The 261,896-nt window shown below is 35.7% G+C and overlaps 3 protein-coding genes and 1 pseudogene across 11 annotated transcripts; 2 read left to right on the top strand and 2 right to left on the bottom strand.

Moving 5' to 3' along the window:
* The first annotated feature begins 21,210 nt into the window (after positions 1-21,210).
* Positions 21,211-141,923, top strand: MTMR2 (myotubularin related protein 2). 2 transcript variants are annotated; one of them, XM_079101961.1, is made up of 16 exons: positions 21,234-21,444; positions 30,228-30,298; positions 74,621-74,726; positions 106,168-106,243; positions 111,147-111,241; positions 111,508-111,618; positions 113,480-113,581; positions 114,615-114,698; positions 116,454-116,603; positions 117,337-117,525; positions 129,800-129,985; positions 132,305-132,511; positions 134,449-134,541; positions 136,956-137,069; positions 138,764-138,940; positions 139,602-141,923. In XM_079101961.1, exons 4-16 carry the CDS (start codon positions 106,198-106,200, stop codon positions 139,761-139,763), a joined length of 1,716 nt encoding a protein of 571 aa, XP_078958087.1. In that variant the 5' UTR covers positions 21,234-21,444; positions 30,228-30,298; positions 74,621-74,726; positions 106,168-106,197; the 3' UTR covers positions 139,764-141,923. The 2 variants fall into 2 exon arrangements, with proteins under 2 accessions (XP_078958086.1, XP_078958087.1); XM_079101960.1 differs by lacking the exon at positions 30,228-30,298 and having other exon boundaries at positions 21,211-21,444.
* Positions 141,924-142,396: 473 nt separating this feature from the next.
* On the bottom strand, positions 142,397-177,229 carry CEP57 (centrosomal protein 57). Of its 2 annotated transcripts, XM_079101986.1 has the most exons (11): positions 177,002-177,227; positions 171,334-171,490; positions 156,697-156,876; positions 156,215-156,336; positions 153,806-153,922; positions 153,173-153,250; positions 150,145-150,252; positions 149,564-149,641; positions 145,399-145,643; positions 144,662-144,806; positions 142,397-143,268 (listed from the first exon to the last, which is right to left on the bottom strand). In XM_079101986.1, exons 1-11 carry the CDS (start codon positions 177,044-177,046, stop codon positions 143,038-143,040), a joined length of 1,506 nt encoding a protein of 501 aa, XP_078958112.1. In that variant the 5' UTR covers positions 177,047-177,227; the 3' UTR covers positions 142,397-143,037. The 2 variants fall into 2 exon arrangements, with proteins under 2 accessions (XP_078958112.1, XP_078958113.1); XM_079101987.1 differs by lacking the exon at positions 153,806-153,922 and having other exon boundaries at positions 177,002-177,229.
* LOC306638675 (Fanconi anemia group D2 protein-like) lies at positions 159,149-171,324 on the bottom strand (annotated as a pseudogene). The gene is made up of 2 exons (XR_013766815.1): positions 166,125-171,324; positions 159,149-166,080 (listed from the first exon to the last, which is right to left on the bottom strand). The product of XR_013766815.1 is annotated as a Fanconi anemia group D2 protein-like (transcript).
* Positions 177,230-177,770: 541 nt separating the features above from the next.
* Positions 177,771-198,119, top strand: FAM76B (family with sequence similarity 76 member B). Of its 6 annotated transcripts, XM_079102009.1 has the most exons (11): positions 178,363-178,865; positions 179,170-179,234; positions 180,074-180,128; positions 181,163-181,318; positions 183,194-183,393; positions 186,929-186,976; positions 187,168-187,248; positions 187,893-188,028; positions 191,027-191,128; positions 192,867-192,898; positions 195,475-198,119. In XM_079102009.1, exons 1-10 carry the CDS (start codon positions 178,761-178,763, stop codon positions 192,879-192,881), a joined length of 963 nt encoding a protein of 320 aa, XP_078958135.1. In that variant the 5' UTR covers positions 178,363-178,760; the 3' UTR covers positions 192,882-192,898; positions 195,475-198,119. The 6 variants fall into 6 exon arrangements, with proteins under 6 accessions (XP_078958134.1, XP_078958133.1, XP_078958132.1 ...); XM_079102008.1 differs by lacking the exons at positions 178,363-178,865; positions 192,867-192,898 and adding an exon at positions 177,771-178,350 and having other exon boundaries at positions 187,896-188,028; XM_079102007.1 differs by lacking the exons at positions 178,363-178,865; positions 192,867-192,898 and adding an exon at positions 177,773-178,350.
* The last annotated feature ends 63,777 nt before the right edge of the window (positions 198,120-261,896 follow it).

The raw sequence follows: 261,896 nt of genomic DNA, 5'->3' as shown, positions 1-261,896 counted from the left end.
AGATAGGGATAACTAACTCAGAGGAGTGTCCTAAATCCAGTTATTACTCTAGAATCATGGAATGGTAGATCAAAAGAGAGTGAAGTCTCCAAACCAGTCCCATTTACAATCCCCATATTTCTTGCACCTGAAACCCTAATCCTTAGTGAAGGACTCCATTTATGTTCTTTTAAGGATGCCATGTTCTCCTAAACCCATCTTGGAGTCCATTTGTATTTTAAAAATGTTGCAAGGGTTTGGGGGACAACTATGAGCACACCAAATAGGTCAAATTGTGTGACCTACCAGTAGCTTTCCCCAATTTCCATCTTTTCCATGGGAACCAAACCAAATTTGGGTTGAGATGGAATTATGCAATTGAAGCACTTTCAGTGGTAGTGGCTACTTTGTTTACCAAATCACTCCTATTAACAAGAAATTGGTCTCATCAACCTTCACTCCTGTGGAACATGGATCATGCTCAGAGCACAGCACTGACATACTATTTCCCCAACTGACAACACCCTTCCTGCCCTTTGCACTCAGCTATGTATCTCAGATCCATATGTCATCTCCAGGAAGTCTACTCCATACCTCTAAGTTGAGCTGATTATCTCTATTCATTTCTCCCAAAGGACCCTATGATTATTCTTGACTGTGTGTTATATTTTTGTTTCTAATTTATTATAAGAAACAGCCCTGAAAATAAGCTTGTTTCCAAAGACCCATTGAGAAGTTTATACATTACTCTATCTTTTATATAAAATTTCAGTGAGAAATTTCTTATGTAATTTAGTGTTCTAAAAAGTTTTCGTTTCTTCTGAAAAATTCATAGGATTCCTCCTTTCTGGTAATGAGAATGTGCATGTTTAAGAACTTTAGATGTCACTGCCAGGAAACTAATTGCCAAATATAAGATTCTTTTTAAATATTTTTATTTGTTCTTTTTAATTACATTTGACAGTAGAATGTAATTTGATATGTTATACATACATGGAGTATAATTTCCCATTCTTGTGGTGGTACATGATGTGGAATTACATTAGTTGTGCATTTATATTTGAACAAAGGAAAGTTGTATCAATTCATTCTACTGTCTTTCCTTTTCCCATAGATCCTTTCCTTTCATTCTCCATTGACTAATCCAAAGTACTTCTTCTTCATTCCCCCCACCTTATTGTGTGTTACCATCTGCATACCAGAAAGAACATTTGACCTTTGGTTTTTTGGGACTGGCTTATTTCACTTAGGATAATAGTCTTTAGTTCTGTACATTTACCAGCAAATGCCGTACCTTCTTCTTTATGATTGAGTAACATTCCTTTATGTATATACACCACCTTTCATTATATATTCATCTGTTGAAGAGCACAGGTTTGATTTCATAGCTTAGTTATTGTGAATTGAGTTGCTATAAACTTTAGTGTGGCTGTATCACTGTAGTATGTCCTTTGGGTATATACTGAGGAGTGTGATAATTGGGTCAAGTGGTGTTACCATTCCAAGTTTTCTGAGGAATCTCCATACTGCTTTTCAGAGTGGTTGCACCAATTTGCAGTCCCACCAGCAATGTATGAGTTTACCTTTTCCCCACATCCTCATGAATATTTATTATTGCTTGTATTCTTGACAATTGCCATTCTGACTGGAGTAAGATGAAATCTCAGTGTACTTTTGAATTGCATTTTTCTTAATTGCTAGAAATGTTGAACAGTTTTACATATATTTATTGAGCATTTGTATTTTTTCTTCTGTGAAGTATCTGTTCAGTTCCTTTGCCAATTTATTGATTATTTGTTTTGTGGTAATTTTTTGAGTTCTTTATCCTGGAGATTAATGTTGTATCTGAGGTGCAGGTGGTGAAGATTATCTTCCATTCTGTAGGTTCTCTCTCCAGGTTATTGTTTCTGTTGCTCTGAAGAAGCTTTTTAGTTTGAAACCATCCCATTTATTGATTCTTGATTTTACTTCTTGTGCTTTAAAGGTCATGTTGAGGAATTCGGTTCCTATCCTAACATGGTGGAGATTTGGGCCTACTTTTCTTCTAGAAGGCACAGGGTCTCTGGTCTAATGCTAGGTCCTTGATCCACTTTGAGTTGAGTTTTGTGCCTGGCAAGAGATAGAGTTTAATGTCATTTTGGTACATATGGATTTTCAGTTTTACCAGTACCATTTATTGAAGAGGATATCTTTTCTCCAATGTATGTTTATGGCAACTTTGTCTCAAATAACCGTATTTATGTGGGTTGTGTCTGTGTCTACCATTCTGTACCACTGGTATTCATGTCTGTTTTGGTGCCAATACTATGCTGTTTTTGTTACTATAGCTCTGTAGTATAATTTACAGTCTGATATTATGATGCCTCCTGCTTTACTTTTCTTGCTGAGGATTGCTTTGGCTATTCTGGGCCTCCTATTTTTCCAAATGAATTTCACAACTGCTCTTTCTATGTCTATGAAGAACATCATTGGAATTTTAATAGGAATTGCATTAAATCTGTATAACTCTTTTGGTAGTGTGGCCATTTTGACAATATTAATTCTGCTTCCCCAAGAACATGGGAATTGTTTCCAACTTCTAAGGTCTTCTTCAATTTCTTTCTTCAGTGATCAGAAGTTTTCATTGTAGAGGACTTTTACCTCTTAGATTGATTCCCAAATATTTTTTTTTTCAAGGCTATTATGAATGGGATAGTTTTCTTAATTTCTCTTTCAGTTGATTCGTCACTGATGTTTAGGAATGCAATTGATTTATGGGTGTTAATTTTATAGCCTGCTACTTTGCCAAATTCATTTATTAGTTCTAGAAATTTTCTGGTGGAATGTTTTGGATTATCTAAATATAGAATCATATAATTGGCAAAGTGATAGATTGAGTTCTTCTTTTCCTATTTGAATCCCTTTAATTTCTTTGATTTGCCTTATTACTCTGGCTAGAGTTTCAAGGATGATGTTAAATAGAAGTGGTAAAAGAAGATATCTCTCTCTTGTTCCAGTTTTTAGAGGGAATGCTTTCAGTTTTTCTCCATTTAGAATGATGTTGACCTTGGGTTTAACATATATGAGTTTTTACAATGTTGAAGTATGTGCCTACTAGCCCTAGTTTTTCTAATGTTTTGAACATGAATGGATGCTGTATTTTGTCAAATGCTTTTTCTGCATCTATTGAGATAATCATGTCATTCTTATATTTAAGTCCATTGATGTGATGAATTACATTTATTGATTTCCATATGTTGAACAAGCCTGCATCCCTGGGATGAACCCCACTTGATCATGGTGCACTTTAAAAAAAAAATTTTTTATTTGCCAATGGACTTTTATTTTATTTATTTATATGTGGTGCTGAGAATTGAACCCAGTGCATAACATGTCTAGCAAGTGCTCTACCACTGAGTTACAACCCCAGCCTGAACTATCTTTTTGATATGTTTTTGTATGTGATTTTTCAGGATTTTATTAAGAACTTTTGCACCTATATTCATCAAGGATATTTCAAGTTTTCTTTCCTTGATGTGTCTTTGTCTGGTTTTAGTATCAGGGTAATATTAGCTTCATAGAATGAGTTTGGGAAGGTTCCTTCCTTTTCTATTTCATGGAATAATTTGAGGATGATTAGTGTTAGTTCTTCTTTGAAGGTCTGGTAGAACTCAGCTGAGAATCTGACTGGTCATGGGCTTTTCTTCATTAATAGGCTTTTGATTGTGTCTTCAATTTCATTGCTTGAAATTGATCTGTTTAAATTTTCTGTCATCCTGATTCAATTTAGGTAGTTCATATGTTTCTAGAAATTTGTCAATGTCCTCAAGATTCTCTATTTTATTAGAGTATAAATTTTCAAAATAGTTTCTGATTATCATCTGTATTTTAGTAGTGTCCATTTTGATATTTCCTTTTTTCATCATGAATTTTTGCAATTTGAGTTTTCTTTCTCTTCATTAACGTGACTAAGAGTTTATCAAGTTTATTTTTTCAAAGAAACAACTTTTTTTGTTTTGTTGATTTTTTGTTTCAATTTCATTAGTTTAAACTCTGGTTTTAATTATTTCTTGTCTTTATTGTTTTTGGTGTTGATTTGTTCTTTATTTTCTATGACTTTGAGATGTAATGTTAGGTTATTTATTTGGTGACTTTCTATCCTTTTAATGAATGAGCTCAATGCAATGAACTTTCCTTTTAGAACCACCTTCATAGCGTCCCAGACATTTTGATATGTTGTGTCACTATTCTCATTTAACTCTAAGTATTGTTTATTCTATCCCTGATTTCTTCTGCTATCCATTGGTCATTCAATAGCATATTCTCCAGGTGTTAGAGTAGCTTCTATTTTTTATTTTATCGTTGATTTCTAATTTCATTCCATTATGATCTGAGAGAATGCAAAGTATTATCTCCTTTTTTTTTTTTGCATTTACTCAGAGTTGCTTTGTGGTCTGATATATGGTCTAATTTAGAGAGGGATCTGTGTGTACTGCTGAGGACAAAATGTATGTAGACCTCAATAGATGAAATATTTTATACATATCTGTTAAATCTATATTATTAACTGTATTCATTAGTTCTATAGCTTCTCTATTTAGTTTTTGTTTATAGGATCTATCTAGTGATGAGAGCAGCATGTTAAAGTCACCCAGTATTATTGTGTTGAGGTCTGTTTGATTCTTAAAATTGAGAAGGGTTTGTTTGATGTACATACATGCTCCATTGTTTGGGGCATAAATACTTATGGTTGGTATGTCTTCTTATTGTATAATTCCTTAAATAGTATGAAATGACCTTCTTTGTCTCTTATGATTAACTTTTGCTTGAAGTTCATTTTATCTGATATGAGGATAGAAACCCCTGCTTATTTATGAGATTCATGTGAATGATATGTTTTTTTCCCATCCTTTTACCTTCAGTCTATGGATGTCTTTGCCTATGAGGTGAGTCTCTTGGAGATAGCATATTTTGGGGTCTTGTTTTTTAATCCAATCTGCCAGTCTATATCTTTTGACTGATGAGTTTAGGCCATTAATATTCAATGTTGTTATTAAGAAATGATTTTTATTCCCTATCATTTTGACTTTTTCTGGTTTTTAATTTGAATTAGTCTCTCCTTTTATTGATTATACTTCCAGTACATTTACTTTATTTGCTGTTTTTCACTTTTATTTTTCATTTCTTCATGAAATATTTCATTGAGTATGTTTTGTAGTGCAGGCTCTCTAGTTATGAATTGTTTTAACTTTTGTTTATCATGGGAGGTTTTTATTTCATTGTCAATTCTGAAGCTTAATTTTGCTGAGTATAGTATTTTGGGCTGGCATCCATTTTCTTTCAGAGCTTGGTATATATTATTCTAAGACCTCCTAACTTTGAGGGTCTGGGTTGAAAAATCAGCTGGGATCTGGATTGGTTCACCTCTATATATGACTTGTTTATTTTCTCTGGCAACCTTTAAAATTCTATCCTTATCCTGTATGTTGGGTATTTTCATAATAATGTGCTTTGGTGTGGGTCTGTTGTAATTTTGTTTATTTGGGGTCCTGTGAGCCTCTTGTATCTGATTTAGCAGTTCATTCTTTAGATTTTGGAATTTTTCTGATATTTCATTGAAAATATTATGCATTTTTTGGGTTAGCATCTCTTAGCCTTCATCTATCCTGATAAATCTTTAATTTGGTCTTTTAAGGTTATCCCATATTTCCTAGAAGTTTTGTTCATTCTCTGTTAACATCTTTTCTCCATGGTCAACTTTATTTTCAAGATTATATTTTTTGTCTTCATTGCATGAAACTCTGTCTTCCAAGGATCTAGAACATTTAATTTGGTTTATTGATTACTTCATTTTGAGAATTTTTGCTTGATTTTTTTGAATCTTTATCTATTTATTGAAGCGATCTTTCACTTCCTATATTTTTCTCTGATATCATTCATTACATAGTCCATTACCTCACAGACTAGTTTAACTATTTACATTCTAAACTCTTCCTTTGAAATTTCTTTCTCTGTAGTGTGTGGTGGTGATGGAGTCTGTTATTAAAGTATCTTGGTTTGTTTGGGGCAATTTGTTCCCTTGATTTTTAATGCTCTTTGTGTGTCTACCCATCTAATTAGGGATCTGAGACAGTAGAGTTTCTACCCTATAGACATGTACTGTCCCTAAAACTTTCCAGTACTTCACCATTTAGGGGGAGACAAATAATAACAACAGCCAATGCTAACAATATATAGCATTAAAACAAATAGTCCCTGCTGTGATATCTACGATATTGTCACAATAAACAGAAATGATATGATCAGTCATTGCCCACAATAAAAAAAAAAATAAGTATGCAATGGGTCTAAAATTTCAAATGATTGACAGGGAGAGAACAGAAGTGATATAGGATGTGATGATTATAAAGGAGAAGGAGAGAAGATAGAAGTAAAAAATTAAGGAAGAATGAAAGAGAAATAAAGAGATTGGCTGTTAGCAGAAAAAAGAGAGAAAGAGAATCAAGGGAAACAGATAAGTGAAAGAAAAAGTATATATAAAATAAAAATTTTAAAAATTAAAAATTAAAATAAAAGAATACAAAAGAAAACTGAAATTACTAATCAAACATTCTATTCCTCAAAAAAAACTGATCCATGAAAAATAACTAGCTTCAATAAAGCTAGAAATGAGAAAAAAACCAAATATGAATATGTATGAATGTCCATGAACCATTAAGGTCACAATTAAACAGAAAAAAAAGAAAAAGAAAAAAAAAGGAAGTAAAAAAAAAGGAAATAAAAGGTAAAGAATTCTTTCTGTTGGAGTTCAAAAGATTCTCAGCTTCTCTTCTCAGCAGTGTTAGATAGGGTGGTCTGGAATATGATGCTAGCTCCACCCTCAGGCTGGGGTTGCTATAGTGAGAGAGGTAATCTGGTAGGTGGAACTCCTGGAGGTGGGATTTAGGCTTAGGTAGACTTCAGGTTCTTCCCTGAATTGGCCTGAATATTTTAAAACAGTGCATCTCCAGAGCCTAGCAATTGCTGGCTCAATCTGGAAGTCTGCACCCCAGGCATCTTCTCTGGGTTCCACTTGCGTGGTGGAGGAACCAATACTTAGTTCATTACATTACCTGCAGACCCCATGTTTCCTGATCTTGGGTTCAGTCTCCAAACTCAACCTCTCCCACCTGCATTCCTGGCCAAGTTCTGCAAGCAGCAGGGTTGGAGGGTCAGGGAGAGATGCGGGGGGTGTTTTCCACAAACAGTATTCCCTAGTGTAAACCTCTCTTCACATTTGATTTTTCTCCTGGTCATTAGACTCACTCTGTGTCATACAGTTTGGGTTTACCAGGCCTATATTTTGTGCTAAATTTGGGTTTTACCAGGATTTGGTGCTCTCAGCTACCAGCCCCTGCACTGTGGTTGAAAAATAGTTCCTTCCTCTGTCCTCCACACACCACCAGGACAGATGCGTTTTCTTTCCTGTACAAGGATATTGTGCAGTGTACCTTTCAGTTTAGGCAGGCAGTGTCTTTGATCTCTAAACTCTTCATACCTAGATATGCCTCAGTCCTTATCCTTCCACTTTTCTCTTGTAGGGACTGCTCTGGCTGGTGTCTCTGTCTTTGGGCAGCTGTGCCACTGGGGGTTTCTTTCTTATTTTATTATATCCAACCTCCTGAGTTCCTGATCTGCTTTGAGTGCCCAGTATTAAATTCCAGTAAAGCAAGGATCCTTTTTTGTTCAACTACCTTGCTAAGAAGCTGCCTGTCTGTTTTCTTGGTTTCATGCCATAGAGCAGCCAGGAAAGCGACAGTCTGTATTCCACCATCTTGAAAATACTACTCTAAGATCCTTTTAAATTTGGCATATTTATACAGTCATTTTCTTGATACATTTTTATTTTTAATTTGGATCTTCTGTTACAAGGTACCTCAAAATATTTGTGTGAAAGACAGGAGTTCCGATAAATATTTATAAAAATAAAATTTAGAAGAAAAGGGCAATATCCTGAAAAACTCAATTCTAGAGCAGAAATGAGCTATTAAGTCAAAATTCCTGCTTTTATTTTCTCTTTTAGTTTGGATTTTTCTTTTCTAAATCAATTGCACTAGTTTGTATCTATTGGAATATTCATAATAATTCTGCATTCAGTAAGGGATTAATTTATTAAACTTCAAGTCACATTACAAGAGTTTAATTAAACAAATTTGACTTTGTATAACTCTGGAAACAACCTTTCACAATCAACCTCCTTCTGCCCCTTTTTTTCCTATTTTCTTTTAAGTTTCCCTTATATAAACCATGCTGACTCAACAACACACATATGATTATACACATATTGAAACCATAGCCTTTATATGGGTGAGGGATAGAGTTTTTTTGTTTGTTTTGTTTTGTTTTTTGCTAATGTTTGTTTTCTGCCATTCAGTTATTGCTAAGCAGGTCACTACTTTTTGAATTTTCTGTTACTTCTCTTCTTAAATTAAAAAAAATTAGTATTTAATTTGCTTTAAGAGTTTGGAAACATATAAATAACATAAATAGCAGAGCATTGTGATTTTGTAATCCAGGCTTTGAAATGTAAACAGAGACCCAGACATCTCTATTCAGATAATACAAAGAATCTTGCTAGTTTTTCATCTTTGTTCTACCACACAGATGTTTTATTTTGAACTATTTAAGTCTTAAAATTATCATGAATAATGTGAAAGCATCACAAATAAATGGATATGCATTTTGGGGGGTACTGGGGATTGAACTCAAGAGCACTTGACTACTGAGCCACAATCCCTGCCCTATTTTGTATTTTATTTAGATACAGGGGGTCTCACTGAGTTGCTTAGCACCTCAATTTTGCTGAGGCTGGCTTTGAATTTGCAATCCTCCTGCTTCAGACTCCCAAGACACTGGGATTACAGGCATGTGCCACTATGCCTGGCCTGGACATGCATTTTTGAACTAAACTTTGTCATGGATAGATTACCTGGAAGGCAATATAGAAGACTAAATGAACATGTTCTACCAAGAGAACATACTCTTCAGAAAGTCATCACTCACCAATAACATGGTTTACATGGCTACCATTTTCCCCTTGTAGTGAGGTGGGTTTCTCTTAAGCATTATCAAATCAGATCAAGAATTTTATAAAACCATCTATGAAATATACTTATTCAGTCATTGAAATATATATGCATTGAATACCTGGTTTATGCCAACCCCTCTTCTAGATGCTTGTGATACATCAATGGGCAAAACATAACAGATTCCTTTACAGAATTTACAAACTAACTGAAGGTCACAGATAATGAAAAATAAACATGATTCTTAAGTTCATTACATGACGAACAAAGGGTAATAAATGTTATGGAAAAAAATAATTAGAGGAAGATGTAGAAAATAAGAGCATAGTATATATGTAAGATTTTAAATGGGATATTCAGGCAATCCTGAAGAAGGAGACATCTGAGCAAAGATTTGGAGGTGGGAGAGCATTAATATAAGGATGGAAAAGTTGTTAGCACATATATTTCAAACATTTCACTGTGGAAAGAAAGAAAGAAGCAAAAGGAAAGCATTAGGTTATTTTGACTCAATCTTTAATTCTAAATATTTTAAAAGGATTGCAACCCTACATGAAGACATGGGGTTTTGGTTAGTTTTCAGTCCAAACACAAATGTGTATTAAAGTCAAGGAGAGGTGGTTGTCTTGTATACTCATTTGTTGTCACGATTTGGAGCAAAAATGCAGCAGATGACCTTGAAACTGTAAGTAACTCACGCTACATAAATGTGATATGCATTAGATACCCCACCTTTGATACTGAAAACAGGTACCAGAGCTTGACAGTTCATATGACAATTTCCAGGAGATTCAATAACAATACATCAATATGTAATCTCTTCCAGGACAAATTCATCCTTCTCCAAATGCCAGAAATCTTTTATCTACTTCCCAGTGCTTGAAGCAATATATCAAGCAGTCGTGAAAATACCATAAATGTGAAAGTAATTTTAATGAATCAAAGAAGAAAGGCAGCATATCTAAGGCTCTGTCATTTGGGAACTGTGATCAAACTGAGACAAATGAATTTACTCAATGCAAAAGTGACATTTGCTAGATTAAATCACAGTCATATAGATAATATTACCTGGAAAGATGAAATAGATTGCTTTAAATACTGAGACAGATTTTTTAAAACAATGTATTTCAAATTGGTATGTCTGTTGATATTGTTTAATGTCCCTGAGATCACTTGAAAAAAGTTGGCACTGGGGACTTCAATTGCCACTAAAAATCCAGCAATGTTCTATGGGCTGTGTGCTCTTTGATCTGGCCTATACTTTATGTCTTTCTTATGAGTTTAGTGAATTTGATAGAGAATTATCATTTGTAGAACATGGAAAACTTTCCAGGCACTGTAAAAGATGCCTTACACATATCATCTCACTCAATTTCCACATTCCTACATGCATGTGTATGTAGTTATGTGTACATGCTGTAAGAGGATGGAGATGAAGAAGGAATATTAGAGGAATATTAGCTACATTTTATAGAAGCACAAAGAAGTAAGATGGCCTAAATTCACATTCAATATCTAGGAAATTCTAAAGTCATAATAATGCTCAGGTTTTCTAGGTATATTAAGCCAACTGCTACTCCAGAGAGGCCACTGTATGAATACTAATTTTCATAGGATTTTATTGTTTATAAAGCATATTCATATTTTGATTCTATCATGGTCCTAAAAATGTTACAGTCACTTTGATTTTCTTCATAATTATCAAAATATGGTATTGTTATAACTCTATGAATTCTGCAAATCAGGCTAAAGTCACTGTGACATCTTTCATGTATGAACTTTCACATCTATACTTATGATACAAACACTTATTTATTTATATTTATGTGGTGCTGTGGATCAAACCCAGGGTCTCACATGTGCTAGGCAAGTGCTCTATCACTGAGCTATAATCCCAGATCTCACAGAATTGTTTTAAAGATAAAATGTGATCTGGTTGGCGAATAGTGATTCTTAGAGTTCTTCTGTTTCTATTCGTATCCCTTTAATTTCTTTGGTTTGCCTAATTGCTCTGACTAGAGTTTCAAGGATGATGTTGAATAGAAGTGGTGAATGAGGGCATCCTATTTTGTTCCAGTTTTTAGAGGAAATGTTTTCAGTTTTTCTCCATTTAGAATGATGTCGGCCTTGGACTTAGCACAGATAGCCTTTACAATGTTGAGATATGTTCCTACTATCACCATTTTTTCTAGTGTTTTGAGCATGAAGGGGTCCTGTAGTTTATCATCTGCTTTTTCTGCATCTATTGAAATGATCATATGATTCTTAACTTTAAGTCTATTGATGTGATGAATTACATTTGTTGATTTCCAGATGTTGAATCAACCTTGCATCTCTGGGATGAACCCCACTTGATCAGGGGGCACTATCTTTTTAATATGTTTCTGTATGAAATTTGCCAGAATTTTAAGAATTTTTGCATCTATGTTCATCAGGGTTATTAGTCTGAAGTTTTCTTTCCTTGATGTGTCTTTGTCTGGTTTTGATGTCAGGGTGATGCTAGCTTCACAGGATGAGTTTGGAAGAGTTCCCCCTTTTCTATTTCATGGACTACTTTGAGGAGTATTGGAATGAGTTCTTCTTTGAAGGTCTTGTAGAACTCAGCCGAGAATCAATCTGGTCCCAGGCTTTTCTCATTGGTAGGCTTTTGATGGCTTCTTCTATTTCATTGCTTGAAATTGATCTGTTTAAATTGTGTGTGTCCTCCTGATTCAGTTTGGATGGATCATATGTCTCCAGAAATCTGTGGATGTCTTTGAGATTTTCTGTTTTGTTGGAGTACAGATTTTCAAAATAACTTCTTGTTATGTTTTATATTTCAGTAGTATCTGTTGTGATATTTCCTTTTCCATTCTGAATTTTAGTAACTTGAGTTTTCTCTCTCTTTCTCTTCATTAGTGTGTCTAAGTGTTTTGTTTACTTTTTTCAAAGAACCAACCTTTTGTTTTGTCAACTTTTTGAATTGTTTCTATTGTTTCAATTTCATTGATTTCATCTCTGATTTATATTATTTCCTGTCTTCTACCACTTTTGTTGTTAACCTGTTGTTCTCTTTCTAGGGCTTTGAGCTGTAATGTTAGGTCATTTATTCATTGACTTTTTATTCTTTTACTGAATGAGCTCCATGTAATGAATTTTTCTCTCAAAACTGCTTTCATAGTGTCCCAGAGATTTTGATATGTTGTATCAGAGTTCTCATTTACCTCTAAGAATTTTTAAATTTCCTCCCTTACGTCTTCTGCTATCTGTGCATTATTCAATACTATATTATTTAGTCTCCAGGTGTTGGAGTAGTTTCTATTTTTTATTTTATCATTGATTTCTAATTTCATTCCATTATGATCTGATAGAATGCAAGGTAGTGTCTCTATTTTTTTTTTTATTTACTAGAGTTGCTTGGTGGCACAAGATATGGTCTACTTTAGAGAAGGATCCATGTGCTACTGAGAAAAATGTGTATTTGCTCACTGGTGGATGGACTATTCTATATATGTCTGTTAAGTGTAAATTATTGATTTTGTTGTTGAGTTCTATGGTTTCTTTGTTCAGTTTTTGTTAGGAAGATCTATCCAGTGGTGAGAGAGATCTGTTAAATTCACCCAGTATTATTGTATTGTAGTCTATTTGATTCCTGAAATTTAGAGGATCCAAGAAATTCCACAAGAAAACTTGTAGAACAAATGAATTCAACAAAGTAGTGGGGTATAAAATCAATACTCATAAATCAAATGTATTTCTATTTATAAGTGATGAATCCTCTGAAAAAGAAATTAAGAAAACTACCCATTCACAATAGCCTCAAAAAAAAAAAAAAAAAAAAACTTGGGAATCAATCTAACAAAAGAGATGAAAGACCTCTACAATGAAACCTACAGAACCCTAAAGAAAAAATTACAGAAAACCTTAGAAGATGGAAAGATCTCCCATGTTCCTGAATAAGCAGAATTAATATTGTCAAAATGGCCATAGTACCAAAAACACTATAAAGATTCAATGGAATTCCAATTAAAATCCCAATGATGTACTTCATAGAAATAGAGACAACAATCATGAAAATCATTTGGAAGAATAAGAGACTCAGAATAGCCAAAGCAATCCTTAGCAGGAAGAGTGAAGTAGGAGTTATCACAATACCAGATCTTAAATTACACTACAGAGCAATAGTAACAAAAAGGGCATGGAATTGGCACCAAAATAGACAGGTAGACCCATGGTATGGAATAGAAGACAGAGAAAAACACATAAATACAGTTATCTCATACTATATAAAGGTGCCAAAACCGTACAATGGAGAAAAGGTAGCCTCTTCAACAAATGGTGCTGCCAAAACTGGAAATTCATATGCAGCAAAATGAAACTAAACCCCTATCTCTCACCCTGCACAAAACTCAAAATGTATCAAGGACCAAGGAATTAGAACAGAGATCCTGCATCTAATAGAAGTAAAATAGGCCCAAATCTTCATTATGTCAGTTTAGGACCAGACTTCCTTAACAAGACTCTCAAAGTGCAAGAAATAAAAACAAGAATCAATAAATGGGATGGATTCAAACTAAAAAGCTTTTTTTCAGCAAAGGAAATAATCAGTAATGTGAAGAGAGAGCCTACAGAGTGGGAGAAAATCTTTACCACACACACCTCAGATAGAGCACTAATCTCCAGAATTTATAAAGAACTCAAATAAACCTAACACCAAAAATACAAATAACCCAATCAACAAATGGGCTAAGGAAATGAGCAGACATTTCACAGAAGAAGATCTACAAGCAATCAATCAACAAATATGTGAAAAAATGTTCAACGTCTTTAGTAATTAGAGAAATGTAAATCAAAACTACCCTAAAATTTCATCTCACTCTCATTAGAATGGCTATTATCAAGAATACAAGCAACAAATAGGTGTTGGTGAGAATGTGGGGAAAAAGGTACACTCATGCGTAGCTGGTGGGATTGAAAATTGGTGCAGACACTCTGGGAAGCAAGCAGTACGGAAATTTCTCAGAAAATTTGGAATGAATCCACCATTGGACCTAGCTATCCCTTTCCTTGGCCTATACCCAAAGGACTTAAAATCAACATACTACAGTGATGCAGCCATATCAATGTTTATAGCAGCTCAATTCACAATAGCGAGATTGTGGAACCAACCTAGATGCCCTTCTATAGAGGACTGGAAAAAGAAATTGTGGCATGTATACACAATGGAATATTACTCAGCCATAAATAAGAATAAAATTATGGCCTTTGCAGGTAAGTGGGTGGAGTTGGAGAAAATCATGCTAAGGGAAATAAGTCAATACCAAAAAACCAAATATGAATGTCTTCTCTGATAGGTGGATGCTGATACATACCGGGGTGTCGGGGGTTAGAGGTAAGGGAAGAACGGAGGAATGTTGAATTGTGTAGAGGGGAATGAAGGGAAGGGGAGGAGGCAGGGGAAAGGAAAGATGGTGGAATGTGATGAACGTCATTATCCTATGTGCATGTGTGATTACATGAATGATGTGACTCTACATCATGTCAAACCAGAGAAATGAAAAGTTGTACTCCATTTGTGTACAATGAATCAAAAAACATCTGCTGTCATGTGTAACTAAATAGAACAAACAATAAAAATATATTCCCCCTGCTTCCATATTGAATCTCATATTATTTGGAATTGACATTTTTTGGCCCTCTCTCCACATCTATTAATTTTTCTTTTGTGCTTTTCAATTTTGTTTTTCTGGTGCTTACTGGAGGGTTTTTTAATTTGAACTTCAAGCTCACTATTCTTCATTAAATCCATTCTAATATTTAACTCATCTATTGAATTCTTTGTTTCAGTCACTATGTATTTAAAATCCAGTCTTTATAATTGGTCCTTCTTTTTATGCTTTTATTAGTGCATTATGGTTGTACATAATAGTTGGGTTCATTTTTTAAAAATATTTTTTAGTTGTATGTGAATACCATATCTTTACTTATTTAATTTTATGTGGTACTGAGGATCAAATCCAGTCCCTCGTAAGTGTGAAGCAAGTACTCTACCACTGCACTACAGCCCCAGCCCAGTTGGGTTCATTTTGACATAATCATATATGGAATTTAATATGCTCCATTTCAGTTCCCAGTGCCTCTTTTTTTTTCTCTCCTCTTCCCCTTCTTCTATTGTGCTGGTTTGCCTTCTATTTATTTATTATTTTTATGATAATTGGTGATTTATTGATTATATATAAATATAAAGGAGAAATTCACTTTGGTATATTTATATATGCACATAATGTAATTTTGTCACATTCATTCTGCATTTGCTCCCTTTTCCTCTCCCTCCTCCTTTCCCTGAAATCTCCTTCTACTCCACTGATCTTCCTTCTATCCTTGTGATTTCTGAACCTGTCTTTTTTCCCCTTTTTTCACTCTGGCTTCCTCATGCAAGAGAAAACATTCGACCCTTGATTTTCTGGCTTATTTCACTTAGTATGAACTTCCATCCATTTACTGGCAAATGCCATAAATTCACTCTTCTTTATGCCTGAGTAAAACTCCACTGTGAATATATACCACCTTTTCTTCATTCATTCATCTAATGATGAGCACCTGGATTCATTCCATAACTTGGCTCTTTGAGTTGCATTACTATAAACATTGATGTGGCTGTATCACTATAGTATGCTAATTTCAGTCCTTTTGGATATATACCAAAGTCCTTTTTGATAACTTGTTTTTCCTGCTTCATGCAGCAATAGCTTACTACTTTCTTAAGATATTTTAAAATTGTTATTTCTCCCCTGCCATGTGTGTGTTTAAAGCCATTGTTTTCTTCACATTTATTATGTTGTTTTTTCCCCCCTCAGAGCTCATATTCTCCTTGTTAATGTATTTTGGAGAAGCAAAATCCAAGCTTGTGTTTATCCTAGAGACTTCAGGGAAAGTTTGTGCTCCCTTTACCACTATAAAGTGAACTTGAGGACTCCTCATTTGCAACCCCTCCAGCAATCACGTAATCCTGACCCTCAAGGAATTCCCTTGTGCTTCTGTGAAATGAATAGCCCTCTTGTAAGAGTTATCTGCCTTGATTGTTGCCATCAAGCTCTCTGAGCTTATAGAGTAAACAGAGGAGAATGCTCCAGATCTGGCCAGTCTTCCAATATCTATTATTACAGTTCTTCTACTCCAGCTGGTTATAGCACCACACTGTGGTTGCTCTTCCATTCCTTGATACTGGGCTGACATTTATTTTCCACAGAAGAAATGGAAAGACAATGATCTGATCATGGTAATATGCAAAAAAGCATTTTTTTCCTTCACTTTTTACAGGACTACTATTCTCCACCCTTCACTAGTCATTTTCTGCCTCTCAAAACTTCTCAGGTTTTATGTACTGTTCTCAGGTGCACCAGTCTCTCTCCAGCTCCTGTGTTGCCTTGGGGAGGAAGACAGAGCCCACATTAATTCATCCTATTGTCAGAAGGTGGAAATTCTGACCTTTTAAAATTATTGTATCTGTGGGGACCTGATAGAATCTAATCATAACTTCATAGAGGGGATCAATGCAATACTCTGAATTTTTGCAAGCAATATTAATAATGAGGAAGAATGCATGCAGAGAAACTTCTCACAAGAATTTTACAGGTGTAATATTGTTGCAATACATTTAGAAAACTATTACATTTTGGAAAAATACACACAGACTGCAGCGTGATTTACTTACGCATAATAGCATAATTTGCCAATCCCATTGTTCTTCAAAAGCATGGTGTGTGTGAAATTAATTATATTGTAAAGTACAGGAATTTGACCAAGAAACTTCTAGAAGTATGGTAGCAAAGAAAATTTTATTGTCCATCTTCAATGACTTTAACTAAAAAGCTGTAAGATTTGCATAAATTATTTGTGAAGATAAACAGCATAAAGTTAGGAAGATGGGAAATAGTTAAGTTCAAAACTTTGGTCCCTTATGCTGTTTCATGTTACCATAGGATATTTAAACTGTCAATGCCTCAGGACTTTTATCTTCCAATCTCTAAAATACTACTACTACTGCTATTACTACTACTACTACTACTACTACTACACCATAAAACTTCTTCAGAGCTCATATTGTACAAGTTTACATAAAGTAGAGCAACTTTGCAATTATACAGGCCTATTTACCAACATCTCTGACAATCTTTATGGTCATGTAGATTATGTATATATGTATTACAAAATCACTAAGAAAATGCTGTAATTTTTGTTTTAAACAGATGTATGTATTTTAAAGACATTTAGAGAAAAAGTAATTGTTTATATTTATCCAGGTTCTCCCATTTCTAACCTTCAACCTGAATGTCTGAGTTTCCTTCAGTATCATTTTTTTTAATATGAAGAATTTCCTTTAGCATTCATTTATTGTATTGTGTGTCTGCTGGTAATAAATTATCTCAACCTTTCCTGATCTAAAATTATCTTTACTTTTGGGGGGATGGTACTAGGGATTAAACCAAGGGCCTCACACATGCTAGGTCAGGACTCACCACTGAGCTACAACTCACAGGCCTATTACACCTTCTTGAAAAATGTTTTTGCAGCATATAGAATTCTTTCACCCTCCCTCGCCAACTTCAAAGAAGTTATACTGCCGGGTCCAGCCCTAGCAGGGGTTGTAGTGGTCACAGGTGATGGAGCAGGTGAGGTGGAGAACAAAGCAACACAAACTCAAGGAATGGATGCTAAGTTCTAAATTTTATTTTTCCCAGCCAGCTTTTTATACATTAAAAGGTTGACAGTTACACATATTTTTCCAGAACAGAAAAAGATCACAAGGAAAAATAACAAAAATATCTTGTATAATCATTACTAGACCAGGCAATGAAGTATTCTAATTATTTTTAGTAATTGCTTACTCATGATAACCTATAACTAAACAATATGACATATTAATATTGCTTAACTAATCATAAAGGTTAAAGCAAGTTCAGCAGGGTTGAGTAAATGTCAGTTGTGTGGCTACTGCTGTGGTTAATAAGTGCTAGACAGTTTAAGCTAACAATAATATGATATCATCTTCTACTGTGTGAACCTAACATTGAGGAACTTTTTCTCCGGGGATAGGTGGCCAATAATATTTACAGCATTTAGTAAATCCTAATCTTTAAGAAATGGAATATCTTGCACTCTTGTATGTATACTTTCAAACCAGATTATAACATGTCCTGATTTTACATCTAAATATCCCGTGGGAGATGAAGAAGGGTCTAAATCCAGGGGCTTTAAGAGGCATCCCTCTGTAAGGACGTCATGGCTTTCCATTAATTAAATAAGCATTGTCAGAAGGTGTTTTAACTGCAGGAACTCTATTTTCTTTATTTATTCTGTTCTGTTAATCATTCCTGATGGGATTGAAGTTATTTGCCTACATACTTCAGGTCATCTGAGAGTAGTAAACAGGGGATCGGCAGCTAGAATCTATTTTTGTATTTTCTCATAACATTCTTGGTTACTCAAAGTTTCATTACAAATGACTGAATCTGAAATCACTGTTCCATTAGAAATCTGGTTTTTATGTTTTAACCCTGGTTCTGTTAAGACCCCTGTTTTCAGGGAAAACACATAAAATATTAAGAGTAAACCTACACAAATTAAACAAGCAAGGAAGGAAAGTCCACAACCGAATTCCCAATACGATGAGACTTTGCAAACATCTTTTATACTCAGTGGAATCCTTGTCAAGCACTGAGGGCAATTGCAGGTGGTGTAACATTGTACTATTTTCTATCATCAATACTTCCTAGGAAATTTGTGCTCTTTAGAATTGTGATTCTTCTTTTTGGGACCACAAGTGCCATGTCCCCGCTCCCAAGTTTCTCTTTATCTTTGTTTTTCGGTGTTGAACATAATGAACTAAGGCATGATTTTCTTTGTGCCTATTCTTCTTTGTATTTATCATATTTTATATATTTAACATCTTAAATATGTAAATTTGTTTTTGGTCAAAGTTTTCGGCTACTCCTAGTTTCTTCTTCCTAATTCTTTCTTTTCTTTTGAAACTCTTAATTACCTATACATTATATGAGATGGTATTATCCCACATGTGTCTCAGATTCTGTTAACATTTTTTCAAAAGTTTTTTAGATTGGTTAATTTATACTGATGTCTTCAAGTTCCTGATACTCTTCTCTATCAAGTCCATTCTGCCATTAGGTTCAGCCACTGAATATTTTTATTGAATTTATTTAATGAGTTTCCTAAAATTCTATTTGTACCTTTTTTTTTTTTTTTTTACAAATTCACTTTCTCTGCTGAGATTTAGTGTCTTTTCATTTAGAAGAGTGTATTGTTCTTTATTTCATTGAATGTTTTTATTTTTGCTGCTTTAAACCATCGTAGGATAATTCCTACATGCCCTCTTGAGTTTAACATCTGACCTTTACTTTTGAGAATTGGTCTGATTTTATTCATACTTTTGGATTATGTAGTTGGTACTTCAAGTAATTTTGGATTATGCCCTAGAGATTTTGAAAATTATCTTTTGGAATTTCTGGGTTTTTGGATTTTGTTATATTCTTCTGTGGATACTTTTGTTTAGTAGGTAGTTAACTTGGTTCAACAGAAACAGTTTTGCTTATGTAGGTAACAGTTTAAATCTCATTTCAGTTCTTTTATCTGGATCCCTTGTATTCTATGTTTGAATCAAATTAGGACTTAATCAGGGACAGAGTTTAGAGTCCTTCTTTCTGGTTTTCTCTTTTTGAAATTCCTGCTTCACTTTCTAGCTTCCCTGAGGTCCCTTTCCTTGGGTCTTCAAGTTAGAAAGCACACTTTCAATGGGAGTTTTTGCCATTCTGTGCTGCTTCACAATTTTTGGCTATCAACCAGTCACCAAAAATGGGAAACTCATTCGGTTGGTCATATCCTCCAAGTTTTTACTCGACCTGTTACTCTTTACTCTCCAGACTCTGGATAGTTTTTGTGGAAAGGTCAGCCTTTGGATCCTAATTACTCACACATGAGGTGACTGAGAGTCTGTCTCAATTTGAAAAATTCCATTATGGTGTCCTTTCTATGTTCTTCCTGTATCCTTTGTAACAGAAAATTACAAGCAGAAACATTTCCCCTTTACCCATTTCCTGTTCTCTTATCACAGTTCTATCTTTCCACACTCCCTTCCTGCTCTGAGTGGGTGGGAGTGTGGGGATTTGAAAAGGCAGGGAATCACTACAAGTTGGTCCTCTATACAAAACCAGTGAATTCAGTAGTATATATATTTGATTCTTCTTGTGGATTTATCAGTTACCTCTCAATTCCCTCTTCCATACTTCTGGGGACAATGGATTAATGACAAAGTGCTTTTCCTTTACAGACACTTCCACGTCCCACAAATCCATACAATCCAAGCCACAGTCGACCCTGGAAGTTTGCTTCTTTCCCAGTGCTTGTTCTACAATGCCGGCCAGAGGTGGAAACAGTTTTGAGCATTCCATGTTCTTCCACCTGTATTTTCTTCTACCCTTTCCTTACCAGTCACTTCTTAATGCTCTGCCACCCCTCCTATATTTCCTCCTCATAATCTCTACCATTTATTGAATTTGTTATGTACGTTAGTACAAACCACCCTATCAATCCTTGAAGTAGGTAGTAATACTAACGGCTAATATTTGTGTGCTTTTATTACTTGCCAAGCCCTTATAAATTCATCTACTCTGTGAGAATACTCTTCCTTTTTTTTAGGGATAAGGGAGCTGAGGATCAGTGCTCTGGGTTACACTGCGGGTAACTGGCAAAACTAGACTCTGAAGCCATGTCTTAGTGGCACCAAGCCATTCTCATCCCATGATCAATATTTTCAGCTCCTTGTTCTGATGAACTTTGTCATCTCTGGTCTCCCTGTTCTTTACCTCATTCTCCTCTTTCCCTGGCCCCTCACGTTCCTTCTGCCTCCTCATCCTGCAGCCTGCCCACGCTTCTTGACTCCACATTCCTGTCTCAATCACTCCCAGGCCCTCAGCTCCTCGTCTCTTTCTTCTCTTGAGATCCCGGTTTTCCCTTATTTCCTCTCATCTCCAGAATTTCCCCTCCCTCGGGGCATCACCCGAGTCTTCCTCAGCCCTCGGCCTCACTCCCCCGTGCGGTGGCGTGCGGGGGGCGGGGCAGAGGGACGCGGGGAGCGCAGCCGCGTCCGAGGGGCGCCGCGGGGTCCTCCCGCGGCCGCAGACCCCAGGCGCGGTGCAGTCTGGGGGAACATGGCCGCTTCCGGTCTCCCTCCCGGGCCGGCGCTGGCCTGACTGCGGCCCCTACCCGGCGCACTCCGCCCTTGGCTCCTCCCGCCTGGCAGTCGCGGAGTCCCTTCAGCCTTTCGCTCTCGTTGCCCCTGCGGTGCCATGGAGAAGAGCTCGAGCTGCGAGAGTCTGGGCTCCCAGCCCTTGGCGGCTCGGCCGCCCAGCGTGGACTCCCTGTCCAGGTAACCCGGACTCCCAGGGCCCCGCCCAGCGTCCGAGGGGGATGGAGAGGGGCCGGGGACTCGCCGGGTGGGCCCCCCACCCCCTGATCCTGGTTCCTGAAGGCTGCTCCGGAATTCCTTCGCTGAGACTTGGAAATCACTTCTACCTCTCTCTCTCTGGGGCGGTGAGGGTGAGGGTGAGGAAAAGGGGGTGAAAACTCGCTGTTTCTGTTTTGGTCCCGCCACCTTTCTTATTCAGTCTCCTTTCTCCCGGGAAGTGGTAGCTCCAGTTAATTGGTTTTTTTATCTTTGATTCCCAATTCTTTCTTTGGACAGCCCTTCCCCCACTCTCCCCCTCATTTCTTGCCTTTTTGTCTTTAGCACTCTTTCCAAAACCATCTGTCAGTTTTTCCTCCATCCGTTTTTACGTCTTTAGTTTTTGTGTTCGTGTTCAATCCCTTTTTTCTTTTTCATTGCTTCTCTTTCACGCTTTGCCCCACACTTCCATTTCTCTCCTCATTCCCCAATTTTGCTTAAATATGTAAATAAAAGTGTCCCCTCTGCTTTGAGTTTCTCAGTCTTCCAGCTGAAAGTCAGTATCAGGGAATCTCAGTAGTCTTTATCCTTACTGGTTTACGAAAGCAAAATTAGTTGTGTTAATTTTCATCCCTCTTGGTCTACTGGTTCTCCACCTTGTCATTTTTCTGGAAACATGGTTATTTTATTCTAGAATTTTGAGGAGGACTTTATACATCTTTGTAGAGAGCTGTTGTGAATATTAACTGGACATGTTTTAGATGCAGTCTTTTTTTCAATATTAGAATAGTAATTTAAAATTTTAGTAAGAAATAGTATTGTTATGAAGCTACAATTAAATCAGGTCTTTTCCATTAAAACATTCTGTTATTAGGTACTAAATTGCTGTGTGAGCACACAGTTTTCATTTGAATAAGTTGAGTTGCTCTTTTAATTCATTTTGGACTCTTCTAAATATGGGTGGTGCTACCATTTTTTTTCCCCACTGATATTCATTTAGTACCTCATTGAGGAACCTTTGATTAATCTCATCATTCCAAATTAGATTCTTTCCCTTATATACATGTATAGCTTTTGCTCACTCCTTTTTCACTCCTTAACAACCACACTCTTAATTGTTGGTTTAATTCTTCTGTAGTAGTTATCATCTGTTTGAAGGCAAGTACCATATCAGTCATCTTCATATCTCCAGCACTTAACATACATCTGGTATGTCATAGGTAATCAATGATCTATTGAATTTGTATATTAAATTACTCTGGAGATAAGAATTTTTCTCTTCCTTTCATTATATATAGTATACATTTGTTTCAAGTTTTTAAAATTAAATTTAGAAAACTGAGGATCCATGTGCTCAACTGTAAGACCTTTAATTTTAAAAAGCTGGAAAAATTAGTTTTATGGAAAAGTTACAAATGACAACTAATGTTCAGAATAATAAAATATAATGAAAACAGGTGACACAACTAGTATTCTAAGGCAGGGGAAAGGAGTTAAAGAAGGCAGCATAGGTATGTTAGAAGGAAGTACTGAAAATCAGGAGGCTCCATGCTGAAGTCTGCTAGCTATTTGGCCTGTATCATCTACTCTTTTTAGTTTGAAGTTTTCTCATCTTTTAAAATATGGGATTGATGTAGAAAATCTATCAGGAATCTTGAAACTTTAAAATTCTGTTTTTTAAATCTTTTAATGACATTACTTAGCTGAATGCATACTTACCACCTATTAAGGTATTACCTTTATAATCTTTTGTTTTGAATTTTGAAATTAGACTAAATAAATATTGTCTATTATTAAAAAGTAATGTTCTGGGGCTGAGGTTGTGGCTCAGTGGTAGAACATTTGCCTCGCATGTGTGAGGCACTGGGTTCGATTCTCAGCACCACATATAAAGAAATGATAAAATAAGTCCAACAACTAAAAAAATTTCAAAACAAAACAAACAAAAAACTCCCTAATATTTCTAACTATAGCACTCTGACACTTTAGTTTCCTGAAAAGAAACAAAGTTCAGCAGATTTAAGGTTTGTATATGTATTTTTGTTTCTTAATAAAAAATGTCTTACTGATATATGAATTTGAGAGAATGAAAAACAACTAGATAGAATTTTGACTATAGTAGCCTCCCCTCAGGACAAATTGACTTCATATTTTCCAGAAGAGAAAGCCAGCTTTTATTTCTTTCTTGGGTAAGGCAGAAAAATAACATTTATTGAATATGTACATATGGAAGTTACCCTACCACATTCTTTCACCTTTTAAATTTCATTAATCATCATATTCATTTGTGGCACTCTTTCTAATCAACATATATAATAGCTTTCTTATATACACTTGTTAGAAAACTTGCATTTAAACTCTAAACTTCATTTAGGCTAACAGTCAGAGGTGATCTAAAACACAGGCAGGATAGTTTAAAAAGTTGTGTTAAGGGTCTATCTAGTTTTATGTTTTTACTTTTTGTTAATCTGTGACAAAACCAAATATCGGTATTTTGTCTGTGTTCATCTGAGATTTTTGCAGTACTTTAAGTGTGGTTTATTATAGCTTTTTGTTTTTATAGAGACTCAATTAGAAAATTTTCTTGTGCATTTGTTTTAACATTGATATGACTATATAATACAGTTATGTAATAGTTAATACTGTTAAATGTGTCACAGAATGTCTTTTGCACAATAGTGACAAATTTCTGCTGAATTAGCTACGAGGAAAATTGTTTATGTAAAAAAAAAAACAACTGATTGCTACCAGTTTGTTAGGAAATAGGAACTATGTGACTATCTTTCTCTTCAGCCTAGCAACAAACTTAGGTCACATTTATAACTGAACCTGGTAATATATGCAGCTCTAGTTTCTTCAGATAGTTTCTTCAATTCAGATAGAACTGAATTGAAATACTATGTTTAAGTGTTTATTGATGTTTTCAGCTCTTCTTAGAAGAAGGATGAACATACATCTGAAAAATAGTACAGCAACCTATTTGGTTGCTCATTGTTTTTTGAAAATGGCACACTTTGTTGAAGTTCTATAAAGGCCTTTGTGCAGTCTACTAAACATATGTTGAGTCTTCATATAACCCTGTAGTTGTTTCAGAGTTGCTGTTGTCTCTGACTTTTCTAGACCATGGACCTGATGCCTTTGGTCATAAAAGAGCAATTTTATTCTTTATATGATAATTCAGATAGTTGTTCTCTAACCAGTTGTAGTTTTGTCAACAAGCATCCTTTAAAAACGTAGTATTCTTTGTTGAGTGTTGCTTGGTATTGCCAACTCTTGTGTATTCTTGCATGTGTCCAGCCCCTCAGAGAGTTGTGGAAAAATTTACTTCAGCATACTGATAATCTTACTGTAGTTCATAATTTTATTCTTGTTGGTCTTGCTCTGGTTCTTGATGCAAACAGAACTATATGGATCTTGTATATAAGTAAAACAAGATTAAAAGCTGGATGCTAGGGTAGGCCTGACACACAGAACTATAAAAAGGTAGCAGCATTTCATGGTAGTTTTGCCCTCTTTAGTTTTTCATTTTTCAGCTTGTATGCTATTATTTCCATTTTTCAGTTTGTGCTTGAATAGGTTTCTTTCCATTATTTTGCTTTTTACTATGTGTAGTCAAATGGTAAGATATCTAGTGCCAAACATGTGGTCTATGAACATCTAAATAAAAGAACGTCTGAATTCTCACCACTAATTCTATTTATTGTTCCCATTCAAGGGATTGAAAAGATTTTCTTCTTTTGGCCTGATCAGTTCCTATTTCATGTTCAAGCTGAAGTTAATTTTATGTGGATTTTACTAACTGCATTATCTTTTCAGGTCCCATTCCTATCTATATTAAGGTTATTATATTCTCTTTCACCTACCTGTTTCACCCTTTGCTACTCTTTTTTAAAAAAATTTTTTTAGTTGTTGATTGACTTTTATTTTTTTGTTTATTTTTAATGTGATACTGAGATTTGAACCCTGTGCCTCACATGTGCTAGGAAAGCACTCTACCACTGAGCTACAATCCCAACCCTCACCCTTTACTACTCGTGATTACTTTGGCTCCCTTTTGTTGTCAGTCATTTTATTAAATGTGTATTTCTTTTATCCATCATATAACCTATGGTCTCATTCTGGCCACTACTTTTTTGTTCCAGGTTATTTTTGTTTTATCAGATGGTTTTTAGTGATAAATTCATTAGTATTTTTGAGCAGTTCATATTTACATTTAACTCACTTAAAAAAAAAAAAAAAATAGGGCAGCCAGTGGCACATAATCCCAGCAGCTCCGGAGGCTGAGGCAGGAGGATCGTGAGTTCAAAGCCAGCCTCAGCAATGGCAAGGCGCTAAGCAACTCAGTAAGACCCTGTCTGTAAATAAAATACAAAATAGGACTTGAGGTGTGACTTAATGGTTGAGTGCCCCTGAGTTCAATCCCTGGTACCTCCCCACAAAAAAAAAAAGTAAAGGACAAGTACACATACTCAAAGTAGTCCCCAACTAATTGCATTTTTAAATTGCATGTCTTCCTTAAAATTACCATCATTTGAAAATAGCAAATCCTGAATTTCTGTTTTAATGAGTTTTGATTATTTTTATAGCCTAAGGAGGTGGAACAGTTTCCAAGATTTCTAAAACATGTTTTGTTGCAAGGTGTCCTCTTTAGTTTCAACTTCAAGGTCTCTTAAAAATGACCTATTGGTAGGAAGTATGCTTTTGACATATTAATTCAGCAGTGGTGATGGATATGTGTAAATCCCAGTCTTACATTGTAACTCTTGGCATGACTTTTGAGGCAGCTGGCCAGAATTATTGTTGCAAACTATAGATGTAGTGCAAAGTGAAGATACCAGTTGAACCTACAAACTTGGTATTGTTATTACAACTTTGCATCAGCTACTGAACATGTTGGTAATCTAAAAATTACTTTTTTTGGATTTCATTTTTCCAGGACTGTAAAAGACCCAATATTATTGTGAATTAATTAGTAATTATTATCTAGATTTTTAAAGAAAGGACTTTTAACAAGATTAATCGCCACTCACAAGTATGCAGTTTCATACTGTAGCTGAGATTGGATCCTGTACACGTTTTCTTCTTTGCTTCTTATGCTATCCATAGTTTTATTTAATGTAAATTAGTAGTTCCCATACTAGGATCCCTCTCTTAGTAGTATCAGTCTCACTTGGAAGTTTATTAAAAATGCATTTATTTTTTCCATACTGGGGATTGAAGGTAGGGGTGCTCTACCACTGAGCAACATATCTCAGACCTAACTGAATCTAGAACCCTGAGGGTGGGAACCATTGTTTTAATAAGCCCTCCATGTGATCCTGATGGATGCTGAAGTTTGAGAGCCATTCACTGCCTTGGATCTGCTAATTAGTGCCTCAGAACTTCATCTACATAGTTGAAAAAGACTAAATTAGGGTTTATATTAGCCAGAGGTGTGATGAGCCTATTATTTGAGAGTGTATTTGTAAACACCTTAACTGAAGGAGTGAAAGATAAACGTCATCTCTTGTTGATTTATTGTATCTAATTTTTAAGGTGAATTTTCTGACTTTTCCTCAGTTATGCATAACAAATCAAAAGTCCAAGTTGTAGGCTTTTTTTGTTCCTTTTAAAAAATTCTTATTTTGATACATTATTGGTAAGAAGCGTTTTAAAATGTATGTTATAAAGAAGAAATTCCAGGAAGTCATCACTGACTTCAGTGAAATGTGGATTGTGCCCAAGGGAAGGAAATAACCTGGATATAGATGTTCAGAAAGCAATAAGTTTATTTTAGAAAGCTGCCAAGTTAACACTATTGTATTCAGAATCATCAGAGCCAAAGATTGCATGTGATTCAGGATTTGAATAGTGGAAATTCTCCAGATTTTAGTGTGGAATATTTTCCCTTTTAAGGAAAATGATTTTGAATACGTAAAGCACTTGCTATCTTTGTGTCTTAGGATTTAGTTAAATAAGTAGAGAATATTAAAAACTCTTGAAGAGGTGGTATTCAAGGATAGGAAATGATTTTATAAGCCTGCTTTCCACAGGAAATCAGGTTAAAAATGGAACTCTATAAAAAGGTTGGTACAAGGCTATTAAAATAAAAGGAACTATGGAAGATGTCCTCTTAATGAAAATAATAACTTCAGCTTCCTTTCCTGTGCCTGTATTACAAGCAATTGTGCTTTTCCCTAGGACTCACAATATTAACTACTGAATCATTTTCTTTCTTTTCTTTCATTCTTTAAAGACTCTTAGGCTCTTTAATTACTTTATAATTTATATCAACTAAGGGCAGGTACTGTGTTTTAAACTTAATAAAATAAACTCCAAAATATGTTTTAATATATAAATTTCAAAAATCTAAATACTAATATTTGGCAAATTCTTGATTCATTTCTTCAGGTTATGTTTCACTTGATTTACTTATTTATTTATTTGCAGTGCTGGGGATTGAACCCAGGGCCTTGTGCTTGTTAGGCAAGTGCTCTTCCTCTGAGCTATATTCCTAACAGAATATAACAGAAAATCCAGACTAGCAGTGGTTTAAAAACAGATATATTTTTTAAGCCACTTAAAAGCCCAGAGATAGTCAATACAGATCTGATATGGATCAAGGACCCAGATTCTTCATGTATCTTATATTCCATCTTTACCTCATAAACAAAAATTGCTATTGGAGCTCTAGCCATTACAACTTCAGAAGAAAGGGAAGAAGTAGGGCATAATCCCTCTCTTTAAAGGACTCTTGGCAGTCATAAGTAGTTGTTGAGCTTATATCCTATTGGTTCCATGGCCATGGCTAACCATCGGGGGTTGTATATTCAATTTTTTCTAAAAGTCCTTGTGCTGAGCTAAAAATTGGGGGTTCTGTCATTAAGGAATAGGAGAGGATAGGTATTGAAGACAATCAGCTGCTTCTCCATGGTATGCAAATTAATGATTTAAAATTTAAAAAGACGTTTTCTGGTTAAAGTCTAGGACACTTCATTTATACTAAAGAAACTCTTAGATTTTCAAATGCAATGACCAAAAATAGAAAATATATTGAAAGAGAGAGGTGGTATATTGTAGCCTACTGAAAAAGAGACCCCTATCTTGGAACACTCTGAACTCTAATTTTGTACTTTTTTGTGTATTTGGGCCATATTTTTACAATCCTAATTGAGGACCATAAAATGAAAGTGATACATTTAATAATTGTTAGATTCTTATCTGACAGGCAAGTAAAAATCAAATGAAGAATGAGCAACTATGCTATTTCATTTTAAGAACTCAAGGAATTCCATAATAAAGTAGTGAAAGTAGAGGTGGTAATGAGCTTTAGACTGTTTACTCCTCTCCAGTTTTGTGCCAATTTCTAAACCATGTATCCATGATTGATGTTCTTCTAGAATGTTGCATCAAGTTCTACTTAGGTATTTTCTATTGTTTCAATTTTAAGCATGTGGTCTTCATATGGGAAATAAAACTAGTCATCTTATGCCGTATTAGTTTATGAAAGCTTTTGCCAATAGTTTGTGTTTGTTTTATATCCTTGACCTAAAAATTTTATTGAAAAAACCAGAGAAATCAATGCTTTATGTATTCTTGTATTGCCTAACCTAAATATTTATATTTTAGTTGTGTACTTTTAAAGATAAGGAGTTTAATTATTTTGGAGCAAGTAGAGGAGAGTAAATAAGTCTCCTCTGTATTGATAGGACCTTTGTTCATCAGACTTAGAGGGTTTAATAGGCATAAGTCACAACTATTGCCATCTTCCTTCTCAACAGAATTGCTTTTCCTAATAGAAAGAAGCACATGAGCAGTTGTCGAAGTAGCATTTTGTCAGGAGTTTGTGTATTAGTAAGGGAAAATAACTGCCTCAGAGTAATTTTCTTAGAACTTATCATTTCATGATAATTTTCCTGAACTAAGCTGAAATAACTGCAAAGGTCAAAAAACAAATTTTTGTATTGTGTCTATGTCTTCTGTTAATATTAGAAAACATTCTTTCATTATACCAAAGGCAGAAAGCTAAAAATAGAAACACTTGAGAAAACCTATGCTTTCCAAATGGTAGACATTTGTAATTGATTTATGAAATTAATATTAGTAAACAATGTAATATAAGTAATAACATTTAACATGTATGTGTTAAATGTGTGTGCTTACTATGTGCTGGGTATGGTGCTAAATCCTTTATGCATTTTCTTATGTAATCCTCATAACTATATAAAGTAGACTATTAATTTTTCCATTTTATGGATTCTTAAGAAAACTGAAGATTAGAGAGAATAGTTTGACATTTGAATCCAAGTCTCTTGGACTTCAGGATCTGTGTGTGCTTCAAAGAACTGCTCATGCCTGAAGATTTTTTGTCTTTGGTCCAAGCCAGATCTTTTTAGGTAGAGGGCAGTCCCAGGGCAGGTTTATTGGATGGTAGTAATGAGGATATGAATTTTCTTAACATGTCGCCATGTTAGAGAAGGGTAAAGGTACATGATACATTACCAAATTTGGAGTAGACATATTTGGAGAGAAATTTCCTTAGCTTTGAATTTTTTTTTCCAGACAGAAAATAGGATGATTTGTCTTCTTTGCCCTTTGAGTAAATGGGTGAAGTATTTTTCATTTAAAAGAATGGTCTTATATTTTGAAGATCAGATAAATTATGAAGCAGGTAAATAATACCAGAGCCTCCCAACCCCCAACAACCTTTACACAGTGATTTAGAATACTTAACTCTAGGCTTCCTTAAATATCTGAATTCCCCTAAGTTCCTTTGTGTTTGTTTACAGTTAATGTGTTAAGAGCCATTGACATTTGAAGATCATCAGAAGTGAAGATAAAACATCTCAAAAATTATAATGTAAGTGAATGGGAAAATGCAAAAGGTGGACAGAAGTTAATATTTCTGGAATCCATATATTGTCCCAAATGAATTTTGTGCATATGAGTAACCACTAATTTCAGATTTCAATCCTAGTTTCAAGATCCAGTCTTGAAAATTCTTTGTTCACTTGTTCTTGGGGAAGGCACTCTTTGAATTTCAGACATCCAGTAATAATCCATGAGAATTTTTTTTTTACTTCCATGTATTATTTTCTTCTTTTTCCTGCTCAGTACTTTACAGTTTAACTTGAAAAGAGGTGACAAAGGTTCATGTTATATATAAAGTTGTATTTGTATAGACAGAGGTCGTTGCTTTCCAGCTGCTGATGTGTTTTTATTTTTACCTTAGTTTAATTTTGCTACTATATGGTATGTTTGTTAGCCTAAAATAATTATCAGTTTGCTAACAACCCTTCGTCCTTTTTTCCCTACCTTTATTTGGTTACCTGCTCCTTTCTTTCCTTTTTTTCCCCTCTGTGAATATTTGTTTAGTTATCTATTGTGTCTCCCACACTATGGTAGATATTCCTAAGAGCTTGGTACTAAGACCAGTTGCATCATCTTTTTATATTGTTAAGAGCATTTGAGATCATTAAGTTAGTGCTTCTCAAGTGTCACTGAGGACTCCCTGCATATTTCAGTTACCTGTGGTCCTTGGTCAGCATTTAGCTTCCTAAATTCCAGACCAGACATTCTGAATCATTGGAAGTGGACCCAAAATCTGCTCTTAAAAATTTGTGGATCATTGATCCAGATACTTTCAGGAGTCTAGTCCAGCTCTGTAACTTTGCAAATTGAGGACAGACCTGGAGAAATTGAATAATTTACCTAAGTGCACAATAAATGTTAGAAGGCCAGGAATAGTTGATGACTTTACTTTCAAAGTCACAGAGATATTTAGTGCTAAAGATGATCTCCTGATTCTCAGTTCTAGACTTTACCAAGTCATGCTATAATTTTTGTTGGGCCAGACAACTTATTGTGTTTCATGTCTATATAATTCTCCTTTAATACCACATATAAAATCATAACCCAGTTCACCACTGTAACTGAAAAAATAACTAAAAGCACACATCAGTTGTGTGCATGAAAACATGTACTGTTTCTCCATGTTTAGTCAGATAAGTGACTAATTCTGGTTTTGAAATCATTGACTGATAGTCTTGGTAGAAGGAAAAAAGGTTTTGATTTTATATCCAGAACATTATTCCTACCTGAACTTTTAAATTTTGTACTTCTGAAAAAGGAGAATCTGATTTCATTTTTGAATGAAATAGTAGGTACAAATTTCATAGTGTTTTGTAAATAGTAGTTGCCTGGTAAACTGTACTGTGAACAGTTTGCTATTAAAATTTTCTCCCCCTTTGGTTTCTATTAGGAGTGGTTTTATTTGTTTGTACAGAATCTGATGCCTATGTAACAAGCCAGAGATCTCAAATAATTGAAATTAATTTATAATACTGTATTGTTATAGTGGGGATTCACAGTGTCTCTGAGGGACTAATGTTTACTAAGATATTTTTGAACTGTAAAAGTTTGAATTAATTTTACTCTTGTATATATTTTATATTATATTGTGTATTTTTATAGTTTATTGTAGCTTCATATTAAATAATATAGTTAGTATTTTTTTTGGAAATATTCTTTAATGGTTGAATTATTAGCAAGTTTAACTATAAAATACAGTTACCCAAGTTTCCTGAATATTTTGGGGCATGATTTAATTAAATCATTTTTTAACATGTTATTTCACTTATTTGTTTTGCAGTGCTAGAGATCCAACCCAAGGCCTTGCATGTGCTAGGCAGGTGCTCTACCACTGAACTCTACCTTCAGTCCTAAAAATGTTATTTTTAAAGCTTATTCATTTTTGATAAGCTTATTATATCTTGCCATTATAATTATTATTTCCATTAAATCTTATTACAAAAAGAAAAAAAATTGTATATTGTCAATATAATCGCTCTAAAAAGGGACTTTATTAATGTAATTCCCTCTTTTTTTTTTTTCTTTTGATTGGGACACTAATGATAAGGAACTTTCCCAAGAGTGGAAGTTTTATACATATTAAAAAAAATCTTGTGAACAAAACAGAATGACATTTATTTTATGATATGTGTAAAATGTTTTGAAAATTGTAAAGAGGCACACATATGTAATGGGTTACCGATTACTACTGTGACATGTCCACAGAGTTTCCTTGCAACTTAATTGAACGTTTGCTATTACTTACTTAATTTAAAATCAGAAAGAAAGATGCATGCATTGTCACTTGGTCTTTTATTTCTCATGCTCATATTTTATTTTAATTTTTATTTTTGTTATTGGGGTGTTTAACCACTGAGCCACATCCCCAACCCCTTTTTAATACTTTATTTAGAGATAAGGTCTCAGTGAGTTGCTAAGTGCCTTGCTAGGTTGCTGAGGTTGGATCAGAACTCGAAATCCTGCCTCAGTCTCCTGAATCACTGGGATTACAGACATGTGCCACTGCACCCAGCTCAGATTTTATTGATTCTTCTTGAAGCACATGATATTAGAATAGGTACTATGCAGGATAGCTAAATTTCTCTTTCTCTGTGAAAGAGTAGCAGTGATTAATCCAGATTGTCACCTTAAATAATCACACAAAACACTCAAAATAATATTATATTGGAAGACTTGTATCAGCCATTTTCTGTGGAAGAAATGGTTAATGAATGAATAAATGAGTATTCAATATACTTCTCAGGGTATTCAAAGTAGCTAATAGTAAAGTTAATATATTTTGGTGTACATTTTATTTCCAAAGGTGTTTTACCTACACAGTCTATTATTTCTCACAACAATCCAGTGAGATAGTTCTTAATTTGACAGACAAGTAGGTGAGACCCGAAGAAGTGTCTCTGGTTATAAAAGGTGGAACTGGAATTTTAATTTTGATTCTTAAAGCCATGTTGCTTCTACTCCCAATAAAGATAACACAGAAGTGGTAAAATTTCATGCGGTTTACATTTTAATGTTTTTAAAAGAAATTTAGAATCTTGAAAAGTTGTCAGCAGGTTCACCTTGTCCGTCAGCCTAATTACTCAGTGTATGCTTTTCTTTTGAAGTCAGACTCACTTTTTCTAAAATATTTAAAAGAAATGCTACTATCTAGGATAAAATACTCATCCTGAGTGTGGCTACCAGCATGTGATGCCTAAAATTATTTGAGTGTTTAAATATAAAAGAGAGTGATTATGATCTTTAGAAATATATAGAAGTATATCAACAGGAAAAATTGTGTGTGTTATAGCACCATAGTGAGAAGTATTGATCTTTTCTTTGTCTTCCCTTCTTTAATTCTGATCCTGTTTTTTAAGGATGACTCTGGATAAGTGACTTGACATCTCCGATCCTTGATTTTCTTATAGGAAAATGGGAAGTGATAATCTGCTATCCTACCTTTACAGGATTTTTGTGGAACCCAGATACGATGATTGATGATGACAATACTTTTAAATAATATAGGGTATAGCAAGTTTTAGGCACCATTTTAAATATTTCACTTATATGAATTTAATCCTTATAGAGTTTTTCTGGGTATAAAAATGACCATTATTCCAACATTATAAATGAGGAAAGCAAGGCACAGAGAGGTTAAATAACTTCCTCAAGGTCAAAGTGGTAGAAGCAGAAATTAATACTTGGAAATCTAGCTCCAGAGTTGGTGTGTATATAGAACATAATGTGTGTGAAAACACTTTGACGTAATTAAATATTTTAGAAGACTTTTTTTTCCTTATCCTTATTATACAAATAGAGAAAAATTACAAAAGCTAGGTCTCAAGGTCCCTCCTACTCCCCAATCCTCACCTGCACCTCCTATGGACACACTGATTTTGACTAGAATACTTTAACCTTTACCAGATTTATTTAAATTTTCAGGTAAGATCTATGAAGAAACAATACTTTAGAGAAAAAAGAGTTGCTTGCAAACTGCTATGCATACTGGTTGCTGCTGGCCTTATCAAATATTATGTGTTGATTTTTAGTTTGAGAAATTAAATTGACAGACCTGGAAATAAAATGATACAAAATTAACTGTATTCTGGGTCACATGGTCCTTAATCCCTTGGATTGTTCAAAGACTGTACCAGAGCTCAGATCTTTGTTTCTCTGAAGAATACAAAATGTAGTCTCTCATTTTTATCAATCAGATGCAGTAATGAAAAGATAAGTCATGCCATCTCTTTTATCCTATAGATTGGTTCAGTTAAACAATGCAGGTTTCTGGCATAGCATTTTAAAAATAATTAACTGTGCATTAGTTTGTTTGGGTAGATTTTTAATTTTTTTTTTAAATTTTGGAGATCCTACAAATGTTCTGATTATGTTTGTTTGTTTGTTGAGTGTGTGCAGAAACACTACAGGCCTTTTATTGTTATTTTTAAAAATAAAATTTTCAACAGAATGACTAATAGATCATGAACAGTGCTTATGACACTGTAGTCCATTGTGTAAGTATTGAGAGCAAAATTTGCATTCCTAGAAAAGCCTGTTCACAGTTAGAATATAGAAGTCTTTCTTTAATGTTCTTGGGCAAACATGGTGTGTAAGTGCTCAGGACATTACTTAAAGAGGACATTTTTTTTTAAAGTATCTTTTCTTTCCATGGGATACCGAAGAAAACTTGAATTGGCAGCACGGCAGCACGAGTGAAGCTTAACTGAGACAAGTGGTTTAGATCTTAATATAATGACTGTGGTCAGCAGGAACTGGAAATAGAAGAAATGCAACCTTTCCTAAGACCTCTGAAGGTGTTTTTTACTAGGATACATGAAAAGATAGGTGACTTGTTTTCTGCTTTCCAGGTTGTTTTGAATTGAGAGTGATTAATGCTGTTATGTTTATTTGCATCTCTAATTTTCAGAAATACTTCTCATTTTTATAAGAAATGCTTTCATTGAATTTTGATATATTTGATTAGGAGAAGGAAGAGGAATGTAAATATATTGATTGCATCTTGAACTGCTTGCATTTTTTTTCTGCTCATTATTATTAAGTACCTGGAAGTGATGGTATGATTGACAGTGAAGTAGTGGTAATTCTATTAATATTCAAGCAAACCAATGGAACCAGAGATGGTTAATTCTTTGCTGTTGGTTTCATTGAAAATTACTGGTGGTGGGCTTGGTTTTGTGATTGAAACTTGAGTTAGTTTTTTGCTTAAATATATTGAAAGTTACATCAGGTACACATTTACATATGTGGGTGAGTGTATTTTAAAGAATTGTCCTAATATTTGTGCTTTGTGTTACACTAGATTTATCAGTTGATTAAAGGTTTTATTTTGACTTTAAAAGCATATTCAATTTTCTCAGTGCACATGAAAATATTTTACAGTATAGATCTAAATAAAAAGAACTTTTAGGAGCAAGTACTTTGCTTCATTTAAATTTAATTAGTGGATTCCTTCTTAAAAGGAGACCTTTATTTCTGATTTCATTCTGTTTTCCCTTCTGAAGAGGGTACTCAGTGAGTTTTCTACAATACTCTTTGTTAGACACTTTCTCCTATTTCAGTATTTAACATTAAGTACTTTCAATATATCATGCTTTTTGATCATTATTACAGTCTTATAATGTATTGTTATTTTATAAAGAAAGAACTTGGATTAAGTAACTTGCTTTATTTATTTACTTATTCTTTTTGCTAAGTGGTAAAATTAAATCTGTGATTCTAAAGTTCTTGTTTTTAACCACTAAGCACTTTTGTCTGTGTTTGGAGGCAAAGGATCTCAGTTTCCATCCTTCAAAGGAAGCTGAGTAGTGTTTTGAGGTATGGGAATATTTGGAGATGATTTATTAATCCCCATTAGCTGGCAACAGATTTCTTTGTCTCTGAAGCATTAACAGGATGCTTGTAAGCCAAGTACTCATAGGTACCAAAATTCATTTTTTTAAGATATAGTCCCCCCACCACTTTTTTTTGTTTCAGTGCTAGAATTGAACCAAGGCCTTGTGCATGCTAGGCAAGTAGTCTACCACTGAACTGCATCCTCAACCCTAGATGTAATGTCCCTAATTTGTAAATTTTTATCCTTATCAGTAATATGTTTAACTAAAAAAACTCCCAAATAAAAGTGTAGAGTGCTTTATTTAATGATACTGTTTTGAAAAGCATATAGAGAATAATTCCTGTCTCCCCTAATTAGTTTGTGTAACTGTTCACTTAAATGCCACACTTTGAAATAGTAGAACTTTTGAGACAGAAAGTGTAGCACATTGCTCTTACTATAGCAAAGGAAAATGACATTCTGCTACAACAGTAGACCAGTTAGTTTGTGGGAATGACTAAGAGTCAGATGATGGGATTTCTGTTTGTTCTTGTGGTGGAAAGAAAGCTGTCACTCTGGCTGAGATAGTGGCATGGTTATTAGAAAACAAAGGATGACTAGTGCTCTACTATATTTTGCCTCTTTTACTCAAAACCCACGTTCTGTTATTTCATAGGTATGTGTGTACGTATATCTTCATTTCGTTATTATCTGGAACCAGCGTTTAACATTTAAATAATATTGACTTAGTTCTTTTTACTTAGGAATTGAATATATAATTTTGGATAGAATGAGTGGGTCAGCAAGTAGAGATCGTAGAATGACTTCCATTTATAAGAATCATGATCCAGTGAATTTGAATAAATACATTTATGACTATGAATTGTATGTTCATGTAATCTTTAACTGCTTTTAAGGGTTAATAATCAGTGTTTAATACATTAGAAAGTAATTACAGTTTTAGTTTAAGAGGTATTTTGAACCTCTTGGGAAAAGGAATTTATATATGAATAAGTTTGAAGACTAATTAATAGTATTCCATAATGCTGAATATGCATTCAAGTTTTGTCATTCTTGTAAAAAAAATTCTCTCTTTAACTATTTCATTAATTTCTAAAATGTGTTTTGTTTATAATTTTTTTGACATACTTATCTGAATAAAGATATTAATGCGTTCAAAGGTAGAAATTATGTTTTGCCTACCTTTGAGGTGTTATGTTTGTTCCTGTTAAAAAGTACACTTAACTCTTCATTATTTTGAAACTTGGTAATTACTTGCAGGCTATCAGGGGCCTGGGAGTTTTTAATTTACTTAAGGCTTAGATATTTGAGCCCTGTCAGGTTTTTTTTTTTGTTTTTTGTTTTTTGTTTTTTTTTAACCTGCAATAATAAAGGATTTATAAGAACAAAAAGGATTTGTGATTATAATTTAGTGTTATTTCTTTTTTTAATTTATAAAGAATATAAATTTATTTCTCACAGTTCTGGAAGGTAGAAGTCCAAGATCAAGGCACTGGCATGTTTGGTGAGGGCTGCATCACTGCTTCTACGATGACACTTTGAGTATTATGTCCTCTGAGAGCCTGGGTGTTTGAAAGGGCCTCTTTTCCATGACCAACTATGTGTGAGAATCATTGTTCCCCAGGTCCATGCAGTCACCTGTAGTCTTGCCCAGCCTCTTGGCCTCTGCAGTAGAAGCAACATTTCTGACTGGAAAATGTCTTCAGAAGAAAATGTACCAGATGCCAGACTGCCCACCCTGGACTCCCTGTCTCTAGTTCTGGAGGCCAGGAAGTCCAAGAGCATGGTGCTGGCATCTGGTGCGGTCCTTTTTGCTGTGTCATAACATGGCAAGACAGACAAAGCATGTCTAGTGTTATTTCTTAACAGCTCTGGTTAATGGTTTAGACAGAAATATCCAAATCAGTTGGGCAGGAGGAACAAATTTTTATAATGCTGCAACTATGTGAGAGAGCCTTTGGATGGGGAAAGTTTATGCAGTATAATTAAGAAATGATGTTGAAGGATAAGTCTTTGAGTCACATATTCAAGTGGGACAATAGTTTATTTGTATGCATATGTGTTTGTATGTGGGGAGAGGCGAGAAGGGTGGCATTTTGCTTGTTAAGAAGTGAAAGGATGTTAAAAATAGTAAGCCTCTACTTTAGCAGAAATTTCCAGTATTTAGGACTGTAATTCTTCATCTGTGATTCTAAAATTTTGTGCCTGTGCTCCAAATCATAGAATCTTAGATTTGGACTTCATGACTGTCTTGTAGTAGCACCCCTCCCCATTTAGTCTTCCTTATGGCTTTTGAATATCATCAGTGATTAGACCTTCATTTTTTCAGCACTTCCTGCCCCATTTTGGAGCCCCCATTTTTGATGACAAGGCCTTGTCATATACAAGAAATGGACTTTATAAGTTAAATGGAAAATAGGAAATGCAGAATGATAGCTTGTTGAAAACATAGCTTTCTTTTTCAATTAAACAGACATTAAAAAAATCTGACTTTTGGAGGGACATGAAAGTGGTGTTTAGTGATTACAGTAAATACTGTGAAGGATTGACTAAAATTTGAAGAATAGCATTGAAACTTTTAGAATCTTGACTGTTTGAAATCTCTGTGAAATCCTTATGAAATGAAAGGTCACTTAAAGTGTATTTGGACCATGACCATTTTTATAGTACATTGTCTTTTCATTTGTGTGCCCAAATTTTGTCCGATTAGGCTTTTGTCAAAAATGATACGTGATTCTTCTTTGACATTTGGTAACTTTTGCTCCAGTCTTGTAGTCTTTCTTATGATAGATTTGACTTCTCAAAAATTTTTTTTGTATTTTCCCCTCTAAGTCAATTAACCCTTTCTTTTAGTGAGAATAGCTCTGGCCAACCATTTTATTGCCATAGTAAAATACATATCTTGTAAAACCTATCTCTAAAAGAGTTCTGATTTTTAGATAGTTTTCTTGAGTTGTGCATTTATTGAGTTTGTGCATTTTAAAACCTAAATAGAAAATGTAAACTTGCTCAAAAAACCTTAGCCACCAGTTAGAGAGACAGCTGTGAATTAAAGAGGTGTGTCCTTAGAGCAGCATATACTCAGGAGAAATGGCATTAATCTAGAAGTCTTCCTGAGAAGATGGTTTTTGTTTCCCAACCCCATAAAATACGTGTTTTTTTCTTTAACTTTAAAGTCTTAAGCATTTTGACAGTAACTTTATTTTTCATATTTTGACACCATTGTCACTTGCAGGATACTGTCCATTCACTCCCCAATTCTTTTTCAATACTGGTATGTATGTGTATGTTTATATGTATGTTTCTATATATATATAAAAGAACAGTATAGTTTAAATGGAGTTTTCACATTATTTCTACTTGGTCTTTATAACTACATAGTGAAATAAATAGAACAGGTGTTTTCATCCCTACTTTGTAGTATGAAATTGAGGTTCTGAGAGGCTAAATGACTTTCCATGATTTATGACACCCAATTTTCATTCTCTTCTAATACTTAAATTTACATGTCCTTATTGGAGTGGGAGAAGTTTATGTATTGGCACTTGCTAAAATGTTCTTTGCTGCATATTGTGAACATGCTTTTTAATATGGTTATATATATGAGTCCATTATTAAAAACTGTAGATACCCTTTCATTGTAATAAAATAATATACAACATTTGGGACTAAAGCAGAAAGTATTGATGTTTTAACAATGAATTAATAATTGAAACTCTTTACTAAAGGGGAAATGTGAAATTTCCTTTTCCATAGATTATTTTTGATTGAGTAAATTGTCTTAATTTTCCTCTGTAGAGATTGTGAGTAGGGCTAACTGCTTTAAAGCTAAAATTGTTAGAGTTGTATTCATTTAAATTCTTCAATCTGTGTCTGGCTTCATTCTGCTAAACCAGGATTCTCTGATGGCTAAGAGGTGTCCTATTCTAGCCTTCATTGGATAAAAACAATAGTTTACCTGACTTTGTTACTGACTGTCAGATAATGTGCTAAACTTTGCATTTATATTTTATTTCATCTTTATAAGTACGGGATCAGATCCTAGCATATGGTAAGCACTCAGTATTAACTACTTGACTTAATACAGTCAATAAAAATACACTTTTGAGCTCCTGTTGTGTGCCAGTATTAGTCTATAGCTAGACCAGAGTTTCTCAACCCTTTTTAAAATTAATGCCCTATGGAGCAGTTTTAGACACCCTTCCCTCACCTGTTCTCTCCATCCATGAAAATATGATACCACAAAATATAATGTACATAATTTTATGTACTTTATGTATGTTTGTTTATACTTAAAAATTAAGATTTTTTTTCCCCTTTGTCTTCAAAGAACCATTTTTTTTTTTTTTTTTTTTTTTTTTGGCCTCATTTTGGGGCAGTATTCCTCTTGCATGCTCTAGGTACTTGGGATATGGAAGTGAAAAAAAACAAAGCTTGGGACCCTCAAAGAAATAATATTTTTTTTGTCTTATTAAGGAAATATTAATTTATTTATTTTTAAATTTATTTTTATTGTAAACAAATGGGATACATGTTGTTTCTGTTTGTACATGGAGTAACGGCATACCATTTGCATAGTCATACATTTACATAAGGTAATGATGTTTGATTCATTCTGTTATTTTTTCCTCCCCCACACCCCTCCCACCCCTCTTTTCCCTCTATACAGTCCCTCCTTCCTCTGTTCTTGCCCCCCTCCCACCTCCCATTATGTGCCATCATCCGCTTATCATCAAGATCATTTGTCCTTTAGTTTTTTGTGATTGGCTTATCTCACTTGGCATAGATAGGCAGGAATGAGACTTAGGATTATTTTCTAGGATCAGAGGAGAAAAATATAGAACAGAAAAGTTGACAGGGTAAAATGTTAGATTCTTTATCTTATTTTATAAAAAAATCATTCTTACACAAAACTCACTGTACACAGTCCTTTTTAATTTACAAAAGTATAGATCCTTATTACTAAGGTTGCAGCACATTTTTTTAATTTAGTAAAACCAATTTTTTTGTGTTTTTTTTTATAAAAAATCATAAATTTACATAGGGCAATGTTGTTTGATTCATTCTGTTATTTTTTTCCCTTCCCCCCACCCCTCCTACCTCTCTTTTCCCTCTGTACAGTCCTTCCTTCCTCCATTCTTACCACCCTCCTTATCCCTAACCCTAAACCTAATCCTAATCCTAACGCTAACCCCTACTTTCCCCCATTATATGTCCTCATCTGCTTATCAGCGAGATCATTTCGTCCTTTAGTTTTTTGAGATTGGCTTATCTCACTTAGCATGATATACTCCAATTTCATCCATTTGCCTGCAAATGCCATAATTTTATCATTCTTCGTGGTGGAGTAATATTCCATTGTATATATATGCCACAGTATCTTTATCCATTCATCAACTGAAGGGCATCTAGGTTGGTTCCACAATCTGGCTATGGTGAATTGAATAGCTATGAACATTGATGTGGCTGTATCTCTGTAGTATGCTGATTTTAAGTCCTTTGGGTATAGGCCAAGGAGTGGGATAGCTGGGACAAATGGTGGTTCCATTCCAAGCTTTCTGAGGAATCTCCATACTGCTTTCCAGAGTGGCTGCACTAATTTGCAGCCCCACCAGCAATGTATGAGTGTACCTTTTTCTCCACATCCTCTGCAACACCTAGTGTTGCTTGTGTTCTTGATAATCGCCATTCTAATTGGGGTGAGATGAAATCTTAGGGTAGTTTTGATTTGCAATTCTCTTATTAATAAAGATGTTGAACATTTTTTCATATGTTTGTTGATTGCTTGTACATCTTCTGTGAAGTGTCTGCTCATATCCTTAGCACATTTGTTGATTGGATTATTTGTATTCTTGGTGTAGAGTTTTTTGAGTTCTTTATAGATTCTGGAAATTAGTGCTCTATCTGAAGTATGAGAGACAAAGATATTCTCCCACTCTGTAGGCTCTCTCTTCACATTGCTGATAATTTCCTTTTCTGAGAGAAAGCTATTTAGTTTGAATCTATCCCAGTTGTTGATTCTTGCTTTTATTTCTTGTGCTATGGGAGTCCTGTTAAGGAAGTCTGATTCTAAGCCAACAAGGTGCAGATTTGGACCTACTTTTTTCTTCTGTAAGAGGCAGGGTCTTTGGTCTGATTTCAAGGTCCTTGATCCACTGTGAGTTGAGTTTTGTGCAGGGTGAGAGATAGGGGTTTAGTTTCATTCTGTTGCATATGGATTTCCAGTTTTCCAGCACCATTTGTTGAAGAGGCTATCTTTTCTCCATTGCATATTTTTGGCCCCTTTGTCTAGTATGAGAAAATTGTATTTATTTGGGTTTGTGTCCATGTCCTCTATTCTGTACCATTGACCTAACTATTTTGGTGCCAATACCATGCCGTTTTTGTTACTATTGCTTTGTAGTATAGTATAGTATAGTATAGTTGGTATTTTGATACCCCTGTTTCATTGTTCCTGCTAAGGATTGCTTTAGCTATTCTGGGTTTCTTATTCTTCCAGATGAATTTCATAATTGCTTGCTCTATTTCTGTAAGGCACATCATTGGGATTTTAATTGGAATTGTATTGAATCTGTATAGCACTTTAGGTAGTATGGCCATTTTGACAATATTAATTCTGCCTATCCAAGAACATGGGAGATCTTTCCATCTTCTAAGGTCTTCCTTAATTTCTTTCTTCAGTGTCTTGTAGTTTTCATTGTAGAAATCTTTTGCCTCTTTGGTTAGATTGATTCCCAAGTATTTTATTTTTTTTCTTGAGGCTATTGCAAATGGAGTTGTTTTCCTCATTTCCCTTTCAGCTGTCTCATTGCTTGTGTATAAAAATGCTTTAGATTTTTGCGTGTTGATTTTATAGGCTGCTATTTTGCTGAATTCATTGATGAAGTCTAGAAGTTTTCTGGAAGAATTTTTTGGATCCTCTAAATATAGAATCATGTCATCAGCAAACAGTGACAGCTTAAGTTCCTCTTTTCCTATTTGTATCACTTTAATTTCTTTAGTCTGCCTAATTGCTCTGGCTAGAGTTTTGAGGACAGTGTTGAATACAAGTGGTAAAAGAGGACATCCCTGTCTTGTTCCTGTTTTTAAAGGGAATGGTTTTAGTTTTTCTCCATTAAGAATGATGTTGGCCATGGGCTTAGCATAAATAACCTTTACAATGTTCAGGTATGTTCCTACTATCCCTGTTTTTTCTAGTGTTTTGAACATGAAGGGATGTTGTATTTTGTCAAACGCTTTGTGTCAATTGAAATAATCATATGATTCTTATCCTTAAGTCTATTGACATGATGGATTATGTTTATTGATTTATGGATGTTAAACCATCCTTGCATTCCAGGGATGAACCCCACTTGATTGTGGTGCACGATTTTCTTAATATGTTTTTGGATACGGTTTGCCAATATTTTGTTAAGGATCTTTGCAAATATATTCATCAAGGATATTGGTCTAAAATTTTCTTTCCTTGATGTGTCTTTTCCTGGTTTGGTTATGAGGGGGATATTAGCTTCATAGAATGAGTTCTGTAGGGTACCCTCTTTTTCTATTTTCTGGAATACTTTGAGAAGTATTGGAATGAGTTCTTCTTTGAAGGTCTTGTAGAACTCGGCTGAGAAGCCGTCTGGTCCTGGGCTTTTGTTGGAAGGTAGATTTTTTAATGACTTCTTCTATTTCATTGCTTGATATTGATCTGTTTAAATTATGTATGTCCTCCTGGTTCAGTTTGGGAGGAGCATATGTCTCTAGAAATTTGTCAATGTGTTCTGTAGTTTCTATTTTGTTGAAATACAGATTTTCGAAGTAGCTTCTCATTATGTTCTGTATCTTAGTGGTGTCTGTCATGATATTTCCTTTTTCATCATGAATTTTAGTAATTTGAGTTTTCTCTAGTGTGGTTAAGGGTTTGTCTATTTTGTGTACTTTTTCAAGGAACCAGCTTTTTGTTTTGTCAATTTTTTGAATTGTTTCTTTTGTTTCAATTTCATTGATTTCAGCTCTGATTTTAATTATTTCCTGTCTTCTACTACTTTTGCTGTTATTCCGTTCTCTTTTTCTAGAGCTTTGAGCTGTAATGTTATGTCATTTAGTTGTTGACTTTTCTTTTCTCGAATGCTCTCCATGCAATGAATTTTTCTCTTAGTACCGCTTTCATAGTGTCCCAGAGATTTTGATATGTTGTATTGTTGTTCTCATTGACCTCTAAGAATTTTTTTTTTCTCCTCCCTGATGTTTTCTGTTATCCATGTTTCATTCAATAGCATATTTAGTCTCCATGTGTTGTAGTAATTTCTGTTTTTTATTTTGTCATTGATTTCTATTCTCAGTCCATTATGATCTGATAGAACCCAAGGCAGTATCTCTATTTTTTTGCATTTCCTACGGGCTGCTTTGTGGTATAACATATGGTCTATTTTTGAGAAGGTTCCATGTGCTGCCTAGAAGAAAGTGAATCCACTCGTTGATGGATGGAATATTCTATATATGTCTATTAAGTCTAGGTTATTGATTGTGTTATTGAGTTCAGTGGTTTCTTTTGTTGGTTTTTGTTTGGAAGATCTATCAGTGGTGACAGCAGTGCATTAAAGTCACCCAGAATTATTGTGTTGTGGTCTATGTGATTCCTGAAATTGAGAAGGATCTGTTTGATGTACAGGGATGCACCATTGTTTGGGGCATAAATATTTACTATCGTTATGTCTTCCTGATTTATGGTTCCCTTAAGCAGTATGAAATGTTCTTTATCCCTTCTGTCTAACTTTGGCTTCAAGTCCACTTTATCTGATATAAGGATAGAAACCCCTGCTTTTTTACTGAGTCCATGTGTGTGGTAGGTTTTTTCCCATCCTTTCACCTTTAGTCTGTGGATGTCTTTTTCTATGAGATGAGTCTCTTGCAGGCAGTATATTGTTGGATCTTTCTTTTTAATCCATCTGCCAGTCTATGTCTTTTGATTGATGAGTTTAGACCATTAACATTCAGGGTTATTATTGAGATATGATTTGTATTCCCAGTCATTTGGGCTTCTTTTTGGTTTTTAAGTTGTGTTGGTTTCTCCTTTGAGTGATTTTTCTCTAAGATATTTCCTCCCTTTGCTGATCTCCATTGTTGTTTTTCATTTCCTCCTCATGGAATATTTTGTTGAGAACATTCTGTAGTGCAGGCTTTCTATTTGTAAATTCTTTTAACTTTTGTTTATCATGGAAGGATTTTATTTCATCTTCAAATCTGAAGGTTAGTTTTGCTGGGTATAGGATTCTTGGTCGGCAACCATGTTCTTTCAGAGCTTGAAATACATTGGTCCAGGCCCTTCTAGCTTTTAGAGTCTGGGTTGAGAAGTTGGCTGCTATCTGTATTGGTATCCACGTATATGTAATCTGATGCTTTTCTCTTGCAGCCTTCAAAATCCTCTCTTTATTTTGAATGTTAGGCATTTTCATTATAACGTGCCTTGGTGTAGATCTGTTTTGATTTTGTGCATTTGGTGTTCTGTAAGCCTCTTGTATTTGATTTTCCATTTCATTCTTCAGGTTTGGGAAATTTTCTGATATTATTTCATTGAATAGTTTGTTCATTCCTTTGGTTTGTATCTCTGTGCCTTCCTCAATCCCAATAATTCTTAAATTTAGTCTTTTCATGATGTCCCATAGTTCTTGGAGATTCTGTTCATGATTTCTTACCATCTTCTCTATTTGGGCAACTTTATTTAGAGATTAAATATTTTGTCTTCATTGTCTGAGGTTCTGTCTTCCTAGTGGTCTAGTCTTTAGGTGATGATTTCCATTGAGTTTTTTATTTGGTTTATTGTTTCTCTTATTTCAAGGATTTCCGTTTGGTTTCTTTTGAGAATCTCTATCTCTTTGTTGAAATGATCTTTTGCTTCCTGCAGTTGCTCTGTCAGCTTATTGGTATTATCATTCATGGCTTGCATTTGCTCTCTTATCTCACCCTTTGCTTTGCGAATCATCTTAATCATGTATAATCTGAAGTCCTTTTCTGATATTTCTTCTAACATCCTGTCATTGACTTCTATTAATATATAATCTAGATTCATTTGGATCATTTTCTTCCCTTGTTTTTTCATGTTGTTCATGTATCTTCCCCTCTAGCAGTGCAGATCTGGGGTATTGCAGATTTCCCCCTATAGGCTCATAGTGGCCCTATAGGTTTCCAAAACCCTTTCTTGAAGGGGAGATCAATATTAGCAATGCCCAATTCAGACACTATGCAATCCTATACCACATAGCCCTTATGAGGACAATAACAAAATTGTCATAATAAACAGAATGAATTCAAATATTATCTTCAGTAAAACAAACAGATTTGCAATAAGGTGTGCAATTTGTAATGGAGGACAAAGAGGATGCAGAGGGATGTAGAATGTGGCTGTTAATGGGATAAGAAAAGAATATACAGAAGTTCTAAAAATAGAAAGGATGAGAGTGTAATCAAAAGAAATTCGATGTTAGTATGCCAAATGGGAGAAAGAGACTCTGAGGGAACAGGTAAACAAAAGGAAAAGAGAGCAAGAAAGTAAAGAAATAAAAACTTAGGCGATCCAAGATGGCGGACTAGAGGGTGACTGTATCTCCAGTCGCTCCGGAACCTAGGATTCAAGAAGGGGAGGCATTGAGAGACTCGGACTAAAATAGAGCCACGGGGTGAGTCTCCCCTTCCGGTGAAGCGCTGCCCGGACAGCAGGCCCAGATTCGGATGGCTCATTAGAGTAGGGTAGGGCAGCTAGAGTCTTCCCCAGGCAGCCCTGCGCACTCCGGTGGTGGGCTCCTCCCACAGGGGCAGATTCTCCAGCATCTTGGAGCAGGCCCCCCAGTGAGAGCCTTTCTGCACAGAACCAAGCTTGAAGTCCCTGAACCAGGGCGGCGAGTTCCTGCCCACAGGTTGCTTCAAGGACCAGGACAGGGCAGCCAGGGACTTCCCCAAGCAGCCCACAGGCCAGCCCCCTCCGGCGGGAAGTGCCTTTCCAGGCTAGCTTCTCGGAGCAGAACCTCCAGTGAGAGCCTTTCCACAAAGAGCCAGCTCCAAGTCCCGGAACCAGTAGTGGGCTAGGGGCAGCTTTCCTTGGAAGCACTGCATTATCAAGTTACTCTAAGACTTCAGACTACTGAAGGCAGGAAGGTGATACACTGGAAATTTACAGGGACAATATAAGCCAATAGAAGAATTCTGCAATATCACAAAGTCCCACTGACATCCGACCAATATGAGAAAACAAGGGAAAAAAATGTCCCAAACAAACCTAGATACTTTATCAATAAAACCCAATGACAGCACAGCAGAAGAAATGTCTAAAAGGGAGTTCAGAATGTACATAATTAAAACACTCAGGGAAGCAAATGAGGAGATGAAAGAACAAATGCAGGCATTGAAGGAGGAGATGAAAGAGCAAATGCAGGCATTAAATGATCGCACCAATCAACAGTTAAAGGAGCAAGTACGGGAAACAGGAGATCATATCAATAAAGAGTTAGAGATATTGAAAAATAAAAAACAAACAGAAATCCTTGAAATGAAGGGAACAATAAACCAAGTTAAAAATTCCATAGAAAGCATAACCAATAGGATAGAACACCTGGAAGACAGAACCTCAGATATTGAAGACAACATATTTAATCTTGAAAACGAACTTGACCAAACAGAAAAGATGGTAAGAAATCATGAACAGAATCTACAAGAATTATGGGATATCATGAAAAGGCCAAATTTAAGAATTATTGGGATTGAGGAAGGCTTAGAGAAACAAACCAAAGGAATGAACAATCTATTCAATGAAATAATATCAGAAAATTTCCCAAATCTGAAGAATGAAATGGAAAACCAATTACAAGAGGCTTATAGGACTCCAAATATACAAAATTACAACAGACCCACACCAAGGCACATTACTATGAAAATACCTAATATACAAAATAAAGACAGCATTTTAAAGGACACGAGAAAAAAGAATCAAATTACATTCGGGGGAAACCAATAAGAATATCAGCAGATTTTTCAATCCAGACCCTAAAAGCTAGAAGGGCCTGGAACAACATTTACCAAGCCCTGAAAGAAAATGGATGCCAACCAAGAATCTTATACCCAGCAAAACTAACTTTCAGATTTGACGATGAAATAAGATCCTTCCATGATAAACAAAAGCTAAAGGAATTTACAAAAAGAAAGCCAGCATTGCACAACATTCTCAGCAAAATATTCCATGAGGAAGAGATGAAAAACAATGATGCAAATCAGCAATGGGAGGAACTAGCCTAAAGGAATAGCCAAATAAAGGGGAAACCAAATCGTGTCAAAAATCAAAAATGAGTCTAATGACTGGGAATACAAATCATATCACAATAATAACTGAATGTTAAGGGCCTGAACTCATCAATCAAAAGACATAGACTGGCAGATTGGATTGAAAAGAAAGAGCCAACAATTTGCTGCCTGCAAGACACTCATCTCATAGAAAGAGATACCCATAGAGTAAAGGTCAAAGGATGTGAAAAAACATACCATGCACATGGACACAGCAAAAAAGCTGGAGTATCCATCCTCATTTCAGATAATGTGGACTTCAAGCCAAAACTAGTCAGAAGGGATAAAGAAGGACATTACATACTGCTTAAGGGAAGCATAAATCAGCAAGATATAACAATCATAAATATCTATGCCCCAAACACTGGCTCATCCATGTACGTCAAACAAATCTCTCTCAACTCCAGAAATCAAATAGACCACAACACAATAATACTAGGAGATTTTAACACACCTCTCTCACCGCTGGATAGATCGTCCAAACAAAAATTGAATAAAGAAACCATAGATCTCAATAACACAATCAACAATTTAGACTTCACCGAGTTATATAGAATATACCATCCAACAAAGAACAAATACACTTTCTTCTCAGCAGCACATGGATCCTTCTCTAAAATAGACCATGTCTTATGCCACAAAGCTACTGTTACCAAATACAAGAAGATACAGATACTACCTTGTACTCTTTCAGATCATAATGGATTGAAATTAGAAATAAATGACAGGATTAAAAATAGAAACTTCTCCAATACCTGGAGATTAAATAATACACTATTATATGATGAATGGATAATAGAAGACATCAGTAGGGAAATAAAAAGATTCTTAGAAGTAAACGAGAACAAAGACACATCATATCAAAATCTCTGGGACACTATGAAAGCAGTACTTACAGGAAGATTTATTTCATGGGGCGCATTCAACAAAAGAAGTAGAAATCAAGAAATAAACGACTTAACACTACAGCTCAAATCCCTAGAAAAAGAAGAACAGACCAACACCAAAAGTAGTAGAAGACAGGAAATAGTTAAAATCAGAGCCGAAATCAACGAAATTGAAACAAAAGAAACAATCGGAAAAATTAACAAATTCAATAGTTGGTTCTTTTTTTTTATTCTTTTATTTTTTATTTTTTTTATTGTAAACAAATGGGATACATGTTGTTTCTCTGTTTGTACATGGCGTAAAGGCATACCATTTGTGTAATCATAAATTTACATAGAGTAATGTTGTTTGATTCATTGTTATTTTTTCCCTTCCCCCCATCCCTCCCACCCCTCTTTACCCTCTATACAGTCCTTCCTTCCTCCATACTTTCCCCCCTCCCTAACCCTAACTCTAACCCTAACACTAACCCTTCCCTCCCCCCCATTATGTGTCATCCTCCACTTATTAGCGATATCATTCTTCCTTTGGCTTTCTGAGATTGGCTTATCTCACTTAGCATGATATTCTCCAATTTCATCCATTTGCCTGCAAATGCCATAATTTTATCATTCTTTATGGCTGAGTAATATTCCATTGTATATATATATACCACAGTTTCTTTATCCACTCATCAATTGAAGGGCATCTAGATTGGTTCCACAGTCTGGCTATTGTGAATTGAGCAGCTATGAACATTGATGTGGCTGTATCTCTGTAGTATGCTGATTTTAAGTCCTTTGGGTATAGGCCAAGGAGTGGGATAGCTGGGTCAAATGGAGGGTCCATTCCAAGCTTTCTAAGGAATCTCCACACTGCTTTCCAGAGTGGCTGCACTAATTTGCAGCCCCACCAGCAATGTATGAGTGTACCTTTCTCCCCACATCCTCGCCAACACCTGTTGTTGTTCGTATTCTTGATAATCGCCATTCTAATTGGGGTGAGATGGAATCTTCGGGTGGTTTTGATTTGCATTTCTCTTATTACTAGAGATGTTGAACATTTTTCCATATGTTTGTTGATTGCTTGTAGATCGTCTTCTGTGAAGTGTCTATTCTTTTCCTTAGCCCATTTGTCAACTGGATTATTTGAATTCTTGGAGTAGAGTTTTTTGAGTTCTTTATAGATTCTGGAGATTAGTGCTCTATCTGAAGTATGATTGGCAAAGATATTCTCCCACTCTGTAGGCTCTTTCTTCGCACTCACTTATGAGTTCTAAGAGTTTTCTGGTGGAATTTCCAGGTTCCTCTAAATATATAATCATGTCATCAGCGAACAGGGATAGTTTGAGTTCCTCTTTTCCAGTTCGTATCCCTTTAATTTCTTTGGTTTGTCTAATTGCTCTGGCCAGAGTCTCAAGAACGATGTTGAATAGAAGTGGTAAAAGAGGGCATCCCTGCCTTGTTCCAGTTTTTAGGGGGAATGCTTTCAGTTTTTCACCATTTAGAATGATATTAGCTATGGGCTTAGCATAAATGGCCTTTACAATGTTAAGGATTGTTCCCACTATCCCTATTTTTTCTAGTGTTTTGAGCATGAAGGGGTGCTGTATTTTATCAAATGCTTTTTCTCCATCTATTGAAATAATCATGTGATTCTTGACTTTAAGTCTATTAATATGGTGAATTGCATTTATTGATTTCCTGATGTTGAACCAACCTTAAATCCCTGGGATGAAACCCACTTGATCATGGTGCACTATCTTTTTAATATGTTTTTGTATGCGATTTGCTAAAATTTTGTTGAGAATTTTTGCGTCGATGTTCATTAAGGATATTGGTCTGAAATTTTCTTTCCTTGATGAGTCTTTGTCTGGTTTAGGTATCAGTGTGATATTGGCTTCATAGAATGAGTTTGGGAGGGTTCCCTCCTATTTTATGGAATACTTTGAGAAGTATTGGAATGAGCTCTTCTTTAAAGGTTTTGTAGAACTCGGCTGAGAACCCATCTAGTTGGTAGGCTTTTGATGACTTCTTCTATTTCAGTACTTGAAATTGGTCTATTTAAATTGTTTATGTCCTCCTCGTTCAGTTTAGGCAATTCATATGTCTCTAGAAACCTGTTAATGTCTTCGAAATTTTCTATTTTGTTGGAGTATAGATTTTCAAAGTAGCTTCTAATTATGTTTTGTATTTCAGTCCTGTCTGTTGTGATATTTCCTTGTTCATTCCGAATTTTAGTTATTTGGGTTTCCTCTCGTTTTATCTTTGTTAGTGTGGCTAAAGGTTTATCAATTTTGTTTATTTTTTCGAAGAACCAACTATTTATTTTGTCAAATTTTTGTATTGTTTCTTTTGTTTCAATTTCATTTATTTCAGCTCTGAGTTTAACTATTTCCTGTCTTTTGGTGCTGTTCTGTTCTTCTTTTTCTAGGGCTTTGAGCTGTAGTGTTAGGTCGTTTATTTGTTGAGTTTTACTTCTTTCATTAAATGCGCTCCATGAAATAAATTTCCCTCTAAGTACTGTTTTCATAATGTCCCAGAGATTTTGATATGATGTTTCTTTGTTCTCATTTACCTCTAAGAATTTTTTAATTTCCTTCCTAATATCTTCTGTTATCCATTCATCATATAATAGCATATTGTTTAATCTCCAGATGTTTTAATAGTTTCTGTGTTTTACTCTTTCATTTATTTCTAACTTGAATCCATTATGATCTGATAGAATACATGGTAGTGTCTCTATCTTCTTGTATTTGCTAACATTAGCTTTGTGGCATAATATATGGTCTATTTTAGAGAAGGATCCATGTGCTGCTGAGAAGAAAGTGTATTCGCTCTTGAGTGGATGGTATATTCTATAAATGTCCGTTAAGTCTAAATTATTGATTGTGTTATTGAGATCTATGATTTCTTTGTTCAATTTTTGTCTGGAAGATCTTTCCAGTGGTGAGAGAGGAGTGTTAAAATCACCTAGTATTATTTTGTTATGGTCTATTTGGTTTCTGAAATTGAGAAGGATTTGTTTGACATACATGGATGAGCCACTGTTTGGGGCATAGATGTTTATGATTGTTATATCTTGCTGATTTATGCTTCCCTTAAGCAGTATGAAATGACCTTCTTTATCCCTCCTGACTAACTTTGGCTTGAAGTCCACATTATTGGAAATGAGGATGGATACTCCAGCTTTTTTGCTGAGTCCATGTGCATGGTATGTTTTTCCACATCCTTTCACCTTTAGTCTATGGGTATCTTTTTCTATGAGGTGAATCTCTTGCAGGCAACATATTGTTGGATCTTTCTTTTTAATCCAATCTGCGAGTCTGTGTCTTTTGATTGATGAATTCAGGCCATTAACATTCAGGGTTATTATAGAGATAAAATTTGATTTCCCGGTCATTTGGTTCATTTGTTAAATTTTATTCATTTATTCGTTTGACACAACTTGTTTCCTCCTTTATTTGACAATTCCTTTAGGATAATTCCTCCCTTTGCTGATTTGCTTCTTTGTTTTTCATCTCTTCCTCATGGAATATTTTGCTGAGAATGTTCTGTAATGCTAGCTTTCTTTTTGTAAATTCTTTTAGCTTTTGTTTATCATGGGAAGATTTTATTTCATCGTCAAATTTGAAGGTAAGTTTTGCTGGGTATAAGATTCTTGGTTGGCATCCATTTTCTTTCAGGGCTTGGTAAATGTTGTTCCAGGCCCTTCTAGCTTTTAGGGTCTGGATTGAAAAATCTGCTGATATCCGTATTGATTTCCCCCTGAATGTAATTTGGTTCTTCTCTCTCACAGCCTTTAAAATTCTGTCTTTATTTTGTATGTTAGGTATTTTCATTATAATGTGCCTTGGTGTGGGTCTGTTGTAATTTTGTGTATTTGGAGTCCTATAAGCCTCTTGAACTTGATTTTCCATTTCATTCTTCAGATTTGGGAAATTTTCTGATATTATTTCATTGAATAAATTGTTCATTCCTTTGGCTTGTTTCTCTAGGCCTTCCTCAATCCCAATAATTCTTAAATTTGGCCTTTTCATGATATCCCATAGTTCTTGGAGATTCTGTTCATGATTTCTTACCATCTTCCCTGTTTGTTCAACTTTGTTTTCAAGGTTAAATATTTTGTCTTCAATGTCTGAGGTTCTGTCTTCCAGGTGTTCTATCCTATTGGATATGCTTTCTATGGAGTTCTTAATTTGGTTTATTGTTTCCTTCATGTCAAGGATTTCTGTTTGTTTTTTTTTCAATATCTCTAACTCTTTATTGAAATGATCTTTTACTTCCTGTATTTGCTCTTTTAATTTTCGATTGGTGCGATCATTCAATGCTTGCATTTGCTCTTTCATCTCATCATTCAGTGCGTGCATTTGCTCTTTCATCTCATCGTTTGCTTCTCTGATCATTTTAATTATGTACATTCTGAACTCCTTTTCTGTCATTTCTTCTGCCATGCTGTCATTGGGTTTTATTGATTTAACATCTAGATTTGTTTGCAGCATTTTCTTTCCTTGTTTTCTTATATTGTTCAGGTATCAGTGGACCACTGAAATATTGCAGATTTCCTCTATTGACTCACAATGTCCCTGAAGATTTCTATATATATCCCCCCTTAGCCTTCAGTAGGCTGAAGTCTTGGAGGAAATTGATAATGCGGTGCTCCACAAGGAAACTGCCTCTCCAGGAGTGGTGGCCTTCAGGTGGGGTATAATCCCTGCTAGTGTGCAGAGGTGCCTCCACTTGTTGACCATTGGTCATCCGAAGGGGACCTAGGCTGCGGGCTGAGGCAAGGCCTGTTTGGGCCTGTGTCTCTGGTTTTACCGTTCTTGTGGGGAAACCTCACCCAGCAGGGAAGACTCTCCTGGTGGGGAGGTCTCGTTGGTCAGTTCCCTCCTAGAGGTTCCCCTCAATTTACAGCTACTGCCTGGGCTGGGCTGCCTTCCTCTGCAAAGTTCCCAGGGGCCCGGCCCTACCTCCTGGGCCTGGGAGCCTCACCCTTCGCAGATGAATCTCCTTAGGCTGCCCCTCCTCAGAGAATCTGCGCGCAGGCCTGAAACCTTCGCTCTGCCCTAAGCCTGTCTCTGTGCGGCTCTTCCACCAAGAAGCCTCCTAGATCCTGGGACCCTGCTCTGCACCTAATCGCCTGGCTATGCGGCCCCTCCTCTGAGCGGCCACCTGGGGCCCCGTACAATCGCTCTGAGTCCCAGAGACCCGCCACACGCCTCTTCCTCCAGACAGCCGCCCAGTATTCCGGTGCAGTCACTAGGAGTCCAAGCAACTCACTGCGTGCCTCCACCTCCACCAACCACCCGTAGCCCTGGGCAATCAATCACTCCGAGTCGAAGTGACCCTCCCCGTTCCTCCTCCTTCTCCAGATAACCTTCTGGGTGTTCAGGAGCGGTTGCTCTGAGTGGCTCTGAATCCACGTGACCCGCTGCACGAGTCCTCTGGGCAACCGCCCGGAGCTCTGGTGCGGCCACTCAAGACCAAGCGACCCACCATGCTTCTCCTCCAGGCAGCCCCCCTGTGTTCAGGAGCTGTCACTTTAAGTCCAAACAACTCACCACTCGCCTTCTCCTCTGAGCAGCCGCCTGGAGCGCTAATGCAGTCACTGCGAGTCCAAACGACCCGCCGCGCTCCTCCTCCTCCTCCTCCTACTCCTCCAGGCTGGCTGCGGTGTTCAGAAGTGGTCTGAGTCCAAACAGCTCGCCACGCAGTCCCTCCTCTGGCAACCGCCTGTAGCTCTGGTGTAGTCACTCTGAATCCAAGCGGCCGCGCTCCTCTTCCTCCTCCTCATCCTCAGGGCAGGCCCCCGTGTTCAGAAGCAGTCGTTCTGAGTCCAAACAGCTCGCCGCGCAGCTTCTCCTCTGTTAACCGCCTGTAGCTCTGGTGCAGTCACTCCGAATCCAAGCGGCCACGTTCCTCCTCCTCCTCCTCAGGGAAGGCCCCGGTGTCCTGAGTCCACACAGCTCTCCTCGCCACTCCTCCCCTGGGCAGCTGCCGGAGCCCCAGTGGTTGCTCCGAGTCCCAGCGCTGTGCCGAGCGGCCTCCTTTACGGCGCTCCCAGTTGTCCGCGTTCACTGCTCCAGCGGGGGGAGTGGTGTCTCGCTGGCAGCTCTACTTCACAAAGTTTTCTGCGTTCCGGGACCACCGTCCCATCCGGGACGCCTTCCCAACGGGTGAGAGTCACCCGGCTGCTTTGAGTTGGTCCCAAGTGTCTCAATATCTCCTCTTTTGAATCCTGAGTCCTGGAGCAACATGAAATGCAGCCACCCTCTAGGCCGCCATCTTGAAACCTCCAATAGTTGGTTCTTTGAAAAAATAAACAAAATTGATAAACCCTTAGCCACTAACAAAGAGAAAGAGGGAGAAAACTCAAATTACTGAAATTCAGAATGATCAAGGAAATATCATAACAGACACAAGTGAAATACAAAACATAATTAGAAGCTATTTTGAAAATCTATACTCCAACAAAACAGAAAACCTCGAAGACATCAACAGGTTTCTAGACACATATGAATTACCTAAACTGAACTAGGAGGACATACACAACTTAAATGAATCAGTTACAAGCAATGAAATAGACGAGGTCATCAAAAGCCTACCAACAAAGAAAAGTCCGGGACCAGATGTGTTCTCAGCCGAGTTCTACAAAACCTTTAAAGAAGAGCTCATTCCAATACTCCTCAAAGTATTCCATGAAATAGAAGAGGTGGAACCCTCCCAAACTCATTCTATGAAGCCAATATCACCCTGATACCTAAACCAGACAGAGACACATTGAGGAAAGAAAATTTCAGACCAATATCCTTAATAAACATCGACGCAAATATTCTCAACAAAATTTTAGCAAATCGCATACAAAAATATATTAAAATGATAGTGCAGGACGATCAAGTGGGTTTTATCCCAGGGATGCAAGGTTGTTTCAACATCCGGAAATCAATAAATGTCATTCACCATATCAGCAGACTAAAAGTTAAGAATCACATGATTATTTTAATAGATGCAGAAAAAGCATTTGATAAAATACAGCACCCCTTCATGCTCAAAACAGTAGAGAAAATTGGGGTAATTTGAACATTCCTTAACATTGTAAAGAACATCTACATTAAGCCCACGGCCAATATCATTCTAAATGGTGAAAAACTGAAAGCATTCCCCCTACGAACTGGAACAAGACAGGGATGCCCTCTTTCACCACTTCTATTCAGTATCGTTCTTGAGACTCTAGCCAGAGCAATTAGACAAACCAAAGAAATTAAAGGGATACGAATTGGAAAAGAGGAACTCAAACTATCCCTGTTCGCTGATGACATGATTATATATTTAGAGGAACCTGGAAATTCCACTAGAAAACTCTTAGAACTCATAAGTGAATTCAGTAAAGTAGCAGGATACAAGATCAATGCTCATAAATCCAATGCATTTTTATACATAAGTGATGAATCTTCAGAAAGAGAAATTAGGAAAACTACCCCATTCACAATAGCATCCGAAAAAAATAAAATACTTGGAATCAAACTCACAAAAGAGGTGAAAGTCCTCTACAATGAGAACTACAGAACACTAAAGAAAGAAATTAAAGAAAACCTTAGAAGATGGAAAGTTCTCCCATGTTCTTGGATAGGCAGAATTAATATTGTCAAAATGACCATACTACCTAAAGTGTTATACAGATTCAATGCAATTCCAATTAAAATCCCAATGGTGTCCCTTACAGAAATAGAGGAAGCAATTATGAAATTCATCTGGAAGAATAAGAAACTCAGAATAGCTAAAGCAATCCTCAGTAGAAAGAGCGAAGAAGGGGGTATCGCAATACCAGATCTTCAACTCTGTTACAAAGCAATAGTAAGAAAAACGGCATGGTATTCTACCAAAATAGACAGGTAGATCATTGGTACAGAATAGAGGACATGGACACAAACCCAAATAAATACAATTTTCTCATTCTAGACAAAGGGGCCAAAAATATGCAATGGAGAAAAGATAGCCTTTTCAACAAATGGTGCTGGAAAACTGGAAGTCCATATGCAACAGAATGAAACTAAATCCCTGTCTGTCACCGTGCACAAAACTCAACTCAAAATGTATCAAGGACCTCGAAATCAGACCAGAGACCCTGTATCTTATAGAAGAAAAAGTAGGTCCAAACCTTCAACTGCTGGCTTAGGATCAGACTTCCTTAGCAGGACTCCCATCGCACAAGAAATAAAAGTGAGAATCAGTCCACTGGGATTCAAACTAAAAAGCTTTCTCTCAGCAAAGGAAACTATCAGTAATGTGAAGAGAGAGCCTACAGAGTGGGAGAATACCTTTGCCACTCATACTTCAGATAGAGCACTAATTTCCAGAATCTATAAAGAACTCAAAAAACTCTACACCAAGAATACTAATAACCCAATCAAGAAATGGGCTAAGGAAATGAACAGACACTTCACAGAGGAAGATTTAGAAGCAATCAACAACCATATGAAAAAATGTTCAACATCTCTAGTAATAATAGAAATGCAAATCAAAACCACCCTAAGATTTCCTCGCACCCCAATTAGAATGGTGATTATCAAGAACACAAGCAACAATAGGTGTTGGCGAGAATGTGGGGAGACAGGTACACGCATACATTGCTGGTGGGGCTGGAAATTAGTGCAGCCACTCTGGAAAGCAGTATGGAGATTCCTCAGAAAGCTTGGAATGGAACCACCATTTGACCCAGCTATCCCACTCCTTGGCCTATACCCAAAGGACTTAAAATCAGCATACTACAGAGATACAGCCACATCAATGTTCATAGCTGCTCAATTCACTATAGCCAGATTGTGGAACCAACCTAGATGCCCTTCAGTTGATGAATGGATAAAGAAACTGTGGCATATATATATACAATGGAATATTACTCGGCCATGAAGAATGATAAAATTATGGCATTTGCAGGCAAATGGATGAAATTGGAGAATATCATGCCAAGTGAGATAAGCCAGTCTCAAAAAACTAAAGTACGAATGATCTCGCTGATAAGAGGATGAGGACATGTAAGAGGGGGGTGTGAGGGTTTAGCGTTAATGGTAGTGTTAGGTTTAGGGTTAGGGATAAGGAGTGTGGTAAGAATGGTGGAAGGAAGGACTGTATAGAGGGAAAAGAGGGGTTGGAGGGGTTGGGGGAAGGGAAAAATAACAATGAATCAAACAAGATTGCCCTATGTATATTTATGATTTTTAATTAAAATAAATAAATAATAAAAAAAAGAACTTAAAATTTTTCAATAACGAGAAAAAAAGAAAATCTACAGTGTAACAGTTATATAGTAATGAATCCTCCCAGCATTCAGTAGCCTGATGCATGAGAGTTACCTGATAGTGAGTTTCATGCCTCCTGCAGGCATCTCAGGATTGGATTTGCCCCACCTAAAGATCAGAGCTATGGCTTCCGAGATTATCCAAGATGGCTACTCTGGCTTCGAAATGTGTTGGCAGATGAGGAGCTGCAGCTCAGGGTGTGGACGTGGTCAGCTGAAGGTCCTGTAGGCGGGGTGTGGTTGGTCAGGCAGGGGTCCTGGAGGTCTGGTGTGTTTGGTGTGGTTGCGGGATCCTGGAGGCTGGGTGCAGTCAGTCTGGGATCCTGGTAATAGGGCGCAGTCAGTTGGTTGGGGGTCCTGGCGGCAGAGAGCAGTCAGTGGATGTGAATGTCCCAGAAGTAGGGAGTGATCGGTGAGGCTGAGGGATCCTGGAGACGGGGCTCAGTCAGTCCAGCCAGGGGTCCTACGAGGCCTGGCTGTTGTCTCAAAATGCAAGATAATATTTTTTAAAACGTTTTTTTTTGTTATTTTCACTGGATCTTTATTTTGTTTATTTTTATGTAGTATGAGGATTTTTATGTGATTCATTCCTCATATGCTAGGCAAGTGCTTTACCAGTCAGCTACAATCTCAGACTGAGATTACATTTTTAAGGAAGATGGGTGGAAGGGAATGTGGGAGACAAAAAATAAGGAAATAAGTAAAAGAAAAAGAATGTCAGGTGATAACTAGTTCTCTTGGGAAAATTAAGGTAGGGGATAGAAAATGGGTCGATGGGTTTGTAGTGGTTTGTCTTCTTAAATAAGATGACTAGGAAAGTCTCATTAAGAAGGCAGTATGTAAGTAAAAATGCGGAATGAAATGAAGGAAATAAACAAACATTTAGAAAAAGAGTTATGAATGAGACAACCAAAGCTATTGGGCATATTAGATGCCTTTGGAAGTATTTAATTAAGTAGGTTATTGGGATCTAGAATTCCAGAGGAAAGCCTGAAATTGAGCTATAAGCTATGATACTGAGCTATAAGCTCTGAGTCTAGATGAGATTATTAAGGTGAGGAGAGATATACAGAAGAGTACAGGCTCAAGGATTGAGAGTTCAGGGACACTACAATGTTTCAAGGTTAAGGAGGTAAGGGAATGGTTAAGGAGATATGAAAGTAATGACTACTGAGTTAGAAGAAAAGTTGTAAGGGTCTAATGTTCTGGAAGACAAATGGAGGAAAGTATTTCAAGGAGGAAAAGCTATGTTAAATGCTGCTTAGTGGGTTTCATAAAGTGGAGGCTATTGATGCCCTCAACAAGGCCATTTTTGTTGGTGTGATGGAGGCAAAGGCCTGACTGAAGTGGGTTTAAGAGAGAATGAAATGTGAAAATTTGTAAGTGATGAGTATAGACATCTCTTTTAATGAGTTTTGTTCTAAAAATGCCCAGGAAAATCAAATATCTGAAGGGGTTGAGGGAAATAATAGCATGTTTCAATATTGGTTGGAGTGATTGAGTGGCAAGGGAGTATTCTATGATGCAGGAATCAGAGAGGAGAATTGCTGGACAGATTTTTCTTGTGCAGACAAGAGAAAATAGTTTAGGAGGGGTTTGAATGGGCCTTGTTGAGGTAAGTGGTCATGAATTTAAAGTGAGGCTGGGTCATATGGTTGGTAACTTTTCTCTAGACTCATTTAGTTGTCTGAGTACTACCAGTCTGGAGTAATAGTCAGCTTTTAAAAATTATGGAAATTTGTAGCATTGGAAAGAATCGTGGTGATTCTGAAGCTAAATCTTCAAGGAATGAACAACAGTGACTTAGAGGTTGGTAGATGACTTGAACAAGGAAAGGTAGTAAGTACATGGTATAATCTGATGACATGAATTGATGACTTGAAATTGAAAACTTGGGATTTTTAGAGTTGGAGAGGAATAATCTGAAAGGGGCAATGAGGAATAAAGTCCAGTTTCCAGGTCCAGACAGAGGAGAGAGGTATAGGAGAGAAAATAAAGGGACTGATTCTCTATTTGAGAAGGCTGTTGGGAAACTGTGTCCATAGGCAGGGAAAAAGAATTTAATAGGCATAAAAGATGAAGAGACCAATTAGCAAGACAGTAAATATGGTGAGTTTTTGTGACAGAAATATAGAGTTTTTTTTTTTTTTTTTTTTTTTTTTTTTTTTGCAGGGGTGAAGGGTACATGCTATATCTCCCAAGTGAAAGAAAAAACATCCTAAGAATAGTCCTCCTTTTAGTTCTGTACTCTGTGTCAGAAGCAATGTGAGTTGATCAAAGGAGACCTGATTCTATGTCAGATTTTATATACATTAGCTCTGTCTATCCATCTACATGTATATGTGTTTACATACATATATCTCTGTCTTCTCTGCCACTAATTTGTTATCATATTCTAAACCCTGCATTTCACTTCTCTGAGCTGCACTTTATCTATAAATGAAGGGGATTTCACTAGAATGATCTCAGAGGTCCTTTACATTTCTATTAATTCACTGATTAACTATCAGAATAGTTGGCTAACTAATATCTGTACTTGCATTTAAATGGAACAATTTTTAAAAGTATTATTTGATATACTTCTGGCTACTCTGTGGCTTAGGGTTATACGGTATAGGCAATAGCCCAGCAGGATCAGAGTGAGAAATAAGACTGAAGAGAGAGGGTGAAGCTGACAGTAGAATGATCAGACTAACAGAGGATATATGTAAATTAATGTGCGACTGAGAAATACATTTGATAATCATTTGTGCAGACATAATAAATGAAATTATGAGAATATGATATTGCAGAGAGAGATTGAATATAGAGATCAAAGGCAAGATCTGAGCTTTCAAGAGAATCTATATTTAGGGAACGACTGGAAGAAAAAGCCTAGGGAATGGGAGGGTAAAAAGAAAGTACATGAAAACAGAAACCTAGAGAGAAAACATTTCCAAAGGCAGTGAAAGTAATAGCAAATATTGCCAGGAGGTCAAAAGAAGGTGAGAAATGAGGAGACACAGGCTCCTTTGTTCCTGAGGTCATTAATGACATTTAGAAAGCATTATCAGTAACTAGTTGAGTCTTGAGTTCAATTTGAGTGTGATTATTAATGAATTTCACATAGGTTCTGGTAATCACTCTTGAGTTCTTGTTAAATGTCCAGCATTGTTTAAATCATACACCCCCACCTTCCACCCAAAAGAAGAAGAAACTGGATGGGCCAGAATTAGGGGCATAGGATGAAGGACTGGCCTTGATTCTGGGAAAGTACATGTCACTGTCTTAAGATTCCTGAGAAGGAAGAATGGATTTGAATATAGGCTAGTTTACTGAAGGAGAGGCGAGAAGTTGAGGAGTCCATACTTTAGTACCTCTGTTTTTTTTTTTTTTCTTTCGTTCATATCAAGTTAATGTTTCTAAAATATATTGGAGGCCATCTTGACTTAGTAATTGGTTTAACTTTTTTAAACTAATAAATTCAGTGGTTTTTTCCTCCTGTTTTTCTTGACTATTTTGTCATATTAGATACTATGAAGTACTTATTTTGAAACACTTTTTGGCTTTCATAAATTTTTCTGATTCTGCAATCTCTGATTATTTTTTTTGGTCCACCATTTCTACCTCCAGTCTCAAATCTCTGATCCTTGGGCTATATAATCCAATTTTATGGATTTGATTTAGCTATCACCTCCCTGTAACCATGCCACGGGTCAAAAACTGTTTTTCTACTTATATAATGAATATTTTAACTGGGATATTTTACATGAATCTCAAATTCAGTGACAGTTTTTTTTTGCATTATTTTCGTATACCACATATCATTGAAACCTGATTTTTCTTCTGTGATTCTCAGCTTTGTCATAGTGTATCCTATTCCACTTGTCTATTAAGTGATCTAGTTGCCTAATATAACCTGTTAAATAATCTAACTTCCTGTAGAATATTTTCTATAGTTGATGGTTCATAAACTGAGCAGAATATCAGTCAGTATATAGAACTAATTATTTGAACTTAGACTCAAAAGTGTTTGATGGCTTCCTTTCATCTACAGATTATAATCTATCTGAACTCTTTTGTATCTATTTTTTTTTTTCATAGAACATAGCCCCAATCTCTCTTGCTTTCTTCCCATTGAGATCTGCAGAGTTCAGTCATGTAGGTTTCTGTATTAGTCAGGGTTCTCTAGAGGAACAGAACCAACAGGAGTTGTGATTATTAAAAGGGGATTCATTAGATTGGCTTACACAGGCAGAAGCTGGATAGTCCACAATGGTCTTCCACAGGCTGGAGAGCTGTAGGAAGCAGTAACTGCACAGTACAAGATGCTGAAGCCTCAGAATAAGAAGGATTAACCATGCTACCCCACTTTGAGACCAAAGGCTTCTGGAAATTCCCTGGAGAATTATTGGCAGAGTCTGCTTTGGAAGAGTGAAGGAGCAAGAGTCTGATGTCCTAAGGTAATCACAGTAGCAATCAAGAACCCATTCAAAGCCCTGCATTGTGGCCTGTAATCCCACCAGCTCTGGAGGCTGAGGCAGGAGGATCACGAGTTCAAAGCCAGCCTCAGTAAAACTGAGGCACTAAGCAACTCACTGAGCCCTGTCTCTAAATAAAATACAAAATAGGGCTGGGGATGTGGCTTAGTGGTTGACTGCCCTTAAGTTCAGTCCCTGGTACAAAAAAAAAAAAAAAAAAAAAAAGAACCCATTTAAGAAGAATCATGCTTGCATCTGCTGCTGCTTCCGTGTTCTTCCAATATTTATTCCATCCAAGCCTCCAACCTATTGGATGGTGCTACCCACTGTTAGGGAGGTTCTCCACTCTAGTTCACCATCCAGCATGCCAGTCATTCCTCATTGACACACCCAGAAGCCTCTTAATCTGGGGCATCTCTTAATCCAATCAAGCTGACAATTCAAATTAACCATTACAGATATATTTCCTTAGGCTGTTCTGTTTTGTATGTTTTTATTCTAATGTTTCACCATCAAATCCTAATAGGATAGTGATGCCTGAATTATTTTCAGTCACATTTAATCTTTTCCTTCTCTGTGCTCTTTTAGCATTTCTTTCTTTCCTTATGTTTTTTTTAACCATGAATAGTATTCTTTGCAACCAGATTCATAGTTAAATAGGATAACTATTATTTAGAAGCACATCTAATATTGTCGTGTTGCATATCTTCACAGTACACCTGTCCAACACAGAGTAAACAGTAAATGAATATTGCCTGAATGAATGAATAAATAATTGCATGATCAGGTAAAATCTAAAATTTGAAATCCCTTGGCTTACTAGTATACATGTTGCTATGGATTTCCCTATGGATGCTTTGCTTCTACCTCCATGTGAAAAATTTGAAGATGGAATTCATCAGTTCCTCAGATGATTCATTTGTCTTCTTTACTAATTAGTCACTAGACCTAGGACCATATTTTGACTCTTCTCTGATTATCACTCCAAATCATCTAAGTTCTGTTGATTCTGATTCTAATGTCCCTTCCATCCACTCCTATTTCATTTTAATTGCTAGTTTAGGGTTTCATACCTCGGAGTTAAGGTTTCCTACTTGTCTCCTAATAGATTTTTCCACTCTTAAAATTCATTCTTTGACCTGTTGCTCAGTCTTCCTAAAGTGCAAAAATTTTAGTGGTTTCTCATTGCTTACAGAACTAAATGTCAACTTGTTTTTTAGTACCTTCTATGGTCTGATCCAAACCTATCTTTTCATGCTTATCTTTGTGCTGTTAGGTACTTAAACTCCAACCAAAATGGTTTATCTGTTAGAATTGCTTTACCCACTTCTTTTTTTAAACGAAATTGTCAAGGCGTTGAACCTCTAACTAACTGCAAGTGCTAACTTCAAGTGCTACTTTTTTCTTAAAGCCTTTCTTGAACCTCTAAATCTAATCTGTATGTGAGTTTGTCAATCCCCAAATCCCCAAGTTCTTAATTTGTCTCTCCCACTCATTTCTCGTACTATATTTTGTAAGTATTTGTGTTAAGTTTACTGGAATGAAAGCTCTCTAAAAGCAGCAACCTTGTCTCTGAATCTCTAGGAGTTTCTAGAAGAGTAGTATTTTGCATGTAGTAGGGGTACAATAGCATTGATTAAATTAACTGAGATAGTGTGATAGTGAAGGGAGATGAGATTTATAGATTCAGAACTGAGGAAAGAACAATTTTTTTATAATTGGATCATTAGTAATTATAGAAAGATGTTTTAGGGCATTGTTTAATAAAGGCAGAACCTAGATTGCAAAAAATTAAGGAGTGAGTGTGTACTGAGAAAATGGAGACAATGAGGATTAAGAGTTTTCTCAAATGTGGAAAGTGGCTGAACTCTAGAAATGGATATGGTTTGCAGAGTTTGGAAAAGACTTGTAAAGGAAAATCACATGTGGTGTATGAAAGGAAAATGAATGTGCTGTCAGAAATGCAAGTACCATGATTACTTCAAGTCATATGTTTCCATTTTTCACCCTGGCAGAAAAGTACTCCAAATGAGTCAGGCCACTGAAGCTAATAAGCAGCTCCAAAGTACTGAGGTTACAAGGGCAGAGTAAGTGTGTGAATCACAGAATAAGAAGCCTTGTAAATACAACACTGCTGGGCACTGTAAAACTGATGTCTTGGAGTCCATTGAATTTATAGCCCTCTATTCTAGGTCTTTGTGATTAAATTATTAATTTATAGTTACTGAGCTAACCATGTATGTATGTATTTTTAGAGAGTCCTCACTCTCCTTTGAATTGTTACACATACAATTTGAAATGAGGTATATTTTGAAATCGCATATACATTTGAAATGGAATCATTGCTTAGCTAAATTAGAATGTTTGCAAATATATTTTAAAAGGTAGAGTTTCTTTTAAAATCACTTACTGTAAAGAATAAAAATATTTAAAGAAATTGTGGCTTATGTTTCTTAATATGTCATTTCTAAATATAAGCAAAAGTATTGAATTTCATGGTGATAGCACAGAACTGAATAAATATAGCAATTTGATTTAGTTTCATGCTATTATATGTAAATGTTTCTTAAAGTTTTTATGGTAAAAACACAATATTGGAATAATTCTGTTAAGTTTTCTTAACTTGATATTCAGTATTAAGGCTGTGATTGCATAATATAACATTTAAAATATTAAAAATTTTAAAAATATTTAAAAGGAAACTTTCAAATATGAAGCTATTTTAGTGTATGCATGCATATGTATATAAACCTTTTAGTCAGTTTTTCAATATTCTTCCCGATAGTGTGGAGATGTTAGAAAAGATGGACTACTCATTTCAGAAGCCCTAGACTACATTAGAAGTAGCAGTGATCATCCTGGACAAGATTCTTAAAAGTCCCTGATATTGTAAGCCTAACATTGTAAGCTTAATATCTTTATTTTTAAGGATTTTTTTAGTTGTAGATGGACACAATACTTTATTTTTACGTGATGCTGAGGGTAAAACCCATTGCTTCACTTATCAGGTGCTCTACCCCCGAGCCACAGCCCCAGTTCAAGCTTGATATCTTAAACTTAGATGTTGCAAAGTCCCTGACATTGTAAGCAATTCAGGGAATAGCTTTCATGAGATTCTCAAAAGAGGTATGTGGCCATCAGAAAGTTAAGAACTATTAACAGTCTAATCCGTATGTTTCACAGAACGTTGAACTGTTCTAAGGAGTGGGGATTAAGTGAGTTAACAAAGAGTGTTGCTGTTAGCTTGATAAGACTAAGATCCTGATTTCTGCATTCCCAACTACTTTCCCTTTACCACCCCAGTGGAAATAACAATACTCAATAATTAGGTCACATTGATTGTTTAAGAATTATTTGTCATTCTCTTAAGACATTCTCTTTAGGGAAATGTTTGCCTTAGTCTTCCTGAGGAACTTTTTGACAAGTATGGGACACTATTTGGGTATGTAAACTAATATAAACAAAAGGACTTCAGAAGGCAGAAAACTTTATCTTCCCCTACTCTTGCTTCACTTCTCCCTCTACACCTTTACCACATTTCTTTTTCATTTTATCTTGTATGTTCTAGTCATGGCGTCTGTTGAGTTTGATTAGAATGCTTCAGTCTTTTGACCATTCTTATCCTTTCATTCATTAATTAAATCAAGTATTTCTTGAGTGATCTATGCTGTGTCATACTAGGTTCTAGGAATGGAATGGTGAACAGATCCAACATTATTCTTTTTTCTTTACATTCCCCTTCCTTCTTGAAGTTTCATATCTTAGGGAACATAGGCATCCCAGAAAATTTCAAAACATGTAAGAACAGATTGTGGAAGTAGAAAGAAATAAAACACAAAGTACTGTGAGAAAGATTACTGGGGTCACTACATCCAACTGGGGTTTCCCTGAAGAGATGATGTTTCAGTTTAGAACTAAAGTTTAAACGGTGTTCGGCAGAACCACTCTCCCTACAGAAAGCCAAGAATCTCAAAGAAGTCACATGTAGTTGGACTGGGGAGAACAAGGGGGAGAGATGCACAAGAGGGAATTTGGAAAAGGAGTCAGGGATCAGTTTGATCATATATTGACTTGAGGCTGTGAAGTATTGATCTTTATCCTGAGAACAATGGGGAGCCATTGAAAGATTTTAAGCTGGACAATACATGGTTATTTCTACTTTTTCACTATTATGAATAATTGTGCTGTGAATGTAGTTCAAACAAACTATGTACTTCTACAAAATATGCTCGGTACTTTCTCAACTATTTTATTATTTATTTATTTTTGTGTATTCATTTGTGATTTGCAAAACCTCAGTCTGAGCCTTGGAATCTTTAAATGCACTAGCTTAATTTCTTTCCTTCATTTTATCTTGAGTTGAAATTTGATTATTTGACTGATAATAGTAGCAGCTTCAAATGGTTCAACTTAATATATTTCTTGGTTTCCTTTAGTCATAGTTACTATCACTTCTTTAAAGTTTTTTTTTTTTTCTCCTATCTTATATGTGTCATTGGTGAGCTTATGTGGTAAAGATCTCTTTTTGGGAAGAAATGTCAAGGACAAAGGCTATTCCTTATTATTATTGTAACTATTATTATTATTTTAATGTTGGGGAGATTTAATTGTTTTTAAAAAATATTTTCTTGGCTCAATTATGTTAGGTCATATGTATCCAGAAATTTATCATTTTCTTCTAGAGTTTTCGACTTATTGGTCGAAAATATTCCCTAATGGGCATATGGATTTTAGTGATATCTGTTGTAATATCCCCTTTTCTCATCTATAATTTTATTTTCATCTTCTCTCTCTCTCTCTCTCTCTTTCTCTCTCTCTGTTAGTTTATCTTAGGGTTTGTCAATTTTGTTTATCTTACCAAAGAACCAATTTCTTGTTTCATTGAGCTTTTTTTTTTTTTTTTAGTCTCATTTTACTTACTTCTACTCTGAGCTTTATTATTTTTTCCCTTCTTTTCCCTTCTACTGATCTTCAGTTTAGTTTGTTTTTTTTTTTAACTCCTCCTAAGACCTTGAGATGCATCATTTGGTTATTTGAGATCAATTCTGTTTTTTAAATATTGGCACTCAGAGCCATAGAAGTCCTTTTTAGTACTGCTTTCACTCTACCTTACTGGTTTTGGTATGTTGCATTTCCATTTTCATTGGAAACGCAACATAACAAATTAAAAATTTAATAAAATTTAAGAAAATTCTAGAAATTTATTAATTTTCTCTTTGATTTCTTCAGTGACCCACTGTTCATTTAAAAGTGTACAGTTCAGTCCCCATGTGTTTGTATAATTTCTCTAGTAACTCTTGCAGTGAATTTCTAGTTTCATTTCATTATGATCTGATAATATGCCAGAATTATTTCAGTTTTGTGGAATCTGTCAATACTTACTCTGTGGCTTAATATATTATTTGAAAAAAGTTCCATATGCTGAGGAGAAGAATGTGTATTCTGCAGTTCTTAGATGGAATATTCAGCAGAAGTCTCTTGTATTCATTTGATCTGTAGTATAATTCTGTGATATTTCTTTGTTGATTTTTTAAAAATTTTGGTCTAGATGATCTCTTAGAATGGAGTACTAATATTGCCTACTCTTTTTGTATTAGTTCTATCTCTCCCTTAATGTCCAATAGTGGTTGTTTTATAGAATTGGGTATATATTATTTATAGTCATTTCCTTGATGCAGTGTTCCTTTTCAAAATATAATGATCTTCTTTGTTTTGATTGTGACTTAAAGTCTGTGTTGTTGTGACTTAATGTCTGTTTTGTCAGATTTGAGTGCTTACTTTTGAATTGCTTGTAATATCATTTTTCATTCTTTCAATTTCAGTCTGTATGTCTTTACCAGTGAGGTGAACTTGTTATAGGCAGCATATAGTTGGGTCTTGCTTTTTAATCTACTTAGTCTGCATCTTTTTATTGAAGAAGTAGACCATTTACATCCAGGGTTCTTACTGAAAGTTTGTACTTGTTCAGATCATTTTGTTGTTTTGAGTTTTCCGTTCATTTCTTCCTCCTTATTTGTTTTAGAGGTTTGATGATTTACTGTATGAACGTTTGATTCTTTTCTAATTCTTGTTTGCTTATCTAATTCTAATGAGATTCTTTCCCATATTATCATGGTTATGTTTATCTTTCTTACTCTTCTGGGTATAGGGTTTCTTTGAGTATCTACTACTGTGCTGATTTAGTGGTCATGAATTCCCTTAGTTTATATGCTTATCTTGGAAGGTCTTTATTTCTGCTTTGATTCTGAAGGATAATCTTACTGGGTATAGTAATCTGTTAGCAGTTATTTTCTTTCAGTCTTGAAGTACATCATTTATAAGTTTAACTCTAATATGTTGTGGAGAGGTTCTTTTTTTGGTCATGTCTGTTTGGGGCTTGAAATGCATTCTATACCTGGATGTCCATGTCTTTCTCAAAATTTGAGAAATTTCCTGCTTTTATTTTTCCAGAGCCAATTTGCTCTTTGGATTCCAGCTAGGCCTTTTGTCTGTTCAGATGACATTTTTACATGGTGCTGAATCTTGTGCTAGTGGTACTCACTTGGATCATGTCTTTTTCATGTCTACCCCTGCCCTCTTCTGTGCTGCCAGATGGTTGATTTTGGTGTCTGTTCCATTATCCAAAGTATCTGGGTTTCTCCAAGTCTGCCTATCTACTTTCAAACTTCAACATTCTCCCTCAGTCACCCACCTTGATAAACAGCTGCTCTCCACTTGTTTTCATTCTCTCTTGTGGTAAACAGGTAAGTGCTGGGTGCCTCTACTCCACCATATTGGATCTCCTCCTTATAGAGATTCTTAAAATGACTAGATTCAATGTGAGAAACCAATCACTTAGGACTGGTTTCTTGTGGGAATATGAACTTTCAAGAGAGGGTTTATGTAGCAAAACCTTCAGTTGGTCACGGGGAAGAACATTTGGAGACTGAAAAAAATATTCAGAGTAGAAAATAAAAGGAGCCTGATCCTCAGGACCAGTGGTAAGGAAAATGTTTGTCTAAATGGAGTGAAGTGAAAGCTTGAGCTAGAATTAGGTATGTTGGCTCATTAGTAGATATCCTTCATCCTCTGAAAGCTAGAATTATGAGATATAATTTGATTCAGAGGCAGTTGGTTGCTGGTATAAGCATCTTCATTCTAATGAATACAGTGCCTATGAACCACTGAAGTGATGCTGGGAAAAAGTTATCCTTGAAGATTTGAATATATTAGAAGGAACTGAGTCTGATAGCTGTTAGGTTTGGGGTAAAGATGGTCATGGTTTAAAAAATAACTTGGGACATGAGAGTATCATGGAGCACTATCTTAGGTCTAGCTCATGTTTCTAATCATGAATGTTATGTGGTCCCATTTTGAATATTTCCTTCACTTTAGTATGTGAGAAGGTAAATGTTTATATTGGTTCAAATTTAGGGACTAGCAGGGCAGTTGTGGCCCATGGATAAGAAGGACACTGAAGGTTTGCCAAGAGTATAAAATCTTAACACTCTACATTCCAGGTTGAATAGGAAGGAAAGTGAAATGGGTAAGGGCGAGCTATGAATCACAGAGGACAATGAAGATGGAGGGGTTGAGGGACTGGTTGTCTATACTAGCTTGAAGATAAGGTGAAGGGAAGGTTAAGAAAGTGAGATTCGAAAAGGATAAATGTCTGTGGTCTGATAAAAATTATGTACCTCCATTTTAAAATTATAGAGGCATAGTAATTCCCAGAAATGATAAGGTCCAGGGTGTGACTATACAGATGCATAGTAGTGGGAAATGAGGAAGAAGAATATAGGACTTGAGGAATTTTGAACTGACTTGTTAATAATTTATCCTTATGGACAGTAAAATTCCTGTAATTATGGCTGCTTTGGAGTAGAATGAAATATTGGAGAAAGTGAAAAATGAAAAATCCTGAATGAATAAGGAGGCGTGATTGAAAGTGAGTGGATAGTAGTAACAAGGAGATTGTATGTTGAAAAGCTGTGATCCTCAGAGAAAGAAGTCTTTTATGTAAGGAGATGGAAAAATAACACTACTATTGAAGCATGTGAATTGAGCTGGGTGTCTGCTGGTTTCATTTAGGCTTCATTAGATATGGGAAAAGTGTCCTGTGTTGAAGCTGCAGGGGTATGGATTCCTGGGTGATGTTAGTTGAAGCAGAGAGCTAGAGGGTAGAATTCTATTGAAGATGTGGGGGGATTTTACTATAAAAGTTAGGAAGATGGTGTAGTTAAGGAAGACTTGGACTGAGAAAGTGAATGGATGAAACACAGCAATGTGTTGAATGTATGTGATAGTGAATTGACCAGAAGGTCTGGCATGTTGAAGCTCATAATGACAAGGATAAATAGGAATGTTTGGGTTGATTGTAATGAAGTTTGGGGGCCTAGGCAATCTGAGCAAGTGGTTTTTATACACAGAGTCTATGGAAGTATAAAAGATTGGGAGTTTATTCCAGCTGTAAGACCTTGAAGGAGACTTCATGGAAAAGTTAGATTTTTTAGCTGAGTCATAAAGGGTAGGTAGTGTGTTAATAAATAAACTGGGGTAAAGGAGCCTTCTGTTTTGAAATGCGTGAGGAATGATGTGAATTTTTGGAAATACAGAACTGGTTTGTAGAACAGTTCATAAAAGGTAAACAATTTGACATCAAGATGATGGATAAGGGAAAATGGGAAAAAGCTATGGAAATAGAATGTTAATACCAGCAGTTTGATTATCAGCCATTATGACAAAAGAAAAAAAAAAAAAACAACTACTTAAGATCGAGCTCTGCATTCTAATGTGCTTGTGGCCACCTTCAGTTGGAGTAGCACTGAAGGAAATACTTCATGTTTATACCAGGAGAACTTTCAGTAGGTGTGCTGGTACGTGAGCGAGTGTTTCTGCCATAACTGCAAGGATTGTACTCTGATATATTATCATCCTCAGTTTCCTCCAGCTCCTCATTGTTTGCCTGGAGTTTAAAACCTTTTGTAGAATGGTTATATTGAATGTTACATTAGTGCTTATTCAAATATAACATTATAGATTATAATATCTACCCTTTTTTATGCATGTCTGAAAAGATAAGTTAACAATTAAAGGCTATTTATCACACTTTTGCTGAAAGACTGATTCTTTGAGATTGTGTAGTTTTAGTACATGGTTTTGTTATTTTATTTCTTTTAGATTTGTTTACTTTGTGCTTTGACTCTAAAAAGTCATTTGTTTTCTTGGTGCTACATGCTGCAGTATTCTGTCAGTATTATTTTTCTCGATAGTACACTGCCTATAATTTAAATTGTTTTTATTGTCCTTTACATTTTTTTCCTGTTCTCTGGGAAGATCATGTTCATATGAAGTAGTAGTATACTTTTGAACTTTCCCAAAATGGACATTATGAGGTGATGATTATTAGTTAGAATTGTGTTTGTGTAGAATAGAAAACTCTATTATAGTGATTTAAAAAATTGAATTTCATTTGTTTTATATAACAAAAATTCCCATAGCAGAGAATTGTTGATATGGATGCAGCTACTCAATGAAGATGTAAGCACCTACGCTCATCCTGTTGTCCAGCTCTCTGTCCTTAGCCTGCCAGCATGTTGCTCATGTTTACATGGTAGTTAGTGTATTGCCAAGTTTTACATTATTTCATGCTAGAGAAAGTGATAAAAGGTAAGGGCTATTGTGCCATTTTTCTTCTCCTTTATTAAGAAAATAAAAGGTTTCCTTAACCTACTAAATATCATTGACCATAATTGTGTCTCTTGGCTTTCCTAATCACAGGGAGCCAAAATCAAGCCTGTTTTGTGGAGCTGTGCACAAGATAAGGGAGGAAAAGGGAACTCTGTGGAGTAGGAAGCTAACAGCATCTGTCAAATTATGGTGCCTTAGGTTTGATTATTTCATCTGTTATATTAATGCAGATAGCATTTAATTAAAAATTAGCTACAAAAACAAAAAGAAATGATTCTCAGTCTATCAGTTTTTCTTTCCTACATTTTACATTTTAAACTAGATAATACAGTTTCTTAGGACTCATAATATTTAAGGTTCTTGGACATAAATAAGCTTATCAATATATACTTGGAAATGATAAATAAAAGGATTTTTACATTTGAAAAAGTTCAGCGTTCCCACTGAAATGCCATTTTCATCCATTTAAATTAAGTGACAGTTTTCTTTTGGGAAAGGTGATTTCACATTGTATAAATAATTTAGTTATTTTTATTGTTATAGACAGTTTATGATGGATAAGTTTATTTTAAAACTAAAGCATGGTTCTTAAATAGTATCACAACCTCAAGATAGGAAACAGTTTTTAAAAATCTGTAATGAAAAAATTTTGATTTTTTTTTTTAAGGGAAGACTTCTAATATTTTGGGACTGAAACTTTTAACAAATATTTTAAAATGTGAACTTTAATCCTTAATTCAGAATGTCTGAAGTTTTTCCCATCATTGGTTTTTCTTACATTAAATAATATTCACTCCCCCTTGCTGAGAAAAAAATAATAGTAATCATTTAGTTTTTGGCATATTGTCATTATGTTTTTTTAAAATTTACTGTACATAATAAATGTTACCAGTATACACAGGTACTAAAAGAGATTTTGTGGAAAATAAAAATGAAGAAAGGTATAACAGTTGCCTTTAGGGCACTTAAAATTTAGTTGGTGAGGAAAAACTGTCTATATTTGGAATCAATAAATAATAGAAGGTTGTATGTGATCAAGTATCAAAAGTTCTATAAGAATTTAAGAAAATAAAACACCATGGAATGTGATTACTTAGAATAATGGAAAAAGTAGATATGTAAGGCAGGCTTATATAGGGTGTGATGTGATGGGACAGTATGAGATAACAGAGGCTCATCTTTCTGTCCTCATCTGCTTTCTTGCACATCCAGCTGTTTTTGAACTATTTATAGTGTCTCAAATATTCTGTGCCCTTTGATACTTCCATACCTTTGCAGTACTTTTTTTTGTGGAATTCTCTTACTTGCTTTCAGCCTGACAATTTCCAGTCTTTTAAAGACTGTTTACATATCCTCTCCTCTTCAAAGTCTTCCCTAAATTTTCTGGCCAGAGTTAGGGCTGTTCTTGTTTGTCTGATATCCATATACAGGGTGTGATTGTGTGTATGTTTAGAGCTGTTATCACATTTCATCATTTATTTACTTGTTTGTGCTACATACTCATAAACTTTGGGAACTGAAGTCTATGCCATATTTATCTCTGGATCACTGTGCCTGCTACAGTGATTTTGTATATGGGAGCACTTTTATTCATGTTTGCATGAATAAAAGGGAGAGATGGATAAAAGGAAAGAATTAGCCCAGAATATGTTCATGAGTACTGGGAGAGTCTGCCCAGAGGGAAGGTGGGTGGTAAGAATAATTAACCCTTTGGGAATAGAGTTTATAATTTATCTGCATTTGGATATAAATATGAAGAAGGGAAGTAGAATTTGTTGGAATTGAAATAATGTAGTTGTAAAAAAAATGTATAAAATTGGTCTTTTAAAGCTCCCGTTTTCGAACATATTGTGCTTTTTTTCATTTTTAGTGCCTCCACTTCTCATTCAGAGAATTCAGTGCATACAAAGTCAGCTTCAGTTGTATCATCAGATTCCATTTCAACTTCTGCAGAGAACTTTTCTCCTGATTTGAGGGTATGTATGCTATTTTAAAGTTCTGATGAAGGATTTGCTGTTAGTTGCTTGTTGCCAACATTATCGTAAACTTAATTAAACAGGAACAACTAATGGAGTGTTCTAAGAGACCTCAATCTTTATAAACTATCCCAGACCTGCTCAGCATATTATTTATAAAAGAAAAAATGTGTAATTTACTCCTAAGGCTAATACTTTTAAGTTCTTTGACAAAAGATAACTGATAGATTTCTTTGTGGTATAAAAGATTTTCATGATTACTTTTATACTTATGGCCAATAATAACTAACATTTATTGAGTACTTACTGTGTGCCAAGCAAGTGCTATAAATGAATTATCTCTTGTAACCCCTACTAATTTTGTTATATTCTACATGTAATAATTCATAGAGAGATTAAGTAATGTGTCTAAGGTCTCCTACCTAATAAAATTCTTTGGCCAGTGTTCCAGCCCATGCAGTCTAATTCTGGAGCTAAGTCACTTAAATACTATGTGATAGTTCCTACACATTTCATTATAGTGTGTAAGTATTCTTGTTACTTCTTAAAAGGTCTTATTTATGTGAAATTAACTACATCACCAATGTACTCTAGCACTTTGTTCATTTATGGATTTCATCTATTTTTCTACAACCACTTGCTTATGAATGATGGAGAAAATGAATTTCATCTGTGGTGTTAACCTCTGACCCTTACTTCAGAATCTTTAAAAATTTTAAACAACAAATATTTATTTTTATGGTTCTGGAAGTTGCGAAGTTCAAGATTAAGTATTGGCAGATCAAGTGTATGGTGAGGTTATGCTTCCTGGTTTATCTTCTCTTTTTATCCTCACATGGTAGAGAGCACCTTTTATTCCAATCAAATGACTTCTTGCTTAGTGGTTGTACTATACTATTTTAACTAAAATATTGATTGTTTTCATTATTGAAATCATTTACTATTGAGCATATATTGAGAATATATTTTTTCATTTTTGTAACAAATGTAAGAAGACAGTTTAGAAACGTGTTAAGACTTCTACATATTTGTTATTTCCTTTTGTGAATTTCATAAAAGATTAGGTATAGCATGATTTTAAACACTACTAAAATTATATAAGCTATTTTTTATTCATAATCTGAATATATGTTCTGTTAATTATGATGGTTTCGTTATATCATTAGCTATTATCTTGAAGTATGATTTGCAGTTAGGGAAGGGTTCATTCTTAATAGTGAATATAAATCCATTATTGCCTCTCCTTAACTTGATACTGCTTAAAAATATATATATTTTATTCCCTCTAATTTCTGCTCATTTGTGATATTAACAAAAGTCCTGCAGAGGTTTCTTGATAATTTTGAAACATTTTGGCCTACTTCTGGTCAGATCTTTTTAGCAAAATGATTGTTTCTAACTTCATATTGTGACTAATAAAGGACTTACACTACAAATGAAGAAATGTTACTTATACCACTTTTTTATGCTTGCATTCTTTTTTGCTAATTTTTAAAAAAATTTTTACAGACTGCATTTTTATTCATTGTACACAAATGGGGTACAACTTTTCATTTCTGTGGTTGTATATGATGTAGATTACACCATTTGTGTAATCATACATGAACATAGGGTAATAGTGTCTGTCTCAGTCCATGTCTTTTTTCCCCCTAACTCCTCTGGCCCTAATTCCCTCTACACAATCAAAAGTGCCTCCATTATTCTTTTACTTGGCCACCCCCAACCCCTACTTATGTATCATTATCCACTTACCAGAGAAAATATTTGGCTTTTGGTTTTTTTGGCTTATTTCACTTAGCATGATATTCTGCAAGTCCATCCATTTGCCAGCAAATGCCATAATTTTATTCTTCTTTTTGGCTGAGTAATATTCCATTGTATATATATATATATATACCACAGTTTCTTTATGCATACATCAGTTGAAGGGCAACTAGGTTGGTTCCACAATCTAGCTATTGTGAATTGAGCTGTTATGAACATTGATGTGACTGCTTTACTGTAGTATGCTGATTTTAAGCCCTTTGGGTATAAAACAAGGAGTGGAAAAGCTGGGTCAAATGGTGGGTCCATTCTAAGTTTTCTGAAGAATCTCCATACTGCTTTCCAGAGTGGCTGCACCAATTTGCAACTCCACCAGCAATGTATAAGTGTGCCTTTTTCCCCACATCCATGCCAACACTTATTATTGCTTGTGTTCTTGAGAATAGCCATTCTAATTGGAGTTAGATAAAATCTTAGATTGGTTTTAATTTGCATTTCTCTAACTACTAGGGATGATGAGCACTTTTCCATATATTTGTTGATCGCCTGTATATCTTCTTCTGTGAATTGTCTGCCCAGTTCCAATAAATGGGCATTTGCTGATTGGGTTCTTTGTATTTTTGTTGTAAAGTTTAAGTTCTTTATAAATTTTGGAGATTAGTGCTCTATCTGTAGTGCATGTGGAAAAGATTTTCTCCCACTCTGTAGGCTCTCTTTTTGCATTATCAATTGTTTGCTTTGCTGAGAAAAACCTTTTTGGTTTGAATCCATCACATTTTTTTTTTATTTAATTGTAAACAAATGGGATACATGTTGTTTCTCTGTTTGTACATGGAGCCAAGGGATACCATTTGTGTAATAACAAATTTACACAGGGTAATGTTGTTTGATTTATTCTATTATTCTTTTCCTTCCCTCCCCCACCCATCCCACTCATCTTTTCCCTCTATACAGTCTTTCCTTCCTCCATTCTGCCCCCCTCCTTAACCCTAACCCTAACCCCTGCCACCCCCATTATATGTCATCATTCGCTTATCAGCAAGATCATTCAACCTTTGGCTTTTTGAGATTGGCTTATCTCACTTAGCATGATATTCTCCAATTTCATCCATTTGCCTGCAAATGCCATAATTTTATCATTCTTCATGGCAGAGTAATATTCCATTGTATATATATATATATATATATATATATATATATATATATATATATACCACAGTTTCTTTATCCATTCATCAATTGAAGGACATCTAGGTTGGTTCCACAGTCTGGTTATTGTGAATTGAGCAGCTATGAACATTGATGTGGCTGTATCTCTGTAGTATGCTGATTTTAAGTCCTTTGGGTATAGGCCGAGGAGTGGGATAGCTGGGTCAAATGGTGGTTCCATTCCAAGCTTTCTAAGGAATCTCCACACTGCTTTCCAGAGTGGCTGCACTAATTTGCAGCCCCACCAGCAATGTATGAGTGTACCTTTTTCCCCACATCCTCTCCAACACCTATTGTTGCTTGTGTTCTTGATAATCGCCATTCTAATTGGGGTGAGATGCAATCTTAGTGTAGTTGTGATTTGCATTTCTCTTATTACTAAAGATGGTGAACATTTTTTCATATATTTGTTGATTGCTTGTACATCTTCTTCTATGAAGTGTCCGTTCATTTGCTTAGCCCATTTGTTGATTGGATTATTTGTATTCTTGGTGTAGAGTTTTTTGAGTTCTTTATAGATTCTGGAAATTAGTGCTCTATCTGAAGTATGAGTGGCAAAGATATTCTCCCACTCTGTAGGCTCTCTCTTCACATTACTGATAGTTTCCTTTGCTGAGAGAAAGCTATTTGGTTAGAATCTATCACAGTTGTTGACTCTTGCTTTTATTTCTTGTGCTATGAGAGTCCTGTTAAGGAAGTCTGATCCTAAGCCAACAAGGTGAAGATTTGGACCTACTTTTTTCTTCTATAAGATGCAGGGTCTCTGGTCTGATTCCGAGGTCCTTGATCCATTGTGAATTGAGTTTTGTGCAGGGTGAGAGATAGGTATTTAATTTCATTCTGTTGCATATGGATTTCCAGTTTTCCCAACACCATTTGTTGAAGAAGCTATCTTTTCTCCATTGCATATTTTTGGCCCCTTTGTCTAGTATGAGAAAATTGTATTTATTTGGGTTTGTGTCCATGTCCTCTATTCTGTACCATTGATCTACCTGTCTATTTTGGTACCAATACCATGCCGTTTTTCTTACTATTGCTTTGTAATAGAGTTGAAGATCTGGTATTACGATACCCCCTGCGTCGCTCTTTCTACTGAGGATTGCTTTAGCTATTCTGGGTTTTTTATTCTTCCAGATGAATTTCATAATTGCTCTATTTTTGTAAGGTACATCATTGGGATTTTATTTGGAATTGCATTGAATCTGTATAGCACTTTAGGTAGTATGGCCATTTTGACAATATTAATTCTGCCTCTCCAAGAACATGGGAGATCTTTCCATCTTCTAAGGTTTTCTTTAATTTCTTTCGTTAGTGTTCTATAGTTCTCATTGTAGAGGTCTTTCACCTCTTTTGTGAGATTGATTCCCAAGTATTTTATTTTTTTCGGATGCTATTGTGAATGGGGTAGTTTTCCTAATTTCTCTTTCTGAAGATTCATCACTTATGTATAAAAATGCATTGGATTTATGAGCATTGATCTTCTATCCTGCTACTTTACTGAATTCACTTATGAGTTCTAAGAGTTTTCTAGTGGAATTTCCAGGATCTTCTAAATATATAATCATGTCATCAGCGAACAGGGATAGTTTGAGTTCTTCTTTGCCAATTCGTATCCCTTTAATTTCTTTGGTTTGTCTAATTGCTCTGGCTAGAGTTTCAAGGATAATGTTGAATAGAAGTGGTGAAAGAGGGCACACTTGAATTGTTCCAGTTTCTAGGGGGAATGCTTTCAGTTTTCCACCATTTAGAATGATATTGGCCATGGGCTTAATGTAGATGGCCTTTACGATGTTAAGGAATGTTCCCACTACCCCAATTTTTTCTAGTGTTTGAGCATGAAGGGATGCTATATTTTATCGAATGCTTTTTCTGCATCTATCGAAATAATTATATGATTCTTTTTTTTTTATAATTATATTTATTTTTATTTTTCTTTCTCAATAGTTTAAAAACTTGTATGTTTTACATTCATATAGGATCATAATTCCCAACATTACATTTTTTTTTTATTTGTGTAATCATAAATCCACATACAGTAATGTTGTTTGATTCATTCTGTTATTTTTTCCCCTTCCCCCCAACCCTCCCACCCCTCTTTACCCTCTATACCGTACTTTCTTCCTCCATACTTGCCCCCCTCCCTAACCCTAACTCTAACCCTAACACTAACCCTTCCCTCCCCCCCATTATGTGTTATCCTCCACTTATTAGCGATATCATTCGTCCCTTGTCTTTTTGAGATTGGCTTATCTCACTTAGCATGATATTCTCCAATTTCATCCATTTGCCTGCAAATGCCATAATGTTGTCATTCTTTATGGCTGAGTAATATTCCATTGTGTATATATACCACAGTTTCTTTATCCACTCGTCAATTGAAGGGCATCTAGGTTGGTTCCATAGTCTGGCTATTGTGAATTGAGCAGCTATGAACATTGATGTGGCTGTATCTCTGTAGTATGCTGATTTTAGATCCTTTGGGTATAGGCCAAGGAGTGGGATAGCTGGGTCAAATGGAGGGTCCATTCCAAGTTTTCTAAGGAATCTCCACACTGCTTTCCAGAGTGGCTGCACTAATTTGCAGCCCCACCAGCAATGTATGAGTGTACCTTTCTCCCCACATCCTCGCCAACACCTGTTGCTTGTATTTTTGATAATCGCCATTCTAATTGGGGTGAGATGGAATCTTAGGGTGGTTTTGATTTGCATTTCTCTTATTACTAGAGATGTTGAACATTTTTTCATATGTTTATTGATTGCTTGTACATCTTCTTCTGTGAAGTGTCTGTTCATTTCCTTAGCCCATTTGTCGATTGGATTATTTGTATTCTTGGTGTAGAGTTTTTTGAGTTCTTTATAGATTCTGGAGATTAGTGCTTTATCTGAAGTATGATTGGCAAAGATATTCTCCCACTCTGTAGGCTCTTTCTTCACATTACTGATAGTTTCCTTTGCTGAGAGAAAGCTTTTTAGTTTGAATCTATCCCAGTTATTGATTCTTGCTTTTATTTCTTGTGCTATGGGAGTCCTGTTGAGGAAGTCTGGTCCTAGGCCGACATGTTGAAGATCGGGACCTACTTTTTCTTCTATAATCTGCAGAGTCTCTGGTCTGATTCCAAGGTCCTTAATCCATTTTGAGTTGAGTTTTGTGCAGGGTGAGAGATATGGGTTTAGTTTCATTCTGTTGCATATGGATTTCCAATTCTCCCAGCACCATTTGTTGAAGAGGCTATCTTTTCTCCATTGCATATTTTTGGCGCCTTTGTCTAGTATTAGAAAGTTGTATTTATTTGGGTTTGTGTCCGTGTCCTCTATTCTGTACCATTGATCTACCTGTCTATTTTGGTACCAGTACCATGCCGTCTTTGTTACTATTGCTTTGTAATAAAGTTGAAGTTCGGGTATTGCGATACCCCCTGCTTCATTTTTCCTGCGAAGGATTGCTTTAGCTATTCTGGGTTTCTTATTCTTCCAGATGAATTTCATGATTGCTTGCTCTATTTCTGTAAGGTACGTCATTGGGATTTTAATTGGGATTGCATTGAATCTGTATAGCACTTTTGGTAGTATGGCCATTTTGACAATATTAATTCGGCCTATCCAAGAACATGGGAGATCTTTCCATCTTCTAAGGTTTTCTTCGATTTCTTTCTTTAGTGTTCTGTAGTTCTCATTGTAGAGGTCTTTTACCTCTTTTGTGAGATTGATTCCCAAGTATTTTATTTTTTTCGATGCTATGGTGAATGGGGTAGTTTTCATAATTTCTCTTTCTGAGGATTCCTCACTTATGTATAAAAATGCATTGGATTTATGAGCATTGATCTTGTAACCTGCCACTTTACTGAATTCACTTATGAGTTCTAACAGTTTTCTGGTGGAATTTCCTGGTTCCTCTAAGTATATAATCATATCATCCGCAAATAGGGATAGTTTGAGTTCTTCTTTTCCTATTCGTATTCCCTTAATTTCCTTGGTCTGTCTAATTGCTCTGGCTAGAGTCTCAAGAACGATATTGAATAGGAGTGGTGAAAGAGGGCATCCCTGTCTTGTTCCAGTTTTTAGGGGGAATGCTTTCAGTTTTTCACCGTTTAGAATGATATTAGCCATGGGCTTAGCATAGATGGCCTTTACAATGTTAAGGAATGTTCCCACTATCCCTTTTTTTTCTAGTTTTTGAGCATGAAGGGGTGTTGTATTTTATCAAATGCTTTTTCTGCATCTATTGAAATAATCATGTGGTTCTTGACTTTAAGTCTATTGATATGGTGAATTACATTTATTGATTTCCGGATGTTGAACCAACCTTGCATCCCTGGGATAAAACCCACTTGATCGTGGTGCACTATCTTTTTAATATATTTTTGTATGCGATTTGCTAAAATTTTATTGAGAATTTTTGCGTCAATGTTCATTAATGATGTCGGTCTGAAATTTTCTTTCCTCGATTTATCTCTGTCTGGCTTGGGTATCAGGGTAATATTGGTTTCATAGAATGAGTTTGGGAGGGTACCCTCCTCTTCTATTTCATGGAATACTTTGAGAAGTATTGGAACGAGCTCTTCTTTAAAGATTTTGTAGAACTCGGCTGAGAACCCATCTGGTCCTGGACTTTTCTTTGTTGGTAGGCTTTTGATGACCTCTTCTACTTCATTACTTGAAATTGATCTATTTAAATTTTGTATGTCCTCCTCGTTCAATTTAGGCAATTCATATGTCTCTGGAAACCTGTTGATGTCTTCGAAATTTTCTATTTGGTTAGAATATAGATTTTCAAAATAGCTTCTAATTATGTTTTGTATTTCAATCGTGTTTGTTGTGATATTTCCTTGTTCATTCCGAATTTTGGTGATTTGGGTTTTCTCTCGTCTTCTCTTTGTTAGAGTGGCTAAGGGTTTATCAATTTTGTTTATTTTTTCAAAGAACCAACTATTTATTTTGTCAATTTTTTGTATAGTTTCTTTTGTTTCAATTTCGTTGATTTCAGCTCTGAGTTTAACTATTTCCTGTCTTCTACTACTTTTGGTGTTGGTCTGTTCTTCTTTTTCTAGGGCTTTGAGCTGAAGTGTTAGGTTGTTTATTTGTTGATTTTTACTTCTTTTATTGAATGCGCTCCATGAAATAAATTTTCCTCTAAGTACTGCTTTCATAGTGTCCCAAAGATTTTGATATGATGTTTCTTTGTTCTCATTTACCTCTAGGAATTTTTTAATTTCCTTCCTAATATCTTCTGTTATCCATTCATCATGTAATAGCATATTGTTTAATCTCCAGGTGTTGGAGTAGCTTCTGTTTTTTACTCTTTCATTTATTTCTAACTTCAAACCATTATGATCTGATAGAATACAAGGTAGTGTCTCTATCTTCTTGTATTTGCTTACATTAGCTTTGTGGCATAATATATGGTCTATTTTAGAGAAGGATCCATGTGCTGCTGAGAAGAAAGTGTATTCGCTCTTGGTTGGATGGTATATTCTATAAATGTCCGTTAAGTCTAAATTATTGATTGTGTTATTGAGATCTATGGTTTCTTTGTTCAATTTTTGTTTGGAAGATCTGTCCAGTGGTGAGAGAGGCGTGTTAAAATCACCTAGTATTATTGTGTTATGGTCTATTTGGTTTCTGAAATTGAGAAGGATTTGTTTGACATACATGGATGAGCCACTGTTTGGGGCATAGATGTTTATGATTGTTATGTCTTGCTGATTTATGGTTCCCTTAAGCAGTATGTAATGCCCTTCTTTATCCCTTTTGACTAGTTTTGACTTGAAGTCCACCTTATCTGAAATGAGGATGGATACCCCAGCTTTTTTGCTGAGTCCATGTGCATGATATGTTTTCCCCCATCCTTTCACCTTTAGTCTATGTGTATCTCTTTCTACGAGGTGAGTCTCTTGCAGGCAACGTATTGTTGGATCTTTCTTTTTGATCCAATCTGCCAGTCTATGTCTTTTGATTGATGAGTTCAGGCCATTAATATTCAGGGTTATTATTGAGATATGATTAGTATTCCCGGTCATTTGGTTCATTTTATTTATTTATTTATTTATTTATTTATTTATTTATTTATTTATTTATTTTTTTTGAGACGACTTGGTTCTTCCTTTATTTGACAGTTCCTTTAGGATGGTTCCTCCCATTGCTGATTTGTTTCTTTGTTTTTCATCTCTTCCTCATGGAATATTTTGTTGAGAATGTTCTGTAATGCTGGCTTTCTTTTTGTACATTCTTTTAGCTTTTGTTTATCATGGAAGGATTTTATTTCATCATCAAATTTGAAGGTAAGTTTTGCTGGGTATAAGATTCTTGGTTGGCAACCATTTTCTTTCAGGGCTTGAAAAATGTTGTTCCAGGCCCTTCTAGCTTTTAGGGTCTGGATTGAAAAATCTGCTGATATTGTTATTGGTTTCCCCCTGAATGTAATTTGATTCCTCTCTCTTGCAGCCTTTAAAATTCTGTCTTTATTTTGTATGTTGGGCATTTTCATTATAATGTGCTTTGGTGTGGGTCTGTTGTAATTTTGTATATTTGGAGTCCTATAAGCCTCTTGTACTTGGTTTTCCATTTCATTCTTCAGATTTGGGAAATTTTCTGATAGTATTTCATTGAATAGATTGTTCATTCCTTTGGTCTGTTTCTCTAAGCCTTCCTCAATTCCAATAATTCTCAAATTTGGCCTCTTCATGATATCCCATAGTTCTTGGAGATTCTGTTCATGATTTCTTACCATCTTCTCTGTTTATTCAACTTTGTTTTCAAGGTTAAATATTTTATCTTCAATGTCTGATGTTCTGTCTTCCAGGTGTTCTATTCTATTGGTTATGCTTTCTATGGAGTTCTTAATTTGGTTTATTGTTTCCTTCATTTCAAGGATTTCTGTTTGGTTTTTTTTTCAATATCTCTAACTCTTTATTGAAGTGATCTTTTGCTTCCTGTATTTGCTCTTTTAACTGTCGATTGGTGCGATCATTCAGTGCCTGCATTTGCTCTTGCATCTCGTCATTTGCTTCCCTGAGCATTTTAATTATGTACATTCTGAACTCCCTTTCTGTCATTTCTTCTGCCATGCTGTCGTTGGGTTTCATTGATGTAACATCTAGATTTGTTTGCAGCATTTTCTTTCCTTGTTTTCTCATATTGTTCAGGTATCAGTTGACCGCTGTGATATTGCAGATTTCCTCTATTGTCTTATAATATCCCTGAAGATTTCTATTATATCCCCTCTTAGTCTTCAGTAGCCTGAAATCTTGGAGGAAGTTGATAATGCAGTGCTCCACAAGGGAGCTGACTCCCTAGGGGTGGTGGCCTTCTGGTGGGGTATATTCCCTGCTAGTGGGCAGAGGTACCTTCACTTGGTGATGAATGGTCATCCAGAAGGGAAGTAGGTTGTGGGCTGATGCAAGAACAGTTTGGGCCTGTGTCTCTGATTTTACGGTCCTTTTGGGAGAACCTCACCCAACAGGGAGGAGTCACCCGGTGGGGAGGTCTCGCTGGTCGGTTTTCCTCCCAGAGGTTCCGTTCAATTCACAACTACCTCCTGGGCCTGGAAGCCTCACTCTTCGCAAACGAATCTCCTTCGGCTGCCTCTCCTCAGAGAAGCTGCCTGCAGTCCTGGAGCCTTCGCTCCGCCCCTCAGTTTATCTGTGGGGCCCTTCCACCAAGAAGCCGTCTAGGACCCTGCTCTGCACTTTTCGCCTGGCTATGCGGCCCCTCCTCTGAGCAGCCACCTGGAGCCCCTTACAATCGCTCCGAGTCCCAGTGACCCGCCACATGCCTTTTCCTCCGGCAGCCACTTGTTGAACCGTGCGGTCGCTCTAAGACCAAGTGACCCACCACGCACCACTTTCTCCACCAGGCAGTCACCCAGAGATCTGGTGCGTCACGAGTCCCAAGAACTCACTGTGCACCTTCTTGTCCCGACTGCCTCCCGTAGCCCTGGTGCAGTCACTTGGAGCCCAAGCACCCCGCCGCGCTCCTCCTCCTTCTCCAGACAACCCCCCTATGTTCAGGAGCGGATGCTCTGGGACCAAACCACTCACCACGCTGTTCCACCGGATAGCCGCCCTGGCGCAGCTCCTCCAATTCCAAGCGACGAGCCGAGCCCGTATTTCTCCTTCTCCTCTGGGCAGCCCCCTCTTCAATGCTCCCAGCTGTCTGCGATCACTGCTCCGGCGGGGGGAGGGGCGCCTCGCCGGCCGTTCTACTTTGCAAAGATCCCTACTTTTGGGGCTACCGCCCCGTCCAGGACTCCTGCCCCGTCCGGGACGCCTGCCCAGTGGGAGATTCTCGCCCGGCTGCTTTGAGTTGGTCCCAAGGCTCTCTATATCTCCTCTTCTTGAGTCCTGAGTCCTGGAGCAACACGAAACGCAGCCACCCTCTAGTCCGCCATCTTGAATCCAATTATATGATTCTTAACTTTAAGTCTGTTGATATGGTGAATGACATTTATTGATTTCCGGATGTTGAACCAACCTTGCATCCCTGGGATAAAACCCACTTGATCGTCGTGCACCATCTTTTTAATATATTTTTGTAAGCGATTTGCTAAAATTTTGTTGAGAATTTTTGTGTCGATGTTCATTAAGGGTATTGGTCTGAAATTTTCTTTCCTCAATGTGTCTCTGTCTGGTTTAGGTATCAGGGTGATATTGGCTTCATAGAATGAGTTTGGGAGGGTTTCCTCCTCTTCTATTTCATGGAATACTTTGAGTAGTATTGGAATGAGCTCTTCTTTAAAGGTTTTGTAGAACTCGGCTGAGAACCCATCTGGTCCCGGACTTTTCTTTGTTGGTAGGCTTTTGATGACCTCTTCTATTTCATTGCTCCTAATTGATTTATTTAAGTTGTGTATGTCCTCCTCATTCAGTTTAGGTAATTCATATGTCCCTAGAAACTTGTTGATGTCTTCGAGGTTTTCTGTTTTGTTGGAATATAGATTTTCAAAATAGCTTCTAATTATGTTTTGTATTTCACTCATGTCTGTTGTGATATTTCCTTGTTCATTCCAAATTTTAGTAATTTGAGTTTTCTCCCTCTTTCTCTTTGTTAGTGTGGCTAAGGGTTTATCAATTTTGTTTATTTTTTCAAAGAACTAACTATTTATTCTGTTAATTTTTCCGATTGTTTCTTTTGTTTCAATTTCGTTGATTTCGGCTCTGATTTTAACTATTTTCTGTCTTCTACTACTTTTGGTGTTGGTCTGTTCTTCTTTTTCTAGGGATTTGAGCTGTAGTGTTAAGTCGTTTATTTCTTGATTTCTACTTCTTTTGTTGAATGCGCCCCATGAAATAAATCTTCCTGTAAGTACTGCTTTCATAGTGTCCCAGAGATTTTGATATGATGTGTCTTTGTTCTCATTTACTTCTAAGAATCTTTTTATTTCCCTACTGATGTCTTCTATTATCCATTCATCATATAATAGTGTATTATTTAATCTCCAGGTATTGGAGAAGTTTCTGTTTTTTATTCTGTCATTTATTTCTAATTTCAATCCATTATGATCTGATAGAGTACAAGGTAGTATCTGTATCTTCTTGTATTTGGTAACAGTAGCTTTGTGGCATACGACGTGGTCTATTTTAGAGAAGGATCCATGTGCTGCTGAGAAGAAAGTGTATTTGTTCTTTGTTGGATGGTATATTCTATATAACTCGGTGAAGTCTAAATTGTTGATTGTGTTATTGAGATCTATGGTTTCTTTATTCAATTTTTGTTTGGACGATCTATCCAGCGGTGAGAGAGGTGTGTTAAAATTGCCTAGTATTATTGTGTTGTGGTCTATTTGATTTCTGGAGTTGAGAAAGATTTGTTTGACGTACATGGATGAGCCAATGTTTGGGGCATAGATATTTATGATTGTTATATCTTGCTGATTTATGCTTCCCTTAAGCAGTATGTAATGTCCTTCTTTATCCCTTCTGACTAGTTTTGGCTTGAAGTCCACATTATCTGAAATGAGGATGGATACTCCAGCTTTTTTGCTGTGTCCATGTGCATGGTATGTTTTTTCACATCCTTTGACCTTTACTCTATGGGTATCTCTTTCTATGAGATGAGTGTCTTGCAGGCAGCAAATTGTTGGATTTTTCTTTTTAATCCAATCTGCCAGTCTATGTCTTTTGATTGATGAGTTCAGGCCCTTAACATTCACAGTTATTATTGTGATATGATTTGTATTCCCAGTCCTTAGACTCATTTTTGATTTTTGACACGATTTGGTTTCCCCTTTATTTGGCTATTCCTTTAGGCTAGTTCCTCCCGTTGCTGATTTGCATCGTTGTTTTTCATCTCTTCCTCATGGAATATTTTGCCGAGAATGTTCTGCAATGCCGGCTTTCTTTTTGTAAATTCCTTTAGCTGTTTTTTATCATGGAAGGATCTTATTTCGTCATCAAATCTGAAAGTAAGTTTTGCTGGGTATAAGATTCTTGGTTGGCATCCATTTTCTTTCAGGGCTTGGCAAATATTGTTCCAGGCCCTTCTAGCTTTTAGCGTCTGGATTGAAAAATATGCTGATATTCTTATTGGTTTCCCCGTGAATGTAATTTGATTCTTTTTTCTCGCGGCCTTTAAAATTCTGTCTTTATTTTGTATATTAGGTATTTTCATAATAATGTGCCTTGGTGTGGGTCTGTTGTAATTTTGTATATTTGGAGTCCTATAAGCCTCTTGTACTTGGTTTTCCATTTCATTCTTCAGATTTGGGAAATTTTCTGATATTATTTCATTGAATAGATTGTTCATTCCTTTGGTTTGTTTCTCTAAGCCTTCCTCAATCCCAATAATTCTTAAATTTGGCCTTTTCATGATATCCCATAATTCTTGTAGATTCTGTTCATGATTTCTTACCATCTTTTCTGTTTGTTCAACTTTGTTTTCAAGGGTTAAATATTTTGTTTTCAATGTCGGAGGTTCTGTCTTCCAGGTGTTCTATCCTATTGGTTATGCTTTCTATGGAATTTTTAACTTGGTTTATTGTTTCTTTCATTTGAAGGATTTCTGGTTTTTTTTTTTTTTTCAGTATCTCTAACTCTTTATTGAAATGATCTCTTGCTTCCTGTATTTGCTGTTTTAACTGTTGATTGGTGCGATCATTTAATGCCTGCATTTGCTCTTTCATCTCCTCGTTTGCTTCCCTGATTGTCTTAATTATGTACATTCTGAACTCCCTTTCGGACCTTTCTTCTGCTGTGTTGTTATTGGGTTTTATTGATATAATATCTAGGTTTGTGTGGGACATTTTCTTCCCTTGTTTTCTCATATTGGTCAGATATCAGTGGGTCGCTGAGGTATTGGAGATTTTCTGTATTGGCTTATAGTGTCCCTGTAGATTTCCAGTGTATCACCTCCCAGCCCTCAGTAGCCTGAAGTCTTGAAGGAACTTGATAATTCAGTGCTTCTGAAGAAAACTGCCCCTAGCCCGCTACTGGTTCCAGGGCTTTGAGCTGGCTATGTGCGGAATGGCTCTCACTGGGCTGTCTGCTCCGAGAAGCTGGCCACGGAAGGAGCCTGCTGCCAGGGCGAGCAGGGCTGCCTGGAGAAGTCTCTGGCTCCCCTGTCTAGTTCCCAGAGGCTGCCTGTGGGCTGAAACTCACCACTGGCTCCGGGACTTGGAGCTAGTTCTGTGCAGAAATGCTCTCACTGGGGGGCCTGCTCTGAGAAGCTGGCCGTGTAGAAGGAGCCCGCTGCTGGAGGGAGCAGGGCCGCTTGGGGAAGTCCCTGGCTGCCCTGCCCTGCCCTGAAGCTGCCTGCAGGCCTGAGCTCGCTGCTGGCTCTGGGACCCGGAATCCATCACATTTGATTCTTTCTTTTATTTCCTGTTCTCCGGGAGACTTGTTAAGGAAGTCTGGTCCTAAGCCAACGTAATGAAGATTTGGTCCTATATTTTCTTGTATTTGGTGAAGGGTCTCAGGTCCAATTCCTAGATCTTTGATTCATTTTGAGTTGAGTTTTATGCAGGGTGAGAGATAGGGGTTTAATTTTACTTGCTGCTTATGGATTTCCAGTTTTGCCAGCACCATTTGTTGAAGAGGCTACCTTTTCTCCATTGTATGTTTTTGGCACCTTTGTCTAGTATGAGATAACTGTACTTATGTGGGTTTGTCTCTGTGTCTTCTATTCTGTACCATTGGACTACCTGTCTATGTTGGTGCCAGTACCTTGCCTTTTTTGTTACTATTGCTCTATATTAGAGTTTAAAGTCTGGTATTGTGATACCTCCTGCATCACTTTTCATGCTAAGGAGCACTTAGGCTATTCTGGGTCTCTTATTCTTCCAAATGAATTTCATGATTGCCTTTTCAGTTTCTGTGAGAGATGTCATTGGGATTTTAATTGGAATTGCATTAAATCTGTATAGCACCTTTGTAAGTATGGCCATTTTGACAGTATTAATTCTGCCTGTCCAAGAGCATAGGACATCTTTCCATCTTCTAAGGTTTTCTTTAATTTCTGTCTTTAGTGTTCTGTAGTTTTCATTGTAGAAGTTTTTCACCTCTTTTGTTAGATTGATTCCCAATTTTTTTTTTTTTGAGACTATTGTGAATGAAGTGGTTTTCCTAATTTCTCTTTCAGAGGATTCATCACTTACAAATAGAAATGCATTAGATTTATGAGTGCTGACTTTATATATCCTGCTATTTTGCTGAATTTATTTATTCTAGTTTTCTAGGATTTTTTTGGATCCTCTAAATATAGAATCATGTTATCAGCAAATAGTGACAGATTGAGTTCTTCTTTTCCTATTAATATTCCTTTAATTTCTTTGGTGTGTCTAATTGCTGTAGTGTTTCAAGGATGATGTTGAATAGAAGTGGTGAAATGTTCCAGTTTTTTAAAAGGAATGCTTTCATTTTTTTCTGCATTATGAATGAGATTGACCTTAGTCTTAGCATAGATAGCCTTTACAATATTGAGGTATGTTCCTACTATCCCCATTTTTTCTAGTGTTTTGAGCATGAAAGGGTCTTGTATTTTATCAAATGCTTGTTCTGCATCAGTTCAAATAATCATATCATTCTTTACCTTGAGTCTGTTGATGTGATGAATTACATTTATTGTTTTCCAAATGTTGAACCAACCTCGTATCCCTGGGATTAACCGTATTTGATCATGGCGCACTATCTTTTTATTATGTTTTTGTATGCAATTTGCCAGAATTTTGTTAAGTAAGGATTTTTGCATCTAAATTCATCAGAGATATTGGTCTAAACTTTTTTTTCCTTGTTGCATCTTTGTCTGGTTTGGGTATCAGTGTGATATTGGCTTCATAAAATAAGTTTGGAATTTTTTTTTTTTTTTTTTTTTTGTGGTGCTGAGGATCGAACCCAGGGCCTTGTGCTTGCAAGGCAAGCACTCTACCAACTGAGCTATCCCCCCAGCCCCATAAAATAAGTTTGGAAGGGTTCCCTCCTTCTTTATTTTACAGAATACTTTGAGGAGTATTGGTATAAGTTCTTTGAAGGTCTTGAAGAACTCAGCTGAGAATCTGTCTGGTCCCAGGCTTTACTTGGTTGGTAGGCTTTTGTGGCTTCTTCTATTTCATTGCTTAAAATTGATCTGTTTAAATTGTATATGTCTTCCTGATTCAGTTTTGGAGGATCATATGTCTCTAAAAATTTGTTAATGTCTTCGAAATTTTCTGTTTTGTTGGAGTATAGATTTTCAAAGTAGCTTCTAATTATGTTATGTATTTTGGTGGTGTCTGATGTGATATTTCCTTTTTCATCCCAAATTTTAGTAATTTGAGTTTTCTCTTTCTCTTCATTAGTGTAGCCAAGGGTTTATTGATTTTTTTTAATTTTTTCAATGAACCAACTTTTTGTTTTGTTCATTTTTTTAATTGTTTCTTTTGTTTCAACTTTATTGATTTCAGCTCTGATTTTAATTATTTCCTATCTTCTTCTTTTGGTGTTTTTCTGTTCTTTTTCTAGGGCTTTGAGATGTAGTGTTAGGTCATTTAGTTGTTGATTTGTTATTCTTTAATTGAATGAGCTCCATGCAATGTATTTTCTTCTTGGTAATGTTTTCATAGTGTCCCAGAGATTTTGATATGTTTATTGTTGTTCTCATTTACCTTTAACATTTTTTTTTATCTCCTTTCTGATGTCTTCTGTTATCCATACTTCATATAGTAGCATACTATTTAGTCTCCAGAAGTTGGAGTAGTATCTGGTTTTTACTTTATCATTGATTTCTAATTTCATTCCATTATTATCCGATAGAATGTAAGGTAGTATCTTTGTTTTTTGTATTTACTGAGGGCTGCTTTGTGGCATAACGTATGGTCTGTTTTAGAGAAGGATCCATATGCTTCTGAAAAGAAAGTGTATTAACTTGTTGGTGGATGGAATATTCTATATATGTCTCTTAGGTCTAAGTTATTGATTGTGTTATGCTTGCATTCTTAATATTATATTCTCCTTGCTGTTTATTGAGTTGTTTTAAGCCACTTGTATATTCTTTTAGGGTTACTTCAACTGTTTAACTAGTCTTACAGGTGAACTTTAGTACATGGCAGGATGCTGAAAGTAGATGGATGTAGAAGGCCTCCACTGTCACTTTCTCTTTATTTCCTCAGGACACCATATATACCACAGAGAATGAGTGATTGGCTTACATTTGGACAAAATAAGGGTCATAATGTTAATCTTTACATAAAATATTGTAATTTTTATTTTTATTAAACTTAAAAAATGTTATTTGTTCTAGTTATACATGACAGTAGAATGCATCCTGACACATCATACATAAATGGAGTATGTTTTCTCATTTTTCTGGTTGCACATGATGTAAAATCACACCTGTTGTATAGTCATATATGTACATAGGGTATTAATGTCTGATTTATTCTACTATCTTTCCCACCCCCATACCCACTTTCATCCCTTTACTCCCTTCTACCTAATCCAAAGTAATTGTGTTCTTCCTTCCCCCTCCCCTTATTGTGAAATAGCACCTGCATATCAGAGAAAACATTTGGCCATTGGTTTTTTGGGATTAAGTTATTTTGCTTAGTGTGATATTCTTCAGCTCCATCCATTTACTGGCAAATGCCATAATTTCATTCTTCTTTAAGGCTGAGTAGTGTTCATTGTATATATAAACCACAGTTTCTTTATCCATTCGTCTGTTGAAGGGCACCTAGGTTGCTTCCATAGTTTAGCTGTTGTGAGTTGAGCTTCTATAAACATTGATGTGGATTTATCACTCTTAATGTTAATCTTGATCACTTGGTTGAGATAGTGTTGGGTTTATTTACTGTAGAATACTCCCATTCCCTTCACCTTGTACTATTTATTCATTGGAAAGAATTTGATATATACAGCCCCACTTAAAAAGTTATGCTTTGCTTCCTTGAGAGGATGAAACATTTCTGGAATTCTTCTTCATGGAAGATTTATTTCTTCATCCTCATTTATTGACTTATTCAACTGTTTATTTCATGATAGACTTGTGGATAGTTATGTGACACATTTGTTACAATCAAAATCTACTTTATTGCTCCATTGTTTCAACTCCACATTTGGAGATCTTGTGTCCTTCTGACAGACTCCTGTATCAGTGTGATTTCCTTCTCCAACTCCTCCTTTTCACTTTTTAGTACTATAAGATGCATGTCACATATATTTCCTGCTCCATTTCTAGAATAATCATCCATTTTCCAAGGAACCCTATTTCCTTTTTATGGAGAATGGTATTAGAATCCAACAGGTTTTAGTGTGGTTATCTTAGCAATCATAAAATGGTAGTATTTTAGTTAATTATAGGTGAAACTAACTGTAGACAGCTTTGCATTACTTTTTATCTGATTGTATTTTGGCTCTCTGTGTGGGATAAGGGGTTTGGTAGTATAGTCTTGAAAGTTGTCATTCTCAGACAGTCATCAAGAATATAAGCAACAATAAATGTTGATGAGAATGTGAGGTGGGGGAAGGTACATTCATACGTTGCTGATAGGGCTGCAAATTGGTGCAACCACTATGGAATGCAGTGTGGAAATTCCTCAGAAAACTTGGAATGGAACCTCCATTTGACCCAGCTAACCCACTTCTAGGTTTATACCCAAAGGACTTAAAATCAGCATATTACAGTGATGCAGTCACATCAGTGTTATTTTGGGCATCTGGAATGTATTCCATTCTGCTTGTCAGTGAAAAGATTCATGACCAGCCTGTTAATTATAGAACTAACCCCATTTCTGATTCTTCTAGCCATTATGATGTTTTTCTCCCAATAGGAGATATTTATAAATAAAAATTGAAATATGATAATGTGGAAAAAAATTTGAGCAAATTATATGAGGAAAATCTGGAAAAGGACCAGAGGCAGTTACTAATTCATTTTCTTCATGAAAGCATTTCAGAATTCATTTTAAAAGTTCTTATTTCTCTGATTATTTCCATCCTTTATAGGGAAATGACTTCAATCCAAACTTAGTACCTCCCATTTTACTGAAAATTTTCTCTCCAAAGTTACCATTAACTCTTCTTTGTTAAATTTTGTGTGTTTTATAACATTTTGGGTTTTATTAAAAGAGTTATAAAATGTGTGGAAAATAGAAATAAGATTACACAAATAATAAAAATCACTAGTACTTCCACTATCTAGGAATAACTATTCTTAGTATTTGAGTGATTAAATATAAAAATTTTTATAAAATCTTTTCCTTAAAATTCTCTTACTTAGATCTTTTACAAGTACAGGGTTAAGTATCAGAATAAAAGCTCCTCAACTCTGTCCATCACAGACTTGATGTCAGCAATTAGCTGTGCTCTTTGTGTATATTAATATAATGTTTATTTGGTTTGTATTTCTTTTGATATGATTTGTATATATTATTATAGATTCGTTTAACCCCTGTAAGAGGGTAGAAGTTCTGAACGTGTTAAAAAGTTTAGTACAATGTGCTAAGTGATTATAAATGAAATCTAATATAATGTAAATTGTTTTAAAAACCAGAAAGTATTCCCAGAGGCTAAGATAGGAGGATCCCAAGTTCAAAGCCAGCCTCAACAATTTAGTGAAGCCTTAAGCAACTTATTAAGACTCTGTCTCAAAATAAAAAATAAAAATGGCTGGGGATCGTGTTAAAACACCCAGGGGAAAAACCCCAGTACAAAAACAAAACAAAGCAAAACTAACAAACAAACAAAAAAGAAAAACCAAAAAACTAGAAAGTGGGAGAAAAAGTGTGTCTTTCTGATATACTCAGAGTGCATCAGAAATAGCATTGTCTTTTTTCTGTTGACAGTAGGGAGATAAGGAAAAATCCATATATATAAAAGGTATTTGATTAGGTGAAATGCTAGCTAACATGATGCTGATTTTGGAGATTAAATCTTTCAGGCACTTTATTAAGCACAGAAAAAGTGCTGCTGGTATAACTTGTGTTACAAACCTTAGATGGTTCCTTAAGATCATCTTCGAATGTACAGAAAAAGCAATAGTGAATATTTGACAAAATTATACATCTATTCCATATTTTTAACTTAGGAATAGGTGAATACTTACGTGAGCATTATGCTTGATATTAAAATAGTAGAACACTGGAGGCATTCCCAGTGAAGAATATTGTTTATAAATACTGTTTTATCAATTAGATAAATGCATGAAAGGCATATTTTTGAAAACAAAGAGAGAAGTATTATTTTACCTGGAAATCAAGAAAATCAAATGAAAATCAAGAATTTAGATCACTGACAAACTGCTACACCCCTTCACGTCCCCCATTGGAGACATAGGTAGGTGGAAACCCATCAGCTAAGATCTTTGCAGGAACCAGTACTTAAATTAATATTAAATTGCTGGCGGCTCCGCATAAAATATGAGTGTTAAAACTCCAGTGGTGTCTTATCTTAAGGAGGCCCTTTTAACTTTTGTGAGTTTTATCATTAAGAGCTTCACCAGGTTCTCAAAAGTGAAGACTGAGAATCTTCCGTTTCCCACAAGGAAAGGGAAAAAGAACCATTCTGAATGGTATGTAGAGCATTCTCTTCTTTTCAACAGGGCTTGCCCTCAAGAGAAGCTGTTTGTGTTTTGTATTGTTTTGTTTTTTGTTTTTTGGTGCTGGGAATCAAACCCACAGCCTTGTGATTGCAAGGCAAGCACTTCACCGACTGAGCTATCTCCCCAACCCAAGAGAAGCTGTTTTTCCAGAGCCTAACCTACTGGGGTTTTGTCAGAGCCTGGCTGACTTAGGAGAAGGAGGCTGCTCAGGGCGAGTTACTTCCAGCCCTCTCCAGGGTTGAAAGTACAAACTTTAGCACCCTCTAAGCCGTCCTGTCTTCCCTAAGGAGAAAGTGGTACAGTACTTGTAAATGTCACATCCCATGGGCAGAGAGGTTCACTGAATGGTTGGATTATAGGATTTAGCCACATAATCAGCTTTAATCAGCTTTTTCCATTTCCTGAACTCGCATCTTGCTACCTTGTCACTGAAGGACATTTACCTTATGTCTTTCAGCAAAAAATTACAATGTATACTAAAAGGCAAAATTTATATGTAAGTATGAATAGCTATTATAAAAGTAATTATAAAATATCAAGGAAAAGATCATATCTATAATCTATTTTATAATAATAAAAATACAAAATATCCAGGAATGAAAAAATTTGTAGAAACTTTATGAAGAAAATTTAAATTTCTGCTTAGCAACATAAAATGATAAATGAATGGAAAGATACCTTGTTTTTGCACGGAAAAGCTCAGTATTCAGATTTTAATTCTTGCATATTCTGTAAATAATGTGGTTAAAAGCATGACAAGCTGACTTAAATTTGTAATAATAAAAGTTTGAAAACAATTTAAATGCCTTTCAGTGAGAGGATGGTTATATAAATTGTTGATATGTTTATAATTAAATAATGCAATCTGAAAAGAAGAGGTGGATTCCCATGTTTGGATATGAAAAGTTGTTCAAGGCAGTTTAGAAAACCATACAACAATGTTAATAAGTTCCCATACTTTACCCCTTAGAGATTTAGAATTTTTTTTGTAGAGGTTTTTGCTGAAAAGGAAAGGAACCGGTATTTATAAGAATATACCAGTGCAGGAACTGTTAGATACTTAATAAGTTACCTGTGTATTTTGGGAACAGCTCGTGTTTTTTGTGTTTTTTTTTTTTTTTTAATATTTTTTTAGTTGTTGATGGACCTTTATTTAATTAATTTGTATGTAGTGCTGAGAATCAAACATAGTGCGTCACACGTTAGGCAAGTGCTCTATCACTGAGCTACAATCCCAGCCCCGACAGTTGTGTTTTTAAAAATTAATAGACTATTATTTAAGAGCAGTTTTAATTTTACAGAAAAACTTACTGGAAAGGACATAGTTCTCACATTATTGGATACCTCTACCTACCAGTTTCCCCTATTATTTACATCTCAATGGTGTGGAGCATTTGTTGTAATTGATGATTCAGTAATAATATATAATTATTATTATTGCTGTTATCATTTTGCAGTAGCTGGGGATTAAAGCTAGAGCCACTCTACCATGAGCTACATCCCCAGACCTTTATTCATTTCTTTTTTCTTATTTCTTTTTTGAGACAGGGTTTCACTATGTTGCCTATGCTGGCCTCAAATTTGGGATCCTCCTGCCTCAGCCTCCCAAATAACTGGCATTATATGTGTGCCACCATGCTGGGCTGATTGACTATTATTAATTTAAGTCCATAATTTGTGATAGGGTTTTATCTTTGTGCTACGTATTGTTCTGACAAAAGTATAATGACTTGTATCCACCATTGCTGTATTATTTAGTATAGTTTCAGTGCCCTAAAATTTCTTCTTGCCTGTCCTATTCATCACCAGCTTCTTCCCTTGAGCTCCTGGAAATCACTGATCTTTTTTGGTTATACTTTTGCTGTTTCCAGAACATCCTGTAGTTGGAATCAACCAGTATGCAGTTTTTCGTAGGCAACGCAATACTGTCATGTACCACATAGTAACATCTCAGTCAATGATGGACTATATATACCATGGTAGTCCGGAATGAGCTGAAAAATTTCTATTGTCTTGTGAACTTGTAGCCATCTTAGTATTACAGCACAACACGATACTTTTGTGTGTGGTAATGGTGCAAACAAACCTATTGTGACACCAGTTGTATAAAAGTATAGCACATAAAATTATGTATCATATACAGTATTTGATAATTACAGTACAAACTGTTATTAGTTTACATATTAACTGTATTTTACTCTTTATTGTTATTTTAGAGTATATTCCTTCTACTAATGTATTTTTAAAAAAGAGTTCACTAAAACAGCCTCAAGCAGATTCTTCAGGAACATTGCAGAAGGCAGCATTGCTATGATAAGAGATGACAGCACCATGCATGTTATTGTCTCTGAAGACCTTCCAGTGGAACAAGATGTAGAGGTGGAAGACTGTGATATTAATGATCTGTGCCCTGTGTAAGCCTAGGCAAAAGTGTGTTTGTGTTTTAGTTTTCAACAACATTTAAAAAGTTAAAAAAAAAAAGTAAATAATTTTTAAAATGGAAAGAAAAAGTTTATAAAATGAGGATGTAAAGAAAAATATTTTCATACAGATATATATGAGTTTTAAACTAAGGGCTATCATAAGATTGGAAATTTTAAAAAGTTTATAATTATAGCAAGCAAATGTTAGTTTATTGAAAAAAGAACAATTTTTAAATAAACTTAGTGCAGCCTAAGTGTATAGTGTTGATGAAGGCTGTAGTAGTGAATAGTATCACCCTGGGCTCTCACATTCACTCTTCATTCACCCACTGACTCGCACAGAACAATTCTTCCTGTAGCTACATTTGTGGCAAGTGTCCTATACTGGTCTACCATTTAAAAATATCTTTTGTACCAAACGTTACTGTACTTTTCCTACATTTAGATATGGTTAGAGACACAAATGCCATTATGTTAGAGTTGTCTACAGTATTAAGAACAGTAACCTGCTGTAGAGATTTGAAGCCTGTGAGAAATAGGCTATACCAAATAGCCCGGGAATGTAGTAGGCTCTATCAGCTAGATTTGTGATAGTACACTCAGTGATGTTTGCACAGTGACAAAATTGCCTAATGATGCATATCTCAGAGCACATTCTTGTTGTTAATCAATGCATAACTGCCCTTTTAAGGTGCACCATATCTTTTCCTCACTCCGTAGCTTACTTAGTATTACTAAATTATGTTTCATTGTATGGATGTATCACAATTTGTTTATTCATTCACCTGTTAAAGTTGTTTTAAAGTTTTGGCAGGAATGAGCCATTTTTAACTTATTCTCATATTAAATTTTAAACTTTTTCTGGATATTTGGTGCATTAGTTTCCTAGGGCTGCTGTAACAGACTAGCTTAAGACAACATAAATTTATTGTCTTACAGTTCCAGAGGCTAGGAATCTGAGATCAGGATATTGACAGGGTTGGTTTCTGCCAACCAAGAGGACTTTGAAGGACAGTCTGTTCCATGTCTTTTTCCTAGCTCAAGGTGAAGCCAATAGTGTTGACATTCTTAGGTTAGTAGATGCATCAAGTCAGTCCCTGCTTCTGTCTTTACATGGCATTCCCCCTGTCTTCACATGGCTGTCTTCTGGCAAGAACAGAATTTGGGATGCATCCTATGACCTCATGGTCCACCAGTATGAGCTCATCTTAACTAAGTATATCTGCAGTGACACTGTTTCCAAATAAGGTCACATTCTAAGGTACTGACACTTAGGTCTTCCAACATATCTGTATTGGAGGGTACAAACTCATAGCATAAAGTGCTGCTTTCTAGACTATGTCTTTAAATACTCATCCATTTTTGTTGTTGTTATTGAATCATTAATGGTGATGTAATGTTGTCCAGTTCTTGGTAATTGCGGTCTCATCTGAAATCTAAGTTGCTCTTGTCTGTGTTATAAAAAGAAAGGACTTCCCAGCTGCTGGGATTTGGATGTATTTTCAAATGTGTAACCAATAAAATGCATCCCAGAAGCCAGTCTGTGGCTCTACCCTGTTAAGGTTTTTGTTTGTGTGGTTCATTTGCTCACTTTGTGGTTTGTCAGTGAAGTTGTACAAAAAATAGAATAAAATAAAATGGATGTAAACAGTTTTTTAAAATTTATTTTTATTGTAAACAAATGGGGTACATCTTGTTTCTCTGTACATGAAGTAGAGGCATCCCATTTGTGTAATCATACATTTACCTAGGATAATAGTTTTTTTTTTTTAATTTTATTTTATTGTAAACAAATGGGATGCATGTTGTTTCTCTGTACATGGCGTAAAGGCATACCATTTGTGTAATCATAAATTTACATAGAGTAATGTTGTTTGATTCATTCTGTTATTTTTTCCCTTCCCCCCATCCCTCCCACCCCTCCCACCCCTCTTTTCCCTCTATACAGTGCTTCCTTCCTCCATACTTGCCCCCCTCCCTAACCCTAACTCTAACCCTAACACTAACCCTTCCCTCCCCCCATTATGTGTCATCATCCACTTATTAGCGATATCATTTGTCCTTTGGCTTTTTGAGATTGGCTTTTCTCACTTAACATGATATTCTCCAATTTCATCCATTTGCCTGCAAATGCCATAATTTTATCATTCTTCATGGCGGAGTAATATTCCATTGTATATATATACCACAGTTTCTTTATCCACTCATCAATTGAAGGGCATCTAGGTTGGTTCCACAGTCTGGCTATTGTGAATTGAGCAGCTATGAACATTGATGTGGCTGTATCTCTGTAGTATGCTGATTTTAAGTCCTTTGGGTATAGGCCAAGGAGTGGGATAGCTGGGTCAAATGGAGGGTCCATTCCAAGTTTTCTAAGGAATCTCCACACTGCTTTCCAGAGTGGCTGCACTAATTTCCAGCCCCACCAGCAATGTATGAGTGTACCTTTCTCCCCACATCCTCGCCAACATCTGTTGTTGCTTGTATTCTTGATAATCGCCATTCTAATTGGGGTGAGATGGAATCTTAGGGTGGTTTTGATTTGCATTTCTCTTATTACTAGAGATGTTGAACATTTTTTCATATGTTTGTTGATTGCTTGTAGATCTTTTTCTGTGAAGTGTCTATTCATTTCCTTAGCCCATTTGTCAACTGGATTATTTGAATTCTTGGAGTAGAGTTTTTTGAGTTCTTTATAGATTCTGGAGATTAGTGCTGTATCTGAAGTATGATTGGCAAAGATATTCTCCCACTCTGTAGGCTCTTTCTTCGCATTGCTGATAGTTTCCTTTGCTGAGAGAAAGCTTTTTAATTTGAATCTATCCCAGTGGTTGATTCTAGCTTTTATTTCTTGTGCTATGGGAGTCCTGTTAAGGAAGTGTGGTCCTAAGCTGACATGTTGAAGATCTGGACCTACTTTTTCTTCTATAATCCTCAGGGTCTCTGGTCTGATTCCGAGGTCCTTAATCCATTTTGAGTTTAGTTTCGTGCATGGTGAGAGATATGGGTTTAGTTTCATTCTGTTGCATATGGATTTCCAATTCTCCCAGCACTATTTGTTGAAGAGGCTATCTTTTCTCCATTGCATATTTTTGGCCCCTTTGTCTAGTATGAGAAAATTGTATTTATTTGGGTAATAGTTTTTGATTCATTCTGTTATTCCCCCCCACCCCTTGTTTCCCTCTATACAGTCTCTCCTTCCTCCATTCTTGCCCCCCTCCCACCCCCATTATGTGTCATCATCCAATTATCAGAAAGATCATATGTCCTTTGGTTTTTTGAGATTGGCTTATCTCACTTAGCATGATATTCTCCAATTTCATCCATTTGCCTGTAAATGCCATAATTTTATTATTCTTTATGGCTGAGTAATATTTTAGTGGAATTATCCAACTTTTTCTTCTTCTCAATTTAACACATAAAATATGGATGATAGTTTGTTGCTTTCACAGACTTAATTTTTTTCCTTTTAGATTATTATTTGGTTCCTTGCCAATTTCAGAAAATTCTTTCCTGTTTTTTTACAATCTAACTATTCCACGTGAAAACTAACTCATAATATTGCCAGTTTTGACATCAAGATTTCGGATTTCTCTTATAGTAATTTGTGTGTATGTGTGTGTGTGCGTGTGTGTGTGTGTGTAAGAGGGAGAGAAGTGCAAAAGTGAGAGAGAGGTAGGGAGAGAAGTGGGAGGTTAAAGTCATAGGAAATATTACTGAGCAGTTTGAAAATAATTTGATAGGATGGCATGGAAGAAAATCAGTGTTGAGAGAGCAAAACTAAGCAAAATTTTAAAAAATGGTACATTTGAATCTTGTGATTTAACTTATTTTGAACTAAAGATACTTTCATGTGAATGCTGAAACACTTTATAAATCAGTTTCGCATTGATCTCTTCATTCCCCAAATCCCTTTAAGGAAGGCCAGTCCCTGGTTTTTGAGTTGCCCCTCTTGTTTTGACCTCCCTTTGTCTCTTCATTGAGTCTTCATTTCTCTCTTCTTCCATTACTGATATCTGAGATAAAATTCAAGTAAAAATCAAGTATTCATATAATTGCATCTGTTTTGTTTTATAAGCTTAGCATCAAATTTGATTACTTTTTCTAATATAGTGTATTCCTTTTTTATTTTAGCTACCACAGAGTAATCTAGGACTTTGCTATGTCTCTCCTAGATCATTTAACTGTTATCATATTAAGTTCTATGCATCTCCTTGACCATGCCATCTGCCTTTATCAGAGGCCTGTGGTGATTTTCTTTACATGACTGGTCAAGTCTGAAATTCTTACCCCTACCCTAGTATTTTATTATAAAAATTCCTAAGTACACATCAGAGTTTACAAGGAATTCATTAACTCCACCATCCAAATCCTGCCCCACATCTTACTCTTCTGTTTTTTTATCTCATACCCACCATCTGTATGTTCCGCTATCCATCTATTCATTGGCTTGCTTTTTGATACATTTCAAAGTAAATTGCAGATATTATTGTACTCAAAACTAAATACTTCTACATCCAAATTATAGTTAAACAGTATATATAGTTTATCTTTTGCTGTAAAATTTATGTCAGAAGAAGTGCTAAAACCTTGACATACATTCTGTGCCTTTAGAATAATGCATGCATATGTGTACATTGACCCTTATAGAACTTGCCAGTATCACAGCTGTATCCTTCAGACTCCTTTCTCAGTTTGCATTGCTATTCTTACCCCCATAGCAACTATTGTTCTGAGTTTTTTTCCTTCTCTGTAGGTTACTTTTGTTTGTTGTAGAATTTCATGTAAATGGACTTATACAGTATGGACTTTTTTGCTGAAGACTTTAGTAAATTTCAGTTTTTTTTCTTTACCCTATTTATTGAAACCCTTCACTAGAATACCCTAAACTTTCACTCCATTTTTATTTCTCAAACTTCTTTATTCTCTGAGGCAAACATTACAGTTATTCTGTTTATTTTCCCAAGTTGTGTCAGATTCTTGGAATATTTCTGCATTTTCCTTTCTATAATGTTTTACATGTACAACATTTTTTTCAGTGTACTGTGTGCTATTTATATCTGTTGATGTAATTCAACAAGATATAAATGTGTTGATTTCATAATTAGAAGAAATTTTTGGCAGTTTTTGATAATTGGTCTGAATTATTATTTGGCAACACAAAGTACATTTTATATGCTAATGCTGATATAAATTATTTAAATGTATCAACACAGTTTTTATAAAAACCCTATTGTTAGATACTATAATTGCCATTTAATAGATATAGAAAGTGAGGCATAGAGAAGTTAAATGCTTTGCCTAAGAATACCTATCATATGACACAGGATGTGAACCCAGGAAGTTTGTATTTTTTTTTTTTTACATATTGAAAGCTTTTATTATCTTTTTTTTCTTTGTAAGTAATTGTCACGGGTTGGCCTGCCTTCCCTCCTTTCCTTCTTTCCCTTCTTTTATAACTACATAAAAGACTATGTCAAAGACTGGTAATTAGATAGCATTTTAAAAAGGTGAACTTTAAAGATGATTCTTTCTTGAGTTTTAGAATATGGCATATTAAAAATTTAATATTGATGTGTGCATTGTATTCTGATTCTTATGTGTTACATTAAAATTATAAGAAAAATTATTGAAGTTTTGAAAGAATGAATTTGGATTATGAGTTTGATGAACAGAAGTAAATTTATTCTTGTAGTTCTTGGCTATCGGCATTGCATTATTAGCTATTGTGAGAATTGGATTGCATTATTAGTTATTATGAGCATTGGATTATAAAAGTAATATCTTAACACATTTGTCTAATCCTCCCTAAGCACCTGTCATAAACTAAGGAATAACTTGGTCATGAAGAAGTAGATTATATTTGTATTGCCTAGTAAAGAGGCCGCTACAACTGTAATATCTAGTACCTGAATTCTGTCTAGTATGATAAAAAAAAGGAAAAGAAAGTAAAATGTCTCATTAATACTTTAAAAAATAACTTTTACATGTTGAAATAATTTTTTGAAATATTGGATTAAAGAATATATATTATTAAAATCAATTTTGCCCATTTTTATTTTTGTAATGTAACTACCAGATAATTAAAATTTGTGTATGTGCCTCATGTTGTATTTGTTGGGTATTAAAGGGTCTAAGTAGGGTATCTCTTCTCTAGAAATCTGATAGGGAAGAAGACCAATTAGAATGGTACTTAAAATGGTAATTAGAAGGCAGTTAGAATAGTATGGGAAGTGAGATAGGAGCTCAGGCATAGGAAATATATGGGTGAGTTCTGAAGGTTATACAGTAGTAACTTTTTTTTTCTTTTTACCTTCTTTTGAGGTCTTCTAGTCAAATATTTGGATGGAAGGAAATAAATGACAAAAGCAGATAAGCATTTAAAAATGTTTTTTTGACATTTTTTTTTCTCATAGTATTGGTTCTTAGTATAATGAAACAAATCAAGGTTGAAGAAGGATGTCTGAATTTGGTCCCAGAGGCCACCATTCTTTGTCTTCTCCCTGTTGCCTTGTACAAGCAAATGAATAGTAGTACCATTTGGTAGTTGGGACACACATCAGTTTCAGGTCTATTAAGTTCATGTTTTCTGTAATACATCCAGTTGAAGGTTAATATTAGGTGTGGAACTACAGCCTAAAAAACTCTGGGCTGGCAATATAGATGTAGGTTAATTTAAGTCATAGGTAGGTATTAAGGATTGAGTAACAGGAATAGAGTCTAGGGCAAACCCCTGAGGCCAGGCAAGGTGAGGAAAAGGAGAATAAAAGCCACTGACAGAGAATGCTCAGAGAGGGAGCAGTTCAGCCAAGGTATCTTTCAAGAAGCAGTAAGTATAGACAAATGTGGGTTCTTTTTCTTTTTTCCTTTTAAATTTATACTTTTATTGTAAGATAATTACAGATTAACATATAATAGTAAGAAATTACACAGATTCAGTTTATCTTTTACCTGATTAGTTTCCCTGATGATAATATCTTGCAAAACTATAATCTAATATTACAGCCAGGATATGGATGTAGAGATGGTCAAAATGTTGAACAATTTGATCACCACAGGGATTGCTCCTGTTGTTATAGTATAGCCAAGGTCACTTCTGTCTTGGTCTCCCTTCTTGTCCTTAACCCCTGGCATCTTCTTTGTGCGTGCGTGTGTGTGTGTGTGTGTGTGTGTGTGTGTATGTGTGTGTTTCTTTAATAAGGATGTTTTTGGGGAGAAATCTGGTTTCCTGGATAGGATTCGATTAGGTGGCAAAACTAGATTGCAGGAAGCTGAAGAATTAATGGGAGGTGAAGAACAGAAACAGTGTTTATTAGTAAAAGAGATGGGGGATGGGGAAGACTTTTGGTAGCTATTATAGGATATAGTTAGCACATGACAACTTGGTGTGCAGGTATATTTACTTGGTTGTGACTTCCATAACTGTTTCTTGGTGTGTAGGTATATTTACTTGGTTGTGACTTCCATAACTGTTTCATTCTTGGAATATAATGTGGCATCCCTTCACAAAGGAGCTACCTGGTAACAGTTGTTATTAGGATTTTAATTTAACTTTTTTTTTTATTCAACAAGATTCATTATCAACATTAACTCCAGATTGTCTACTTTACTAAATCTATATAAGGGCTTAATTTTGCCCAAGTTTGAATGTGATGTGGACCTTCAGCATGACATAATGGAAAGGGAATGAACTTTGTATTTGAAATCCACACTTTGGCATTTTAGGTATGTGGTCTTGAGCAAATCAACTACCACTTTGGTTTTTTTCCCTCCTTACCTATCAAAAGAGAATATAATACCTCCTTTGTTGTTGGGCCCTTGTAAGATTCAGTATGAAACATGTTAAGTTTTTTATGTTCAAATTCAACTTCCCATGTTACATATGCCAACTCTGCAGTTTTATAATTTGATTTAAAGTAGTAATTGTGATATGGTGTTATAAATTTAAGAATAAGCATATTTACTTGAAACTTGAATGAAAAATTAGCCTTTGAATTTAAAAAACTGTTTCTTTTCTTGTTCCTCCCTCCCCTACCATCCAGGTCCTGAGGGAGTCTAACAAATTAGCAGAAATGGAAGAACCACCCTTGCTTCCAGGAGAAAATATTAAAGACATGGGTCTGTAATGGTATTTTTTGTTTAATTTCCTTCTCCTGTCTGACTGCAGACTATTCAGTACCCTCTGCATGCGGAGAATAAACTAGTAGCACTTATTCCCTGCAGACTGCCAACCTGTAGTGTGTGCTGCAAGCCTCAGGTGGTAGTATTCATGTTTGGGTTACTGGAAAATAGGAAAATGAATTTTATCTGGTTTCATCTCTGGTTTGTTTTATTTTCTTTGAGTGCAGGTGGATTTATTTTTAACTGTTGTTGAATTTCATGAAGGGAAATTTCATTATTTTGAATTACTACATTAACATATTGGGTTGTTAGATGAAAACATTGACTTGTCACTCTATCCAAGTAGTGTTTCTTAAAACACATTCTCTCATGTTTACCTCCTTTATGGTTTTTTTTTTTTTCTCTGAATAAAGTCAGGTCAATTTTTGGATGAAAATACTTCATCTACATTGCAAAATAAGCCATTTGTCTGAAAGTGCCTTTCTCTGTACTGCTTAATGTGTAATATGAACTGGAAACTCAAAATGAGCATCTAAACTGTATTTTTATCCCCAAGCTCTAGCTTTATTTTGATAATTTACATAATACTCAGAGATTTTTGAGAAAGAAAATAATATTAACAGATCAAAATAAAATTCTATTTAGCCAAAGTGGATCAAGTAGATGATAGTTTCATTTTATTATCAATAATATTTTTTAAAGGATTTAATGAATGCTTCTTTCGCCCTGGCTAGGTGTCATTTTCTTGTGTACAGATAAGCCAAAGAAAGAAAATACCCTCAAAATGGGTGGTTATTAACTACTAAATTTAGGTTTTTAGCCCTAGCACGGATTTTGTCCCTTCTTGCTCTTAACATGATTGAATAACCTCCTCAGTCTTTTTTCCCTTCTCAGCATCGTGTATACACTAAGCTCTTAATCTGTTGAATGAGGTACTAAGTTATCATCATTGAATGTTACATAAGAACAGTAGTTTTTGTCTGCTTGCTATCTCATTTAGTCATTCTCAGATTAATGGTCTTATGATATTAGCCCCATTTGGTGGATGAGGTTCACAAAGGAAAGCACAGGGGGATTGCCTCAATAATAAAAATATATCTAGCACTGTGACAGTTTCTTTTTTCCTATTCCAAGCCTAATGTCTATGCTCCCTCCCCTGAAATATGTAGACTTAACAAAATATTTTCAAGTTTCTTTCATTGATTTCTCTTCATTTAATATCAATACTAAGACTTGAGCCATTTCTCTTTTCCCACTTATATACTCTATTCTGTTGATTATATTCAAATTAATGATCTCTCATGTCATATATTGGTTGATGATTACTAAATTTATATTTCCATTGTGAGACTCCATCCTCATGGATGCCTAAAAAATGCCCAACTTAGATTCAGACCTTGTATCTACTATAGGAATCTTATACCCAGCATATCTAAAACTAAAATCATCACCCTTAACTCCAGACTTACTCTTTTCATGCATTCTCTCATTTGACATCATTACCAGTGTTCATTTACTGAAGTCAGAAATCTGGTGTCATCCTTGATATTCTTTTCTTCTTAACATCAAACAAGTTATCAGATTGGGAGGAGTCAATTGCTAAGACTTCCTTGAATTTATCTTCTCTTCATTTTCAGAAGCCCTTGTTATATTTATTTACATTGAATTTCAGGAACTTATGAGAGACTTCAAATGGAAATAGCATATGCAACTTTATTTATTTTTGAAATGCTGGGGATCAAACCTAGAGCCTAATGCATGCTAGTCAAGCACTCTATCATTCTACCCAACACTTCAGGTGGAAATATTGAATAAAAAAAAATCTAGGCTTGAGGTACATAGTAAGGAATCATCAGCACATGGGTATTGGTTGAAAGTAGGAGGAGGAAAATAACCCAGAGACTGTATGGAGTGAGAAAAGGACCAAGAACATAACTTTGGTGATCACTAACACTGTAGTTATATGGGAGAAGAGGAATGACAGAGGAAAATTGAAGAGTGGACAGAATATGATATTCTTTTTTTGCAGGGGTTGGGTACTGGGAATTGAACTTGGGTATTCTACCTCTAAGCTATAGCCCCAGTCCTTTTTATTTTTAATTTTGAGACAAGGCCCCCACTAAGTTGCCTGGGGCCTTGCTAAGTTGTTGAGGATGACCTCAAACTTGTGATTCTCTTGCCTCAGGCTCCCAAGTTGCTGGGATTACAGGTGTGCTGTCACCATGCTGGGCAAGTAGGTAGAATATGATTCAAGACAGTTGGTGTGAGCCAGAGTAGACAGTTAACCTTTGTCAGAACATGTTCTTTACTTTCCTCACTTATGTAGCTTGGATCAGTTTTTTTTTTTTTTTTTTTGTATTGAGTACTTTATCACCATCTTATTCTTCTAAAGGATACCTGTCACTAGGAAAAATTCCCTTGCCTATGTTCTTGAATACTTTTATGATCCTGTGCCTGAATGGATTTTTCCCATCTGTGTATACTTAAGAGTGTGTTTTTGTTTCTTTCTATATAGACTGAATGCTTTAATGCATTACATTTCTTTGTATATATTTATCACTCTCATAGATGTGCATTCTCAAGGTCATTTTGATATTCCTCACAGAAACTATTAGTATTCTTACACTCTGATATTAGTGCAAATTTGAGAAGATCAGTAAATCTAAGATATTTTGGTAACAGCAGGCAGTATGTTATTACAAAATTTATAATACCAAACATAAATATATCTTAAAATCATCTATATAGACCTGATTATTGTGCAAAAAATTAAATGTAATAGGAAAAGAGTCTAATGTAAGGGTAGCTTGCATATTTTCATCAAAACAAGACCTTGGGTTTTAAATTGGTTTACTATGAATACATGGTTTACATAAAAAAAATAGTTAAATCAGTTTAAGAACATCAAAGAATGCCTTAGGAAATAACTCTCAGAATATTGTGGGCTGGCCACATCAGGAATAGAGATATTCCCAGACTGTAGTAATTCACACTTTAATAGAGAAGGCAAATGTTAAACAGACTGTGCTCAGTTAGTAACTGGGTTTTGCCCTGAGGGTGCCTTATGTTGTGCACAGAGGTTTGAGTTTTTAGTCAAGGGAACTGATTCAAGTTTTAAAGATAACAGTTACTAGTTTTGAAACATTCATCTTTAAAACTTGAAGAGATAACAATTACTAGTTTTGAAACATTTGGCAATTTATTTCACTTTTCTGAGACCTGATATTTTCATCTAAAAATTGTAGCTAACTATATTCCAATAGGATTAAGGCTAAATGAAATACTCAGGTGAAAAGTACTTTATAAACTAAAATGCTAGGTCACCAGTGGTATTTATTATTGTCATTTGCACTGGTAAGGATCCTAGTCATACAATCTTCCTTCTGCTTCATGAAAACCGAGAGCATCTTTTCTATTCAGAGTAACTTAGCCTGAGCAAACAGATGAAAGCAGGGACTGATGATGGCAGTAGTAACAAAGGTCCAAACCCTTGTGGTGGTTGTATAGTACTTTGAATTTTAGAAGCACTTTCATGTATATTATCTCAGTGATTTTAGAGTTAAAGGGAAGGAGGCCAAAAGCTTTAGAACAAGAGGGCCATATCCTGTGGTGGGGTTACAGGAAAATAAGATCCATTTTTTTCTTGTGCAAGTTAGAAAACTAGTTCTAGAAGGAATCCAGAAATACTTCTAGTAACATTGTATAAACCCTTCTTAGTTGAAGTGAAAATTAATAAGGATAAAAAAAAAAGTGTGCAAAGCAAGTCTGTGTATCTTTATATAATGAAGGGTTAATTTAATTTTAAAACTTTTCCCCTAAATGAAATACTTTGGAAATACTGGTTAAAAATTTATCTCATACTTGAGCCTTCCTAGGGAATCATTTTGAAGGCTAGAAATGATTGTTGAAAAATCATTCTCAATTCAAATTCCATACAAAGTCCTTCAAAGTGATGAAAAAGAAGCAAAGTCAGGAAGTTGGAGTATCTTATTAAACGTATTTCATGACCCTAAGCATTTCCAGAAGCCCCTTGAAAGGTTCTTAAAAAGTTGTGGCTCCAAAAAATTGTACCTTACTTTCTTGGAATGATAAAGAAATTGCTTTATGTGCTGATTTACTATAATAATGGCATAGCAATTATTTGTATTTTAAGATTTAAAAAAAACCCTCATATTGGTCATTTTGACCCCTCTGCCATTTTAAATAGTATTTTCAATTTGTGGTTTCTGAGTTTCCTGCTTAATCAATTAATGCATGCTTTAAAAAGTAAAATGTCATGTAGATTCATTGTTTATTTCTTATTAAAACATTGCTCATGATCATTTCTCTACTAAGTTGGATGTCGTTTGATTGGTCGGAAATATATTCCCTTACAATATTAAATTGTTTTGTGTACCTTTCTTTTCACCTACAGTATCTTCCCCAGGAATATAATCAGATCAGTAATTTCTGATAATTCTATATTTTGGGTATTACATTTTTAGAGATATATTGACAAACTGGCCAGGCCAGGAAGACCAAGAGATGAGCAAAGTGATCTAGAACCTGAGAAGATAAATGCTTACAGTGCTTCCGTACATTATATGTTATTGCCCTCATTACCAGTACTCCTCTGCCCTGCTACTGCAGTCATCACATCTGATTTATTTCACAGACATAGCAGGAATCTCTCTTTTCTTCTGTTTTGTCTCAGTGGAAGAGATACACTTCCACCTCTTTAGACCTTTCCTTTTATTCTACATTCTTCCCCCAGATTAATGGTTGGAAGCTTGGATTAGGTTTTTCAGGTCTGTTGGAATCATTGAGTATATGGTTTGTAGGCATAAATCACAATAATTTTGCAAGATGAGGAAGCTGTTTTCAGTAGCATACAATGTAAATTGAATGTTTTGCTTTTCAGCCAAAGATGTAACTTACATCTGTCCATTTACTGGTGCTGTACGAGGAACTCTGACTGTCACGAATTACAGGTTATATTTCAAAAGTATGGAACGGGTAAGACTCGTTGGATTTGATTTTTGTATTTATGTGTGTGTGTTGTTTGCAGCCAGATTTGTTTACTTGTGATCATTTTTAATTAAAGAATTTCCGAATGAAATTTCTTTCTTCTTTTTTTCTTCTTTTGGTACTGGGGATACAGAACCCTAGTGCCTTGACATGCTAGGCAAGTACTTTACCACTGAGCTACATTTCCTATCCTCTGATTAAGATTTCTATCTGTAATTATAACTGTGCTTAATTTTATTTTTTCTTTCTTTTAGGACCCGCCATTTGTTTTAGATGCTTCTCTTGGTGTTATAAGTAGAGTAGAAAAAATTGGTGGTGCTTCTAGTCGAGGTGAAAATTCATATGGACTGGAAACTGTGTGCAAGGTAAAATTTATAACTTGTACAACTTTATTTGGATTAAAAAGTTTTCTGCTAAATAGAACCTGTACTTGGAAACTGGTTTTCAGAATACCAAATGGATCTTTTACTAGAAATATCTTTCTAGTAAAAGAAAACTTTTACATTTACCACTAAGTAATACCATGTCCCACTTCCCAGGTGATTTTTGTTGTACTTATTATAGCCCAATTAGCATCCAAGCACATTTCAATTTCAGATCACATTATTCCTTTATTTATTATTATTATTTTTTGCTGTTCTACCAGTGCTTTAAGTAAAAGAAACAGCACATATATAAATTAAAATACTTTCTTGTGATAATTGTCAAGGTTTTGTGAATCTTGTATTACATACTTAGTAATTATTTTCATGTTTTTCATTATACACAGAAGGGCTCTGTGAGTGTAATAGCTGTCAGCCATGTCTCAAGCATATTGTTTCTTGATCACTTTTCTGTAGTCAAGTAGTAAAATAGAACATAGAAGAGAATATGAAACAGACTGACTTTAAAATCTTCGTCATTTTAAATATATTCTTTTCTATGGAATCAAGACCATTACAGATAAACATACTTATTTATAGGGCTCCTGCTGTGATTGATACTTTCTGAGACCTCTTGTAGCTAACAGAAATTCTGAGTATCTTTATTAATTATAAAAATATTTACTGAGGAAAAATAAAACCTCATAAGATCTCAATTTTAGTTCCTACATATGGATATTTTGAAATACAGTAAATTTAGCATTCTGATTTTGGACCAGATTTGTAATACACTTTTAAAAAAATTTTTTTTCTAGTTGTAGATGGATACAGTAACTTAATTTATTTTTTTTGTGTGTGTGTGTGTGTGTGTGTGTGTGTGTGTGTGTATTTGTGTTTTAATGTGGTGCTGAGAATTGAACCCAGTGCCTCTCATGTGCTAGGTAAGCGCTCTACCACTGAGCCACAACCCCAGCCCTGATAACAGTGTTTTATTTGCTTCTGCTTTGTGGGTGGAATAGTATGTTCTGTTCCCATGTTTGGTATTACATTATGAGATGTAATAAAGGTATTTTGAATCCTGCCTAGGTTATAACATTTAAATCAAATGAATAGTCTTAAAGATTCTTAATCTCTTTTTTTCTAAGTGCTCTTAAGATATCAATAAAACAGAACATGAATATCTGAATTCATCCTAAGCATAGAAAATTAGAGTACACATAATGGAAGACAGTCCTGGTCTTTAGATAAAACTATAGAGCCTGGATAATATCAGCCAAACTATTCAGAATTCTCCTGCTAGTAGGTGGAACTTGACTTTCCAGTGGACAGAAGGTCTCTGGCAGTTTGGTTCTCTTAGTCTAAGAGAAGGGGATTTATCGAGAGAAGTTCAAATGAAAATGAATTCTGGGAAGAGAGTAAAGTAGGAAAATGATCTCCAGATACCATGGAAAGTAACAACAGTTAATTAGGTTTAAACAGGGAAGTTCATGACAGGAAATAGGCATTCGCAGGGAAGGACATATGTTGCCAGTGTGCCCTACTCATGATATTAAGCTTCAGATGCAGTATCTGTAATTTCCAGCCCTTATGTCAATTTCTGCCTCTTACTGGCCAATGTTGAGTTCACAAGTCCATAAGCATAGCCAAATTTTTTGCCCTCTGAATTCTGCCTTGTTTTAGAATGTCTTGTGTTTCTTATTTCTCTCAATGAACCATTATACATTTGCCTGCTTCCAGAAGTTACTGTATATTTTTCTATCCCATAGTCATAGATCTTATCATTTTACAAGGTAGTTCCACATCAACTTATTTTCATTAAATAAAAAGTGAACAGTGATTAATTTGTATCCAAAATATTTTCTAGGATATTAGGAATTTACGATTTGCTCATAAACCTGAGGGGCGAACAAGAAGATCCATATTTGAGAATCTAATGAAATATGCATTTCCTGTCTCTAATAACCTGGTAAAATATTTCTTATCTTTGGAAAATATTATTATTATAATTACTGGTATAAGTAAACTTGATTGGGCTATCTAGAATTTCTGCATTTATGTCCCTGCTTTGACATTTAACCAGATATATAGTTTAAGTTAATCTAATCTCTTGAGCCAATTTCTTTAGATATGAAACGAGGAAGCTGTACTAGTTCATTTCCAAGGTCATTCCAGCATGAACATTCTATAATTATATGATCTTTCTATCCAGGATATTTCCATGATGAAAAGCTGTAATTGAACTTCATTAGGATTTGAAATTTCAAATTCATAGGACTTGAAATGTTTTCAGTTGGGAGCTCCAGTTAAGATTAGCAATTTGGGAGGGAAGCAGAGTGAATAATGAGTTTCTACTACATGCCATTGGGAAGTTTTGTGACAGTGTTAGGTATCCTCATTTATGTAATATTTTTTTACTTCCACAATAGCCCTATTTTCCCCTGTTTTAGAGGTAAAACCAGGATCAAGTATGCATTTGACTCAAAGACATAGCTAATAGAGAATAGACTTTGGAATCAACACTGGTTCTCTGACTCCATTTTCAACTTTTTTTTTTTTAACATTATACTTGTTTCTATCATTATGTCTATAAAAATGATAAATTGAAAGCCAAAAAATAAAAACCTTATTCTATGTGGTTTAGAAAATATAGCATAAACTTAATAGTTGATTAATTCTATCAGAAAATGCCTTTTTAAAAAATGTAATGTTTTTATTATTTTTAGAAATAAACCTACAAAAAGCTACCAGTATATTTGAAGGAGATGTGATAGTAATTTAGCATTTGGTAATTTTGTGTGTGGGGTCTGTGTGCTTTCTATACTTTAAAAAATATGTAAAAAAAATACATTTTCAAATATAAAACAAAAACCAAAACAATAATAGAAAGTGCTGATATAAAATATTCTTGAAGATATGTAAATGAAAACTTTTGAGTATAAGGATGTATTCTATTCATTACCTTCTTAAATAGCTCTTTAACTCTGCTTACTATTTTGTAGCCTCTTTTTGCTTTTGAATATAAAGAAGTATTCCCTGAAAATGGGTGGAAGCTATATGATCCTCTTTTAGAGTATAGAAGGCAGGTATGTACTACTGTTTGTTTTAGGTTTAGTATTCTATATATATATATATATTATTTTTTTTTTTTTACAAAGAAAACTTGAGGGGTAGAAGTAAACAACTTTTTAGAATTTTGTTTTGTTTTTGTTGTTACATGAAGGTTAATCCTGATTGTTTGGCTTCCTTTCATTTTCTCTGAACTCTGCTTTTCAGGATATGCCAGTGATTTTTTATTTATCTTTCCTTTTGTAAGAGGTTTCAAGTATTAGTTTATTTAAAAATGTCTAATAGTTGTAAAGATAAAAATAAATATAGATAAATTTTAATTTTCTTTATACCATCCTGCATTATTCTTTCAAATTTTCCTTTTGGGCATGCTATAATTTAATTCCAAAAACATTTCTTAATAATTCTACTCCTTATAATTTAGCTCCATATACAGTTTTGAAAATTTTACATCTTCACAGAGAACACAGTGTACTTTCTCTTTTGTTGTGTCAAAGGATAGCATTGATTAATTATGGTCAGTGACCATAATAAGAATAACCCCTCTACATTTTGGCATTAACGTATGATATTTTTATATTATTTTATATGCAGATCAAACTTTAACTGCTGTTTGGTAACCTTCTCAAGTATTTACTGTCCTACTTTGATTCAATTTAGTTTGATAAGTATTTACTAATGCCTGCTTGCCCCTTTACTATTTACTTTCTAGTTCTTCACCAGTATTAGCAACTTTTGAAGGAAACATCTATTATTTCATTGAAATTTTTCATACTCAGTGGGAAGGCACTGCATTTATTTCGTCATGTTGTATCCTTAGGATGTAGCAGTGCTTGGCATGTTGCACATAGTATCTCTTGAATAAATAAATGAATGAATGAACCTTAGGAGAGTATTCTGCTTATAGTATGTGCTCTATAAATATTTGTTAAGTAAAAAATTGTTTTATTAACCAAATCATGTGGCATGCCCATGTGCCTGTGCATGTGCCTGTGCATGTGCTCTTGCGCGCGCGCGTGCACACACTCACACACACACACACACACACACACACATAAATATACATACACATATAGATACCAGGCTTTTCTTAGATAGTTTGTAAATATTAGTTAATTTCATCTTTATAATTAGTTACCAATATTATCTGCATAGCATATGAGTGAACTGAGGCACAGAACATTGAGTAATCTGCCCAAAGCAACACAACTAATAAGTGTGGAAACCAGGATTTGAATTCAGGAAATCTAACTCCAGACCTATGTTCCTTACCATTATCCTTTGTGTCCATTATCAAAATCAGTTTTTTAAAAATTGGATTTCTGTTGCTAAGAGACTATTACTTCTTGTAGAGCAAAATCGTCCAGAGTAGCTATAATAAAGATTTCACCTCTTACTGAGAAATGTATTTGTATTAATCAGATAATTGGAAGAATACAGTTTTAAAATTGACTCTAATTGTAACTGAGGACCATATTTACATTTAGGTATGACTAAGGGAGCATCTGCAGTTAGTTCCTTTCCTTGACTGTCACAGACTTGCATTTTACTATATTTAGTGACTTAACATTAAAATTTTGGTACAAAAATGAACACAGAGCCTTACATTAGAATATCTCATCCCAAAAGCATGACCACCATAGTCAGACTGCTATTCTAGCAGTTTCAGAGATGGATAATGGAAATATGAGAGTTTGAAAAGGATGGCTACTATTGTGGTTTCCTTTAATATTTCAGTTAATAATTTGTGTTATATTTTATTTCATGTGTAGGGAATTCCAAATGAAAGCTGGAGAATAACAAAGATAAACGAACGATATGAGCTTTGTGATACATACCCTGCCCTGTTGGTTGTACCAGCAAATATTCCTGATGAAGAATTAAAGAGAGTGGCATCCTTTAGGTCAAGGGGCCGCATCCCAGTAAGTATGATGCTTTGATGAGAGTGCCAAAGTTTCAGTAATCTGCTTCATGCTGAGATTAATGAATTGGAGAATTGGGTGCAGAATAAAAATATCTAAACCTGCAAGTCTTTAATTGAGATATTGGAACTGGAGTTATTTAATAAAATGAAAAGTGTTAAATTTTAAATAATAAAACTGCAAAATCTAAAAAAAAAAACAATTGCATGGTTCTTGACAGTTTTTGCTGTGTATTACTCACTGTTTCTTTATATTATATATTCTTTAGTCAAAATGATAAATGTTCTTTTCCATTAATTCCAAGAAAGAAGAAAACTTTACAAGTTTATAATGAATAACTGGATCTAGAAAGATCATCTCAAATTACTTTAGGTACAGAATTTTCATAGATTCTGAAAACTTCAGAGTTGGGCAGTTTTACTGATAAAAAAATGAAACTTTAAAAGCAGGCTAAGTACTTAGCCCTGTTTTAATGTATTTTCTTGTAAACACAGCACTTCCAAATGAACAGTGACTTACATAAATCATTATGTGATTAAGAATTAGACGAACTTTTGCACATGCTGGAGTTGGCTTGAAAGATAATGATTTTTCTGAATAGCATGAGCTGTCCTTTTATGGCTGTGTGTTGGTTTTAGTTAGAAAGCAGAGCTTTGGAGAGGACTGTTTTTAATGGCATTAAAAACAGAAAAGCATGTAAAGAGTATGTTGGAACATTTTCACCTTCATTAAGGTTTTATCATGGATTCATCCTGAAAGTCAAGCCACAATCACTCGATGTAGCCAGCCCATGGTAGGAGTGAGTGGGAAGCGAAGCAAAGATGATGAAAAATACCTTCAAGCCATCATGGATTCCAATGCCCAATCTCACAAAATCTTTATATTTGATGCTCGACCAAGTGTCAATGCTGTTGCCAATAAGGTGAGATTGTCTTTCAATACTTAAGAATGTAATTATGGTATCTTGAATCAGATGAATTAGACAGGAGCCATAGTGTAGAAAAAAGTAGAAAACCACCAGGCCCTTCAGGAGTTTCTGATCTTGGCTCTTCTATTTGATGATGTGATAATGTGATTTTGAGTTAGTTATTTAATCTTCTTAAGATTGCAGTTTACATGCATTATAGAAGAATTAGTTAATACAGATAAGCAAAAAGAAGAAAATAGTTTTAAACACTCCAAACTCTGTAACTAACTATACAGAGTTTGCTTATACTTCCAGACCAGTGTGTATACACATGCACATTTATTTGAGACAAACTGGAATTTTAGTTCCTCTTCTTAAATATTAACACTGTCTATTTCTAGGTCAGTAGAAATTCATCTATAATATCATTTTAAGCTATGATAATCAATTATACCAAAGCATTGTTGGATACTTATGTTTTTTGTTTGCTTTTTGCCATTAGGAACAGTGTTTGGACAATCACCCTTTTAATTAAATTGTGAAACACATTCCTTATTATTTCCATCCTGCTTTGCTTTTTGAATGCATTGTGAGATCCAGGTATTCTTTATTAAACTGTAAATATATTCCTTAAAGGAGATGAGGAGGAGCATGGCCTCCTAAATCATTAATTCTTTAGTTATAGGGCATAAAAATAAAATGAGATCATGTGTAAATGAAACCCTTAGTGCAAGAACTGGTATATATTCTTATCGTAATTGCTATTCCTCCCTAAGCTTTATGGCATGGATAGGCAGGAATGAGACTTAGGATTATTTTCTAGGATCAGAGGAGAAAAATATAGAACAGAAAAGTTGACAGGGTAAAATGTTAGATTCTTTATCTTATTTTATAAAAAATCATTCTTACACAAAACTCACTGTACACAGTCCTTTTTAATTTACAAAAGTATAGATCCTTATTACTAAGGTTGCAGCACATTTTTTTTAATTTAGTAAAACCAATTTTTTTGTTTTTTTTTTTATTAAAAATCATAAATTTACATAGGGCAATGTTGTTTGATTCATTCTGTTATTTTTTTCCTTCCCCCCATCCCTCCTACCCCTCTTTTCCCTCTATACAGTCCTTCCTTCCTCCATTCTTACCACCCTCCTTATCCCTGACCCTAAACCTAACCCTAATCCTAACGCTAACCCCTCCTACCCCCCATTATATGTCCTCATCTGCTTATCAGCGAGATCATTCGTCCTTTAGTTTTTTGAGATTGGCTTATCTCACTTAGCATGATATACTCCAATTTCATCCATTTGCCTGCAAATGCCATAATTTTATCATTCTTCATGGCGGAGTAATATTCCATTGTATATATATGCCACAGTTTCTTTATCCATTCATCAACTGAAGGGCATCTAGGTTGGTTCCACACTCTGGCTATGGTGAATTGAGCAGCTATGAACATTGATGTGGCTGTATCTCTGTAGTATGCTGATTTTAAGTCCTTTGGGTATAGGCCAAGGAGTGGGATAGCTGGGTCAAATGGTGGTTCCATTCCAAGCTTTCTGAGGAATCTCCACACTGCTTTCCAGAGTGGCTGCACTAATTTGCAGCCCCACCAGCAATGTATGAGTGTACCTTTTTCTCCACATCCTCTGCAACACCTATTGTTGCTTGTGTTCTTGATAATCGCCATTCTAATTGGGGTGAGATGAAATCTTAGGGTAGTTTTGATTTGCATTTCTCTTATTACTAGAGATGTTGAACTTTTATTCATATATCTATTGATTGCTTCTACATCTTCTTCTGTGAAGTGTCTGTTCATTTCCTTAGCCCATTTGTTGATTGGATTATTTGTATTCTTGGTGTAGAGTTTTTTGAGTTCTTTATAGATTCTGGAAATTAGCGCTCTATCTGAAGTATGAGTGGCAAAGATATCCTCCCACTCTGTAGGCTCTCTCTTCACATTACTGATAGTTTCCTTTGCTGAGAGAAAGCTTTTTAGTTTGAATCTATCCCAGTTGTTGATTCTTGCTTTTATTTCTTGTGCTATGGGAGTCCTGTTAAGGAAGTCTGATTCTAAGCCAACAAGGTGCAGATTTGGACCTACTTTTTTCTTCTGTAAGAGGCAGGGTCTTTGGTCTGATTTCAAGGTCCTTGATCCACTGTGAGTTGAGTTTTGTGCAGGGTGAGAGATAGGGGTTTAGTTTCATTCTGTTGCATATGGATTTCCAGTTTTCCAGCACCATTTGTTGAAGAGGCTATCTTTTCTCCATTGCATATTTTTGGCCCCTTTGTCTAGTATGAGAAAATTGTGTTTATTTGGGTTTGTGTCCATGTCCTCTATTCTGTACCATTGATCTACCTGTCTATTTTGGTACCAATACCATGCCACTTTTGTTACTATGCAGCATATTTTCATTTATAGTAGAAGCTTGATGAATTACTGTGTGACAAATGCTCTTGTAACCATGACCCATGTCAAGAATTAAAACTTTGCCAGCCACAGTAAGGCCTAAATGAATGCCTTGCTCCAATCAATTTCACCTTCTACCCCTGGCAAAAGTAATGACTCTAATTTTCAAATAATTATTTCCATGCATTTATTTATGCTTTTATTACCACAATATGCATTCATAGACTTTTTTAGTCTTACCTTTTCAAATATTGTACTCAATAAGTTTCTTAGTCTGCAGTCTTTCCTTTACCCACGTGTTTCTTATGTTTTATCTGTATCGTTCTCACAGCCCAGACTTTGCTGATTTTATCATAATGTGGTTCATCTCTCTTCTGTCCCCTGAATTTCTGTCATATGAATCCAGAGGTTTATTCAGGTTTAGATTCAGTCCCTTTGGCAAGACTGTAGGTGGTACACCAAGAGGCACGTGGGATTTTAGCAGCTATTGATGCTGAGTGCCTAGATACATTAAAACACTATTGTTTGCAAAATGGTTGATGTTCTAATTTGGGCTATTAGTTGAATTCTTTCTGTGAAGAGATACTTTCTCTTATTTATATTTTGGATAATTAGTTAATTCATATAAAAAAGACAGGATAAATGCTTGATTCTTCTTATTTACCTGTTTTCCCAATAGTGAATTTACTCTTATCATCCCCTTAAGGGAAGGGATTTATTAAAGTATCACTATTCATAATTAGCATTTTCTAATCTTTTACAAGTATACCTTTTTCAAAGTAAAAAATTGTCTCATCTTTGGTCAGAGGCAGCCTTTTCAAGTTATCTTCTGAGTTCTTTTCATATAGCCATTGTAATTACTGTGGTTTGGATAAGTGTCTTCAATCCATGGCCCTTTTGGGAGGTGGAACCTTTTAGAAGTGTGAACCTACTGGGAGTTTTTCAGGTAATTGGGGGGGCATGTCCTTAAGGGGAATGTGGAATTTTGGCATCTTTCTCTTTTCACTTTCCTGCCATGAGGTAAATGATTTTGCTCTTTCATGTGTTCGTGCCATGATGTGTTGCATAAGCACAGGCTAAAAAAAGTGGAGTTATCTCATTATGAAGTCAAACCTCTAAAACTGAGCCAAAGTAGACTGTTTCTCTTTATAAGTTGATTATCTAAAATATTTGTTATAGTAACAAAAAGCTGAGTGCCATAAGAAGCAGTCTGGTATAATAGAATTTACCACATTTCATCAGAAAATCTTGTACATATTCTGCCTCAGACAGAAAGAATCATTTCTCCACGAAGTACTGATTTCTATTGGTAGGAAATGGTATTTCAAACCATGATCTTTTGCAAAGGCTGCCCATTTATTAACTGGCTTGGTTCTATTTCTAGGTCTTTTCAGTACACAGGTACTTTGTATTATATCTGCATTGTCACAGCATATAGCCTTTATTCTTTTCTACACACATCTTTCCCTTTGACATTTCGTTTCTACAAGTAGCTGAATACACTCACCTTTTGGTATCTAGTGATTCTGCATTCACAGATTCAATTCTCTGCCGATTGAAACTAGTTTTTATTTTGTTTTGGTTTTTGGTACTGGGTATTGAGCCCAGAGGTACTTTACCCCTGAACCATATCTTCAGCCTTTTTTATTTTTTATTTTGAGACAGGTTCTCACTAACTTACTGAGGGCCTAAGTTGCCGTAGCTGGCCTCAAACTTCTGATCACTCCTGCCTCAGCCTCCTGAGCCGCTGGGATTACAGGTGTGTGCGACTGTGCCCAGCTGAAATTATTTTTTAAAAGTTGCATCTATATCAAATAAGTAGATTTTTGCTTGTCATTATTCCCTAACCAGTATAGCATAACAACTATTTGCTTAAAATTTACATTATATTAGGTACTAATATATAATTAGGTACTAAGTCATCTGAAAGGAGATGTGCACAGGTCATGTGCAAATACCATGTCATTTTATGTAAGAGACTTTGAGCATCCATGGATTTGGGGGTTCTTGGGGGATCCTGGAATAGTTCTCTAAGGATATTAAGGAATAAGGATATGTATTTTTTTAAAGCACTTTTATCCTTTTGGGACATAATGTGATGCACAGAAACTAAGTTCTATATAAGTTTTCTTTTTTAAATTTTAAAGGATATTAAATGTGCTACAAAGAGGAAAATATTTCAAAGAAGTTCATGGTGATTTGGCAAAGAAAACCACCAATGACCAACTTATACAATATGAAACCAAGTTTTCATAAATGAGATTTGGTTAATGGAGAGACTCCGTAAAAAGCAAATTTTTGAGGGTTTTGTTTTCTGATTCTAGATTGAATGATCTAAAACTCCATGGTTATTTAGTATCAAGTACTGATTGATACTAAATGGTTAGATGATGGTTAGATTGCTTAGAAAAGTAATTCATAGTCCTAGTTTCACAACCATCAAGGAATATCAATCAATACTATATGGTTTCCACTCTTTTAATTCACATGATGATTTTTGTTTTGTTTTGCTTTGTTTCTACTGGTGATTAAAGCCAGGGGCATTTTGTCACTGAGCTACGTCCCCAGCCCTTTTTATTTTTTGAGATTCTGACTGAGTTGCTTAGGGTCTTGAAGCTCCTGAGATTGGCCTCCAACTTGTAATCCTCCTGTCTCAGTCTCTCAAGTTGCTGGGATTACAGGCATGCCCCACCACAACCTGCTCTCTTGACTATTTTTTTTTTTTAAAGAAGGAATTCATATTTATTGAGCATATATTAGATGCTACATAGCTGGGTTCTTTACATTCATAACTTCCCAAATGACTATTAGCATTCCCATTTTATTTTATTTTATTTTATTTTATTTTATTTTATTTTTTAATTGTTTTGCTGTGCCAGGGATTGAATCCAGGTGTTCCCAGAAACAATCTTTTTTTAAAAAATTTATTTTTATTGTAAACAAATGGGATACATGTTGTTTCTGTTTGTACATGGAGTAACAGCATACCATTTACATATTTATACATTTACATAGAGTAATGATGTTTGATTCATTCCGTTATTTTTTTTCCTTCCCCCCTACCCCTCCCACCTCTCTTTTCCCTCTATACAGTCCCTCCTTCCTCTATTCTTGCCCCCCTCCCACTTCCCATTATCTGTCATCATCCCCTTATCATCTAGATCATTCGACTTTTGGATTTTTGAGACTGGCTTATCTCACTTAACATGATATTCTCCAATTTCATCCATTTGCCTGCAAATGCCATAATTTTATTATTCTTTATAGCTGAGTAATATTCCATTGTATATATATACCACAGTTTCTTTATCCATTCATCAATTGAAGGGCATCTAGGTTGGTTCCACAGTCTGGCTATTGTGAATTGAGCAGCTTTGAACATTGATGTGCCTGTATCTCTGTAGTATGCTGATTTTAAGTCTTTGGGTATAGGCTGAGGAGTGGGATAGCTGGGTCAAATGGTGGGTCCACTCCAAGCTTTCTAAGGAATCTCCATACTGCTTTCCAGAGTGGCTGCACTAATTTGCAGCCCCACCAGCAATGTATGAGTGTACCTTTTTCTCCACATCCTCTGCAACACCTATTGTTGCTTGTGTTCTAGATAATCGCCATTCTAATTGGGGTGAGATGCAATCTTAGTGTAGTTGTGATTTGCATTTCTCTTATTACTAGAGATGGTGAACATTTTTTCATATGTTTGTTGATTGCTTGTAGATCTTCCTCTGTGAAGTGTCTGTTCATTTCCGTAGCCCATTTGTTGATTGGGTTATTTGTATTCTTGGTGTAGAGTTTTTTGAGTTCTTTATAGATTCTGGAAATTAGTGCTCTATCTGAAGTATGAGTGGCAAAGATATTCTCCCACTCTGTAGGCTCTCTCTTCGCATTGCTAATAGTTTCCTATGCTGAGAGAAAGCTATTTAGTTTGAATCTATCCCAGTTATTGATTCTTGCTTTTATTTCTTGTGCTATTGGAGTCCTGTTAAGGAAGTCTGATCCTAAGCCAACAAGTTGAAGATTTGGACCTACTTTTTCTTCTATGAGATGCAGGGTCTCTGGTCTGAATTCAAGGTTCTTGATCCATTGTGAGTTGAGTTTTGTGCGGGGTGAGAGATAGGGGTTTAGTTTCATTCTGTTGCAAATGGATTTCCAGTTTTCCCAGCACCATTTGTTGAAGAGGCTATCTTTTCTTCATTGCATATTTTTGGCCCCTTTGTCTAGTATGAGAAAATTGTATTTATTTGGGTTTGTGTCCGTGTCCTCTATTCTGTACCATTGATCTACCTGTCTATTTTGGTGCCAATACCATGGTGTTTTTCTTAATATTGCTTTGGAGTATAGTTGAAGTTCTGGTATTGCGATACCCCCTGTTTCATTCTTCCTGCTAAGGATTGCTTTAGCTATTCTGGGTTTCTTATTCTTCCAGATGAATTTCATGATTGCTTGCTCTATTTCTGTAAGGTACGTCATTGGGATTTTAATTGAAATTGCATTGAATCTGTGTAGCACTTTAGGTAGTATGGCCATTTTGACAATATTAATTCTGCCTATCCAAGAACATGGGAGATCTTCCCATCTTCTAAGATCTTCCTTAATTTCTTTCTTCAGTGTTTTGTAGTTTTCATTGTAGAGATCTTTTACCTCTTTGGTTAGATTGATTCCCAAGTATTTTTTTTTTTTTTTTTTTTAGGCTCTTCCAAATGGGGTTATTTCCCTCATTTCCCTTTCAGTTGTTTCGTCGCTTGCGTATAAAAATGCTTTAGATTTATGTGTGTTGATTTTATAGCCTGCTATTTTGCTGAATTCATTGATGAGGTCTAGAAGTTTTCTGGAGGTGGTTTTTGGATCCTCTAAATATAGAATCATGTCATCCGCAAATAGTGACAGCTTAAGTTCCTCTTTTCTCTTTGTATCCCTTTAATTTCTTTGGTCCGCCTAATTGCTCTGGCTAGAGTTTCGAGGACAATGTTGAATAGAAATGGTGAAAGAGAACATCCTGTCTTGTTCCCTTTGTTAAAGGGAATGGTTTCAGTTTTTCTCCATTAAGAATGATGTTGGCCATGGGCTTAGCATAAATAGCCTTCACAATGTTCAGGTATGTTCCTGCTATCCCTATTTTTTCTAGTGTTTTGAGCATGAAGGGGTATTTTATCTTGTCAAATGCTTTTTCTGCATCAGTTGAAATAACCATATGATTCTTATCCTAAAGTCTATTGACATGATGGATTACGTTTATTGATTTACGAATGTTGAACCATCCTTGCATTCCAGGGATGAACCCCACTTGATCGTGGTGCACAATTTTCTTAATATGTTTTTGGATACGGTTTGCCAATGTTTTGTTAAGGATCTTTGCATCTATATTATCAAGGATATTGGTCTAAAATTTTCTTTCCTTGATGTGTCTTTTCCTGGTTTGGTTATGAGGGGGATATTAGCTTCATAGAATGAGTTCTGTAGGGTACCCTCCTTTTCTATTTCCTGGAATACTTTGAGAAGTATTGGAATGAAGGTCTTCTTTGAAGGTCTTGTAGAACTTGGCTGAGAATCTGTCTGGTCCTGGGCTTTTCTTGGAAGGTAGGTTTTTAATGGCTTCCTCTATTTCATTGCAGGTTATTGTTTTGTTTAAATCATGTATGTCCTCCTGGTTCAGTTTGGGAGGAGCATATGTCTCTAGAAATTTGTCAGTGTCTTCGGTAGTTTCTATTTTGTTGGAATACAGATTTTCAAAGTAGCTTCTCATTATGTTCTGTATCTCAGTGGTGTCTGTTGTGTATTTCCTTTTGCATCATGAATTTATTAATTTGAGTCTTCTCTCTCCTTCTCTTTGTTAGTGCGGCTAAGGGTTTGTCTATTTTGTTTACTTTCTCAAAGAACCAACTTTTTGTCAATTTTTTGAATAGTTTCTTTTGTTTCAATTTCATTGATTTCAGATCTGATTTTAATTATTTCCTGTCTTCTACTACTTTTGCTGTTATTCTGTTCTTCTTTTTCTAGGGCTTTGAGCTGTAATGTTAGGTCATTTAGTTGTTGACTTTTCTTTTCTTGAGTGCGCTCCATGCAATGATTTTTCCTCTTAATATCGCTTTCATAGTGTCCCAGAGATTTTGATGTGTTGTATCATCGTTCTCATTGACCTCTAAGAATTTTTTAATCTCCTCCCTGATGTTTTTTGTTATCCATGTTTCATTCAGTAGCATATTATTTAGTCTCCAGGGGTTGGAGTAATTTCTCTTTTTTATTTTGTCATTGACTTCTAGTCTCAGTCCATTATGATCTGATAGAACACAAGGCAATATCTCTATTTTTTTGCATTTCCTAAGGGCTGCTTTGTGGCATAACATATGGTCTATTTTCAAGAAGGTTCCATGTGCTGCTGAGAAGAAAGTGAATCCGCTCGTTGATGGATGCAATATTCTATATATGTCTATTAAATCTAGGTTATTGATTGTGTTATTGAGTTCTATGGTTTCTTTGGTTTGATTTTGTTTGGAAGATCTATCTAGTGGTGAGAGTGATGCGTTAAAGTCACCCAGAATTATTGTGTTGTGGTCTATGTGATTCCTGAAATTGAGAAGGATCTGTTTGATGTACAGGGATGCACCATTGTTTGGTGCATAAATATTTACTATCGTTATGTCTTCCTGATATATGGTTCCCTTAAGTAGTATGAAATGTCCTTCTTTATCCCTTCTGACTAACTTTGGCTTGAAGTCCACTTTATCTGATATAAGGATAGAAACCCCTGCTTTTTTATTGAGTCCATGTGCATGCTAGGTTTTTTCCATCCTTTCACCTTTAGTCTGTGGATGTCTTTTTTCTATGAGATGAGTCTCTTGCAGGCAGCATATTGTTGGGTCTTTCTTTTTAATCCATTCTGCCAGTCTATGTCTTTTGATTGATAAGTTTAGGCCATTAACGTTCAGGGTTATTATTGAGAAATGATTTGTATTCCCAGTCATTTGGCTTATTTTTGGTTTTTACATTGGCTTGGTTTCTCCTCTGAGTGGTTTTTCTCTAAGGTAGTTCCTCCCTTTGCTGACCTCCATTGTTGTTTTTCATTTCCTCCTCATGGAATATTTTGTTGAGAACATTCTGTAGTGCAGGCTTTCTATTTGTAAATTCTTTTAACTTTTGTTTATCATGGAAGGATTTTATTTCATCTTCAAATCTGAAGGTTAGTTTTGCTGGGTATAGGATCCTTGGTCGACAACCATGTTCTTTCAGAGCTTGAAATATATTGGTCCAGGTCCTTCTAGCTTTTAGAGTCTGGGTTGAGAAGTTGGCTGCTATCTGTATTGGTATCCACGTATATGTAATCTGATGCTTTTCTTTCGCAACCTTCAAAATCCTCTCTTTATTTTGAATGTTAGTCATTTTCATTATAACGTGCCTTGGTGTTGATCTGTTTTGATTTTGTGCATTTGGTGTTCTGTAAGCCTCTTGTATTTGATTTTCCATTTCATTCTTCAGGTTTGGGAAATTTTCTGATATTATTTCATTGAATAGGTTGTTCATTCCTTTGGTTTGCATCTCTGTGCCTTCCTCAAGCCCAATAATTCTAAAATTTGGTCTTTTCATGATGTCCCATAGTTCTTGGAGATTCTGTTTATGATTTCTTACCATCTTCTCTGTTTGGGCAACTTTATTTTCAAGATTAAATATTTTGTCTTCATTGTCTGAGGTTCTGTCTTCCAAGTGGTCTAGTCTGTTGGTGATGCTTTCCATTGAGTTTTTTATTTGGTTTATTGTCTCCTTCATTTCAAGGATTTCCATTTGGTTTTTTTTGAGAATCTCTATCTCTTTGTTGAAATGATCTTTTGCTTCCTGCAGGTGCTCTTTCAGTTTATTGGTATTATCATTCATTGCCTGCATTTGCTCTGTTAACTCATCCTTTGCTTCGCAAATCATCTTAATCATGTATAATCTGAAGTCCTTTTCTGATATTTCTTCTAACATACTGTCATTGGCTTCTATTAATATAGAATCTAGATTTGTTTGGATCGTTTTCTTCCCTTGTTTTTTCATGTTGTTCACGTATCTTCCTCTCTAGCAGTGCAGATCTGGGGTATTGCAGATTTCCCCCTATAGGCTTATAGTGGCTCTATAGGTTTCCAAAACCCTTTCTTTAAGGGGAGATCAATATTAGCAGTGCCCCAATCAGACACTATGCAATCCTAAATCAAATAGCCCCTATGGGGACACTAACAAAATTGTCATAGTAAACAAAATGAGTTCAAATATTTTATCTTCTGTAAAACAAACAGGTTTGCAATAAGGTCTGCAGTTTCTAATGGAGGAGAAAGAGGATGCAGAGGGATGTAGAATGTGGCTGTTAATGGGATAAGAAAGGAATATACAGAAATTCTAGAAAATAGAAAGTGTGAAAGTGTAATCAAAAGAAATCGGATGTTAGCATGCAAAAAAGGGAGAAAGAGACTCTGAGGGAACAGGTAAACAAAAGGAAAAGAGAGCAAGAAAAGTAAAGAAATAAAAACAAATTTTTTATAAAGGAGAAAAAAGAAAATCTACAGTATAACAGTCATATACTAATGAAACCTCCCAGTGTTCAGTAGCCTGATGCATGAGAGGTACCTGAAAATGTGCTTCAAGCCTCCAGCAGGCGTCTCAGGATGGGATTTGCCCCACCCAAAGATCAGAGCTATGGCTTCCAGGATTATCCAAGATGGCCGCTCTGGCTTCGAAATGTGTTGGCAAATGGGGAGCTGCAGCTCAGGGGTGTACACGGGTCAGCTGCAGGTCCTGGAGAAGGGATGCAGTTTTTCCGGCAGGGGTCCTGGAGGTCCGGTGTGTTTGGTGTGGTTGTGGGATCCTGGAGGCCATGTGCAATTAGTCGGTCTGGGGTCCTGGTCATAGTGTGCAGTCAATTGGTCTGGGGGTCCTGGCAGCAGGGAGCAGTCAGTCGATGTGAGGGCCCCAGAGGCAGGGAGTGATAGGTTTGGCTGAGGTATCCTGGAGATGAGGCTCAGTCAGTCCGGCCAGGAGTCCTACGAGGCCTGGCTGTTGTCTCAAAATGGCGGCAGCCACGTGTAATCAAACCTGCAGGTACTGTAACAGTGAACTTCCACGCAACAGCAGGCAGCTGGTGCTCCACTGGCAGTCGGCGATCAGTTTGCTACCTGTTGTCAGATGATCGGGAGGTGAACCTTGTGCATTGGCTGATGGATAGGTGTAAGGCAGGCAATGGACAGGCGAGAGGCAGGCAAATGGTGGATGATAGGAGCCTGACAGTGAGCAATCTGCCAGGAATAAGGATATTAAAACCAATGCAGAAACTTTTTTCTTTTTATCTTTCTAGTCCCTCCCCTCTTTGGAGGTATTCTGAAGTTGTTCTCTAGTAACTATTTCAGCATGGGAACAACATCTGAGTAGTTGCATAGTTGCATACTGATAGCTTTTTTTTTTTTTTAATAATTGAAAGTCAGTTTTACTTTATATAAAGTACTCGGCTCAGTTGATTTTCCTGAGTACTGAAATACATTATTCCATTTTCTTTTGGCATAGTTTCAACAAGTTTGATGAAAAACTAAAACTTTTTTTCATCTAAGCCCCTGATTTTGTTTGAATATCCAAATGATTTTAAACAGTTTTTTTCCAGATTATGTCTTAATGTTAGGTGTTTTATAATTGCTACTTAAGGAAGGGTAAGTACATATTCTTGTTTAATAAAGAACATGAGGTGTATAGCATGGTTGTGCTAAGTTGCCTTCAGTCATGTACATTTTCCCATGGGGTTTTCCTGGGCACTAGTAATAAGCATTTTCTTTCCTGTCTTGGGATATTTCACAGAACTTTTTTATGATGTCCAGAGATAATGGATATATTCACTTATGATATCCTGTGATATGTGCCTCTTTCCAGGCAAAGGGTGGAGGTTATGAAAGTGAAGATGCTTATCAAAATGCAGAACTAGTTTTTCTGGATATCCACAATATTCATGTCATGAGAGAATCATTACGAAAACTTAAAGAGATTGTGTACCCCAACATTGAGGAAACTCACTGGCTGTCTAACTTGGAATCTACTCACTGGCTAGAACATATAAAGGTATGTGATGAGTTACTATTTCTCAAACAATGACTTTCTCTACCCTTTTGTTTATATTGGCTCTTATAATTGAAATCAGCATGAAGATACCTTTCTAAACAATGAAAAGTTGATAACTGCTTTGCTAGAATTATTTAAAAAAATTTTTAGATATATTTTTAGTTGTTGATGGACCTTTATTTTTATTCACTTATATGCAGTGCTGAGAATCGAGCCCAGTGCTTCACACATGCTAGGCAAGCACTCCACCACTGAGCCACAACCCTAGCCTGATAGAATTACTTTTAAATTTGATGTTTGTTAAATTTCCTGTGTTGTGTGTAACATTTCCTGTGTTGTGCTTTCAGTTATGTTGTACTTCTTTATTTCCCTCTTTCTGATCCTGTCTGAATTCTACTCATCCTTCTGATCCTAGTTCATATTTCATTTCTTCCCTGAAATCTTTGCAGATTGTATGCATTTCATTTTCTCTGAACTCCAAATATTCATTTTTCTTTCCATTTAATTAGGTAATACCCCATTGCTTTTGTAGATCAAACAACATATATTGTTACCTCTAGTGCCCTAGATTAGATAAATCGTAGTTCTTTTTTGTCCCCTGAGGAACCAGGGCATCACAGAATAGATGCCTAGTAAATACTTGTTGTATGATATGAGGTTAAAACCATCCTGCTCAGAGAAATAAGGTAGAGTACTTGAATGAAGAATACTGTTTGAGTGTTGCATCACTTGGAGAGCAACATGTGAATACTAATTTACCTAACATGCTAATTTAATGTTTACAGCACCAAACTATTTTAGTTAATATAGTTTATATTATATGTATGAATAAATTTTTTTTTCCAGTATGGTATAAATCTCAGTAATATCAGGGTATTTTACACCAGATACAACATTCTCTTGAAAAGGCTGGCTATAACAGAAACAAGTTTTCATAGGGGCGAAAGACATAACAGTCTGACTGGACTTTCTCCTCTGCCAGTCCTTACACCCACAAAGAAGGCTTACCTACCATTTTCTTCAGATCGCAACTCAAATATAGTATTTGCCCTTTCCCAAACACTCCATGCAAAATAGCAGGTCTCCCAGTACTTTTTATATCCCCTTGCAGATTTTTGACATGGACAACCTGACATGTTGTCTTTTCTGCGCCTGTCTGGACTTCCCCAAGTAGAATTTCAGCTTCTAATATTAAGCAGGTTCTTTGTTCTCTGTTCATTGCTTTATTTTCTACCTAGAACAGCATCCGTCACATAGTTAGGGACCCCATAACTATTTATGGAAGAACTAAGTTACTACTCTGGATATAACCCTTCCTGATCAGTCTTAACTAAGACTTTGGGTTAATGATTCTTATGTGTGCATATATATTTGCATAATAGATGACTTATTTAAAAGTGACTTATTTAGAACTATTGTAGAATGGGGCCATATACATACATGTATTTTTTAAATGGTCATAAATAATTCTGATAGAGTCAGGATTGAGATTGCTTTAGAGTGCCCTATTTCCAGAATATGCCTAATAATTATGTTGAAAGTTTAGTAAGTCTGTTTTCTTTCATTCTGATCTCTGCGATGCCATACTTTTCTTTAATTATGATATTATACAGACATTGCAGAGAATGCTGTATTGTCCATTTTTAAGGACAGTTTTTGTGTTTCCTTTCTTGGTTACGTCTAATTCAATTTTCACTCAAGACTTCAAAAGGTAAGTTATTTTGCAGAGTTTCTGCATATGTATCAAAGGGCTGAAATTAGATACCAGATAAATTGGCATATTAATCCAATGAGAATTTTGCTTATTAAAGAAAAGTAGCTTACTCTAAAGTTTATACTGTGCTAATTTTGTGCTGTGTGATATATAAAAATCTCTGTAGTCTGTAACAAATTCTATACAATATTAGAAAGGATCAAATTTTATTCCTGTTAGGTACACTTGGTTAAGTGTAAGCATTGTTTTAAAAGAAAGATAAGGCTTCAGCTGGTCTAAAAATATGATATAGAAATATTTGACGTTTCTTAGAAACAGGTAACTCTAGAATTTAACTCTTAAAAATCTTCCTCATACTTTTCCTTTGTTTAGCAACCAAAGTTTATCATTAATTTGGGTATTTTATTGTGCAAATTAATAGTCTATGAGATTTTCTAGTTTTAAAATCAAATGTATGTGTCTTTTACCATTTTCAAGAATTCTTTTTAGGAAGGGTCACTCATTTTTTTTCACCCCATGTTGGTGTCCCTAAGAAAACTACATTAGTAAAATTTTTAGAAGTATTTAATTTTTTAAAAATTTCATTTAGAAAATATATTTTCCAGCTTATTCTTGCAGGGGCTCTTCGGATTGCTGATAAGGTAGAGTCAGGGAAGACGTCTGTGGTGGTGCACTGCAGTGATGGCTGGGATCGCACGGCTCAGCTAACTTCCCTAGCCATGCTCATGTTGGATGGGTACTATCGCACAATACGAGGATTTGAAATCCTTGTGGAGAAAGAGTGGCTAAGCTTTGGACACAGATTTCAACTAGTGAGTAATGAACCTTGACTCATGATGCATCTCATGCAAGGCCTCTGAAAATAATGGTCCTAGACTGATCATTTATCTAGTAGGGCAGATTCCTCATAAAAACTTGTTTTGGAACAGTATTAGGATATCTTAAATGTGACTACAACATGGAGCCAGGGCTGTTAGTCAGGTGTCTCACCCAGTGAGTCTTCTCTGATCTCTATCTGGAAATATCAGATATCATCGAGTCATGTCCATGGATGTTTCCTCTCCAAATGACAGCTGTAAAATTGCTATGAATAGTAATGAAATTACAAAGGGTTTCTAACTTTTCTTATAGACTTACACACAAGAGTGCTAAATTATTATTATTAAAGTACCTAGACAAAGAATGAGAGTCTAAAGAATGAGAGTCATTTAGAATGAGAGTCTAAAATAAGAAGACTGGGCCTAAAACAAATAAAGGAGAAAAAACTTAAAGTTGGGAATAAAACATAGCTTTTTTATTATCTTCCTGAGGTACTAAAGCCACAATGAGCATATATATGAAAATCACAGATAGTTTTATGGAAATAACAAAATTTTGAGCCCTCAAAATTTATTTTTAGGTTGCCAGATCTCAGAATTGGAAGTACATTAGGGTCCAAGCATTCCCTGTTACTTGGACTGAATAGCCCTATGAATCTAAAGTATGTGGTGGTACAGAAAAGCAAAGATCTGCTTATCAAATTACATGGCTAATGTAGGCTAATAATTCTCGAACTTTTTGATTTTAGTCAATATCATCACTGATTTTATCAGGAAAATCTTTAAGATCAGTGTGGTAGGTAAAAGTTTTCTAAAAACTTAATTTTTCACTCAAAAGCATAACTTGTATTAACAACAAATACTGTCAGTTCTTTTCCTTAAAATAATATATTCACTTGTTTAAAAAAAAAAAAAACTGCCAGATATCTAAGTCTTAACTAGCCACAGTTCATGATTATCAGTTGTTCTTTAAGAAAAAAAAGTTCTGTGAAAGAATGAGATTCTACCATCTTGTGTCAATATGCAGCAAAAGCACATTATACATTTCCCCCATTTTGTCACATAGAAAATTAATCTTTCCTGGTTCATCAAGGACACTACTTTTAAAATAACTCTCTTTCAATGGTGTCTGGAAGGGTAAAACAAAATAATTATTACTATTGCAGTTTGGTACTACTGCCTTGATTGATTCCTGCTAAGGCACTGAAATTTTACCCTTCAACACTTTTGCACCATTAGTACAAATGCCAACATGTTGGAAAAAGCAAATAAAAATACCTTTTTTTATTGTGAAAAGTTTTGACCTCAAGTTCCCCCAGAAATCTGTAGACAACACTTTTAGAATAAATCCCTGCTTTGGAATTAGCAGCAGGAATCTGTTTTAATTGTCTGTATAAAAAGACGCTCAAAGGAGGAAAGAACTGAGAAATCAGATAGATGATTGCAGGGTGGCTGGCAGGTACTATTGAAAGATTTGTGCTAATATGGTTCCTCCTGATGAGGTATGTACTTGTCATTTGCTGGCCAACATATTTTTAATAGGGGTGCTTTATGAGACTAATGTACAAAGTAATTGTTCTTTATTGGAGGGAAATTAAATCTCCTAGATGAAAATCTGGGCTCGGAGGTCTGACTGCTCTTATTCCATTATCAATCTTTTAGGATCTGGGTTTCATTTATTAAATAAGGTGGTAGGTAGTGCCTTATTATAGCATTTCATGTCAGAAAAAAATCTGGAAGTTTATATCAAAATGTTAATGAAAATATCTAGTTGGTAGAATTAAGGTGACTTCTATTTCCTTTGCAGTGTGTTCTTTAAAAAACTTCTCTAAAAAGTTTAAAAATACTGACCAAATTATTACTTTTGTTGGAAAATATTTTCCATTAAAAAGTTAAAAAAAAAACTTAAGATTTCACTTTCTTTGCTTCAGAGAGTTGGCCATGGTGATAAGAACCATGCAGATGCGGAAAGATCACCTGTTTTCCTTCAGTTTATTGACTCTGTGTGGCAGATGACAAGACAGGTAACTTATCTGGGGTATTCATTCTTACATATCTCCTTTAAGCTTGGAGTCAGAGCTGGGAAATTTAGTCATGATTATCTAACAGTTCATGTGAAAGAGAAATTAAAATCTAAGTGATAAAGGTATTATTTATTGACACATAAATGTTTTTATTTGGGAGTTATAGTAAACACTTTACAGTTTGATTCCATTAGCTATTTAAAGATGGCATTGAGAATAACCTGAGAAGTCTCCTCCTTTATTATGAACCAAAGTGTTAAAAAATAATAGTGTGTTCACCCAGAGACTATTCTGTACAATACTAAGAAAGGGGAAGAAATAAGTTAGATAGCCCAAGCAAAATAAATTCCTATTTTAGTAATTTAAACTACTTTAAGGGGAAAAATGCATTCAGATGGAAATTATTACACGGTGACAGATATAGCTCTTTTAGGCATGGGGAGTGTGATTATGTATTTTAAACCTAAAAGCTTTGTAACAAACATTTATTTGAAACATTCATGTACAGACTTGATGTTTTGGGAAAGATACTACCAGGACAGGCTGAAAAACACTGGTAAAGGGTCAGTGCCTTAAAAATATGATTTAATTCTAACTCGCAAAAATCATTCCCAAACCCAAAAGTTGGAAGGCAGCTCATCAGTATGATATTTAACCAGGAATTTGTTAGGTCTCAAACTTTATTTTAGTTAAGACTGCTACATGAATATAAATTACGGCAACTGCTGGCCCTGCTTGGCTTTGGAATCATACTTTAGTTTCAATAAAATATTATTTATTTTAAATATAGGTGAAGTGTCAATTATGTATTTAATAGTTTTTTCCCTTAGCATTTCAGCTTGGGTGGATTATTTTGAAACCTGCTGGGTTAAATAAAGCATTGTCATAGATGTGACTACAGTATGAGGGTAGGATTTTAACAGAGCAAATGTGTATACAATTCAGTTGTTTCCTAAGTTATATATGCCCTTTGTGTGTTAAGGGTGCCTATGTTTTCTTCCTGAACATAAAGTTTGTTAGCTAGTATTTATTAGCAATCATTAAAAGTAAATGTATAAATAATTGAATACTACTAGAGAGACTTAAATAGCATATTTGTCAAAATAGGACAATTATGTTGTAATTAGGCCGCATTCTATACCTTTCCTGCTCCTGTGCTCATGCCTATTCCCTTACTCCTGGCTGGGATCAGAAAGTTATCGGAAGGCCCTTCATGTTTTAAACATGTAAAGAAAATATTAGGAAATTATTGCCCAGTTATTTTAGTTTCATTGTGAGGAAATGCCCATTGATTATGCTGTTAACCTTCTCATAACTCAGCTAATACTTTTGCCAAAAGGATGAAAAACTAATCATAGATTTAGCTTCATGGGCTTATTTAGTGAGCCAGGATGTATTCATATTTGGCTAATAAATAAGGCCATTAAAAGTTTCTAATAAGAGATGGAATTTTTTAAGGGAAAAAATGGGATTTACTTATAGTTGGCTAGTTTTTTGTTAAAGGCATATGCTTGATCACCTGCTTCCTTTAGTTTCACAGCCACAAAAATTATTCAGGGCGTAGGAATTGCCCTTAGTTGTTGTAGAATATGCCATGTTACCTTGCCTGTACTTAGAAAACATTATTATCCACAGTTAAGTAATCCAAATATTCATGGAATTTTTTTTTCACACTATAGTTGGTACAATCTTAAACAGAAACTTGAATTTTGAAATACTGATAGAATTAAACTCTTTCCAGTTTATATTCTGTAATCATTCATTTGAGTAATCTCCCAAAATAGAATTGTGTGAAAATAGGATATCCATTGACACCCTTGGCCTGGATTAGAGAGGATGAATTTTTTTTGTATTAGAAAGATATTACCAAAGTAGAGGGTATGAGGGACCTTGATTCAACAGGATGTTCCTTGAAAAGATAAGTATGTTGCCTTGTAAATTATGTACATATATGTGTAGGATAGTTTTGTGTATTGTTGATTTTTTTGGACAAACTATTGATACTGTTTAATTCCTGAAAACAAAATTATGTTGTTGAAATTTTAAAGAAAAATCTTACTATGGTAAGGGAAAAACTTCAATTGCCATTTTTGGAAGAAGACTAGAGTTACCAGAATTGCCCATATCAAAATTCAGCTACCAGCAGTTTAGGTTAAGAGATAGTGTACATAGAAACAACATGGGCAGACCATTCAAATTGCATAAGAAAAGGAGTCTGGGAGAAATTACCTGAGAAAAGTGACAAAGGATTTCTGAACAGAAAAGCAAGCTGATAATGGTGTAACAGCTTAGATATAGTGTTTTAAATGTGTTAGACTTAATTTTTTAGAAAAATGCTACAAAGACTCTACTCGTGAGACGGATGAATATGCCTACAAAGTCTATTTTATGCATATGTGGTATTCAATTTACAGTTTCCTACTGCATTTGAATTCAATGAATACTTTCTCATTACCATTTTGGACCACTTATACAGCTGCTTGTTTGGAACATTCCTCTGTAACAGTGAACAGCAGAGAGGAAAAGAGGTAAAATATGAACTGTGATATGTACTTTATCTCTATTCTGTACTTTTCCCTACAGAAACGACTGACAGATAACAAAAAAGCAGTTGGTTTTTTTTTTGAGTGTTACCTTTTGGTAATATTTTATCTTATAAGTGATAATTACTTTCTCCCATATGTGTGGCCCTGATCTATTTTGAAGTACCTGTCACAAGGCTGAAGGTCCTAGCTGTCAGCTGAGTTCATGGGTAGAAAGTAGTGTCTCCTAAAGAGAATTGAAGTATATGGGAATCTCAGGAGCACTAGTGTTCCCATTATTCCACGTAGGATGGAAATCCTTCAAAACTGGTGTAGAAAAACATAATTAGCAGAAAGCACACATTTGAATGGGTAGCTCAAATCCCCAAATATATTCTGTATATAAATACATTCTTAAGTTATAAAATAACACTGTAGTAACTATATAAAGATTTTAAATACTATGAAGATAACTGTAAAAATTTCTTTTCAGTATTCTTCTCCAGAGATCACTGTTAAGTAGCTGGTTTTAAGAACTAATATAAGGATGAAATTGGATGTTTTCCTTTTCAGAATACATCTGTTTGACGTGTGAACATTTTAATCATCTTGTTCAGTGCTTCCCACTACATAAACTCATTCTAAAAAAAAAAATGTTATAGAGTAGCTTCTTATTCTTCACAAAGTATACCAGGGAAGGTGGCTTTGATTAAAGCTCAGATACTTGATTTAGATCTTTGGGATCTGTCACTTTATGCATGACCTTGGGCAAGATTATTTCTGCTTCTGTAAAACAGGGCTGTGTACTTATACCACAAAGATTGCTATGAATTAAAGTGTGTCCTGGACTGAAAAGACCCCCCGCATACCATAAAATCCCACTCTTTTAAAGTATATAGTTTAATGGTTGTACAACACCCATCATTTAATTTCAGGTTTTCATCATTAAGTCCCATGCCTGATAGTAGTCAATCCCCTTTCTCCCACTTCCTGGCAAATACTAATCTACTTTCTCCCTGATTTGTCTCTTCTGGATTTTTTCTTTTGGGAACTGGGGAATGAACCCAGCAGCAGTGTTTAATCACTGACCTACACCCTAGCCAGCCATTTTCTATTTTTTGAGAAGGGTCTTGCTAAGTTGCAGAGGCTAGTCTCAAACTTGGTATCCTCCTGAGACACTGGGTTTATAGGCATGTGCCTCCACACCTGACTGGACTCTTTTTTTTTTTTTAATGGAATCACTTTGTGATCTTTACTCAGTGTTCAATGTTTTCAAGGTTCATCTACATTTTAGAGTGTCATTTCTTTTTATGGCTGAATAATATTCCATTGTGTATGATATATATTTTATATATTCATTAGTTGATTGGATTTTGGTATTTTTTTTTATCTTTTGGCTATTATGAATAGAATTGCTTTGAATATCTGGGACAAAGTTTTTGTATGGACATGATTTCATTATTGTTATGAGTGGAATTGTTGGGTTATATGGTAACTCTAACTCTGAGGAACTGCAGACTGTTTTCCAGGACACTTTGATTTTAATGTAAGTGGGTCTATTATCTAAGTGTTCAAGTCTACCCCTCCCTTTTGTAGTCATTAAAATCCCTTTTCATTTTAATGACTACAACATATATCTTTACGAATCTCATCCAAAGTATAAATAGCTTATGTGAATGTTTACCTATTTTTCCTGATAGAATCTTCCTAAAAGGACTGTGTCACTGTGGTCTTACATAAATAGCCAGCTGGAAGACTTCACTAATCCTCTCTATGGGAGTTATTCCAATCATGTTCTTTATCCAGTAGCCAGCATGCGCCACCTAGAGCTCTGGGTGGGGTATTACATAAGGTGGAATCCTCGGATGAAACCACAGGTATAGTAAAAATGATGGGAGTTTTCATCTGTGTAATGTAACTCTATTTGTCCCTTTTGAAATAATTGGAAATATTATCTGTGCATATTTGTAACTTTCAAAACTATCCATAGGTAGTTATAAATGTATATTAGAAAAAGTTACCACGTTGGTTATCAGTATACCTGGTTCTCACAGTTTGACTTTATGTGACTTTGGACAAATCAGTTCTTTTTGTCTTCTTCTTGATTTAATTTCTAGGAGTCTTGTTTAATATGTGAAGAAAACAGCTTTAGGAAAGTTAAAAGCCTAACAAAATTCTGTTTCATAGTGAATATATTGTTGAATATTTACTACTTAGAACTGTTCAAGACTGAAAATCAACAATTAACTGATAGGAATCTTTTGACTACCAGGCTTTAATTGTCTTATTTGTAGATATCCTGGTTCCAGGAGCACCTCCACAGCAGGTGTTCTCTGGAAATACTTGGGGGCATTGGAAATAGCAGTGAAAGATTAGTAGTGTCAGTAGTCCCTGAATTTACTCTGCACTAATGGCTAGAAAAGGTGGGACTGGTTCCAGTTGCTGAAAATGAAAACAAAAAACAAAACAGTGCAACATGATGTGACTTTGTGTTTGACTAGGATTGCCTAGTTGAATAATTTTGTTTTGCTCTTGTAGGAACCTATTCACAACAGATATAAAGAACTTCTTGCTAAACGAGCAGAGCTTCAGAAAAAAGTAGAGGAACTACAGAGAGAAATTTCCAACCGGTCAACCTCATCATCAGAGAGAGCCAGCTCTCCTGCACAATGTGTCACTCCTGTCCAGACTGTTGTGTGAAAGGACTGTTAGACTGGGGGCATCACTGATATGAACTCTTCATTACACTGGCAGCTTTATGAGTTAAAAATATCCCTATTTTGAACCCATCTATGAGAGAAAAGTACAGATGCTTTATTTATTTAAAGTCTCTCTAGGATGAGTTTAGAACTATAGCAATGTGGGTGGCTTAAGAGAAACAATTCCATATGTAATTATGTGTTTCTGACACTAATCTAAAGTCACCCAAAGATAGTAAAATACTTCAATCCTGCATCCACAGTGGGAACAAGTGTCTAATTTTAAAAGAAAAATGACTTAAAAACTGGCATCTGGTACAAGTACAGACCACTTTAGAAATGCACCTCTTAATGAGAGAAAGCTTATTGCACAGAGGAACAAGTTTTCAAACCAAATCAACACTGAATTTCTGTGGCATCATCTATAATTGGGCTTTCATGTATGACAGATCAAGATCATTTAACACCCTTTCCTCCATCATGGGCTTTTCTTTCATGTAGTAATTGATTTACCTTGATCACCTTTCAACCTCCATTCTTAATACAGTGAAAGGCAAAGCATAGTGTGGCAGTAGTTGAAAACTGCTGCTGACATTATTTATATACTTAATTAGGGTATTCTAGTGTTCCAAAATGATGCCTTAGAGATATACTTAGAGGACCATAAGAAGACAAAGTGGTAGCCATTTAGGAGTTCAAAGACTTCTATAATATTCAGATTAATTTCCATTTTTTCTAGTTAAAAGAAACATTTTACCCCTTTTTGTTAAAGCTAGTTGGCAAGTTTTAAGGCAGTACTTTAAAATCTTAAAAGATTTTTTTGAAGTCTGTATAAGTAGCATATGGTGAGAAGTACAATGCTCAAATTTTATACAAACTACTTCACTACTTTATTCCACTGAATTAAGTGTACCAAAGAACACACCACATGTAAAAGTGATTTACAATCTCAATGCCAGTAAAAGAAATCTTGCTTCACTGCTTGCCTGAGAGTTTGGTGCTGGTATGGACTCTGATGACTATTTTACTCTATATGAGAGCCATATGTAATGTACTGTAACAAAGAAGCTTCTGGTCCCTTGGTCTTTTAATTAAAAGAAATTTCAATTAATTTTAAACTTGTTCTTGTCGAAAGTCATTTATATTATAGGTTTTCGTATGTATGATCGACCACATGGGCATGCAGAACTATTTCTTGGACTTTTTCCCCCCCAAGGAGTACCCAGTGCAGGCAGAAATGTTCAATTTTTTATCAAACACCCAAATGAACCAAGCTAGTTTTTCCACTCATGAATTCACGATAGTCTGAATCCTAGCCTTATTGTTGGTCTTAGAATTGAGGAAATAGTTTCTATCAGTACATCCAATATTAGCAAAATTGCTATCAAACTGATTTGATCATGTGAAATTTGTTATATGAGAAGAAATTTAACAGATATTTAAATGGCCAATCAGTATTAAAGCTCTACTGCAAACTCTCAGATAAGAAAACTGAAGTAATATTTTGTTTTCAGTTCTCACCTGAGAATATAAAAAACTGGAGGTTACAGTTTGAATCCCAGCTGAAGGATGGGGTGAGACTTAGCATTATTTAATCACTCTTCTCCTAATTAGGATTTGTATTTACTACCATTCAAATGATGGCTATACAATTTAATGACCTGAAATTCAAACAAAAAGATAACAAAAGTTTAATAGTTGAAATGGTGGTTGAGACACAAGAAATATTTACCATGTCACCAGAGCAATTTCTCACCTTCCTTGTTTTTACGGACTCACTGTTGTGACTTCAGTGACTTTGGAAGCCTGCTCATCAGAAAATTGCACATACAAGCAAACGTTTACATACAATTTCAGGATATTCACAAATAAGGTATTTAGGACGCTAAGAAATCCAAATGCAGAAAAAATAATTCAATAAGAGACTTGATAAGCCTAATGCTCAGGTACCTAGAATAAGTCATGCTATCTAGGTATAATCCTTAACCTCCATTTCAATTCAAGGAGGCATATGAAAACAATTCCCTTAATATGTGGCTAACATGTTCATTAGCCCTTTTAGAGTATCTTACATACCATGAGGCAATTTGGTCTTGTTGGGCTTAGTTCTTTGTGTGAGCATTAAAATGGCAAATAGGTACTGAATACTATATATTCTTATTCTCATAACCAAGATACTAATGTCCTATTTTGAAATGCATTTTTGAGTTTACAATAAAGCCTTTGTAAACAGGCTGTTAAGGATTAAGTTTCCGTGTTTCCTTAAAAAAGCTTACTTTATTGACTTGAGTGGCAAATTTATAAAAAGGTAACATCTTGATCTATTCAAAATTATAATTTACATCAACATGAAAACTTTGTGCGTACAGTTATTTTGCTCATACTGTACAGCAAAAAGAAAGCAAATATTCAAGGAGTTCTCCAGGTTTCAAGATTTAAAAACACCACAATACCTTGACCGAATAACATGATTACAAAAACAGGTACCATATAAAAACTGCAAATGTGTATGCTTCACATCTCCCTTCTCTCTCATTCTAACTTTATTCAAAAATCTCTTTTATTAACAATTAGTTTACACTTTAAAAAATGCTTTTATACATTTTACAGGTAGTTAAAATGATTGCTTGGATCTTAAAAAAAAAAAAAAAAACTAACAGTGGATTAAAAAGCAATACAAGTGCATTCAATACTGATCAATGTTTGAAATACCAAAAAGAAAAAAAAAAAAAACCCAAAACCCAAATCCTCTTAAATATATAAATATTTAAATATAGAAAACCTCCATCAATAGTTGAAACAAAGTGTATTTAATGTTTGTAGGGGAAAGGGGAAGTGGGCACTTCATGTCAGGGGAAGATTTATAAAAGACTTTTCAAGCAAACCCTGCTATGGAAAAGCCTCATATTTTGAAAATTTAAACCTAATTTGTATGAAGAACTATTTTAAAAAATCATACCCACAAATAAAAAAAGAAACCAAAAAAATAAACACCCAGTAATTTGTTTACAAGGTGCAATATATCAGTACAGCAAATTCATTTCAAAGAAACAGGGGCTTCTCAGGCTTTAAAACTTCCTTGGTTTTTTCATTAAAATGGATTGACATTTGCACTGCATAGCAAAAGAAGCCTGGGTAATGAAGCCTGGGCCCCTTAACACCTGCTATTAATTAATTCTAACATAAGTGAGTATGAAACCTGGAAAGTGAATTGTCAACATCTGATTGATGAGGTACAGGTTATCTGAATAAAATTTATGACCTGGCACGAGGAATCAGTAATCCCAACACAAATTACTGCTTTGTAATGAATTCTGTATGGTTTGCATGTCCTTCAATAACTGAAGATTTTTCCTGCTTTTTTCTCCAGGTCTCTGTTTGACAAAATCCTTCTTACTTGTGGTCCCTGTGACTCCAGAACGGCTGCTGCCATTTCCTTCTTCTTCAAGAGTCTTTTTGTTTGCTCTTAATTCTTTCTTCTGATTCTCTATCTTCTGTTTGTCCAGCTATACCAAATAACCAAGGCAGGGAAAAGAAGAATTTAATGAAAACATTTTCTTCTGACAATAACCCTTCACATTAAAGGGAAAAAAAAAAAAAGAAAAAGAAAAAACCCAAATCATTCTACGTATATATTTTTAATGGCTTCATGTCTATTGCACTAGTCACTTAATCTCAGTACTTAAAATATTTAGCAGTATAAAAAAGTAAACAAAATACACATAACAATTCCAGTTTTGTATCATTAATTAAGGCAGGACTACTCAAATCCAGAATAGGTAGGTTAGAAGGAAAGCCAGGGAAAAGGATACAGAGGAGGCAAAAAATGAGACACTGGGAAAGGATGGATGAGAAAGACTTTGACATATGTAGGAGAAAGGCATTCTAGAAATTGGCATGAGCAAATGAGGCAAGCTACAGATAGAGGAAGAGATGTAGTGGTAATGTAGTAATATGAAAAGGATTTTTGATTTTTATTCGTAATTCATTATTTTTAGAATAATTTAGGGGAGCTTTATTTTTACTCTAGCAAAACTGCTCACATTAATTTTTCATTAGAATAAAGTCAAGTCTAACATCCAAGAAACACATTAGAACATTACTCTGACAGGAATTATATGCTTTTATATATATATATATATATAATTATTATTTTTTTTTAATGTGAACTTTGGAAAAAGTACTTTTTTAAAAGCCCACATTTTGGATCCCACGTTTGCATCCCAGTTCTGCCAAGTACTTTAACTGAGGACATACATGTACTTCCCAGAAAACTTGGCTTCAGTTTCCTTATCTATGAAATGGGAATAATATACCCACTTCATAAGTGTTCTAGGAAATTAAATAAGGCAACATACTCAAAGCACTTTGGCACTATGTATATTATATGGCTACCAATCAATTAGTAGATGTCAAATCTCTCAAATCAGTGGTACCAAAATCCCTCCATACTTTATCCTTGGCACCAGGTAGCCCTGATATTTCTCATTCTAAAACAAACATCAAATCTGTGCACCTCTGCTCAACTCCAAATACTATCTTGACCATGTCTGATAGGCCTAAGAGCCTAAGTGGACTCAGTTTTTTAGGCCCTGATCCCATCCCCTTAGTCCTAGCAGTCACAGTAATCTCTTAAGTACATGAATCACTGTTTCTCTGTGCATGAAAACCTTTGAGTGTGACATCACCACTGCACTTAGCAGATATTGTGTGGCTGGTTTATGATGAAATCTAACTAAAGATAGCTTTCTTTGCTAACTCAATGCCAATTTTAATAAACTCACTGTCGTCTGTAAAATGTCTCTCTGGTAGTTCTTTATGACATACATGGTGTCATTAATATATGTGAAGAAAAATATGTTTTGATTATTAAACTTCAGTGAAGGACAACTGAATTACCTGGGCTTGGTATTTTCTAACTTTAGTTATTTGGTTGGCTTTTGCTTCCATCCTTCCCACTAATGCCTCGAGTTCACACTCTAAATTGTCTTTCAATTCAATTGTTGGCGACTCCTGGATAAGTTTTGTAAGCTGCTGGTGATCACTATATAGAAAGCAAAAGGAAGATTTTGTAAGTTTCTTGTTTCATGGTTAGTCACTGCTGTGTGTTAAAAAAGTGACTAAATTTAAAAGAGTAATAAAATTTGAAACTATTAGTAATAATTCAGAAGTTTAAGAAAGGTACTTGAGGCAAATGCAAGAATTCTTAATTTTAAGCAGTTACTACTTATGTCCTATTTTCTCCCATAAAAGCATTACATATGTAGAAAGGAAATTCTAGACAAGGATCTTATTCTTCATATACTCATCCTAACTCATCAGTTAAGTTTAAATAAACATAATGCATATCAAGCTCTCAATGAAATAAAACTTCAGTAAAAACCTTTAATATAAACATTTAAAACCTTGAATATAATCAGAGAAGGAAGACTTTACCCATAATAGTTGTATTTGTTCAATTACTAGGTAAATTACTTTAAATTTAGTTAAATTACTAGTAAGTTGGCTTGGTATATGGATTATGGTTCAGTAATATTTGTTGAACAAGCAAAAGTAGGGTTACTAAAGTAACTAAGAAATTTTAAAATATGGTTTTAGAACTGAATGTATTTTAAAAAACAAAAACTAAAACTCACAAGCTCATTTGCCCAAATTCATCCTGTAAAGTCTGCAAGACTTCTGACAACTCTTCATTAATGGTGCTGGAGGAGGAAGGTGTTTCAGACTTCTTACTTTTACTACTTCGTGAAGATACAGATACTTGCTTTGCCAAAGGAACACTGTTGACTACTCGATCATTACACAAGGCTTTACTGTGTTGCTTCATCAGATGCAAGACATGCTGAACATTGGCTACTACAGCGTGGCTAGGACTGGTGGACTGGAGAGAAAACAATAAGATAACTGAAGATACATCCTCTATTTCTGTTTTTCACTTTCCAACCTGGGTAAAATTAACATAAAATTTCCTAGTCTACGTAATGACTTAAACCAAGTCTCCTGGATGCAAATTCAAAAATGTCTCCAATACATTTCTTAGTCTCCACCCTACTGTTATGCTATTGGAAGAACATCCCAACTGGTTTGCTTGCTCATCTTTTATGTCTCTAACACAATAGGTCTATCAGTTATCCTCCTGAAATTATTATTGTGATTGTGTTGTTCTATTTGAAATCCTTTGATTATGCCTGACTAGAAAGTCCAAAGTTCTCAGCATGAAAAATATCACTGATATGCAACTTACTTACTCCTTGGCTTCAGGTCCCACCATCTCCTAAATTCTGTTTTATGAACAAATCATATCTGCAGGTAACATTTCTTTTGTGCAGTAACTTATACAATTCTTAAAAGCCAGTTTCAATGCATCATTTTTAAAGATTTCCGTAATTGCCAGGTAATTAATTGGTTGATTTCTCAGATTATCCATAACACTGTCTACATATCTCTATTATGGCATTTATCACAATATAGTCATTTTACTTCATATCTATTTTACCTATCAATGTACTTCCAGGTGGTCACATTTTACTGCATTAATTTCTTGATCCTTGAACAGTAGGAAGCACTAAATAATAACTACATATGAAAACTGATGTAAAATTCTCAAATAGTTTTTGCTTTGAACAATAAACAATCCATTTATTCTATTCCAGTTTATAAATAGATGGCTGGGCTTGCTTGGCTCCACTAGCATCATTAGACAGCTTGTTTAAAATGCTGATTCCAAGACAGCATTTCAAACAATCAGCATGTGGTCAGGGCTTAGAAATTTTTAAGTCTTCTAAGTTGATTCTGATCAGCCAGATTTGGAGGCCACTGTGCTTAGTTTTCAATCATGAAATTGAATGCAACAGTATACACCAAGAATTATACACCACATCCAAGAGGGGTTTACTGAAAAAGTGCAAATCTGGTCCAATATTTGTAAATCAATGCAATCACTGTTTTGCTCATAACTTGTGCATATTCACTATGTTAATTACCAGTATGTACAGTTGCAATAAATATATTTGAAATTCTACTGTTCCTGTCATTTTTCCATTTATTAATGTTATTTTATGTCTGTTGAATCTAGTCATAACTGGGACTTGTATTTTATGTCTATTTTTCTAGTAATTCACTTTTATTATATTTTACAAAGGCATTATCTATGATGATGTGTAATTAAAAAACTGATAATTCACAATAGATTGAGAAACTGTACACTAATTGTATAATCTTTTTTTGAGTAACAGTTCATCATAAATTATAGTTCATCATAAAGAATCCAGTATAGAGATGTCTCAAAACTTGGAATGGAACCACCATTTGACCCAGCTATCCCACTCCTCAGTTTGTACCCAAAGGACTTAAAATCAGCATACTACAGTATCAATGTTTATAGCAGCTCAATTTACAATAGCTAAACTAGGGAACCAACCTAAATGCCCTTCAACAGATGAATGGATAAAGAAAATGTGGTACATATACACAATGTAATATTACTCAGCCATAAAGAAGAATACGATTTTGGCATTTGCCAGTAAATGGATGGAAATGGAGAATATCATGCTAAATGAAATAAGCCAATCCCAAAGAATCAATGGTTGAATGTTTTCTCCGATATGCAGATGCTAATTTATAATAAGGAGGGGAGGGACAGAGATATTTTGAACTAGACAGAGGGGAGTAAAGGGAGGGGAGGGGAGGGGGCATGGGAGGAGGACTGACTAGAATGAATGGACATTATTACCCTATGTGCATATGACTACATGACCTGTGTGAATCTACATCATATACAACCAAATAAGTTATATTCCATTTGTGTATGATACATCAAAATGCATTGTTATGTATAACTAATATAGAACAACAACAAAAAAAAGAATCCAAATAAAAACATCAAATGCAGACAGCTCAAGTTGAAAAGCCCTTTCTTTGAATCTATCTGTCCAACCTTTGTTATTAATCACTTACAATAAGAATTACCAAAAGCAATCAAATTTGGGCTGAAAGAATGAAATAGACAATGTGAAATAGGATGAATCTATCTGCTCAATGTTTGATTAAGAATTCTCAATGAAAAACAACTCCACAAGCTGAGGCCCTACAGTGGCAGATGCAAAGATTCAGGAAAACATTACTTTAGTTAACTCTAGAATGGGTGAAAGGAATGGTGTGCCTTCCCCTGAAAAACTGGTTGCTAGGCTGAATTAGTAGGTATTCAAGACATGTCAATTCTGTTCTCTGCCAGCCTATCATACCACATTTAGAAGGCTATATTTAATTTTAGAAGGAAAAGAGAGATGAATCAGTAAAAAAAACCCACAATTATGAACAGCTGAAGAAAAAGTTGAAAAAAATTTTCTAATCTAGAAAAGAATAAGGAGGTGAGAAGAGAAAGAAAGAAAGCTACCTTCAAAAATTCAAATTTTTCTGGTAATCAAAGATTCATTCTTCCTACATATGGATGACTGATGGTAGAAAATAAGTCAGGTGGAATTTACAAAATAATAGATTTCAACTCATTTTAAGGAAGAACATTCTACAATGTTCAGAAATGTTAAGGGCTGACTGAAGTGTTATGAGGTCTAGTGCCAATATTCAAACACAATGGACAACCATTGGTTTGGGTATTTATGGAATTAAAATATTGGGTGTGGAATGGTACTAAAAGGGTACCAAATTTAACTGAATGCCAGAATGGGACCAGAGAGCAGTTTCCCTGATTATACTAATTCAGTAAGTTTGTAGTGGGGCTTCATAATCTGCCTTTCAAAATATGTGTTCAGTGATTCTAATGCAGTTAGCTAGCCTTTGAGAAACTCAAAGATGGTACAGTAAAGCAAAACAAAGAGCTTGGTGAGAAAAGGATATAAAAGAATAGGTTAAAAATTGACTAAAATATAATAAGAGATTAAATTTATGGCAAAGGAGAACAATGACAATATTTATATATGATCTACACCCTACACATCTACAAAGCAATAGCAGAAAAGCTGGGATGTAGTTCATTCTTCAGACATTTGCTGACAGCCGGCTTATTATGGGTTTAAAATAAATAAAATTCAAAGTAACATCTATTACCCAAGCCTCTAAAAATGATAGTCTAGGTGCGTAATCAAGACATCCAAACATGTAACTAACTATAACAAAACCAGGTCATAAAAAAGTAGTATAAACATAGGTATTTGACAAAAATTATCATCATCTACATTTAGGCTATAAAGGAACATAAGATTCAAGTCTGTATGATGATTTCTTGAAGAATTAGTTCCATGTATGAGATGGATATGAGGACAAATAGGATGTGCTATTTACTTATTTAAATACCTAATTATATCAAAGTATAAATCAACAGGGTTGATACTAAAAATAAATGCTAAGCGGGTGCAGTGGTGTACACCTGTAATGTCAGTGGCTGGGGAGGCTAAGACAGGAGGATTGCAAGTTCAAGTCAGTCTCAGCAACTTAGGGAGAACCCTGTCTCAAAATAAAATACAAAAAAAATGGGTTGGGGAGGTAGCTCAGAGATTATGTGCCCCTGGGTTCAATCCCTGACACCACCAGCTCCCCAAAATCATCAAAGGCTACAAATATACTTTTCTTATTTCCTTGACCCTTATTGTGAGATGACATCTTCAAACCAGGGTATGTGATTTTATAACTTTTGTCCCATTTCATTCTCATTCTTAGATTACTATGATCCACACTGGTAAATGGGGACATGTTTTCACCACTTACAGGCATATAGACAAATGCATGGATGTAACTCAAACATGTCCATTGTTGTATAAAGAAAATCTAGTTTGACCAACTCACCTTTCCAGCCACAAATGGCATATCACCCAAGCATAGTCGATAGTGTGGTTGTGCACCAAAATAGTTCCTAGGACCTTTCTGGGGGGAAAAAAAGGGGGGGAAAAGAAAATTCACATGAAGATAAAACTTGTCTAAACACAACTAACCTGAGACTTCAGCTTACTACATGGGTTATTTAACTTGCCTAACCTAAATTGATATTTCATCCTTGAGCAAGTGCCTAATAAAACTTGTGAACATGTATCTAAGTCCAGGAAAAGTTAGGGGGAAAAATTACTTAACAAAGTGGTAGTTACAGTCTAAGTAAAAAGTATACATATACATTCAACTTTTTAAGAACAAAAGATAATGCACTATCAAGTACTATTTATATAGTGTTTTATAGTTTCAAAATGCATCCATATATATTCTATCAGGGTAAAACACTAAAAATAAACATTATTTATCCTCATCTTGTGAGTGAAGAAAATGAGAATAAAAGAGATTTACTCTGCCAAGATTATACCACACAATTTATGAGTATTTTCACACAAATTACACCAAGTAATCAGCACTCTCCCTGACTACTTCTGTTTTCATACCTTTTCTGGTGGTTTTGACTTCTTTTTTTTAATTTTTCTTGCACTGGGAACATATGAAGCTGCATTATCTTCAAAGATAAGTTTATTTGTTTCCAGACCACTCTGCAACTAAGAAAAATTTAAGAGTTTCAAGCTAATGCAGAAATAAAAGTTAAGATTCAAATTTGAAATCTGCCCTGTAACAAGCTTAAAAACCAACATTAGTATCTGACCAAAAACACATAACTGGATAACCATGTCTTAAGCCAATCTTGTTCACCTTTGTTAAATTAACTCCAGTTTCTCATTTTACCTTGCATGCAGCTATAACTTGTCTTTTCTGAAGCTTGGAACCACAGCTCTACTATTTGTAGTTGCTTCATAAACTTCATCTAATGAATTAAATGCAGTGTACAAGAACACTAAACTAATGGTTTGAGATTTTCTCTTTTCAAGGATGGTGTCCACAATAGTGCCAGTCACACTCTTTTCTAAAAAAACTCATACACTTACAATATAAGAAAAAGGAACCAGAATTTTATGTTCGAAAGTACCAAAAGTTATTTCAGCAAATGTTATCAAGTACTTTTCTGTAGAAGCTTAGTACCTACATTAATTTAAAGGAATACATTATGGTAGAAATTCCACAAGCAATTACTAAGAATTTAAAAAAAAACAGCAATTTCCTCTAAATTTTCAACATTCCTTTAAAAAAAATACAAAAACAAAAAATCCTGTCTATCATGATGATTCTTTAAAATCCTGCCTCTGTATTAACAATTGTCTGGAATTTGAGAAAAACTCAAGATTACAACACTTCCCTTGAGACCTGATTCTGAAAGTCCCTGGTTAAGAAAATTTATATTTTAAAAGTATTTTTAAAGTTCTCCAGGTAATTCTGATGGAATTGTAACAAACATTCAGAAGCAATGGATTGAATAAAATGAAGCACACCATTTCTAATATTTTTCACAATGACTATACACTTCAGGAAAACAATCTCTTCACTGACAAAGGAATACAGAGCTCTCTACCCTCAGGAGCATTTATATACTCTCAAATAAACAATACTTAATACATAGTAAATTGACTAGACAGAACACAATGAATAGAATATTACTACTCTTGACAACTTATTGTGCTAATGAGCATGAACAGAAAACAAAAGAACAATTTTTTTTGAATACTTTAATTTCTAGTTTATTTAGTGTTACCTGGCAGTTGTCTTATATTTATGTGCCACAGTTTTAACATATTCAGGGGTTTTCATTACCTTTTATCTCAACTGATCTCCCCAAAACTAAGATAATATCAAACGAAGATCCTTTTATCAATGGAAAAATCTAGGTTCTTATTGGTTAACTTGTTCAAGATTATATAAATTAGGATTAGCTAGACTTTGAACCACATATTCTTGGTTACTGTTCTACTATAATAATGTTCCATCAGAACTCAAAACCTCTACTGATAATACATTACTCAGCAGTAAGTACTTTGGTTCCTAATTCTTGCCTGCTAAATGAAAAGGAAAGTAAAGGTATCATGAATTAATTTTTAAACTTCATAAAATAATGAATATAAAATTTTGTATTTCATATATAATGGGCTCAAAATCACAATGTATATAAAGCATAATTCATAGGTTTGCATGTTACAAGAAGACATAGAGCCTACCCTAAAGTCAGAATGAGCAGAGAAAATTTGTTGAAGGTCAAAATAAAGCCATGTGGCTACATATCTCAGAAAGCACATTGAGGAGAAAAAGATAAGTTTACAAATTAACCAAAGGTAACTATTTGAAAATGTATCATGTTTAACATAAAGAATATATTAAATCAATGAATTCAGAGGACTAGAAGAAAATTTAACATTTATATTCCTACAATCACATTTATGAGGTGAGATAATGACACTCTGCCAGCTTGAACTCCTAATGTTTTGGAATCAGGACCTGCTTCTTGTATTCTGAAAAAAGGTACATGTACATGTCAATAACTTAAAGATCTTGGGAAAGCATGGAAAATACCTGGGAGATATTTGAGAAAATAACCTCAAAAGGATAGTCTCCAGTTAAAAACAAAAGTTTTATTTTACTGAGTTTAAGACTTACTTCAGAAGTCTTGCTAAATCCTCTAGAAATGCAGTTGTGATTGATACATATAAATTACTCAATGTTTCTGTGAATCCATACTGCCTCACCTAATCTATCTGGTGACCACTCTAGGGATAAATAAAAACTTGGAATGATGTGGTGGCTCTGTGAACTTGTTTGGGTCACTAGCTACCAGGCAACTCACCATCTCAACTGCTGTACTGATGTCTTCTTGATTGTCTCACAAAAGGAAGTACCTTCTTGGTTAATTTTTTATTTTCATATTTTTTATTTTTTAGTAGTGAGAACCCAGGGCACCCCCACATATGCTAGGTAAGTGCTCTGCCACTGAGCTATACCTACAGCCCAAGCAGCGCACACACACACACACACACACACACACACACACAAACACACACACGCCTCCTCTTGGTATTGGGGACTGAACCCAGGGTTGCTCTACCACTGAACCACAGTTGTCAGTCTTTTTTGTTTTTCATTTTGAGACAAGGTCTATCTAAGTTGCTTAAGACCTCACTAAGTTGCTGAGGCTGGTCTCAAACTTGTGATCCTCCTGCCTTAGTCTTCCAAGATGCTGGGGCTGCAACCTATGCCTGGTCCAAGAAGCTAAGAGACTCAATGATAATTTTCAAGCATTTCCTATGGTGCCATGATACCTAAGTTTTATATGATAACTTACTTTATTATGTGTCTGATATTTTTCATTTTATTAGGTTTTTAAAATGCTGACTGAAACCCTGTAATCTGAAACACGCCAAATAACTGCTCAAATTTCATTCTTGTTAAAACACAAGTTCATAATTTTCTACTTTAAATTATATCTGAGAATTTATATACTGGGCTATTCTATAATGTAAATAATCTAAGGTGCTCAAATATAATTGTTTGTGTCGAGTGGTAAAAATGTAAAAGCCTACCTACCCCTTTTCAACTTACCTCAGCTGCCTTAGCTTGCATACGTTTCCTTTCCTGTTCTTCTTCATGGAGTTTTGCTTCCAATTCTTGCATTTTTTTCTAGTGATAAAGATATCAAAAAGTATAATAGTGAGAAGTCTTATTCATAAACTTTTAATACATCAAATTGGAATATTTTATAAATTTAAAGCAGAGTCAACATAAACTTATTCACTCCAATAATGCCTCTTACAGCATCTGTGACATACTCTTGTGATCAATTAATAATCATTTATGAGGTAACTGGAAAGAATTTTGAATAAATACTATAGCCAAAGAACAGAGTTACCCTTAGGATAGTAACCTGGAACTTCATTTAGTAGTATTAAATACCTCCCAAGTCAAACAAAATTAAAATAGTGCAGAGAACAACTTAAACCAAGTTGTTTAACCTTGATGCAAGCCTTAAGGCTACCACTTAATTTTTCAAAATTTTCAAAAAGAACTTCTTTATGCCCATTAAGATTGAATACTTTTTTCCAATTTTGTTGTTTTTTAGAAACTCCTATACATTCCTTTGTTCCAAGATCTCTATTATTGCTATAAATGTTCAATGTAATTTTAAAAAAGTGATAACCCAGTATTATACGCTAAGTAAAAGATACATTCACTGACTTCTGCGATGGCCTGCATTGTGGTAAGTTTGTTATACTCCTGTTCAAGAAGATCCAGTTTTTCAAGCTGGGTTTGAACATGTGTTTGATCATGTTGTCGTTCTCTTTCTAAGGAAACCTGAAAAATATCATTAAATATAGTATGATAATTTGATTATCAAAAAACCAGAAAATATCAATGAGAATATCTTTGAGTATATAGTATGCTTTTTGGCTAGCCATTTAGAGAATTATTTAGATAGAAACAGGAGTTCGAAGAATATAACATTAGGCTGAAACTGAAACCACAGGGACATTAAATAATGACTTTAGGATTTGAAGAGAATATTATTCTTACTGTATATTATTTTATATATATGTGGTTTTACATAGTGAGACTATCTTTATGCCTGGGACAGCAAGGATTTCCTGGTCATACTGACCATGTAAATGCACAAACAGCATAAGTATTACCAATTAGTGTGGCACTCTTAAGTAGCTCATCTCTTAATTAAGGCAATAATTTGATTTTTGGTCTTTTAGAATCTCTTCAAATTTCATTTAAAATGGTTATTTTTTTTAACCTTTTTTCCTTCAAATTTAGAGTAAAAGGTCTGAAAAGACTACTTGCTATAAATACTTAGGATCAAAAGTCACAGGGTAAACCATTTAACTAGGATAAGAAGTAGAAATACACTAAATTAAGATCTATTAGAAGAAAGTCATAAGAATCTGAACTTTAAACTCTGTATCTCCATATATAACAATGAGTAATCATACTAAAAGAACTTTGAATAAGAGAAAATAATACAAAGCAATAATTTATCATTAATTTATGTGAACTAATTTCCTTCTATACACTTTGGTGGATATCTGCAGCTCTTAAAAAATAAACTAACTTAAAAATTAGCAGAAACCATACTTTACTTCCAGTATTGGTGCCATTTCCATTAAACTACCTTTATTAAAAGTGGTATTTAAAATTTAGTGATGAATCAACAACTATAATCCAAAGACATCTACTCTCTGTCTACTAGTTATCTTTCAGGCACATTAGTCAAGATATCTCAAAGTTTTCAAGTAAACTGACACCCCTTTCCCCACACCACCTATCACAGAAATATTAGGCAAAGCACTGTAAATTATAATGAATTATTACATAATAAGTTAAAAAGAAAGCAAAAATTTTAGTCTAAAAAAAGATAAAAGAACTCAAAAGCAAATGAAGGAATACTGAAATCAGACATCACATGAGACAGTACTGGTGATTTGGTATATAAGCAAGGTATGTATAAACTTCAATGATGAAAGAATACCACACCAATATAGTAATATAAATCTGACCTCAAATCAGCAAAAACCATCAAGTGACAGCAAAAGCAAATCCACAACTGCCTCACAAGGCTGCCCACACATTTGGAAAGTATGGAATTCCCAATAAAACTCCAAAGAATATGAGCTTGCTGTGAGAAAGAAAATAAATGCTCCCAATAAAGAAAACACCAGGAGAAGGAATCAATAGATGAACCAAAAAAAACTTCTGCAAATATCAAATAATTGTTTAAAAATCTCAGAATTGTTTAGTGTGCAAAGAGATAAAAGAAAGGAATAAAAAGCATAGGATAATAGTACACTAAAAGAGCAAAAATTTGTGGGACTTTTTTCATTCACTTAGAAACAAAAAATATTTGGTCACCACAATAAACTCAGGAGTACTGTGAAGAGATGAAGAAAACATGAGATTAATTATTAAGACATCCTTTCAAATACTGCTGTATGATTGTTCAGATACTTCCAAGTTTGGTCTCTACAACTAGGAGTAAAAGCATATACACTTTCTCTTTTAAATGCAAAGCATCTAGCACATAAAGCATATAAACTGTGAAAAATGTTAAAATATTCAGAAATCATGATATTCATGATAATTCAAATTCTAGTCACAGCAGGAAAAAGAGGGATGCTTTAAAAAAAATATCCTGGAGATTAATGTTGCTAACATCCACTCACAAATGTGCAAGCCACTTAAATATGAAAGACCTCTGGTGTAACACAACAAAAACTTTTGTTAAAATAACAATTGTAAAGGGTTACGAAAGAATCATGAACCACAATCTGCTTCATTTAACTTTTTAAACATTTAAGAGGTTCAGAGTTAAATGATTTACACTTTTTATAATGCAGACTCAAAGATCTTAACATGACTTTAAAATATCCCATAAATAACTATAGCATTTTCTCAATTTAAGTAAAACTCTGTCAAATACAATAACAGCAAAAAGAGTCAATCTAACCTTTAAACACTAAAAATGATGACAAGAAATTTCAGTTTTGGGCTATTATAACAGCATCATTCATCCTGAGGAAAAAGGTCTATATTTGAATAAATTTTCTCAACAACTCTTCTTGAGTATCAGTCTGTAAGGTGCCATACCTGTTTTTCTAAGACAGATGTCCTTTCCATTTCTGCATGCTTTATCATATTTCTCATGTATTCCAACTGCTTTTCTAAAAGATTACATTTATTTTCTGCAGCTAATAACTGGGATGTCAGTTCTAAAATGAACACATAAGAAAAGTAGAAATCAGCATAGAATAGTTTTAACATGCAATTAACAGGATTGAATCTATTGAATTTATAATATAAATAGTATACCCCAATGGCCCTAGACGACTTTTTGAATTACCTTCTAGTTCCCTAGGAGCCTTTTTGGATTACTTTCTATATGCTGGTCAAATCTACTTTATAGTCAGTAAAAATAACTCATGATTATCAGCATTTACTCCTTAAAATGCACCTGGAATGTAATTTTGTCTTGAAGACACTAAGCACAAGAAAATGTTAATTTGGAGTTTTAGAATAATTTTACAATACTTATTTTGACAGAATTTAATTCCTCCCACAATTAAACAAACCTTGATTGTGTTTTGATTCTTCATTTTTTGAATTCTCCCTTTCTTGAATCTGTTCATCCAGTACTTTCTTATACTCAATAGTTTCTCTTGACAAGGTTTTCACACTTTCTTCTGCCTGAATCCTCTCAAGTTCCAAGCGGCGAATCTTATCTTGAAGATTCTTCAGAGCAGAAAAGATGGCTGCCAAGTATAAAGCAAATACTATAAAATAACAATAAGTATGAAGAAAGGTGACTGAAAAAGAGAAAAAAAATTGATGACTGGGTCCAGTGGAGAATCATTCTTTGGAACAACAAATGGTAATCATTATCTCCCTAATTACAAAAAATAAAATTTCTTTAAAAGACATCTTTTTGAGTCTCTGAAATGTTCTAAGTACAATGGAAAAACCCCACGACTATGATAAAAATATTTCAAGGATTTTAGAATATGGTACCAAGAACTTGACTAATCATGGATAAATTCATACAGCTGCCCTAAAGTACATACATATTAAATGTCTGAATCTTTTTTCTGTTATTTATAAGATCACATGTAGACGCCACTTGTAGAGCGAACCATAGTCAAGCACATAAAAGACTTTCTTTAATCTGCATTTTTTCATTTAAGAAAAAAATCTAAACACTCTTGTAAACTCTCCCTCAAGTTCCTGACTCTAGACATGATACATTCATTGTAAAAACTATAGAAGACACAGAAAGTTTAAAAAGGGGAATAACTCATAATCCTACTACCCAGAGAGAACAACTATCATTTTGTTTTTTGTAATCTTTTTCTACACGTGAGATAAATTGAGATAAAAATATTTCTAAGTTTTGCTTTTAATTTTAGCATTATTAAACAATGAACACTTGTTCATATAATCAGATAGTCCTTATGATTGATCAGTAAAAACAAAAGGATTAAGTTACTTGGTCGAAAAATGGTCACATTTTAAAAGTTCCTGAAACAGACCTTCAAAAGTGATTTCTTCAATTTGTACTTTCTTCAAGTGATTTCTTCAATTTGTACTTTCATTAGAACTATGTCTTTGCCAACAGACTGTTAATTATAAAATCTAGGACATTCTGATAAGAAAAATATGCCATTCTGGTTATCTGGCTTGTCAATTAAAGTTTAAATATTTTTGTATACATTACTGGTTAATCTTTTTTCCATGAATTTCCTTTGTCTGTTCTTCTATGGGAAAAAGATTCCTCCCTCTATTTTATTGTCTGCCTTTAATTCTAGTTTTGGTATTTATTGTTATTTTAATGTATAGGTGTTCAGATTTTTCATATAGTTTTATCTAATATTCTTTTTCAAGTTTTACTTATGTATTTATTTTATATGTAGAAAGTTCTTCCCAACCTCACATTAGAAAAACTTCCTATCTTCTGTCATTATACTTACATACATTTTTACACTTAAATATTAAGTAAAACATTTTTATTAAAGGAACAACTTTAAATGTTAAATGTATCATATATGAAACTCATGCATATTCTCGTATGTATACATATATATATATGTATACATTCCCAAGACAGTTTCTGAGCTTTTGTCTATTCTGGCATATAGTAATGGGAGTAATAACAACTCTATTACCACAAGAGGCTGTTGCCATATTTCCCTTCTCTGCCAGCCTATTCCCATTTTGTTTTCTGGGTTTGAAATCTCTTTCTATTTAGAAGTAACCTGTTTTTTTTTTTTTTTTTTTTTTTCCCCTCCAGGAGGGGTTTATTTAATTTTTTGTGGATTTCACAGATTGTCTAGCATAGTCAAAGTCCCTGGCTTGGGATCCCAATGAAACATTATTTCTGGTTTGGATAAATGTGGCTGTGCTATGCTCAGAGTAAACTCTCAGAGTCATGATTCTGGGCTTTGTGAACTAGTTTTGAAACTGATTTATTCTAAAATTTAGGTTTATATCACTTTAACAAATTCTAAGTTTTGTCTTTGGAAAAAAAAGAATGTGAGGAACCAGGAATTCAAACATAACCAGCACTTTCACTAGGTTTTATTTATTTTTTTCTTCCTTATACATAAGTAAAACTTTTCACTCTCTTACTATTGACCAGCTTCTTCCACATAACAAGAATTATGGCTACCATGTTTTTAAAGTGAGCTTTTTAAGTTTTAAGTTGATAAATTCTGGCTTAGCTTTTTGGATAAAAGTCCCAAGGAAGATAGCCATTGTCTAGGTTTCAGTTGAGTGTCCACTATGAATCAATTAGCAAGATTTGTGAAAAGGTAAAAAGAATAAATCAGAGTCATAGCCATGTTAAGGTAATGAGGAATTCCCAGGAAAAGAGGTGTATAATAAACTCAGGCTCACAGTTCACAACAGATATGTTTTACTTATATACTAAAATATGATAAGCATGTTTAAATTAAAAAAAAACATACCTTAGTGGTTTAAAAAAGGTTAAACACTCAGTTGATATCAGAGGACATTAATCTTATTGTTTTCATACCTTCTTTTCAGCTTTTTTTTCCTTTCAGATTTCTAGATATGTGTACGTCTGCTTTTGTTACAGTTAGATTGTAGTCTCATTGACAATGCCAGCAAGAATAAGCTAACTATATATTATAAAACCTATCAGCCTCCTCCATGAGGCCTTTTATATTCCAGGCATTAAAAAAAATTGGTGAATGAACAAATTTCATTAATGAAAGGAAAAGCATGCCTAGTGTTGAATAAAAAAGATCTGTTTCTTTAAAAAGCTGGCACCTCTTCGTGACACACAGTTTACATGGAATTTCATTTAAATTCATGCTTAGGCAAAATGATTCTGAATTAATTGATAGGAATACAAACATTTTAAAGATGTCTATAACATGGGAAGGTGGTGCCAACATTGAAATTTATAACGCTTTCATTTCTTCCATCACTTGCTTCATTTTCTTCACCATCCTCTGTTGTTTTGCTCTTAGTGATCTAGGATGACATGCCACTCTCACTCTCATCTGCTGTGCTCTCCTGGGAATTCTGGGACAATCTCTTCACCCTGCAAGTCTGTTTTTGAGATTGCCCAGCCAGAAAGCCTCTCTGCAACTGCTGAAGACCAGCATGGCTTTGACCTGCAAACTAAAGGCAAATGTTTGGTGGGTCTCATGTCCTGGTGAATCTTGGAATGCCCACATGGGTGGTGAAACAGCCTTGTGTCCAGCTGGAAGGTTTCCAGTAAGCTCAGCACATGATCTCTGTGTTTTCTAAAATTGAAGTTTAGGAGCAGCATACACTGCTTCAGAAATGTTTCCATACTTCAAACGTACATGCAGAACTGGATGACTTATCAAATACTTTCATCAAGTTGATGAGGATACTGTCTCAAACAGCCATGTTCCAGTAGAGGAGCTTCTCTTTGTGAATCTGTTGCCTGTCTGCTGCTATGCCAGCCTGGAGAACATTCATTGTCTTCTCAAGTTCAGTCATCATCACATGGAAGTAAACAACAAAGGTGTGCCTTGTCAGTGTAGGGAGTGTATAGGAAGAGGCATCTTTTGGAGATTTGATCAGTTCTGGGACACCAATGCCAGCAATCTTCTCTATGGCATGCAGAACATTGTTTGTGTGCTCCATGTAAATGCAAAGCATAAAATGCAGTTTCTCATTAAAGATGCTGCTCTTCTCTTTCTCCCCATCTGACCACACCTAATAGAGGCACTGTCTGGCCAGAGAAGCAATATTTTATTTCTTTGGAGCAGAAGCTGTAGATTTCTCCAAAAGGACTAGCAAAAGTCTGATGAGGTAAAGACCACACTGAAAACTGGGAATGTTGGAAAGAAAATTCTGCAAGTAATTGAAGCTCTGATTGACCAATTCTTCCAACGGCTGCTCATGTTCTATTTGCTTCAGTTGGCTAGTGAGGACCTTGAGGGCTGAGTATAGTAAATGATTTCCAATGTGAAAAAAATCTTCTCTAAGCAAAAAGTCCATGAAAAATTTGCAGTAGCCTCTGATAACAGGAAGCCATTATGTGGTACTCTTGAACCTTCACTCCTGGTCCATCGACTTCACATGATCCTCAGGAACTAAGTACTGGATATAGTTGTGAATATTTTTCAGAAGGTTATACACTGGAGTCAGCAGTTGAACAACACAATGAATAATTTCTGGGGCAGGCCTCTGATGGAGACGTGAGAAGCCAATATTCTGGTTTCCTTTATTCTTGTGAAAGGGGTTTCTCTTGGTAAAAGATGGTGTGCAAGCATATTACCTAACTTGTGGGAGAGATCTTCCAGCAAGAAAAGCAGCTCAAGGGGCCCAAGCTGCACAACCTCTGTAGCGTCGGTGTGCATTTCAGTATCTAAGATGAATTTGGTAACAAGTTTACAATGCAGAACACAGAAGACCTCAACGTCCACCTCTAGGAAAAATACACTGTAATTCGGTATCGACACTGTTGTCTTTTCTTCCTTTCCTGTGACCTCCTTGTCTAGCTGGCTTCCACGAGTTGGCACAGCATCATATTCTGAATTATCCTCTTTTAAAAGTGTTAGGGGAGGGTGATATGCTGCCATTTACTTTTTGCTTCCTCCTATCTTTCCTCTTTTTCTGTTTTTTGCTAAAGCAGTAGAACTGCTATGAGGTGTTACATATAAAATTACCAAGTCAAAGTTGCAAGAGGAGGAACACAGTCTGGGGTGACTGCCAAGTACTTTTCCAGGATTTCCTGCAATTCTATAAAGTCCTTTAACTGAGAGAGCACCTTCCCCTTCATCTCAGGTGATGTTCGTCAGCAGAAGGCATTTACAACCTCTCAGAGCTAGCTGAACATAAGAAATGAATGAACACTCCTTAAGAGACATAGACTCCAGCTCCTCTCCAGGTTCCAAGTCAGTAACAAATATAGGACAATCTAAGAGATCATCAATCTCTTCCAGATTTCCATCATATTGTCTTGCCACACAAAGTCTCAATAAGCAGAAATTGGGAGCCAGGCACAACAGAGACAACAGTTTTTGGTCTGGTTCCTGTGAACCCTTGCTCTTTTGCAAATTTCTAGAAAAACAGTGGCAGGAAGTTGGTGATGATCCCATCACGAGTATCACATTCTTCCAGTCCATAGAAAGCTTTCACAGGAAATGGAAAGTCACCTTATGGAACAACACAGAAGTTCACTACAGAGCAACTTGGAAACCACTAAAGACGGTTGGTCCAATTCATTCAAAGGTTTCTGAAGTCAGCTCCCCTTCTTGGATTAGGTTGGTAAACTCATAATAAAGTGCAGAGGTCCAAGAAGACTGCTCACTATAGGAATGAATCAATTGCAGCAAAGAGGTCACCCATGTATACTAGTCATTGCTCAGGTCAACTCTCCTTTGGGTCAAAGTAGATCTACTTCTGTCTGTTGCCCTGATACCAGCCATAGTGACAGCATCAATACATTCCAATAAGTTTGTATTTAAATATGGTGCTAAAGAGCTGCTCTCGTACCACCAAATGCATGTTTTCCTGGACGTGGCTGCTGGTTCATGTGTTTGCTAAATGCCAGCATGCTGAGAATTATAGAAGAGTTTTTGTAGTTGCTGAGGGGACATAGTATCCAGATAATCTAAAATGCTCTTCACAAAGACAGCATTCAGTCTCATAGCAGATGGGTTTAATCCTATCAACTTAAGGAGGACATTCAATGCAGTATCAATTTTCATTTCATTCCCACTGCAGACATGGGTTACTAGGGCACCAACTGCTTCCTGCTGGCAGTAAGTGACAAAAAACTTCAATGAGTATTTGTATAGAAGACTATCAAAAAATATATATATTCTGACATTGAGAGTAGAACAAACTCTGAGCCAGCAACAGAATGGATGGACAAATATCCTTCAGAATCAAATAATGAATATAGAAAAGTACCATGGAACAACTGTTCGTGAAAGTAGCCTGATTGAATCTTATTTTTTAGCACACTCTCAACGTTCTTCTTTGTCTGAGTATTGGTGTTATAAAAGATGAAAATCACTGCCAGGTTGAAACTCTTGTGCTCAGACCCTGGGGCAATATTTTTAGTTGCCTTAATCCAGGCTTCCAAAATGATTTTCTTATACGTAACAGTCAACTTTAAGATATCAGTGAGAAGCATAACACAATTTGGACTGTTATTATCTTGATATTCTGAAGAATTTGCTTGTCCTTTACTTTCCAACTTGATTTGGGAAGCCTGAAACCATGATGGCAAAAAAAAAAAAAAAAAAATGCCACAGATCCAACTTCTTCAGAAGCTCAGAAATTACCTGGAGTGCATTGGGGCTATTGTGGAATGAAGCATGAACTTGATTATCACAGGTAAGTCATTTAATCTGACTGAGGATAGTTCACCCATCACCAACTGGTGGATCTTAGACAGGAAGTTTGGGTCAAGAAGGAGGCTGAAAAGGGCATCCAGGATTGGGACAGTGAGGGGAGTAGTCTCCATTAATAGGTCACTGAGTTCTTTCCCCACGTCAGCATGGGCATCCCCTAGAATTTCAGGTAGGCTGGTAGCAGGTACGCTGGAGTGAGACTGAGCAGCTGCATGATCTTGGTGGTGAGGTCCTTGCCATCCACAATTCTGTCAAACCATTTTAGTTGACTGAAAATAAGTCAAGGCATGTTGATTCCATCACTGCTTACGATATTGAAAAGAAAATACTGGCAACTTTTCAAATAAGTTTTGATAATGGCAGGCTATAATATGTCAATTCCCAATAAGCAGTTTGATGACGCTCTTAAGAGTAAGATGCACCCATGCTGGTTTCCTCATCATGCAGACATTCACAAGACAAAAAGTAGTTCCTGAAACTGTCATGGTCCTCAGTATAAGATTTCAGGCCATCAACAAATTCTTCCATCACTTTGGCATAAGAAGGATGTTTCCTCAAGAACTGAAATAGCTTCTTTGGAAAACTTATCTGATTCACAGCTTGACTGATTCTCTTAAGTTCTGATGTTTTAAGAAGTCTTACAAAGACAGTGTTATTTTCTTCAACTTCCTTAGGAGCATAAGATTCCTTTGTCTTTTTGGAAAGTGGCTACTTCCTGGCTTTGGAGCCATCTTCCATCAGGGTCGCTTTATTCTCAGATTTTGACAGTCTTCTTTTGGAAATCATTTTCAGTGAGGTCCACTACAATTACGCCCAGAAGTTGGTGCTGCCCCTCACTTTTGACTACCCCACCTGGCGAGGTCACTCTGGTTCCTCACATTTTTAAAGACCACTTGTACACTTGCCTTTCCTGTTCTTGGTTGTTTAATCATCCCTTGCATGTTTGTAAAATAAAAACATTCCTCTTTACCAAGCTAGTTCATTGGTGGAAACTAATTTATAAATTTCTATCATTTGTAACTAAGTTTATATTATCTGTACTCTGTTTTCTAAGTTCTTTTAAAAATAAATCTGTTAGCAGATAAATATAATGGTTTCATTCTACCAATGGCTAGTTATATATTTAAAAAACAAACACATATGTACATAAACACGTCCCTGAACACATTTCTATAACAAAAATGAAACTGTATATAAGAGAGTTAATAGAAGAAAAGGTAAATTTTACTTTATATACCCTTATTTTCTAGTTTCCTACTTAGGAATTTTTGGAGCCAGGTGATTAATTTACCTTTTGTATCTTCATTTCCAGAGTTATATTTAGCATATATTTTCAGTTTCATATTTACTTTTCTTACAAACTTATCTTCTAAGTTAAAAGACATTCTAGATGACTAAGTGATGGATTTTAAGTCTTTTTTTTTTCCTTAGAAAGGTCTAAGAGTGAGTTATTACTTTTTCTTCCCTTCTATTGCCCTGTCTTCTATGAATTCATAAACCACTGTGCCACTATATTCAAGTTACCTGAAAAGACCCTTGATTAAAATATGATATAGGTAGAAATGAACAACGGACAATTCAGAAATTTAAAACTTCATATAATGGTAAGAGATGGTAAGGAATATATATTTAGAACAAGAAACAAACTCCATACTACATCTTATTTGTTTTTATCTATCAACAGACTTTTCAAAGCATACATAAGATTTAAAACTTTTATCCTCTATTATTACCCACAATATTTCTTCAGTCTAATGCTCTCCCAACTGCACTATTTCAGCAGCCTACCCACAATATTTCTGAAAATGTTTCAATTTCAATATATTTTGACTAGTTATACATGAAAATGCAAATGCCTCTAGAAAACTAGATACAAAGAGATACCCAGTGTTCCTTAAACATTAATCTTCCCTGAAAAATGAGCTTCTTAGAGGAAGAAGAGAACCTCTTATTAATAACTGAAATTCCAAAGCTATGTACCATATGTGGCACAGAGTTGGCATTCAGATCTTGAATAAACAAATACTGAGAAAACAGGTGCAGTGGTCCACATCTGTAGTCCAAGCTACTTGTGTCTGCCCTTGCTACCAGGGAGGCTGAGGTAGGTGAATCACTTGAACCTAAGAGTTGGAGACCAACCTAATCAACAGAGTGAGACCCCACCTCAAAAATAAACAACAACAAAAAAAAACCCCAACGAAAACAAAATAACTGAGGGAAAGTCTGTATGATTACTAATTTAGAATATCAATTAGAAGATTTGTACCAATCCATTCTCTTTTATCCAAGAAAACTGAGTTTCAACTTAGGAATTCATTCTTTACCTAACATACTATCAAAGGTTCCCTAATTTTAAGCTGAATTTGTTTTGGAAAACAAAGCAAAACAAACAAACAAACAAACAAAAAAGCCCTAACACCCAGGGCATAGCCTATACATAAAGAAGATAATCTAAGTGAATATTTTGAATGAAAGTCAGAGATTCAAGAAGATCCCCAGGTGGTTCTTACATGCAAAGTTTGAAAATGCTCTAAATGACTTCTGGAAAACACTAAAAAACTGGAAGACTTTCTACCCACTTTTTAGGTCCCATCTGTTCATTTATTCATTCACAAGACTATACAGTGTATGCTGGGGCACAGTAAGCCCAATAGATCTTACTGTTACCTTGTTAATAAAAAAAAAGTTTGGTCCATTTGTTGCTGGGAATATTGCTATCATTGAAATATTAATAAAGAAGAAAAAACTCAGCAGATCTGTTGTTTTCATCTTTGATTTCCCCAATATTGCTGTCTTGGTAGCTCTCTAACCTACTGGTACTCTTCAGCTCACTATTTAAATGATCTTTTTCCCAGGTCTTTTTTCTCTTTAGTTTCTAAGAAAACCCCCTTCAAACTCACATTTTATTCACTAGTTTCTCTGATGATAGGTACCTGAGTTCATTAATGCAGTGTTATTATACTTCAGATTTTTAATTTTCATTTGCTTCATCTTCATCTAATTCATATGGATCTTCAATTGAATATAGCCAAAATTATATTAGCATTCCTTGAAATACACAATCCTGTAAGCTGTTGTAATAACATCATTAATACTCTACACTAGCATTAGTTAGCTTTGTGTCATTGTGGTGAAAATACTTAGACTAGCGTTAGTTAGCTTTGCATCATTGTGGTGAAAATACTTAGACAAGAACAACTCAAAGGGAAAGTTTATTTGGAGCTTATGGTTCAGAGGCCTCATCCACAGATGGTGGACACCACTGCTTGGGGCCTGAGGCAAAGCAGAACATCAATAGGGGAAGGGTATGGCAGAGAGAAGCTGCTCCCCTTATGGTAGCCAGGAGGCAGAGAGGCAGGTAGTAAGAGGACACAGGGAAGATAAATCCTTCCAGGGCATGTCCCCAATGACACATCTCTCCATTCATACCCCACCTGCCTCACCTAAGTACCCAGTCTGTCCACTCAAACTTGGATGGACCAATTAGGTTACAGCTTTCACAATTCAATCATTTAACTTCTGGACATTCCTATGTTTAACACAGGAGTTTCTGCGGGGCCATTTCATATTTAAACCACAATAAGTAGAAACCTAAGAATCAAAGCTTTTGTCCTCCTCCTGTTTAAATAAAATATGCATAACTCTTTTCTTAGTCCCCTGCTCTCTGTCCCAACTGCCACTACTTTAGTTTAGGCTCATTTCTGATATAAACTTCAGTATTTTTTGTTTTGTTTTTTTGGTACCAGGGACTGAACCCAGGGTTGTTTAACCAACAAGTCACATCCCCAACCCTTTTTATGTTTTATTTTGAGACAAGGTCTTGCTAAGTTGCTGAGGTTGGCTTTGAACTTCTGATCCTCCTGCCTCAGCCTCCCAAGCTGCTGCAATTAAAGGTATGTGCCACCTTGCCCAGCCAGTTCAACAAACACTGATAGACCACATTTGGTGTGCAAGGTACTCTGCAAGATGAAGTAGATAAATTAAGAAAGTCTCCGAATTCAGTGAGCTATATATCAATCATCTAGATTCTAGAACAGATGCTGCCATCTACATTCTTCCCACACTTGGTTTAAAAACAAAAAGAAAGAAAGAAATTTATAATAGAGCACTATGGATATACTCACTTCATTTATAATTGTGGTTCTCAAAGTGCAGGGCATGGGCCTATGATAGGCAGGATTTGCCAGACCTTTTCAGAGTCGATTGAGATAAACACTATTTTCATAATATAAATAGAACTTATTTGCTCTTTTCACTGTGTTATCGGTTGTAATGATAATGCAAAATGATATTGGGTAAAACTGTAAATGTTTAGCTCAAATACAGGCAGTGGCACTTAACTAATCTTAAGCATTTCTTGTAAGGAAAAACAAGCCACTATGTCCTCATGAAGCAGTAAAAACTTTTATCTTGATCACTAACTACACATCTTTTATTAATATATAACAAAAAAGAGATCTACACAGGAAGGGTGATGGTCTTAAAAAAGATCTGCATGAAGGTTTTAATAGTGAACTTAACTGAAACCATTTCCCTCACAGAATACCATTTTTATTTGCAAAGATTTTTAATAAATTAAGGCTAAAATTAGATATTGAACAGTCATTTTCTTAAAAATGAATGAAGTGATTCCCCTCACCACTTCTAAGATCTGATTATATTTGTTCATGGTATAAAAATTCAAATTAAGGGCTTAGAATTCTAAAAACCTGAACTCTGCTGTGAGCTTTATAACTTCTCAATGAAAGAAATTGGGGGGGGGGGTTGAAAAATTGTGGAATGTCTGTCTCATCACCCTATGTACATGTATGATTACACGAATGGTATGAATCTACATCATGTACAACTATAGAAAAGAAATGACGTACCCCATTTGTGTACAATGAATCAAAATGCAATCTGTAAAAAAAAAAAATAATTAAAAGACTTTTCTTTTGATAGCAATTATATTTTAGTGTAGTTTTTTGATGCTGTATAATGAAATATGTTGAAATCGAAAACATGTGCACACATAAACATATCAATATAAAAATCAAACTTGGGTAATAGGCATTCAAAGTTCAAAACAGATGAATGGATTTCAGTGTCACAATTTACAGAATAGTTAACCAGCAGACCTAACCTTTTTGTTTGACTAACCTCTGAGAACTTGTCTACCTGAATATTTTAATTGATAAAGGTGTTTGTATGCTTATGGCATACAAATCCTACTAAATTCTACCATACTTGTCTACGTAGATCATTTATGCTAACAATATGATTTATAGTGAATCCCTACTTCACACTTTGAGGAGGCTGGACTTTTGTTAATTGTGACTGGCTGAACAACTACAAAGTACCTTTATGACTAATCTTTAAAAACTCTAGTCTGGGTCATGTATGAATGGCCTTTCCTTGGCAAAAACACTTCACTTGTTGTGTAGCTCACTGGTAGACATGTGTTCTGTGTGAACCCCAGAAGGGAGAATTTTGGAAACCTCTAACAGTTTCCCAGGGTTTTACTGGTGTCTTTTAACAACCTCTCTCCCCCAGTAGTCTGATACCTTTTAAGAATTTCAACACTTGATACAAACCTCTTTATAAAATACCATAAAGATGATAAAATAATGTTAATTAACTAAATGGTTAAAACAAATGATAGGATGCTACACATCAGAATATAACAGTTAAAGACTGACAATCTAAAAAAGTAACAAAAATTATTATGACATCATAGGTTAAAAAGAACAAAAAATAAATAACTGAAGCCCACAATGGATCAAAAAACCCCTTAAGTTCCAGTTATAATTTCTTATTTAAAAATAAGCACAAGTGGCTGTGGTTGTAGCTCAGTGATAGAGCATTCGCTTAGCATATGTGAAGCACTGGGTTCAATTTTAGCACTGCATATAAATAAATAAAATAAAGATCCACTGACAATTAAAAAAATTTTTAAAAATGGACAAAATAACCATGGAATCGAGCTTTAACTCTGTAGCAACACAAGACCTAAGAATTACAAATTAATCCTTCCACTACAATATTATACCTAGTTTTGATCTTCACATCTGTGAAAATAAAATATTAAGAGTACAGAGAATTATTAAACAATGAAAGACTCAGAAAAATTAAAGGAGAGGTGAATTTTTTCACAGAGCAGTCAGCAAAACTTTCAGACCAGTATGCTAGCAATAAAGCTAAAATCTGTTTGCATCACTAGTGATTTTAAGAAATATGAAAAGAAGGGGGAAAAAGGAGATGGGGAGGAAAAACAAGAGAAACAACACGCAAAACTCTAAATAAGTTTGTTTTACATCTTCAGAATGTATCATGGATAACTGTTTAAAAAATGTTTCAAGATAATCATTAAATTGCATTGTACAGTTGGCCTTCAGCATCCATTGGTAATCCAATGATTATCCAATCCAATGATTTTCAAGACCTTCCCATCCCACAACAGATACCAAAATCCAGATGCTCAAGTCCCTTATATGGAATGGTGTAAATTCACATATAACCAACACATATCCTTCCATATACTTTCATCATCCCTAGCTCGATTACTTATAATTCTTAACAGAATTTAAATGCTATGCAAATAGTTGTTATAATTCATTAAGGAATAATGACAAGGAAAAAAGTATACATGCTTGCTACAGATGCAAATTTTTCCTCAAATACTGTTGACCAATAGGTTGAATCAATGGATTCAGAACCCACAGATATGCAAGACCACTGTACTTTTACAGTGTTTTCTTGCATCAATCCAACAACACCTGCTTTACAAAATGGAAGACACCAAATCATCACCCTCTTCATATCCCCCAAATTAAAGGCTTTAAGTTATGAACAAAGGTTTAAGAGATTTCAAAAACAACACTGAGGAAGGCAGAGAGGTATATGCTGGAGAAGCTAGAGGAAAGAAAGACCTCTTGAGGTAAATAATATATAAAGAATATTGACTTTAAAAAACAAGTATAATTCCAGACAAAGAAAATTTCAGTACAGGAGTATACGGGAAAGGCTTGCAAACTTCAAGTTAATTGATGTGATAGGCAGAGTGGAAACCTACTCTCTGGCAACTATGGTGAATATCTTTCAGAGATGTTATTAAGATTATGGATCTTAAGAAACTGAGATTATTCCCGATTATCTAAATCTAATCATGAGTAGAAAATTTTCTCCACTTATGGATAGAGAAATGTAGCAGCAGAAGTCAGAGAGATTTAAAGCATATGAGACCTGATTCATTGTTGCCATAGAAGACCATAAGGAAAGTGAGGAGGAACAAAGAGTCTATAGAAACAAAGACTAGTCCTCAGAGCAGAAAAATGAAACTTCAGTCTAGCATCAAAAAGGAAGTGAATTTGGTCAAGAATATAAATGTGTGGAAGCTAATCATTCCTAGTGTCTCTAGTAGAGAATACTCCCAGTCAAAACCTCAATTTGAACCTTATCAGACTATAAGCAGAGGACCCAGAAGGATCCACCCAGGTCTCTCACCTACAGAAAACTACAACCCAACAAATTTACATTATTTAAAGTGGTTAAATTTGTGGCATTGTGTGTTTGTTTATTTATTTATTGTGACTGAATTTAACCCAGAGGCCCGCTACCACTAAGCCACATCCCTAGTTCTTTTTGAGACAGGGCCTTGTCAAATTGCTGAAGCTGTCCTTGAACTTGCTTTCCTCCTGCCTCAGTCTCCTAAAATTGCCCGGGATTAAAGCTGTTCATGGCATTTTGTTAAGGCAGGCAAGAAAACAAATATAGGTACAAGTATGTCACAATGTATTCCACTATTATGTATTTATAATGCCAATTAAAAATTAATTTAAGGGCTGGGGATATAGCTCAGATGGTAGAGTGCTTGCTTCGCATGCATAAGATCCTGGGTTCAATTCCCAGCACCGCCCCCTACCCCGACACACACACACAAAGCTGAAACTTTGTTAACGTGAGAGACATAATGGATAATGACAAATGTTAGTGACGTTGTCAAGTGGGGATGAGAAGGAGAAGAAAGGCATAGGTATTTGATAGGAGTATACTAGAACATACTAGACAACAGGTAAGAATGTGAATGAAATCAATGAGAACAAAAAATAGGCTTTTCAGTTACTGGAGAAGTAAAAACAGTCTAGGATAGTGACTGATGTTGGAGATGACAAACCAGTGAGGGATGACTCAAAGTATTTTAGCTTAAGTGATGTGGTAGATGATTACAAAAAAGCATTATATTTTTAGTAGGCTAAAAACAGGCAGTAAAGGGAAAACATATATTCCTCAAATTTTGAAATAATGGAGAACAAAATGAACAATTTTAAAGCAACAGGTAAATACAAGCATCTTTTTGTTAAGGTTTATTACCTCTACTATTGCTTTCTGGATAGGCAAGTGTAGGCTTATTTGGAGAGCGCCGTAGATCACTATTAAGGAAAGGCTTATCTGGTGGATACGATACATATGGAGACGAAGAATGGCGAACCACACCCCGATTAGACCTTGACGGTTCAGCTGAGATGTTCTGAAAAAAAAAAAAAAAAAAACAGAGACATTACCTTGCAAAAACTGAATCCACAAACTCATGACTTAAAAATTGGAACCGTCTATATATTCCTCTGATAAGAGACAACAAAAAGAAAGAGTCCAATAACTATACACAATTCAACAATCATTTATTTTAAAGAAATATAACTTTAAAAGTGTTTCATATTTGTCTAAATGTAGTCAGATGCCAAACACTACAAAGAATGCTCTCACAATCTAAATACACTGTATAGAAAATACAGCACTCAACAATAAATGTGGTACTCGACAATAGATAATATTGTATCTTAAGTATAAATAATGAAATATACATTCAGAAAAGTAAATCTTTTTACAGAACGGAGAAATTGCTACAAATGACTGAATTTTTCTATCCTCAAACTCAACAAAATAGTTCCTAATATTTCTAGTATCCAAAACCTCAAAAAGAAGATATTGTCCTTGCATCAAATGACTTATTTTAATTAGAATACAGGGAAATAATCAGAAAACATTAAGGCTTATTAAACATTCATATATAAAACTTTATTTCCACACCCATCATCTGTCACGGATGGAATTCTGTCAAATTTGGGATTATGTTCCATATGACATGAAAACTATCATATTATGTCGGAAAATGATGATGAACTTTGTTTTGATTCCCTGATGGTATAGTGGAGAATATAATCAAAATTTGAAGGCTAAGGTAGAAGTTGTGACTATGACTTGTAATTCTCAAACATTCATTTTTCTTTTTTGAACTGCCACAGCAAACTAAGTTTTTGAAGTCTTACCTTTGGAGAACTGTGCATTATAAAGTACTAAATAATCTCTGTTCAGGAAAGTACAAAGGAACAATAAATATAATAATAACTCCTTGGGACTAAAGGCTATCAAAATATGCATATTGAGATGTTATTAAAACTGAAGATTCTACTTTTATGTTAGAAACCATATAAATTCCCAGTTGATTTACAAAAGCAAATATAAAACATATACAATTGCTGTGAAAATGAGAAGGTAAAACAAAATGATCAATGTAGGGGGTATAATAGGAATGAAAAACTAGATTGCATTATAACATCTTTTAATGTAATCCACCTCATTAAAGTAAAAATCCACAAGCTCAACAAGTGTGAGAGCATTCAATAACATTCACACTCCAACAGAGAACAATTTTCTTAAGGCAATATGAAATTGTGCCAAAAAACATGGCAAGCATACATAATTGTGCAAAATTTCAAACATTCCATTTAAAATCAAGAATAAAAGCCCTCTGCACAGCTTCTAGCTGATGTTGTACTGCATCTCCTAAACTGCATATTATTATAGTGAAAAGAACAGATATTACAATTGAAAAAGAAGAATCTAAACTTCATAGATATGACTGTTTAAATAAAAAACACCAAAGAATACTAAATTAGAATTAATTTGAGCTTGGCAAGGTTGCTGGGTAAAATTCATGTACAAGAATCAGTAATTCTATACACTAGTTGGAAAATGCAACTTAAGAAAGCATAGGTCATACAATAAATAAAATAGTAATTAGAATTAATGTTTGGAAAAAAGATTTGCTATCCTAAACCTATCAATTAAAATCCAAAAACAAATTCAACTATTTCTCTTGAAGAAAAGCAGAGACCAAAATAGTTAACATTTCTCTTAAGGAACACAGAAGATAACTGCCCTTCACTCTCAACTAAATAGGAAGGAGAATCACTAAGACAGTAAGTATCTAGAAAGAAAAGACAAAAACGAAACCAAACAATAACAATAAAAAAAAAAAAACAAAAAAAAACAGGACAAAGCACCCTAACAAACCAATATACACATGGAAATTAAAGTACTCACAGATCTAAAACTGTGAACTTTTAGGAAAAGGTTAACTTTCTAAGAAGTAGTTCCAGGACAGTTGCTTATCTTAAAAAAAAAAAAAAAAAATTAAATTAAATTAAATAAATTTCAAGTCAATTAAGGGTTTAAAAGGCTCAACTTTAAAATGAATAGAGAATAATTTAGAAGCATACCGTAAAGATCTTGGAGTGAAGGAAGAATTTTTCAAATCACTAATTATAAAAAGAATGACTAACAAATTTTACCACATTAGTATTAAGAACTCTTATTAATGAAAAAATATTAAAGAAAAGCAATGATGTTTTTGGACTAGTCCTACCAGAGTGAGGATTAAAATCCAGAACACAAATGAGTGTAAATAAGAAAAAAACAATCCAATAGAAAAATAAGCAAAAGATATGGACAGGCATTTCATGAAAGAAAAATACACAAAAAACTAGAAGAGGTATGAGATGAAAAGGTACATCCTCACCAATAATTAGGGAAGCATACATTAGAAAGAAAACAGGATAACATTTTACAATCTACCCCTTCGAAAAAATTTACAAGTGGAATAATACTACCCATTAAAGAGGATACAGAATAAAGAGTACTATTGGTTGGAATATATATACGTAGGTACAATTTCTTTGGAAGACAATTTAGCCTTAGTAAGCCAAAGTTGTACATGCTCTATAAGTCAATTTCACACACAGGTGTACCTACTGAACTATTTTCATTCTCTCATTTTTGAAAATGACAAAGTATAAACCATGTACACATTCTATAAGCCTGTATTGAGATATAACCCACATGACAATCTGCAAGTTGCCCCTCAAACTTTTTGCTCTGCATTTGACATATTTTGGTTGACATATATGAGGCAAACCTAGTATTGCACAAATATATTTGAATAAGACCTTGTAGACTCCTAGAGAATAGAGACCCCTAAAGTTCCCTAGATCACACTCTAAAAACTGCTGCTTTAGAGAAATTGTTGCCATGTTGAGCAAATAAGGATCACAAGATCATTATAATATCTAGCAAACAAACAAAAAACTCAAAGACCCCAAAGTCCATCAAGATACTACATAGTACTATAAATGAGATGAACTCTTAACCTTGATGTAACTTCATGCATCACTTTGCACATTTGAAAATGGAAATGTTAACCCCATAAAGGTTACTGCAAGGATTAAATGACTTAATATATGAAAAATGCTTAAAATAATTCCTGTCAGTACCATGTAGGTATTACATATATTATGGTCTTAAAAAGTATAGTTGTAAGGGAAGGAGGAATGGAAAGATTAAAAAGAGCCAGGAAGACATTCACTTTATTATCCTCAAAAATAAATCTTAAATGTATTTCATATTATAAAATCTATGATATACTAAAAAATTTTTGATGGAAATTAATATGAGGCTACTGTGTTGCTTGGTTAAAGGACCTGACTAAAAAGCTTAAGACAATTAGGTGATTAATTTATGAGGTCCAAAGTGACCTAAGGGTGTTACACGTGGGTTAATATTAAGAGATGGACATAAAGACATTTTGCTGTTTTCAATACTATGCTGTCTCTTTATTTAGTATTAATTTCATTAAGCCAAATTATGTTGTATTCCTGCTGTCTCTTACTAGTGAGTTGATAATACAGCAAACAATGTTACCTGCTGTTGCCAATCTTGCTGTTGTTGCAGTGAAAAAAAGACTTCTGGCTTTTGTGTTGTCCACAAAGTTTAAGATTTACATGGTAGCTGCTTTTTTTATTTGAAAAAACCCTTGCCTCCAAAAACATTTATTGTAACTAGCTCTGCATAGGGTTTACCAATAACAAACACAAGTTGTTAATATTCACAACCTTGAAACCTTAATGTGAGTAGTCTTCTGATTTCACACTGTAGTTTTTAACAAATTTTTATTTGTTCTAATTTGTTGTACATGCCAGGAGAATGCATTTATACATTCTGATAGATCATACATATGTGGAGTTAGTTGTAAAGTCTTTTTACACTGTTATTTACTATCAGCTGCTTGCTATATTCTGTTGTAAATGTCAGCTTTATTTCTAATGGCACATTTATTACGTAGGGTCATTTCTTATGCACTGAGAAATCAAGAAAATTTAATGTTTTTTGACAAATAGGAGCTTCCAAGTTAGACATTTTGATGCAAGTTAATTAAAATTGTTGCACTCTAATTTGTAAAGATTTTAGCATACTCTTGGTATTTAGAATCCACTTAAAGCTGAGTTTAATGCATAAAGATGTATATGCTTCCCTAACTGAACATTCTGGAAGGATTTCTGTTAAAAGTTACCATAAGGACCAAGGGTTGACTACATCTCAGTGACACTGCTCAACCAGCTGGCTGAATTATATACAGTGTGACTCAGTTCACTCGTTTGGTCTCCAAGCATTACATTTTGAGAGCAACTTGAAGAGCACTCCTCTCCCCAAGTTTATTCAATCACATTCCCTATATAATTCATTTATCTGACATGTTTCTAACAGTTCCTCTTTATCTTACATTTTTCTTCTCTAATCATTAAAGAACTATTGCTTCACTCATTCATCACGTACAACGATGGTGGGATTAACTGTGGTGTATTCATATATATACATAGGAAATAATGTCAGATTCATTCCACTGTGAATGACTTCATGACATTTGCCACTAAATGGATGGGTCTGGAGACTATCATGCTAAATTAAATAAGCCAGTCCCCAAATGTTAAAGATCAAAATTCTTGCAGTGCCTTCTCCTCCTATTTTTGTGACAATTACAACTCCTTAAATACGTAGCTAGCTCCATTTTCCCTTTAGGAAATCTTCTCTAACCTACCCAAGAACTGCTAATCATCCCCCCCTTGACTACTGAAGTTAATGGTACCTCTTATAAAACTCTACTCTGTAGTAATTATCTATGCGTAGCTTCTCTTCAATGCTTCACTCCTTCAGAGTACGGTTTTTATCGTATTCACCTGTGTAACTTTAAAGCTTAACAGTCAAAAGGCAGTGAATATTTATAAAAGAGCTCCAGTGTGCATTTTCCAGAACACTGAGTTCAACACTTCGATTACAAAAATATCAGTGACTAAACCGGCTGGTAACTGTCGTGGCGAAAACAATGTTTACTATCTCTGTGGACTCTCCCAAACCGTACTTCCACGTTGCAGCCTGACAACATCGCGGGAAGCACGGGTTCTGGCTAAAAGATCACGCAACAAAGTTAATGAGATGGGAGGCAGAGGCACTGCGAAGAAAACAGTTCGAGCAATAACTAAAATGCACACTCGAGAGACTGCTCACTACTCGGTGACTACCTGGCCTAGGCTAGTTTCCAAGAGGGGCCGTTATACTCACGTGACTAATGGAGCTGTTTTCGCAGGCCAGGATCTGCCAAAGCCCAGTCTCAGCAACACTGGGCAACCTGGCCTGCTAGGCCAAAAAGCGAATGAAGGATGAGAATAGATACACACCAGCGGGCTTCAATGGAAGCTAGAGGGTATAGCTTTGACTTTGGAATAGTGGAAACCTGCGTAGCCTGGGGCCATCTACCCCGTCCTCCGGGATGGGGTCGGAAGAGGAACCGAAAACGGCCTGAAACGTGGAAATGTAAAAAGGCGCTAGGAACAACTTGGAACCTATTCGAACGCCGATTACTTCTTACCGAGAACTGAGAATCAGAAACTGCAGAGACCGACGCCGTCGCCATTTTTCTGCCTGCCCAGCACGGGCCTCCGCAGCTCCGGGGCGGCCTGGGTTCTCTTCTGCTTCAAGACTGGAGAGCCGCCCACCAGGGGCGACCCTAAGCCGAACCCCTGATGGGAGGGGTGTGGGTGCTGGTGTCAGGTCTAAACACCCCTGCCACACACCCCCACAGGGACGCCCACGCTCTGAGCGCACGCGGAAAGGGCAACACGTCCTAACAGACGTCTTCTATAGCCAATCAAAAAAGCGAACGTCTTCCTTTGGTTGGAGAGAATTCGCCTCTTCCTCGGTGACGTCACAAGTAACGCGCAGCTGCGCCTGCCAGGGCCCAGTAGCGTTGCTGGCTGCTAGGCGACTCAAGGGATTCTGCAAAGGGATTCTGAAAAGGGAATTCCTTCCCAGGAGGTAACGTGAGCCAGGGTTCGTGTTGCTGCCAGTGACAAGTGAATGGAATGATTGAAGCAGAATAAACACGAACGGGAAATTGAAACACTCCATCAGTTCCCTTGGATTTAACGCACGAGAGAGCGTGAGCTTGACTCGGGACGCCTCTCCAGGTGAAGTACTGACTTTTGGGCCAATAGCAAAATTAGGAGGGGCTTAATGATTTGATCCAATAGAAGTCGAGTGAAAAAGAGTAGAGATAAAGAACAAACCATCACGAACATTTGCCCAATTTGACTGGGGCGCCCTCACCCAAACCTAAGGCGGCTAGTACCTGCGGTGACCGGGACTTTTAGGCGGGGCAGATTTGAAGCGGACTTCGCGCGTTGAGAGCGTCAGGCTCTTATTGGCCAGCGCCTTCCTCCCTTTGTGGGCGCTTCCTGCGTAACCGGGTCTAGGGGTTGGGAGGAGCAGCCGAGTGACGCAATATCCTCCGCAGCCAATCAGGGTTGCGGAAGCGAGGCCGAGAAGGAAGCGGATCCGCAGTCGCGCAGCTAAACCGCATTGAGCTACCCGCTTCGTCTCCCTCCGCCGCTATCGGGGCCTCAGCGGGAGCGGCTGGGACAGCGTCACTGGGTGGGCTGGGGCGGAAGTGTAGGCGGAGGGAGACGGCGGCGTCTGCGGGGCCTGGGGCTCTTGCGGCGAGGCCCTGGTGGGCAGAAGGAAGGGGGAGGGGGTGGAGGAGGAGTCCGCGGCCCGGGCAGCGGCGGCGCCCGAGTTCTCCGTAGGGCCCCGCCTCGGAGCGGGCGGCCGTGGAGGAGGAGATTGAGGAGCAGGATGGCGGCCTCGGCCCTGTACGCCTGCACCAAGTGTACTCAGCGTTATCCCTTCGAGGAGCTCTCCCAGGGCCAGCAGCTCTGCAAGGTCCGTGGGCACCGGGCGGGCGGGGTTTCCTTTGCCTTATCCCGAGGGGCTGGGTGCCCGCTGGAGGGCACCCCGCTCTTCGCCGGCGCCTACGGGTTTGGGAATCTGGAGCCCTAGTCTCCGCACCCTGGGACCCTTTCATCCGAGGGCCTGGGCATCAGGTGGGAAAGACCCCTGAGGGGAGACAGCATCCCACCCTCTTCCAGGCAGTTCAGGAGGGGGCCGGGCCCCATTACCTTCCGAGGGTCTCGGGTGGGGCTGAGTGAGGCAGCCACCTGTCTTATGCCGCAGAAACCCTGGGGTGGAGATATTTTCATTTTGGTTTTCTGCCTGGTCTGTCCTCTCCTTCCACCAGGAGGCAGGGGACGGTTTTTGCACTTTCTTGCTAGGAACCCGAAGCCGCAAAGCTGATGGCATCCTTCTTCCCTGTCCAGGAAAGCGAAGCGACTGGTTTGGGAACAGAATGCTCTATGATTTGGAGCTCCTCCCATCCCTTTAAAGCCAGGATGTTGTCTGTGAGCAACGGTGTAAAATAACAAGTAGTTTCACATTTAACCAACCCTTGAAATCATCTTCGACAGCTTTCATAATTTATCTGTAATATATCCCACATATCTAATAAAGACAAAGACACCTACGCCTTCCCTAAGGAATTATGTTGTGATTGGCCACTTACATGAGTCACCCAATTGTTTACATTGGGGGCCAGGTTTTATTGACGTTTTAGACATTTGATTAGGTTGGATAATAATTTTCTACCAGAGAAGTGAGATTTGGGACTTTAAGATAGATGCTGACTACTGTATTTTCTTATTACAGGAATGTCGGATTGCACATCCCATTGTAAAATGTACTTACTGCAGGTCAGAATTTCAACAAGAGAGGTTTGTATACTGAACAGTTCTTGATTGTTAACAAATGTTGTCTAAGGAATACTTGGGGATCGTAATCCCATATTCGTGTAATTTTTTTTAAAATGCCTTAGTCTCTGAAGTTTTAAGTTATAATCCTTTTGTATATGGTGTGACAGAGAATGTTGACAAAAAAACACGTGGTTGCTATTTTACAACTAGAGTTCAGTGTATACATGAGGAAAAGGTGGATAAATTAATGAATGGAAAATGTATAACCTTGATAACAAAAAATGTAAATATAAACAATTGCTGTTGAGCTCTAAAAAAAATGGGCAAAATGTTAATGGACCTGAGAGAAGATCAGTAGTGTTACCAAATGCCTTTGAAGTGTGAAGTTGAGTCACTGGTTTGCAGAAGAATAGCACGGACTTTTTTAACAAGCAGTTCCACCTTGAGAACACATACAAGAAAGTAGCCTACGAGAATAACAGATTTCTTCAGGAGTAGGTGTGGGCATCATAATTAATGGAGAATGGCTGAGTGGAAGGTTAGGTTGGCACTGATAATCCTGTGCGTTAATAGTGGTAAGTGTGAAGATGGTAAAACTAGAGAGGAGACATAAGGAGTTTTTGCTTTGTTCCCTTTACAAAAAAATACCCAATACGGAAGTATAACATTTGTCTTAAGTTAATAGAAAAGAAGTAAATTTGGGTGAAACAACTCTTTAAAAAACAATCTTTATATTTGTCTTTTTTGAAAAAAATATGTGAACTAAATTAAAAGTTTTGGGTACAATGTTAAGTTCAACACTGTATTTATTACCCCAGAAAACTACATAATGTGATTATCTATATATAATTTCCTTTCAGCAAAACGAATACAATATGTAAGAAGTGTGCTCAAAATGTGAAGCAATTTGGGACTGTAAGTATGTCTTATGATTTTTTTTTGTAACTAGTCAGTTAATGTTTTTCACAAAGACACACCTTTTAGAAAGTATATAGTGTTATGTTTTTATGTATTCCAACATATCAAAATACTTCATGAGAAAAATTTTCTATAGATAGTCTTATGTCAAGGCCACATTTAAAAGCAAACTATGTGCATTTTTTAAGTACTGTATTTTGATTTTCAGTGTGATATAAAGTTATTCTTTAAACATTCAAATATAGCAGATTTACTGAGAATCTACTTAACCATAAAATTTGCATAAACAAACTTTTTCCTCTTTAGAAATATTTATATATGGTAGTATAGTTCATGTACTTATTCACAAGTTATGACAATATACTAATAATAATTATCTTATGTTTGTATATAGTCACTATTGTTATATTATGGCAACATTATTATTGGTCAAAGTGTTGACCTTAATACTATACTAATCAAATTTGTCTTTTGAATATCCAAGTAAATCAAGATTTTTTACTATAATTTAAGTAGAACATGTTTGTGTCAATTTTTTAAGTTGAAGATTGACCTATATTATATATTTCTTACTATGTATTCCTGTATATGATAACAAGTTAAATTTTTTGCATAAATGATATGGTAATTAAGCTAGCCAGGATATTATTATTATAAATTCATTCCTCCAAATTTGGATAAATGAGATTTTTTTCTGTCCCATTGTTCCTTTATTTTCATTCTTTGGGGCCTTTTTCATGTGCAGCTTTTGTATGATGTAACATACTATGCAAATCCTGTTTCTCATCATCTTACTATTTAAAATTTCCTGTAGAGTAATACTGAGTTTCATGACTCTACAGATAAATATTAGTTGAATGAATAGAAACATGATGTCATTAAATATGGCAGATGACATATTTGAGAGAAAAACAGTTTTTTTACCTTAGTTTTCTTAAATTTTCCAGAGTTCAGTTTATACGTGAGTAATTTTATGCAGCAAACTTGAATATTTTTAAATGTCTCAGTTAAAACATATGTCTGCTTTCCAGCCCAAACCTTGTCAGTACTGTAACATAATTGCAGCATTTATTGGTACCAAGTGTCAGCGTTGCACAAATTCTGAAAAAAAGTATGGACCACCTCAGACCTGTGAACAGTGCAAACAACAATGTGCTTTTGATCGGAAAGAGGAAGGAAGAAGAAAGGTGTGTTCTATTTATGTTTTGGTGTCTTCCTGAAATTAAATGAAATACCAAACAAGCTAGAAATTATAATTGATGCAGTGGTAAGATATGATTATTTTTGGGTCCTGAAAGCAGATAGTTAGATGAAAGGGTAAGAGTAGTGAAAATAGTGAATTTTCTCCTTGTTTGCATCATATGTGGATTCATGTCAATCAATTAGGATTACTGTACCTTACAAATTTCAATCCCGGCATGGTCGTACACACCTATAGTTCCAGCAACTCAGGACGCTGAGGCAGGAAGCTCACAGTTCAAGACCAGCCTGGGTAACTTAGTGAGACCTCTATCTCAAAAATAATAAGAAAAAATAATTCTGTGGTGGCTATTTTCCACTATTTGGTTGTCCCACATATGATTTCTGAGACATTGTCATTGAGTAAATCTTTTCACCTATTTACCCTTTTGCTGGTTACTTGAAGTTGCTGGTATGAAAAAAATACCTGATGGCACATTAGCACATAATATTCAAAGTTAGTCTACTGCCTTTTGATATGGGCTCATATTTGAAACCATTGTTTGTTTTTCTCTACCTACAGTGACTTAATAATTATGTGTATGCATGTGGCATTCTTCTGCTGATCAGCATTCACACAGGCCTCCTGTTGTCTATCAGTTTCAGTTGACTTGGAGGATGATTGTCTCTTTGAGGGGCTTCCCCAGGTCCCCCCACAGCAATGTATGTACCTTAGTTGTAAGACATGTCCCTCCAGCACTTCTTGTGTGAAAAACAGAAGACAGAAACTATTTTATAGGTTTTGTCTTAATTTTAGAAAGAACTCTCCCTCCCCATTGACTCACATAACAATTGATTCTCATTATTTGCAGTAGTTAACGTTCTTTAAAGTTGTCAGGAACACTGAATTGGTGAAAACTGGACCATAGTTCTTAAGGGAGATACAGGATTATGTTCCTGTGTCTAGTCATAACATGTTGGACAGTTTAACAGTACATAATCTTATTTTGTTTACCCTTGGAGACGCTTTATTGCATAAATAGATGACTGATTAATTTAATTGAACTCATTACCAACAGTGCTAATGATGCCTGAATAAAGTTTATCTAAAACATGTAGTTTTTCATAATGCACATCACAGCCTTCTTGAGCATAGGAACACCATGTCAGCACTAGTATTTGCCATTGTTAGAACAAAATCACAAATAGAGCACAAAAACTTGAAAAATACAGCACTAGTGAAAAGGACAGTTTATAGTATATAATCTAGAACAAGAAGGTAGAATGTCACCTGCTTTTACTGGGAATGTGTATTGTCTGGTGGCACACCTTTCAGTGCTATGTACTTGCTGTGTATGAATGGCTACAGATATACTGCAAGTATTGTATTGGGGATTACAGATAAATTTTAGCAAAATGGCAAATCTGCAAGTATGAAATCTGAAAATAATGAGAATCAATTATATTGTTCAAGCTCTCCTGTTTTTCTATAAATTCACAATTCTTAACTGTTGGGGGAAATCCTTTATCATTTTAATTATTACACAGTGACTCGTGATTCAAGTTCAGACTAGATTACTTGGAAGTATGTCAGGAATTTATGGTGATTTTGTAGGAATAAAAAAAAAGTTCAAATGTCTCTTCAAAATTTAAAATGCCTCAAGATTAATGGAAGTTGATAACATCATCCTCACCAGCTTTATAATCTTTTAAACAAAGTTTGAGAAAAGTCTAATTTGGCTTCCATTTTGCAAAGATCTGTGAATGTATTCACAGAATTTTGCACATATTTGTGAAGGATAACTAGAAGTTGAGCAGTCTGTCTTACCTGGTTTCATTTGCAGACACATAAAATACACTTAATACAAATATTTTCTTAAAAGGTTGATGGAAAGTTACTTTGCTGGCTGTGTACTTTATCATACAAGAGAGTTTTACAGAAGACAAAAGAACAAAGGAAGAGCCTTGGATCTTCACATTCAAATTCTTCATCCTCATCTCTTACTGAGAAAGATCAGCATCATTCTAAACACCATCACCACCATCATCATCATCACCATCGTCACAGCAGTAGCCATCACAAGTAAGTATGATGAAGTTAAGTTTTCTAAGTTCCTTCCCAGCATTTTAGTGCTATATTGATGTTTACTTGCCAGTGTTAACTATGTGTTATGTTAATCTAGTTTTAATTGATCACGGTAAGCTTCTTAAGTATCTTAAACTGTGTTACATACTATGCAATGTGTGAAATTAGACATATGGAAAATGTTTAGCTGTTTATCATAATTATAAGGGTACGACATTTAGGGAGTCAGTATAAAATGATTGTACATGAAGTCAAAGTAGAAATACATCAGAGTTAAATACTTCAACTATTTCAGTTTCAAAAGCCTCTATTTTTTCCAGGGGGTTAATCGTTGGGATTTTTACTCATGAAAATTATATTTATACCAGTTGTCATTAATAAGTTTTAATAAAAACAAATAAACCAGTGACTGGGAAAAATACATCTAATCTTTTTGGTGAATACATTGTAACATTACCATTTGTGACTTAGCAGAAGCCGTGTGTGTGTGTGTGTGTGTGTGTGTGTGTGTGTGTGTGTGTGGTGGGAGTTGGGGTATGAGGAATTGAACCTAGTGCTTTGTGTGTGCTAAGCATGAGCTCTACCACTCCACTGAGCTGCCTCCCTGTTACCTGTGAATACATTTTTTTTTAAACTAGGGATTGAACCCAGGGGTATTTTACTACTGAGCTATATCCCCAGTCCTTTTTATTTACTTATTTATTTTTTTGGCAGTTGTAGGTAGACAGATGCCTTTAATTTTTGTTTATGTGGCACTAAGAATAGGAACCAAGTACTCTTGTCACTGAGCTACAGCCCCAGCCCTCCTTTTTATTTTTTTCTTTTAAGGCAGGGTCTTGCTAAGATGCTTAGGACCTTGCTAAATTGTTGACGCTGCCCTTGAACTTGCCTCAGCCTCAGCCTCAGCCTCAGCCTCCGCCTCCGCCTCCTGCCTCAGCCTCCAGAGCTACTGGAATTACAGGCGTGTGCCACTATGCCCACTTGTAGAAGGATTCTTAATTTGGGGGGTCACCAAAGTGTGAGAAATATTTTAAACTAGTGGTACTTTGCCATTTTTTAAAACAAACACAGTAGTAACCCTATCAAAATACAAATACTGCTTGATTTTTAAAGTGACTTGGAGTAAGGAGAAAGTTATGTAGCAATAATATTTTAACTCTGTAGTATAGTTTTTTAAAATGTGATTTTAGTTTTCATGGAAAAATAATATTAAAATACAAATCAAATGCATAAACACAAACAGGAACAAGATGCACACCCATTTTCAAAAGAATTCATTGTTTTTTGCTTAATTTTACTATGATTGTTTTTAATTTCAGATAGTTATTTGAAATATTACAGAAAACAGATATCCACCACATTTTAGAACACAATAGTTCTGTCCAATTAAGATTTGGTTATAAACTGGAAAATTTTGAGGATTTATCAAGGCACTATACTTTTACTTTTACTTTTACTTTTACTTTGTTTGCATGGTAGTGGTTAGACAGCAATGCAGTGAATTCTAGTTTGGCACTTTTGAAGAAATTTTGTGATCATTCTATCCGAGTATCCTAAGGGATGAATGAATATAAAATGTCCTTGTTTTTGCTTCTTGCTTTAAGAAAAAATATGATGAGATAATTATATACCATAATGGCATCTGCTGAACTCACTCCAAAGACTCTTGCCAGAATCTCTTTTCCTTGTCATTCGTGGATAGATTCGTCTTAGCATGATATGAAAGAACGCAATCAGAGTATATTTGAAAGATCAAATGAGGTGGCAGTAACCTAATCTTTGGAAAAGAATAGCAGATTTCTAAAGTAAAGGGGAAAAGAATAGTCTTCGCTTTCAAATTTTCTTTTCTTTTGACTACTTAAGAAATACAAGCACAGTCATTACTAGGTATCCCTGGCAGTTGGTTTCAAGTGCTCAGTTCCCTTATTTTAAAAGGTACAGTTTTTTCACATAACCTCTGCATTTCTTTTCATGTACTTAAATCATCTCTAAATTATTTACAATACCAATGGAATGTGTTACATAAATAGTTGCTGTACTGTATTGTTCAGAAAATGAGAAATCTGCTCATTGAATGCAGACAACAGTCTAACTACATTTTCCGTCCACAGTTAGTTGAATCCTCAGATGTGGAACCTGATGATACAGAGGGCCAACTCTTCCATTTTATATGATGGCCAAGGGACCGTTTCATGAACAGGCAGTCAGTTTTTAGGGGTAAATTGCGGAGATGAGAACAAATATGAGGAACATACATATTGTGATAGATGGTGATTGGTGTGCAGGGACAGCATGGTGGTGGTCGCAGCAGTTATGGTGCTAAGTTCAGTTTGGATTCAGGAATGATCACCCCTCAGAAAACTAAGATGAGGGATCCAAGTGTTTCCAATAAATAGTTTTAATATGATTAAAACTATTAGTAGTTTTAATAACTATTAGTTAATAGCACTAACATCTAATTAGTGCTATTAACTGATGTGTGATTATTTGGCTTCCTAGTGCTTATACTGTTAATGAAATATGTAAAAGAATTCCTCAGTAGAATTGCCGTTCATTGACACAAAAGAGTAACTCAGGTCTATAGAGTTACAGCTATGCTTTCCCCAACTTCCTATTTATTTAAAGGTGATTCTTGGTGATTCTTAAGAACATGGGTCATTTTTTACTTTGGCCTAAATATCATCTATAGCTAAAACAACAGTGTACTTTATACATGTGTAAACATATACATATTTTTAGGTTGTATATGCTAGCATTGTATTAAATGCTTCTGCCCTTGTAATAAATATATTATACCCATTTTACAGATGGGGGAACTGAGACTCAAGAATTTTGAATAACTTGCCTAATGCACCCAGCCTACGTGTTTTTATATCTCTTAAATTTTATGGTATCTGGTTCGCAGGAGATACTGTATACATGTTGAGTGAATAAAGACATTAGTAAAGGATTGACTAAAGTGCAAATGCAGAAGGAAAAAACACAGGATTCATAATGAATCATAAATTATTAATATGGCAAAATGGAACTGACATTATTATAAGTCTAAGTAAAATAATTTTTTACTATATTGTTTTCAGCATGCCTTCTCTAGATTACTGACTAAAGAAAAATCTAAAGATTTCAGAGAGGATTCTCAGGAAAACTAGAAAAGTATCAAAGGAATTAAGATAGTTCCTCAACCAGCATGATGCACTATTCTGAGCAAATTGAGTTCCTTGAAAGAGTCTCCATTTTGAATTATTAGAAAAATCTTAACTTTATGGAGCTCCTGATGAAAAAGAAAATTCAGTCTCTACTATTGTATGTTTTTAAAAATTTAATGTGGTTAGTAGTCATTTGATTAGTATTTATTCCATTAGAATATAATTTATTCAATATAGTATTAGCCTGAAAACTTAAATATACCTTTCTCTGAACATAAGATTTATAATGTTTTGTTTATGACATAATTTGATTCTATTGGAAAAGCATGTTATTAAATATGTATTAAATAAATGTTGTTATCAGATGTCATTTATGTGTTTTTCAGAATCAGCAATCTGAGTCCAGAACAAGAGCAGGGACTGTGGAAACAGAGGTAAATATATTAACGTATTTTCTGAAATATTTGAAATATATTCTTGTAAATGTGATATTCCTTTCACTGTCGCTTAGACTTTAATAAAAGTATCAGTGTGGCTCCGTAATATTTTAGGGGAAGAAGAATAATTTATCAATTGATGCTTATGTTCTTTTTATCTAATTATTCTTATTAATGTTTGGTTTCAGCCATAAATCCTCTGCAGCAATTCAGAATGAAACTCCAAAGAAAAAGCCCAAATTGGAATCTAAGCCATCTAATGGAGATAGGTAAAAATGAATTCCTTTAGTGCTGTAAAAATTTAACTCAGTTGAACAGTTATGGTTGATTGCCAGTTATTATTCGATAAAAGAATAGAAACGTGTCTTCTGCACTGACTTCTTTGAGTCACATAGAAGAGTAAACATCAGTTAAGAAAATTTTAATTTTGGCAATAAGAAAGTGGCACTAAACTATGTTGTTCTAGTTGGGAATGAATTTGGGTTTTAAAAAAAAGAAAACATTGACTAGAGAACATTATCTTAATTGTTCTTCAAAGAAACACAAATCTTGATTGTGGTATTTTAAAATTGACCTACTTAGAAAATGTTTAGATTTGAAATATTTTGAGTGTGACTTTGTTTTAGTTCATTAGCCAAAAGTTTGCTGATGTTACTGTACAAATTGGCTGCCTATTGCTTTACACTAGAAGTATTGACCCCCTAAAAGCTAATACTGAATTATATTTCTGCAGGTGTATGTAATGTGTGCCATTAGTAAGGTAATTTGCCAGTTGCATCCATTTCTGTCAGGTACATATTTTTTTGCATTAGCCTTAAGGATGTTTGTGGAATTGTCTAATTTATGCAATTTGAACACATGCTAATTTTTCTTCTACTTTATTTAACTGTGTTTTACCTTTTTTTTTTTTTAGTAGCTCTATAAATCAGTCAGCAGATAGTGGGGGAACAGACAATTTTGTCCTTATAAGTCAGCTGAAAGAAGAGGTGATGTCACTTAAGCGTCTCTTACAGCAAAGAGACCAGACGATTTTAGAAAAAGATAAAAAGGTAAGAATGGGGTTCACTGAAGCCTACTTAAGAATAATGTCTTGGGCTGGGATTATGGCTCAGTGGCAGAGCACTTGCCTAGTATGTGTGAACCCTGGGTTCAAATCTCAGCACTGCATATAAATAAATAAAAAAAGAGGTCTATCAGTGACTAAAAAACTATTTAAAAAAAAAAAGAATAATTTCTTGGCTATTGCTTGATAATTGTAAATTTTCCTAAATAATTTGGTAATATTTGTCATTCACCATTGTTATAAATTAGAATAGCCCAAGTTAGAATTTAATCCAGCTAATGAAGATAAGTAAAAATGATTTTTCAAAATTTTTATGATTCTAAATTTAACTGAGAGCTAATTCGAGTACTACTAATTTTGCAACATTAGTTTTCACTAAGCATGTAATTTTAAAATAAGTCTAATAACTTAATAATTTGAAAATGAGATTTGATTGGAATATTGTATGAGTTCCTGTAATTTAAGAAAGTAATTGAATATACTCTAATATACACTGATGTGTTCTTATCAGCCCAGATCAAATAACTGTTGGTTAGAAGTAATAGAGAATTTCCTGTGTGGTACTCACTTGCATTAGGTATCTAAGATCATTTTGTGGAAAGTATACTTACTGATACTTAGTTTCTCAGATAAATTAAGAGGATATCACATATGTTTTCTGTTTAGGGGTAAGAGAAATGTTAATAGAATTACACATTTAAGGTGGTCTTATGTCATGGTATTAGGATAATAGAGGGCAAGCATGGAGCAGAAAATGAATTTTGAAGATATTTAGCCATACTCAGGTTCAAACTCCAATTCTGTCATTTTCTTTGTGACCTTGAACAGAATATTTCCTTTTAGGCCTTGTTTTTCTCATTTAAAAAATAAAACCATTGTTGATACTCTCATGGAATGTTTGCAATGATTAAATGAATATGCAAAGTGTGCACTGTAGCTTGTCTAAGTCCTCATGGATGCCATTACTGATGTTTTGTCAACTTTGAGGATAGAACCTACTCTTGTACTTGTTTTGTTATCCCAGGGAATGTAGTTTAAACTATATTAAACAAATGTCTTATGCAGTAGGACATTAAAAACATTCCTTTTTAAAGTATAAGGCATGTTGGGTATGGTGGTGCACACATGTAATCCCAACAACTTGGAAGACGGAGGCAGGAGGATTGCAAGTTTGACACCAGCTTCAGCAGCTTAGCAAGGCCCTAGCAAGTTAGTGAATCCCTATCTCAAAAAAGCTCACTCTAAAAATACCCCTGGGTTCAATCCCCAGTATTCCCCAAGAAAGATAACACATGATTATAAATTGATACATGAATTATTTATCTCTGAGACTTCATAGTAGCCTGAGCTGGCTTTTACTTCTGGCTTTCAACAACTTTTTAAATTATATTTTCTCACCCTTTAATGGGTTTATGTATTTAAATACATTTGTACCTTTAAATTCAGTATAGGAAAATTATAGTTCTTTTTGATAGCATTTTTTAAAATTAATGCCTTTTTGGAAATACTTTGTATACACAAAATTTTAGAGAAACTTTATTGTACAAAGTCAAGTATATCTACATTAACCTTGAAAAAAGATGAAAATGCCAAATTTATTGCAAAATAGCAAATATTCCAAAACCAAGTAATACTTGTGTAATACTGGCTTATTTAGGTGTTTTTCCCCCCTCTAGTATAACTGTTCTGTGTTAGGATAGTTGGTTGAAGTTGTTTTGATTTTTCTTAGTGTTCCTCATTAAAACAAAAATGAACAATACAGCATTTGAAATTAGAAGTGTTGTAAGAAAAATAATTATAAATCTAGAATAATTACATGTTTGTAACTTTTTCTTTTAAATCTAAGGCAAGTTATTTTTCTGAATTTCAGTTTTTCAGTGACTTCTAGACCTAGACACTACTAGGTCATGAGGATATAAAAAACAAATAGTACACAGTCTTTATATTACAGAAGTTTGTACACTGGAGGCAACTACAATGTAATGAATAGAATAATTATCTTCGTTGATCTGGTGTGAACAGGCATTTCAGAATAGGAGTTCTATAATATGAAAAATAGAGAATTTAGTTATTCTTTGAATTTGATAAAGCAAGGGATTTTATTTGGAAAGATAAATGTCAGACATTACGACTTTGTTTTCACTGTTGTATATCTTCAGGCTTACTAGGTACTGGATAATTACCAGGAAGAAAACAAAAAAAATTAAATCTTGCATAGTGAAGAACATTTGAGAATAACCTGAAGCAGCTTCTGCATATTTCTTATAAATTATGTAACAATTTACTTTTTAATTGGATGAGATATTACATTTTTGAGTCTGTTATTTATATTTATAAAAAATTTGTCAAGCAGACTTTGCTTCCTCGAGCCACTAATTTTTTTCTTATATTTGTCTAATTTAGCCTAAATTTTTTGGTAATCATTTTTTCCTTCTCATTCTACATTAGTTGTATTTCTGCGCTCTGTTCTCCACTTTTGCTTCAAGTACAAATGTTACTATGGTGGTATTATGTACATAATCCTGGGCATAAATATACAAATAAAAAAATTTTTAAAAAAATACAGCTCTTGATTAATATGACCATTCATTCCTCTTTATACTTACACATCGTGAAACTTTTTTCCTTTTACTATTGAAAGATTATTTTAATTCAAAACTAGTTTAAATGTTTACTTTTGCTTATGCTAACATATGAAGTACATTTTAAATCAAATGCTTCTTAAGATATTAGCATAAAGTTTTTCTGTTAGCTTACTAGTAGTCTAGCTCTGTCCACTGAAGCCAGAAACAAAAATGGCAACTTAAGGTTAATAAAAGCAGATAGAATTCATCATTTCACAGAACAAATTCTAACTAAGTTATAAAACTCAGGAAAATGTTAACATCTACTTTTATAAAAACAGGAATATTTATATGTGTATGTGGGCAGATAAGACAGATAAATACATATATATGTATGTATCCCCTCTTTTATTCTTTCAGTTAACTGAACTAAAGGCAGACTTTCAGTACCAAGAGTCAAATTTGAGAACAAAAATGAACAGTATGGAAAAAGCTCACAAAGAAACTGTGGAACAGCTTCAGGTAAATGACATTATTTACATAAGTATCAGACAAGGAGGACTAAACTTTGATAGTAGCATTCATTGACTTAGATTGGTATTAGTATCTATTTTAGGTATATGTGACTTTGTAAGTTTTAATCTTAACCCCTGTATAAGTTACTGTTTGAAATCACTCAAAAGGTGAGTCAGTTTATTAATCCTGAAAACTTTTGTGTTAACTTCAAATGGAGTTTTCAGAAACTAACACGAAAATAAGGTTTTAAGTTGCGTTCTTTTTTCCTATTTCCCTCTAGATAATAGAAAGGGAAGTTGATATAGAAAATCAATTCTCAAGGACCTTGAGTGAAGGAAATTTATGCTGTGTGTGGTGATGGAAGTCAAGAGAGTGTCCTTAATCTGTGTACTTTGCAAAGTGCCAAACAGTGACTCCTCTATGCCAACAGCTAGTCATCTACCTCAGTCTCATAGTGTGGCAAAGTACAGTAGGCAGGATTTAAATAAAGAGAATAGCTGGTAAATCAGAGAATCATAGTATTAAAGCCGGTAGAACCTGATGTCTAGCATTCAGGAATGGTGAGCATCCAACATGTGATTGTTCCCTTAGTATAGCTTTAGTCTTACCTATGTTTCATATGTTTAGAAATGAAACCACACTAAGTTAACTATGTGTTCTCCAATTTATATATTCTGATATTTGTAGAACTAATTTATTAGTAACAGTTTTAAGGTTAAGAAAGTAAGTCTTAAAAGCATAGATGAGGCTAGCACACAGACTTCAGACTGATGGAAGAGTACACCTTTGAAGTAAAGGAATTAATACCTGGTTATTTTTGTTTTAATATTTTAATATCAAGAGATATTTGCTATGTCTGTCTTGTGGTCTAGTACTTGTCAAACATCTTTGCAAGTAGCTTAAAAGGAGTAGAATTTAGGTACCTGTTGAAATTCTAGATACAGCTTATTTGGTTTTAAACCTGATTTTACTATTAAAGATTTTAAATAGGAACCTCATGAACCTGGAACATCGTAGGCATTCAAATGATTTGTTGAATGAGTGATGATTTATGGAATGTCCTTCTGTCCTGAGAAATTGCCCACACCATATATTGAACTTCTTGTACATTAATTATTGTTTTTCACCCACCAGCCAGTATTTTTAGTTTTATGATATTCATGCTTCTTATTAATGCTGAATGATTATATGAAATATAATCTTCAACTGGATGATCTCTGATTTAATGCACTATAACCAAAGCTCTGAAGTAAATCCAGAATGAAATAACAGTGTAACTGTGAGCAGTAGTTAAGTATGGTTTAACTTAGTACTCCCCACTGTTAAAAAGATCATTTAAAAATAAACATAGTTGTAAGCATAAGAAAACCCTCTTTGCTTCAGCCTGATTGCTGCCAGATGTTCGGTAGCTGAATTTTCATATGATATGGGAGTAGTTAATATTTATATAGAATTAGGATGTTTCAACATGATTTTACATGTGTTGTTTTATTTGCTTCTTAATTAAGTGATATACTCATATTTTAGATGAAACTGTGTTTACATAATTAGTAGGTATAATGACATAGAAACTTACATCTTCTGCCTCAGGTTTACATGTACTTTTTACCTGTTCTTCATTGGCTCTCGCTACCCAAGTTACTCAGGTTTTCTATTTCATCCTCATCTTCCCTGTACCTTTTGAGTTATTGCTAGAGACATTCTGTCGGAGCTAAGTGCCATTTTTTTACCCCACTCCCTTTAGCAACCAGTGTACTAGTAGGATTCACTACTGAGGTGAGTAAACACAGTTATTTTTTTTTTAATCTTTTTGTGATAAGGAATTGAATTCTGTAATATAAAATTTATCTTTCTCTAATAGCTCACAAAATATTTTTAACTATCAAACCTAAGAATAAGCCTGAATATAACCCCAAAAATTGTGTAAAATAGTCCTTACATACCAAGAATACCAAGTAAAATCTGTGTTAATTTAGTACATGAGTGGCTTAAAGGGCAAAGGAACCATTTGAATGCCTACTATGTACTGGTCATTTTATTAGGCTGTTTTATATGTTTGACTAGTTCTTTTGACTAATTTTGAAGTGGGTAGTTGAGTTTCTGTGTTACAAATGAGAAGTTATACCCCAGGTTACTTAGTAGGTTAGTGACAGAGCCAGAATTTAAAGTGGGATCTATGTAATTCTTAATTTCAATCTTGTTTCCTTTAGGCAAACGTTTAACTTGCTTTAAGAGTTTCTAAATAGTTTCACTGACTGGCAGAGTGCATAATAAAGAAGAGTTTTTAGGATAAAACATTTAAAAGCATAAAGATTTATGTTTTAATATACTCTAATTAGAGTAAGACAAATTTGGGCTTGTGTCCACTTAACAGATGCACCATTTATCCTAAAGACTTTTTCTTATATCGTTTATCAACAAATATGTTTATTAGTAATGTGACTGGGCTCCTAATTATATAAATGCAGATTGAAAATTGGCAGCTAAATCATTAATAGAAAAAAGTACTTACAAGATCTAATTTTTGATTTCTTGTAGTTTGTTAGAATATAAAAATTATAAATTCTTTTTAAAATTTCTCTCAATGTGATTCAGAAAAGAATTTGGAGACTCATTTTTTAGCCATTTGGTATATTAGTATAAACATTTTTATATAAATATATCTTGCAGATCTGGTAGAGACCTCTTTGTAGACATAGCCCTTCATTACTTTTAATTTTTGAAATTTCTGTTTAACTTTCCTATTTTCAACCAGTAGGTCTATTATAGTTATGAATTAAATAATATGTAGCTAACAGTGAAAAATTTTAAACTACCACATTGACTATAAATGTTCTGCTGAATAATAAATTGAACGAATGTGAGTGTGCTACTTGATTTTCTTCAACTCCCAAGCATTCTTGCTTCATTTGTGGTTGCTTTTCAGGCTGTTTAGTTTTAAAGGGAAAATAAAACTCCTGTTCAGTTTTGATGATTTTCTAGATTTGAAGTTAACATTGAATTTGAATGAAAAGTTATTACCATCTTAGTTATTTAATAACTACTGAATAGGAATACCTCATTCATCATGCAGCCAAACATAAAAGATGATTTGATTGCACATGTAAGAGAGCACTGAGAATACTTGCATTTGGGAGATCATACTTGGGAAGAGTTTGGAGACAGCCAGGGAGTAGAAATACAAAGCCTAAAAAAAGGTTGATATTTCATGAAGCTACTTTAGGTTGGAATATAGAGAAGGCAGAGTATTATCTGGCCATACAAAATCTAAAAGTTAAAGTAGAAAATGAAGCACTAAGTTTAAAAGAAGCCTGTCTAAATAGAAAAATTTTAAACTGTGAGTTTAAGTGGTTTTCAAACAGCCAGAGGAAATCTTTTTTAAACTTTTGTTATTTTAGGGCAGAGCTTAGGTTCTAAACCATTTTTATCACTGTTCATATTTTGGCTCAAAAACTTGGCAAATGCTTGATCATTAATATATTTGTACATACTACGGATTCTTATCAGAATTTCCAAAGTCAGGAAACTGCATAGAGTGGCAAAGGCAGTCAAAATATGAAAATATTCACTAAAGTACCTACTTAGGCAGTCCTCCTTACTAAACACTAGTGATCCCCTAGCAATGATGGATGGGACACTTTATAATGCAGTGCGAGTTCAGTTCAGGTGGTTGGCAAAGAGAAATTTTGATCTGGGTGGGAAAAAAAATTAGTCTTTCTTGAAATTAAAAGCACTAATGATATGAAATTGCTTAGAATCCTACCAAGCCAGTGCCAGATGACTATATGGCAATTAAAGAAACATAAGATCAGAAAGAGTGGTTCTATTGTGTACTTAAACAAGAGAGAGGCCCTTGATGAAGTTATAAAGGGGATAATTTTTACAACAGTTGCTTAGGCAGGTTTTACAAGATGGTAGAAATCAAATGAAAGAACTCATACAGCTTGCTGAGAAATATTTCTCCAAATCAACACTTGGTTCATCCTTTGATTTTATTAATTATAAAACAGCTTATTTATAATTTTTATGTCATGTTTTTCAATAAAGGACCAATTTTTTCCCCTATTTAAAATTTGAACCTTTTAAGTATACTCATTTTGTTGCCTTTTTTGTGACCGACTGTATCTTTGGGCAAAAATTATTTTAATACTGACACCGAAGTATCTGTTAACCCAATCTAGATTTTTACTTCTACCTCTTTAATCTTCAAAAGAAGAACCTAAATACACCAATTCTTTCATTTGATATGTTAGTATTTTTATAAATCTTTTATTATATGAATGAACAGTATTCTTCAGCATGACTTAATAATATTTCATACTTTTTAAATCTTGAATTTTTGTCTCTCACAGGCCAAAAACAGAGAACTACTCAAACAGGTTGCAGCATTGTCCAAGGGTAAAAAGTTTGACAAAAGTGGAAGCATACTAACATCTCCTTGAAAAAGTTATTTATTTAGTGTTTCTGCTTATAGTGTAAATTTGGGAGAAAAAAATTCTGTGAAGCCCTTAAATTCTGTGTTGTGGAAAAATATTTTTGCACACCAAATGAATTGGCGTGTTTCCTATTCACTTTTGTAATTGATATACAGCATTTTTTAAGTTGTAAAACATTCAAATAAAACTTCAACTGGTTTGAAGTAACTTTCTAATTATTTGATATCCAGGAAATTTTTGCCAGCAATAGTATTAAACAGTTGTAAAGGAGTGCATGAGTAGTGCTCTTTCTAAAATGAAACATGCAATAATAGAGGTAGGTAAGGTTTTAGGAAGTCAAAGAACAGGGTTTTTGGGGTTTTTGTTTAACACTATGCTAATTTCAGAAAAAATTAGTTTCAGTTTAGAAATACAACAACTTTTAAACAAGGATAATGGTGAACACTTTTTTTTGGAATTGTATTTTTACTTTGCATCTACACAAATTTAGGTGAGAATCATGGTGCTTTTATTAAATGAACTTCAGAGTATATGTAAATATGTTTTTAAAAGTTATATCATTAACATCAGTTAGTAACCTAGCATTTTCATTATTGGTATAGGATTAATGTTTATTGTACAGTATCCAAGGTAAAATGTGTTTTTGTTTTGTAAAAACTACTGTAGATTTTTACTTACAAGTGCCTTTTTGCCACCTAATGTTTTTATTTATAGGAATGCTGATATTTTGTACATACAATTTGTTTTAAAATCATGTTCAATAAATGTTTGTATATAAATACATATGTATAGAAGCCTATTTCAAAAAGAAATAAAAGTTGCTAATAACGTTTGAGGTTGCATTAAAGAACTAACTGATAATACATATAGACTTTAGGTGATTTATGGTTGGTTTTCTACGTAATAAGGGAAGGTGTTGGTCACTGAATTCATTTAATTATGTTGAAGTATTTTCCTAAAGATTTAATTTTAAATCATTTCTGATAGAGTGTTTTTATTTTTTATGTTATGTGGCTTCATGTTCATATTTTGTGAATTACTTGTTTTGCTTTTATATATATGTGTGTGTGTGTGTGTGTGTGTGTGTATATAAAATTTCTTTAAAGTTTTATGTTTCTGCAGTGGTCCATATATCTGCTTTCCCCATAACTTGTGGTTATCTAAGTTAATATTTATGTGCTCAATACTTATTTTGTAAACAATGCAAATCTGGGAAATTAAATAACTTTATAATCTAATCTGTGCTTACCTTTGAATAAATTGAGTCTAATGTTCAGGCACTATTATTAAGTAAATTGTCTCAAAGTCTTCAAAATTGCATACAAAAGGTTAAGATAATGTGGGGTAGCTTATATGAAGTTATTGACTAATATTCTGATCTAGTTGTTTTCAGTCTATAGTGGGAATTGATCTACTTAATATCAGTTCAAATTTTTAGTTCAATACTAAACCCTCAGGCTTTGTTAGATACACTGTATAGAGTGAAAGAGTTAGTTCTCTTAGGAATTTATGGACAAAGATAAATTTCTAGTAAATTTTAAATTGATCTGTTTTGAAGGTTTGGTTTTTAAATGTTGATTATGAATTTCATATCAAATTGGCTTTCTTAATGTTATTATAGCAATTCTTTTTAACATCATTCTTGTTTCAGTGGATTATTCTGTAGTTGCTCATTGATAACGAATCTTTGTCCAATTTGGAAACACATAATTTCGGGTAATTTTCAAGAAATAGTAAATGATTGAATCCGCCATATTTGGAAAAATTAAGCTGGTTTTTTAAAATGAGACCTTCATGCAGTAATCTTCTTAAATTTAGTATTCTCAACCATGGTAGATACTGCCTTAACATGAATTTTAATGTCTGCAATATTTGCTGAATTCATAAGGTGGTCACTACCTTTCTTTCAGAATTGTAATGTTTTATATTCTGGTTTCATAGCCATTTGTCTATCCACAGTGTTCATTATGATTCTACAATAAACTGTGTGATGGTTTCTTATACCTTCTTGGAAATGCTACACAAGAAAATCTCTCATCTCCAATTAGCTGAAGTTAAAATAGAAAATCAGTTTAAATGATTAAGCTTTGTAAATTTCAAGGCTAAAACCATTTAGGGGCTTCACAGTTTTTAATCCTAATTAAATACCCTCTCTATTTCATGACCTTATTTTCTAATTTAAACTTTTTGCAATTGTATAAACTAGTAATTGAGTCCCAGTCCTATCTGTAGTGTATTGACATAATGAACTGATATTCCTTAAATGTGGACCTGTAAGGAGATACTATGGTGTGCTGTATTGTGCTTCTAGCCTGTTTTCCACGATTAATTAGCATTTACCAGTGAGGGTCATTTTGGCTCAAGTAATTTGTGTATTAATAGCCTGTGAATATTGCAGTCCTTTTTAGATGGTATTGGTCTAAATAAGCATTCAGCAGTGAACCTGTTAAACTGTTCACATGTATAGAATATTGAAATACTGTACTTGTACACATCTGACTGTTGACATTTTGTACTTTTTTCTAAATCCAATATTTCACAATAAAAACTTGTCAAAAGTTGTATGTATTAATTTTCTATTTCTGTTGTAACATTACCACACATTTTGTGGCTGAAAACAACAAAACTAATTATTTTACAGTTCTAGAGGCCATAAATCTAAAACTGGTCTCACTAGATTAAAAGCAGTGTGTTGGCAGGACTGGTTTCTTCTGGAGGTTCTAAGGGAGAATGTGTTCTTTTGCCTTTTCCAACTTTTAGAACTGCTTCCCTTGCAGTCTGTGAGCTGTTGACGACTTCTGTCTTCAAAACCAGAAATGTAACATTTGGAATCTCTCTGCCACCATCATCAGATAGCTTTCCCTCTCTTCCTTTTTATAAGGACCATAAAGGACATCATTGGGTCCACCTGAATGAACAGGATCATCTCTCCATCTCGGTTCCTTAATATGGCCATATGTGCAGAGTCCCTCTTGTCCTGTAAGGTACCATATTCACAGGTTCCAGGGACATTCAACATGCACTTCTTCAGGGACCATTACTGACCTTACCATTGACAACATCCCCCCACCACCTTTTCCCATTTTTAAAATCTCAAAACAACAGATATGTGAGAAATGGCTCGGGCCAAGCCTTAGAAATTAGAAATCTTTTTTCTATCTATTCAGTCCACTTTAGTACAAGCTATTTGGTGTTTTTTTTTTTTTTTTTTTTTTTTTAATTGAGCTATTCTTTTTAGGTATACATGACAATATAATGTATTCCCCTTTGTCTAATCCAGTGAACTTCTGTACCCCTCTCCCCTTGTTGTGTATTAGCATCTGCGTATCAGAGGGAAAATTCAGCCTTTGGTTTAGGGGGATTGATTTATTTCACTTAGCATGATAGTATCCAGTTCCATTCATTTTCCAGCAAATGCCATAATTTCAGTCTTCTTTGGCTGAGTAATATTACATTGTGTAAATGTACCACATTTTCTTTATCCATCTGTTGAAAGTACTTATATTGCTTCCATAGGTTAGCTATTGTGAATTGAGCTGCTATAAACATTGATGTTGCCTCATCACTATTGTATGTTGATATTAAGTTTTGGGTATATGCTGAGGAGTGTGATAACTGGATCCAATGGTGATAACATTTCAAGTTTTCTGAGAACTATGTACTGCTTTCCAGGGTGGTTACACCAATTTGCAGTCCCTCCAGCAGTGTATGAGTGTACCCTTTTCCCCATATCCTCGCCAGTATTTATTACCTGTATTCTTGGTAATTGCCATTCTGACTGGAGTGAGATGAAATCTCAATGTTTTAATTTGCATTCTCTAATTGCTAGTGATGTTGAATATTTTTTCATTTGTTTGTTGACCAGTCATATTTGAGCTATTATTTCTAATAACAGAGAAAGCTAACTATAGTGTGTGTTTGTTTAAGCTTTGGAAAATACCTAAGTACCATGCCAGGCTGCTTAATGGGATTAAAAATTGAAGACATGACTAAGTAACTTATATACCAATTGGGAAGACAATATGCATGAAAAATCCATAACTTAGGTATTATACACTATAATAAAAGGCTAATGGCTTTTAGAAAGGACATTACAAGAATCATGGGAAAAGTATTAATTTGTTTCTTAAACTTTAGTATATATGAGTTACCTAGAGGGTTTGTTAAACATATGTTGTTGGGGTTCATCTCCAGTTTCTGATTTGGTAGGTCTGGTGTGGGGCCCAGGAATTTGCATTTCTAAGTTCTCAGTGCTGATGCTTTTGGAACAGGTGCTACTCTTTGAGAATCAGTGCTGTAAGAAAAGATAAGGGTGGTAAAAGTTGGTTTAAGGAATAATGGGCGGAAGACATTGTAGGAAGAATTATGGCATGAACTTGGAAAAGTTATTTGGAGCCCCATTTAAAATACAGTTTGGGCAGAAAGACCACTAAATTTTTTTAATTTTTTATTAATTTTTTATTTTTTTACAGACTGCTTTTTGATTCATTATACACAAATGGGGTTTTAAATTTTTTAAAAGGAAGCAATGTATGACCATGTAATTTATAATTTTGTACTTTTTAAGAAAACTAGGGATAATTTTCTCCAACTCTCTGATGTTATAGCCCCCCCCCAAAAAAGGGACCTATAAATGGCTTATATATTGACCTTTAATAACATCCCATTTTCCAAAAAAATGCAAGGTTTTTTGACTTAAGTGTCTTGTATGTAGCAAGTTTTCTGCACATATGATAATTATTTTTAAGGAGGTATGTATATACTCATCATGTCAGACATAGCTAAGAATTTGAGAATAATCAGAAAAAGCAATTGGATATGACAAGATTATAAGCAGAGAAAAATCTCACTTCTCAATAGTGCATTGACATACAAAGTGTGGATTTTTTTAATTGAGAAGCAACTAAAAAAGGCCCAGTAGTTTAATACTGGTATGACAGACTGTGGAACATGGTGCTGGTCACCTCTTCTCAAGAAAACTATGATCTGAGAAACACAATTAGGTTTGGAGACTGGATTCTTGCATTCTAAAATAAAAAGCAACAACCCTACAGAAAACTGGGTCAGAGAAATATGAATAGACATTTCATAGGAAAAGAGCAAATAATTCTTAAGCATATCAAAAGATGCTGAACCTCATTCATAACGAAAGTAGAGTTACATTTCTCATCTACAGATGCAAAATCCCAAGTTTGACAACATTATTGACTAGGTTGTGGGAAAATAGACCCTTGTATACACTGTGAATGGTCATAGAAGAAAGATCCCTGTGAAGGTAGATATTGTTAATAACTGAGAATTACAGATCCATTTATACTCTGACCTGGTAATCCAATTTATAGGAATCTCTTAAATATACACTTGGAAAAAAAAGACATGTTCAAAGCTATTACAAAATTATTTGTAATAGCAAAAATCAGAAAACAATAAAAATCAGTAGGGAATTGGTTTAAAACTATGAGATAGCCACACAATGGATACTGTGGTGCTAAGAGCAAGTCAGCTACTATTCCATACTACATTCTTAATTAGTGTGTCAAGCATGTTACTGTTTAAGAAGAGTTAGGACACATACTACATACATGCCAAAGTATCTGCCTATATTTTTTAGGAATTGAAGTATTAATCATTTTTTGAAAATAATGGTTACTAATAAGTGTGGGAAGAAATAAGTTGCAAGAAGGGAGAAGGAGAAGCTGGGTTTCTTTGTATTTACCCATATTTGTTGATTTGATTTTGGAGTCCTTTACGTATTTTACAGTATTATAAAATGAAGTAATCTCTTTTTAAAAAGCAAATGTGCCTAAATGTGTATTCAGTTGGTACACCAGATGATAATTATTTTAAGTGATACAAATTTCAATAATTTGTACCTCTTTAGTGGGATATACCCTAAGGGGAAAGAAAAACACCCACAAAAATCATCAATCTCTTGGCAGTAATTTTATTGTTGGTGGCAATGTTAGTATTGTTATTCTAAGATAGTGTGGAGTAGAATATTGTGGAATAAATGAAGTGAATAAGTACGTGATATAATTCCATTTGTTACAACAGTCTAGTATTTTTGACTAGAGGGAAAGGAGAGACAAGTAAAATCTGTAAGGTCCTATTTTTAATTAGAATTATCAATATAAACTCAAGCTATTTTATCTAAGAAAAAATAGACATTCAGTATGAAATGTATGAAGAAGAACCTGCAACCTCTTGTCACACCAAATAGCAAGAAAAGTACTAGGATTATTTTTGTATGCTTTCAAAAGGACTATTTTAGTCAGCTATTTCGCTGCTGTGACTAAATGACCTGACCAGCACAACTGTAAAGGAGGAAAGGTTTATTTTGAGGGCTCAGGGTTTGAGAGGTGTTAGATCATAGAAGGCCAGCTCCATTCCACAGGGCTCAAGGTGAGGCTGAACATCCTGGCAGGAGAGGTAGTGGAGGAAGCACTCACCAAATACTATACACACATATGCCCCAATTCCACCTCCTCCAGTCACACCCCCCTGCCTCCACTTACCGCTCAGTTACTCTTATCAGGGAATAATCCACTGATTAGGTTGAGACTCAATCATTTCTCCTCTGAACCTTCTTACACCGTCTCACACGTGAGCTTCTGGGGGACACCGCACATCCAAACCATAACAAGGCAGATGAGCCAATTTAAATGTAGTACATGTGAACAATAATATAGAAAATAACAGCAGCCCCGGTGCAGGTGCAGTGGCACACACCTGTAATCCCAGCAGCTCCAGAGGCTAAGGCAGGAGGTTTGAGAGTTCAAAGCCAACCTCAGCAATTTAGTGAAACCCCGTCTCTAAGTAAAAATACAAAAAGGGTTTGGGGATGTGGCTCCGTGGTTGAGCACTCCTGAGTTCAATCCCTGGTACCAAAAAAAAGGAAAAAGAAAGTAGTAGTAAATTGAAATGTTGAATGAACTTATGTACTTATGAACTTTTGAGTTCGGAATGATACTAAATAGACTACACAGAAGCAAAACTGATGGTGTATGACTGGAGATTATTTTGAACCTGGGTAAATAAACACAAAACAATATTTTCTGACTTTGCCATAAAAACTATTGCTGGATAGATAAGTTAGATGAAGGTTGATTTCTCTTAAAAAATAAATTCTATTTACTACATGAAAAAGAAACAGTGGAATTACAATCTCACCATTTTGCAACTTCTGAGGGAGATAAGCATTGGTCATCAACAGCTGCTAAAAGTACAGAAAAAAGCATATTTCTTATGTCACACGCTTTTCAGTCAGGAACACATAACTATCTATAAAGTAGTCATGCCAAAGAACCACACCCTAATCTGATGAAGCATCTACCAGTTAATAGAAAATAGGATTGAAGATCATGTTGAATGACAATAAAAGAATACAGTTGGCACAATTGTTTTCTCAGTAAGTTGTGAGGAGAGGGAAGCAATCAATAGAGGTAGAACCTATAGAATAAGAGGGACTAAGGAATAGGAACCAACGTATGGACCTGATTTCAGACCTTGAATTAAATTTTAAAATTAAAAAAAAAATGCAAGTTCACATTATTTAATGATTAAAGAATCACTGTTAACTTCTCAGGTATGATATGGTATTGTTAGCCATGTTTTTTTGGTACTGGGGATTGAATCCAGGGGCACTTAACCACTGAGCAACATCCCCAGAAGGGTCTTGGTAAATCGTTTAAGCCCTCACTAAATTGCTGAGGCTGGTCTTGAATTTGTGATCTTCCTGCCTTATCCTTCCAAGTCGTTGGGATTGCAAGCATGTGCCACCATGTCCAGCTTTTTAGACTCTTCCTAGTGGCAGTAAAATATTTACTATGAAACCATATGATTTTGCAATTGCTTCGAACCAAAAGCAGGGGAAGATGAATGGAATTATAAATGAAGCAGGATTGACTGAGTTGCTCATTTTAATTGGATGATGTGTACAGTACATGGTGGTTCACTTTACTGTTCAACTTCTTGTAAGTTTGAGTTTTTTATAATAAAAAGTATCTTAACCCTACCAAATTATACTCATCTTAAAAAATGATACATACTTACTGAAAACAAAAAAGAGAATAGTACTAAAAAGAATATTAAAGGAAAAATGGAGCCAAAGAGAGAGAAAGAGAGACCGAGGGAGGGAGAGCATCCACAGTTCTATTCCTGGTCACATCCATGTGTTTATTTTCTGTATTTTTTTACATATTACATATGGGTTATGTCTATAATTATGCCATGATGTAATTTTGATTTATGTTTCCATTCTTCCTTTCTCCTTTCCATAACAAAAGGAATTAAAAGACATTAAAACACAACAACATGGGTGCTGAGGATGTTGCTCAGTGGTACAGCATGTGTTTAACTTGCAGGAGGCCCTGGGCTAAATCCCCAGCACTGAACATAACAATTTTTGTCCTTTCATGGACAAGCCTCATATACACAAATGATCACATGAAGGAGGGAGTTACTAAGATAAAGCCATTTTGTGTTAAATCTGTGTAAAAGTAGATGTCTTCCAGAATATCACATTGTCTTCCTCCTACCGTTCCTGTTGTCTTTTTCTGTTGATCTCATATCCCTCAGGGCTCCATTCACTTCCTAGGTGAACTCACTGATTATCTGTAAGCCTAATGACTCTCAAACATGTGCTAACAGTCCTGCTCTCCTAATTTCCAGGCTATATATTCAATGCAACTTGAATCTCCATTTGTGAGTCTTAGAAAACCTCTCAAATTTACCATGTTCTAAATTGTGTGCTCTTTAGAGTGTGTACCACAATTTCCTGCCCAGTCCAAATGACAACCAAGGCCATCCTTCCTTCTGACTTCCCATCTCAGTTAATGGAAACTCAGTTCTGGTTGTTCAGGCCTAAATCCTCGATGCTTTCCTTGATTCTTATCTTTCTCTCACTCTATAGCTGTCCTTTCAAAATTTCTGTCAGCTTAAACTTCAGAATCCAGGATTTGAGCACTTTTTACCATTCCCCCTTTTAAATGGTATATTGGTAGCCTGTTGTCTCTAGCAAGTGAGCCTATTAAAAGATGTCAGATCATGTTGTCCCTCCACTCCAGTGGCTCTCAAATGAAGGTAATGTTACCCTCCCAGGGACTCTTGATGGTGTCTGAAGGCAGTATTGATTATCAGAACTGGTGGGACTATCAGGGGTTGCTATTGACTTCAAGTGGGTAGAAGTCAGGGATGTTAATAAACATCCCAAGATGCATAGAACAGCTCTACATACCAAAGAATTGTTTAGTCTAAAAGGTCCATAGTACTCAAATTGAAAACCCCTACTTAGTCCTGTTGAGCTGCTATAACCAAATATCTTAGATTGGGTCTCTCAAAGGACAAATTTATTTCTCACAGTTCCATAGGCTAAATCCAAGATCAAGGCATTGGCAGATGCCATGCATCCTCACATAGTAGAAAGGACAAGGAAGCTCTCTGTTCCTTTTCTATAAAGCACAAGTTCATTCACTATGGAAAATTCCTCATTATCCCAGCCCTCCCAAAGATCTCATTTCCAAAACCATCACCTTGGTGACTAGGATTCAACATGAATTTTGAAGAGACAAAAACATCTACATTATGCACAACTATAGAAATGATAGCTTGTACTCCATTTGTGTACATTGAATCAAAATGCAGTCTGTAAAAATAAGAAAAAAATAAAAGACCACACCACCTACTCTACTCAAAATGCTAAAATGGATTTTTATATCAGCCTCTTATTAGCCTAAAAGGCCTTGACTTTAAGGTAAATTTTTATACCATGCTACAGCTTATACTTGGTTCATCAGTGAAGGTAGGTATTCTCCCCACCTTTTTGTTAATACTGTACACATTAAGAGGAAATGAAAAGATTTCGACAGATTTTATCCTTTTTGTTAGAATTACTATGGATGTCCACAAGGGGGAGCACTTTACTGCTAAATAATATCAAGTATGCAATATATTCATTTGCAACTCTGTGGCCATAAGAGTCACTCTAACAAGAGCAAGCACAATTAGTCTTTGTGACTGAACGACTTGTTGAATGTGGTAACCCATTTTCAGAAGCATTTAGTTTTGCACAATTCTCGTGTATTTTTTTTTATAAGAACCAACCAATTTGCTCAATAAAAGTTTTAAAATATAGTTTTTTCTTTGGACAGATTGTTTTTGAATTCGGAAGTACTATTTTTTAAAAAAAAGCTCTGGGAGGCAGGAGGGGAAGGAAAGGGGAAATACTGGAGAACAATATTGACCAAATTACATAGCAATAAATCCCACTATTATGCATAATTGTTTCAATAAAAAATGTGGGGGGAGTTCCTTTAAGAATAACAGTATTAAATTTTTTTGCACATATTTTTCCCTACTAAATATAGTCCTACTGATACACTGAGTACAACATTTATTTGGTCCCTCCATCTACCTCTGATGAAGTTACCGCACTTGATATACTCAAGGGCAACATACTGGGTTAGGGAATCAGCAGTAAGTCAGAAGCTAACTGTCGCAGACAAAGTCATTGTCTCCTAGAGAGACTTGACATGGACGCTGCATTGTTAAGCTTTTCTATGTCAGTGCATCCCTGGAGGCCTGGGGCTGTATACTCAGCATGTGCAACCATGCATCCTCACTGAGGCTTAGAGTACTCATTGGGCTAGAAATGGTGCGCTTTGAACCAAGCTGTTGCATGAATTAGATAGTCCTAAATGATCTTTTCTTTATAGATTTTGCTCATTTTTGCACATTTCAGGTGGTTTGAATTTTTCTTTGTGAGAGTTGTTAGGCCTCCCTTATTCATTATTAATGTACATTGTCTACTGGGAAATCAGGAACTCATATGGGCTGGGTCATTCAGCTTCTGTTCTAATCTTTTTTCATAGTGTTCATTTTCAATGCGGCTAGAAAAATTGCTTCTTCCTTGTCGATGTGAGAACCAAATGAATTGCTTCTATCCAGGAAATAGTTTATAAATCTTATTTTTTGGATAAAATTGTTAACTCTGTGTGTGTGTGTGTGTGTGTGTGTGTGTGTGGGTGTGAATGGTCATTACTGAAACACTGGGCCAAATATTTTACATGAATTAACATTCTGGATAATAAACCTGGCATGTTGTAACTTATTCATGTACAGTTTAGAAGATTCCTGAAAAGTGATGAGTAAAACTAGAAATAATGATGGTGTGAGAAGGTAACCTGAGAAACCTAGAGAGTAACTGGAAATAAAAATCTGGAGCATTGGCATAGAGGAAGTTCAGGTATAAATCTATAAACACCAGAAACCAACACAAAAGATTTTCAAACAAGTCTAAGACTGAGGTTGTAGCAATAACCATTTTTCAGCTGGATGCTTTTATTGATAAATTGTGTTATTCAGCTTTCAGTTATTGTTACAAACACCTGAGATAATCAACTTATAAGGGTTATTTTGGCTCACCGTTTCAGAGGTTCTGCTTCTTGATTTATTGACCATGTTGCTTTGGGGCTGGGAGGGAACCTGATGATAGGAATATGAGGTAGAACAAAACGGCTCACCTCAAGGCCAGAGAGCAAAAAAAGAAAGAAAGAGGAAGAGACCAGGGTCCCACAATTCCCTCCACGGCCACTCACCCAATAGCCTGAAGACCTCCCACTAGGCTCCACCTCTTACTTTCCATTACCTTCCAGCAGGGGACCAAACTTTTAACACATGGACCTCTAGGGGACATTCAAGATGCACACTAGAGAATAAACCAGTCAAAACCAATAACCAGTGAATATATAAAATGAGACCTGCATTCTTATTACTCTACATCATTTTTAAATTGTCTTAAGTTATTTTATTATTATGAAGGATTGAGAATAACTGCAGGAATTCATATACTTCTTTTAGTAATAATTTCCAAGTACTTCACAAAAGGAATAAAAGGCCTTTACTACACCATTTTCTTTACATCACCTTGTGATTTCCTTCATGCAACAGTGCTAAGCAAACAGGAGCCACAGTGCAGGCTTCTGCTATCATTGTTGCCTGCCTCATAAGGTGAGCCCAAAATTGCTGACCACCTGTGTCAGTGTGGTGGCCCATTTCCTAGACTATAAGTGTCTGTAGAGTAGAGGGAGAAGAGGATATATGTCAGTATTCGTCAGTATTTAGTCTTTCCTTTGGGTAAGATACATGAGGACTTGAGGATATAAATTGTTTCTAAAACACAAAGTATACATATTTTTCGGTGTTCTCAAAATAGCTATGTTCTTTATCCACCCAAATCAATGTTAGTAGGGTAAGAAAATCTTTCAGAACCTTCGAAAAGGTATGCAAAACAAACATTCGGCTGGGTGCAGTGGTACAGCCACTCCTGTAATCCCAGGAGGCCGAGGCAGGAGGATCACCGGTTCAAGGCCAACCTCAGCAACTTGGCAAGGCCCTAACCAAATTAGTGAGACACTGTTTCTAAATAAAATGTAAAGAGGGACTGAGCATTTGGCTCAGTGGTTAAGCAGTCTTGGGTTCAACTACAGGTACCAAAAAAAATTTTTTTTGGATTAGGAATAGGACTGTGAACTCATCTTGTACATATAGATCGTTTATAGTAGGATATAAGATTGAGAAGTATGATTGAGACAAGATACAATGGAAATGAGATCCCAAAGTGAAATGGGCCACCCTTGGGGACTTGCACAAAGAAGTCCTGAAAACCCAGGTCCTAATTCTTAAATTCTTTGCCAGCCTAAGTGTCTGAAAAGCTTAGGGAGGTACCTAGGAGATTTATTTGGAGGCAGCTGATCTGTAAACCCTCCATTTCCATTGTTTTGGGATTGTTACCCCATCAAAAGAAAAGATCTTCATAAATTCACTTGAAGAGCTTAATATGTTCCCTGCCATTAAGTGGACAAAATGGACTAGGGTCTGACTCCCTCCTGGAAATCTAAAATCGTGCAGTCAGGGCTGGCAGGCCACTCCAACGTTATCCACAAATGAGATACCACTACCTTGGGACCAACTTCCATTCCAAGAGATTGGTGGATAAAGGGTATGTGAGTAGAGTTTCCAAGGGTAGGAAATGTGATATAGCTGCCTTAGACTTGTGCTAGATTTTGCTCAAGAAAATTGCTTTGAGTGGGTGGGAATGAGCTGTGAGGCAATTCTGGCAGAATATCTTTATTAAATAGCATAAAGAAAATCTGGGCTTTCAGGGAAGTAAAGAGACACAGGAGCACATCTTGCCAGTGACGTGGGACGAAAGTACAGTAAGAGGTTCCTAGTTGCTTGGAGGGAGATCTCAAGGGAACTTACAGAATCACTGGCTCTGCTGCAACCATCTGTCCACTGTGGGAGAAGGAATTCAGTCTACAATGATTGAATCCAGAGCGATGCCCTCTAACTCCCACTCTTATGTGTATGCTCTTGCCTCTCTGGGTTTGGGTGCAAGCTGGGCCAGAAACACAGCAAGCTGGAGGAGAAGACATGCTAACTGGGGAGGAGAAGGACCATGACCTCTCTACCTACCACAAACGGTTCTGCACCGCAGTCCTTCGTTGGGGAAAACATCCTAACTTTAAAGTTTCAGTTTGTACACTGGCTATAGAAGATATCTCCAAAAATTAGCCTCATGCATTACACCTTCCAGGATTCACGCCATTGCAGAGCCCCTCCTCCACTGAGTCAGTCATGGCCCTGTGTCTTTCCTTTTAACCAAAACCAGGCAAAGGAAGGGATGCTGTGCCAGTTCTGGGCCAAGCCTTAAGAAGATCTGGCAGTTTTCAGTTTCGTAATCTTGGGAGAACTTCATGTAAGAAGTTCACTGCCAGGAGGATGTCGCACACCTGTAAGCCCAGCAGCTTGGGAGTCTGAGGCAGGAGGATTGTGGGTTCAAAGCCAACCTCAGCAAGGGTGAGACACTAAGCAAATCAGCGAGACCTTGTCTCTAAATAAAACACAAAACAGGGTTGGGAATGTGACTCAGTGGTTGAGTGCCCTTGAGTTCAATCCCCAGTACATCACCCCCACCCCCACCCCCGCACTGCCACAAAACAGAAACAAAACAAAACAAAACAAAACTCTGCTGTCAAAAGGCTACATGGAAAGACCCCCAGGGACAAGAAAAGTCTGACTACACAGGGAGAGAAAGGAAGCCAGTTCCCCTACGCAAATGCAAGGCTGTTGACCTGTAACCATGCCCAGCTATCCCCAACTGTGTTCAAGCAAATTTTAGTCCTCATATAATTTTATTAATATGTTAGCATGACTCTTGAGTGAAAAAATTTCTTTCTAAAAAATCACCTTAATTCCATAACATCATTTAAAAGTTATGATTGCTTAATATCAATTGTTAGTGTTCAAATTTTCCTAATAGAGCCTAGTCTAGTTTTTTGAAACTAAGATCTATATGAGATCCACTCGTATTAATTTTTTAGGTTTCTTTTCATCTTTAACTTCTCCTTAGTTTACCCTCCCACTCCATATAACTCAAGAGATAAGAATCTTAAACACAAGGTTCTGAGTAAAGCTTGTTGGACGACTGTTTCTCAGGGTATTCCAGCAACTCAAATGGAGTCCCTGTGAGCTAGCTAACAGCATGCACCCAGTTTATGGGGCCCAGCAATTAGAGGCCCATCAGCCAGAACAAATAATTCATGCACAGTGAACTGAAGATGCTGCTGGAGAGAAAGAAAAATGTGAGCAGGAAATTAAAGAAAAAAAAAATTTATTTAAGAACTACACAAACATGAGGGAAAAGAGACTTTTCAGACCTAAAAAAGATAACTTCCCACCAAACATTTCAATAGACAGACAGGATGGTAATTGCTGAGATCTGGCTAGTGGCGGGGAAGGATAATAACAAGGCAAAGGGAATACTGTGAAAAAGGTTGGTTTGTTTGTTTCTGCAAGATAGATTCAGGGGTCCAGATATGCAAAGTAACAATAATTTTAAAAAGAGGTTTCTTTAAACTATTTTTTTGTATTTTTACAGACTGCATTTTGATTCATTGTACACAAATGGGGTACAACTTTTTGTTTCTATAGTTGTGCACGATGTAGATTCACACCATTCGTGTAATCATACATGTACATAGGGTAATGATGTCTGTTTCATTCCACCATTTTTCATAAACCCCCTCATTTCCCTCTACATAATCTAAAGTTCCTCCATTCTTCTCTCATCTCCCACCCCCCTACCCCATTATATATCATCATCCACTTATTAGGGAAAACATTCAACCTTTGGTTTTTTGGGGATTGGCTTATTTCACTAGCATAAAATTCTCTAATTCCATCCATTTATCTGCAAATGCCATAAAACTGTTATTCTTTATGGCTGAATAATATTCCATTGTGTATATATACCACAGTTTCTTTATCCATTCATCTGTTGAAGGGCATCTAGTTTGGTTCCACAATCTAGTTATTGTGAATTGAGCTGCTATAAACATTGATGTGGCTCTGTTACTGTAGTATGCTGATTTTAAGTCCTTTGGGTATAAACCAAGGAGTGGGATAATTTGGTCAAAAGGTGGATCCATTCCAAGTTTTCTGAAGAGTCTTCACACTGTTTTCCAGAGTGGCTGCACCAATTTGCAACTCCACCAACAATGTAAAAGTGTGCCTTTTCCCCCACATCCACACCAACATCTATTATTGTTTGTGTTCTTGATGCAGCCATTCTAATTGGAGTAAGATGAAATCTTAGAGTTTTTTAAATTTGCATCTCTCTAATTACTAGAGGTGTTGAACACTTTCTCATATATTTATTAATTGCCTGAGAAAAGCTTTTTTGTAAAGGAAGCAGTTTTTACTAATTGTAAACAGGACACCCAAACAATAGCAACAAAGGCACTTCTCAGAAGGAGAAAAGGTTTTCAAAGGAGCAAGAGAGTAATTATAATAGAAAATATCCTAAAGCAGATGAAAGCATATCTGCATATTAGAATCAATGAGCTTCTGATAAAATTGATTAATAAAAAGAGCTGTATCCTTATTATTTTTCTGTATTGTAAGGCTAAGGAGGAAAATCTCACAAGCTTCTACCCAGGGGGGAAAAAAAAATAGATTTTCTGCAAAGAAAAAAGAATGAGACTCATCTGTAACAGCCACCATGACAATGAGCTTTTTCTTTTCTTTTTTTAATTTTGCTATTCTAATAAGTAGCTTCACTTTCCTGGCCATCGGAGACCAGTGAAAGTGAGTTGTTTTTGTTTTTGTTTTGCACCCTGAGTATTCCAACCAACAAGTCAATTGATCCAAATTAATAAACATGACAAGATGATCATGAATGTGACTGAAAAATCCAAGTTTGGGAAAATCTACAACAAGCCAATTTATTTTGTGATTATTTTGTTGAGGTCATGGGAATCCATGGCACCATAAAGAGTTGAAAGGCTTTCCCTTGCAGGAAATGAATGCTCCCACTGCCAATCACCTGGGGTGAGTGGTGGACCAAAGACTAGAAGAGGGCAGGGCATTGTCTTCCCTCTGGAACTCTGAGTAAGTTGGGCATAATTTCCAAGGACTGGAGAGACCTTGAACAGCCCAACAAGAAGGAACGAGGTGCCTCAGCAATGAGTACAACGGGCAAGCAGAAACCGATGAACATAAGTAACTCTTTTTTTCATGGCAGAGGCTGGAACAGCAATAAGAATAAGCCCAGAGGAAACGAATTCCAGATCAGCATGGAGAGCCCAGGAGTCTATAGGGCTCCCTTTTGAGTTCCACTCAGCCCAAAGCAAAAGACAATCAACAGATGCAAGAAACACCTCCAGAAAAACAAGATTTCTTTCGAATCTGATTAAGTGGAAACTTGGTTTATATACCTTGCCAATAAAATGTAATTCCAACTAATCTAATCATCCATTTCTATTGCAAATTCCTCAGTAACTTTAGATGAAAGGTTTTCATACTCTGTTCCACAGAAGCTATGAGTCTACAAATATAATAAAAATTCATTTAAAATATTTGAATATTCAAATATGAATAAGAAGTAAAAAAGCAGACTCATATATTGACAGTGAATTTTAACACATGGCAGGCTCTTCTAAGGATTATGACTTAGAGTAACAGACACCATTCTTTCAAATAGTTAAATCAGAAATGGTGGTTTTATTTGAAGGACTCAGGACTTGTCGCAGACTTAAGGCTGGAATGCAGCCAGGTTGCTGAAAGGGATTGAAATCAGGTACTAAAGGTTAATGAGACACTCTATTTCTCATCCTTATGTGTTCCCTCACATATTTTTATGAAGACTTGCAGTTCTGACTCCAAATCCTCAGGAGAGAGAATCTAATTGACTAATGTGTCAAGTATCAAATGTAGGTCCAGTCTGCTGTGGTCAAGAGCACAGAATCACACACTATAAACATGACTGCCAGGACCCTGTGCCATGAGAAAAGGAGTCCATGTGAGCCAGCACGGACATTCCTCAGATGTCTACTGTAAGGACCATGAGTTATGTGCTGACTTGTTACCCACTCTAACTTGCTTTTGAGCATACTTTGGAATAAATTTTTTCTGACAAACTTCCAAAACACACTTTGGAATAAAATTTTAGTATTTGTACTTTAAAGAGAAAACAAATGTATTATATTAGAGGTTTGTAGCTCCACCCTAGTGTTTTTCAAATTCAGATGGGTGCATGTGGCCTCTCAGAAAGTCCTATCAGTACGTACATTATAGCGACCCAGGAATGCTGTGCTCAAGTCAACGTTAGGCAACACTCAGATGCCTCTGAGGGTGTATGGCACAGAAATAGCCAGTCTAAAGAAATACGTGAATGGGCAACATGTTGTGATCCAATTATATTACAGATAGTTTTAGCATTTGTGAGTTTGTGGTGCTGTCTGACTTTTCATAAGCGGAACGTGCTCAATTTTAAAATGCAGTTTTTGAGTACTTTCCAACTTATAAAAGCAGATAAAATGTCAAGAATAAAAGTGAACCTTAAAGTTTGAAGTCTACATGCAAAACAAAATAAATATAACACTTTAAAAACAGGCTCAGTATGGCAAAGCAGTTAGTTCTGGATTTAAATCACTTGAGTTTCACATGCAGCTTCCCTATCACCCGCAGGAAACCTTGAACATACTGCTTAGCTCTTTTGGCCCTCCTTTTTTTCAGCTACAAATTGGATGGTATTGGCTTTATAAGGTTTCTGTGAGGATTAAATGGGACAGCACCTAGTGAGGCATTCAGAACACAATTTGGCATGTAATAAGTACACAGTACAACTCAGGATAACTACCAACCCCTGAATCCAGGGTTATCACTACTAAAGCTGACCATCTCTCTATCTCAGCCTCTCTGGGCAAGTTCAGAGCTGGAGTTACCGTTGTTTTTGCTCATTAACTGGTATCACATCAACCAGCTTCTATTTGATGAAAATTTATCAATGACTTTTGCATGTTGATATTACCTTTCTCTTTTTAGTTCATATGAGTCCCCCACTTCTTTGCTTATTGCCATTTCAATGAGCCTTCAGGAAGAAGAGAGGGAAGTGTGCGCTCCACTTATAGTCTGGAACAGATGACTTTCTGAGATTTTAGAAGACATTCTTGGATATCTTGTAGTGATCTCAATTATGTATGCTTAAGAAACTGTCTTACTAGCTCACTCCAAACTGAAAACTAACCCGTGACAAAATGTGAGCTATGTTAGATATTGTTGGTGAGTCAACTTTGAATAAAACAGATTTTTTATGATTGCTTTTTTAAGCTTCTAAAGCAGTTGTAGTATCAAGAAACTGCTAGGCACTCTGTTAAAAGTATTACCACTTGCAAGTACTTATCTCTATTAATTGGTTTCTTAATACCCTGTACCCAATAAAAATGAAGTACAGCACAGGGATTAAGTACAGTAGAATAATTATAATTCACAATGACCTATTGTATATTTTACAAATAACTAGAAAAGAGGAGTTTGAATGCTCCAAACCTAAAGTAATGATAAGGAGATAGAAATGCAAAGTACCCTGATTTAATCAGTATGCACTGCATTCATTTTTTGAAATATCCAATGTACCCCATAAATATGTACAATTTCTATGTGTTAATGAAAAAATTTTTAAAAAGTTTAAGGAGATAGAAAACCTAACCACCTGATATTATTATTACACATCATATAGACGTACATATATTTTAATTATCACAGTTGTACTACATAAATTTGTACTATTAAAATTATAATAAAAAGATTTGAAAACAAAGAAGTACATCGGAGACTGAGGGTGATATACAGCAACTACCATTCATGATTGCTATCAACCTCAATTTTTATCTAAGTGAAGATTTCGTTGTTCATTGGTGACTTTATAAGTATATATTGGCAATTTTTATTAAACTTAGTGTATTGACCATATACATTTATATTATTTTCTTTCAAAACCTCACTAAGACTAGAGAAAATGAAAAGTTATAAACTCAGGGATAAAATGGAATTATTGGTAGATGCAAGAGTTTCATACATTTTTGGAAGGTGCAAAGTGACTGAAGAATTATTGGTAAGGGCTAAGGCAGAGCAGAGGAGACCAGGCTACCAAGAGCTGCCAAACAGGAAACTGATCAGCAGCAAGCTAGCCCATCCCCCACAGAGAACCTGTAAGGCTCAGAACTTGGATGTATCTAGTACGATAGAGGGTAGGAACGAGGCACAGGGCTGAACATAAGAAGATGTTTGAAAGTCTACAACAAACAAAGCATGAACTCAGCACTAGGTGGCCTGGTGTATGGCTCAGATGAGAGGCAGGCAGAGAGCAGGGCCTGAGTGAAAGTTTCCAAACAGAAGACCAGCCCTCCTGCCACTTTCCCCGTCTCACTTCCAGAAGGCCAGAGCCTGAGAATAAGTAAAAGGAGATAGAAATACACAGGTACAGAGAAAAGGGAGTGAGAAATCATAGCAGATATGATATACCAATAAGTATTTTAGAAGAGAAAAAGCTGATGGGCAGGTGGTTTCAACTTAGCAGAGTGAGAACAGCTGAAATTAAGTGCCTGAAGGGAAGGTTCCAACAATGAGGCAGCCAGTTTACCTTGTAAGACACAGGAATGATGGAGGAATTGGAGGCAGGGTAAGCATGGGCTGAAAGAAGGGAGACTGGTTGAAACTTAGACTATTTGACCCCTTCTGTCTACTCTCAGAAAGTCAGGCATCTGGAGACTTATTCTTGAGAAAAATTAAATCAAGGCACTTATGGCTTAGTGACGATAAACACAACCCAGGGCCAGAGTGAATCAATGTACTAGAAATGAGGATGACATTAAATTCTGCATAGGGAATGGTAAGATCTCTCAGTCCATTTATTTAGCTGGTTTTCCAACTGAATTATAGACACTCAGTGTGTTGCACTAGGGCATGAATTGCTTCCAAGGAATCAGGCATGGCAAAGACTAGGGTGGTGTTCTGTTATGTTTTGTTTTGTTTCTTTGGTTGTTGTTTTTTGGTTTGGGGTCTCCCCCATCACTTTGGTACTAGGGATTGAACCCAGGGATACTTTACCTCTGAGTCACATTCCCAGTCCTTTTAAAATTTTTTTTTATTTTGAGACAGGGTCTCCCTAAATTGCTTATGGCTTTGCTAAATTACTGAGACTGGTTTTGAACTAGTGATCCTCCTGCCTCAGCCTCCCAAGTTGCTGGGATTACAGGCATATGCTACTGCACTCAGTGGGTGACTTTTAATGTATAGTAAACTATGACAAGATATAGTGGCATAAGCATATATCATTTTATTATGCTAATGGTTTCTCTAGGTCAGGAGTTCAGACATAGCATTCTAATAAAACTTAAAGGAGATGGCTTATTTCTTTTACAACACTTACAGGCTGAATTGCGAACAAACATCTGGAGTAACACAAAAGACTAGGGACTAACTCTTCTGTAAACATCCAGAACTCCAGGCAATGTGACTATTGGAATGGCAGGAAGATTGGGTTCATTTGGGACTGTCAACTGAAATTTCTATGTGTGGCCTCTCTGTGTGGTTTGAGCTTCCTTACAGCATGGTTGACTGGTACAGCAAAAAAGAAAAAGCTTCTTAGAGGTGAGTAATCTAGCCTTGTAAATCACATTGTATCACTTCTGCAGTACTCTATTGACCAAAGCTATTGAAACCTTTATAGATTGGAGTGGGGTCACAGACTCCATTTCTCAACTGGAAGAAAGTCAACTTGTAGCCATGTTTTAAAACTGCCACATTTATCAGGAGACTTGCAGTCAAATAGTTAAGAGTTCATCAGGGAAATCAAGGCAGAAGCCAAAGGAAAATCAGACTGAGTTTTAGTTCATAAGGGATATGTGTTTCAGTCAGCCTTTCCATTGCTTTTACCAAAAGACCTGACAAGAATAACAAAGGAAGTTTATTTGGTGCTCACAGTTTCAGAAATTTCAATCTGTAGAAGGCCTACTCCATAGCTCTAGGCCCAAGTGAGGCAGAAATCATGGATGAAGGGCAGGCTAGAGGAAAGCAGCTCAGGACATGGCAACAGGAAGCAGAGAGAGCTCTGCTCACCATGGACAAAATGTAAACTCCAAAGGCACATCCCCAGTGACCTATTTCCTCCAACCACACTCTACCTGCCTACAGTTATTACTCAGTTAATTCATATCATTGGAGGATTAGGTTATCCCTTTCATAATCTAGTCATTTCACCTCTGAAAATTCTTGCAATATCTCACACATGTGCTTTTGGAGAACACCACATATCCAAGCCATAACTATATGACAAAAACATCATAATTTACAGATCTATCTGCTGATGGCTGAGGTGGCTGCTATAATCAGCTTGGTTGGATACATCCTGGTTAAGAAGCTTCAGGGGAAGGGTAACTAGGACTCTACAACGGGAGGATGCAGAAAGGTCCAGAACCTCTGGAGCCCTAGCAACCAAAGTTTCGAGTGACCCTTGTTAGGATAATGCCTGAAGAAAACAACCAGAAATTTGGATAGCAATGATGCAGGGGATTTACTGTAATATTTGGCGGTGATTATAATATTATTGTTATATTAAAAATGGTAATTTCAGTCCTTATTTTCCTGAAACACATGAAAGTATATAAATAAAATAATAATGGTGTTTTCAATTTCCTTCAAAATAACCCAGTGAGGGGAGGAAGAGGACATGCAGGTATAGATGAAACTAAAAAGACTATGAGTTGATAATTATGAAAACTAGTAGTGGGCATATGGGAGTTAATTATACATTTTTCCTCTTTCATGTGTATTTGAAAATATAGTCAGAAAAATATTTAAAAGCTTATGCATAAACTCATGCATGCACACATGTACACACAGACAGGAATTAACCTCCAGAGTATATTTGCCATATTTAAGAGAAATGAGGAATTTCTAATAAATAATAAATATTTGCATTTATTTAAATCAAATGATTTGTATAGATACCACGGTCACACAGCTACTACGTGGAAGACCCAAGTCTCAAATTTTAGTGTTTTGACCTCATAACTCATTGCTATTTTGTGATTAGTCACTATGCAGCACTCTGCGGCTCTTAACATTTAGGGGTTGTATGACACTTTGATGGCCTGGACAAAGCTATGGAACCTCTTCCCAGAAGCATGCTCATGTGTACATATCCAAAAACATGAAGACAATTTCAAGGATGAGGAAATTCATTTCCCGCAATACATCTGAAGCTGATTCATGGACCTTGGGTCAGACATTACTACTCTATGAAGATCATGCTTATTTGTCAGTTATATTTCTCCCCTGTTTCCTCTCATTAGTCACCCTTCTAACGGAGTTCTGGCTCACTCCCTCATCCAATTACCTACATCAGAATGGCTCTATTACTGTACCCCTTCTCTTTGATGATGATCTGAGCACTGAGCAAGAAGGATGTCTTAAATCATCTTTTCCTCACAGACACCCCCTACCCCCACAGATAGCTATTTTATCTGTAATGTTTAATTTATAGCTCCCTATACCTCTTACACTGTTTCTACTATTACGGGAAGCTCAAGTACACTGTTCATCATCTACTGTTGAAAGAAAGCATTTGCTGAAAAGAACAGGTAAATAGCAACAATCCCTGAGCTAGTCTCCCCACCACTATTGGACTATAGTCCAACCACATAGTCCCTTAATGGGGAGTTGAACTCTGAACAGGTGGATAATTAGGCAGGAAATTCTATTGAGAGACATTTTGAAAAAAGTGAGGAGTGTAATGGATTGCATGGGCATTCAGAACCAAGGATGCTGGTGAGAAAGGGTGGTCAGGCAGGGGACTGCTGCTAAATGGAAATGTCACGCAGTCACTGACTTGCTCTCCCAAACAAAAGCACTAGCAAAATGGACCAAAGTATATTTAACAGCTATCTTTAGACTTTGGACACAGTCAGAGAAGGACTGTGCTTCTTGAGAGAAGGTAAAACTGTAATGTGGGATGTAAAAGAACCCAGGATTTCTGTACTCCATCCATGGCAGCACCTGAGTAGAACAGCACCAGTGTTCTTGTGCTGAGAACACAAAAAACCAGAGATGGAGAGGTTGAGATGGCTAAAATTTATGGGATAGGCAACTAGAGAACAGAGAGCTATGCAGAGAAAGAGCAAGATATCTGTATACAGGCTTATTTGAGTCTGTTCCTGAATACTAAACAACACATCCAGAGGGTGAAAATTCCTCAAGGCCAAATGAGGAATCAATTACATGTGTTTAGAAGACTTAAAATTGTTCCACAGATTACTGAGTCTCCATTTATTTATTTCAGTTTTCTTTTTCTCTGCTTCTGTTTGGATAGTTTCTATTGCTATGATTCAATGATCTATTTTTCAATTCTGTTTGATCTTTCATTTAACTAATATTTGTTGAGCAGCCTCTATGTTTGATATCATGACAATCACTGGGGATTCGGATATAAAAAAGATATAATCCCTACTTTCAAAGGACTGGAGATTCCTCCCACGATGACTTAGTTAAAGCTATGTAGTGCAATTAGGAATTTGGAGCACTAGCTACAGTACTATAAACTGGGTACAGAAGCAGTACAACTTGTATTGGTGTTATCTGGAGACGGTCTGCACTTGACTCACTGAAGGTGACACCTGTGTATCCCCTAGGGGTCCTCTTATCTTTACCATTAAGCAATGTGAAGTCATAAAATAATTAGGGTTGGCATGCTTTTAGAGATTAATGTTCTAACAAATTGGGTGATTTTGCTCAGTGTGGCTATTCAGGATAACATATTGTGAATTTACTGAGCTCATCTGTGACCAGATTCCTCTGCAGGGTAATTGAAAGTGAATGGAAATGGCTATTTATGTATTCTCAGCCAATAGATATTGCTTTCATCCTTGATTTCTTTGGATGATGAATCAAAATATATACTGAGATCATTGCCTGTGGGTGCCACTTCGCATGTTCAATTAACTAAGGCCTGTGCTTAGTAGTGGCCATGAAAAGGCAGATGGTGAAGGGATGCTGAACTGCTAAACTTCAGAAGTGACCCACCAGCCAAAAGGGATATATTTCTGAATTGCATCTTCTTCTATAAGTGCCTGATGGCCACTAGGGGTGTATGGTAATCAAGCTAAATTCAGTCCTATGATAGGATTGTCCAAAGCTTCTGCAAGGATGTTAAGAACAATTAAAACCCATGAATAATGAGTTATTGGTGAAATAAATTTAGGCAGTGCTGTATTCAATGAAGTTAAATGTATTTCTTTAGTGCAGAGGATTTTAGAGCTTGAAGTATACTTATGTGCATTTTGAATTTCTCTTAAGAGGAAGGTAATAAAATTATCAAACTTACATAAGGATGCCAGCACTTACTGAGCACCTGTGTGTTACTTATTACATTGAATATTTTATGTAGATAAATTATGTAACCCTTTTTATCTTTATTTTATTTTATTTCGATTTTTGGAATGGTGGTCCTGAGTCCTAGAATGCTTAGTAAATGTCCAAGGTCACAATGGTCAAGTGACTTTAGCTGTTAGTCTGAGAACTCATATTCTTTATCATAATGCTTTTTTTCTTTTAATTTATTTTTCCCAAAAAGCACCTTGCTCAAGCAAAGACCCATAGATCATACCAAGAAAGGAAATTTTAGGATAAAGATAACAAATTTTTCTGGAATGTGCCCTTATTGTGGGTCAACACATTAATGATATAATGGAGACAAGGAAACATAAAGCATATGTTAGATATTTTTCAAGTCACCTTATCTGATCTTAATCCATAAAGTAGCAAATAAATGGATGACTCTTAAACTTTTGGAATGCAAGCTGACTCCACGTGACCCTGAGCATTGGAGTCATTTTGTGCTTACATAGTTCATTACTCACTTTTTTGTTCAAGCATCACAGAAACCCTGACCACATCATGTCACCCACTAAACTCACCCATTTTTGTGCACATATTATGATCCAGGTCCTGTGCTAGCTGTTGCATTCAGAGCTAGTTCCAGAGTGAATGCAGGAATCAGAGAGGTAAAATTGACTTTGGTGTAAGGATGATTAGAGAATGTGGTTTAGAAATTCCATCCCCAATGGGCCACCTAAGATTTCCCTGCCAAATTAGACAGACTTATCATTCATGCCCTGGAAGAGCAGTTTAACCCCATCATTTAGCCTACCTCATACATTTACCCATGATAATGACAGGGAAGTGGGATCCCAAAGGAGAGATAGATGGGGCTGAGTTGAGCATCCTAGATTTCTTCTCCCACATCTTATAATGAAGTCAGTCACCTAGAGAGAATGAGGGAGGGTTTAGAGAGACATCAGAGGAGAATATTAATTCCTGCCTCTCTGTGACTGGAAACAGGTAGGGAAAATATGTATTCCCCCTCCCTGGATGATAGTGACAGGAAATAAAATAGCCATATATTCTCTCAAGGAACTCAGCATGTAGTGGAAGAGACAGGCAGATAAATAGGCAAGTAAAACAAATAGGCAAGCAAAAGTATACACGAGGAGATAAAGTGGAAGGTTGTGAGAGAGATATGGTAGCAATACTATTTTTAACTACTTAAAAATGAAATTCACATTGTTTCTTTCCCTAGGTCAGCATTACATTTTCATATATTAATACTTTCTCATTTTCTCATCATCCATCGTTCATCCATCAAATGACCATTGAATATTAACACATGGTAGTGAACCTTATGTATATAAGTTGACCGAGATGAAGCTAAACTCAGGGATGAAAATTATATTCTCTTGGAATAATTAACTGTGTGAATTAATTATCACAAACCGTTGGTTTACTGGTTATGTGGGAAGTACTCAGGTTTACATGCCACAGAGGATGTAAACTGGGTGTGGGGGCTGTGTCATGTAGGTCAAGAGTACCTTCTGAGCACTGTAAATTAGTAATACCACCAGTTATTGGTGATGAATTTGGCTTCCTCAAATGTTGAAGTGTGAACATTAGAGAAGCATTGAGACAAGCATAGAAAGCAGGTTTTATATTTTTTTATTTATTTTAATTAAAAATCATAAATTTACATAGGGCAATTTGTTTGATTCATTCTGTTATTTTTTTCCCTTCCCCCCCACCCCTCCCACCCCTCTTTTCCCTCTTATACAGTCCTTCCTTCCTCCATTCTTACCACCCTCCTTATCCCTAACCCTAAACCTAACCCTAACCCTAACGCTAACCCCTCCTACCCCCCCCCCTTATATGTCCTCATCCGCTTATCAGCGAGATCATTCGTCCTTTAGTTTTTTGAGATTGGCTTATCTCACTTAGCATGATATCCTCCAATTTCAGAGCAGGTTTTATTTAATAAGTAGTAACAGACTTCACTCAGGAAGGAGAAGGGGGCCGTACCTGGAATTCTGGTATCCCAAGAGGTGAGAGCACCTTGCCCCTTTTATACATTTTAGACTTTCTTTGTTCTCCTGTCCTCTTCCCCCTATTTCTCTCCTTCCTGTGTATGTGACTAGGTCCAGGAGATGCTGGTGGGATGGCCAAAAGGTGAGAAGCAGATGGGCAGGGGGAAGGGCCAAATGGAGTGATCCAGGCAGGTAGGGGTCCAGGGGGAATTAATTAACAACTCTATGTCTGCAGCTTTTTGGGAGGGGTAGTATAGGCAAGTAATCTTGGTAATCAAAATGCTCTGGAGACATTGACATTCTAATTTCCCAGGGGCAGTCTCCAACTTCTGGGATCCAAACAAAACCTGTCTCCATTTTCTCCATTTGACCCAATCACCTACCTACACTAACTGCCTATCTTTAATTTTGGCTATTTTTTTTTTTTTTTGGATGCTCTTCTTCTTTTTTTTAAATTCATTTTTATTGTAAACAAATGGGATACATCTTGTTTCTCTGTTTGTACATGAAGTAGAGGCAGACCATTTGTGTAATCATACATTTACCTAGGGTAATAGTTTTTGATTCATTTTGTTATTCCCCCCCACCCCTCCCACCCCTCTTATCCCTTTGTAGAGTCCCTCCTTCCTCCATTCTTGCCCCCTTCCCACCTCCTATATGTGTCATCATCCGCTTATTAGTGAGATCATTCATCCTTTGGTGTTTTGAGATTGTCTTATCTCACTTAGCATGATATTCTCCAACTGCATCCATTTGCCTGCAAATGCCATAATTTTATTATTCTTTATGGCTGAGTAATATTCCATGGTATATATATATACCACAGTTTCTTTATCCATTCATCAATTGAGTGGCATATAGGTTGGTTCCACAATCTGGCTATTGTGAATTGAGCAGCTGTGAACATTGATGTGGCTGTATCTCTGTAGTATGCTGATTTTAAGTCCTTTGGGTATAGGCCGAGGAGTGGGATAGCTGGGTCAAATGGTGGGTCCATTCCAAGTTTTCTAAGGAATCTTCACACTGCTTTCCAGAGTGGCTGCACTAATTTGCAGCCCCACCAGCAATGTATGAGTGTACCTTTTCCCCCACATCTTCTCCAACACCTATTGTTGCTTGTATTCTTAAAAATCGCCATTCTAATTGGGGTGAGATGGAATCTTAGTGTAGTTTTGATTTGCATTTCTCTTATTACTAAAGATGTTGAACATTTTTTCATATGTTTGTGGATTACTTGTAGATCTTCTTCCATGAAGTGTCTGTTCATATCCTTAGCCCATTTGTTGATTTTGTTATTTGTATTCTTGGTGTAGAGTTTTTTGAGTTCTTTATATATTCTGGAAATTAGTGCTCTATCTGAAGTATGAGTGGCAAAGATTTTCTCCCACTCTGTAGGCTCTCTCTTCGCATTGCTGATAGTTTCCTTTGCTGAGAGAAAGCTATTTAGTTTGAATCTGTCCCAGTTGTTGATTCTTGCTTTTATTTCTTGTGCTATGGGAGTCCTGTTAAGGAAGTCTGATCCTAAGCCAACAAGTTGAAGATTTGGACTTACTTCTATTCGGAGATAGGAGAAGAGGGAAAGTATAGTAATAAATGGGTTTAGAACCTTAGAAATGAGTTGTGGAGAAGCTCCCACCCAGTCTTGAGTTGCTTCATGATTTTGCCTGGAGTCAGTATGTCTTTTATAAAGAGTGTACTCACGGAAGTCCAAATCAGGTCTAGGAAATCAAATGAAAGTCTTAGAATTGAACTGGTAAAACACTGAGAGTGTTGGAATATTCTGACGTCAAAGGACGTGAACTGGTAATTATTCTATTTGTGAAGAGAAGATGAATGGACTAAGGGGCTTAGAGATCAAGAAGCTCAATTAACTCTAATGAATTATAATGGATATAAGAAGTGGGGTATCCTAATGTTCCATAAATCAGAACTGGAAATTAAAAGAGTAAAAAATCACCCTGTAAATTCCATTGTTTATTTGCTAAAGGAACAAAAATATCAGTACTTGCCAGTATGAGGTCTTGGTTCAAAGGAAGGGATGTGTGCCTGTACAGGAAGCTCACTCTTTGGATGACTGACTGTGAGGAGGACAGGGGGAACTTTCCACTTATGTCCCCAACCCCAACTTAGCCTTCTTGGTCCTGTTCTACAGATCATTGTTCCAAACTATAATACTTATCACCCTTTTTTATGTCTCTTGTTTACCATCTGTCTTTGCCATTAGAATATAAATTCCACCAGGTGGGATGCTTTTTCCTTAAGTGTATTCCAGGTGCCTAGAAGATTGTATGCATATCATGCTTGGGATCTAAAACAAATGTTCATTGCATGATGAATTATTTGCCAAATGCCTCCAAGGAAGTAATACAGAGGAGGTATTTTCATTGAAAAAAGAAAAAAATGGGTAGGGAGCAACGCTTTGGAAAGAAAAACAAATGGGTTTGCTATAGGTCATTCTCAAGGTCTGAATTTGAGATAAAGAAAGCCATTGAATTGAAAACAGAATAGGATTACAATGAGAAAAACTGCTTACAGGGTGGTATTTGCTCCAGATTTCACATTGGGAGGTAGAACAAGATGGCAGCTAAGATCTTGGAGTGATCATCTGTCCACAGGTACATCAAGCTGAATAACTGAATAACTCACACACAAAACTAATTTCACAAGAGATCATAATGCCTTCTTTTAGTATATATATTTTAAAAATGATAAGAACTATTGAATAAAGCAGGAAAGAAAGAGTTGTTAGCATCACCCCTTCCCCAAACCAAGCAGCCCACCTTGGAGGAGTGGGAGAAAATTAAATCTAGGCCTTAGACTTGAAACCCAGTACAAAGTCCCCCAACATGAAATCCAGTTCTGGGGAGAGTACTACAACCCCTAATGCCAGGCCAATAACTCTGGACTGATCCAGTGTAATATCATTAGACCAGGTATCTGATTGCATTTACCACCTCTTCTCCAACTCAGGTGACAGAGTGGGTAGCAAGATTCTACCTGTTGGAGGTTAGGATAAGGCAGCTAGCATTGGGATTTGTCTTGTGGCCCAACATCTGGTAGAAACTGATCACCCTATATTTAGGCCAAAACTCACAGGCTGATCCTCTAGATAGGCCCTGGAATCAGCTGGACTCCTGTTGTTATGGTTAGGATATAGGGTGCTCCCCCGAAAGCTCACATGTGAGACAATGCAAGAAGGTTCAGAGGAGAAATGATTGGGTTGTAAGCGTCTTAATCCATCAGGGATTAATTGAAGTGGTAGGGTGTGGCTGGAGGAGGTGGGAATTGGGGTGTGGCTATGGGGTTTATGTTTTGTATCCAGAGTGGAGTCTCTCTCTGCTTCCTTATCGCCATGTGAGCTGTTTCCCACTGCCACGCTCTTTCACTGTGATGTTTAGCCTCACCTCAAGCCCCAAGGAATGGAGCTGGCCTTCTATAGACGAAGTCTAAGACCTCTGAAACTGTGAGCCCTCAAATAAACCTTTTCTCCTCTACAATTTTGCTGGTCAGATCCTTTTAGTCACAGCAAAGAAAAAGTTGACTAAAACACCTGTGCAGTGGTGGGACAGACTTGAGTTTTGACCTGCATCATTTCCCACCCTGGAGTGGGCCTAGGACATACTGCCTTTCACCTGATAGTGCAAGTTCCTGCTGCTATGAGACTCAGGCACAACCCAGTTTAGCATCAGTCTAGTGGCCAAGGAACTTCTTTCACCAACATTAACCAACATTGTGCAGCATAGTGTGGTATGAGAATCTATTTGCTAGGGGACAGGACAGGGGAGTAAGCACAACACTTTGCTTTGGAACTTATGGCTGGGCTGGTAAACCTAAACACTGGGGAGACTCAGCATCTCCCAAGACCCTGTCTCAAAATAGAAAAAGGATTGAAGATGTAGCTCAGTGGTAAAATGTCCCTGGGTTCATTCCCTAGTATGAAAACAAAAAAGGAATGAAGAAAGCTTACAGTTTTAAAAGAGCAAATATTTTGGATTATTGGTTCAAGAAGGACATGCAAATGCCAATGAAACACAAAGCTGATTCAAAGAAAAAAAAAATAACAGAAAACTTCCTAAACCTAGAGAAGTACCAATATTCAGAAATAGGAAGGTCAAAGGTCACTAGTCAAATTTAATTCAATCAAGTGTACCCCAGGCCATCTTATTTCAAGTTCTCAAAGGTGAAAGAGAAGATTTCCAAAGTTATAGAGAAAAGAAGCAAATAACACACAGGGGTGTCCATTTGTCTGATAGGAAACTTCTCAGTAGAAACCTTACAGACCTGGAGAGAATAGTATGAGATTTCCACAGTACTGAAGGAAAAACCCTGTCAACTTAGAATATTGTATTCAGCAAAGATAGCCTTTAGAAATGAAGGCATGACAAAATATTCCCAAACAAAAGCTGAGAGTATATACCTCAACCAGACTTTTTCTAAGAAAAATGCTAAAAGAAGTTCTTTAAACCAAAATAGAGAAGAAACAGGAAAATATATAATTCATGGTAAGATTAATCAAATGCATTCAGAATGTTTTAATATTGATAGCATAGTGTATAAACTATTCATTTCTTTAGTATGAAGACTAAAATACTATTAAAAATAATAGCTACATTAATATCTTAAGAGATAGGCAATATAGAAAGATGGACACTGGGATACCACAAATTCAAATGTGAGGAGGAATGAAGTACAAGTGGGAGGTTTTATTAGTATATCTATTGTCATTTGTTTGTTTGTTTGTTTCTATTCTTCAGAATCATGTTAAAGTTGTTATTTCAAATTCGCATGTTACAATAAAAAGATGTTTCTTGTAAGCTTCGTGGTAATCACAAAGCAAAAATCTATAATAGACAAACCAAAACAAGAAGCAAGGAATCAAAACACACTAGCAGAGTAATTCACTTAACTACAAAGTAAGACTGTAGAGAGGGAGAAAGAAAGGAACTATAACAAAACTATAAAATAAGTTACATGATGAATGCAGTAAGACCTTACCTGTAATAATTACCTTGAATTTTAATGGACTAAATTCACCAATTAAAAGACATAGAAAAACTGAATGGATTAAAAAACAATTATTTGTTGCTTACAAGAAATTCACTTTACTTCTAAAGACACACACGGCAGAAAATGAAGGAATGAAATAAGATATTTCATGATAAAGGAATCTAAAAGAAAGCAAGAGTAGCCATAGTCACATCTGATAAAATAGACATCAAATCAAAAATAGTATAAAGAGACAAGGAAGGTCATTATATAATAACAAAGGAGTCAATTGGCAAGAGGAAATAACAATTCCCAATATATGTGCATCCAATATAAGAGGACCAACATGTGTAAAACAAATATTAATAAACCTAAAGGGAGAGAAAGACTTCAACAGAATAGTAGTTGGGGACTTTTATATCCCACTTGCAGCAATGAATCAATCATCCAAGGAGAAAAACCAACAAAGAAACAGCAGAGTTAAATTGCACCCTAGACCAAAAGAACACAACATGCATCCACAGAGCATTCCATCCAACAGTTTCCAAATACACATTTTTCTCATTATCACATGGAACATTCTCTAGGGATCATATAGTAGGTCACAAAACAAGGCTCAACAAATTTTAAAAGAAACTGAAATCACATTGAGTATTTTTTTCTGACCACAATACAATAAAGCTAGAAATCAATAACAAAAAAAAACTTGGGAAACTATAAAAATGTATGGAAATAAAACAACTTACTTCTAAACAACCAATGGATAAGGAAGAAATCAAACAGGAACTTAAAAATTTTCTTGAGGCAAATGAAAATGGAGATACAACATAGCCAAAGCAGTAGTAAGAGGCAATTTTATATACAATGAATGCACACATTAAAAGAAGTAGAGAGATTGCAAATAAATAACCTATCACTGTATTTCAAGGCACTAGAATAAAAACATGAAAAAAAAAAATACCAAACCCACAATTAGAAGGAAAGAAACAAAGATCAGAGCAGAAATAAATGAAATAAGTATATAACAAACAAAAGCAATAAACCAAAAAAGATCAACAAAAGAACCAGTTCTTCAAAAAGTAAACAAAATGAGCAAACCCTTTGCCAGACTAAGAAGACTCAAAAAAATTAAACCAGAGATTAAAAGGCTGACATTACAACCAATACCACAGAGATAGAAATACCATTATGAATGACTATATTTAAACAAATTTGATAATTTAGAAGAAATGGACAAATTCCTAGGCACTTTCTCTGAGAGAGAATCTGAAGAAATAAAATTCCTGAACAGACAAACAAGTAATAAGGTTGAATCAGTAATAAAGAACCTACCACCACAGAAAAGCCCAGAACCAGGTGGCTTTCCTGCTGAATTGTACCAAACATTTATAGAAGAACTAATACCATTTTTCTCTAAATTATTCCTAAATAAAGACAGTATTATTTCAAACACATTTTATGAGGCCAGTGATATCTTGACACCTAAACAAGATAAGGACATACAAAAAGAGAAAACCATAGGCCAATATCTCTGATGAATATAGACACAAAAGTCTTCAACAAAATATTAACAAAAAAATTCAACAATACATTATAAAAATATTATTCACCATGATCAAGTGGGATTCATCTTAGGGATACAAGGATGGTTCAACATATGCAAATCAATAAACAATGGCGCACCATATCATCAGAATGAAGGACAAAAGTTATATGGTCATCTCAATAGACAAAGAGAAGGCATTTGATTAAAATTCAGTATCCCTTCATGATAAAAACACTGAACAACAAATTAGGTATAGAAGGAATGTATCTCAACATAATAAAGGCCATTTGCAACAAGCCAACAGCTAATATACTGAATAGGGAAAAGCGAAAAACTTTCTTTCTAAAATCTAGAATAAGACAAGGATGTCCACTGACATCACTTTTATTCAATAGAGTGCTGGAAGTCCTGGCTATAGCTATCAAGATAAGAGAAAGAAATAAGGGACATCCAAATTGTAAAGCAGTACAATTGTCACTGTTTGTAGATGATTTGATCTTATATAGAGAAAATCCTCAAACCTCTATCAAAAAACTTTTAGTACTCAATAAATGAATTCAGCAAAGTTTCAGGACAAAAAACAAACATATAAAAATCAGTGGCTTTGCTATATGCTGATAGCAAATTATCTGAAATAGAAATCAAGACTGCAATCCCATTTATACTAGCCATAAAAAACTATGAATAAATTTTAAAAAAGAAGTGAGGGATCTCTACAATAAAGATTATAGAACATTGATGAAAGAAATTGAGGAGGACATGAAAAAGTGAAAAGATACCTGTATTCACAGATTGGAAGAATCAATATTGGTAAAATGCCCCTATTACCCAAGGTGATTTATAGATTTAGGGCAATTTCTATCAAAATACCAATGATATTCTTTGTGGAACTAGAAAAACAATTCTAAACTTCATATGGAACCACAACAACCCTGACTACTAAAGCCAGTCTTGAGTCCAAAGAAGAAATCAGGAAGCACTACACTACCTGACTCCAAAACATACTACAAGATGGATGCAGTGGTGTAACCCTGCAATTCTAGCTACTAGTGGCACCAAGGCAGGGAGATCACAAGTTTGAGGCCAGTGTGTGGGCAACTTGGTGAGATCCTGTCTCAAAACAAAAAGGACTGGGGATGTGGCTCATTAGTAGGGTTCTTACCTAGTATTTGCAAGGCCCTGGGTTCAATACCCAGTACTACAAAAATATAGCAACAACAAAACATTCCACAAATCTGTAGTAATTAAAATAGGATGGCATTGCCATAAAGGCCGGAGACAGACCAATGAAACAGAATAGAGCCTAGAGTAAATCTATATATCTACGGCCAACTGATTTTCAACAAAGGTGCTAAGCACATGCACTGGAGAAAGGACAGTGTTTTAAATAAATTGTCCTGGAAAAATTGGATATCAATATGCAGAAGAATGAAAACATACCCTTGTTTCTCACCAGTTATAAAGATCAACTAATCATGACTTAAATACCTACATGTAAGACCAGATAATATGAAACTATAGAAAAAAAACTATAGAAAAAAGACACAGGAGAAACACTTCAGGACATGGGAATGAGCAATGACCCCAGAAGCACAGGAAGCAAAGATAAATATAGACAATAGACAAATGGCATTACATCAAACTAAGAAGCTTCTACACAGCAAAGGAAACAATAGCAGAGTGAAGAAAGAGCCTAAACAATGAAAAAACATCTGCAAACTATATATCTCACAAAGGGCTGGTATCCAGAATATATAAGGAACTCTAAAACTCAATAGCAAATACAAAAACAAGAATCAAACGATCAACAACCATCTCCATCGAAAATGAACACAGCAAAGTTTCAGAATACAAAACCAATAGATAAAAATCAGTGACTTAGCTATATGCCAACAGCAAATTATCTGAAATAGAAATCAAGACTGCAATCACATTTATTATAGCCACAAAAACAAATGTAGGGATAAATTTAACAAAAGAAGTGAAGGATCTCTATAAAAACTAAATATCCTGATTAGGGAATAGACAATAGATCTCAATAGACAATTCTCAGAAGACACATGTACATGAAAAAAAGCTCCACAACACTAATCATCAGAGAAATGCAAATCTAAACCACAATGAGCTGGACATGGTGGTGCACACCTGTAATCCCAGCAGCTCGGGAGGCTGAGGCCAGCCTTAGCAAAGTAGCAAGGACCTAAGCAACTGAGCGAGACACTGTCTCAAAATAAAAAATAAAAAGGACTGAGGTATGGCTCAGAACTTGAGTGCCCTTGGGTTCAATCGCTGGTACCAAAAACAAACAAACCCACAATGAGCTATCACCTCATCACCTTACCCCAGTAAGAATGGTTATAAAAGACTAAAAAGTAACACTTACTGGAGAGGATGTAGAGGAAAGGGAATGCTTGCACGCTGATAGTGGGAATGTGCATAGTACAGCTGGTATGGAAAACAGTATGGAAGTTCCTCAAATAATTAAAGTAGAACTACCATAAAATCCAGCAGCCCCACTGCAGGGTCTATATACATAATAGCCAGGAAATGGAAACAATCCAAATATCCAACAACTTGAATGAATAAGGTAAATGTGGTGCATATATGGGTAAACTTTCTATCATCAGACAAAATACCCAAGAAAATCAACTTAGAGGAGGAAAGGTTTGTTTTGGTTCATGGCTTCAGAGGTGTCAGTTTGCAGTCACTTGGCTCAGTTGATTCTGGGCCTGTGGTGAGTGCATGGCAAAGCAAAGTTGCTCACTTCATGGTGGTCAGAAAGCAGAGAGCGAGCCTGGGACCAGGATCAAAATATGCACTTGGAAGTCATGCCCTTAGTGACCTACTTCCTCCAACTAGGCCTTCCAGAGTTTCCACCACCTCCAATAGTGCCATCGACTGAGGACCAAGTTTGCAGCATAGGATCTTTTGGGGGGCATTTGGGATCCAAATCATAATAAATACAATGAAATACTCTTTATCCACAAAAAAATGAAATCTCATAATTTGTGGGAAATAAACCAGGAAGAGAAAGGCAAGTACTGCACAATTTCATTCATATGTGGAATTCAAAAAGTGAGTCTCTTAGAAGTTGAAACAACAGTGTTTATCAGAGACTGGGAAGTGTAGGTGCAGCAGAGAGGAAACATAGTGAGGAAATATTGATAAATGGATACTGAGTTACAGTTGGGAGCAAGAAGCTCTGGTGTGCCATTGCACAATAAGATGGCCATTGATAACTACTGTATTCTGTACATTTCAAAAAGTTAGAAGAAAGGGTTTTGAAAATTTTCACCGCAAAGAAATGATAAATGGTTGAGAGGTGTTTTAGTCAGCTATTTTGCCACTGTGACCAAAAGACCCAGCCAAAACAATTGTAGAGGAGAAAATTTTATTAAAGGGCTCATGGTTTCAGAGACCTTAGTCCATAGAAGGCTGACTCCATTCTTCGGGGGTCAAGGTGAGGCAGGACATCATGGTGGAAGAGTGTGACAGAGGGAAGCAGCTCTCATAATGACCAGGAAACACAGAGAGAGATCTCTGCTTGCCAGGTACAAATGTATAACCCAAAGCCATTCCTCCAAATCCCACCTCCACCAGCCATGCCTTACTGCTTCAGTTACCACTCAGTAAATCCGTAGCAGGGGATAATTCACTGATTGGGTTAAGACTCTTACAACCCAATCATTTCTCCTCTGAACCTCCTTGCATTGTTTCACGTGTGAGCTTTTAGGGCATACCTCATATTCAAACCATAACAAGAGGATAGATATGTTTAACCTGATTTAAACATTCGACAAGTGTATACATATATTGAAATATTACATTTTGCCCCCATGAATATATATGGTTTTTATGTATCAATTAGAGATACATTTGAAACTACTTCAAAAAACTTGGACTCTTAGAATTAGTTCTTTCCCACCCTTCCGCCAGTTAAGACAACAATGTCCAGGTGATCTTCATTTCTTTCTCTGATCATTTAGTCCACTGTTCTGTAGAAAATTATTGGTTAGCTTACCAGGCCCAGGTACATCTTGAATTTTTAGGGCTCTAAATATTCAGTAATGTATGGGATGCACTCAATGAGTTTGACTGGTCTTCACTCAGCTCCTGCTAGAATTGAGGAGGCATTGAAAATTGTCTTGTTCTTCCTTTAATCCTGTAATTGTTTGCACTTCTGAAGACTGGGTTAATTATACAGTGGCTATTTTAGGGAGGTTCTGCCTACATAATGTTCCTGTTTGGTGTTTTTTCCTTAAAAGTAAATTGTATTCCTGAGTACCAGAAATCAAAAGGAAAACAACAGTAGACAACATTTGTTTTGTAGGATCCACTGAACTTTATTTCATGAAATCACCACCAAGAGCCTGTGGAGTGGTACCATGGCTGTAACTTTAATTTCAAATGACTTGAGGCTTAGGGTCATCAAGATGCTTATGCAGACACGCAGCTAGGAAGGTATGCCAGGTGGTATTCAGACCCATGTCTTAGGACCAAATCCTGGGCATGCTACTGCCTGTAAGTTATCATAGTCTTATGCAACTGTGGCCTGAACATTAGTCTTATCAAAGCATTCTGCCTAGTAATTTGGAGTCTTAAGAAGCATACAGACCCTTGAACTTCAAGGACGCATTCATTCTTCAGACTAATTTTCTATTGTTGTTAAAATTGCTTTACTATGTCAAATAGAAGAAAAAGAAGCTACATCTCAAGGTTCGTTTCTCTAAAAATACACAAATCATCAAGATTAGTATTAAGATCTGAACGGTATTAGTCCTTTTTTTTTTACTTTTGCTGTTGCTAGAGTAGCCAGAAATAACATGGAAACATCTCACCACCTCTGTTCACCTTTCTACCACCAATCTCTGTGCTATACAAGACTGAGAAAATAGGATTACTGTGGGATAGAATCCAATAAGACTTCCTTCTTCTTTTTTTTTTTAAATCTGCTTCAGTATTGATCTATTCTAATCATGTTTTACCATTATGTAGCCTTTCTTAATGGGCCTTCCTTCCTCCTTCCTTCCTTTCTTCTTTCTTTTCTTTTCCCCATTTAGAAATTAAGAGAGCATAAGCTTTTTACCCTCTCTCATGTTCATATGAGTATTTTGAAATGTTACAAAATAGCACCATACAGAAGACCTCCTACACTGATAGAAATTTCGAACACTTTTCCAGTTCTTCTCTGTGTGTTTATTCTAGCTGACTGCTGTCCTCAACTCCATTCCTTGCCCTTCCCCTGCTTGCAGGGTTGATCCCTGTAGTCTGTTTTCCAGATTTTTGTGTCGCAGGCTTATGGCTGGATATGGCTAATAAGCCTTGGAGGAGACTGGGGTGAGGGGGGAGACAAACAGAGATACTGAGGTGTTTCTCTTCCCTTGTGTATTTCTTGGGTTCTCCCTGGCTAGGTGATGTATTTCCATGTCACTAGCTCCTGTTTGACAGATCTGCCATGAAACTGACTCCTGCCCAGTAGCTCTGACATCTGGACCCTGGCAACTTTGCCTCATCCCTGTATCATTCTGGCCTAGGGGTGCCATGGTTCCTTGATGTTGTTGAGGAGTCCTCTCAGAGTTCCAGTTGGCTTCTCAGATTCATTATTGCCTGTGGAACCAGAAGGCCTCCTGTGTATTCCTCTGTTAGAAGCACTTCGAATGAATTGTATTTTCCTGGTTACACCCCGACTAAAAGAGGCACTAATAATCCCTTAAAGATTGCCAAGACAAGTCGTTTTGCTCCACTGTGAAAGTAATAAAAATTGACTTGCTTGATGAGGGAATTGGTTTACATTGTGAATGAATTCACATTCACTTTAGTGAACCAGTAGAGAAATGCGTAACCAGTGATTTTTATATGAATTCTTATTTATAATACTTTAAAAATTAGTAAACTCTATTTTTGAACATAGTTTTAGGTCCACAGGAAAATTATTTAGAAGACAGAGATCCCATATTTCCCCTGACCATCATACACCCACCAATTCTTGTAATTTTTTTTAAACAAGAGAGTTTAATAAATAAATAGCAACCTCAGTTCTGTTACTCTGTTGTGAGAGCATGTATCAAGATGGCAAGAGAAATACCCAGCTTTCTAATTTTCTGCAGACAATGCAGTGAATGGCTTCTTCTATTCAGTGTATTATGGTGATGTGAGGCGCCCCCCAAAAGCTCATGTGTGAGACAATGGGAGAGGGTTCAGAGGGGAGATGATTGAGTTGTGAGAGCCTAAACCCAGTTTATGAATCCCCTGATAGGGATTAACTGAGTGGTAACTGGAGGACTGGAGGCAGGTGGGATGTGACTGGAGGAGGTGCGGAGTTGGGGGGCTATGACTTTGGGGAATATATTTTGGTATCTGGCCAGTGGAACCTCTTTCTCTGCCTCCTGATCACCATGTGAGCTGTTTCCCTAAGCCACAATCTTCCACCATGATGCCCTGCCTCACCTTGAGCCCTGAGGAATGGAGCCTACTATCTATGAACTGAGACCTCTGAAACTATGAGCCCCAAATAAGATTTTCCTCCTGTAAAAATTGTTCTCGTTGGATCTTTAGTCACAGCAGCCAAAAAACTGACTAAATGCAGAGAAAGATCTGTTCAGCTGGAGGAATTCTGGCAATGGAGTATAGATTCCTTTCAGGTTCTGAGAAAATGGAAGTGAGCAGGTTGTGGGGTTTGGGTGTTCCTCCTGGGAGAGGGGAAGGAAGCTTGAAACTACCCTCACAATTAGCTGGTGACTGTTGGGAAGGAGGAGGGGAAAGAGAATTTTAAACATATCTAGACACACCAAAGCAGAAGTCAAACAGATTAACTCCTAACAGGTAAGACATTTTAGTAACTACATCTTAAAACATGGATTCTTTCTGTATGAGAAAAGACTTTCCATTCAAATACTGAAGAGACAGGCTGGAAAGTCCACAAATAGTGCTGATGGAACAGGAGTGAGCTCAAAATTTCACTGGGAACAACTGGCTGCCACCTCGCAGCTCAGAGGCCTGAGAAGTCACACAGAGCAGTGATGGCCTGGAAGTTGGAGAGATACTTCAGATTTGCCTTCTTGCTTCCCCTTCTTTCCTTTCTTCCTTTTCTGTTTAATAGTTATTTGGGTGCCTACTGAAATGTCAAGAACTGTTGGAGGCAATGGTGGCACATTAGTTAATGAGAGAACAAGATATTCTTGTCTTCATTCTGGTGGGAGCAAAGCATCAGCAATCCTAATAAACAAATTGTTATTGTATAGTTTGCTGAATGGTGGACAGTGTTGTGGGAAAATCTAGAGAGAGAGAATAAGAATTGGGTTGGAGGATTGGTTAGGGTGAAACTAACCTAAAATGTCTTTTGGCAAGGATGTGAGAAAGCAAAGGGAGGTGCCTTGAAATGCAGAGAGGAACACCATTCCAGGTAAAAGGAACAGCAAAAGCAGAAGCCAGAAGGCAAGAATCGCCTCATAAAGCTAAACATACATTTAGCCTATAACACAGGCACCTCATTCCTGAACATTTGCTTAAGAGAAATGAACATGTTTGTTCACATAAAGACTTGTACACTAGTGTTTAAGTAACTGTATTCATATTAGCCCCAAATGGAAAACATCCCTAATATCCACCAAGAATGGATAATAAACTATGGTATGTTCTTACAGTGGTATATGAATACATGCCAGAATATGAATGAATCTCAAGCACATTATGTTAAGTCAAATTAAGCAAACACAGAAGAATACATGATACTCGATTGCATTTATATTAAATATAAGAAGAGGTAAAACTATGGTGATAGAAATTGATCAATGGCTGCCTACAGCATGGGTGGGAATTGACTGGAAAAGTGCCTAAGGAAACTTTCTGAGGAGGCAGAAATGTTCTAAATTTGGATTTGAGTGATGATTACCTGGGTATATATAATTATCAAGATCCTATGAATTGAACATTTGAACATTTTATTGTATCTAAATTCTACCTCAATTTTTTTTAAAGACATGCTTGCAGTGTTGTTGAGCAGGGAATCTCAGTGTATTTGGTGTGGAGTGAGAGGGGAGGAATGTTGCAGGAGATGAGGCCAAAGATAGAATAAGCAATGGATTGAGTCCTCTAATGCATGGCAGCCTCAGGCTTTCATTCAGGATGAAATGGGGAGACTTCACAGGATTTTGAGCAGAGGCATGAAATGATCTAAATGTTTTAACCGGATCACTGGCTGCTGTGTTGAGAAAGACTGTGGGAAGTAGGATTAAAAGAGGCAGATCTATCAGAAGACCATTGCAGCAATTGGAGCTAGAGCTAATGATGGCTGGGATGAGGGCAACGTGGAGATGGTAAGAAGAATCTGGATTCTAGATTTAAGTTTGAAGGTAGAACGGTTGGGATTTGTGGAATGATTGGATGTGGGATAACAGAATATGAGGAATCAAAAGGGACTCCATGCGGCTGGGGTTATAGCTCAATGGTAGAGCACTGCCTAGCATGTGTGAGTGCTCAGTTCAATTCTCAGCACTGCATATAAATAAAATAAAAGTCCATCGACAATTAAAAGTTTTTAAAGATAATAAGACCTTAAAAAACAGTGATTCCAAATTTTGGCTCTAGTAACTAGGAACGTGTAGTTTGCAGTTTCCATTAGCTGAGATGAGGAAGACAGTGGATAGAGAAGGCTTTGTGGACATGTTAAGCTTGAGATGCCCAGGGAACATCCAAGGAGAGAGGATGATCAGGCAGCTGGATATTGGGAGTTTTTAGTGTACAGATGTTATTAAAAGTCACCTACCTGTGTACGATTACCAAGGAATTGAATGTAAATAGAAAAAAGGAGAGATCCACAGATATTTGAGTATCAGCCATTCTGAAAGTATCACTGGCCTGCCACAAAAGGCAGGAGAGGAAAGACCACCAGTAGGGAAGGGCAGTTTCAGAAGAGGAGCTGTTGTCTTTTCTGCAAAGCGCCCTTTCTGCCTCAGCATCAGAAGGGGATGGAAAGCAGAATGGATGGGGGAAGCAGAGTGTGTCTCCCCATACTGTCAAGTTCCTAGAGTCATGAGTTTACCTTGTGTTAGGATGAAGAGAAGAAGGGCTTTGGATAAACTTTTAGATTGAAGCCAAATGAATAGCATTCAGTTTTAAAGATCCATAATGTATATGCCTACAAAGTTATGGAACTGTAATGATACCTTGTGAGAGTCTGCAATCCAGCCTGGAAAACCATGTGGGCTAGAAAACACTATGGGTAGTGTTAAACAGAGCACAGGTTGTATCAGTTATTGGAAAGAAGCCAAAACTTGTTCTGTTTATACCCCTGTGAGTTGAGACTGCTCATGAAACTCAGCATGCTTGTTTCTGATGCAATAAAGTTTATGAAAGAGAGCTCTGGGGTCCACTTTGTGTACCTTAAAAAAAGTAGGTTGGACAGCACTGATAATCTACAAGATCATTTTTGTCATTGGAGTTCAAAGCACTTAAGATGAGTGGTAGCACATTGGCTGCTGCTAAATCAACATTTGCTGAAGAGTGATTATTTTTCTTTTAAGTACATCTGGAAGAATAGGATTTGTCTGAGTTTCAGTGAAACTAAATAGCTGTCTAAAACCCAGTTATTAAATACTTTAAAGATTCTGCCTTTTAAGGCAATATTACCAATACTAAAGAGCAATATAATTCCTGTCTCTATGCAGAGCATGCATATCAATGAAATTTCAGTTTATGCAGACCACCTGCTTTTCAAGGTTAATGAGAATCTAAAAATAAGAACTAATGTCCTATGTGGAGATAAACACTCTGACAGATTTGTTTGACACAAAGAGTTCCCAACATTGAGGAACATATCCTTCCACTTATGTTTTGCTTCTTTAAACCCCTTAAAACAGCTATCTTTTAGCAAACTTAATGATGGATGTGTTCCAGAATAATTTCCCATAATTCTTTCCTAATTAGTGTAGAAATCAGCTAAGGTCACAGAATGCAAATCAGTGATTTTACCATACAAAATTTATTCTAATTTTCCTCTTGGGAAAAACCTTGCAATTGAAACCATTGTTTTGAGCAGATTGAGGCCCATTTCGCAACTGCAAATATACAAATATTGAACTTCAAACAGGCAACCAATTGTTGCAGCATCTGTGTAACTGTATGTTATAAAAGAAGAAAAACCATCTGAAATTGTCTCCGGGAATTCACTACTGTTTTAGCAATTGTTTTTTCAATTTAAAAGGATTAATAACATTATTTAAAATATGATTGTTTGGAACCTGGGTGTATTATTCCAATGAGGGGAAAAAGCATTCAGTGAGATCTTACCTGATATGTTCAATACAGTTCTATGCCCTGGCAGGTACTGACTGGTCAGTTGATTGGGTTTTCACAGAGATGGAGGGATCAATTGTAGAGAAGGTGCATTTAGAACAGAAGCAAAGCTATTATGGTCTGGATGTGAGGTGTCCCCGAAAAGCTCATGTGTGAGATAATGAGAGAAGGCTTAGAGGAGAAACCCAATCAGTGAACTAATCCCCTGGGGATTAACTGAGTTGTAACTGAAAGTGGGTAGAGTGTGGCTGGAGGAGGTGGGTCATTGGGGGTGTGATTTTAAGGTATAAATTTTGTATCTGGTGAGTGGAGTTTATCTCTGCTCTCTGATCATCATGTGAGCTACTTCCCTCTGCCACACTCTTCCACCATGATGTTCAACCTCACATCAGGCCTCAAGGAGTGGCACCTATTGACTGTGGACTGAGACCTCTGAAACCATGAGCCACCACATAAATGTTTCCTCCTTAAAATTGTCCTTGTTGAGTCTTTTAGTCATAGCAGCAAAATATCTGACTAAAACAGAAGCTGTCAATTTAATCTAAGTAGTACAAGTAGACTAAATTACTAATATCAGAAAAAATTTTAAAATGTTTAAATTATAAATTTAAAAGTTTTTATTCAGAATGTTGGAGTTCGTGATGATTTTCTTGACTGTGTCGCATAGTTTTACTTTTATTTCTATATATGTAGTTTAACAATTTGAGAAATGCCATGTTCTTTGGAAGCAAAGAATATGAGTATTAAAATATACATATAAACATATATAGATGTAGAAGTGTGTGTTTATATAGAAATAAAACATTCTGTGTGTGTGTATACATATATGACAGAAGTGAGAGAGAGAGAAAGTTCTGGTCTTTAATTTGCTTACCTTAAAATAATTAAGTCAGACAATTCAGTGGTCTACAAGATTATTTCCTATCATATATACACCTACCATGTACGAGTCCTTTACATAGTTCCTAATAGTGGGTTGTGAGATTAGTGACAGACTCAGTAAATCTAAGAAATGTGTTTAAGGTTACACAGCTAGTTAATTGCAGACAGTATTGATTGTGAGTCTATTTGACTTTAAACCATGCTCTTTCACTCCGTTCTACTTTCTTTTTCTGTTAACCTACTAAGAAGGTAATACAAAACTACCAAAACAAATTAATGAGAGATAATTATTTCATTTAAAATGAATTCATTATAAAAATGAGCAATGTTTAAATACCATCTGCTCTTATAGACAATCCATCATAATGATATCTGTTTTTCAGGAATGTAAGTATTATATAAAACATGTTTTTGAAAATGAGTGTGATGAACTGGGTGTGTTGGTACCTGCCTATAATTCCAGCAACTCAGGATGCTGAGGCAGGAGGATCACAAGTTTGAGGCCAGCCTGGGCAACTTAGTTAGACCCTGTCTCAAAATAAAAAATAAAAAGGGCTGGGGATGTAGCTTAGTGGTAGAGTGCTCTTTGGTTAAATCACCAGTACCACAAAAAGAAAGCAGGAAAGAATAAGTAAAGGAAAGAAAGAAGGAAGGAAGGAAAAAAAGGAAGGAAGGAAGGAAGGAAAATAGCCAGCCAGTTAGCCATAGATGTATTCTGGGCTTTGAAAGACCTTTGCTGCTTCATTCCATATGTATTACTTTCTGACATCTTCACTGGTAACACAGATAGAATCCTTTGCAGAGAATAGAAATGACATTGAAAGGATCATATGCACATGAGGCACCACGACTGTGATAAGCAGCCAAGGTTTGTCAATTTCCTAGTGTGTCAGAATGTGTCAGGCAAGGGCAGACAAAGGTATAAGTTCCCTACTATTAAGTACCGTGAAGTAGCATGGCAAAGATGCAACAAAGACTGCCACAGATACAGAGATGGAGAGAGACGTTCACATATTTCTAGTGATGTACACAACATTTTCTAATCCACACTTGGTAAGAAGTGAAACTAACAGAGTCAGAATATCAGAACAAATATATTTTTCCTTTGGCTCTGTCTCCTCCACCCAAGACACCTTTAAAATCTTCACTGATTTCTTCTGAATTATCCTGAGTATTTCACCAGAATACACACACCCAAACTCCATCGTTTTACTTCTTCCGGCCCTGGCTTTGCTGCCTTGGGTAAGGTCTCCTGCCAAATTTTCCAATGCCAAAGAAGCAGATGCTGCTGCCCAGGGCTCCTGCCTTGGCTCCCTCCTCCCTCCTGCCCCCTGCTTTCCCCAGTACTGAAGCTATTTCACTGTGCCAAAGCCATTGATGCAGGCAGCTCTGGTGCAGAAATCTCATGTTGTGTTCTCCACTGGTGTGTGGAGAATCCCCCCTCTCTCTTTTGTATCACACTCTTAGAATACGTGTAACTCATGTCCTCAGGCCCCTTCAGTCGGTTGGAAGAAAGGAAGTCACATTAACATAATGCCCAGGATTTGCTGGCTCCTTTGCCCTCATTTATAAAACTACAGTGATTTTCCAGTCCTCATCCCTGCCTGAGTCTCCCCACTTATGTCCTTAGAGAGCGGCAGCTCTATGCACTCAGAAACAGGTCTGTTCATATTTTCTACAAACTGAGTCCTCGCTGGAGCTGTCTCTTCTTTACTCCAGTCTCTTTTGTTTAGAAAGCTTCCATGTAAAAGCAGTCATGAGCTCCAGACACATGATCGCACATTCTGAGGCAGTGTGGATCTTTGTAATACATTTCTGAGTTGCTTAAATGGGCTTTAACCTAGTGCCTGTCACTTTCAACAAGAAGAATCAACTGATATAAATGTGGCAGAAAGGAATGGTATTTGTCTCTGAACATAGTTACTTTTTATGTTCTGAATCATTTCATTTCTTCAGAATTCCCAAGATTGTCCTTGAACATTCCGTCACTAGTTAAATTCTACACAGTGTAACTCTCAGATTAGTAAATATAGAGGATACAACTCATTTCTCTGATGTGATTTGCTGTCAGCATTAATTGGACAGTTTTTATTTATTTTAAATTATTTTTATTACACATAATTGTACATATTTATGGAATTCCATTTGAAATTTGATACATATATACAACGTGTAATGGTCAAATCAGGGTAATCATTTATCATTTCTTTGTATGGGGAACCTTTGTACTCTTCTCTTTTGGTTTGTCATGTGATATATAAAACATCCTTGTAAGTGATCGTTACCTTACAGTGCTGTAGAAGACAGAACTTATTCTTCCTGTTTGGTAATTTCATTTTTTTATATTGCACAGTTTAACATTCTTTTATTTATATTTTATAAACTTAAGTTGAAAAATTAAGTGTTCTTTTGATAAGCTACTCTCATGGCAGATACTCTCATGTTGCAGATAATAGGGACATGTGTTAGTGATCATTCTGTTACTATAACAAACACTTTAGATGATCAGATTAAAAAGAGGAGAAGTTCATAGTGTTGGAGGTCCCAGTCTATGGTTATTTGGTGGGAACATGTGGCAAAGGAAGCTATTCACCTTATGGGGGTTGGGACGCCAAGACAGAGTAAGAGACGAGTGTCTCACAATGCCCTTGAAGGGCACACCACCATGTGACCTAAAAACTTCCCATTAGGCCCCACTTCTTAAAAGTTCCACCACCTCTCAGTAGTGCCAACCTGGGCATTTGGGGACATTTCAAATTCAAACTACTGCACACATTTTAGCCAGGAGACCTGCAGCTTGGTCCAGGATCCATCACTTTTTCTGTATGACTTTTATTTAGGCCTTCAGTATCTCTGAAATCATTCCATCACCTACAAAAGAGAACAATGATACAATGTTATGAAAGGATTGTGAAAATATATGAAGTCTATAAAATGTAGAGCATTTGATAATCAAAACAATAAGTTAAAGGACATTGAGAGTTTTATCTCTTTATAGAAAATAGGTTTGCAAAATTTTTACATTTGAATGCTTTTCAAAATAATTTTGGAAGTGATATAAGAAAAATTTTAAATAGATAGCATTCAAGCTAAAAATCAGTAGAGATATAATAAAAATGTAATTGAAAAAATAAAGACTTTTGGTAGAATTAAAAATACACTTAAGCATTTATAAGTGAGATGAAGATACATATTTCCATTAGAATATTTTGTAGTCTTTTTAGTGTTTGATACAGATGGTATCGTCTTCTCTGGATATAACATCCTCATAGAAAGCTGATTTCTAGGCTTATGTTAAGGTTAGGTAGCCAAATTTATCAATGTTGAACCTAGCTAAGTAGTCATTAACTCAGTCAGATTTTAGGATGAGGAGAAGGGAGGCAAGGATAATGTTTAACCTTGTCTTTGTTAAAGGGCTGGTGAAGATGATACTCACACCTTCAATAGGTACTAGAAATTCATCACCTGAATTAGATAAAAATTGAGACTAAGTATGGATGTTAATGTCCTAATTACTAAATAATGGTTAGATTTGGGACTTAAAATACATTTTCATAAGTTACCTATAACTGTTAACCCAAATTAGACCAATGAGAACTTGAAGTTCTAAGTTATTTTTTCTCTTTTCATTCCCATCCTAACAACATAGTTTTCAGGATTATTTTACATGGTTATTTGTTTGTGTGTTTCAGTTCAGTTACAGCATGCTTGGTAACACTAAGATAGTATAGCATCATATATCCAGAATATTGCAACTAAATTAGTCAATAAATTAAAAGAAACTAAAAGAGTGTGTTCTTATTCATATAATATAATTTCACATGGATTTGTTTCTAGCAAGTCAACTAATATAAATAGAGTATACCACTAAAAATATTGCATTGGAACTTGTAGTTGTATTTTCATTCAATAAAACTACATCGATTTTGTCTGTATTGTCAAGAATTCTGAATTAATGGTATACAAATTAATGTATGGCATCTCCTAGATTTTAAGTTTGAGTGAACTCTAGTTTTTCCTCTTTCCACACAGCATATTCTCTGCTTCTGGAAATAAATTGGATGAAGTTCCTTTCACCCTCTGCAAGAGAAATTGAATTTTCTTGTGTAGAAGTAAAGCAACTAGGAACATATTTTTTTCTGTCTTGGGCGGTTCTGTTGAATTATAGCATCATCGCACACCAGGCCTTTAAAGATAAGGAAGTCAGGTGTGGAGAGACAAGAGTTCTTAAGGAGAGAGAGGTATATTGGTTGAAGATGGAATCATATTTGGTAAGCTTGCTGTCTATGAGCTACGTGGAAGGGGGATGTAGCATGCTGGAGTAGAGCATGGTCTGGTGTAAATAAACAGACTTATGTAAGGTTCCAGCTAAGCCACTAAAGATGGAAATTAAATGTACTTGGAAATTTATACAATCACATTTAATCTTCTGACCAACTTTGCAGGGCAGGTATTATTACCTGAATTTTATTAATGAAGGAATTGTAACTCAGAGAATTGATATGAGTAATAGGAGACAGAACATGGAATTTGATCCTGGTCCTTTTGATGCTAATGGACTCATTCATTTCCTACTCACCACCACCTTCCTAAGAGTCCCCCTTATCATCAATGGAAAATGTTTATTTTTGGCTTATTGCTGCGAGGCACCGAGACAAGGATGTATGCTATCTTTGGGATCAGCCTCAGCCATTAGATTTTATGAAGTCCTCAACATGGGTTCTTTCCCTGTATTTGTGCATCTATTTGTTGAATGTTACTGCTTCAATTTAGACCATAAGCTTCCTGAGGTGATGGACCAAATTTGTTTTCCTCAGTGTTTTATCTGAAGTATAGGCCAGTACAATACAAAAGCAAATGTGTTCAATGTAAAATAGAAAGTTTTTCAAATACCCTTTTAACTTCAGTATAGTTTTAGATTTACAGAATTATTGTGAAGGTAGACTGTTTCCCCTATGATTAATATCCCACATTAAAATGGTATTTTTTACACAATTAATGAATCAATACTGATGTTACTATAAACCAAACTCTATACTTTATTTTGATTTCTCTAGTTTTTAACCTGATGTCCTTTTTATCTTCCAGCATCCCACCCAGAATACCATGTTAGATTTAGTAGTCATGTCTTCTCTTAGCTGTGAGAATTTCTTAGAGTTTCCCTGTTTTGAGGACCCCAGTATTTTTGAGGAGTTACAGTCAGATATTGCCTTGGTTTGGATGTTTGTCCTTTTCAAAACTCATTTTTGAAATTTAATTGTCATTGTAACAGGTAGGGCCTTTAAGAGGTGATTAATCATGAGGGTTCCACCCCTCTGGGTGAGATTGGTGCCTTGGTAAAAAGGCAAGTTTGACCTGTCTTGCCATCTCTTGCTGTTCCTCCTTCTACCTTTGCCAGATGCCATCTTGCATTTTCTAGCCTCCAGTTGCATGAGTCAATGCATTTCTGTTTATTATGTATATGTCCAGTTGCAAGTATTCCTTTAGAGCAGCAAAAATGTGTTTTATAAAAATGTTCCCAAATTAGGATTTGCCCACTGTTTTTCTTATGGTAAGAGTAGTTTGTGTCTTTTGGGGAGATAGTCATTCTCATTACATAATGTTAAGGATCCATACTATCAAGATGACTTATTAATATTGATGTTAACCTTTATCATCTGGTTGAGGTAGTGTTTTTCAGGTTTTTCCAATATAGAGTTACATACCTTCCCTTGCTTCCTCTTCCATACAGTACTCTTAGAAGAAAGTCACTGTGCACAGCTTATACATAGGTAGTGGTGCATTGGACTACTCCTCCTTTAGTGTGGTGAATCTACAAATTACATGGAGTCCTTTCAAATAGAGGCTTTGTGTCTTCTTGCCAATTTATTGAATTCATCATTTGTATCAGTTTGCACTCATGGACATTTATTTTGCACTTTGAGTTAGATCCACTGTTACTTTGTTTTCTTGCTCAAATTATTCCAACTTTGACCATTGGGAGCCCTTTCAGTAGCTCGTTTCCCCCTTTGACCTACCCCTATCAATGTGGGGTTTTGTTTTGAGTACTTCTTGTTTTCTGGACCTACAGGATACTTCAGGCTCATCTTGTATATCTACTGCCCAAGTCCTAGAGCCAGTCTTTTCTCTAAGAAATCCTAGTTCCTTTTACAGGAAGGTGGAATTAGAAATCAAAATCTGGACACTAGGTGTGCTTATCACTATGGGGTCATGATTGCTTCTAGCTTGTGTCAGGTGACAAAGTGAGAAAATATATGTGTATATATATTCTTTGGTGCATATTTAAATTATACAAATATTACTATATGTAACCATATGTATCTACATTGAGCATGAATTTATACTGATGTTCCCAACTCTAGTTTAGTATATGTGGATCATTCTAGGCTCCTTCCATTGTGTATCTGTAACCTCTCAATCAAACAGTGAGAGACCTGTAATCCACTATCCGCTATCATTACTTAATTGTCCAATTCAGTATTCAAGCATTGTGATTTCAGAATTGTTAACTGATATTCTTGTGGGAAACAAACTTTATCAACTAGAGTTTGTATAGAGTCTCTTTTGTCTTTAGTGTTATAGACTGTACGCATTTTTAATGTTACTTAGGTCAGCATTCTAATTCCCAAACCCATTCAGTGAGGTTGCTTCGTATATCTATAATATATCTAAATTCCTTTGCCACATCTGCAATCTTGGAATTTTCTGACCTCCTAAATGTTTCTTAAACATTTGCAAACATGATAGCCACACTTCGTACTTCAGTGTTCTACAGACTTAAAAATGCATTCTATCATGTATATACCATTATAGTATCATACAAAATAGTTTCACTGCCTTAAAAATCTCATACACTTTTTCTTTTTTTGTACCAAGGGTTGAACCCAGAAGTGCTTAAACACTGAGCCACATCCCTTACCTTTTTTAGTTTTTATTTTGAGACAGAATCCAAGTTGTGCAAGGCCTTGCTAAGTTGGTAAGTCTGGCTTCAAACTTGTGATTCTCCTGCCTCAGCCTCCCAAGTCACTGGGATTACAGGTATGCACCACCACGACCAGCTTAAAAAAATCTCATACACTTTAAAAAATCTCATATACTTTTAAAATTCAATCATACTCATCTCTTTTAACATACTCTCTGCCTGACCATGTAGCAACCTCTGATGTGCTGGTGATTTACCATCTCCATAGTTTTGCCTTTTCCAGAATGACATATTATTGGAATTTTACATTATTGTAGCTTTTTGGATAGGCTGTTTTCATTTAGCAATAACGTTCAAGAACCATCCAAGTCATTTTGTGGTTTGATAATTTCTTTGTTTTTATCCCTGAATACCATTTCATTATATGGATGTACAAAGTTATTTATCCATTTACTTACTGAAAGACATCTTGATTGCTTCTAGTTTTTGGCAATTGTGAACAAATCTTATATATACATTCATGTGGAGGTATTTGTGAGGAAATATGTTTTCAAATCAGTTGGATAAAGAGCTATGAGCATGATTGCTTATGAGGCTATATTAATTGTGTAAGAAACGCCAAAATGTCTTCCAAAGTGGCTGGGTCAATTTGCATTTTCACCAGTAATGAATGGAGAGTTCTTGCTCTGTGTATTTGTCAGTCCTTAGTTTCCACAGTGTTTGGGAATTTAGTCATCCTAATAGGTATATAGTTGTCTCTTTCTGTTGTTAAATGGATGATTTTTTTCCCACAGGAAATGGTACCATTCACTCCTGTTCCTTAAAAATGTACAATTTATAGATGATCTTCTGGACCAAACCTTTGTTGTATACATCAGTAAATTGAGGACCAAGGAAAAGTAGTAACTTGACAAAGTTCAATGGAATTCAGCAGAACAAAAAATTGCACTGAGACTGTAGTGTGAAGATTATTCTCAAACTGCCCCCCACCAAACTCTGTAGCTAGCTACTTCAGCTGGATTTATTGTATAGAATTTAAAGAACTCACTCTAGCAGTGATGGACAGGGTATGGGGGGAAGAGAGCTATTGCCCAACTGGGAATGATCTGAAAACATTCCCCCAAAGCATAGAATCTGTAGATGTTTCAGACTGATGAAGTACACATTTGTGATTTCTCTTAAGAGACTTTAGAATGAGAGGCAGGAACTCTGGTCATGAGTGGATCCTGGGGAGGCCAACCATTGTGAAACTCAGGTGATATGGGGCCATGTTCTGAGGCTGATATGAAATCATTCTGTCTGGCCCTGGTAGCTTTATGCTATGGACAGCTCTATCCCCTGATCATGAGATCATATATATATTTTTAAATTTATTTTTATTGTAAACAAATGGGATACATGTTGTTTCTGTTTATACATGGAGGAACAGCATACCATTTGCATATTCATACATTTACATAGAGTAATGATGTTTGATTCATTCCGTTATTTTTGTTCCTTCCCCCACCCCTCCCACCTCTCTTTTCCCTCTATACAGTCCCTCCTTCCTCCATTCTTGCCCCCCTCCCACTCCCCATTACATGTCATCATCTGATATCACTGAGATCATTTGTCTTTTGGATTTTTGAGATTGGCTAATCTCACTTAACATGATATTCTCTCATCCATTTGCCTGCAAATGCCATAATTTTATTATTCTTTATAGCTGAGTAATATTCCATTGTATATATATACCACAGTTTCTTTATCCATTCATCTAGGTTGGTTCCATAGTCTGGCTATTGTGAATTGAGCAGCTATGAACATTGATGTGGTTGTATCTCTGTAGTATGCTGATTTTAAGTCCTTTGGGTATAGGCCAAGGAGTGGGATAGCTGGGTCAAATGGTAGGTCCATTCCAAGTTTTCTAAGGAATCTCCACACTGCTTTCCAGAGTGGCCACACTAACTTGCAACCCCACCAGCAATGTATGAGTGTACCCTTTTCCCCACATTCTCTCCAACACCTATTGTTGCTTGTATTCTTGATAATCGCCATTCTAATTGGAGTGAGATAAAATCTTAGTATAATTTTTATTTGCATTTCTCTTATTACTAAAGATGTTGAACATTTTTTCATATGTTTGTTGATTGCTTATAGATCTTCTTCTGTGAAGTGTCTGTTCATATCCTTAGCCCATTTGTTGATTGGATTATTTGTATTCTTGGTGTAGAATTTTTTGAGTTCTTTATATATTCTGCAAATTAGTGCTCTATCTGAAGTATGAGAGGCAAAGATATCCTCCCACTCTGTAGGCTCTCTCTTCACATTGCTGATAGTTTCCTTTGCTGAGAGAAAGCTTTTAGTTTGAATCTATCCCAGTGGTTGATTCTTGCTTTTATTTCTTGTGCTATGGGAGTCCTGTTAAGGAAGTCTGATCCTAAGCCAACAAGGTGAAGATTTGGACCTACTTTTTCTTCTATAAGATGCAGGATCTCAGGTCTGATTTCGAGGTCCTTGATCCATTGTGAGTTGAGTTTTGTGCAGGGTGAGAGATAGGGGTTTAGTTTCATTCTGTTGCATATGGATTTCCAGTTTTCCCAGCATCATTTGTTGAAGAGGTTATCTTTTCTCCATTGCATATTTTTGGCACCTTTGTCTAGTATGAGAAAATTATATTTATTTGGGTTTGTGTCCATGTACTCTATTCTGTACCATTGATCTACCTGTCTATTTTGGTGCCAATACCATGCTGTTTTTGTTACTATTGCTTTGAAGTATAGTTGAAGTTCTGGTATTGCGATACCCCCTGTTTCATTCTTCCTGCTAAGGATTGCTTTAGCTATCCTGGGTTTCTTATTCTTCCAGATGAATTTCATGATTGCTTGCTCTATTTCTGTAAGGTACATCATTGGGATTTTAATTGGAATTGCATTGAATCTGTATAGCACTTTTGGTAGTATGGCTATTTTGACAATATTAATTCTGCCTATCCAAGAACATGGGAGATCTTTCCATCTTCTAAGGTCTTCCTTAATTTCTTTCTTCAATGTTTTGTAGTTTTCATTATAGAGATCTTTTACCTCTTTGGTTAGACTGATGACCAAGTATTTTATTTTATTTTATTTTTTTTGAGGCTATTGCAAATGGAGTTGTTTTCCTCATTTCCCTTTCAGTTGTTTCGTCACTTGTGTATAAAAATGCTTTAGATTTATGTGTGTTGATTTTATAGCTTGCTATTTTGCTGAATTCATTGATGAGGTCTAGAAGTTTTCTGGAGAAGTTTTTTGGATCCTCTAAATATAAAATCTTGTCATCTGCAAATAGTGACAGCTTAAGTTGCTCTTTTCCTATTTGTATCCCTTTAATTTCTTTAGTCTGCCTAATTGCTCTGGCTAGAGTTTCGAGGACAATGTTGAATAGAAGTGGTGAAAGAGGACATCCCTGTCTTGTTTCCGTTTTTAAAGGGAATGGTTTCAGTTTTTCTCCATTAGGAATGATGTTGGCGGGGACGATCCAAGATGGCGGACTAGAGGGTGACTGCATCGCCAGTCGCTCCAGAACCCAGGATTCAAGAAGGGGAGGCATTGAGAGACTCGGACTAAAATAGAGCCTCGGGGTGAGTCTCCCCCACCCGGTGAAGCACTGCCTGGGCAGCAGGCCCGGATTCGGGTGGCTTATTAGAGTAGGGCAGGGCAGCTAGAATTGTCCCCAGGTGGCCCTGCGCACTCCAGCGGTGGGCTCCTCCCACAGGGCCAGAATCTCCAGCATCTCAGAGCAGGCTCCCCAGTGAGAGCCTTTCTGCACAGAACCAAGCTTCAAGTCCCTGAACCAGGGCGGCGAGTTCCTGCCCACAGGTTGCTTCAAGGACCAGGACAGGGCAGCCAGGGACTTCCCCAAGCAGCCTGCAGCCTGGCCCCCTCCGGTGGGAAGCACCTTTCCAGGCTAGCTTCTCGGAGCAGACCCCCCAGTGAGAGCCTTTCCACACAGAGCCAGCTCCAAGTACTGGAACTAGTAGAGGACCAGGGGCAGCTTTCCTTGGAAGCATTGCATTATCAGGTTACTCCAAGACTTTAGGCTACTGAAGGCAGGAAGGTGATACACTGGAAATCTACAGGGACACTATAAGCCAATAGAAGAATTCTGCAATATCACAAAGTCCCACTGACATTCGACCAATATAAGAAAACAAGGGAAGAAAATGTCCCAAACAAACCTAGATACTATATCAATAAAACCCAATGACAGCACAGCAGAAGAAATGTCACAAAGGGAGTTCAGAATGTACATAATTAAGACAATCAGGGAAGCAAATGAGGAGATGAAAGAGCAAATGCAGGCATTAAATGATCGCACCAATCAACAGTTCAAAGAGCAAATACGGGAAGCAAGAGATCATTTCAATAAAGAGTTAGAGATATTGAAAAAAAACCAAACTGAAATCCTTGAAATGAAGGAAACAATAAACCAAGTGAAAAACTCCATAGAAAGCATAACCAATAGGATAGAACACCTGGAAGACAGAACCTCAGATATTGAAGACAACATATTTAATCTTGAAAACAAAGTTGACCAAACAGAAAAGATAGTAAGAAATCATGAACAGAATCTACAAGAATTATGGGATATCATGAAAAGGCCAAATTTAAGAATTATTGGGATTGAGGAAGGCTTAGAGAAACAAACCAAAGGAATGAACAATCTATTCAATGAAATAATATCAGAAAATTTCCCAAATCTGAAGAATGAAATGGAAAATCAAGTACAAGAGGCTTATAGGACTCCAAATATACAAAATTACAACAGACCCACACCAAGGCACATTATTATGAAAATACCTAACATACAAAATAAAGACAGAATTTTAAAGGCTGTGAGAGAAAAGAATCAAATTACATTCAGGGGGAAACCAATAACAATATCAGCAGATTTTTCAATCCAGACCCTAAAAGCTAGAAGGGCCTGGAACAACATTTTTCAAGCCCTGAAAGAAAATGGATGCTAACCAAGAATCTTATACCCAGCAAAACTTACTTTCAGATTTGACGATGAGATAAGATCCTTCCATGATAAACAAAAGCTAAAGGAATTTACAAAAAGAAAGCCAGCATTGCAGAACATTCTCAGCAAAATATTCCATGAGGAAGAGATGAAAAACAACGATGCAAATCAGCAACGGGAGGAACTAGCCTAAAGGAATAGCCAAATAAAGGGGAAACCAAATCATGTCAAAAAACAAAAATGAGTCCAATGACTGGAAATACAAATCATATCACAATAATAACCCTGAATGTTTATGGCCTGAACTCATCAATCAAAAGACAGACTGGCAGGATGGATTAAAAAGAAAAATCCAACAATTTGTTGCCTGCAAGACACTCATCTCATAGAAAGAGATAACCATAGACTAAAGGTGAAAGGATCAGGAAAAACATACCATGCACACGGACACAGCAAAAAAGCTGGAGTATCCATCCTCATTTCAGATAATGTGGAATTCAAGTCAAAACTAGTCAGAAGGGATAAAGAAGGACATTACATACTGCTTAAGGGAAGCATAAATCAGCAAGACATAACAATCATAAACATCTATGCCCCGAACGTTGGCTCATCCATGTACATCAAACAAATCCTTCTCAATTCCAGAAATCAAATAGACTACAACACAATAATACTAGGCGATTTTAACACACCTCTCTCACCGCTGGATAGATCGTCCAAACAAAAATTGAATAAAGAAACCATAGACCTCAATAACACAATCAACAATTTAGATTTAACCGACTTATATAGAATATACCATCCAACAAAGAACAAATACACTTTCTTCTCAGCAGCACATGGATCCTTCTCTAAAATAGACCATGTCTTATGCCACAAAGCTACTGTTTAGCAAATACAAGAAGATAGAGATTCTACCTTGTACTCTATCAGATCATAATGGATTGAAATTAGAAATAAATGACAGAATAAAAAACAGAAACTTCTCCAATACTTGGGGATTAAATAATACACTATTATATGATGAATGCTTAACAGAAGACATCAGGAGGGAAATAAAAAAAATTTTAGAAGTAAACGAGAACAAAGACACATCATATCAAAATCTCTGGGACACTATGAAAGCAGTGAGAGTGAAATCAAAAGAAATTGGATGTTAGCATGCAAAAAAGGGAGAGACTCTGAGGGAACAGGTAAACAAAAGGAAAAGAAAGCAAGAAAAGTAACGAAATAAAAACTTAAAATTTTTTAAAAAGGAGAAAAAAGAAAATCTACTGTATAACAGTCTTATACTAATGAAACCTCCCAGTGTTCAGTAGCCTAATGCATGAGAGGTACCTGAGAATGAGCTTCAAGCCTCCAGCAGGCATCTCAGGATGGGATTTGCCCCACCCAAAGATCAGAGCTATGGCTTCCAGGATTATCCAAGATGGCCGCTCTGGCTTCAAAACGTGTTGGCAAATGGGGAGCTGCATCTCAGGGGTGGACGTGCTCAGCTGGAGGTCCTGGAAACGGGATGCAGTTGGTCCGGCAGGGGTCCTGGAGGTCAGGTGTGTTTGGTATGGTTGTGGGATCCTGGAGGCTGGGTGCAATCAGTTGGTCCGGGGTCCCGGTGATAGGGCGCAGTCAGTTGGTCTGGGGGTCCTGGTGGCAGGGAGCAGTCAGTTGATGTGAGGGCCCCAGAGACGGGGAGTGATCGGTTGGGCTGAGGGATCCTGGAGACGGGGCTCAGTCAGTCCGGCCAGGGTTCCTATGGGGCCCTGCTGTTGTCTCAAAATGGCGGCAGCCACGTGTAATCAAACCTGCAGGTACTGTAACAGTGAACTTGGAGGCAGAAGCAGGCAGCTGGTGCTCCACTGACAGTTGGCGATCAGTTTGCTGACTGCTGTTGGATGATCAGGAGGTGAACCTTGAGAGTCGGGTGATGAATAGGAGTAAGGCAGGCGATGGACAGGCGAGAGGCAGGCAAATGGCGGATGATAGACACCTGACAGTGAGCAATCTCGAGATCATATATTTTTAAACAACTACGAGTGTTGAGTTAACTCATGAAACATTGGAAGGAGAAATATACCTTCTTATCTATTATATTTACCATTTGTACAACATAGAGATGATAAGCACATTTGCTGATTACCTAAACTTTTTGTCTAGATACCAGAATTGTGACTGTAAAATTCAGTCAAGTTCCATCCAAATCTAGAAAAATTTTTAAAACAATACCTGGAGAACTTCTTTAACTTGGAATGAGACAGACACCATTGCCCTATGTACATGTATGATTACATGAATGGTATGAATCTACATTGTGTACAACCATAGAAACGAAATGAGGTGCCCCATTTGTGTACAATGAATCAAAATGCAGTCTGTAAAAAATAAAAAGCTGTGGGCTGGGGAGATAGCTCAGTTGGTAGAGTGCTTGCCTCGTAAGCACAAGGCCCTGGGTTCCATCCCCAGCACCACAAAAAAAAAAAAAAAAAAAAAAAAAAAAAAAAAATTGAAAGCTAAATAATAAAATATAAAAGAATTAATGAATAGTTAGTAAATCTATATTATGGAATGAAAATTATGTGGACTTATTTTATTGTTAGCATGAGCATGAGCAAAATAATAATGATAATAATCAGCTAAGCATCCTCTTACTCTGGGAATAATTCTGATTCCTTTATCCCAAAGAACTGTTAAAGACCTCAGCCAGATGTGACCAAGGAAAGCATTTCTATTTTGATTCTTTATCCAGGAACTGTTTTGTTTGCTCTGTTGTACCTTATACTATTTAGGTTCCAGACTTTGTACAGATAGATTACTTTCCTCATGGGTTTTGTATGTTGTTACATAGAATTTTCTGTATTTTTTTTTTGCAATTACCCCAAGTTCAGATGGTGTTTCAAGTGTGAAGATGTTTATTATTTCCAGCCATCTTTCTCATATAATTCCTTCACCTCTGCAAAACATTGGATGCAGATTTCTGTATCTCTTGGTACTATCACGCTCTGATCTATGCTGTAGTGATGGGCAGGGAATTGGGGGTAGAGAGCTACTGCTCAACTAGGTATGACCTGAAAACACTCCCCCAAAGCATAGAACCTGAGGATTCTCCAGATTGATGAAGTACATGTTTATGATTTCCTGCTGTGGTAGTTGAAGTATGTGCTCCCAAGTTCATGTTTTCTTCCCCAGAATGGACCAGTGGTGGCCCTGAGTCCCAGACTCCTCTTAAAGTCAAAATTTTCTAATAGCAAAGTATGCTAGCCCTACTGAATCGCTTCAGGATTGGTGATTTCTCCCTGTATAGGAGAAAGATTTCAGTGAGTTGGTCACAGAATTTTCTGATTTTATTCTATTCATTTTCAACTAAAGAGGGGCGGGGAGTAGCAGTCTCAAGGAGGTCTCTTTTAAAGACCTCTCTGCTTCAGGGTTCTCAGGTGCTCTCTCTTCAGCTTCCCTTTCTACATTATTTCCCTAAAGATCCTGGATCCAGGGGTATAGCCCCATGATACTACCACTCCCCATCAGGGATGTAAGAGCTCCAAGAAGGGCTAGCAAAGAGTGCCAAGAAGAAAACTGGAGGAGGGGAAAGCAGTTACCTGTATAGCATGGCTTGAGAGGCTGGAAGCCTTTTTGACTTCTTTACCCAAACATTTCTCTTCCTGATTCTGTCAAAGTGCTTGGAATTTCCCAAAGCTATTTATTTCTTGGGTTTAGGCACTGAAGTCTTATGTAATGTATTTGTGCTATTTAGATGCAGGAGTCATGAAAAAATTAACTCAAATTTATCAGTTAAGCTGCAGTAATTTATCAGAGGAATAGAATATTCCTGAGGGAGTAAGATTTGAGACATGAGATTTGATGTGGAAAGAACAGTGGTTCTTACCTTTGGTTGTTGTGAACTCCTTAGAGAATATTTCAAAATCTATCAAACCTCTCCCCAGAAAAATGCACATACAAGGGAGATGACTTTTGCAGCTGGGCATTTACAAAAGTCAAAACTAGTTGCTTATACACCCTTAAATCGCCTATGAAGCATTCTGTTCAGGGTTTTGAGGTATTTTGTTTTTTAGTAATTATGAAGTATATTGAAATTTGATTACTGTTGATCTAGACCAAAGAGAATAAAAGAATGCATAAAGGCTGATATTTGTCCTTTCAAAGCATTCTACATTTGAAGTAACTATTAAATCTTTGGTGTAGAATGGAACATAGACCTACATTCTAAAGCCTATCTGTAGGGTGTATTGCAGTCTGGTTTTTATTGTTAAGCAACTAAACATTAATATCTGCTAATGAATTTCCTTGTGATTAATTATTTAAAAAGTTAGTGGCAAGGCTAGGTTACAAAGTCAGAATACAAATTTCACTTGTGCAAAATGAGTCTCCACTGTATACACAAAACCAACTTCTGCTTTGGACCACTTATTGTTTCAGATGGTTGGGAGGCTGGGAAGTTGAACACTGAGAAGAGGGTATGAACTGAAGTGATGGAAATGTGGCAAAGAGAGAAAGGCAGAGAGGACCGTGGAAAAGTCCTTTTACTGACCTTCATTTCTTCATTGGATCAGTCCAGTTGGAGACCTTTCTCCTTTTAAAAAGACCCTTTGCTCCCTCTTCTGTTTGTGCCTTCCCACCTTCTGTCTCTTTATTTGCCCCAGTGTTCTCCCCTGGGCTCTTGGCACTCAGCAAGTGAGGCCCACAGGAAGTCCCCGTTGGACAGAGGGAAAGCATAAAGCAGCCTTATCACTGCTTCTTGGTTCCTCTGTGGTTTATTGTTATTTTTTTAATGCAGTGTTTCTATGTGACAGCTGTGTTTTCAACTGAAGAAATTTTTGACCTTAAGGACAGAAGGGGAAAAAAAGTCATTAAAAGAGGCAGTGAGGAATTTTAAAAATCAGGATTTCTTTAAATAGCCTCAAATGTAGCCAGTTCCCATCTTTTCAACAAAATCTTCTCTGACTGAATAGAAAGTATGTATCCATTCTCTATGGTCTGACAATTTCTCATTCCTTTTTGGATATAACCCTTTATGAACAACAAAAACTTTCTCAGTATCTAGTGAGACCATTCATTTATTCGATTGTCAAATCAGTTGGTATATTTGTTAGGAAGTTAATTGGTAATTTAGGAGCTTTGACGATTGGAAAAACTACAATATGTTGGTGCATGAAGGTATATCTCTACCTCTTACCCTATTTCCTCTTGTGGTAGAAACTAAACGGAAGGGGGCAGAATGTGATTTAGTGTGTTGTTTATGTATTGTAAAGATTAAATGTGATAAGCATTACTTAGTTCATACAAACAGTCAGTACCTTTTAGTTTCACTTCCTTTCTCTGGATGAATACTCCCACACTCCAGATGTTTCTATTCCTACCAGAACCCAGTGCCTACTACTCATAACACTAAGGTGACAAGAAGCAGTAGGACATATGAATTTATGTTAAAGCACTTGGGGAACTTCTAGTTTCCACATAGGGACAGGTGAGTCTGAAGTGGTTCATTTATCTTTGGTATCTATTCTAATAGGTTTCTATCCCTTTAAATTATATTCTTGGGTTACAATTCTTCTGGTTTTGTGGAGATAATTCCCATCTTGATTAGGACAGAAAATTTGTGAGATCCTTGGTGATATTATGTATTCTGCAAACAAAATGATTTTTTTATGGTCAAATTCTGGGATTGTTAAAATTCTTTTTCAGGTACAATTATGCTAGCATGCAAGCTGCATGAGGATGGAGATTTTGCTCTTTTCTCATTGTAGCACCCCAATCATTTAGGTGCCTAAGACATAGAAATGAACTAAAAACTTCTTTGCTGAATGAATGAATATACTTGTTCAAGCTACCTAGGGAGTCAGTCCAGGCTCTGCCTCTGGAATAATAGAGAATATCTACCAAATATTCTCAGGAGTGTTGAAAAAAAAAATGTTTTGAGAGCTGACGATGTATCTGGCATTGTGTTGTACCCTTGGGATTTTGTGGTTAATTAGTCATGTTCCCTGCTATGAAATGAGCCTATAGTTTAAGGGAAAAGAGAAATATTTTAAAAGTGCATACAACGGGATGGTTTTATGAAAAAAAGGGTAGAGAGTGTGGAGAGAGCACTGCAGGGACCCCAGCATGTGCCTCAAGCAAGTGTGTGAGCTGAAGTTACCCTGAAAACTAAAACCAGTGTTTCAAATGGAAGGTATTGTTAGCAAAGGCCTTGTGATTAACTAGCTGCCTCTTTCCCGGTGCTCACTCTCTTTCTTGTGACACAGGGTAAGAAGCTTTGTGTCTCAGTGGTTCCCTTGTGTGCATGACCCTGAGCTGCAGCTGAAACACTGAGCCTGAAGAGGTCAGCAAGCAACTTGCTCTAAAATGCTTCTTTTGAGGAAACATCTGTCTCTCTTTCAGGATGCTAACTGTCACATGTGTCTCCCAACATTAGCATATTTTCCAGCCATCTGCAGTGGTTGCCTCCCACCTATGCAAGCTTAGTCACTGCATACAAACACATACCCTTGCCCAAACTTCATACCAGGCTGAAAGGCACTGCAACCATCTTAAAGCTTCATAGCCATGCATATTTCCCCAAGGTACTACTTACTTACCTTTTTTGCAATAAACTTATCAGTTTTTAGCTTATTTGAATGCAAGGAAAATAGGAGAAAGAACTGTGGTTGTAGGTCTTGTTTTTGGTTGTTACAGTTGTCCCTTAGAATTAGAAGAAACCCTGAGATATCATTTGGTTTCACTTCCTACTAGGCATTAGGTAGGCCCATTCTTAAATGAAAACTCTAATTCAATATCTTCTCATTTTTAAACCACTTAGAGGGACAAAATTATGTAGGTTCTGATGGAAAATTATTCCAGAGTTAATAAATCTTGCTCTCAGAAATCCCTTTTACATATAGCTAATGTATCTTCCTTTGCCTCTGTTCATACATGTAGTTTCAGTTACAGCACAGCCTACGATGTAGTTATGAGTGACGATGTAATTATGAGTGAGGTATTCAAACCTGGTCTCTTTTCTGATGAATTATATAATTTGAGACAATTACATGACCATTTTTAAATCCCAGTTTCTTCATTTGTAAACTGAGGAAAACAGTGTTCATATCAAAAGGATAATGTCTGTGACCCTGAATTGACCCAGTTTCTCCCACATAATGCATATTTGAAAGACAATGATTACAATTATTGTTTAGTAGAAACAGGAAGCATGATTTATTTGGGTTTGCATCATTCACAGCCCTTAGGTGGTCCTGTGAACATGATAGGTACTATAGAACTGTGTATAGATGATTAACAAATAATTAAAACGATAAGAGTAGGGAACAATTTGCTATTCTATTAATTAGCTTCATGCCAGGGAAAAACATTTGCACGTCCTGAATTTTAGTTACTGTACTGTAAAATAGTGTCAGAAATGGTCATTTTCTCTTAAATATTTATGGTGAGTATTCTGTCCTATAAGTACTCCAGAGAAGGAAGTTCTATAGACAAAATTTCTGGGCCTAAATATTATTTCTTATTAGTTATCTCATTTTAAAGAAATTATATATTTTCTTTAACTACATTTTTCTGTGCCTCAAATGAGGTAGAAGTTTATTTCTCTTTCCTGTTAACAGTCTGCAGTTGAACCAACTAGGTCCATGGGTACCTCTGCTCCATATGATCATTCAGGATCCAGGTTCTTTCCATCTTTTTATTTTATTTTTAATTAACATGTATTATTGTACATATTAATGGAGTTCAGGTGGACATTTAGCTACATTTTAAAAACTTTGAGGAAGACATTGAATTTTTGTCATATTTGTTATATTTGATTAGATTCAAGATAAAAAGGAGAAAATGTTGTGTTCTTGCTCCCTTGGTATTAGTTCAAGGACAGCATAGGACCAATATTGAATATTATTTACCAAAGTAAAAGCAGGGATGGGGAAGGAGATGAAGGAGCCAAACTCCAGAACAATTTCATTTTTTTATTGGGTGACTGATGTCTTCAACATTCTCCTTGGAGTGTTTCTGAAACTTTGCTCCAGTTCACCTGGACTCTGCTCATGTTCTCAATCACAGCTAAAGGAAACGGCTGTTTCTGTCTATAAAGATGCTGAAGAAATGCAGCCTGTAAAGACTGGGCCCAATTCTACTTAAAGAGACTGATCAAACTATACTTATGTTCTCTTAGCATTTAAGTGGGTCAAGGCAAAGAAGTATGTGATTAGGAGGCAGAGGAAAGTCCTTTGGGGATCTTAAATGCTCTTGGGAGTTTCTTTTTACTTCTCTTATCAGGAGTTCTGAAGTTTCCAACATAAATATTAATCTCCTCACAAATTTCTAAACCATGAAACATTTTGTCAGTTTCACCAATGACCACTTTGGATTCCCCAAAACCACAGTAAACTTCAGTTAAATGGAACAAGAAGTGTGTCAGCATTAGCATAATCTTATCTGATGCACCCAGCCACAAATCTTGTGTGGTCAATGTTCATTTTGATACATATTGGCAAGAAAAAACTTGGAAGAGGTAAATGAAACCATATCCCTGTATGAAGACTCATGAAACCTTAATTGTAGATGGGTATTCTACCATGGAATTTTACCATGTTTATTTATTTTTTGATAGGCAAGGGGGATTCCTTAGGCTCTTTTGGGTAGAACTAAGCTGTAATGTGGGAAAATTTGTCCAACTTCAGGTTAACTGATAGCACCAATGAGGATAAAATTCAGGAAAGTCAGTGAAGTTTCATAGTTTCACTGTTAATACTGGAACCATGTTTTTATATTTTGCAGTCTTATTTTAAGTCAATGAGATAAACAAAAGGAAGTTCAATCATAAAGGAAATTTTTTTGTTGAATCAAATAATTGTAGGAAAGTTGTTTCTTCTTAACTTCCTAAATGCTACCACTAATCTATTGGCTATAGGGTAAAGAGACTTTCCTTTGAGAACTTTCTTTCTTCAAACTAATTAAAACTATGTGATTCAGGAAATTCTTTTAGTACAAACTAGGGGAAGTTGATTTAAATGAAAATAAGGTGAAATGAAAACAGTGGATAGAGTCTGATATGTTTATTTGTTAAAATACTATATTTGTGAATGGTAAAATATAATTTGGATTCCACTAACATTTATGTAATGTCATTATCGTACCATCTTATGTAATATTTAGATTAAATTTGTCAGGTAGCTTTTACTAGCACTCTTTTTTTCAAATACAAGAAAATGGAGGCAAAGAGAAGTTCACTAACTTCCTCAAACAAGTAGGTAGTATGGGTGGGAACCCCAATTCAGTTCTAGCTCCATCTGACTGTAGGGCAGTGGTTTTCCCACTTTGTGCTTGAGAAACCTTTTTTACTTCAGCGCATCTGATGATTCCTTAACTTTTTCTCACTCAGTATCCATGACCGTTCATATTCCTCAATAGCAGTGGGGGCGTTTCTGTGGGGTGAGAAGGCAGAAGTTTTCCCTCAGGGACTCATGAGAGTCTATGTGTGGGTGGGTATGAGTAGTTAAGAGAAGATGCCAGAGATCATTTCACTTCCCCACCACCCACCTGGATTCACATTTTCTGTATTATCTATCCCATACTCTGTACCATTTGGTTTGATTCTAATCCAGCAACTTTATTATAGAACTTCTCCCAGTTTTCTTGTTTAGTATCTCTGAGTTATATTTTTTTAGCACAAATTTACTGGGCAATTTCATGGAATATTCCTGGGTCGGCACAGTTCCTTCTCTTAAAAGTGAATCTTTAAATATATGGGGCAAGAGACTCTTACCACAGAGTTATATTAAAGTTTAGTTAGTTTAAAACATCAGTTCAGGGGTTATTACAAGGAGTTGGAAATATCTGTGTTATGTCTCTTTGGTTCTCATCTTGTGAGAGTCTTGACATTCCCTACAATGGATACTATAATAGGAATCATCCTCTTTAGCTGATTCAGGTACTCATGGCTCAGTTGCTTCCTAATATGCCTGAGGAGGAGGATTGAATTCCT

This window comes from Sciurus vulgaris, assembly GCF_902686455.1.
Source record: "Sciurus vulgaris genome assembly, chromosome: 11".
NCBI lineage: Eukaryota > Metazoa > Chordata > Mammalia > Rodentia > Sciuridae > Sciurus > Sciurus vulgaris.
This window is presented reverse-complemented; position numbering and strand designations above follow the sequence as displayed.

Excerpts from the sequence above, each read along its gene's own strand:
- MTMR2 (XM_079101960.1), top strand. The coding sequence starts at position 21,365 with ATGGAGAAGAGCTCGAGCTGCGAGAGTCTGGGCTCCCAGCCCTTGGCG. Across the intron at positions 21,445-74,620 it reads AGCGTGGACTCCCTGTCCAG|TGCCTCCACTTCTCATTCAG; the intron begins GTAACCCGGACT and ends TTTCATTTTTAG. Across the intron at positions 106,244-111,146 it reads AGAAAATATTAAAGACATGG|CCAAAGATGTAACTTACATC; the intron begins GTCTGTAATGGT and ends TTTGCTTTTCAG.
- CEP57 (XM_079101986.1), bottom strand. The coding sequence starts at position 177,046 with ATGGCGACGGCGTCGGTCTCTGCAGTTTCTGATTCTCAGTTCTCG. Across the intron at positions 156,337-156,696 it reads AGAATCAAAACACAATCAAG|AACTGACATCCCAGTTATTA; the intron begins GTTTGTTTAATT and ends TGTTCATTTTAG. Across the intron at positions 153,923-156,214 it reads CATCTGTCTTAGAAAAACAG|GTTTCCTTAGAAAGAGAACG; the intron begins GTATGGCACCTT and ends GATATTTTTCAG.
- FAM76B (XM_079102004.1), top strand. The coding sequence starts at position 178,761 with ATGGCATCCTTCTTCCCTGTCCAGGAAAGCGAAGCGACTGGTTTGGGA. Across the intron at positions 187,249-187,892 it reads AAGCCATCTAATGGAGATAG|TAGCTCTATAAATCAGTCAG; the intron begins GTAAAAATGAAT and ends TTTTTTTTTTAG. Across the intron at positions 188,029-191,026 it reads TTTTAGAAAAAGATAAAAAG|TTAACTGAACTAAAGGCAGA; the intron begins GTAAGAATGGGG and ends TTATTCTTTCAG.